The sequence below is a fragment of the Solanum lycopersicum genome, chromosome 3, assembly GCF_036512215.1.
Source record: "Solanum lycopersicum chromosome 3, SLM_r2.1".
NCBI lineage: Eukaryota > Viridiplantae > Streptophyta > Magnoliopsida > Solanales > Solanaceae > Solanum > Solanum lycopersicum.
The window spans coordinates 66566468-66800174 of record NC_090802.1 but is presented as its reverse complement, the minus strand read 5'-3'; the positions used below and the strand labels follow the sequence as shown (position 1 = coordinate 66800174).

The 233707-nt window shown below is 33.4% G+C and overlaps 30 protein-coding genes and 2 long non-coding RNA genes across 58 annotated transcripts in view; 15 read left to right on the top strand and 17 right to left on the bottom strand.

The window, feature by feature from the left end:
* Nucleotides 1-4742, top strand: part of LOC101259322 (phospholipid:diacylglycerol acyltransferase 1) — a 7305-nt gene extending 2563 nt beyond the window's left edge. The window contains exons 3-6 of the mRNA XM_004235524.5: nt 9-289; nt 849-1176; nt 2969-3225; nt 3872-4742. Of these exons, the coding sequence (XP_004235572.1) occupies nt 9-289; nt 849-1176; nt 2969-3225; nt 3872-4355 (1350 nt within the window). The 3' untranslated portion in view covers nt 4356-4742. The remainder of the gene's footprint in view (nt 1-8; nt 290-848; nt 1177-2968; nt 3226-3871) is intronic.
* A 686-nt stretch (nt 4743-5428) lies between these two features.
* Nucleotides 5429-16391, top strand: LOC101259622 (polyadenylate-binding protein-interacting protein 4). 2 transcript variants are annotated; one of them, XM_004235525.5, is made up of 15 exons: nt 5429-5664; nt 7094-7281; nt 7351-7497; nt 7626-7759; nt 7927-8117; nt 9142-9319; nt 10178-10414; nt 11464-11588; nt 11745-11814; nt 11928-11961; nt 13072-13388; nt 13505-13651; nt 14470-14562; nt 14708-14770; nt 15973-16391. In XM_004235525.5, exons 2-15 carry the CDS (start codon nt 7149-7151, stop codon nt 16003-16005), a joined length of 1902 nt encoding a protein of 633 aa, XP_004235573.2. In that variant the 5' UTR covers nt 5429-5664; nt 7094-7148; the 3' UTR covers nt 16006-16391. The 2 variants fall into 2 exon arrangements, with proteins under 2 accessions (XP_004235573.2, XP_025886013.2); XM_026030228.2 differs by lacking the exons at nt 14708-14770; nt 15973-16391 and having other exon boundaries at nt 5508-5664; nt 14423-14562.
* Nucleotides 16392-17171: 780 nt separating this feature from the next.
* On the top strand, nt 17172-21961 carry LOC101259926 (nuclear transcription factor Y subunit A-4). Of its 4 annotated transcripts, none has more exons than XM_004235526.5 (6): nt 17172-17424; nt 18475-18651; nt 19431-19522; nt 19661-19732; nt 21048-21215; nt 21439-21961. In XM_004235526.5, exons 2-6 carry the CDS (start codon nt 18483-18485, stop codon nt 21796-21798), a joined length of 861 nt encoding a protein of 286 aa, XP_004235574.1. In that variant the 5' UTR covers nt 17172-17424; nt 18475-18482; the 3' UTR covers nt 21799-21961. The 4 variants fall into 4 exon arrangements, with proteins under 4 accessions (XP_004235574.1, XP_010318489.1, XP_025886015.1 ...); XM_010320187.4 differs by having other exon boundaries at nt 17175-17424; nt 18483-18651; XM_026030230.2 differs by having other exon boundaries at nt 17186-17424; nt 18483-18624.
* Nucleotides 21962-22221: 260 nt separating this feature from the next.
* Nucleotides 22222-27611, top strand: LOC101260216 (PHD finger protein ALFIN-LIKE 4). 2 transcript variants are annotated; one of them, XM_010320189.4, is made up of 6 exons: nt 22516-22799; nt 22879-23009; nt 23092-23124; nt 25139-25367; nt 26625-26760; nt 27037-27611. In XM_010320189.4, exons 2-6 carry the CDS (start codon nt 22910-22912, stop codon nt 27367-27369), a joined length of 831 nt encoding a protein of 276 aa, XP_010318491.1. In that variant the 5' UTR covers nt 22516-22799; nt 22879-22909; the 3' UTR covers nt 27370-27611. The 2 variants fall into 2 exon arrangements, with proteins under 2 accessions (XP_069151756.1, XP_010318491.1); XM_069295655.1 differs by having other exon boundaries at nt 22222-23009.
* Nucleotides 27612-28128: 517 nt separating this feature from the next.
* Nucleotides 28129-30454, bottom strand: LOC104644353 (uncharacterized). The gene is made up of 2 exons (XR_740626.4): nt 30307-30454; nt 28129-28619 (listed from the first exon to the last, which is right to left on the bottom strand). It is a non-coding gene; the product is annotated as an uncharacterized lncRNA (long non-coding RNA).
* On the bottom strand, nt 28823-30308 carry LOC101261005 (uncharacterized). Its single transcript, XM_010320188.4, has one exon. It carries the CDS (start codon nt 30047-30049, stop codon nt 29018-29020), a length of 1032 nt encoding a protein of 343 aa, XP_010318490.1. The 5' UTR covers nt 30050-30308; the 3' UTR covers nt 28823-29017.
* Nucleotides 30455-32303: 1849 nt separating the features above from the next.
* Nucleotides 32304-35819, top strand: LOC101260521 (threonine synthase, chloroplastic). 2 transcript variants are annotated; one of them, XM_069295653.1, is made up of 2 exons: nt 32304-33885; nt 35439-35819. In XM_069295653.1, exon 1 carries the CDS (start codon nt 32304-32306, stop codon nt 33861-33863), a length of 1560 nt encoding a protein of 519 aa, XP_069151754.1. In that variant the 3' UTR covers nt 33864-33885; nt 35439-35819. The 2 variants fall into 2 exon arrangements, with proteins under 2 accessions (XP_069151754.1, XP_025886014.2); XM_026030229.2 differs by lacking the exon at nt 35439-35819 and adding an exon at nt 33985-34122.
* Nucleotides 35820-38579: 2760 nt separating this feature from the next.
* On the bottom strand, nt 38580-41600 carry LOC104646528 (uncharacterized). The gene has a single exon (XM_010320192.4). It carries the CDS (start codon nt 40635-40637, stop codon nt 38889-38891), a length of 1749 nt encoding a protein of 582 aa, XP_010318494.2. The 5' UTR covers nt 40638-41600; the 3' UTR covers nt 38580-38888.
* Nucleotides 41601-43245: 1645 nt separating this feature from the next.
* On the bottom strand, nt 43246-48980 carry PP2C-1 (protein phosphatase 2C ABI2 homolog). 9 transcript variants are annotated; one of them, XM_010320096.4, is made up of 5 exons: nt 48585-48980; nt 46694-47397; nt 46041-46397; nt 45789-45894; nt 43246-43851 (listed from the first exon to the last, which is right to left on the bottom strand). In XM_010320096.4, the coding sequence occupies exons 2-5, from the start codon at nt 47336-47338 to the stop codon at nt 43517-43519; spliced, it is 1443 nt and encodes a 480-aa protein (XP_010318398.2). In that variant the 5' UTR covers nt 47339-47397; nt 48585-48980; the 3' UTR covers nt 43246-43516.
* A 2541-nt stretch (nt 48981-51521) lies between these two features.
* On the bottom strand, nt 51522-55281 carry LOC101253472 (tRNA N(3)-methylcytidine methyltransferase trm141-like). The gene is made up of 9 exons (XM_004236335.5): nt 54992-55281; nt 54647-54736; nt 54467-54571; nt 53333-53440; nt 53111-53182; nt 52956-53006; nt 52577-52639; nt 52366-52490; nt 51522-51969 (listed from the first exon to the last, which is right to left on the bottom strand). Exons 1-9 carry the CDS (start codon nt 55181-55183, stop codon nt 51936-51938), a joined length of 840 nt encoding a protein of 279 aa, XP_004236383.2. The 5' UTR covers nt 55184-55281; the 3' UTR covers nt 51522-51935.
* Nucleotides 51842-53267, top strand: LOC138347377 (uncharacterized). Its single transcript, XR_011220254.1, has 3 exons — nt 51842-51979; nt 52872-53081; nt 53170-53267. It is a non-coding gene; the product is annotated as an uncharacterized lncRNA (long non-coding RNA).
* Nucleotides 55282-56798: 1517 nt separating the features above from the next.
* On the bottom strand, nt 56799-75235 carry LOC101261598 (uncharacterized). Of its 2 annotated transcripts, XR_003246173.2 has the most exons (11): nt 74891-75235; nt 73268-73787; nt 71342-71489; nt 69881-69991; nt 69150-69255; nt 66841-67059; nt 64835-64904; nt 63868-64022; nt 63290-63447; nt 61784-61850; nt 60510-60891 (listed from the first exon to the last, which is right to left on the bottom strand). XR_003246173.2 is itself a non-coding variant. In XM_004235532.5 (10 exons), exons 1-10 carry the CDS (start codon nt 75044-75046, stop codon nt 60761-60763), a joined length of 1683 nt encoding a protein of 560 aa, XP_004235580.1. In that variant the 5' UTR covers nt 75047-75235; the 3' UTR covers nt 56799-60760. The 2 variants fall into 2 exon arrangements, 1 of the variants encoding a protein (XP_004235580.1); XM_004235532.5 differs by lacking the exon at nt 63290-63447 and having other exon boundaries at nt 56799-60891.
* On the top strand, nt 56922-57690 carry LOC101261307 (mitochondrial import inner membrane translocase subunit TIM23-1). Its single transcript, XM_004235531.5, has one exon. The coding sequence runs from the start codon at nt 56922-56924 to the stop codon at nt 57492-57494; it is 573 nt and encodes a 190-aa protein (XP_004235579.1). The 3' UTR covers nt 57495-57690.
* Nucleotides 75236-78398: 3163 nt separating the features above from the next.
* LOC101261899 (single myb histone 4) lies at nt 78399-85081 on the top strand. Its single transcript, XM_004235533.5, has 6 exons — nt 78399-78824; nt 80495-80694; nt 81892-81976; nt 82938-83021; nt 84104-84560; nt 84721-85081. The coding sequence occupies exons 1-6, from the start codon at nt 78675-78677 to the stop codon at nt 84750-84752; spliced, it is 1008 nt and encodes a 335-aa protein (XP_004235581.2). The 5' UTR covers nt 78399-78674; the 3' UTR covers nt 84753-85081.
* Nucleotides 85082-85715: 634 nt separating this feature from the next.
* Nucleotides 85716-88596, bottom strand: LOC101262194 (glycylpeptide N-tetradecanoyltransferase 1). Its single transcript, XM_004235534.5, has 2 exons — nt 88352-88596; nt 85716-87312 (listed from the first exon to the last, which is right to left on the bottom strand). Exon 2 carries the CDS (start codon nt 87285-87287, stop codon nt 85992-85994), a length of 1296 nt encoding a protein of 431 aa, XP_004235582.2. The 5' UTR covers nt 87288-87312; nt 88352-88596; the 3' UTR covers nt 85716-85991.
* Nucleotides 88597-95067: 6471 nt separating this feature from the next.
* On the bottom strand, nt 95068-101624 carry LOC101262498 (casein kinase 1-like protein 2). Of its 2 annotated transcripts, none has more exons than XM_004235535.5 (14): nt 101130-101624; nt 100999-101039; nt 99063-99132; nt 98816-98964; nt 98645-98740; nt 98484-98554; nt 97648-97709; nt 97486-97549; nt 97291-97375; nt 97086-97212; nt 96879-96961; nt 96739-96802; nt 96215-96348; nt 95068-95725 (listed from the first exon to the last, which is right to left on the bottom strand). In XM_004235535.5, the coding sequence occupies exons 1-14, from the start codon at nt 101203-101205 to the stop codon at nt 95435-95437; spliced, it is 1413 nt and encodes a 470-aa protein (XP_004235583.1). In that variant the 5' UTR covers nt 101206-101624; the 3' UTR covers nt 95068-95434. The 2 variants fall into 2 exon arrangements, with proteins under 2 accessions (XP_004235583.1, XP_069151753.1); XM_069295652.1 differs by having other exon boundaries at nt 98816-98990; nt 101130-101572.
* Nucleotides 101625-104972: 3348 nt separating this feature from the next.
* On the bottom strand, nt 104973-110407 carry LOC101262795 (probable phospholipid-transporting ATPase 4). The gene is made up of 10 exons (XM_019213190.2): nt 110287-110407; nt 108089-110014; nt 107890-108000; nt 107365-107641; nt 107105-107281; nt 106817-107026; nt 106600-106725; nt 106310-106408; nt 106008-106199; nt 104973-105935 (listed from the first exon to the last, which is right to left on the bottom strand). Exons 2-10 carry the CDS (start codon nt 109879-109881, stop codon nt 105288-105290), a joined length of 3633 nt encoding a protein of 1210 aa, XP_019068735.1. The 5' UTR covers nt 109882-110014; nt 110287-110407; the 3' UTR covers nt 104973-105287.
* A 951-nt stretch (nt 110408-111358) lies between these two features.
* copz1 (nonclathrin coat protein zeta1-COP) lies at nt 111359-114892 on the bottom strand. Of its 2 annotated transcripts, NM_001246969.1 has the most exon segments (6): nt 111381-111624; nt 112414-112498; nt 112761-112838; nt 112926-113073; nt 113999-114158; nt 114757-114830. In NM_001246969.1, coding segments are annotated over 6 exon segments (555 nt in total). In that variant the 5' UTR covers nt 114781-114830; the 3' UTR covers nt 111381-111564.
* Nucleotides 114893-115738: 846 nt separating this feature from the next.
* LOC101254077 (IQ domain-containing protein IQM6-like) lies at nt 115739-133481 on the top strand. Of its 2 annotated transcripts, XM_026030227.2 has the most exons (11): nt 119602-119740; nt 119822-119889; nt 128649-128722; nt 129306-129430; nt 129520-129634; nt 130205-130270; nt 130360-130448; nt 131880-131967; nt 132421-132651; nt 132974-133075; nt 133201-133481. In XM_026030227.2, the coding sequence occupies exons 4-11, from the start codon at nt 129396-129398 to the stop codon at nt 133276-133278; spliced, it is 804 nt and encodes a 267-aa protein (XP_025886012.2). In that variant the 5' UTR covers nt 119602-119740; nt 119822-119889; nt 128649-128722; nt 129306-129395; the 3' UTR covers nt 133279-133481. The 2 variants fall into 2 exon arrangements, with proteins under 2 accessions (XP_069151536.1, XP_025886012.2); XM_069295435.1 differs by lacking the exons at nt 119602-119740; nt 133201-133481 and adding an exon at nt 115739-116715 and having other exon boundaries at nt 132974-133169.
* LOC101253769 (serine/threonine-protein kinase 52-like) lies at nt 116056-121240 on the bottom strand. The gene is made up of 8 exons (XM_069296034.1): nt 120790-121240; nt 120531-120646; nt 119847-120040; nt 119564-119750; nt 119152-119286; nt 118902-119034; nt 116875-116981; nt 116056-116298 (listed from the first exon to the last, which is right to left on the bottom strand). The coding sequence occupies exons 1-8, from the start codon at nt 120914-120916 to the stop codon at nt 116056-116058; spliced, it is 1242 nt and encodes a 413-aa protein (XP_069152135.1). The 5' UTR covers nt 120917-121240.
* A 1485-nt stretch (nt 133482-134966) lies between the features above and the next one.
* Nucleotides 134967-137630, top strand: LOC101254372 (SUN family protein SUN11). The gene is made up of 5 exons (XM_004236338.5): nt 134967-135210; nt 135318-135572; nt 136030-136251; nt 136429-136536; nt 136635-137630. The coding sequence occupies exons 1-5, from the start codon at nt 135145-135147 to the stop codon at nt 137271-137273; spliced, it is 1290 nt and encodes a 429-aa protein (XP_004236386.2). The 5' UTR covers nt 134967-135144; the 3' UTR covers nt 137274-137630.
* A 16647-nt stretch (nt 137631-154277) lies between these two features.
* LOC101255286 (transcription factor MYB26-like) lies at nt 154278-156441 on the top strand. The gene is made up of 4 exons (XM_010320193.4): nt 154278-154548; nt 154945-155074; nt 155214-155760; nt 155917-156441. Exons 1-4 carry the CDS (start codon nt 154416-154418, stop codon nt 156202-156204), a joined length of 1098 nt encoding a protein of 365 aa, XP_010318495.2. The 5' UTR covers nt 154278-154415; the 3' UTR covers nt 156205-156441.
* Nucleotides 156442-158047: 1606 nt separating this feature from the next.
* LOC101263094 (uncharacterized) lies at nt 158048-162929 on the bottom strand. 2 transcript variants are annotated; one of them, XR_011220196.1, is made up of 10 exons: nt 162375-162914; nt 161819-161913; nt 161604-161671; nt 161451-161494; nt 161205-161282; nt 160975-161128; nt 159935-160087; nt 159211-159321; nt 158754-159009; nt 158048-158485 (listed from the first exon to the last, which is right to left on the bottom strand). XR_011220196.1 is itself a non-coding variant. In XM_004235537.5 (10 exons), exons 1-10 carry the CDS (start codon nt 162683-162685, stop codon nt 158387-158389), a joined length of 1179 nt encoding a protein of 392 aa, XP_004235585.2. In that variant the 5' UTR covers nt 162686-162929; the 3' UTR covers nt 158048-158386. The 2 variants fall into 2 exon arrangements, 1 of the variants encoding a protein (XP_004235585.2); XM_004235537.5 differs by having other exon boundaries at nt 158754-158819; nt 162375-162929.
* A 3854-nt stretch (nt 162930-166783) lies between these two features.
* On the bottom strand, nt 166784-172332 carry SSR2 (succinic semialdehyde reductase isoform2). The gene is given in 12 exon segments (NM_001246907.2): nt 166784-167246; nt 167325-167429; nt 168195-168267; nt 168360-168430; nt 168502-168554; nt 169610-169670; nt 169823-169907; nt 170477-170532; nt 170632-170707; nt 170966-171031; nt 171354-171435; nt 172150-172332. Coding segments are annotated over 12 exon segments (1023 nt in total). The 5' UTR covers nt 172286-172332; the 3' UTR covers nt 166784-167087.
* Nucleotides 172333-172724: 392 nt separating this feature from the next.
* LOC101263390 (heterogeneous nuclear ribonucleoprotein 1-like) lies at nt 172725-176908 on the bottom strand. Of its 2 annotated transcripts, none has more exons than XM_010320195.4 (7): nt 176683-176908; nt 176435-176568; nt 176261-176301; nt 174198-174361; nt 173986-174088; nt 173747-173916; nt 172725-173649 (listed from the first exon to the last, which is right to left on the bottom strand). In XM_010320195.4, exons 2-7 carry the CDS (start codon nt 176533-176535, stop codon nt 173098-173100), a joined length of 1131 nt encoding a protein of 376 aa, XP_010318497.1. In that variant the 5' UTR covers nt 176536-176568; nt 176683-176908; the 3' UTR covers nt 172725-173097. The 2 variants fall into 2 exon arrangements, with proteins under 2 accessions (XP_010318497.1, XP_004235586.1); XM_004235538.5 differs by having other exon boundaries at nt 176695-176908.
* A 1747-nt stretch (nt 176909-178655) lies between these two features.
* On the top strand, nt 178656-182787 carry LOC101263686 (nucleosome assembly protein 1;4). Of its 2 annotated transcripts, XM_010320196.4 has the most exons (12): nt 178656-178930; nt 179006-179049; nt 179134-179229; nt 180762-180854; nt 180987-181074; nt 181154-181221; nt 181293-181480; nt 181549-181726; nt 181812-181855; nt 182032-182209; nt 182328-182345; nt 182452-182787. In XM_010320196.4, the coding sequence occupies exons 1-12, from the start codon at nt 178858-178860 to the stop codon at nt 182518-182520; spliced, it is 1137 nt and encodes a 378-aa protein (XP_010318498.2). In that variant the 5' UTR covers nt 178656-178857; the 3' UTR covers nt 182521-182787. The 2 variants fall into 2 exon arrangements, with proteins under 2 accessions (XP_010318498.2, XP_004235587.2); XM_004235539.5 differs by lacking the exon at nt 182328-182345.
* A 1281-nt stretch (nt 182788-184068) lies between these two features.
* On the top strand, nt 184069-184731 carry LOC101255578 (uncharacterized). Its single transcript, XM_004236341.3, has one exon. It carries the CDS (start codon nt 184069-184071, stop codon nt 184729-184731), a length of 663 nt encoding a protein of 220 aa, XP_004236389.2.
* Nucleotides 184732-185281: 550 nt separating this feature from the next.
* Nucleotides 185282-187856, bottom strand: LOC101264195 (beta-fructofuranosidase, insoluble isoenzyme CWINV1). Of its 2 annotated transcripts, none has more exons than XM_069295433.1 (5): nt 187526-187856; nt 186438-187456; nt 185925-186166; nt 185698-185824; nt 185282-185497 (listed from the first exon to the last, which is right to left on the bottom strand). In XM_069295433.1, the coding sequence occupies exons 1-4, from the start codon at nt 187572-187574 to the stop codon at nt 185719-185721; spliced, it is 1416 nt and encodes a 471-aa protein (XP_069151534.1). In that variant the 5' UTR covers nt 187575-187856; the 3' UTR covers nt 185282-185497; nt 185698-185718. The 2 variants fall into 2 exon arrangements, with proteins under 2 accessions (XP_069151534.1, XP_069151533.1); XM_069295432.1 differs by having other exon boundaries at nt 185725-185824.
* Nucleotides 187857-190137: 2281 nt separating this feature from the next.
* LOC101265013 (putative hydrolase C777.06c) lies at nt 190138-194498 on the top strand. Of its 2 annotated transcripts, XM_004235544.5 has the most exons (12): nt 190138-190404; nt 190518-190645; nt 190752-190864; nt 191145-191186; nt 191483-191538; nt 191677-191753; nt 192317-192436; nt 193141-193217; nt 193314-193377; nt 193483-193533; nt 193659-193707; nt 194041-194498. In XM_004235544.5, the coding sequence occupies exons 1-12, from the start codon at nt 190245-190247 to the stop codon at nt 194157-194159; spliced, it is 1056 nt and encodes a 351-aa protein (XP_004235592.1). In that variant the 5' UTR covers nt 190138-190244; the 3' UTR covers nt 194160-194498. The 2 variants fall into 2 exon arrangements, with proteins under 2 accessions (XP_004235592.1, XP_019068731.1); XM_019213186.3 differs by lacking the exon at nt 191145-191186.
* A 6786-nt stretch (nt 194499-201284) lies between these two features.
* On the top strand, nt 201285-204818 carry LOC101264502 (protein indeterminate-domain 7). 3 transcript variants are annotated; one of them, XM_004235543.5, is made up of 4 exons: nt 201285-202024; nt 202502-202794; nt 202905-203301; nt 203554-204818. In XM_004235543.5, the coding sequence occupies exons 2-4, from the start codon at nt 202545-202547 to the stop codon at nt 204545-204547; spliced, it is 1641 nt and encodes a 546-aa protein (XP_004235591.2). In that variant the 5' UTR covers nt 201285-202024; nt 202502-202544; the 3' UTR covers nt 204548-204818. The 3 variants fall into 3 exon arrangements, with proteins under 3 accessions (XP_004235591.2, XP_004235590.2, XP_010318499.2); XM_004235542.5 differs by having other exon boundaries at nt 201341-202232; XM_010320197.4 differs by having other exon boundaries at nt 201626-202245.
* Nucleotides 204819-211537: 6719 nt separating this feature from the next.
* On the bottom strand, nt 211538-220548 carry LOC101265319 (DUF724 domain-containing protein 2). Of its 2 annotated transcripts, XM_004235545.5 has the most exons (6): nt 219796-220548; nt 218118-218315; nt 213935-214087; nt 213584-213644; nt 213403-213516; nt 211538-212567 (listed from the first exon to the last, which is right to left on the bottom strand). In XM_004235545.5, the coding sequence occupies exons 1-6, from the start codon at nt 220357-220359 to the stop codon at nt 211915-211917; spliced, it is 1743 nt and encodes a 580-aa protein (XP_004235593.2). In that variant the 5' UTR covers nt 220360-220548; the 3' UTR covers nt 211538-211914. The 2 variants fall into 2 exon arrangements, with proteins under 2 accessions (XP_004235593.2, XP_010318500.2); XM_010320198.4 differs by lacking the exon at nt 218118-218315 and having other exon boundaries at nt 219796-220490.
* A 1800-nt stretch (nt 220549-222348) lies between these two features.
* Nucleotides 222349-229983, bottom strand: LOC101265626 (chaperonin CPN60-like 2, mitochondrial). Its single transcript, XM_004235546.5, has 18 exons — nt 229769-229983; nt 229647-229668; nt 229348-229479; nt 228539-228698; nt 228134-228309; nt 227321-227416; nt 227126-227230; nt 226685-226771; nt 226121-226210; nt 225000-225080; nt 224856-224924; nt 224697-224774; nt 224279-224374; nt 224096-224195; nt 223923-224026; nt 223724-223829; nt 222886-222964; nt 222349-222804 (listed from the first exon to the last, which is right to left on the bottom strand). Exons 1-18 carry the CDS (start codon nt 229804-229806, stop codon nt 222702-222704), a joined length of 1722 nt encoding a protein of 573 aa, XP_004235594.2. The 5' UTR covers nt 229807-229983; the 3' UTR covers nt 222349-222701.
* Nucleotides 229984-233707: the final 3724 nt, after the last annotated feature.

Below are 233707 nucleotides of genomic sequence, written 5' to 3'. Positions count from 1 at the left end.
CTCAATAGGTGCGAGACCAGACCCTAAGTCGGATAAAAAGCAATATAGAACTGATGGTTGCAACCAGTGGCAAGAAGGCAGTAATTGTTCCACATTCCATGGGGGTTGTATACTTTTTGCATTTTATGAAGTGGGTGGAGGCACCAGCTCCTGTGGGTGGTGGTGGTGGACCCGATTGGTGCGCCAAGCACATTAAAGCTGTGATGAATATTGGTGGGCCATTGCTAGGTGTTCCAAAATCTATAGCTGGCCTTTTCTCAGCTGAAGCACGGGATATTGCTGTTGCCAGGTAAACTTAACTCTCTGAAAATCTTTCTTCTTTGCAGCTTGTTAAAAGGAAGGGTGCAAATTATGTGGATCGAAATCCTTTTATTTGGTTGCTGAAACTAATTTGTGGCCCATGGAGTAACTTCCTTAACATGCCATGAAATTATCCCTTCTTTTATGGCTTTCAAGCTGTGTTCTGAAACCTTTGAGCATCTCCAAAATGTCAACCAGATTCCTGAAAGGTTTCTATGAATATCCTTTCAACCATTGAACTATTAAAAAGTATTGTACAACATTGTTGTTCGTGTCAGCACAATTCATTTTAGAGTACGCAATAAAAGGAAAAACAAACTGTTCTAGTGCCTTAAAAACCCAACAACCAGGCAACACCAAACAAACATATTACTCCATAATGTCTTCGCTCAGTAATCAGCACTCATCTTCTTCATCCTCCTTTGGTTATCATTCAGTCCAGCCCAACATCCTCATAGTCCTTTCTCAGAGCAGCATGGTCTTTAAGTTTGTCTAGTATGTAATGTATTTTTTCTTCTTCTTTCTTTAGTAATTCACCTCAATTTCAGGGCTCTGGCTCCAGGTGTTCTGGACACGGATATGTTCCATCTTCAAACATTAGAGCACATAATGAAGATGTCACGAACCTGGGATGCAACCATGTCAATGATACCAAGAGGAGGGGACACGATCTGGGGCGGTCTTGAATGGTCACCCGAGGAAGGCTATTCTCCTTGCAGAAGTAAGTCCAGAGACGATGCTGCTCAGAATTCAGGACATCACGAGAATCAAACTACAGATTCTAAAGCAAAATATTACAGTTATGGAAGGATGATGTCCTTTGGAAAGGATGCAGCAGAAGCTCATCCATCAGATCTTAAGAGGATTGACTTCAGGGTAATGTTAATCCGAAACCAAATTCTCTCATTGTTTCTCTTGTATACGCTACTTTTCTTTATGTGTTTCAACTTTGAGCATTGATTTTGTTAGTGGTGGGTGTAGGTGATTTCGGATTACCAGTTTAGGGACTTCTATGATCAGCAGACATGCTGTAGTCCAAGGGATTTAGTGAATAAACTGTGTTCATCTCAACCCAGTAGCTTTACCTTGGACCATGTATATGTGTTCAGAAATCATCCAGATAATAGATATCAGACCCAGTTAATATGGGATGTGACAGAATTCCAAATCTGAATCCATATAACTCAAATGCGCCTAAAGTAGCACAAATAAAACTATCTATAAAGTGGTTAGTACTCTAATGTGAAGTTCTTGTTCTGATTATGGTTCTTTTACTTATACTTTTATGCAATAGGCAAGCATGGGTATGACCTGTTGCCTCGCTAAAAACTGCTTCTTTTGGGGAATTGCCAAAGAATGATTTGGATACCTGGCTGGTCATAATAAAACCAGTGGGCTCACATGTCATGAGTTACACGATTCAGAGCCAATGTGTTGTGCTTGGTGTGATGTCAGTGTAAAATAATGGAAATAAATGAAGTCTAATCATATATTACAACTGGATGATGTCCTTGTATATCAATTGTTTTTGTACACATTCTTTGCAAGACATTCCCTTTTTTGTGATAATATTAGATGAGGACTTATCCACTAACAAAAGAAAGAAATAAGATAAAGTACTGCATGAGGCATTCCTTTAACACTTGCTATCTCAACGAAATATCTGTTCAGAATTTCCTTTAAAGGAAAATCTGCTGTCAATGTAAATGGGACGAGATGGTTACAATTAAGTTCATATTAGACTTCCTCTTGAAAAGTGTTCCTTTACTTGCATATAATATTCCAAACTTGTCACTTGTCTTCTTCTTTTTTCTTGAACGAGGAACTCCATTCATTTTGTCAGTTCATCTGAATTTATTATGCTCCAAAAAGACCACATGAGTCAAAAATATTTCCACTGAGTAGAAGCAGAACTAGACAAGCAAAGCATCATAACTGCCAGGAAAAGCAATGAAAAATGGAACCATGTTCTCTCAAATATTTCAAATTTGAAGACCATATTGGTTATGCTATAAGGTGCTTCTTATAGAGCAAAGAAATATCTATTTCCTTCTCTTCTTGTAATTATTACTCATATTTAAGATCCCTACATCAGCAGCAGCACATGTTTAGTGTGCATCAATCAAGTAATCTGAAGAAGATCTGAAGAACCATTCTCATATGCATCTTTTGGACTTATGGATGGAAAGAAATAAGGCTTGCTTTGAAGGAAGAAAGATGCATGTTTCTAGAATTAAGAATTCTTGTTTGCTTAGTTGATATTTCTGGTGTTATATGAGTAGAGTAGACAGCCTGGATCAGTGCATGGATGTCCTTAGCTTGCTAGAAGGGATTACTCGATGTGGTGATGTTTTCTCATGCAGTTGGTTTTTGTACTTCCCTGTACCATCTTGTACTTTTTTAAAATAAAATTGACCTCATCAAGAAAATAAAAAGTTACCAGGAGATTTAACTAAATAACATTAAAGATGGGTGATCTGTGATGTCTCAGTGGCCTTCCATGATATGGGTGCCTTTTCTTCCTATTTATGCAAATATTGTCTGAAGAAGTTATCTTAACTTCCTTATCAGATTTTTTTTTGTGCTCACAGGCTGTAATTTCCAAAATAAATTGTCTTATCCATTGCTTCCTGATGCCTCTAACTAACTAGCATTTATTTACATGCAGGATGCTGTTAAGGGCAGTAATGTTGCAAATAACACCTGTGATGTGTGGAACGAGTACCAAGACATGGGTGTTAGTGGCACTAAAGCAGTGGAAGAGTACAAGGTTTATACAGCTGGAGAGATTGTGGATTTGCTCAACTTTGTTGCCCCGAAAATGATGGCCCGTGGTAATGCTCACTTTTCATATGGGATAGCTGATGATTTGGATGATCCTAAGTATTCACACTACAAATATTGGTCAAATCCATTGGAGACAAAGTGAGTCCTCTCATATTTTTGCTTTTGTGTCTTATAATGTAGTTCTAACTTATAAGACTACAGGTTTTTTAGACTATGTACAGATCTGCTAGTTTGGTAATAAAATGTTAGTTTTAATTGCCAAAAAAAATGTAGTTCTAACTTGAATCCTTTCAGATAAGACGAAAAGAAGTCTTTTAACTGTATAGGTTGAAGTTCAAGAACCAAAACGAAATTTGGTTTTACAGCCAAGAGCCTCGACTATCCTACTTCAAAACACACAAAATTTCAGTAGCAATTTCCAATCTGAAGAAAGAACCCGGCACTTAAGGCAGTAAAGCTCTATCATTGCCTTCTTGTGTGGTAAAGAACATTAATAGCTTCCACTCGGGCAAGAAGTTCCCCCTTAGTACAGTTTTTTAAACAGGAAAAAGATAGGATCACAAGCCCTTTGAGATACTTTTGTTTTCTTGTGGCTCATGGAAATTACCTGATTGTTATTTAGATTCTCTTCTATTGGGTTCTCTTTCCTTTGTCCCCCCTTTGAATTTCTCAGAAGGTTTAGACAAACTTGAATGTCCATGACAAGGCTTTGCTATAATTTGCAGCAGCTTCTTTAGTTCAAACTAATCTTAGTTATTTTGTTTTGATCTGATTTTTTCTTCAGGTTACCAAATGCTCCTGACATGGAGATCTATTCACTGTATGGAGTTGGCATTGAAACTGAAAGAGCATATGTTTACAAGCGGATACCTACAGCAGGATGCAATATTCCATTCCAGATTGATACTTCAGCTGATGATAATGATGAAGGTAGCTGCTTGAAATCTGGTGTTTACACGGTAGATGGTGATGAGACTGTGCCTGCATTAAGCGCAGGATTCATGTGTGCAAAAGGATGGCGAGGAAAAACTAGATTTAATCCCTCTGGTATCAAAACTTATATAAGGGAGTATTTTCATGCTCCCCCTGCAAACCTTCTTGAGGGTCGTGGTACACAGAGTGGTGCACATGTTGATATAATGGGAAATTTCGCTTTGATAGAGGATGTAATGAGAGTTGCTGCTGGTGGAACAAGTAAAAACTTGGGAGGTGATCAAGTTTACTCAGATATCTTCAAGTGGTCTGAGAAGATCAATTTACGTTTGTGATTATCTGTCGAAACTCACCAGTTTCATTGTGTCAACATACCAGCTTGACATGTTATTTATGAACTTACATACCCTTTCCACTGGATGCCATTCAAATATTCAGAAATGAACAGGTATTTTTCCAGATATAGTGCAGGATTTATTACTTCCGGTGGTGTAAATTGTAACATTAACGCAGCTCATCTCGCTATGCAACAACAAAGAATAATAGGTGTGTAGTAGGGATTGAGTTTGATGTTGTACCATTAAAGCTTATAATTAGCAGTGTAAGTGAAAGCTGTCGTACTACAGGTGTTCATCCTCTACATTTTATTTGTCCATTTCGACTTTTTATTTGTCCCTTTTTGCTTATTTTTGACAAATAAAAAAAAGATTGATATTTTTTTTTACCTTTTATATCCTCAATTTATTTAGTGAGTTCATGTTTTTTTAAAAAGTAGAACCTCTTTAGATTTTTATCAATAACAAAATGATAAACTCAATAAAAATTAATAGGACTTTTGTTTCATGATTGATGTTTTGAAAAGAGAAAAAATGTGATGAAAATAGATTTTGAAAGGCTTTGATTCAAGCGGATAAAAAAAAGGACTTTAAACTTATATATGTGCAAATTGTAATACTCACACATTTATTCATACAAGGCAATAGATTAAAATATCTCTATCTTCTTTAATGATATGATTTAATTTTAATAAATTATAAAACAAAGATAGGTTTGTATAATTTAAACATAACAAATATTTATATGGCTAACTTAACAACTTCATTAGCACACAAAAATTCTAAATTGTTCAAGTTCAAAAAAAAAAAAGTATTAATAGTTTGAGTATTTAGATAAATTTTATCAAAAAGATATTAAACATATGAGGGATAAACAATAATTAATTTTGTAATTAATTTATCTATATTTGGTTAAAATAAAATTATAAAATAACTTATCCTAAAATTAGTTAACCCAACTTATAATATTATTTTATCACATATTAAAAATAAAATAATAATACCAAAATAACTTATTCCAAACAATCAACAAGCGTTTAAAACTTTAAACGGTAACAAAATATCTCTTTAGAAGAGATTATGGAGTACGTATTTCGGGTCTTGGGTTGAGTCCGAGCTCATATTATAAAACGGGCCATTTAGTCTCTCTTTGGTCTAAGTTGGGCTATCCGGTACCGGTAGACCCGCAAAAACTATTGTGTTCATCTTTCAATTTTTCTTCGACACAGAGCATCGTCGTCTCCGATCAATCCCCTTTCTTGATCGCCACCTTCAATATCTCTAGATATCTATATATATTTATCTATTCGTAAGTTTCTTCATCCGTATCTGATAGTATATTTGTTGGATCATCTGTTTTGGATCGGCAAAATTGATGAAGTTTCTTATCTTCTGTATGAGCTAGACTTTTTATTTGATTTATTAATGTTTTTCGTTTTCTTGTACAAATTTATTGATTGTGCGGTTTTGTGGAAGATTTCTTATGGGTTGTTTTGTGTTTTCTTGTACAACTTCGTTGTTTGTGTTTGGTACGCTACACTGATTATATGTTTAGTGTTTCTTGATTGTTCTTGTTGCTTATATGGGTTAATTCTACGTGATAACTGTAAGCTATATCTATTGTAAATTACAGGAAAAAGAAACCCCGAATGTGGGTTAGTATCGAGACTTTGGGGTTAGGGTTTTTATGTTGATTAGGAAAAGGTTGATTGTGTCAGTGGGGGGTGGGGGATGGGGGAGGACCAAGATTGCTCCAAGATTTTAGAACTACTGCCAGTCAACCAGACCCTAAAGGTTTTCTATCGTTTCTACATATCTTGCTCAGGTGTTTTCCTTACTTTCAGGTGGTTAGCCAAGATTCTTGATCATAGTTTTGCTGCAATTACTTGCTTTAGTAATTTTGGATTCTTCTAATGAGTTTACCTAGGCCAGGTACTAAGACTGATGGAAGGTTTTTACTTACCTGAGAAGCCATTTACTAAGGCCTAGTTTCATGTCTCTGTTTGAATTAGGCAGATAGATATGTGCTTAGGGAATGTTTCAAAGTCATAGCTTTCCATTTGTAAGAGACAATGTTAAGATCTAAGCTAGTGAAGTTTCCAATACTTTTTTAAGTGTTGATATTCCTCTGACTCTCCTCAGGGTTGATACATTATTGATGAACCTAAAAGTGCAGTTATTCATCAGGAAGAACATCCGCTATAGAACCAAGAGCATTGATTACATGTTGATCGGCTATATTACCAACCGGAAGTCTTTTTGTTGCCCACGTGTAATTTTTATTGTATAGTATGTTCCATTTTAAATTTTAGTGATGATTTTGTTTTGATCTCAAACTAAGAAGAATATTGTTGGGGTGGAGGTAGGGGTTGAACCGTTGAAGTCCTTTGTGTTGTAGGGTATTTGAACTTGTCTAGTACGTACAATTGCTAACTTGCCTAATTATTGTTTGTGAGACACGTTTTCTCCTGAAAACAACTCTTGCAGAAGCACAAGGTTAGGCTCTGTATGATAGTTCCTATTCGATATGACTCTTCTTTAGACCCACTGATAGAGCAGGGACTTAGTGCGCCTGGATGCCGTTTGTATCGTTCTTTTTCCGTGTACTCTTACATGTTCTCTGCTCAAACTTGGTGTGTGGATAGACAATATGTCATATCTGAGAAAGAATATGCTTCATTAGCATTTTCATCTATTGGGCAAGGACAACATATTTATTGGAGTATTGTCCTCTGCAGTGTGTAGGGTGAAGCTGAGCTGAACTGTATCTTGCTTATATCTTTCGGGGACAATATGCAGCAAGCTGTTCAGTCAAGGTCCTTTGCCAATGGATTTGGCAGTCGCAAAGGCGAAAAAGAAATGGGGACAAGGTTGGAGAGTAAAATGCAGTCTACAAAAACGACTTCCAGCAAGTCGACAGCTGTAGGTGAGAGCTGCTAATTGAGAATTGTCTAAATTGCTTCATATGCTTAATTCTAACTGCCATAACTTACAGGTAAAGGGGGATCATACGAAAGTCCTTCACATGATCGACTAGTTTATTTTAGTACATGTCTTCTTGGACATCAAGTGGAAGTACAAACAACGGATGGATCTGTGTTTTCAGGGATATTTCATGCAACAAATGCTGACAAAGATTTTGGTATGTCTGAAAAATTAAAATAGATTTCTAGATTATTTTATCTGGTATTTATGCCTTTGAAGATTGCTCTGGCATGTATTGAGCTATTTTGCATTTGGCACTTTATTCTTTCCTTGATTTTTGGACAGGTATTATTCTGAAACTGGCCCACTTGATAAAAGATGGTTCCCTGGAGAGTAAGAATACTCCTGAATCTCTGGTCAAACCTCCAAGTAAGACTTTGATTATACCGGGTAAAGAGCTTGTGCAAGTTTTAGCAAAGGTTTGTATGTTACTTCTATGATTTTAACTTCCAAATATTGTATGTGGTGGCATTTTATGCAAGACTAAGCTATAGATCACTGTTAACAGATGCTAGAATCAGATTTTATGTCTTGTCTATATGTTAGACAGTCAAAGTATAATAATGAGACTATTGCTTTGGAATAGGGTGTTCCTGCCTCTTTAGATGTCTTCAGAGCTGAATTGCTGCGGGAAAAACAGCTGGAACTGTTGACAGATTCCTGCATATCACAGTCCCGGCATGGTGAGGTAGAGCGGCAGTTGGAACGTTGGGTGCCTGATGATGATGCTCTTGAATGTCCTGAGTTGGATAACATATTTGATGGCCACTGGAACAGGTTATTAGATCAATCTTAGTTTGGTTCATCTGATATTTGTCAAAGTAGCTATGGTAATATAAATCCCCCACCCCCCACCCCCACACACCCCACCACCACCAAAAAATGTGATCTTGGATAAACTGATTATTACAATGAAAAATTCAAAAAACAAATCTGTTTATATTACTATCTTTGTTTTGCTGTTTACCCATTCCTAATCACCCTTCATTGTGCTGAAAATGTTAAACTTCAAGTGAGGTTGTGTTTGATTCTCTATAGGTAATCATACTCATTAGCATTTTATTAGTTTGACTCTCTCTCTCTACTTAGACAGCTGTTTACTCTCTTTGTTTTGGAAGTTGTTTGTGATCTTCTTGCATTCTGTAGAAGTTCTTTCTAACAGATATTTTGGAATGAAAGAAAGACAAAAGAAAGTCGAGAGGCTGAAAGATAGAATGAGTGAAGAGAGCAGAAAAGAAGTATCAGATTTTTTTTTTGGTTGACTAAGAGAGAAGGAATCTAAGCACTAGGTTTTCTTGGGTTTTACAGTGGTTCCATTAAAGAGGTCTCCTTCCCCCCTCTGTTCTTGTGTGTTGATCCTAGCCACGTCTCTCCAGTCTACCATTCTCCCCTGTCGTGGCCAAAATATCCAACAGGAAAGTAAAATATTAGATATTCCTGTACTCTCCTTTCTACCCTTCACATCAATAAACATGCATAAACCTAAGCATATATGAATACAATGTTTTCTTGGTGGGAATCGTTAGTTCATGCTTATGTTCTGCTTTTCCTTTGAGCTTCCTATTACAGAGGGGAGAAAGCAGTGCCTTTCCTGTGTTCAAAGGTCTCTTCTACTTCTTCATTGGAAGTTTACCAAAAGTCAGATTTGAGTTTTCTGCTCTATAGTGGTGCCAGATAAATGCATAGAAAGGTTTCTAATTTGTGCTAGTTGTGAATTATGTTTCTTTGGCATGTGTTTACAGGCTATCTACTAACATGGTAATGTGTTTCACCTCCTATATCACTGAATATGTTCTTGCAGGGGCTGGGATCAATTTCAGGCCAATGAAACACTATTTGGAGTAAAAAGCACATTCAATGAGGAACTTTATACTACAAAGCTTGACAAAGGTCCTCAAATGAGGGAGTTGGAAAAAGAAGCTTTAAGAATAGCTAGGGAAATCGAGGGTGAGGAAACACGTGATCTTCATCTAGCAGAGGTAAATTACATAGTTAGCTTTTACTTGTGCAGTGTTCTTAAAAGTTATAGCTCAGTTGCTTAAAGCAATGAGCAATGAAAGCAAGGGGTTCTTGCATCACATGTGCGAAACATAGCAACTTCAAAGAAGCGCGAGCTTCTGACAGTTAGGCATAAGTGATTCGATCAAGAAGTCACCTCTTCTATTTAACTTGAAAAGATAACAATAATAATAAAGTAGTGCTGCTTACCAACTCTTTTCCAGATACACTCTAGTGTTCTCTGTCTTTTTTATTCGCTGGGCTAACAACTACAGCTGTTGTTTTTCCAGATTTGCTTCTTTATTATTGTTTTCTTCTTTAAGATGACTCGTTTCTCTATTTCATTGACTATTTTCCGATTCTTTATTTGTAGGCCGAACAAGGGGACAATAATAAAGCGACCTTGAATAAATTGAAATAACCCCTTTGCTATTAGAACTAATTATTTAACACTGTTACTAAAATGAATTATAGTGTAATTAATTTTGCATATAAAATCATGGTCTTTCAGTTGGGATTTGAAATTTTAAAATCAAATTTGTAACTGAAGTTGTCTTCTTTTGAATTGTTGATAATTATTTCACTATGTCTATGAGAGAAATTAGAAATTTTAATTGCTATTTTGATGTTATAAGAACAAAATGCTATGATTCTGACTTTCAAAGAAGCGTGCACTTACTTCTTACTTATAAAACCCCAGGAGTCTTGTTACTTCTTTGCTTTCTACTTTTGAGAACACCAATCGTGTGAGTCCTTGTTTTCTTGCCATACGCGTAACGGTTCTTGTTCTTCTTTTTTATTCTAACATGGTCCGCTTGTCTTGGAATTTTATTTCATAGGAGAGAGGAATTCAACTTCATGGGAGCCTCGAAATTGATGAAGAAACCAGATTTTCAGCAGTTGTTAGAGGGGTTGATGATAGTGGATATGGTGATTGTGAGGACATACTGTTGGATTCACGTAATGATGAAACATTTCAATGTATCTCTAGTTCTTCTATGGGAAAGTCATTCACTGGTATGAGTGTTGGGGAAGTTGTTGATGGTGTGGAATTCTCATCAAGATCTTCCTCTTTGGTATGTGTATGTTCATTTAGGTTCATTGTGTCTTGCATAAATTATTCCTCTGTGGTATGAGAACTTTATTCCTTTGAATCCATGTACTACTAGTTTCGGTTTTACGGCTGTGCTTAATTTATTTTCACTAGCATAGGCATTTAGTTCCGATATTCCTGATATAGGAGAAGTATTTTCTAACTAATCAAATGTCTCATCTAGCTGGGAACTTTATTGCGGAGTAATGCTGTGAAAGTGCTGGCAAATACGAGAACTAGCCATGTCTTGTAGACACTAAGTCCTGCTAGCAAGAAATTTCCCTAGCTTTTCATAGTTCCAATAAAGTGGATTTAAGTGGCACTCAAAAAATTTTCCCTAGCTTTTCATATTTCCAGCAAAGTGGATTGAAGTGGCACTCAAGAATGTAACCTAGTGGTCAATGGAGTTGGAATCGACTGCCTGATTAACATAACAATCAACAAATATCAGGTGCTATGGAAGAATTAGGCACCGCAAAGAGGTTTAGTGCGGTCATATGAGCTTTTGAGAAGCTAATTAGTTACAAGATTTGCTAGCACCATATCCATACAGGAGATACTATACTGACTTGCTATGGGGTGGGTGGACAATGTCACATTAGTCGTTTCTAGTCTTCATCATCAATTCGATCTATACTACAGTTAGGTGGAGGAATGGTAAGAGAACAATTTCAATCTGTTCTCAACTTGACATATTCGTGTAAATCATATTCAATCATGTGTTTCTTCCAAATCTTCGACATCTTCAGCGGAGTTTTCATCTTCCTTCTGGAGTCTGCGAGTCAAATCCCAACCAAGGAAAAAAACTTCAGATGATTCTTTTCGTCATTCTATGATTATTGAGTTTCCGGTACCTCACAGTAGATTAGTTGAATTGTGCACAACCTGACCTCATAAGCCATCACTTATAAAAATAAAATTAAAAAAATCAGAATGGTGGTTTAAAGTGCCTGCATTCATGTGATAGCTCTATGCCTTTGGGTTTCTGTTCGTGTCTTAAGATTACATTGTTGGTGTTGATCTTTTCTGTAGGATGAATTGCAATCCTCTCAGTTGAGTACCAGCAGGGATGTCTATCAGACTTACTATGATGATCATAGCAAACAGTCATCAGCTAAACATGTTCCTCAAAGTGCCTCAAAGATGGATGAGAGCAGGTTGTTAACAGTGTCTCTCATTCTGACATTCCTTCTCTACTTAGTCTGAGAAGTCTACATTCTGGTATCATGTTTATTACTGTTAAAAGAGAAATACAACAATCCTTACCCCTTTAGTAGTCGAATTTTGTTGCTCCTAACCAAGTTGTCCTTTAGGGGGCACAAGATCACTTTCAATGAACATGATGGAGCTAGTTGCAATGAAGAGGAGACGAGAATGCAAATGGTAGCTTAACATTGACCCCTTTATATACTTATTGCTGTCATTGAAATCTACATCTTTGTTATTCCTTTTTTTCTTGCTTTGAAAGCTCTCATGGTCTGTACTTGTTCTTGTAGTTAGCTGAAGGGGCGCATACATCGATACCCGAAGGTGAGTTTGTCTTGAGGTACTCGAATAGTCAAATATCCATGCCCGCATTTTGTAAGAAACTAAGAATAGGGTTTTGATAAATAAATATTTTCCTTCTTGCTACACGCTGCTAGCTGACTTGTAGCCTATCATCTTCTCTCCCCTCAAAATAGCTCCTCCAGTGGATTGATATTTAATAGGATGTCATAATGTCACTTCGATCTTTTGCCATCAGTAAAACAAAAAAAAACTGTCTTTTTTCTGAACTCTGCCTGCCAGCTAAAAGGAAGAAGGGGTGGGTAGTGAAGGTCTAGGTATGCTTCATTAGTTCTTGATAGATTTTGTACATCTCTGAACTTCAACTTAAAGGAATTGTGTACTGAGCGGTCAAAGTAATAGATTAATTTTGGTGGCATTACTTTTATGGATATTCAATCAAAACAAACTTGTATGGATGTTCATGTGAATCAAGGATGCTATTGGTTCCTTAAAGATATTCCTTTTTAATGGAAATTAGCCTTAACGGTCTCCCTTTCTTACTATGTCTTCCTTTCTTACTATAGTTCATTTCCTTTACAGTCATGCTTGTGTAATCAGTATACTGATTCATCACAATTGTCGTGCTTTGCATTGTGTCTGTTCTTTCTATCTTTTGTGTTTAAAAACATGTTTCTTTGACCCGTTCTATTGAGGTTTAAGCAATGTTATCAAAGGTGCTCTTAAACCGCGCTTAATCCCTGAAGCGAGGCTCATAACTCGTTGAGCGCTTTGCCTTGCTTAATGTGCACTTTAGCTTCGTCATCAAGGAACAAAGGCATACTTATCCTTTCCAATGAGCCTCTTCTGAAGTGGCGCCACTAAAGTATTGACATTTCACTTTATCCTAATTTGTATTTAAATCAATTTCCCTGATCACATATTTTTCATGCATGCTTGTAATTATTAGTCTTGACCATATATATTTTGTATTTTATCCCTTTGTGCCTTTTCTTTTTCATGAGAGTCCATGCTTTATTTGTGCCTAAAGCTGCAACGTACCTTAGAGCTTTTTTGCGCTTTTTGCTTTTAATAACATTGGTTAAAAATTATCTTTCATGCATCTCTGTTGATTCCTAAGGCTTTTACATGTAGATTCAAAGTCATCACTAAGAGTGAAAATGGAAACCTTGGATAAGGGTGTGTCATCTATGAATGTCTCTGCATTGGCCCCCGTTCCTGAATTCCAGGAAAAGATCACAGGTTCTTTTAGTGAAAAGGGGGCTGTTGGGTCTTCCAAGAGTCGAGACAACACCCGATCTGTTAATTCTTGTGTTAGACCTAGCAGTTCTGCTTTATCTTCTATTGATAGAGCAGGTGCTGCATCTAGCAATGGATTATCACGTAGCTCTTCCGTGAGTTCATTATCTTCAGAAAAATCCACGAAGTCCACATTAAATCCACATGCTAAGGTAAGAGTTCTTCTTTGATACCTTTTCCTATCCAGCAAACCATGATGGTCAGCAAGCAGTTTAATGGGCTCTTAGCTTACACCATCCAGTTATGCTTATGTTGAATTTTCTGTCAGGAATTTAAATTTAATCCCAGTGCAAAGAGCTTTGTCCCATCTCAAGCGACTTTGAGGCCGACATCTCCAGTGTCTGATAATTCCTTCTACTATCCAGCTGGGATGGCTGCTATGCCACACATGCATGGCATGTCTATGGGCTTAGGGGTAATGATACTTGAGGTTATTACTGCTTGGTGTTGCGTTTATGATGCTGCTTTTTGTTTATATGGGTACTTTTAAGCCCGTATGATCTGGTTTGGACACATTTCATTTGATAGAGTTGGATCAATATAGAATCGAAGTACGATATAGGACTTGCAAATGATCATATCTCTTACTTTTTTTTCTTAAAAAAGATTCATAGTATGGTAATTTCTCTTGGTGGAATAATGGACACTGAATCTTTTGATAGTTAATTCAAAATATTACTTATATATTTACCATAGTGGTGTTAAAATGAATATTTTGTGGTCACTTCATCCTGTAATATTTGGTGTTACCTCATCCTTTATTTGCCGAGGACGTGGACGAAGTTCGTGGGTTGCAACATAAGGACTTCCGAGGGGGTCATCCTTCCTAGTACTTTGCCCAAGCACACTTGACTTGGGAGTTTTATGGTTAATCAACATAAAAGGGGTATAGAAAGAGATTAAAGTAACAGCCACCTGATTTTGCATGAGCCCTTAATTGATTTTTTTTCCAGTTTCCACTGGTAACTGTATCATGGCTGCAATTCTGTTGACTAGTGAGGACTGATCCTTTTTAGAGTAGATGTTTGGAGTACTCTTCAGGAACAAAGATACGAGATTGAATTGCAAGCTGTTCCCAAATTTGATAGATAGACGGTGAAGTTCATAAATTTTTGAATCTGTTTGTGTCTTGTGTGATTGGGCATGCTGTTGCTTCTCTCTCATTGTGTCTAACTATTTCCATTAGGGGTGGCGGTGTTTCTGGTGTTGAACGTCGTCACATACTATGTGCAGGTTGGTCCATCGTTTGCTGGACATCAGTCTGTTGTATATAATCCACAGGGTACCCCTGTGCCACAGCCATATTTTCATCCAAATGGACCTCAGGTTCGTCATTATCTCGACCATTTCCCTTTGTATGTGCCTGATTGTTCTGCCTGTACTATTTGAGATTTGGTTAATGCACTAATCATTGTGCCTATTTAATTTAAGTGGATTGCATAATGCTTTAAATTTCTTCCTTCGGTTTCAGTATGGACAGCAGATGATGATTGGTCACCCTCGGCAAGTTGTCTACATGCCAACTTATCCCCCTGTAAGAATCTTTTCTTTGCAATTGTACCTTCTACTTTTTCAGTATTGCGCAGTTACAGTCTTCTGGCCATTTTAGTAGCTCTCAATGTGATAGTCTATTTTGGGTACCTTGTTTGACAATGAGTTAATGATCACAATGGTCCTTGTCAAAAATGGTAACGCTAAAGAGGAATTTTACCAAAAATACAAGGCAATACAATAACAATAATAAGTAATAACTATGCCTTAATACCGAGCAAGTTATCGGTTATATGAATCCATAATATCCAAGTCACTGCATTTGAATTTGTCTCTATCCAATATGATAAAACAAAATTTGTTCTTATAGCACTAGAAATTCTCTACTTTCTGACATGGTAGCATGACTAAGTTAGACCCAACTAATTGGTATCTCCTGTTGAGATCTTTTTTTCCAAACCCTTTTTTTTCGCTAGGTCTGCTTAGATCTCAAGAGATTGTAGGTCTTGGGGGGATGTCTTCCTTTCTTTCATGTGAGTTTGGGTCTACCTCAGTTCCTTTTAACTCATACAGTTACCAATTTACCATGGTTTGAGGTTTTACAGGACCTACATCCAAAGGTTGATATAAGACATTCTTTTCAAGGAAAAGTTCTCATTAATAATAACTAGGCTAAACTTGGCCATAAACGAGAGGCATACCAAAAAGGGGGAAACATACAAAACATGGTTTTCTCCAAAAGACACCGTAGCCTCCATACAAACAGGAACTACAATGGGTGTGTTACGACCCGTTTTTAGCTAAGTCATAAATGCTTCATAATTTGGCTATTTATTTTGCAAAAATAGAAGAGCTGTCACATAATTTCTAATGGAATTAGTAAATTAGTCACCGCCTCCAAGCCGAGATTAATGCAACCACTTCATCTAGACTACTTATGATATAAGTTAATTTAATGCCAAAAAAAATAATTATTTATGACATTACCTGTTTCAATAAATAAAAATAGAAAATAATTACTTATGATCATTCAAGTTATTGTAGATACATTTGGGGAAATGAACACTGTCAAGTAAAGTTGTTGTAATGTAGTAGAATTATGTTTCTTAATCTGATGTTGCAGTGATTTATTTCGTATCTTTAAATGTCAACAATACTTGCAAAAAGATCTTGTGTGCATATGATAATAGGATTACATACTATTAGCTTTTAGCTTTCTTTCTTTATCTGTCTGGATGCCAACAGGAGTCACCGTACAAGGGAAGGGGAGAGTATTGACCAGTTCTTGGTGATCTGCATTGCTTGGTGGCTTAACCCTTTGCTGATATTGGAAACAAAATTCTGACAGTAGATTGCATGGATCATTTGTTGGTGCATTAATTCTTCTGATAAAATAGCTGCAATCTGCACCTGCTGGCTGAAATGGTTTTGTTAGCACTCCTGTATAATGACGAATTAATTATTCTGCTTTTCATAATCGTAGTGTTCTAGCTCTTAGGTGTTCTTTGTCATCATACTACAGATTATTTTTCATCTTTTGGGTTTCTTCAACTTTTTTTTTTTCCTTGGAAAATATTTAACCAGCCTCCTATATTGTCTTATTACATGATAGTTTGGTGTGTAAAATGATGGTTCTATGGACAAATCTTTGCAGTTCTTGTCAAGTCTGATTTTAGTATTGGTGTCACTTCCTGCATTTTAACTGTTATCCATGTCTTTGCATATTCGTGGCACTGTTAAAGAAGAGGAGGCATAGATAGATAGTCCTTTGGTGACATGTTATTAAAATGCAAAAAAAGAATCCATTTTTTTTCATTATTATATTAACCTACGGGTCCTAATTTCTCTGAAGTGATTAAAGCTTAGAAATAATATACCAATAAATAACATAAGTCTAATTTCAATCTTTAATGTATTCCGTATGGTAATTTATCATTCGTTTTCAAACCGTTACTCAAATAATCCATATTTTTTCATTATTGTATTAACCTACGGCTCCCAATTTTCTATTAAAATTGTGATTTTGTTTTACAAAAAATAATTTATAAAGATGCTTCCCATTAAAATTTTCCTCTACTATTAAAAGATACATCAGGTGATTTCCAATTATGTGAAGTTTAATGTTAGTTATTCCATTTTATCCATATATTATATTATTAGTTATATGAATTTCTAAATAAAACAAAGAAGGTGTATTTTAACAGTAATTTTTTTTTTTAACCTTTTTAGAGCTTTCATCCTTTTTGTTTTCTTGGTGATTTAAATTTGCAATCAAATTAAAAATGACAATGTTTATTATTTGAATAACTTTCGTCTATTTTAATCATTATAATTATATTACTCATAAAAAATTTAATACCGTCGTAACTAATCTCGAAACAAATCTCTTTATTATGTTAGAGGAAGAGAGTCCTTTATACACATCACATAAAATGACAAAAGAAGTTGTTGATGTGATATTATTAATCTAGTCAAAAAGAAATACACCTCTTCAAGTTTCTCTCCTTTTTTTAGCTTTGTCTTTTCTTGCAGTGCCATTTTTATTGCTAAAGTAGGGGAGGATCCATTTTTCGCAGCCAAATATTGTGGTGTTCTGTATACAGAGAGACTGGACTTGGACTTCTTTTACCACCAAAGATTCAGAGGTGCTTGAATTCTGAGTTTGGTTCAACCATAAAGTTTCACTAAATCAACAAGGTTTGTTTATTAAGCTATTTGTTGCATGCAAAAATGGAGTTTTTTTTAATCTTTAACTTGTCCCGAAAGAGGGTTTTTTTTTCTTAGTTAATAATTATTTACTACTTTGTTTTTGTTGATTCTTTGATTCTTTAGGGATATACTAGTATACTACTCTGTTTGTTGCATTTTTCATTTCTTTTGAGTTTTTTAAAAAAAAGTGCATTTGTTTTGTCGGTTCTATGCCTGATTCTTTAGCATCTCTATTCATTGTCGAGAGATTTTACCATTTTTTAACAAGTAAAATTAGGCTCCTTTTTGGGTATAGATTTTGAAGTAGAAACTTGAAAATTTGAGCTTTTGATTTGATTCTTGCAATTTGAAGTTGTGTTTGGACATGCATTTTACTTGGAAATTTTTTGAAGCTTTGTGAATGTAAGTGTCAGAAACCCAAAAATTGGTCTGACACAGTGAGTTTGGAACTTGATATATTTGAAGACCATACTTCCAAAATTTGAGGCTAAACAGATAATTTGAAGATAGCATAGATGTTTCATCTTAGAGTCTCATAAGCAATGGCGAAGCCCAAATTTTCACTAAAGGCGAGTCAGAATAGGAAGAAGTACACACAAAGAAGCCAAGTTGATTCAACATGTAGTATATATAGATTTTAAAAGTTACCTAGCTACACAGTGTAGAAGTGTATTATATCTAAGTCTGAGGATTATGAAGTAATGTCTCAAGTATGTCGTATTTCTGATTTTACAAGTTATAGCCGGGGTAGATGAGGTGAAAGTAAGAAGATCCAATGTGTCAGTGTCATTTGAAGTCTTAAAGGGCAAACTATAAGAAGTGTGCTGGACTGGAATAAAAGTTGGAATATCTCATTTTTGAGCTGTTAATTGCATGTCATATCATCATGTATAAGCTGTAGAAACTCCTGGATGTTTCACTTCTCGAACAAGGACATTCAATGGTCAGAAAATGCAGGATCTCTTCGGAAAGGATCTTGAGCTTAGTAGTATCTCAACCCCATTTATTAGTGTTAATGCTCATCACTGACCTTTGTAGATTTACAGATGCAACAAATGTCTACATTTCCTGGTCCTCAGAATACCAAGGAACTGAATCACCATTTTCAAGATCAGGATTCCTCGTCTACTCAATCAACGAGTCAATCATGTCCTGAAGCTCCTAATGAACGAGAAACAAAAATCCATGGTAAAAACAATATTTCTTTGCGAGCAGGTGAGGATATTCACTATTGTTCTGCATCTAGTTTTATATATACAACACTTTAAGTTATGTCAGAGAAGTTTTGAAACAAAGTAATCGTGTTCATGATTAGCTTGTTTATAACTTTTACCATACATCAATTAGGAGAAGCTAATTGATAGGAGTGTTGAAGAGAAATTTGCAAATTGATTGTCTAGTAGGTTTATCAATTTAAGTACTTCCATGTTGTTCCTCCAAATGTGATCGGTTACAACCTTTTAAATGTGGTGGATTGTAGGTTCTTGTTAGCCTGCTAAGGAGGCACCACAGAAATGAACTTGAAATGTCGGTACAAGGCCTGTACTGCAGATTGGTTCGCTTGTTTATTGAGTTAGAATAGAGAGCTCATTTCCAGAAAGTAGGTTTTAATTCTTTGCTAGACAGTGATGATTGAACAGACTGGAGAAAGTTATCTCTTTCTAGCTTTATTGCTTTGGGGCGTAATGCCTTTACACCCCCACTTAAGCATCGAAAGATATACACATACTAAATGTTGTGTCATGCTGCCCTTCATTTCTCATTCCTTTCGAAGGGCAGACATTCTTATTATCTAAATCATCTAGCTATTTCCTGACCCACATGATATATAAGGTTGATGAGGTTGTATTTCCTATTTGGCTTACTAGCTGTTAGTGAGTTAAGTTATTTTAAATAGCCACAACTCTCCTTTTCCCTCAACTTTCACTTATTTCTTTTCTGACTTCTGCATTTTCTTACTCTGATCGTGTGGATATCTGCTTGGACCACTCCAGGCAGTGTTAGAAGTAGTGGGAAGTCCGATGATTCCCAAAGTGTGTCAAGTCAGGAGCATGGTTGGACTTTCGATACGTATCAGACAAATTTTGTGAGTTCATTAAGTTAGTTTTTCCCTACTCTTTTTATACGCAATCTACAACAAAATAACAACATTCTGGGTGTAATCCCACAAGTGGGGATATGCAATCTCTAGTAAATTATTTATGTACTTATTGATCTTTATTAGGCTGTTGTTCCTTTTCCTCACCCGGATCCTTACTATCACGATCTAGTTGCTGCCTATGGAAATCCAACCTTGGTGAGTACAATTAAAGCTCAATTATTTTTGTACTGATGATGTGCACTGCTTATTTGGTTTTGTAAGACACTCAGAGAGAGAATTGAACATTTTTTCCATTTGATTGTTTTATCACATTCTCTTCTTTATGATGATCAGCGATTCTTTTGAATAATTCTAGCACAGCGGCTCTAAAAGAGCCATTATGTCATCAATATTTTCACTAGTATTTCAATTAATGACTTTGGTTATGTCATCTAAGAAAAACCTCCCTTTTATATCTGTCTGGCTGATTTTTACATTGACCCCCCCCCCCCCCCTCCCACACACACACACACCACAACACCCTTTTTTGTTGACCCTGAATCTTAATTAACATATGCAACAAACATATGAAACCTGTTGTGGACATTTTCTTGTCTCCAGTGATCTTGACTATCTTAGGGTGAGTAAATCATTCAATCCATTGGATATGGAGCAAGTTATACTATAGTTTTGAGAGGTACTTGTATTTGAAAAACCACCTAACTAGTGAATAACCAGTGTGCTCTAAATAATCACTCAAAAGTGAGAACTTGTTCTCAACTCTTCTTCTCCTCTTTTTTTTTTTGTTCCGTAGGAAACAGAACTTTTTTTGGGTAGGTGGGGGGGGGGGGGGGGGGGGAAGGATGGTGTTATATGGTTCTCTGTATGATATCTAGGTCATGATCCACCTGCAACACCCCCTCGTCCACTACCCCTCCAACCAATTTATAATATTTGATATGTACTTTTAGAATGAATGAAAACCATCTAAAACCACTGATCAGGGTTTGGACTGACTCAATCTGGTATCAGCACTTTTAAACTTATTCTTCAAAGGAATTAGAGATGCGCTCAACTTGTGTTGGCTTTGCATTTCTGTCAAGGATCATCAGTAAATTCTAGAAAAGGTCTATGCCATTTTAGAGTTCTTTGGATTATCCTAATCACTTTGCATCTGCTTTACTTTGATGATTCCTTGCTTTTTTTGGCCAACTTATTCTTTGAAGAAGGGAAGTCCACTCATATGTTCATGTGAATTTAAATATTATAATACCAAACATGAGATCCTTTGTACAGACTTGTTCGATTATATATTTGCATTAGCTACATTAAAATATCAAAGGCATCTCCAATTAGTGGTATAAGTATGTGGTCCCCATTCCTTAGTTTCTCTCTTATATAGATACCTATAGTTATCTTTCATGTCAAGCTGCCCATGATTAATCAAGTCTTTTGTTACGCTTGTATTTGTTTAAGCCAGTGTGATCTGCCGATGCACCCCGTGGGATCCTTACCTTTTAGTTTTCTTCAGGTTCAATCCCAAATGTTAGGCACGGTTGCTCCTCGGGTGCCACTTCCACTTGACCTTAAGCAAGATGAGCCTATATTTGTCAATGCTAAACAATATCAGGCTATCCTCAGGCGTAGACAATACCGTGCTAGGCTGGAAGCTCAAAACAAACTCTCTAAAGGACGGAAGGTAAGTGTTTGATGATGGTTCAGCTTCACCCTTCTTGTTGCTTAGTATTGAGTCACTCACTCGTACGAGTATACATGTGTTAATGTGCTTTCAGTGGATGATTACCCTTAACGTGGTGTAATATTATCTGCGTTGGGCCAAGCTTGCATGGTTTTCCCTAAAAGTTCTCACACTATTAAGTGTTACTTCAGTCATCTTATTTTTATTTGACCACAAATTTCAGCCATATCTCCATGAGTCCCGGCACCGGCATGCATTGAATAGGGCTAGGGGACCTGGTGGACGCTTTGTCAACATGAAGAAGCCTGGAGAGTCCAAATCCCCCGATTTGATCAATGGTCAAGACAATCAGATACCTGATGAGCTGCAACTCAACACAAAAATGTTGGAGCGCGATGTTGATCAATCTGGAAGCCACTCCACGCCGTTCTACTCCGCAATCACTAGTGGCTCGAAAGGTGATGCTATTTACCATCACCAGCTATTTAACTACTCCGCCTTCTCCGCACATAACGTAGGGGTCTCACAGCTGGACAAAGAGAAGAAAGATAACATGAGCTATCCATGTTTATCATCTTTTTGATGCAAGTGTTGCTATTAAAATGTGGGAAGTCATCCTTGGCTATATTAGTATGCTAGTACATTATTTTGGGAACTTTATAGTTAGTGAATTACCTGGCATGCTTGTTTTCTATTTAATGCTTAATGCTTTGACTACCTCAATCCAAAGAGTAACTTTTAGTCTATTCTGGGGTTTCTCATCATTTTCTATTTGGGGGTTGCTCGTTCTGGCGTTCGGTATCTACATTAGAGTTTGAGTGAATTTGAATTTGTATCGAAAAGTCCTTGGGTGAAGCAGTGGCGTAGGCCGCGTAGCCAGAAATTTCACTAAGGGTATCCAGAAATTATACGCGAATACATTTTTTCTTTGGCTGAATGAGTGTATTAGAAATTTTAAAAATTAAACTACGTAACATAAAAGAATTTTTTTTGATCTCACAAATTCATAAAAGCTTAGCTCTTTCGAGCCATCTTAAATCACTAGGTCACAATACCTTGTTCATAGAATCAGCGACTTTGAATGGCATGTTTATCCAAGTTAACCTAACACTATATGTTCATAGAATCAGAATTAACAATAATACATAACAAAAGATTCAACTAGTCCAAAATTTAATAACATCATAAATTGATCATATTTAATATAATCTATTGCTCTAAAGCGATTAGAATGTAAATAAAGTAATACAATAATAAAGTCATATATGCGCCGAACATTAGTTAGTGTTCTTGTTTTCTCAATTCTATTAGGATATAATTTTAGTTAATTAGATTGAGAATTTTCGAAAAAATTCACTATTAGAAAAATGATTAGATTGACAATTTTCGAAAAAATTCACTATTAGAAAAATGATTGAAAATTTTATTCTTTGTAGTCAAATGTTTTACTATAAATACCTTCTTTTTTGAAAAATAGATTATTAATTATGTTGACTTATATATGCATTAAAAAAAAAAAGTTCCCGTTGATATATATTGGGAGAAAATAGAAAAATTAGTACAAATATAGCAGTATCAGAATTGGTAAGCGTATTATCAAATTCTCTCAAACTTTCTTCTTCTTCTCTCATATGATTTTTGACGACGCTGCTTGTAACCGCAGAAGTGGTGTTTAATTATTTTTTTTAAAAAAGATGGAATTTGGAGCTAAAGGACAGAAGAAGGCAAAACCCATTGATGTCTTCAAGAATGTCAAGGGCAGATATACTGGTCTAATTAAAGCTCTCACAACAGGTTTCTTCTTCTTCTTTTTTTTTTTGTTATCATTTTTAATTTTGCTTTATTTAATCGATTTTGTTTTTTTTTTTGTATTCAGATGTGGATGAATTTTATAAGCAGTGTGATCCTGGTAAGGATATTTCTTTTTAAGTTATGGTCTCTGTTTTGGGTTATGAGTGGAATAGGGTTGAAAATTTTCTGTTTCTGTAATAATTTGTACTATGTTATATGCATATTGTTAAATTCGGTATTTAAACTCGATGAGTTCAACTTTTAAGGTTAAATTAAGTGCTTTTAAAATTAAGGGTTCCTTAAAAACTGGATACAGTTGTATATGCATAGTATATAAATTTTGGATTATCCATTTTATAAGAAAAATTTGACTCTCCTCCAATGATTGTGGTATGAAAACTCCATCCGCCTTTGGGTTTATGTATTTTCGGATATATGTCTTTTTTCTTTAGATAGACATTGAAAGATTTTGGACAAAATTGAATCAACGAATAAGAACATAAATTCCACCCTCCAATGATCATAGTATGTAAACTCCATCCGCCTTTGGACTCTTGGTGTATGTCTTTTTTTGTAGTTATTTGAAGTTGAAAGATTTTGGAGTAATATTGGGAGAGGCGGATCTAGGATTTCGAGAACCTATATACACTGCTAAACAAAGGGAAACAAAATATATATTAAGTTGGAACTGTTCCTCGTCATTATAGATAAATAGCTCAACGTTCAACCAAGTGTTCATTCAATGCTTTTGGAGCATGGATAGCAACAGATAATTCTAGAAAATTTGTTTGGCGAAGAGATATGGGTTCATGCAGGGGAGGAGCTACATGGTACTTATCGAACCTCCTTCGTCGGAAAACTACACTGTATATAGAACATCGATTTATTCACTTATGAGTATAATTTAATAGTGAACTACCTCAACATAAGCTAAAAGGCTTGTTTCAGTGGTAAACTGCGTTCAAGATTCGGTCAAATCTTCTCGGATACGAGAGTTCGAGTCCGGGTAGCATCGTTCTTTTTTTATCACATTTTAGCTTGCTGCTGCTACTTCCTGTGTTCTATCACATTTTATGCCGCTACTTCCTATGTTTTACTGTTCTTGTTGACCGAGTCCGGGTAGCATCGTTTTTTTTATCACATTTTAGCTTGCTGCTGCTACTTCCTATGTTTTACTGTTCTTGTTGACGTAGAATTGAATTTTATCTACTTAATTATATCCGACCTGATCCATTTATATCTGATCCGACCCGTTTATATGTGGGTAATATTAGCGTATTTACTTATTTTTTTGAACCCCTCAATGAAAATCCTGCCTCCACCACTGGGTTCATGTGCACACTATTTCTAGAGTAGAGCCACCCCTGAATATTGGATGATAGAGTAAGAACATCAATTCTACTCTCCAATAATCATTACATTGCTTTTAACATTATTCCATATCAGTGATCTTTTGTTCCTGTATCTAAATTTTTATATATGGAAAGATGAAATTCAAAACATTTTAGTCATTGTTAACCAGAACATAAAATTTCTTATAAAAAATCGTTATGATAAGGTAGATCTGGATATGATTGTTCTCATATCCACAGGCATCATAGGGAAATCTTTACCCCTCCTAGAAGCAGAATTAGAATCAAGTTCGTGCTTAGCTTAAAAGTAACAATTCTAATTCTAAGTCCTTGCTTTTGATTTGATAACTCCTTCCTTGTTTCAGCGGTGAAAAATAAGTATACATAGGATACTAAGCCTTACAGCTGTAATTAATGGTAGATATCGAATGAAAACTTTGTACGTCATGTTTTTGGAAGTGATATTTAGGGTATCAGAGTAATGTCATGATTGCTGGGCCTTCTTTTTATATTGAATACTCTATGTTGCTCGGACTCTTCAAAAATGTTGGTCAGTGCGTTTCAAAGGAGGATCTCACACGGGTGTGGCAGAATTTTGGAGAATCCGAGCAACATCTATTATAAGCTCCCTCCTCACCACACCTCCCTGTCTTCCTCCAAGTTTATTACAGTCAATATGTTTAATCTGTCTTATCTCAAATTGCTTATAACACAGTACTTCTATTTCTTCTTGTTCGTGGTCAAACATATCAACTGTTTTTTTTTACCTTTTTTATGTAGAAAAGGAGAACTTAAGCTTGTATGGACTCCCAAATGAGCGATGGGAGGTCAATCTGCCTGCTGAAGATTCACCACCAGGCCTTCCAGAGCCTGTTCTTGGTATCAACTTTGCTAGAGAGGGAATGGAACAAAAGGAGTGGCTTTCTTTTGTTGCTTATCACAGTGATTCTTGGTTGCTTGCTATTGCCTTCTACGCTGGTGCTAGATGTGGATTTGGTAAAGCCGACAGGTACTTCTTCTCACTTGAATTTCTTTTATGCAGCCAAAACATCTCCATGCTCGTAAAAGCATCTTTGTGAGCATGTCCTGATGATTGACAATATACGTTTAGCGATTCCGCCTGCTCCAGTACCTCATTTGATGTTTTTTTGTGTTGATTCTGCTTCTCAATGCATTAAAGTTTTTTCTCAATGCTCTCTGTTAAAAGCAGAAGTAATGCATCTGATTAATGTGTTTTAGGTTGGTAATATAATAGTACTTCTAGTATCGAGCTAACACTGCCCGTACAGCCGTGCCTATTACTAGCAAGAAAAGCTAAAAGCAGTAAGCTTGATTAATTTCAATTCATTGCATTTTGCACCTTTGGTGCACATTTTACTTTCTGGGAAAAATCATTTAAGTATTTTTTTGGTCCAAATCTGAATATTTTACTTTTTTAAAATTGAACTATTACCCTATGAAATGAATTTCTTTGCCGAAATTCCTAATAGCACCTCTAGTACTTAAGCAGAAACAATGGAGGATGTTCAGGATATAGAAGTCGTTAATTAGCTTTGTAAGTAATATATCCATTTTACTCCCTATAGAATGTTCATGTTTGAATGGAAACCTATTTTAGTCATTTTGTAAGAAGATAAGAAGTTCGGTAGCAAAAGTGAAAGGAAGGACAGGATGCAAACTGCAAAATATGCATAAAAAAAGAGGTGTGAAAAAAATGCAAATAGCTCGTTCAGTATTACCTTGAATATTAGCTTGCACTTGTTAAAATGAGCTGATAGAATCGCAAGGAGTGGCTGTTAACAGGTTAATAAGATTCAACTAGTTTGGTTTAGTAAAAAGAACATTAACGTGGTTTATTTAGTAGGGCTTGCTCTCAAATTAACGTTGATCATTGACCTCTGGGCTCTGGTTTCTTGACATTGTATGATGAACGTAACTCATGCTTGTCAAGCTGATATCTGAGTCGACCAACCAACAGCAACATTGAATGTATGGTTCAACTTAAATTCATCTCTGCACTTTCGTGTTTGTTATTTGTGAAATCGTTCATAATGGTGATTCTAATGAGAAGCCCTTGTTCTAGATTTTTTCGTATTGAACTTTGTGCATAGAGGATTAGTACATTCAGATTTCTATTAAGCTACCAGTGATAGTCTTTTGCTAGAAAATGTATAGACTGTGCCTCAATTGTGAGACAAGTCATTTTGCTTTAACACTTCATGACGTTTACTATGTTGTTGCTCATTAGTTGCCTTCTGTTTTCCAGGAAGAAGCTCTTTGACATGATAAATGATTTACCTTCAATACATGAAGTAGTGATTGGTGTTCCAAAGACGCAACAAAAAGAAAAACCTACAGTCGCTAATCAAAGTAAAAACAAATCCAAGCCAAACGCCACTAAGGTAAATAATTATGTTCCCAGAGTATGCTTTATTTGCATGTCAGCTCTGTGATACCTTTTTGCGAGTTGGTAAGACTTAAATGATGTGTTTGCAAGCATCCAGATATCAATCTTATGGTCATTTTTGGCAGATTTTGATTCAAATTATGCTTTAAAGTTCTGATTTTCTGGTATCTAGACTAGTTGTTGCATGAATAGCTTGTCTTAAACTAGCTTAAACCCTTCTACCACATTCTTTTTGAGCTATCGATGTTTTCTTTTCCACTTGATAAAACAGAGGGCAGCGGAGCCTCAGGATATGTTTACGAAGATGCAGCAAAAATATGAAGAAGATGATGATGATGATGATGACGACGACGAAGCAGGAGAAGAAGATGAGGATGAATGGGGTATTGAGATGGATGTTGAAGAGGAGGAAGGTGAGACACTGTGCGGCATATGTGAGGGGAAGTATGCGAAGGATGAATTTTGGATATGTTGCGATCATTGTGAAACATGGTTCCACGGCCAGTGTGTTAAGATCACCGCTGCCACAGCTGAGTATATGAAGCAATACAAGTGCCCGCCTTGCAGCAGCAAAAGAGCCCGGACTCACTTTACAGAATACTGATCAACAACAGTTCTCTTGCTGCTAACTGTCTATTCATGATGTTTTGCTAAAATGTCTGAAGTATGAAACTGAAGTTAGACTCTGTTAAGACTAACTTCAGTCGTTACGTCTAAAGTTGTCCCGAATTGAGTAGATGTACCAAAATTTTATAAATTTAGGACATTACTTATACAGTGACACCAAAATTGTGTCTGTGTGTACTCCCCAACCCCACCCAATTTTAAACGTATTTATTTTTTAAACCACTTGTCTCGCTTTCATTAACTGTGTTTTTTAAATTTCGATTGATTAGGACAAAGTTTTTGATAATATTAAGACTTCTTTTAGAATATCCTGAACAGTTCCGGTAGGTAGGGTTGATGTTATTAAGAAATTAGTTGAATATAACAAGTGAAGCAATCAGTTTTTTTCCACTATATGATTTTTTAGAAAAAAAATAGAAGAAACGTGGTTGCTGATATAATAGTTACATATAGACAAGAGTTATATTAATAGAAATTTATGTATAATGGTCGGCCACTTGGGCTATCTGAATATTAAACAATGAGATAATCTACTAAATGTTGGATAATTACGTAGGCCCCCACCACATTTTCCTGTCTCGTTAAACAAGAAACAACTATCCTACTTTCAAACAAGTTGGGTTAGTTAGTATGAATTTCCACTAAACTCATGTTACAATGACATTTATTAGGAAGATCTGTCATAATAACATGAACCTCACTAATAGGATCTGAAGAAGGATAGGATATACACAAATTTTATTCCTATCTCAACAGATAAAAGGTATTATTTTCGATAAATACTCAACATACAAAAAAAGAAAAAGAAAAAAGAGAAGTAATAGAGGGAAGGAGACAACAAAATAACAATACACATAATCACTTTCTCTTTTTACTTATCTCTACCTCTCCTAGCTCCTATTCCCAAATTGACAAATTTTACACAGGTTTTCAGCCTACAACAACCCTCATCCGACAATATGAGCAACCTCAATCTGACTGAGTTCTTGTCACATTAAATCAAGAATAGATATGCTAAAACCTTTGTGCACGCAACATGTTCAAATCAACATCATGATCAGGCAGAATCTCATCTTCCATTGGTTGAGATTAGCTAAAAGTCAATTAAGCCCACTACAGATTCTCATCTTACTATTTGATCAGTGCCTGAGAAGGATAGCTTCCAACTATTTTGGCTCCATTCTCGAAAAAGTATAGTTCTTGAAGGAAGAAAAAGAAGTCTCACATCTGTAAGTAGACAAATTGCTCAGTACAACAACAGCAACATACCCACTTTAGTTCATTGAGATGAAGTAGAGTGTACACTGCTTATCCCTACCTCATTGAGATGGAGAGGCTGTTTCCGAAAGAACCGCGAGAGTTAAAACAAGCACAAGAGAAATCATAGGGTAGCTTACCGGAAAGAGAAACAGTAACAACAGCCAAATAAGTTTAGTGAAGTGGACTATATATACAGATTCATACTTTGTACATTCATCATTCTTTTTGTTCTTGATTTAGGTTTTTTTTATGTCTAAACTCAGCATACTGATTCCTAAAAAAGGATCATTCAAAAAGAAAACTTATACATGGATCAAAGAGAAAAACATAAATCTAAGAAGAGTGACAGCTATCTATGGGGATGACTATGCCCAATTTTCTTGATTCTTTGTGGAGAGGCGTTTGAGGAATTCATAAGTAGTGATCATTGTGGTTGCAGACATGGACATTGAAGCCCATCGAGGGCCTAATCCTCTGTAACAAGCCATCCACCCACCTTCCTTTACTAAATTTCTTACCGTCTGAGCTACTGTTGGCCCTCTCCGTCCATTCTCATCGCCATCCAGGACCTGCAATCTTGTCTTGATTGTGTCTAATGGTGTTGTAATCAGCGCTGAAACACCTCCGGCCATGGCTGCACTCACTCCCTGAACCATCATAACAGTCTTCGAATCAGGCTTCAGAGTACTTTTGATGTTATCCTCAATTCTGTCATCACCATTCTTGCTGAAGTAACATCCATACCCACTCCAGACAAGCCGCTGAGTGATGGTGTAGGATGTCCACCACAGTGCATTGGATGGGGCATATGTCAAAATTGAAAACCCAAAACCTCTGTAGAGTCCCTTAGGTCCATCTGTCTTGAGGATTCGTCGAAAAGCATCAATCCCATTGAGATATTTACAGGATGCTGGTGCAGCACAAACACGCTGCACCATGAGCCGCTGGCTGACCACATCCACCGGAGTCCAAACCAATTGTGCGGCCACAGCTGCGCTCAATCCAGCAGCAGCACTGGCTAACGCAGTCGCAGTTGGCTCAGGAATGCCGAGCCTAACCGTGGCCGTACCAACACTACTCTTGGTAACCTCAAGAGCAGTCATATAAAGTGCCCTAGCAGGAATTGTACCCATCAACGAAGTCCCAAACCCCCGATACAATCCACGAATTCCTTCAAGCCTAACAACGGATAAGGCAGTTCTAAAACAGGAAAGATGAGCTTGGGCTACCTGTTGTCGAGTCTTCAACACCACAACAGGATAAAGCACAGCTGAAACACCTGAAAATAAGGCGGCGCCGAGGAAGAAAAACTTAGATTTGTCCAGCATTTGCCAGTCTACATCCGCCGGCAACTGGATTTCCTTACCCGATTCCTCCTCCGCTACACCTAAACTCATTTTCCCCAGTTTTCCTGTCTCGGTCTCAATTTTCACAAGATACTTTTATTCCTTCCGGGAAATGTACAGTACAAATCAACGTCTAATCTACTAAATTGAAGCTAGATGGAGAAGGTAAAGATTTTTTTCGCTGGCGAATCCATATTTTGGATCGGAAATGGGTAATAGCAAAAGGACCTAACATTTCTGTAATCGCATCATATGAGAAAGATTCATAATGGTCAACTATACAAATCGTAATAGATCGGAAAACTCACCGGAAAATCTAGGATCTCGGCGGAGATATTCAATCGGAGTGAACTTGCTTGTGCTGTGCTGCTATTTCTTCTTCTTTGTATGAACAATTTTGTTGTAGTATATATTTTTCTGGGAATTTAGAAAAAGTGGAGAGAAGGAGGAGGTGTCAACTTTCAATTGGCAGAGTGGGTAGGGTTATATTCGTCCGAACAAATTGATATTGTTCCAAAACGACGACATCCTGACGTGCCCAACCTTATCCTTTCATCAGTAAAACCGATACGCTGCGTGCACGTATATCACTCTTCCCTGTACCTGCATTTGCCCAATTGTTGGGTCGACTAGCCATCTAATTAGGCCCAATAACACTTTGCGGGTCCCTTTATTAAATGATTTTTTGGTTATACATAAATTTGTATTTGGGATCTTACTATTTTTGAAACAAAAAATAATTAAATGGATTTGATATGATCTACGTAGGTGTTATTAGTATCTTGTAAAGATATTTATATTATCTCTAAAAGATCATCAATTCAAGTGAAGTTGAATAAAATAATAATAAAAAGGAAGAAATGACAATTATTTTTTTTAAAAAAAAATTGAAGGCATACAAATAATTAGGAATAGTTATATTAACGAAATAGTGCAATGATAATCAAAACATATTTAACAATATATGCTATCAAATAACAAAAATATTACTTTGACAGATATGGTCTCTAGGCTAGCATTAAGCCTAATCCAGTTGAAAAGCAACGTAATATTCAATTACCTATTAATTTTTATCATAATTTGTGATTTAATATTTTCATATTTTTGATAAGTCGAAATTGCTTCATGTCTTGTCTAAGCATATTTCCTGAATAATATTTTGGTCGATTTCTACCTCTTCTTATATTCACTATATCTAACCTCTCACGCCTTTTAAATTGAATATATATTTGTATATCTATTCTTTACATATGTCCGAAACATCTCAATATTCATTTTCTCATCATATTTACTATAGATGTCATTTCAACTTATTCTGAATATCTTCATTCATAATCTTATCATTCCTAATAGTTGTATGTTCACATGCTATTTCAACATTTTCTTTTACGTGTGATATAATTCACAAAATAAATTAAAAAATAGACAAGAATATACACATAAATCCTACACTTATTTTATGAAAATAAATAAAAAATATTTTCAATAAATTCTGAACACAAAATTAGAAGAGTTTATAAAGCAGAATAGTAAGAAAAATAGAACACATTGCAAAAAGAATAAACAGAAATATGGTAAGAAAACAAAAAACAAAATAACTATTTTACAATACTGCAATCGTGCAACTAATAAACGTAATAACCTCAAAAGGAATATCACTTTTTTTCCCCGTAAAAACAGGTCATGCACAAGTATTGCCATGTGAGCGCCGGTGTTATTGCCAAACACGAATACTCGATTTTGATGCCCCTATTTGACTTTGTAATTGACACAATATACTTTCTTCATTTTTAAAAATATATAAAAAAAATTAAATTTAATAATTATAAATTAAAATTAATAAAAAGTTGAAATTAAAATATTATCAAATAAAAAAAAAGATTCATTCTTTTTAAAAGCAGACAAAAAAAAGAATTAATTTTTTTCTTTTTAACGAATGAAATATTACCGTTATAAAATCTACTGATTCAATCGAATTCAATTAGTATATTTCATCTCTCGCTACAAATGCCTACACATAAAAGTTTGATGTGAATTTGAATGTTGAAGGTGTAAAATATAAATAATTTCATATTACCATAAAAGTTGGGACAAATTGAATTATATTTCATGGGGATATCAATAGTAGTAATAATTTAATCACGTGAAAATGGTAAAGTCATTGTAAGCCACTGGATCTTATGACCTGTACACATGTCGTAATCTTAATGCGATACCTGTTAAGGGCAGAGCATTACCAGATGTATATGTGTATGGCCCCTTATAGACAAAAGGCGCGTCTTCTCAGCTTCACAATCACACAACAATGGCGGCTTCTTGCATGCTTAGATCCTCTTTCCTCTCTCCTGGTCTTCCTCAACTTAATCATCAATCAACTTCAAAACCCAATAATGGTATTCATTTCTTCGCTCCGATTAAAGCTACAGCCACAAACGATGCGATTTCTCAACAGAAGCACCGACGTCCTGCTGACGAGAACATCCGTGAAGAAGCGCGCCGTCACTGCTCATCTCATAATTTTTCAGCCAGGTATGTTCCTTTTAATGCTGGTCCTACTTCTGATGAATGGTATTCTCTAGATGAGATTGTTTATCGGAGTCGGTCTGGTGGATTACTTGATGTTCAGCATGATATGGATGCCTTAAAGAAGTTTGATGGTCAGTATTGGCGATCCTTGTTTGATTCTCGTGTCGGTAAGACCACTTGGCCTTATGGGTCCGGTGTTTGGTCTAAGAAGGAATGGGTTCTGCCTGAAATTGATAGTGATGATATTGTTAGTGCTTTTGAAGGGAACTCGAATCTGTTTTGGGCTGAGCGTTTTGGCAAACAGTTTCTAGGCATGACTGATTTGTGGGTCAAACACTGTGGGATTAGCCATACTGGTAGTTTTAAGGATCTTGGGATGACTGTTTTGGTGAGTCAAGTTAATCGGTTGCGCAAAATGCATAAACCGGTCGTCGGTGTGGGGTGTGCTTCTACTGGAGACACATCTGCGGCCCTGTCGGCTTACTGTGCATCTGCAGGCATTCCGTCAATTGTATTTCTACCTGCGAATAAGATTTCTATGGCGCAACTGGTTCAACCTATTGCAAATGGGGCTTTTGTGTTGAGTATTGACACTGATTTTGATGGTTGTATGCAGTTGATTCGTGAAGTTACTGCTGAGTTGCCTATTTACTTGGCAAATTCGTTGAATAGTTTGAGGTTGGAAGGGCAAAAGACGGCAGCAATCGAGATTTTGCAGCAGTTTGATTGGGAAGTTCCGGAGTGGGTTATAGTTCCTGGTGGGAACTTAGGCAACATATATGCATTTTATAAAGGTTTTCAGATGTGCAAAGAGTTGGGACTTGTGGATCGCATCCCTAGGCTTGTTTGTGCTCAAGCTGCCAACGCTAATCCGCTCTACTTGCATTACAAATCTGGTTGGAAAGACTTCAAACCTGTGAAGGCGAACACAACATTTGCATCTGCTATACAGATTGGTGACCCAGTGTCTATAGACAGAGCTGTTTTTGCCCTGCAGAACTGCAACGGGATAGTTGAGGAGGCCACCGAGGAGGAGTTGATGGATGCTATGGCTCAGGCAGACTCCACTGGGATGTTCATTTGCCCGCATACTGGTGTGGCATTGACCGCGCTGTTCAAGCTGAGAAACAGTGGAGTCATTGCACCAACTGATAGGACTGTGGTTGTGAGTACAGCTCATGGATTGAAGTTTACTCAATCCAAGATTGATTACCACTCAAAGGAAATAAAAGACATGGAATGTCGGTTTTCTAACCCACCTGTGGAAGTGAAAGCAGATTTTGGATCAGTTATGGATGTTCTGAAGAGCTATTTGTTGAGCCAAAATTCCAAGCTATGATGTGTTGTCAGTTTTAAACATAGTAAGTTTGTAATATGTACTCCTTTTGTCAGCATATGGTCATTTATCGCCATTAATTTGCCGTATAGAAATGACCAGATGGTGATTTTGTTGTTGGCAGAGTTGGGGAGAGAAAGGCTCTACATTACTTTTGAGAGTACTACGAACTCGAGTCCTTTTATGGAACTCTGTTTTTTGTAACAGTCTGCTTTTTGTAGCATTGCTTTGGTGCATCACAATGGAAACTGCCTTAATTTGACCTGTTTTGTTAAATTATATGACCTTAAAGAGAATTCACTTCGGATACTGCAGCTAGAAATTTGTTTCTTATCTGATTAGTATTTCTTGTCTTTTTAATCATGCATATCCTTGTCATGCCTAGAAGGCTCTGATTTGGCTCATTGGGTTATAATGTATTCAACAGTGCGAGTGTGGGACTGTAATATACATTTATCAGTTACCATTGTCTTTGGAACTAATAATCTGGATTAGCTTGCATTTATCTTCTCTTCATCTGTTTTGAGATAACTTATTTAAAGTTTTCACAAACATTTATCAATATGAATTTAGCCAAGACTCGAACAAATGGGAAATAAAGCATCCAATATAGGTGGTGTCAATAAATTGATTTTTTCCTTAGTGACGTGGGTACCTAATTACCTCCTACCAACACAAATGCTGGGCAATCTGCCCACCAAATCTTGTACAGGTAGAAAGAAACCATCTAGTGTGTTTCGCCTCCATTGGAATTTGAACCTGAGGCTTCATGGTTTCCATTCTCCTCCGCTTCATTAACCACTAGGCCACACTTGTGAACGCAATATGCCAAGACCAACTAGTGAAAATTACGTTTTGCTACATTTAGTTCGGTGTTTGTCAAGTGTCTTCTCATTCTGATTAGAGACTTGATTGACCTTGTAGGAAGGTGTATTTGGCTGTTACTATCCCAAAATATAAGTGACATTTAGAGGAACTCTACTTTAAGGGAGCTCCTAATTTGTCTTATGTTTTGGAATGAAATTTACCTTATATTAGCAATATTGATATAGTAGATTAATATAGCATATTTAGGTAGAGTAAATTGATTGGCTTTGTGATGGTTGGACACACTTAGAAGGTAAGTTTGTTTCTTGCTTGGTTATTATTACGCCAAACAATAACAACAGCGTGGTCCCGCAAATAGAGTCTGGCAAATTGGATATAACAAAATGCAATCTTGAAAAATCTACTATGGAATTCATTTTTAAAGACTAAAACTGAGTTTAGTATTGGTAGTTTGGGGAATGTTGAAGATGCACGTTTCTACCGGTGATGGTTTCTACAAGTCAAACTGTATATTAGTCAATCATATACCAGCTATTTAACACGTTGTTACAGTGTTATTTTGATCCTTATGAACAACTCAAGACCTATTTACCTTTCCATTCTATATTCAGTTCAGAACTTCAGATTATGGTGGACTAATGGTATGATTGGTCTAACCACAACATCTGAATACTTCATGTTCAATTTTCTGAAAATTGCAATTTACAACAGCTTGGATGAAGAATGTGTGTGTACTTGATGAAATTTTAGGGTTAAACGCACACTGGAGTATAGACTGAAAGTGCTGGCTGACAAAGAATGAGATCAGGTGAAGGGTAAACGTCCAAATCCCAGCTTGCATGACTTTTTGTGTGAGTAAAACAAAGCTGATGTTCTCACTTCAATACTACAGACCTTGCATTTTTGTCCTACAATCTTCAGTTTCTAATGGGGTGAAGCGCTGAATGATTTGCATCTCATTCTGGAAGCTTGAAATAACTTGAAGAACAGCAGTACTTTAAGGTATCAGATTTTTTCTCTTAATCTAATCGCATAGCTTCTAGAATGTTACATCTGTTCTTCGTTGGGTACCTGCTACCTCCTAGTGACACAGTTAATCGTGTCCTGAATAGATGGAAATCGGCCTTACTGAGATTTATGGTTCCCCACCTACCTGATTGATCAAGAAATTCCATTTTGAGTTTATTTATTTTCGTGCTTTCCGCTTTTTGTAAACACAGATGCAACGAGCTTGTTTTGTACAATGGAGAGACCAACCATTAGTCCCTCTCCTATCCAACTCTCATCCCATTATTTTCGTCAAGCATCATATGGGGTTTAAGACTAGTGCTATATGATGTTTATCTGCATTGGGTCCTATTAAATTCAGATTAGCGCATTGTAGAGCTTATTTTTTGGAATGATACTCTAAATAAGATTTTTTTTTACCATTCTCAAATGCTTGAATTCGAAACCTCTAATTAAGATTAGAGAGATGTCAATCATCAATCGTGACCTTTGTTTTTAGTTGTCTATTTTTAGACAAACACAAGTCACGACCAGTAGTAGTAGCATGAGTATATATATACCTATTGACGTCATAGTTCATCTCGTGACTTAGAATATCAGTTAAGGAGTCTAAATCAAATCTATTTCCGTGATTGTCAAAGTCCCAAAACTTGAAAATTATCTTCAAACTTTGTTTGCAAGGATTGAATATTGACTTCCTTTATTACAATTTATGCAATATTCTTTTGCATAATTAGCTTCAAATTAACTCTCAATAAACAACAGGAAGAAATAACAATACATAAATTGAGGCGAATGAAATATATACCATTTAGATTGTCAAGTAAGGCAATATAAATGTATAACTCATGTATTGAATGATGACTTAATAATGAGAATGGCCACTTGACTGCACAAAAAACCAGAGCCCGTGACACCCCACACTTTTGCCATAAAAGTAAATCCAATGAACTTTCACGGATTTCCATTTCTTACACTATCCACACCCATAACCAATCACACAACACACATTAAATTCCTATCTATCTAATTATAACTATATAAACCCTCTATTTCATTCACTTTCATACACACACATTATTGAGACAAAGAAATAGAGATGGAGCATTATAACTTTGCCCAAAAGATCATGACATTGGCTTTGTTTGCCATAGTGTTAAGTAGTGTTAATATAGAGGTGGTGCGGGCACAAGGAATATGCAACGTGTCTGGTGAAGGATTAATGTCATGCAGACCATCAATCACGCCACCTTATCCGACAGCACCTACAGCACAGTGCTGTAACGCGCTGTCTCATGCAGACATGGCCTGCCTTTGCTCTTACAAAAATTCCCAGTTATTGCCTTCTCTTGGAATCGATCCTAACCTCGCAATTCAGCTCCCTCAGAAATGCAGACTACCTAATCCTCCCCGTTGCTAAATTAAAGATGAGTAATTAAAAGTTGAAAGCGTTTGTTACTTGAATAAGCCTCGTTATGAAAATTGACGCTTTCTAAGCTCTCACTTTCCTATACTTGTATCACCGTGTGTTATGTGTACTTCGAGCTTTATTGTTTTTACTTAATAATTCAGTGGTTTGTTATTGTTTTTCCTTTCTTTTTCTTTGAGTGCGTTCCAATTTTATAGTGTCACTCTCTCTAATTCATATTAACTGAATTGTTTGAATACAACTAGTCTAAGCTTGAGAAACGAACAAGTACAAGTAGCACATGAGTCGTGTTATGCACTGTCTTCAAAAACTATTTTTGCGGTTTGGAAGTTTTTCTTGAATTAAACAAGTCTTCAAACAAAATTTCAAACTTATATAAAAGATGGTATAGTTATTATGATGCAGTGATATAATAGGGGGCTCAGTCATGAGTACTGGTATATTTATAGGTGTAATGAAATTGGTCATTCAATGAGGACACGCCACGTGTCTTACAGCAAGTTCAAGGTTACATGACAAGTGTCATCGTCTTATTTGTGCATTTGTCACTAACCTTCAAATCGACCAATATGATTATGGCAAGTGTCTAGGTCTGTGACACTTATCACTGACCCTCAATATAATGTTTTGAAATATTTGAATTTGGCAACAGCCCTAACAAATCCAATTATAGAAGGGATGAAATGTGTGAATGTTAGCTAATGTAATTGCAAATGTGTGTCAACGTCACATTTCAACCAAATACTCAACAACTCACCTTTTGCTGGTCCCATACCCTAAAATCCAAATGAATTGCTAATTTGCGTCCTAAATGTGTCCCTTCTATTGACGCAAGTCGACAATAACATATTCAGTATAGTATAGTGTGAAGGATATCATGTACATAGTCTTGCCCAAGCCAACTATCCTTTTCAGTTTTCAAGTTCATATTTGATATTTGTATCGAAAGTTAATTTAATATGAATTCACGTCGAAAAGTAATATTAGAGGATAAAAAGTTTTTTGGATAAAGAGGTTCAAAAGTTTTGATATGCCAAATATTGCTTTTGACAAAAAATCTCTACAACCAGTAGTATCCAAGGATATTTTCTTATTATCAATCATTATATCATGGATTATTCAAAATCACACATTTCTTGTTGTCTTTGTGCATGTAATTTGTGAAAACACCATCAATTCCCAATCATTATAAACAGAAAACATGTCAATGAAATAATATGAAAACTTTGACAAATCAATCAATATGTAAGAAATTATCCATATATCAGCCATGAACTAGATTCATAACTAATTCACAGACTCTACCTGCCTCATACACAAAAAAATCCAAATGAAATAGCAATTGACCCAATTAGTTATGGAAAAATAATTACTCACACGTGTTTACGTTTAATCAAGTAATGCATGTCTGATACAAACAAGTATCTAATTTGAAAATACAAGCGAGCTATCACTTAGCAACAAGTTCGAATTTAATTTCCTCTTATCAAATACATCATCATCATGGATCGATTATTCAAAATCACACTTCTTTCATAACTTAGGCTAGTCAAGTACTACATGACCAACTTATCAACTGCAACAAAGAAACACAAAATTAACAAATGTTCAATCCATAGCGGAAGCTTAAGTGACCTATGATAGTTTTTTTTTTTTTTAAACAATCTCTCTATTTTCTGTACACTAATAATAACTCAAATCTCAAATGATGAACAAAAAAAATGAAAACTTTAACAAATCAATCAATGTGGTAAGAAAAGAATCTAACTGTGGCCTACTCCTGGGCCGAGATTTGATAAGCTTCGTCCTAGATCATTTTTGTTGAAGGAATTGATTTTTTCTAGCTTTAATCCAGCTCTAAATTTTGATATGAAGTTTTCAGCTTTTGTGTTTACATCTGGGCTTGGACAAAACAATGGTGACGGAGCAAACGCCATCCCTTCACCAGCGCCGGCGTCTTCTGCCATCGGGGTGTTTTCGGCTGAATCTATATCTTCAAGTTCAGGAGACCCAGAACGTGAGCTGAGGGTGCTGTCTATTCTCAAGTAGTCGCCTTGTACTACGAATTTCCAGGCGTGTTTTCTGAAGAATGGGGGTGGTGGAGGTGGTGGTGGAATTGGTATCAACGGCGATTCTCCTCCGCTGTTTGGGTTTTCTTCGACACTGTCGAAGCTTCTTATTTTCACTGGCTTTGGTGCTGGAGTTCTGGTGAAAGGGGTATTTGGTCTTGATATCCTAACCGGTACTGCCTTGACTGGCGGAGGAGGTGGTGGCGGTGGTGGAGGTGCATTTCTCTTTCTGGCCTTTTTGGATGTGAATAAGTTTTGAAACAGAGAAGAAGGTGGTGGCGGTGGCGGAGGAGGTGGTGGTGGTGGAGTGGAGGATGCCGGCCGTTGGTAATGGAGAGGAGGTGGTTCTGATTTGTAGAGAAGAGCATCAAAATTATCAACACTTTTTGATCTGTTCTTTCTCTTCTTTTTGTGATATAAAGAGTTTATAAACTCCTTCGTCGCACTTGCACCACCTCTTTTCCGATCACTTTTACTGCTCCTCGGCTCCACATATTGTGGTAATGGAGGCGGCGGTGGCGGAGGTGGTGGTGGAGGAGGAAGCGTCGCCGGTGCCATAATAATTTTAGTTGCTTCTCGCTCATGATTTTCCCTCTTTTTACTTGCTCTCTCCTTCTTACGCGGAACACTATGAGATGCTCTTATCACTTTCTCCTCATAGACCGGTGCCGGAGCTGGCGGCGCTGAAGGCGGAGACGGCGGTGAGAGTGGCGGTGGAATTGTAGCTAGTGGAGTAAAGTTAGGAACATTATGAGATCTCAAAGGATCTTCATAAATAGTTTTAGTTTCAGGTTCCGGAGAACGATCAACTTCTCTCCAGCTACGACGGCGATTTAGCTGACCGGGATCGGAAAATCTATAACTATCCACGTGAGTATCATCATAAAATCGCCAATGATCTTCCGCCGTGATCCACCGCGGCGATACTTCACAAAGATCAGGATACGAACTAAAACTCCTCCTCAATCCACCGCCTCCACCACCATTATTGCTAAAATAACCCCGGTCTCCATTATCGAACCATGTTCGTGGCGTTATTGGATTCGGATTTCGAACTTCACTAAACCATCTACTATTTGGTGTTGATGGATTCGATTTCTGAACTTGATTTCTGTTAATCGGAGAAGCTGTTCGTTGATATTGATTGAGATTTTTATCTTCATTGTTGTTTCTGCTGAGAAAACCAAAAATCACAGCAACTAGAACCAACACTACATTAACAGAATCCCAGCTTTTCTTTACATTGGTTGGTTTAAACATAGATAGTGTTGAAGGAACTACAAAAACTGCAAAGAAGATCGCCGTCACCAACAACAGAATAATGAGCAACAGTCCTGCGTTAAAGAAGAGAGACGACACCCGGTGGCGTAGCCTCTCAGTACGGCGGAGATTGGTGGTGTTTTGTAGCCAAAATGGGGTCATATCTTCCCCATCATCTGCCATTGATTTAGGCTAAAAGGAGCTCTTTTGGACACTTTGTAATTTTGCTTGTTTAAAGACTTTGGTTTGGCACTTTTTGTTGGATGGATAAAATTAAAAAAAATTGGTACTATACTCTTTATATTTATAATATAAAGTTTTATGAAATTTTAGAGTTGTAAGATTACTTGTGGGGTTGGAAATGGAGCAGTTGTGGGGAATATTGAAAAGTTATATTTATTAAATAATGGAATTATAAGTGTATATATGATGAAGCAAGAGTTGAGATTTTTCACATGCTTAGCTAAGAATGACAGCCTATATAATCAAAATATCAATACCGCGTATATTGTAATTAAAGTATCTTTGAACCAATCATATGAATTTTGATAACGTTTTAAGGATATATTTTTGACGCTTGTTATGGACAACATACAAATTACTTAAAAGCAAACATACATGTGCCTAAGCAACAACTTGGAAAAAAGGAACAAAAGTGTGCGTAGTCGAGTCAGATCAGGGTTTAAACTTTATAAATTTAAAGTCGACAATTATTAGTAGGCTTAGTTCGAGTTTGAAATTCTATTTAAATTTTAATAAGAGAGTTTGATCTGAAATTACTGAATTAGATCGAATATTGCGTATCTAGTCTATTAGTCCCTTGTTCATAGCCTAATTGGAACCAGATATTGAAGTCATTTTCTAAGCACTTGAATCCTTCATATAAAACAATTAACTAGTAGTCTACCTCTAGCTAGCACCAGGAAAGATCCATGATCCATCCATTCATCTAAAGTCAAAATCACGGTGATATATAAGACATAAACTGAATTAATTATCGATAATTTTGTACGTTCTGTATGAAAGAAAATTTCATTTTCAAAACTCAAACTCGAAAGTACATATTAAAAATGAAAAAATCATTACCATTTTACGGTACTGTTTGTTGGGTAAAAGTTTGAGAGTTGTTGAGACTTGAAACTTTTCTTTCCTAAGACAAAGGGCAATGCATGCACCAGCTCATATACCGTATTTCAAGTGAAGAAAGAAGAAAAAACGAACAACGTAGATATCGTGTGATATTGACATCCCACGTCTTCGTCAACTAAGCTCCCATTTTTTGTGTCCAAGCATCTCTATGATCAAACGGTGAATCAGAAACGAATTCAGTATTTGAATAAAATTGATAAGTTTATTCACTAATATGAAGCAGGTATATGTTACAATAAATAAACTTAAAGTAAAATATTCATAAATACTTTTTTCTAAAAAAATTAAACGCATATAAATAGAAATATTCCTCTGATTGGAACACTTTGTAGAAGTTCATGCGTTAATCACTTTCACTCTTCTCGTTAAATCGTCTGTGACACTCATAACTATAATTTTAACTTGATAATTTTCTAATTACTATTGTACCTTACAAGTCACATTAATTGCTCGACCAATATTATATCACTATTGTACCATACTATTGAAGTTTGATGGTTTCAACAGCCTACTGTTTGCAATTTGTTATTCCCTCTTGTCGATGTTTCAAATTTATATGATATTTTCTTATTTTTTTCATATTAAAATTATGTTAATTTTGATAGATATTTTGATATATTTTTTTATGGCCCACGTACCATGTATTGAGTGCCACAGGTCCTACTTATGTAATACTTAATTCACTTGATTAATTATACTACTGAATTGTCCCCTTTTTTTATATTTTTGTACACCACGAGCCGAGAAAAACTTTATAGTATATTGGATGGATTTATAGAAAGTTTAATTGATTAAGTTTTACGAGTCAATTTTGAACAGCTAAGGATAATACTTTTTTTTGAAATGACAAATTTTAATCAAGTTAAAAAATGTGGTCCAATATTTTTATTTGCTATAATATATAGTTTATTTTGTTTTAGATTTCTCTCTTTTACAATGAAAAACAGCAGCTGCTACTCTTTGAGTGTGAACATGGTAAAACTCAATAGCTCGCAAATCACAAACCCGCACTAGACAAGCCTTATGCGACAAGCTCGATCCAGGAACAAATCCCTTGCTTTCGCAGATAAGAGATTTCGAACTTGAGACCTCCAACATGAAAATCTCAAGCTCAAACCACTGGACACTCCAAGAGGAAAAAACCATATGGAGAACCAGCACGCCATCAATATATTACTAAAAAAATGATTTTAAATTTCTCTCTCTTGATAATCATGAATGTTTGAATACTTTTATTCTTATGGAGGTATGTTATATTTTCTTCACTTTATTCTTAATTAAGTATTATTTTTCCGCCTTCGTTCTTTACTTAATAGTTGCTACATTTGTTAATTCGATTCATTTTAATTCACTTGTTTTAGCCATTCTAAAAATTAAACTAACTAAAGCTAAACATATAACTCGAGATGACCCTTTGAGTAAACTTATTAAAACATTTTTAATTTTTTTTGTTTGATTTAAGCTATTCTGAATTTAGGCACGACCCACTTGTATGCTACTAGGTCCGAGCCCTTAATGAATCAAATGGCCCTTCGACCTTCGTTCGATTCACAAGGCCCACATAGGTCTCATAGTGCACAAGCACAACTCATCAGGAGTTTAAAGTAACCAATTGTGGCTTTGCTTTTATAACATATACTCGAACGGAAGAAGTAAGAAATTGCATTTCTGATATTTGCTACAACATGCTCAATTTACATAGCCATTTTCTGGCGCAACAAACACCAAAAAATTTGGATAAACGTCGTTTGTTAACTGTTTTTTCTTCTATAATACATAGCTAAAATACTATTCTCATACACACACCTTAAGCCCATAGGAAAAATTAATGGACTGAGTTATGTAATAATGAGATTTATACCCGTCGCCGTGTACAGATTTATACTAAACCAAATGTAGTGAACATGTCATCTCTAACTTTTGCTTTTGAACTTCCTGTGAGCTTTAAGGTCCACCACAATCACGGATATATTGTCTTTGCTGCCTTTCTGAAGAGCCATCGATGAAAGATACTCCGCTGCTGCTTGTGCAGCAAGATCCACTCCCTGGCCCCTTTCAGGCAGAGGGTTAGTCCCGTTCTTTTTGTGCCACAGCAGAATTCGCCGTCTAGCCATTTCACAAGCTTCTTCATTCGTCATCACATCCCACAAACCGTCACTGGCTAAAACTAGGCATTCATCTTCTCTAGCACGTGGTACAAACATAACTTCTGGTTCAGGTATTATCCATGGTTTCAAATATCTGTCACCTGAGGATAATGGGACACAAAAATAAACAGAGAGAAACAGTAAAGTATTAACTTTCTCTCCATCTATCCAAACTCTATTGAGAAATTGACACCATAAGCACTAGCAGCTGCAGAATAATGAGACAAATAACCAAAGACGGGCACTTGAAACAAATGATAAAATAAGAACTAAGAGAAAGCAAAACCAAGGTGGTATCGGAAACTCAGGGAGAAAAACGAACAGACCGCGTTGCACCCTAGGTCATATATGTTAACTCTCTATTAAGAAAAGACTAACCTTACTTTCCTTTACAGTTCTTTCTTTGAAAAATTGACCTTAATATAAATGGAAATTATTTCCCCAGAGACCAATGAACCAAATTAATAAAATCATATACTTCTACCTGTTACACGTTACCCCATCTATCCCAATTTATGTGACTTATTTTCCTTTTTAGTTCGTTCCAAAAAGAGTGTCACGTTTCTATAATTAGAAACAACTTAACTTTAAAATTGCCCTATTACCCTAAATTAAATGGTCTATAGGTATACAAATTACAAATAATCAGAGAGTATCTAGATCACAAATTTCAAAAGTCTTCCTTTCTTTCTTAAAGATTGTGCTAAGTCAAAACGGTGCCATGTGAATTGGGCCGGAAAGAGAATTTAATACTTGATTTAACATGTCAGCCACTGGCCACTACCTGTTCTGGTCTACAATTCGAACAATTACTTGATCAACGTCTATATTAAACTCTATACAATGTAATATAAAGGAAACTTGAGGATTAAAATGTAGAGGTATATACCCTTCGGGGTGGACCAGTGGTTTGAGCTTGGGACTTCCATGTTGGAGGTCTCAAGTTCGAAACCCCTTGCCAGCGAAAGCAAGGGGTTTGCCTTCTGGGTCGAGCTCGTCACACCAGGCTTGCCTAGTGCGGGTTACCTCTCTTATGTGGTTTGCAAGCTATTGTATAGGAGCGGGGTTTTACCCTGTGCGCACCCAAAAGGGTAGCGGCTCCGGGTTTCCCTTGTCTTCAAAAATAAAAAATAAAAAATGTAGAGGTATATCGCTGAATTAAACATAATGAGGAACATGCAGAACCTTGAGGCTGCCCCTTGAGAATATATTAAATGTTGACCATGTAAGATTGAGCCCACACATACAGTAGTCGATTCAATATATTAACAATAATAACCAAAAAGTCATTCTAGCTATACTTGCAAAACTAAAAAGAGGATGTAGAGGGATATCCCTGATTGACATTCCTAGATTTTATTGACCATGGTCCATGGAGAGTACTGAAACTGTTGGTGATCAAAGAACATGCAATGCCTAGTTATATTGTTAAGACATTTCAGTGGGTCGTTCCCAGTAATTGCCCCATGGGATCCTGCTTATTAGAAGCCAGAATTTGGACGGGAAACAATAACTAGAACTACGCCTCAATCTCAAACTAAATTGGGCTTGATTATATGAATTCTTGATATACATGTCTCTAATCTAGATCACATCTCAATCCAATATCCGTTGATAAAGGTGTCCTAATCCAATATATAAAAAAAATTCAAGCTCTCTTGGCACTTGAATTTCTCTACATTTTCTATGGGCATAAAATTTTCGCAAGACAAGACTAACGTGAGAGTATTAGCCAATATTCCTGGGAATCATTGAACCTAAAGTAACGCGAGTGCGCAGAAGATCTTCAATACTAGCAGCTGTTCTAACTTGGGCAATAACAGCTTGATATCAATATTAGCCACACATCACCTGATGTGCATTCCCTAAAGATCTCAGAGGTTCCCTTATGAGGATAATATAGCCAAGTATTTTCTATACATGAATGTTAACATTTACCAAAAGAAAACAGGTATCAAGCAAATCCATTGCACAGCACACCAATAACAAATCATGAAAGCAAAGAGTCATGCAAGCTGAAAGGTTTTAGAACACCAACCAATAGATCTTGACATTGCAAGAACGCCAAATACACGATGTCCATTCCACTGAATGACCTTACCACCAGATGCTTCAATTCTGGCATACTCATCTTCTCTGCTTGGCTGGTAAAAGAATACAAGGTAAAAGAGTGAGATGGTAATGCATCAACGGCATTCTTTCCTGTCAAAATTAGACACATGCATGTGAAAAAAAAGTAAGAGAAGAACAAAAAAAAAAAAACAAGAGGTTGATGCTAAGTATGTTTTACTTTGTGATCGATTGACAATGCCACTGCTTCTTTGCCACGATAAAGGACTGCTCTTGAATCCCCACAGTTAGCAACTATAATATGAGATGAACAAATCACCGCTACAACTGCAGTGGACCCAACAGTTTCTGGAGCTATAGGCTCAGAGGTGCAGCTAGAGGCATTAATGTTGTCATCACAGAGATCTATGACCTTTCCTCCAACTTCATCATCAACCTTGAGAAAGCAATTAGTAAAAACCTTCTCCCACTGCACCTGCCGGGTATCCCTTACACTTCCATCCACCAAATCATGTTTGGGAAGTTTTAATTCCTCAACTAATGCTAGATGAACACGTTTACGGCAATAATCCGCAACCTGCATGACGAAACAGCAGTCAGTTATGATCAGCTTAGTTGTCATTGGGTTGACATTTATCAGGAAACAAACTGATGATAGAACAAACATCCAGGAAGTTAAACTGGAGAACTAGGTTAAATTTGTAGATTTTACTGGAAGTCTATCATACTACACAGTTGAAATTATGGGGTGAAGAAATGGCTGGCGAAGTGCATATAAGGTAATCGCAAGATCTGGACTAAATAATTTATGTGAAAAATTGATTTACTTAATAGGCTAATTAATCAAGAGAAAACAAACAATATTCATTATACCTGAGATCCTCCATGACCATCATATACTCCATAGAAATGAGATGTCAGGTGACTCAAACTTTGACTTAGTCCATCAATTACACGATCACCAATAAACATCTTGATAGGAATTTTCATGAAATTAGGAACAACCATAAGAGCATCCTCCATCTCCGGTCTCTTTCCACAGATAGATACAGAACCCCAGAGTGGCACACATTCCAATTCAAACACACTCTTGACACTTTCTTTGACAGGCTCCTTCTCACTGGTCAATGGAAGGGCCACTACAGATGCCTTAAGTGTAGGGCCACTAGTAATTTCATCATCTGGAAGAGCAACTATGGTATTACTAACCTTTCTATCAAAACTCCTTTCTTCCAAACTTATGACCTTGGCAACTATTTGTCCATTGTCAATACCCTCAATTTCAACAGCAATTGGCAAGCTCAACTGCAAGCTAGCGCCCAGTGGCAACAACTCCTCGCCATTAATTCCACATGGATCCTCTCCAACAGATAAAATCTCATCTTCATCACTTCCCTGAATGATGCTATCGCTAACAATCAGGCCATTTTCAGCTCCCAATACAGTCTGCGGCAGACTACATTTTCCAGAGCTTTCTCCTAGGGTCAACAAGGGACCTCTACCAACATCAACTTTCATACCGTTGCTTTTTCCATCCCAACTGGTATTTGACTCAGCATGCAACAAAGATGTAGGATCTGAAAGTAAGCTAGCTGTGTCAGTCACTAATTTGAGCCTTGTGATTTCTACATGGTTCGAAATTGCAGGGTTATCACAGATAGAGCTGCTTAAGCTGAGTGTAACAGCAACAGCTGGAGACATCTCTTCCATTAATTCTTTCTAGTGAAAACAATATGCAATTGAGTCAACCGCGTTAGTCCGTGCAGCACTACCAGCAACAAATTGTTCCAAGCTTTATGTTTCACAGAGTAGGACTGCTTTAGAAGGGAATTCACAAGTGCGATAAAATAGCTAAATTGAATCCACAATGAAATGAGCTAGGAATCCACAAAAATGTGCAAGACAGCTAAATTATAAGCACAGGGAGAACGAGGTAGGAATCCACAAAAATGGGGAGAGATAAAAATTGAATGAGGCAAGTAGATCTCAGTCAACAGCTCACTACTAGAAGTAAAGGGTACACTACCAACATCATAGAAAAGGTGGAACAAGCTCCAGATAAGTGAGACTAACAAGAGTGTGAAGGAGATCTGTTGCTATAAACAGATCTGTAGATGGCACGTCCTAGACTGAGAACAGTTGGGGGGACCTTTCTTGTCCCTGGAACTAAAAAATCATGCAATTATATCTCTCTCTTCAAGAGAAGAAACAGGACTAAGAAGAGCAAATCTTAGCTCCACCACCACCAACCCTTAAATACACAAGAAAATGGGGAAAACGACAAAATCAAACCCTTATCCATGAATTGAAGAAGTGAAAGTGAAAGAATCATGGAAAAGAACCTAGTAATGGGAAGAAAACAGACAACTAATCAAGAATCACATGAAAAAACCCTAAAAAGATACAACCTTTTTGCCACATGTAACTTGGGTTTCATGGATCTGAGGCAACTCATGTCCACCTCTCAAAATACAGGTCATTTACTAAATATACTCTTCTTCTTCCTCCAACCCAACAGATAAAAATTGAATCTTTAAGCAACAAACCATTCAACAACATAAAAAAAATAAAAAAGCAGTCCTACTTAATAAATTCAACTAAAACAGTAACAAAATTAAGCTTACCAACAAAAACCCTTTAACCAAAACACCTTGCAGCTACAGCCCCTTTACAAGATTTTATTTTCTTTTTTTCTTTGTGATACACATGAGAGAGAGAACAAAAATACAACTTGTTTGGGGATGTAGAAAAGAAAAGATTTTACCTTTGATGCACTGACTCCTTAGGAGGACACGTGTAGATTCAATTATCTAACTCCAATCAATGCTAGCAGACAGAGAAATGCTTTGAATTGTTTTGTGCTTACCCTTAATTACATTACATACAAAAACAAAAACAAAAACAAAAGGGAGTTCATGAACTTCCCATGAGGACCATTTTCAAGAACAACACGTGTCCTTTCTTGGCAGGTCAGCCATTACCTAAATAATGTCTCCATTATTTTTTTCTCTATGTTTACTACTCATCTACGTCTTGTTATTTTGCCTTAGCATTTCCACTTTTATTGCTCAAAAATATTAGGTATTTTGGGGTTGTATGTTCTTTTCAACTCTTTATTATTTGACACATTGCATTTACTTCTTTTCTTTTCTCAATTCTCAAAACAATTAATTAACTTTTTTTAGGTTAAATATTTTTTTTTATTTGTTTATTGTCTGAAGTTATGATTTGATTTGATTTAATTTATATTCGAGATAAAATATTTTTAATAAATATTTAATGTGGAATTTAAAATTTTTAATTAGAGATAAAGTGATATCATCATAATTTTTATTAGTATCTTTGTTTCAATATATTTGACATATTTTAATATTGTAGGATGTTTTAAAAAGTAGAAGAATATTTGTGAATCTTATAGTTTTAAATTAATTATATTTCAAATATACAATAATGATTCTTTCAAAATAGCCTAATCCTTTTCAGATTCTAGATGTGAAATTTTTGCTAGATATATTTTGTTATTGTTACTAAATGTACCAAATGATTTTTTTAACTTGTGATCATACACATGTCAAATAAAAAGTTAAAATTAAAAATATATTTTTTTGTAAAAAGTTATAAACTAAATTAAAGAAATTAAAATAAGGGAGTATATTTTTTTTTGGGTACATTTCTCACTAGATTAATGTTGTTATTAACTTATTAGTGCAAATTTTTGCCAATTTTGTGCACTTCGTCATGCATTACATAATGATGCAATAAAAAAAATGTTTGTCTATATGTGCATCGATGGATAATAGCTAAACTTGGAAAGTTTGGGATTTGGAATATTCGAAATAATATTTGAAAAATTATTCTGTCTAAGTTTTTACGTATTATATTTGAAATTGTTTTAAATTTTTCAAAAAAATTACCCTTCTTATTAATTTTGATTTTTTTTTATCAATTTCAAATTTTAAAAAATAAATATTATTACACATCTATCATTATGTGTCACGTGTTCATTTCATTTAAAAATATAATTTCTCTTACTTTTTAACTTATTTTAATTTATTTTAAATTTTACATCATCTTCCACCTATCATTACAAGCTAAAAAGTTCTACATTACTTTTTAGGAGTAACATTCTTTATTGAAAAAAATAACACACTTAATTTATAGCATTGAAATATCGTCAATCCTATTGTTTCATGAACCAAGACACTAATCTGGTTTTGAATCAGATTAAGATAATGCTTCTATGTGTCAAACACTTATTAATTCACTAATCATATTCGATTTTTTTTCAATATATTTGTAGTTTTTTTAATAATAGAATTTCTAATAATAATGCTTCAAGTTGGGTATATATAGAACTAAAAGTACAAAGAGATTCTTATAATTTACAAAGAATTACTAAAATAAAATGATTTTTATATTATTATTTTTTTCGTTTTGTTTCATACTGTCACTCCCTTTTTCAAGTTCATTTTACTCTTATCTTTTAATATTTTTTCTAAAATAATTTTTCTTTCAAATAAAAAATTATTCAAATAAATTAAAAATAGAGTAGAAATATAAGAGAGGAGGAGGAAGAGACAAGTCAGTGTGGTGAAGTCAAGATATATACGTAATCGACTTCATTTTTTTATTTATTTTTATGTATAAAAATGAGACTTCATAATGTTCTAGACTTTTCTTTTCTGAAAAGGTTAACGTGTAAGAATTGAACTAATGGCTCTATATCATTGGCCAAAGGAAATAAGATAAACTTTGAAAATAAAGAGAAACAACAAAAATATTATAAACATAACACGTCAAAGGTTACAATCAAAGAATTGATTACATAAAGAAGAAAAAAAGGGCTATTTTTTAAAGAATCCAATGGAAATGTTACAAGGAAGCAAAGAGTAGGTTTTACTTTGCTTGGCTTAATAAAGAAGGGCTTTTAGATTAAAGATGGTAGGTCAATAACCAAGTTTGGTAAAATAGTTCGATTATTTTAAAATTATATTGAGAAATTCTGTTATTTTTGTTAATTTTATTTTTAATATTCGAATTCAAAATATCTTTATTGTTACTTTGTATAACTTTGCTGGATGAGACATAAAGGTGTTAATTTTTTTTTCTTTTACCTGAGCTTTGGATTACGATTACCGCACAATTTGGGTGATAGTTAAATATATTTTTAAAAATATTTGATTACTTTTAGAGGGTGAAAAGTACAGGGTTAGTATTTTTCCTAAAAAGGGTAACATGATGGACGTGGAAAGAAAAGATAAGTCTTTTTCTTTTAATTATTTAGAGAGTGTGTTTTTATTTCAATAGATATATAGATAGTAGAATAAATAAATTGAAATTAAAAAAAAATCGTTACACCTTACCCTATAGATGTGAAACAAAAAAGCTATTTTCGAAAGACTTTACCTTCGTAAAACAAAACATTTGACAAAATTAATTTACATACCAACCTTTTTTTTCCGCCTCCCGTTTTATAGGAGCTATAGCCTATAGGAGAAAATGAAACAACATTTATATTATTATGTTCAAGTATATAGAAAATATAAAAACATTGAATAATCTTCTAAATATTAATACTTTAATTGAAGAATATCTCTCTAGCACAACAAAAGAGATACACTACATGAAAAAAAAAATCTAAATCCCTTTGGGTGGTAGGTGTGTTTGGTATATAATACAAGATATTTTTATATTTTCCACCAAGAGGAGAAAAATCACTTCTTGCTATTATGTATCGAAGTCATATTCAACCAACACTTGGACATTAATACCAAACTCAGTACTAAATATTTCAATACATTACTGGTTTGCAAATATGTTATCAATCTTTGATCAACTGTTTTTCTGGAAAAATGTTCACTCTACAACCAAAAATAAGAAAACATTTTCCAGGAAAAATAACTTCTCTTGTACCAAATATACTCTTCATCACTACTTCTCGACTTCAGGTCAAGTATATACTCACAGCTTTACAAGCCTCATCAATGGTGTCTGCTCTACAATACAAACTTCAGAGTTCAGGATTTAGGATCCAGGGGACAAACGGCGTGCATCATCTAAGTTTTTGGATTATCGACTTTGAATCAACGATGAAAGAGGAGAAGAAAACTCGTAATCATGAACGACCAAATATGCCACGTATCCAGCGCCTAACCATATGTAAGCACATTTTAAGGCACAGGAGAGTGAAAAATCTTGAATTCTTAGGTTCAGAATACAAAAGTTTTAGGAGGCAGTAGTCTAGTAGAGCATTTAACAGAGCAAATACATGTGAATATATCAATATACTACTACCAAAGTAATGCTTTTCTACGATCATTCATCTTACATTTCCTCCGAAACTAGGTACCCATGTCCAATATCTAACTTAATTTCGGTAGATATCAATAGAACAAAGATCTATTGAAGTAAATAAGCTTAATTATTCAGAAAAACTAATGACAACAAGGATGATCTCTACTTTGTTGATTAAAGAAATCATGTTCCCTTTTTAATAGAAGATGATAGTACAATCAGTCAAGGAAAAGGAATCAAAAGAGATATACCTCTGCATGGTAATATTCTGAGAATGGTTCGTAATTTCCTTGCAGTACGTGTTAATATCCACAATTGCAAAACCAGCACTTTGAAACAAGGTTGACGCGTAAGTCTCGGAAAAGTAAAACGAACACTGAGACCATAATTACAGGATTTGATTAAAGTTGATATAACAGTGGGACATCATGTATAACCCAACAAACCCGGAAAAATACTTACAGTTCCATCTCCTCGGAAGTAAAAGTTCTCACTAATCATCTGGTTTCTGTCATGCAGTTTCACCTGAAACATTCGTAGCGTAAATTCCATGACAAAAAATTGCTTGCAGTTCCAGACTCGAAGAACAGTGAAGAAATACCTAATCTTAGCCTTCAACAATTTATAAGATGAATGACTATACATATCCATTTTCTCTCTTTTAGACCCCTGGGAAAAGAAATTGCTTTTTTTTTCTTGTCTCATGTATTTCATACGTTCAACCTATTTCATGTTAAGCATGTAACTCTGCTTTCAGGAAAAGAAGAAGCTAGACATGGGGAATTCTCTCGCGTCATCATTTATATATGAAGGTTCAAAGGCTACACATACAGGGCTTTACCTGAGCAGAATCACCAACTGCATAATCTCGTAAAAGAATGTGACCATTTGGCTGCAAAATGAGATTGCAATAGCATAGCACACCCATTAAATTATCAAATAATAGAGAAAGAAAAAAGAAAATGAGGTAAGACATCTCCATAGCTCATGTATTACCTTTAGTACTTGCTTACAGTTCTCCAGAATTGAAGCCATCTTGCATGGTGAAACTGCAGACAATGTAAATATCTACTTAAAGGAGTTAGATGCTCATGTAGGCATACATTTTTCCCGAAGGAAGGATATATGGTTTATTAAATTGCTTTTAGGTGAACACTATGCTTTAATCACTTAATACATATTCAGATATGATTATCATTACTTACTCCCTTCACTTACCAAGGTTACAACATCAACGGTAAAAGGCATGACATTAGCACAGAGATCATCCATTGCAGCATCACAGACAAAGACATTAATCTTTTCTGAACTGTAATTTGCATGCGACTGCATCATATATGATAAAGAGACTTAGGAGTTTGCACGGGACTCCATCATATAGGATAAGTAGCTTTACGCCACAATCATGTCATAGAAAAGCAAGGATTATACTTTTGAGTTTGTTGTACGATAGAGAACAAGCATAGTTCCTCAGACATATTAATTAAATGCAAGAAATCCGATGCTGTTTTTCGTAGCAGTCCAAGAGGTTAACAGACTTATCAAATGGAAGCTCACAAATTTGAAGAACAAAAATTGAAATTACAGAGAGTCATCGAGAGAACAATGTAGATGCTCAATGAAATCCTAAGCAAATTACAGTAAATGCAATGCAGGTGAAATATTGTAAACTTAAATGCAAATGACAAAGTGATGAATAAGAAATGAGATATTTTAAGTTTGCTGATCTTAACAAGTAGACTAATTTAATGGAAGCTAAAAAAAATCAGAGAAAAGAAACTGATATAGCAGCTAATCTAAGATAAAACGACCAGTGTACTGACTGAGATCCCAACAAGATTACAGGCAATGCAATAGGCGTAAAGTAACCATAACACTTAAAATACTTTTACTACTGGTAATGATTTTAGAAAGTTGCAGATGAAAGATCTCAAAGATGTGAAAAAATTCCTCTACGCAAAAGAAGAACATTTAGATATGATCGACATAGAGTTCCATTGAGGACCTTACTCTTTCAGCAGTAAATTGTAGCATTTTTCGGATGATGAGTCGTGTCAAATCTACTTACTTTTCATACGACTCATACCATATTGGAAGGACTCCTTAGCCGTTAAACAGTGACAGAGCAAATACCAACAAATTCCAAAATACTATAACTTGTAGCCAAAAGCCAGGGGTAACACTGCGTTCACACCACCCTCCCCAGATCGAATTCGTGAGATTACACTGTTGTTGTAGTATAACTTGTAGCTAAAAGCTGATTCTTTACGAATATTTGTTCAACGTCTAGGGAATAGTATGATTAAATTAGGTTACTATTGATGAAAGCATAACATAAGAAAGTTGACAAACCTTAAAGAGGGTTACTGCTTTAGCTGAGAAATCACAGGCGTGAACATAGAGCTTCGGAAACGTAGCTATGAGAGGAAAAATCGTATTACCCGCTCCACAGCCCACCTGCCAATATCTAGTCAGTTGAACTCAGGGAAATACTACTACAGTAAGATGCATTTACAGCACCAGTGAAATTACCTCTAGAACAACCTTCCCATTGGAAGATTCAATTTCATCATCAAAATATCTTCCCCAATCCTTCTCTAAGTAGTGTCGGTCCTTGAAAAACTGCCCAAAGTGCAAATGTACGTCACTGAATTCAAAATTATAAAAGAGCAGCTCGGTGCACTAAAAACTCCCAGTATACACAGGGTCCAGGGAAGAACTGAACTATAAGATCTATGCAACCTTACCTTGCATTTCTGCAAGAGGCTGTTTACCTGGTCCCGGTCACATTACAAACAACTTTACCAGTTACTCGAGATAACATCGAAGATTTGAATTTCTTTTTAAACTTGTTTTGACAAGGCCGGAGCTTAATACCTTGTTTTTGTGGAGCTTGTAGAACTTATCCCAGTACTGTTGAGACCTTCTGCTGTAATGGTGGTTTACACTCTGGCTGTAAAATGAAGTCTGACATCGAATACTCAAATGTCTCCGGCGTACACGTGGCGCTGAAATACCTTGCCACTTCGCCGGCGACACCGTAACCGGAGGAGCACCGGCTGCATGCATTTTTACGCCACCCAAATCCCCCACGCTTACGGTTGGTTGTTAGGAGATTTTGGATGAAGTAAGCTAAAACGACGACGTACATGTGATACGACAGTGAAAACGACCACGTAGGACTGTGACAGCTGTTATTTTCACCTAAAACACCCTTAAGTATTTGGGTTGTCTAATTTCATCCTCTAATATACAATTACACATAAAATGGTAGTCCAAGTTTTGTTTGGTCACTTTTGGTTTTCAACCAACAAAACAAAAAGAGAACTTAAACAAGAAAACAATTTCATAAGGGAAAAACTTTTTTTTGTTTCCTATTTATTATTGTTTTAGTTACGGTTATATTTAAAATATTTAATTTTTAATTATATAATATGTGTAGTTTTTATTCTTTGATTAACAAAATTTAAAGTCAATCAAAGATTTGTTATATATCTTAAGAAGAGAAATTGAAATATTTTGATTTATGTTACATTAATTTCATCTTGAATTATACAATTTAACATGATACTTTAATCATTATATGTAGCAACATTTTCATTTAGATCAATAATCTCACTTATTCTGTCCATCATAAAATCTGATAATTACTTAAATAAAATAACCATTTATTTTATTTTTCTTGCTATAGATCATTCTACAAACACCACAAAAAAATATAAATCTTTTTGAACATGAAAAGAAAAGTGAAATCATTGTTTGATTTTTATCATAAAGTCCTCACACACATATTTTTAAATACTTCGATCAATCACCAATAAGATTATATCCCTAGGGGTCTGTTACGAGCAGAAGTTCTCTTGCTAGTGGAAGTAAGAGTAGCAGGGTTAGGACCGCATATAAATATAATAGGGGAAAGCCATTTTATTTCCTAGAAATTTGTCCGATTGGGAAAGCCAGAACTCTTATAAACCAACTTGATAAAGGATAGTGATAGGGACAGTCTCAATACCACTGAAAGTGCAATAGTCCTTCAAGCAAGGGATTTGGGCAAACAAAGTCCTTACTCGTATTCCACCAACAACTCGCGTATCGTATAGAGCTTTTTTCTATCCTTTTCGCATAGACTTGCTTCGCACCTGTGTCAAAAGCCAGTTGAGTTTTACTCTTCAGTAAGAATGATAAAGCATTTCGCAAGCTTGAATCCCTATCATGCTCTTTGTCAAGCACACCTACATGTAGTATACAGGATCTTGAGGTACCTCAAAAGTTAACTTGGCAAAGAAATTGATCAAGAAAGATCTTTTGTTCTTCTTATATATAAGATCGTGATTGGATCCGAATATATTTGATAAAAAAAATAATCTTATCCTTTGAGAATAATAAAAAATGAACTATTTTTTAATATACAATATAAATAATCTCTTGTCGAATAATGTAAGTACAAGCCTTAAACCAGATGGACCATTTATGTCAAAAACTCTAATATCAGAGGTGGGATGCGAATATTAAATAGAACGCTTTCTTAATTCCCCACTACACGAGATTCGAGAATAAACTAGTCACTGGAAATTGAACCGGTCAAAGTCCAAGTTTTAGAAACCGGTTCAGCAAACCCTCAAATTAACGCGCCGACCTAAACCGGATTTTTAATGAAAAACTCGCCGTAATTAAACGCAGCCACATTCTGGAAAAGTGTAATAATAAAGAAGAAAAAAGGAACGAATTTTCTCCTCTTGGGTTCTCTGCGATCGGAAAAATAGCAAAACCCTAGCTCAAAGCCCTAGAACAAATCAGGAGGGAGCCCATGGCGTATCAACACCAATCATCTAATCACACCGGAGACAACGACGACGGCAAGAATCGACGGCTCTATAACCCTTACCAAGACCTACAAGTTCCAAGCAAAACACTTTACAAGCTTCCTACCTCACCTGAGTTTCTGTTTCAGGAAGAATCTATTGCCCAGCGTAGATCATGGGGAGAGAATTTGACTTATTACACTGGTATCGGTTATCTCTCTGGGGCCGTTGCTGGCGCTGGTAAAGGATTTGTTGAAGGTGTGAAAGCTTCGGAGCCTGGTGATACTATGAAGCTCAGGATCAATAGAATCCTGAATGCGTCGGGTCATACGGGCCGGAAGTTTGGAAATCGAGCTGGTGTTATTGGGTTGCTTTATGCTGGGATGGAGAGTGGAATGGTTGCTATTAGGGATACGGATGATGTTATCAATAGCGTGGTTGCTGGCTTGGGGACTGGTGCGTTCTACAGGGCGGCTTCGGGGCTGAGGTCAGCTGCCGTGGCTGGAGTTATTGGTGGCGTCGTTGTTGGCTTGGGAGTGACTGGAAAACAGGCGCTAAAACGATACGTACCGATCTGAGATTTGTGCTGTGGTTTGCTTTTGGATTTATGACCTCAATCTTGATAGCTGTTATTTGTTTCAAAAATTTTGATAATACCTTGAGAAATTGTGTTCTCGCACTGCCCAGTAATGTAATTTGGCATGGAAGTGCATGCTTTCTAGATATATTTTAACAATTTTATTGAATATATATTCTGAAACTAGGCTTAGAGGAGATCTTCTCTTGAATAAGGTTGAAAGAAACTGAATCTTGATATGATTGTTTCATTACTTATTTTGTTGTTTGTGTTGACAGATTTATGCAGATGATAGAATGCGTTTTTTTGGGTGTTTAGATCTTTTTTCTTGTGTTACTGTATTAAAGTGTGTGCTCTTGATGGCAAGCACCAGCTAGTGGATGGAAATTAGTTGTGGTTCTCATGAATAAAACTGTTCCAGTTATTAATTGCATGTGTATGTATATGCTTTTTGAAGTATCTGTGGAAAGACTCGAGGCACCAAGTAGCTGAATGTCCCTGTTGTTTAAATGTTTCTGGCTGTCTCGTTTCCAGCTCTTTGTACTGCCATATGATGTTTGGGTAATTGCGCAAGGGCTTTGAGTTCCATGCTGCTGATAAGCAATGGATGGAACTTTGAAATGATCCTGAGTTCCACCCCTTCTGATGGCATTATTTATCAATGATTGTTGTCAAGACTGCTAAGATTGTGTTCGACTTAGATATATTTATATCTATATATGCTAAATGGTAAGCAATAATAAGAAGAGTAGTTTTGATTTTCTGCTTTATGGAGGAGTTAATTGTCATTTTGGAGGAAAAAATTACCATCTTTTCGTTCACTATACTGACCTACATATTTCCATATTGTCTATATGTTTTTGGTTGTCTCAGATCCAACTCTTTGTACTGCCACATGATGTTTGGGTAATTGCGCAAGGGCTTTGAGTTTCATGCCATTAATATCTAAAGGATGGAACTTTGAAATGATACTGAGTTTTCACCCGTTCTGATGGCAGTTTTTATCAATGATTGTTGTGAAGTGCTTGAATTTTATTTGCTACTGCTGCTAAGGTAGTGCTAGACATAGATATCTCTCTCTATATTTACTAAAATGTCAAGTGTTAAGAAGTGTAGTTTTGATCCTCTGTTTTATGGAGGAGCTGAATGATATCTTGGAGGAAAAAAATACCACCTTTCTTTCACTTTACCTCCATATTTACCTGTTGTCTATATGTTTTTGGTTCTCTTTGTTTTAAGCTCTTTGTTACTGCCATATGATGTTTGGGTAATTGCGCAAGGGCTTTGAGTTTCATGCCTTGGATAAGCTAAGGATGGGACTTTGAAAGGATTCTGAGTTTTCACCCCTTCTGATGGCAGTTTTTATCAATAATTTTTAAGTGACTGAATTTCATGTGCTAGTGCTCTGCTAAGATTGTGTTAGATTTCATTCTGAAAAAGATTGTGTTAAACTTTGGATATGAAAAAGAGTGTTAAGACTTGGAAATAGGATAAAGAGGAAGAATTTGTTTTGATGTCATTTTCTACTAAAACATTTGCTTGTCTTTTGGTTCTTTTGTTTCCAGCTTGTGTTTGGCTACCGTTTCCTTGGTTTTTGTCTTTTTTGTATTTGAGGTTCTTTATCACAATACCACCACCAATTAGTTGCAACTCTCAGTTGCTCCAACACTTCTCAGCCAATCTTTATTTCCTCCCTCTTGCCAGATTCCCCCTCTTCTCCCCCTTCCCCCAAGTCACTTCATATCACCACAACCTTGGTTGACACCTTCTCTGGCTGTGACAGTTCCCCGCAAACTATTCCTACACAATATCACTGTCCCATTCTTTGTACTGCTCATTCGATCTCTCTCATGTAAAGGTCCTTGCAGTGTTCAAAGGGATACAAGAGACTGAAGTGGTCCTTGGATTGGAGTATTACCCTCTCAGATTCTGTTATGAAAATGCTATGAGAGGCCATGTATGTTCACACACCATGTAGCATAGAAGATGTTTAGCAGACTTGACACAATGAGATATTCGGGAGAAGAAACAAGCCTTTAGTACTTACCACTTAGAGCAGATTATGCGTATGCAACATACGTTGTGTGTTATGTCATCTGTTCTTAGATTTTGAATTTGATTGATATTGGACTAAAGAAAGTATAGTTTTTCTTTCAGTGGTTTTACATAAGCATTCCTGTTTTTGTTTTCTTTAGAGTTGATTGTGAAATCGGAGCAGAAAGCCATCAACTTCACTTTAATTTGATTTAGTGGTCTATGTCTTCGCATGGTGGAAGTTCCTGCTCGAATTTAAGTTCAAATCAGAGATGTTAATAACTTCCTCTGTTGGGCTATGTGTCAAATATTTTTCATTTGATTTTTATCTTTACTAGATTTCTTGACAATTCAGGGATCTTTTTCCATTGTGTCAATTCATTTACATTGGGTTAATGATTTTGAAAAATATAGTGAGCGAAGATGAAATCACACATATAAATCCGGAGGGAGTAATGAGAAATATCTCATTCCAAAATGAATTGTCATTAAACTTAACTACTAGTATGGTGACACTTGCAATTTTGAAGTACACCCAAACTTCTTCCTAATGGCAGAGTTTATTTAGATAATTTTTTGTTGTATTGTCTTACATGATACAACATGATACAAAATATACTACATAAAGGTGGGTTCTTACAGTAGCTTTCAAAAATCATTAACAATTTTCCAGAGTCTGGTAACTGCAGTAAATCAGCTGCTCCCACTACTCAACTCCATTCAGACATCCTAAAAGAAAAAACTCAAATTTGCCTTTGACTAAGAAAAAAATGAACATAAAAAGGTGGTTAGTGTTACTATGATATTGCTATTTTTACTTTCTTAGTTGAGACACAGTTGAAATTTGAAAGAAATTGGCTTCGTTATCTTTCACGCCCCGTTTATCCAACCTGATCCTATATTAGGCATCGTTGACATACTACGTAGATAGACACACAACTACTTATAGGCGCCAATATCTATTTGGTGCTGAGCATTATCGAAGAGTCGACAACAGTTGGTATTTCTTCATAACTAGAATCTATAAGTTTACACATTCTTACACAGTTTAACTTATGAGTACATGTTTTGAGTTGAGTTTACAGGGAAAAATGGCAAGACAGATTCGATCTTTGGTACAACTTGCAAAGAGCAGTAATAGCCCCTTTGCAAAGCTATGGATTCTGAACTACCACGGAGCTACTCGTTGCATTCATGTTTGCAGCAGCAGACTCCCTTGCTTCACGCGGACTCTCACTTTTGAAAGCTTGAAATCACGTGCGCGGCAGCGGATTCCCTTGCTTCGCGCGGACTCTCACAGATCTTGCTTCTACTGACAACTTTGGAATCAGCAGCTCTTACAATGACCTTGGCAAGAAATCCACCTTAACAGGGGCAAACACTGACAAAGATTAGCCCAACATCGCGAGACATCTTAGAATTGGAGTGCTCGGTTAATTGAGACGACAATAAGAAAGAAAAAACATTAGAAGTTAAGAGGTTTAACCAAGTCTACGACAAGCCTTCTAGTGGAGGGGCTATACCATTTGGCAATTGATAACTACATTGCCTGTAATACAGCCCCTTAACCAACTGCAAGATGGTAAAGGAACAATAGCTTCTCCCTGACAGAGCATCCCTCCCCTTGTTTTCCTACTTGCATATCCCACCATGAAAGCAATATAGTGTTAAATATTGTATAATTAGATAGCTTGAGTTGAATCGCCAAATCCTCATAATTAGGCAATCAGGAGATAGTGTAATATTTTTATCAGTTTCTTACCTTAATACCTTTTTTGTAACCACTATTTAATCCCATTAGCTTGAGGGAATAATTAAGACACTAATTTCCAAATTCTCTTCTCTTTTCCTACTAATTTCTCACCAAGAAAAAAGAGTGTCTCCACAAGGATAGACTACTTTCTTGACGCCTTATATTCTCCATGCTCCAGTTGTCCAGTACTAGGTGTATAGGGGTGTGTTACGTCCAACATTGGTTGAGGGAATGAGTTGTGATCTCTCCTTACAAGGTCACGAGCAATCGTTCCCTCATGAGCGCTATTGAGGTTAAGTTAGGCCGAGGATCCATTGATTCATCAAAATCAAACAAATACGAAAAATTTGGATGGAAAATGGTCAAAAGTTTAGAATATAATTTTTTCCTAGGCTAGATCTCATCAAATGTCCAATCATTTCCATCAATAGACAATAGCATGTATCCTAATTGATATAAAATATATAGACTTTTGAGGAACATGCAAAGCTTTAACATCTTACCCTCAAGTGGAAAGACTTGATATGTTGGCAATACCCAATTATTCCTGCAGCAGAATTGATCCAGTTGCTGCTGACATAGAATTCAAACATAAATGCATGTGTTTTACAATCATCCAACAAGTATAAATTGGATCAAAGAAGAAAACACACTAATACTTTTAGATAGGAATGTGAAATTACATCATTTCTAAAGCATTTGTGGGAGAATTACATTCATCTTTTATGTATTTGCTAGACAACTAATATAACCAAATACTATATTTATTTATTTTTTGAGAATTATAAACCAAATACTATATTTGTAAATAAACATTATACAAATATATCTTTTGAATAGATTTTTGGCTTAGATGAATATGAATATACTTCACTTGACTTCTTCAGTTTCCTACATGTTAAGCAAAGTGACTCAGTTTCTTGCACTCTTATTAACCTTGACATACACTAGTATTGTATTGGTGCTGTCCCTCATCAATAAAATGTTCATTAATCAAATATAAATACATTCCACTTGACTTTCTCAGTCTGCTGATCGCCTCAAGCTCATAGATACACACTTTAATTAAGCTACGGTCAAAAACAAGCATCGAATAATGTCAGAGTGGTTTTCTTTTCCTATGGAGTGAATGCGTTTTTTCCCTTGATAAGAATAATGTCAGAGTGGTCGACTTGGAGGGGTTTACAGCCTTGGGATAGCCCTAACCACACATGAGCTGTTCATTTAGTTTGAAAACCATAACCCGAAATATAATTTGGACACCAAGCATAAGGTTGACCCTGGAATCTATGAGATGATTTGGCTTAAGAAAATGATGGAGGAACTAAAGAGGTCAAACTGGACCAAATAAGTAAGGAAGATTTCAGATTCTTAGGAATTAGATCAGAATTATGGCTCAACTCTTGGATCATCTAAAATTAACATACTGGAAAATACTGCCATCTTCTTTTCAAGTCATGAGTCAAGTATTATCAGCTGAACTAGTTTAGCAAACACAGCTAGCCCAAAATTTTACATGTAAAACAGTGAATTGATTTCGGGAAGAAATAACCAGTTGAAAGTTTTCACTATGCCATACGCTGACCCAATACAAAATTTTATACAAGGAACAAAAAAATGCATGCAAGTCAAAACAAGTACTTCCATCTTTCTTAGTTCAATAAAACAAGCATGTCTAATATGTGTCTCAATAATGACTTCCGATATATTGGAAAGGAAATCTTACAAATATCAAACATGAAGAAAATTTCCAACAACAGAGGACGAACTGAAGACATTTGAACGATAGCAAAATGGAAAGAATAGCAGCCTTCTACAACATAGTTTTCACCTTTCAATAGCTTATCTGGGGAAAGGGATACTATGGTATGGGAGAAAGATATCAAAGGGCTGTTCTTCTCTGTTAGTTCAGCATATAAGGACCTAAACTTATCAAATCTTCAGTAGGAAAGTTGCTCGTGGAAGACGATTTAGAAAACAAAAGTTCCTTATAAAGTGAACTATTTTACCTGACTTTTGGCAAAGGAAGCAGCATAGACCCCTGAGAATCTGAACAAAAGAAGTTTTACATATGCTCTAGATGCTTCTTATATGGGGAGCAAGCTAAGACATAACCATCTTCTTTTACATGCAAGTGACAGATCAGCTATGGAAGATGTTCATCAGCCTGAGAAAGATTAGGTAGGTGAAGCCAGAGAGCATAAAAGGAGAAGATATGGAATTGTCCCAGCATGTTTTTGGTGGACAGCATGGAGAGAAATAAATAAAAGATGTTTCGAGGACAAGCAGAGCAATTTGCAGAGGTTCAAGACGAATTGCTTAGCTCTTTATTACTTTTGGTTTAAACAGGAACTGTTAGCTCAAATAGAAGATTACTTTGATGTTCTAAAGTATTTGTAGGAAAAGCAACAAATAGGTGATCTAGTTGTAAGTTGTAATACTTTTAAAGGGGGACAACATATTCTGATGTAGTATACATGTGGATATAGAGATTAACAGTTACCATTCTCAAGAAGAAAAATAAGACAGACCGAAAATAAGGAAAGCGAAAAAAAATAATGTGTCAAATTTGGATGCCTCATCTTGCCTGACATTGGTTTTGCAAAGTAAGAATAGCCTCGGACAATCTTTTTCCCTTGCTATATTGAATAGTACATGAGTCTTCTACCAGTTGATTGGCACTGTCTTCATCTTCTTTACACATGTCATTACAGACATCTTTAAGAGCTTCATTTTCACCCCCTGCATACATATTAAGTAGGAAATCATGCTGACAGTTCCCAGTCCAATTGTATTAGACTGCTGCTATTCAACTGAAAAGTCTCCCGAAGGCTGACATAAAGTATCATAATGGGTATTGAAACATCAAATATTAGCAACAGATAATGTCACCTGTCATAAGAGAAAAGGTACCACAATAGTTTCTGCCCATTCTTTTTCTCAGTTCCAATTAAAGTGACACAAAACTGTCAGCAATTTCTAATAAAAGATTTTCCTTTCGTTATTTATCATTTTTTTAAGAAACAAATAGGTCTTGATTTATCTCATTAAATTTTGAAACTTATCAAAAATGCAACTTTTAGATACATGTTGGGCTGCGTCTCTAAAAGGAACAGACTTTGATTGAAGATAACTAGTTGAGGAATAATCAAATTTTCTTTCCTTCTTTGAAGAACAAAATACTACTGTCGTGGCAGGAAAACAAGAAAAACAAACCCTTACCAACTCGTAAGGAACAATATGATCCTTGAAAAAGAGCAAACAGGAAAACAAACACGAGAAGGCAAGTTTCATTTCTGATTTTTTCAAGTTGTAAATAAAAAGATAGATAGCAATACAAGAATATACGAGAACAAAAAAAGAAAAAGAAAAAAACTGATGATACATGGAACCTTCAACTGGCAGTTTGTTGCTTTTCAACTCATTCTTACAGCCGCACACGGCACATCAATCTATGTAATGCCTTAAAGGAAACAAAAGAACTTCCTGTCTTGTAAAAATCTAATATTCATTGATTCAGATGAAACACGCTAGCAATGGAGAAAAGATCGTACCGTTTAATTCTGCCTGAATAGTTTTATTACACAAAGCAATCTCGTCTTCCAAAATGCGTAGCTGATAATGCTGAAAGTAATATAGGAAGAAAGTGAATATCTCAAAATTTGACGGCACATTAAGGGCCTAAATCATAATCCACAGTTTTCTACCATTTCTATCACCATATCGAGAAAACTAAAAATGTGAACTTCCTTAAACCTTCACACAGATGGTCTTCCATGTCCAATGTTGAGCATGAACAGGAACACCACCACCCCTATCATACACAGCACGCAAAAATAGAAATACATAAGAAATAGAAAAGTGGGAGTGGAACAGCTACCATTATGGGTTGTGGCATTGGGCTCATTTCCAACAACTTACCCGGGTCTTCTTGTAAGTGCACAGTTCAAAGCAGTACATGTCTCGAATGAATTTCCGGAGAAAAAAATGAGAAAAGACGGACGATGCAACGTCTTCCCTTAACAGTATTCCCACCTACATCATGTCACTGTTCAAGGTGCAGAAACAACTAGACAAATCAGAATGTCCTTCCTCTGGACCTCTGGAGGGGGAACAATGAAGGCCAAAAGATCCATCTAGTGAGTGGTAAAATGTGCTTATGCCAAAGCAACAGGGAGTACTGGGAATTAGAGAGTTGTAGAAGCACAACAAGAGTCCGCTAATGAAATGGTGGTGGAAATATGCTCAAGAATTAGCAAGCTTATGGGAAGAGGTTGTGACTGCCAAATACGGGAGTCGGGACAAAAGGAAAACAAAACAGAATACATGGAGTTGGACCTTGGAAGTATGATTACAACCTGAAAGATGAATTCTTTCAAGAGGTGTCCTTCAGGACAGGAAATGGCAAAACATTCAAAATTCTGGTAGGACAGGTGGCTTAACAATCAACCCCTCAGAACCTCCCATTCTAACCTCTATCACTTAGCTTCTGACCCAGACTCTTCAGTGGCACAAAACAGAGTAGGTGAAATATAAGTTCCTCACTTCAGGAGGAACATATAGGACTGGGAACTAAATGAGCTTACTGATTTATTTAAAGTACTTGAAGGAGTTTCAATGTATCCTCTAGTCCCAGATAGCTTAAGATGGAGTAGCTCTGGAAAAGGAATCCAAACTATGAAGGATATAGTAGGCTGTGCACATCAAATGGAACGATAGATTAATGGGCTTGGAAACTAAATTAAGAGACCAAAATCCCAACCAAAGTCAAATGCTTCTCATGGGCAACCCTCAAACTCAGGACAACTAACAGGAGGAATTTCCAGTTGATTCCTCAAGTTGGTTAACAGACGCTTCATGCAGGAAACAAATAACTATTAAAATAAAATCTAAACCTGAGGGAAAAGAAAACAGTTTTCTTATCAATTAGAAGGAAGAAAGGATTTGCTCGTCCTGGGAAACGAAGTATACTTAAATGAGCAAGAAGTAACCAGGTATAGGAAAAGGGGCAGTAGGCTCAAAGGAAACGGGGCCTTTTTGTTTAAGGGCTGCTCGCCTTTTGAATAAGATTTTCATAAAAAGATGGTCTCTCGGCTTTTTATCAATATGAGGTGATCTTAACATGGTATATAAGACTCGTGATTCAGGCAATCCAATACTCCAAGTGTAAGGCGGAAGCCCCCAAAAATGTTTTTCAAAAAATGGGTGATTAAAAGATTGAATTACTATGCCTATCTTGGTGGTCGTGAGATGAAGGGAACATTCTTGAAAACGAGTCGAGAGTTCGTCAAGGAAAATTGGGGGAAAAAAATCATCGAAAGGGAATAGGATATCAGTCACTTGTCAGATCAACTAGGGCAAATTCTCTTTTTAGGAGGTCCAGAAAATGTAATACCCAAAGTTTCATTTGCAAATTCAGATCCAACATTAACAATTTTTTCAAAAGTGAAACGAGCAGCCATATTTATTAACCATAGAATCAAGGATTGTCAACATGCAAACTAGAAATGGCATGCACCTAGGAAGACGTAGGAAGAGTAGCATTATCAGAGGCAGTTACCAGTTTCTCTCTTTTCCAGCGAAGAACAGTCAAGGCAGATTGTGATATTGCATATTCCTTTGAAGCCAAAGTGGTTACTCCATCCACAGATTGTTGAGAACCCAACTGAGACAGGCCTACTGCAGACACTCCTTGCATAGTTCTTCTTTTCGCTTCAACAATCTTTTCATCATTGAAATCAGTAATGCACAACTTAATCATGGGTGGAGCCACATTTTCCTGTCAACGTGCTCATATTGAATACTCACAAACATTTTCGTCCATAAAATTGACTCTGAAAGCATGATGTGATAACAAAACTTGCAGGTAATTCAAAGTTATTACTCAGAAATTATTACTTCCTCCGTTTTAATTTGTTTGACTGTTTTGACTTGGCATGGAGTTTAAAAAAGTAATGAGGACTATTGAATCCTGTGATTTGAACTACAGATTCTACACTACCAAATGCACTTTAATCTTGTAGTCTTAAACACGTCACGCGGAAAAGGATAAAAACTGTCCTTAACCGTAATAAAGATTCCCTCCTTCCACCTTATGGTTCAAAAATGGCCTCAATTTTATTTTTAGGGCTAAAAATGCCCTTTTACTAAGAAAGCATAACATGGCATAGTCCAGTCATTTAATCAAACAAGAGGCCTTTTAACTTAAAATGAGTAGTTATTTCATTTTTTATCAATTAAGTTATCATGAATTCAATGTTTTTTTCAAGATAAGGTGGGGGACTAGACTTCGTGGTGGACGGTGGTGGACAAATAGAGGAAATTTGATGTTTGGGCATGTGAAGAGAAGATTTACGTATGCCCAAGTGAGCATTGACTTGCTTTTTTAGAAGTTTGGAGCATCTTATATGCTTCTTTTTCCTCCTAGTTTTATTTATTACTAGTCTCTAGACTAGATGTGGGTTGCCCGTATGTTTCATTTCAATTGAACTTTAAAACCATATGTAAGTAATGAATAATTGAAATTTTTGAAGGAAACTACAACATTTTGTAAGCTATACATAATCAATTGAATTGGTGTCATTTGTTTTCTATGTAGCTAATAGCAATATAATATTTAGGATGACACTTTTCTTGTTTTTTGATACTTCAGCGACACATAGTTTAAAAGTAAACTTAAGCAACCTATCACGGGTTATGTTTGTAAATGTCTCACTGTCTAAAAACTTGTGTCTTGTCTTTTGGAATTTTCTATGTAGCTAATAGCAATATAATATTTAGGATTACACTTTTCTTGTTTTTTGATACTTCAGCGACACATAAACTTAAGCAACCTAACACGGGTTATGTTTGTAAATGTCTCACTGTCTAAAAACTTGTGTCTTGTCTTTTGGAAACTGCAGTAGACTCCTTTTTACACTCGCATAAATATCAAGAAGCTATTGCTTATCTGATGCAGTTAGTTGTCCTAGTGCACATGCTATTTCTGGGCCACTACTCCTCCAAGCTCACATAGCTATCAACTTCTCCCAACTCCAAAGCTTTGGCATTGTCAAGCCTCCACATTTACAACCCTTTTCTTCCTCTTACTCTAAATATCTAAACAAATTCTTATGTTGGGTTGTTAGATTCTCGCTCGGGATAATCTTGTAGTCCTTACATAAACTTCTATCTCTCCTCCTAAGAAGTAGGTAGTCTATTTGGGTCTTAGCCACCGCACTACGGTAGGTCACCCAAGTGTTCCTCTTCTGAAAACTCAAGTTATAAATGACAAAGTCAACAACCTTTGCGCAATAACCCCCTCGTTCCTATCCCCGAAGTAGAAACCGCCATGCACATCATCGTAACCCCTCAAAGTGCTCCCTATATGACCACTAAAATCACCTCCCGTAAATGTCTTCTTGATGTGTGGGATACCTCTCACAACCTCATCCGAATCCTCCCAAAACCACTTCTTGAACTTGTCGTCCAAACCCTTATGCACTGTGTCAAAGTTCAGACCTCCCACAGCTAGTCTAATAGGCATCATCCTATCATTCACCCTCTACTCCATTCCACCATAAATAAACAAATAAATATGATAAAATATTACTATTAGATGGGAAAATAATTGAAGAAAGTTCCACATGTACTACATCAAACAGAAAAGAGCATATAAAGCACTAAAGGATTCATTTGGTGATAATAAGTGCTGAAAATTGTTATGATTTTATCTCAGCCTGAATGATAATCACATCAGTCATCCAAACGTACTTGATGAGGTCCACCAAGCCAATTGGATATACAAGTGATTTATCACCAGCTTTCTTTGAAAAAGGTGCATCTCTTGGAATTCCTTATAGTGTAGTTACTGTAGGAGTTAGTTTTCACCTGATTTACTTCTTTCTTACAGGAGCTACCTCCAACGTGTACATCATATGCATGGGCAGCTACCACTTCTACATTTAGATCTTGCAAGCCACTTGACAACTGCTCCCTGTGATGAGAATTCCATTTACAACAAAAAAGGAACTATGCTTAATATCCTCCTCACGATACTTTTAAAAGAGCAGAAACTAGATATATAGGAAATAAACAAGAAATTATCTGACCACCCACGTGCTTCTGCTGTACTTCAAAGGCAAAAGTAAGCAGGCCCAATGAAGCTAGTGTTTCAGGAGTAAAGGGTCCAACTAATTTGGGCCCAAATGAAGCAATACATAATTATTTCAACGCCCCAGGGAAAAGGGCCCAAACAAAGAACAAGGCCAAAAATACTACTTCTGACTGGAAGACTATTCACTTATTACATGCAAACCCTGTGCAGCTTCTATATACTGATACACATCATGCTAAACAGATTGCACCACCAGACAAAGCACAGGAAGACACTTGCAATGCCACCAGAATAGAAATATTATCGAGTTTGTGAAAATCTGTCAGAGAAAGATAATCATAGGATAGTTTCTACTGGAAGGAAAGCAGGTATGCTCCATCTTGGAGCACATTAATTGAGAATAAAAAGCATTTTCGCTGCAGAGACTAGAGGGCAATGTTCGACTAAACATTTTGCACCAAAAAAAGGAAAAGAAATAACAAAAGAAATCAGATGCAACTTCTACCTAGAATGCCAATTCGACAAAATCTCTCGGTAGGAAAGCAAGTGAAAATACTCAACAGCTGGAGCAACCGACCATCCACATGATTTTTTCTTGATTAAAGGACCCTGCAAGCTACTCCAGAAGAAGATTCAGGGGAAAATCAGTCATTTGTCGACATTGGAGCAATATTTATAATACTAAAAAATAAAATTTAAAACAATATTCATTTATGAAATGCAAAATTCAGCTTTTCTAACAGATTATGAAATAAACTAAGGAGGATGAAATGCAAAATTCAGCTTTTCTAACAGATTATGAAATAAACTAAGGAGAGATCAATTCCTTACAAAATTTGATCCTTAATCCATGAAATGCACTTATCAGGCTACTTAGCATATCAATAGATCAACATAATTGAATTATGCTCATACAAGTGCAAAATGATGTGATGAATACTATAGTTGAGTTCCAAGATAGAGGTGAATTCAAAAAAAGTATGGATGCCTCATTCGTTGTCACAATGCTGATAGAAGGGAGCTACGAACGCTGATGATACCATGTTTCTTTGTGATGCAGTTGAGACCCAACTGGATTAGGACAAGTTCTCATTTGGTTTCAGGTAGTGTTAGGTCATAAAATTAATTTGAGGAAGTGTGAGATTGTTCCTGTTCGAGAGGTGAATGACCTTGGATTGCTTGCTCGAGTATTGGATTGTAGGGTTGGGACTCTACCGACTACATACCTGGGAGTATCGTTAGGTACTTCGAGCAAGGATCATGCGGTGTGAAAACCGGGTTTTCAGAGTGTTGAAAAGAGACTAGCAGGGTGGCAGAAAAGATAAATGTCCAAAAGTATAACGAAGTGCTTATAAAGAGCACATTATCGAGCATACCAACTAACAACATGTCTTTGTTTCAGGCTCCAACTGTGGTCACTAAAAAGCTGGAAAAGATTCAGACAAGACTTCTTTGAGATGCTGCAAATGGGGCAAGAAAGTTTAACTTGGTGCGATGGAAGCCTGTCAAACTCCTACAAAATGAGAGGCGTTGGAATTAAAGATTTGATGCTACAATTCAATAAATTAGGGGGACACACGATGGAGAGACTTTTTGGGACTTGAGATTTAGAAGGGATTTTCAAGATTGGGCAGTGAATGAGCTTCAAATACTGTTAGCCTTATTGTATTAGACGATTGGATGGAATTTGTAGTGAATCATATTATGTAGAATCTTTACCTTTAAGTATATCACTTGAATACGCCTAGTTTGACCATGTTTATGAATGAAAATAATTTTACTTGATAAAAAATGCAAACTTGGATCTCCTACGAGCACATTAAAGATTTATATATTATGCATCAATATTGGTAACAAGACTCACATTTGACAAGAGATGTATTTGGTTTTAAAGGTCCAGTTTATTATTGTTTTTGCCGTTAATTTGTTGAAGCATGTACTTGAATATGTAGAGAAATGAACTAACCTTTCAATGATGTCGCGAATAGGAATCGTAAAGCCTTCATTCACCAACTTAGTGGATTGTACAAGATATAATCGCGTGGATGCTTTTTCTTTATCTAAGGAATATACAAGGTGGCTTTCTAGGACAACCAGATCACTTCTATTGATGCCTGTTTCAAATGCAAATTACATGAAATATTTAGTCCTTCTACATATATTACAGCACATAAACTGAAGTATTATGGCAATATTTCCAACATTACATCTGAAGCTGCCTTTGGCTAAGCAGAAAATATATGGTTGCTTAAAAGATAGGATATTATTCAGTATACTAGTAGCAGAGTTAATTACTTCAAAGAGATCAAAAGGCAGAAAAAGGTTACTAATCATGACTGATTCTAGTGGAATAAAAATAATTACAGATCAATCCAGCTAGCTACACAAAAAATCAAACCAAACTTGAGAGTATTTTTCAGACAAACAAAATAAATGTAAGGAAGATTCCTATAACTCAAAGATAGAGAACCCATGGGGGCAGTGACAGATCTAGAACACAACCAATGGATTCACGGGAACTCATTACCTTTTGCCCAGACCCCTATACACTAAAAATTTAAATATCAAGAAAAAAATGATTGTCAACTAAGTTATTATTGTAAATTAACTTGAGGTCTTTGTAGGTGGCAGAACCACAATTTTCACTAAGATTAAAAATGTAAAAGAGCAAACACACGAAGAAGTCAAGGAGATTCACCATCTCGTATATATTCATAAAAAATAATTTGACCTCTAGTCTTGGTGGAACATTTTTTTTTATAAAATTGAACTGAGACGGACTTAATTGGAACGACATGGACAGTGATGATTCATAAAACCACCTCAACTTCCTTGGTATTATGTAGTTGTGAACTTATCTGCGCTTCGCGCAGTTATGAAAGATGATAAGATATCATCTTTTAAAAATTAAATATTACTATACGTATCTCTCATTTCTATCTATCTGTATAAATATTTGGTTTGTTAGTAAACTTTCAACAAAATCGTGAGTTATATTTTGAAAGAAAAGAAATCATAGACTTACGATAATAAAAAGTTCATATAAAATATAAAATGAAGAGTAATTATAGAGAGAGCATAAAAAGAAAGTAAATAATACAACGTCATTTTTACAATCATAATCATTTAAAAAAAATGAGATCAATATACAAAATCTTCCGAGTTCTGGTCGACATATACTCCCATAAGTCAATCATCATTCAATAGTCTTCATCCTATTCTTCAAGTCAACCGAAGTATGAATATAATAAGCACCTTAACAAATTAAAATGCTAATATGATCATTATTGTCTCTATTTATAGGACTACGATTTGAAATAACAAATAATGTCATGAATAAGACATTAATTATTTTAGGTGTTATGATGATAACAGAATCGTACTAAAAGAAGATAAATGTAAGGTTGTAAGAATAATGAAAATTTCGTTCATCCTTTTATATCATGAATATATTTTATTTTTAATTTGGGAAAATGAGATAAAAGCTTAAAAATTTGACAAAATAGATAAATAATAATGATGGCCATTGAGAGGTGCCACATCACCGTTTTCATATTCTACTTTATAGAGAGAGAGAGAGAGAGAGATTGTAGTTAAAAGAAATAAAATGTAGTCATTGTAGCATTGAGTGACAGGTGCATGAAACATCTTTTCACAACATGAACCACAATGGACATCACTTCTCACAAACAAACCACAAGAACCACTTGCTTACTACTGATAGGCAGCACAAACAAACCAAAAGAACTACTTCCATAGTACTGATAGAATAAACAGGCACCACAGGAAAGATCAGTTCAAACCCAATTTGGTGGGAAGGAGAAAATCACTTCCAAAGGCAAATTTTGAGAACATAAAACTCTAGAATTGTGATTACTCATTAAGCATATACCTGTTGCTTCTGTGGCAGCGGAAAGCGCAAGATCTTGGAGCGATGATCCATCAGCATACTGAAGACTGGTTGAAAACATGTTAGCTTTTTTCTTTTTGCTTATGCACTTTGAATCAAAAAGATAACTTGAAGAGACATCAAGATGTTTCTCAATAATGGACCAAACTGCGCAGGTCATAGAACTATGCATGAGCAAGCAATTCTCCCTCCTTGAATCAATTAAGAATACAGCAACTTTGGAAGTAGGCCATTTCTGTGATAGCGGAACAACTTCTGCATCATCCAGCGTTGAAGATATATCACATGCCCTCATAATTTCCTTCTCAGTGAGTGAAAGTTGGCTTTCCAAATTGTCCACGTCTGTGTATACTGATCGATGCATTAATTTCATATATGTCATCAAAGTTGGTTTCAGAACTACAGCTAATTGGCAAAATGATGCAAAATTAAGAAACTCTATTTTCTGATCTTGATGTTGCTTCCTGTAGTAGTAGTTGTAGAGAAACACAACAGCACCCACCTGCCAACATCAGCAGCCAGTAGAAGAATGGATTAAGTAACATAACAAACATACCATAGCGCTTGCAAGAAGGTATCTCACTAACCAAAAAATATCATGACCTTTATTACTCAACTTCCATACCATGCTTGAGTATTCTAGCTCACTGATTAATCTAAATTCAATCATAATGCAGCTCACTTCCCCTAGAATCATTTACATAGAATCCACCCATCCCCATCACAGAAGATCTTTCCCCAAAGTCAATTGCATGAGATATAGAAGTTTAGAGTATACAGATGAAAAGAAAAATGTGTAATGGATAAGTTTGTGTTTAATGTTAGATTTAAAACCACATGTAATATTCTAAACTCGCACACTTCTGCAGTTATTAAATACTCAAAAGTAATAAGAAGATGAAGGCCTGGAAGCCTAAAATGACAACTTTATCAAACAAATTGATGTATGGACATACTAGAAGAGATACGATAAGCAATAAGATTATGCATGAGAAGGTGGGAGTGGCTTCTGTGCTAAACAAGATGAGGGAAGTGGGAGTGAGACGGTTTGGACATGTGAAAGAGGTGTGAGAGGTTGGCTATAGCAGGTCTAAGGAGGGGTAGAGGTCGACTGAAAAAGAATTAGCAGAAGTGATTAGACAGCAAAACATGACGCATCTTTAATTCACAGAGGACATGACTCTAGACAGAAAAGGTATGGAGGTTGACGATAAAGGGTACAAAGGTAGACAAGTGTTGTCGTACTTTCATGTGTGAGAGGCAGTGGGTCAGTTTCCTCTTCTCAATTTTTCCTTATTTAGTAGTATTAGATGATACTCAGGTAGTATCTTTTTCTTCAATTTTCACTACTACATGTTGCTTCATTTCCACTGTTTATCTTGTTATCATTTTCCTTTCAATCCCTTCTATTACACCAAATAGTCTAAAACTTCAGAGATTCCATACACATTCTATTAAAGCATAGAAACCTCACACAGAGTTCTTGTCGAGAAATCTTTCAATTTTACTCAGTGAATTCAATTGCAAAAAAAAAAGATCAAATTGAATTAATCAAATAAAAACATATCAAATGAATGAACAGAGAAAATAAAAAGCTACAAGTACCTGTTTAGCCATGGATTTTTGTTGATAAAGTGTCGGAACTTCCTTTGATTTGCAAGAACTACGCCCTAACAACGGCTCCACCATACATTCCAGCAACGCATCAACTACTTCCTCTGTCGCACACATCTTCTCCGTCACCTCCATTTTTTCCGTCATCTGATTCTAGTTCTAGTTCTAGATTTTAGTTGATAGATCAAAAATCAATGATCGAAAACGTGAATTCCAATCAAAAATGCAATGGGCATGCAAAGAAGCATGGGGTTTAACGCCCTGTGATATTTGGGGGGAAGTTGGATTTTTCCTTTTTTCTTTCAGGGTGTTAAAAAAATCTCACAAGAAAAAGTCACTTTTACCCTACTAATATATGTCTAATATATGTTATTTTTTATTTTAATTTATTATTTTTATGTTCGTTTAAAACTAAATTTTAAATTGTTTTTTAATGCAGTATATAATATAATTAAATTTTAGTATTATAAAATATATTTAATATGTTTTTAAATTAAAATTTTATTTCAAATCAAAAATAAATTAAAATAAAGGAATTAGAAATTTTATTTTGTTATATGTCTGTAGAAACAAAAAAACATAGAAGAAAATTGCTCAATGGTACGATATTTGAAAATTTTAATTGGATAATTATAATTTTTGGATACGTGTATAAGTAAACATATAATAATTAACTAGTCAATATATTTATAAGGGATAATTGTATATAATAGCAAATTAATAATTTAAAATAAATGGAGTAGCTACTGTTTGATTTAATTGTGCCCCATAGCAAACGTTTGTTAACGTTTGTCAGTCGCTTTTCTCCCTAAACTCTCGCTCGCTACTTTCCCTTTCTCGCTCGTCACTCTCCCACTGCTCGTCTCTCTCGCTTTATAAAACAGAAGTGTATAAATTGAGTTTTTATTTTGTATAAAGCGAGAGGAAATTGTATATGCACATGCAAAAACATATATTTTCGTGCTATACACTTAATTATATAATTTACAAACATTTTACTTCGATTTAATTGTATACAAATGCAAATTTTATACAAATATTGCAGCGAAAAAGGCCAGCGAATTATACAATTGCAGTGAAGTACAATTTTCTCTCGCTTTATACAACAGAAGTGTATAAAATGTGTTTCTATTTTTGTATAAAGCGAGAGAAAAACATATATCTTCAACCTATACATTTATAATTATACAATATACAAACATTTTACTTCGATTCAATTGTATAGAAAGTAAATTTTATACAGATATTGCAGCGAAATAGGCCAGCGAATTATACAATTGCAGTGAAATAGGCCAGCGAATTATACAATTGCAGCGAAATAGGCCAGTGAATTATACAATTTAGGCAAGCGAATCATACAATTGTACATGTATAGGCGAGGCCAACGAATTATACAATTTAGGCCAGCGAATCATACAATTGTATATGTATAGCAAATTATACAGTTATATGTTTAATATGGAGCGCAATTATGCAAATTTTACTATAACATACAAATATGAATATTTTTGTTTGCTATATGTAAAAGTTGCCCTTATAATTTGTCTTAATTACATTCACGGTCTATTTTTAGCTATAATTACGTGGCTCAATTTATTAATTTTGTATAATTCACACATTTTTAAATTCAAAATTTGCACAATTTTTATATAGTTCAAAATTACATAATATAATTTGTATTAACTTTTGTATAGTTCAAAATTTGTATAATATAATTTGTATAATTGTTTACACGTCTAATGTATGTAATTGTATAAATGTGTTATTTAGAGTTTATACAAAAATAACTGAATTATACCAACAAACCCGAGAATTATACAAACTAGATAGTTTAAACTGTAGCTATAATCCGTAAATATGCAAACTATAGCCATGGAGCATAATTAAATTTATTATAATGGTTATCTGCGAAATTTTTCCTTTTTTGTTTTTAATAATATTATATCACAATCATATTATAATAATACATTATGATTTGATATTTCATTTTTTAGTGAAGTGTGATATGATTAGTCAGTACTCATAATTTGTTTGATTTTTTCATGTGTTATAAGATTATGATTTTTCAAAAAATGTCTCAGTCACATCATCTTAACAATTACCCATAAACTAAGATATACACTACGCATATCCACAAAACAGGGTCTGAAAAAAAAATGCGTAGACAAATTTTATCTCTAACTCAATAGTAAACATATTGTTTTTAATAGACTCCACCAGTCAAGAAAAATAATTCAAAGCAATTCAGAAAAAAAAAAAAAGGCAATAAATTTCTTTATGTCAGTTTCAATTTGATTATTAAGATTTGACTTGATAAAGAATTAAATTGTAAAAGCATTTTTTAATATAACAGTTTTAAACTAAAAATATATATTTATTGACGTATCAAAATGTATTTTAACCTCGTGGTCTTAAACACGTTAAGTCTCAGCTCCATGTCATTTCAATGTATTTACACTCCAAAATATAGTCGTGGTGTCTTCAAATCTTTAGTTAGAGTTAACTCTATCGCATATCTCGTCAATCAAACAAAGTCATTCCCTAATAACATACATCACTACATCAAATTTAAGATTTGTCACATCAATTTATCTATCACCAATGTGGATAAAATTGGTTAAGGGCTAGTCATTTGTGTATTCCAAACAAAATTGAGAAGTATTTTGATTTTTATCCCATATTCATTAACTGAGTCTCTGCTCCATCATACGTACCCTAATGTTCATCAAACATACAACTCTACCCTCTAAATATCGTCATAAATCTTTTAAAGAGATTAATGATAAATCTTTTATAGGTCGATAAGTACCATGTGCAAGTATTTTTTCGCTCCTTGTATTACTTTACCAATTCCCCTACAATACAAATAACTTCTAGTACTAAACGCCCAAAAATATAAAAAAATTTCAGAAAAATAGAAATAATCACTCTTGTGTTGTAAATATATTTATGTGGATGTCCAAAAATTTGAAGGTGTAATAAAACCATAGTGTATAATAATTCCCTCACCTCTATCACCTTTCCCTTGATATTATACGGTTAATTTTTCAATAACTTTCATTGGCAAGGTCATGCTTATGACTAACTTTTTGTATACTTTTATGTAATACTATAAATAGAGGTATTAGAATTCATATCGAATACAGTTGAATATTTAAGAGAATAATAAAAACTCTCTTATCTCCCTATTTTTATTGTTTTCATCTTTTATATTTCTTATCTTATTTTGTTTTACAGTATAACCTCATTAAACTAATACTCAATTAATGAATGACATTTTCACAAGCTGAAGAAATTTTACGGCGTCGAAATGCTATTTATATTAATATATATTAATTTATCGATTAAATAATATATTTATAAAAAATTATATTTCGTGATTTCAATTATATTAATTGAGTGAATTTTTACTGTAGTTTTAAAACATTTTGTTAATTAATTATCTCGAAAAGAATGTTTCGATCTCAATATTATACGAATCATCACTAACATTTCTTTTATTTAAAAATAAAATAAAATTCATCTTAGCCAACATTATTTCACCTAATATAAATAAATAAACAAGGTGAAAAGGGACTCCTATAACTCTAAAATTGTCCTTGGGCGGGAGAAGTATGAGTAGGATGTAATCTGTTTCTTCAATAGAATCTGACAGTATTAACAAAATCTCGCTTCAACTCTATGGGCTTTTTCTGGAAATTTCTTTAATTCTTCTGATATACATATAGAGAGTAATAGAAAAAAATTGAGCATTAGCGAATAGCGATAGAGAGATATGGGAAATCCGAAGGTAAAGTGGACGTCGGAAGAGGAGGATGCCCTAAAAGCCGGTGTGACAAAGCACGGTAGCGGAAGGTGGAAGAATATCATCAGAGATCCTGAATTCGCCCCGATTTTGATTAATCGGTCTAACATCGACCTCAAGGTTTGTATAGCTTCTGTTTTCGTTTCCGGTTTATAATTTTATCATGATCTAGATACGGATATCGAGAATTAGGGTTGAAGTTTATTAGGTAGTCGGGCTTTGTCTAGTCCCGTTATCCGTTATCGGTATTGTTATTATTAATGTTTTTCTTCCATTTTAGTAGTACTTGTTGTTTGATTTGCTTGAGTTATCATGTTATTTGCTATCGCTACAATTGATATGTTTACTCGAGCGGATGTCTATTGGAAACAACCTCTTTACCTTCACAGGGCAGGGTAGGGTAGTTCACCCTTGGCAGACTCGGGATTGATTATATTGGATATGTTGTTGTTGTTATCTTCTTGTTTTTTTGTTTTTATTATGTCATCTCCTGTTCAGGTATTAGCTAGCCTTAATTTATACTCGAAAACTGAAAAGGACTTGAGTATGTGTTTGCCTTGATACAATCAGCAAATATCCAGGATTTGAACTCCATGGGTTCAGACTGTCTTAGCATTGAACCTATTAAAAATTTAAAATTACAGCTTCATACCTACTATTTATTGCAATGTTAGTGATTTTACACATGTACTTATACCACAGCATCGAAAATACTGTCCAGATGAACTTGATGTTATAATGCTGCATCCTACCCTGGTTACAATGTGTATAGTGGCTTCATAGCGGTTCTGTCCCAATTATTTTGGAATATGCAGTATAGTAGTATTCACCTGTCATGGGACTGCTTTTACCCGTGTCATTTTGGGCTATTGATTCATACTTTCTGGGTATTGCAACTCGGTTCTTAATCATTAGGAGGTGATACAGTCAGATTGAAGCTTCATTTCCTGTGTTGTTCATAAAGTGATGGCTTGATTGCAACTAAAGATTAGGTTTTTTAATTAATTGTTATCTCACCTTCCTTCCCCTTGACCTTCAAAGTATTTGAGTTTCATTGTTAGTGTCCTCGATTTGTCCTTTACATAGAGCCACATAGGGAAGAACATAAACTTCTGAATGGGATCTTTGTTATATTTTCGCTTTATTGCTAAAATAATTTTCACTTTCCTTTCTTTTGTTTGTCCCAAAATTAAGCTCAATTTTCTCATGATTCTTATTTTTATTCACTAGTCATTACTGAAATAAGTTTTGCTTAATACTTTTCAATCTCAAAAGTCATATGGAGCCAGTTTTAAACCTAATATACTCACACCTTAAGAAGTTACCTCTGAGTCTAGTTTGGGCCCAGTTTTCTCTAAACCAACATATAATCATGACATCCATGTGGGGTCAAAGTAAGACTACAAACTGGGGATAGAGGGAGCAGTTTTCAAAACATGGAACTCTTATTTATGTTGGTGCCTTATGTCCAAACATTGCCTCTTTCACATACATATTAAATATTTGTTTGGACGATAGAGCGAGCTTTGTTTCCTTTCGATCATTAAAATGCAATACATCAATCTAAATGAGTGTTCCAGATTGAAGGAACTCAATCAGAAAAAGGAGGGACTCTAGTTAGGGATATGCAGCGAATCTTCGCTTATGGAATTAAGATATTAATCTTGTTTGGAATTTCAACTTCTGCCAATTTACAAATGTGGCAGTCTCTCATCCAGAGTAGGATTATTTTATAATTTTTTCAGACTCAATGTGATAGTCATCAAGCTTTCTTTGTTCTCCTTGAACAGGACAAATGGAGAAATATGTGTATTTACACTGCTGGACAAGGTTCAAAAGATAAATCTATAGTTGTTCGTACAAGACCAATGGAAATAGATGCATTTGTGCCTTCCCCTATTCAAAGTCTTCCGCCTATTACTTCAGCATTTGAGAATGAAGCCATCGAGGATTCTCCCGACGTCCAACCAGAAGGCGTGAATGCTCCAAAGTATGTGGGTCATTTTGGTTTCTTGTATTACTTGTACGCTTAACTATTTCATTGTGTATTTTTTTTGAAACTGTTCTATAATTTTTTTTAATAACTGACTACTTTTCTGTTGAATTTATCAAGGCTAACCAACTGTATGCATGTTTACTATTTAATAAGTACCTCCAGGGAACAATTTTTTTTAAAACAAGCTTTTTAGTGTTTTATTGATCAGAAGCATCCGCAGCGCCTTGCCGGTTTAGAATTCGAACACAAAATGACCATACTTAAGCAATTCTTCTTATTCTTCTTCTTTCTTAGTTGAAGTTCCCCTTCTCCGGCAGCTAGATGGTAAATCATTTTTCTTCTTCTTTCTAGGTGTGTGTGGGGGGGGGGGGGGGTGGAGAGGAATTAATTATAATTTTTAAAGGAGATGTGAAGGAAATTTCTTCTCTACTCCTGATCACCCTCACCTCTTCCTCCCTACACCTCTCCAAGCAAAGGGTATGAAGGATTTAGTAGATTTCTTAGGATAAGTGTAAAGTTTTTGTCATCAGTTTTTGCTCATCCCAGTGTCCGATATGGACTGTGAATCCCCTCCCCATCATCCTTTGGATGATGTATTTTTGTGATATTTGAAATACCTTCATTATAAAAAGGATAAGGAGAGAAAGGAAGTCAACTGAAAGGAAAGAAGAAAGAGCTGAAAATGCATTTGTTCTTGTATGACAGTACTGGGTGATCTTTCATTATCTAGAAGTCAAATATATTTAATAGGACCTTTGGCAAAGCTGTTGTACAGTCTGCTATTTGCATTAGTCTTGTGTTCTTCTTTTCTTCCCCTAAATGCTTTACTATGTAAGGTCAAAATTGGAATGATGTAAATCAAAGTGGGGAGAAGCAAATAACTATTACGAAAATAAATATTTGATTATCTACATGTGCCATATTGAGGTTGATAAGGTATATTGCATGTTTTGGGCTTGGAAAGAATTGTTATAGTCAGTCTTTGTACTGCACACTTGAACTTCCTAATGAGAGCATGTGGATCTGAATTTAAAAATGCTTAGATAGAAATCTTTCTCATCCTGCTTGTATGATTATTTTTGTAAGTAGCCGATCTACTGATCCATCTTTATACCAGTTGTCGAAATTCAAACTTATTTATGCAAGTTTGCTGGCTTTCATTATATATTGATATCTCTGCCATACTTCCAGGTATAATGATATGATCTTTGAAGCTTTGTCATCCATGGGGGATTCAAATGGATCTGATCTTGGTGCCATTGTAGGATTTATTGAGGTGAGCTAGATCAGTTTATCGTTATTGCATTTAAACTTCCTTGTAAAGTCGTGCTTTATGTGACTTCATGATCATCGTGTTGACATGCTTGGTTGTGCTTCTTCTGCTTTTCAGTTGGCATCATAATGATTTCAGACTTCAAGAGGTCATTGAATTAGTCAATGCATGTTGAATTCTATATCAAATGCTTTAATTTCATAAATATCAACCTTTTTGCCATGTATACTTTCTTAGATTTCTTGAGCCATATATGGAGGCAATTCACTTTAGCAAAGAATACCTTATAATTTTTTTTTGCAAAGAATACTTCATTAGAATTAGCAAAGAATACTTGTACTTTATTTTCCGACAAATACTGGTTCTAGGTTTTGCTCTCTCTTTGCTTTCAAAAGTTCTATGACAGTTCATGTGAAATTTCCACAATGTTCAATTTCTATTGGGGGTTTGTGCTAGGCCCTTAAGGTTCTTAGTATCTTTCTAAAAAACATTGAAATTTGCCAAACCAGATAGGTTTTCCCCTTTTCAGCTTCTTTTCTTTTCGAAGTTAAATATGATTTTTTGAATAAATACAGATATGTCAACTTGTCTTTCTTCGTTAATCTGTGAACTTATGCTTCTGTGCGGTACAAGTCCCCAAGGGAATGACATAGTGGTTGGGGCATGGTAGTAATTACAATTATGACATTTTGTGTGAGCCCTCTTGCTTGATGTCCTATAAGCTTAAATATTAAACACTTAACAACTCAAATAGAGGAAGTAATGTCCTCTTGTTTGTATTTTTTTATTTGTTGATATGTCAAACTCTTGCATACGATCCATTGTATTTTTCTTAAAAAGGAAAAATGAAAAAGAGAAAGGCTGCATGGTCTTCTGGTAACTTTTTGTGAAAATCCCATTTTGATTACGATTACCATTGCACTTAAACTTTACAAAGGAAGTTGACTCTCTATTCTTACTGCAGCAACGACATGAAGTACAACCAAACTTTAGAAGAACCTTGAGTTCCAAGTTGAGAAGACTGGTTGCGCAAGGAAAACTTGAAAAGGTAAATAGTTTCTGAATTCCTTAAAGTAAGCTTCCGGGAGTAATGATGTCTTCATTTTTTACAGCCTATCTCACGTTGATGAATGACTTTACTTGTTTTACCATGCAACTTGAGGAATCTGGACAAATGTGGTTCTATTGATTTTTTTTTTTGATGAAGTAAATGTGGTTCTATTGATGCGTCTAATGCTCCGTTACGATTATTGCATCTTGAAATTGCTTTCAGTGTTATGTTATTTGTGGAAAATCTTCACCAATTATTCATCAGCGTATAGCTGATGATGAATCTTCTAAGTAGTAGTCACTGCACATGGCTTAAAGTCAGCAGCCATTGATTTATTAAGCCTGATACTAGACTTTTGAAAAAATGAAGGGTGAAACAGGTTATTTCCAAGTTCTGACTTGCAAAGTAGTTGCAGAGCCTTCGATTGGAATTCTGTTCTTTGTATTTCATGGGGTGATAACATCTTATATCCAGTTCTGTGTGACCGAAAACAAAGCTAGAGGGAAGTATAATCTTTTGGCACTTGAAGACAAGGATACCCTGTTACTCTTTTGTAAACAAAAGGGTGGAGTGGGGGTGGGGGGATTACAAATATAGTCTTCGCACTTCCGAAACCCGGAAAATCTTGCTTTGGAACACTTCTTGACATTAAGCTTAGCATTCCTCTCTATCTATTTTTTTTGAAACTGGTAACTTTAGCCTATATATCCACAGGTATACTACAACAAAAGTGTAGTTCCCCATCAAAAGTTATACAACTTACAGAATTAAAGTCTTACTCTAAACTGCTACCTATAAACAATCTAGCACATCATAGATATCTTCTGTCCTAGTTAATATATCTTGTTTACACCAAAAATAGAAAAAAGCTAAGCAGTCCATCTTGATCTTCTGTAAGCTATTCTGCCAATTTTCAAAACTCCTGCTATTTCTCTCTTTCCAGATTGTCCACCAAATACATGCCGGGACAAGTTTCCATCTCTTCTCCTTGTCAGAAGCATTGTCATCTCTATTCCAGCTGCTCAGGATTCCTTTAATGCTCCCTGGTTTCACCCATCTTTCTATTTAATGAATTGCAGGTCCAGAAGTGCTATAAGATGAAAGATGCAACATCAGAAACCAATATATCTACTCCACAACAAAATGATGTCCGGTCATGGCCAGTTCCGAATTCGGTTCCAAGACAAAGTGATGTCCTGTCTTGGCCAGTTCCGAGTTCAGCTCCAAAACAAAATGATGTCCTGTCATGGCCAGTTCTGAATTCTGCTCCAAAGCAAAATGATGTCCGGTCACGACCAGTTCCAAATATGGCTTCAAAACAAAATGATGTCCGGTCATGGCAAGTTCAAACTTCGGGTGTAAAAGTCTCCAGTGGAACAGCAGAAGAAGCTGCTAGGATTGCTGCTGACATAGTTGCTGATGCAGAAAATAAGCGTTGCTTGGAAGTTGCAGCAGTCAGAGATGCAGAAATGAAGCTAAGAATGGTTGACGATGCAGAGTCAATGTTACAAATTATCAAAGAGATCTATGAACATTGTAAGTATTCTGGTTGTTACCTAACGTGATAAATTATGTATGGTTGGTCTAGGTTTTTGATGGTTCAGTATTTAATGCAGTGATTTCCCAATCTTTGGGTTGGATTTGCTAATTGAACAAAATATTCCTTTTCTTGTTGCCTTTGTGGTGTTATTTCCAGGTTCACAAGGTGAAATTATTCTCTTGGCTTGATCACCATGTGCGATGGCTTGTATATACTGCTCGTTGAGATGCCGAGATGCTTTTCATTTTCTGATAGCAGTTGGTTCCAAACTTTAGGGTGCCAACCTATTTACTTTCCTTTAGAAGTATACTTGAGAAAAATAATGGAGCTTCAGAGACTATGATCGTTGATATCTTGTGTATCCTTCCCAGTTTAAGCTCTTTAGCAGAAACTACAGACTAGGTTATGTTTCAAATTTCAAAATCCAGTTCATAGATTTGCTATTTGACCTTTTCGCTCATGCTTTAGCGAGAGGAAGCTATATAAATAAGAAATTTTACGTTATTGGCATACAAAATCAACAGCTCTGCGGAGATATTGTTTTGCAATAATTTTGGGACTGAGGTTTCTTGTGTTGCTGTCAACGTGCTTTGGGTTTTACTTCTTAGGCTTTAAACAATTCACCGAATGGCTAACCAGGAAACACACTTTGTGCACTGGGTAAAGTGCTCTGGATACAGGTACAAGTGTTGGCAACAAAGTGAATCAACTTCACTTCTGTCATTTCAGAAACCACCTCTCCATCTACAAGGTAGTGGGGGTAAGGTCTGTGGTATGTTGTTGCATTTACTTTGAAACTGTGACAGTGATAAAATTAACTATGAGCTACAAAATAGAAATGTTGTTACAGTAACTTTGAAACTGTGACTGTGATAAGATTGTATCCCCTTTTGATCACAATGAGTTACAAAATAGAAATGAAAAACTCTTCAAATTTTTATGAAGTATACGTTTTGCTTAATATATAGTAATTATTAAGATGCTAAAAATCGTTAGGAGTCCTCTGCTTCTCCTGCGTAAATCAGCTCTATATATATCATGCTAAGAAAAGTTGCTTTCAGTTCTGTAACTATAAAAAGAACAATAGAAAGATTTGTCTGAATCTCAAAGGATGAAGTCGCACAAACTAAGCCCAATTACGATCCAAAATATTTCTGAAGGAGGTATAACACTGCTTTATTAATGTCAACTTTAATCAAGCAAGTAATGGATTTAGGAAGGACATAGAAAGATGTGATAGTTTACCCACAAAAAGAGTTGAACTGGAACTTATCCATAGTTACAATGAAACAGGCAAGATCAGGAACTACAAAGTCCAGTTGAGAGGGACAAGAGACAGATAGAGCAAAATAGAGAGTTCTACACCGAAACAAAATTACCAAAAATGCTGCTCTGTCCCCAGTAACAAACAGTTTTGTGAACTCCAACTACAAGAGTACAAGCCCAAGCTCTGATGATCTTAAAACATGCTTTGTTCGATAATTGTAGAGATAGTAGTGGAGTTTCCCATCACCGGGGCCAAACTTCAGTTCCTTTAAGAAACTATCGTTCTGCATAACATCTAGGGCATTGAAAACATCAAAGTCCTTCTGTTTTGCCACAATAAGGGCATCATTCATCAACTGAATCAATGGAGTCTTTGTAGAGACATTGTAATACGAATAAGCAGCTTTTAGAGTGGTATGATTCTGGTTACCAAGAATTGATGAAGGGAGTGTGTAAAAACTGCAGAAGTCGGTGATTTCATGAGTTTGAGGACTTTCAACCAGATAACTGTCAATAACACCTTCCTTTGGCAGAAGCCAGTGTTCCACATCATTTTCATCAAAGTCAGGTGCAACCACAAACTGCTTCAAGTAATTCCTGAGCAATCGAGTAACTGCAGGAACATCATGGGGCTCCATCTTCCTGAACCCAGGTGTGACAGTCTGATCAGGTAACTTATACAGCTTTATTGTTCGGCTCATTGTCATCCTTGCACCAAGCCTGGAAAACCCAACATCAATTAGCTTCTTTGGATTCAGAGATCTATGCCAATATTGACAGGTTGATACAGGTGTCGGTAGGACCACCCCAGCTGTATAAGCAGCTTGCCAGATATTCTCCATATGAACCCTCCTTGTGACCTCTTTTATCATAACAGGAGCAAGTCTTTTTGATCTAAGTTTCTTATGAACACAAAGGAAATTGATCTCTGCCATCATCACAACATTATCTCGAACGCGTATCCTTGCAGGTACCCCTGTAATAAAAGCAACCAACTTTTTTGAGGTCTTCACTCTGACTCCAATGTGCCAGCTCCTATAGAAACCTGGAGGGCGAAGTGCCCACCGAAGAAATTCTTTAGAGTAATTGAACCTAAACATGTTCTCATCATCCTCAACATAGTTGTTTGTTAGGAGAACATAGACTTCATTGCACATCTCCTCCGAATCCATATCACAGGTGGTCCACTCATACTGACTTGGAAGGTTGTAAGGCTCCTGCTTAACTTCTGACAGAGGAGTTGGAGGTTCAATGGGGCCTTCAGGCAAGCTTGAATCCCCAAGATCCTTGAACTGTCCCACTGGTTGGGTCTCCCAGAACTTATGTCTCTTTGCAAGCGACAGAGATTCTTGGACCTTTCGTGCCAAGGAATCAATGGCCTCATTACCATTCTCTGGAGCTAAATTATCATCAGAACTTTGGTTATGGTTCTCGGTTGACTTACTGTTGTCAGCCATTTCACCAGCTTCAGTGTATTATTCTCTGTCAATACATCATAGATTCAAAACCCAAAGCAAATGACTAAAAGAATAAGCAACAAAATACAATATAGTGGTGAGAGAGATCTGGATATTTAACTAAGCATCAGGGGGGATTAAAGGGGTTGTGGCAAGTACTTCAAATGGAATCAGTTAACAATCTTTATTAAGTGAAGTTTCTGAAGACAACAAAAGAACCATGCACTTAAATCATTTAGCTTTTTGGTGTAAAACAAATTCAATAAATAACATAGAAGTTCTTCTCAAATGTTATTAGCTTCCTCTGTTTTTTAATAGATGAATAGAATTGTAACCATAAAGACAGTTTTTGCAGTAAAATGAGAGTTTCAGCATCTACTTGATATCAAATGAACAAAAGTCACTTGTCTTTATATGTACGATTTAAACAAAAAAAGTAGCCCTAATCAGCTCAACTAGGCACCATCCCTCAAACATCTTATATATTATGTAAGGACGTTTTCTATTTGGTAATTGTGGTGTTCATGCCAGACTAATTCCACGGGATTCCCGTCTCCTGATACCTCCCCACCTCCCACGAGGAACAAGTAACTCTGTTCGACAAGACTAGCGGATTTCACTTAGTTACAACTAACAAGCAAGAATACTAATGAAGAATCCACCATACACAGAATCCATCAGAATATCAAACTGATGGATTATCATATAACAACAGGCACAGGTATTAGATCAAAGTTGATTGTCTCCAAGAAACTAAATAGTAGAATAAGCTGTATTCTAACTCTTAAACGAGCTTGAATATCTAGTTTACCAGCTAAATTACATGTTCTACAGAAACCAAATCAAACATCATTTTTCCACTATTGCATGACTTCCTATTCAAGCTAACACACACTTTATCCAAAATCATGCAGAGTGTGCTAATATATAAGAATACAGCATCAAAGCAAGATCCAAAATTCCACAATTTCAAAATCAAAAAATCAATCAACATCTTCTACATATAATAACGACAACAATAGAATTTAGTTTTCCGAGAATGGGACAGAATCAAGGAATCAAACCTAGCAGCGTCTTCGAATCCCGGCCGGCGACGGAGATCTAGGGTTTCAGAGCCGTACTGAGTTACCTGCAGGCGCACCGGAGAAAGCAAAGAATATGAAATTGTTGAAATTGGAAGAATCGAAGCTATGGATGGGAACAATATGAAACATTGAAATGGTTGAAATGGGAGATGGGCCTTATTTTTCTTATGGGCCCTTGTTCATCCTTCTCCTTTGGACCCCGGGTTTACACAAATGTCCAATTTACCATTTAAATTTGGGCCCTTATTTTAAAAGTTTTGCATATATAGCACTTGAAATTAATGATTTTCAAATAGGTGGAGGGAGATCTTGAACTTTTGACCTCGATTGTACATGAAGAATACGTCAAAGTTTAAACTTTTGACCTTAAAGCTTTGCCCCGGAGTAAGCGGGAGTAAAAAATTTAAGATCACCCATTGTTAAGGCTATTCAATGTAATTTCTTGTAAAACATTAGGTAATCGTTTTAAGTTGACAAATCTTTAGACCAGGATTATATGTTTTCTCATAGGATCTTCAATTTGTTTAATTTTTTGACGTAATTTAAAAGATCCTTTTGAGTGAAATGTTACAATGGCACATTTCTCTTCAAAGATAAAAGTACAGTTTGCATATATTCTATTCTCTTTAAATCTTACTTTATTGAACTGTACTCTGAATATATTATTATTATTTATTATTTTATCTAGAATGTTAAGATTATTTACTGAATAGTTTTTTCAAAAAGAGATGCCTAGCAAGAATTTCTTTTTATTTTTCCTATTTTAAGGAGGATATGATGGGAAGGTCCAATAAAGGATACTTTGTAATTGCTATTAATTACAAGCTCAATAAGGTTGGGTATGTGAATAGTACAAAAAAGTACATAAAAAGAGAGGAGACATTTGCTAAGATACCCAACATATCAAGTGGGACTATTACTTTGGAAATATAGTTTACCAAACTATGCACTATACATAATTATATCAATTATTTTCTTGAGCAAGTGATGCTATACACTTCAAGTTTACAGCCAACTAGTATAGTGGCAATCAATTGAGTACACCATTTATGATGCCTTTGGCATTAACCATATGTAATCATTCTCAACTATTTCATATTTTGTCACACATAGTACAAAAAAAGTAGCCAAGAGACAGATTTGCTTGCTTAATCTTGAAGCAACAACTATAGGACCTTTTAATTAACCAGAAAAAAAAACTAGTATAATTTTGGGTGTCTTTGGCGTGAATTAATAATACTCTCTCTATTCCTATTTATTTGTCCATATTTTTTCTTTTACTTATTTCTATTTATTTGTTCATTTTGACAAATCAAGAAATGATAAAAGAAAATTCCTATTATACATCATTTAAACTTTTTGAAAATTTCTAAATTTTAATTCATCTTTTTTGAAACAATAAATAACAAATAAAATTGTAACTTCACTATGATAATTATTGTTATCTTAATATGTGTGTCATTTCTAAAGTGGACAACTAAATAGGGACAAGAGGGAGTAAGTGGTTTTCTTATTTATTTTTAGGCGTTTGTTTAATGGTTAGTAAGAAAAGAAATATTGTTTCAAGAGCATTATTTATGTATAATTTAGATAATATTGTGAGACTGAACCCAATCTCGACTTGAGACTCGATTCCCGACTTCGAGTTGAAGCCCGACTTAAATCTCAACCTCCACTCAAGACCTAACTCTATTTTCAATCTCGACTCTGATGTGGATTCAAACTCCTGACCCTGATCCGATTTTTTATCTCGATGCTAACTCAGGATATGACTCTAACCCGAGTTGGGAGTTCAAACCCGTGTTGGGATCGAGAGTAGAGACCCAAAACTTGAACTGGATAACGAGGTTGAAATACAGTTTTAATTTTATTTATTATTTTATCAACAAAAATTATTTTCCTTTAATATGAAGAAAAAGAACCTATATAAAAATATCTTAAACCACTAAATATGAGAAAATTAAAAAATATTTCCATTCATATCCAACGCAACCTTTGTGTTTTGTCCATCTTTTCTCGTAATTCATGGGACAATGATGTAAAAAGGAAGAATTTATGTATAAATTTTAACAAGTCAAAAATATAATCGAGTCGCAAATAAATTGATCCAAACACATCATTTAATCGTGTTACAATTTTGATCCAATCGAACACAAATTTCGATGTCACGTCAGCTTCCCTTTCCAGACCTTCTTTCTCACCAAACCTAATCCATTTAAGTATAACCAAATTAGTTATATTGCTAATTTAACATTAAACAATTTTTACAATTATCAATTAATGTTAATTACATATGAAAACAAGCAAGCTTATTAAAAGTAGTTTTAGATCAGACTTCCTTTTTAATAACTAACTATCAAATTAAAAGTCCATATAAGCTCGCTCTTATTTGATTAGGATTTTCTACCTACTCATTTCAAAAATAGACGGCTCCGCAATGATATTATTTAAAGTTTATTTTGCGTGTGCAATAATAATTATTTATACTATACTTTAAATTATACGTTTTAAAATTTTCTATTTTAAATTTTGTGTTAGTTAATTAGACATATCATACATAAATCAAAATGGATAGAATAACGAATAATACTTCATAAAGTATCCAACTTGATAAGATAATCTAAAAAAAGCAACATAACAACTGATCTACATTGAAATTTATACTATATTTTAAATCATACGTTTTAAAATTTTCTATTTTAAATTTCGTATTAGTTGAACAAATATATCATATATAAATCGAAACGGATAGAATAACGAATAACACTTCATGAAGTATCTAACTTGATAAGATAATCCAGAAAGCAACATAACAACTGATCTACACATTTAAATTGCATTGATATAGTAAGGATTTGTTATATTATTAACGTGTGTATGTGTATATATATAGAAATATAAACTATTATTTAAATATCCTATAATATACTATACCTATGGGTAACGTACAAGTGTAATTTTTGAAGTTAAAGTCAAATGAATAGCAAAATTTCCACCTTTTAATTTATTTATAATTGACTTCTTAGATCTAATTAAAACACAATCAAGATCATAGACAAAATAATCATTTTAATTTGAAAAATGAAAGCTACCTATATTCCTCAAGAAACCAATCATTTCATTTAGATCACATTGTTTCTTAATTTGCATATCTTACTCAATTTTTTTCTTCACAAATTCTAACTCTCTTCGTAACATATTTAAAATCATAACAATAAATAATATTTTATAATATTTTACATATTTTTAATTTTAAATAATATATTTTAATTTTATATTAAATCAAATAAATTAAAACAAATAAAAAACTTTCTTTTATTTATATATATACATCTTTTATATATTGACCACAAGTAAAGAAAAGACAAAATTTGGATGTGATATTCAACAGTCAACATTGATGAAATGTGGCATGTGATTTTTTTCTTTTTATTTATTTTAAATATTCTTGGCGGCCATTGATTAGTAATAATAGAAGACAAAATAGAAAAAGAATTAAGAAACTTTCGGTCACATTCAACTAAACCTCTTCTTAAATGATACTATATTGTATTAATACGAAAGGATTTACGCGTATCAATAAGAGTTGTGATGAAATGATTAATATTTTTTTATTTTTAATTAGATATTTCATATTTTAATTATACTAGCTAAGTATAAAGCTAATTTTATTAAGAGATATCTAATTTTAAAAGTGAAATATTTTAACACAAAAACTAAATTTTAATATGAATATCAATATCGAATTAAAAAAAAAGAAAGAATGAATTTAAACAATATATAAAAAATTTTATATTAGTATACTCTATCATGTTGTAGTATAATAATATTAAATGCTTTATTTGCCAGCTTTCTAATTTCAACTTCCCATATGGGATTAATACAACTTGATAATGTCAATTTTCTTTTATTATATTGTTTACGTATATAGAAGATCACGTTTATTATTGTTGTTGTTTGCTATAACGTATAAAAGATAAATTCAACATGAAGTACTCCCTCAACAGCTCAACTATTTAATGCGATTTTATTTTGTTTATAGGCCAAGTTTATTCAAAGTTAAAAAGATACTTTTAATAAATTTATTTCAAAATTGGGGTATTTAACCATTTTTTCTTTAATTTATATACTGTGAATAAGTTAAAAAATACTAATAATAGTAGTTTCACAGTCATGTGCCCCCAGCTTATGACAATGGGTCGTTTGGTTGGTAATACTTCAATCTTTGTACTTTTTACTACTTGTTTATTTTCAAAACACAGTAAATTTTTATCAAGAAAATATGATAATTTTTTTCATATTATTTTCTCAATTTCTCAGCATTAAACATTTATTTTGTAAATTATTTTTCAAGATAATCATTTAGTAAGAATAGTTTAGTAAAATATATTTTATTTAATTATTTTTCTAAATAGAAGTATCAAAGTCAAACGATAACAAAATAAACCCAAAATACTCCCTCCATTTCTAATTATTTGTAACCATTTTTTTTATTTCAGGTGCATTAAGAAATTAGGTAAATTTATTATTTTATTTTTATTTCATTTTTTAAAACAACTTACTCACATTTGATGTTTAAATCAATTCAATACATGCATTCCATATGTTTAAATTTATCATTTACTTTATTTAATTGATATATATTTTATTTTATTAAATTACATAATAAAAAAATTAAATTAATTTGAAATAAATATCGCGAATATATTTTTTCACACATAAGAACAAAATAAAAAAATAATAGACCAAACTGTTTATAGGATGAAATATTAAAAGAGGGGAAAAGAAATTTCTCTAAAACTTTAGACCATTCCACTATTCCTATTCTAGGAAATGTCAAAGCATGCCTTTAATAAAATAAGTATTAATTTCTTCGTTCCATATTGTTTGTTATGATTATTATTTTAAAAATTAAATTATAAAATTTTTAATTAACATTTTAAGAAGTATCTTTTTATTCTATTAATACGTAAAAAGATTGTAATTTATAATACTTTTCATATAATTATAAAATATTTATTCTTTTATATTAAATTAATATAATTTAATTTAATTTTAAAAATTAATCAAATAATTCCGGAAGGAGGAAGTATGTCAAGATTTATTTACAAATATAAAAAGATGAAACCCAACTCCACCCAAAATCAAACCAATTTTTCCCTTTCTTCCTCCAAAAAAACCCCAAAAAATATCTGATAAAATGGAGAATTTTAGATCTATGTCAACAAGAGAAGGAACTATGCAAATAGAAAGTTACTATGGTAGAGGTCCAACAAATATGCAAGATTTGAGAAGTTATAGTACTAATTCTTATTATTCCTATGGAGATAAAGAAGTCAAGATTAAAAAGAGTAAAAGCAGAATCTCTTCTTCTTCTTCTGCAAGAAATTGGGCTTTTAATGATCCTGAATTACAGAGGAAAAAAAGAGTTTTTGGATATAAATCTTATGCTATTGAAGGTAAAATGAAAGGTTCTTTTAGAAAAAGTTTCAGGTGGATCAAAAATACTTGCAATCATGTTGTCCATGGAATCTGGTGATATATTTTCTTCAAAGGTTGCGTATACATTACTCTCCTCGGACTCTACTCGTAAAATTATAATGAATTTATTGTTGTTCATCTTGTATTATTGAAGAGATAAAAAGTGGGGTTCATGTTTTTCTTACGTGGTTGTAATCTTGCAAAAAAATATCAATGTTATTATATTATATACTAGTATTATATAGATTGATCTTTTATTGAGGATTGAGATTTTGGAGTTTTATGTTATATGTAATACACTTTGAAGGTGCAATTGTTAAAAGGATAATTGGAAACTTTATTTCTCTGGTTCAAAGATTTGAGTTATAGATAAATTCTTGATAAGTAGTGTGAATTTGAAAAATTATTAAATTTTAATAGGAATATCAAATACTTATTGAAAATAAATAAAAATAATATTTTAAATTGTGATCAATATCTTGTTGATGAAAAGATAATAAATTCTATATATATGTACAACAAAATAGGAGTGGTTAATGTTAGCTGTTGAAAAATAAATAAAATTGGGAGTGGTTCATACTGTCTTTAAAATCTCATGAATTGATCACTGAGTAGCACATAAAGAAAGGGTACCTTTTCTTTTTTGCTTCTTTCTACTTTTTACTTCATTTTTTCCATCTATTGGACAAAAAAAGTGAATACCAAAATAGGAATCTGCTAAAAAAATAAAAATCACATGCCTAATTTTGATCAATTAGGGGTGAAAATATCATAAATTACCGTTGGACATAAATAAATAAATATTTAGATTGAGTTGTAGAATTATTTCGCTCACTTAACAAGATTCAATTTTTAGTAGTATAACTTTTGAATTGTCCTCTTCAGAATTAACTCGAACAACTCTGAAGAATATAAAAAACAACCAAAAGAACACCACCTTCATTCAATTTTGATTTTTTTTGTTTTGTGGTACCTCTTTTTGACTACACTATCCTCAAAATATTAACACAATAAAATGTTTCGTTTTTCATCTATATAATACAGACTTCTCTCACCTACACAACACCAGAAAAAATAATCTTTTATATAGGTGTAGGAAATAATGAGAACAACATGCCATAGTGGATACATGAAACACAAAGAATAAAGACAACTTTCTCCACATTATGCCTACTAATATATGATGCAATTTAATTAAATATTAAAAAAGCACATAAACACTCAACAACTTGCAATTCAGATTCAAGCACAATGGCAAAAAGATGGGTGTAACTCCAATACAACAAGTCTCAAGTGAATATTTAGTCTCCAACCATACAAAAATACATTCATAATTCACAACATAACACCATTGAAAATGCACAGAACTCTCATAAAGGGGGATAGAGAGAGGGAGATGAGAAAAAAGAAAGTGCCAAATGTACAGAAGAAGCATATGCCAAAGATTACTAGAGGGATCTCACATTAATTTCTAGTTTTAGCCTTTCCTGATGGCAAATCGTAGCGATATACCCAAAGTTGATGCAATTTTTCTGCCAAGATTTTGCAGTAACCAGAGAGAACTGAGATAAAGCAGCAAAGCTAGTAATGCAGCCTCTCATCATTTTTGACACTTAGGCCCTCTATTCCTTTAAGGGCGGCCTCAAAGTTCTTGTCCATTCTAGTGGAGGAGCTGCGCTTCTGATCTGATGACATGACTGGTGAACTTCTCTGAGCAACACTGGAAGTTTTACGGAGCTGTCCTGGACTTGCATCTGTTTTCCGAATGTGAGAGGGATCAGGTTCAACACCGGTGATCACTGGATCACGACTGCTAGAGACAGCTGGACGCCTAGTTGATCCACTAGTGCGGAAAAAACTTGAACTAGATAACTGCAACATGAGCTCAGTCAAAATTCCTTTATTCCATTGGTTGCCAACAGAATCACAAAACATGAGTTCATTTTTTGCTTGCATTCTGCAAGCTGTAAGTTTCTCTGATCTCGTGCTACTTATATTCTCAGCTTAGCATTTATGTTGTACAAAGAAAATGTCAAAAGGATGGAAACTTTTGTGATGTTTGACAAGGAGAAAGTGCAATAAATTGATGAGACATAAATACACATAAAAAGAAACAAACAAACAAAAAAAAAGACAGGCAGGCAAAATCATAAAATCCCCTACCTCGTAAATTGAAATGACACAAAATTTATGCCATCTATAGTCTACTCGTAAAATCAAAATGCACTCATAATCTTGTGCTAACTTATGTTCTACTAAAACACAATTAGTTTGATTTAGTACTAACTACTATCATTTGAATTCAACATAAGCAGGGGGATACTTGTAAAATAACAAGACTGACAGAGTAAGAGGAGTCACCTCTTTACCCATGGATAAATCATTGGCAACTGTCCCTTTTTGCTTTGCTAAGCTCCCAGAGTTGAACTGCAGCCCCGTGTTCCTATTACGAGCAAGATTGCCTGACCAACCAGCAGGCCGACCTTCTTCACCACCTGCATAGTATGCGCAGCATGTTCTTTATAGGCCCCAATAAATAGCAAACTAGCAGATTAGGGATAGTAAACTTTCCTTAACAAACCCGGGACAGTCAAAATGACTAACATGATGAAGTAGTGAAAAATACATGTTAGTATTATCTTTTCCGTAAAAGGCTAAAGATGGCACTTATTAGGAAAGATACGAGGGATGAAATGAGTTGCACAGTAAGTAGTAAACATAAGAGGAACTTATACAAGCTCTCTGTTGCAAGTTATGTCCAAGTTTATTGTAATTTATCATCAGCAAACCGCCAATGACATTATATGCACACAGAAGTTCTAACATGTACTGATTGCATATGATCTTCTTTTATGCTTGAAGTGAAGAACACATAAGAAGCCCACCTGATGGCCTCTCAGCATTAGCAAGAGCATGAGGCATCCCGGAACTTGGTCCAGCGGTACCACCCTGCACCAAAATTTATCATTTCATTTAACATCCTGACGCCAATTAACACATAATCTGATCTACCTAAGTCACTTACAAGAGCACGAGATGGAGGATTGGCAAGCTGTGACTGCTGATATTTCAAAATGGTCCAGTCAAATACATAATCAAACTGAAAACCTGAAAGGACGAAAAAAGAGAGAAGAAAGAAAAACTGAAAAACAAACTCTTGAGCAAAACGTTAACTGAACACCTTACACTGTCTATACAGCAAGTATCATTGCATGGAAAGAAATGAGCATACCTTCACGAATGAAAAGGTCACGGAAAATTCTCTTGAGATAAGCATAATCTGGTTTATCCTCAAACCGCAGTGATCGACAGTAGTGAAAATATGATGCAAACTCTGTAGGATAGCCACGACACAATGTCTAGAAAAGGAAAATATGTGTCAGTATCATTATTAAAAATCATAGTGCTCACAAGAAAAATATTTGAACATAAAATGCCTCTATTGATGTTGAAACTTTCTTCTCACTGATCCTCTCATACTTCTGTTTCTTTGTCCCTGCTTTCAGCCCCTGCCAAGGAAGACTACACATTTTGAAATCAGTAAGTAGAAGTACCATGAAAGAAGAGCTAAAGACAAACAGAAAAAGAGAATTACACAAACAGAAAAAGAGAATTACAGGAATAGATTCTACCTTCCTCTTAAGAAGTACATTAGGACATAACCCAGTGATTCCAAATCATCCCTTCGGCTTTGTTCTATAATTGAAAGCAACAAAGAATCAAGGATGTCTTCAAGAATAAACACAATGCACAAATACGAAAGCGTACAAAAGTTTATAAAACCAAAATCTTACCGATGCCGAGGTGAGTATTCATGCTTGCATATCTGGCAGTTCCTGTCAAATTTTTGTTTTCTCTGTATTTGAATTTAGAAGAACAAAAAAATTAGCCACTCATTATCTAGAGATGCGTCGTTCCTTTAGCTAATAGAATAAATGAGAAAAGAATGCAAAAAACATTTACAGTAATGGAATTCAACTCACAAAACAAAAACTACAACTTTGACGAGCTCAAAATAGAAATAACCCACCTCAACACAAACCAACAACGAAACTCTGCTCTCACTACTCAGATTTCAATAAGTAGTGTGTCTTTTCAATAAATAATGAAAATGGTGGCACTAGATTGATGATGCCTTCACCAGTAACTTGGAGAGAGAGAGAGAGAGAATCGATGAAGGGAGCTCAAGAGAATAAGTTATAATCATACGAGAACTAACCAACTTGCCGCAATTTCAAACTAGTTGGGACTTGGGGTAGACAATATCATAATTTCACTATCTTTATGCTAGCCGTCATCTTATCGCAACTCTCCAACTTTATGTGGACATGGGAAAAAGCTATCAATTTTTGGTTTATCTCACTACCTTACTGTAGTTGGAAAGAAAAGAGGTAATCCAGAATATCATATAGAGGTACCCTGTCGTAATATAGAGGTACCTATATAGAAAATGCAGCAAAGAGACCACATAGAACTTAATACTTGCTATGAACCATCCTTCTTAGACAAACTATATCAATCCATGGAATATAAGCATTATCTTATCCTCTCTTGAAAAAGTTCAAAGGAGTTTACTATATGATTAATCAAAAATCAAAGATCATTTTTTTTGTTGGGTGGGGAAGCTTACCTATATGGAATATGCTGATGAGTGGTGGAGTCCCTAAACTTCTTAGCCAGCCCAAAATCAATGATATAGACCTATATGTAACCGATGGTAGTAGTGAATCAGTAATTAGCCCATCAGCAACAGGTGAATAACATAGCAATCAATAGTTTTGATCCCAATACCTGATTTGCACGTCTTCCTAATCCCATCAAGAAGTTGTCTGGTTTTATATCTCGATGAAGAAAAGATTTGGCATGAACAAATTCAACCCGATTTATCTAAAGATTAAATACAAATGAAAACATGTTTGAAATAGTTAAACGAAATAAACAAGTGCAGAACTTTACACCTACCATCTGGTCTGCAAGCATAAGAACAGTCTTTAGGGACAGCTTCCTACTGCAGAAGTTGAAGAGATCTTCAAGACTGGGTCCAAGTAAATCCATCACAAGGACATTATAATCTCCTTCAACTCCAAACCATTTTAAATTGGGGATTCCAGCTATCAATGTCAACAAAAAATTCCAACTGATGAAGACAGGATATAAACATTATATAGCAAAGAAGTAATACTAGCCAACAAGAAGAATGAGAAATTACTTCCTCCTTGTAGTATTTTATATAGCTTTGATTCATAGAGTAGTTGAGGATGCTTTGTCTTCACATTTTCCTGAGCAAAAGGAAACGGCAGAAGTATTCACAAACTAAAAGAATTCCACTAGTGATGGAAGATAGATAAATCAGAAGTCATAGACCACGTGTCAGCTTTAGTGCCAAAATGGAAAAGGAGCAATCAATGCCATGAGTATCATTAAAGAAATCAGAAGTCATAAGAGCACGTGTCAGCTTAAGTGCCAAAATGGAAAAAAGAGAAATCAATGCCATGAATATCAGCATGTAAAAGCAGAACTTCAGTTTACCAAATCACCACGAAATTAAAGCTGTGAAGCTGTTCTAATAATAACTACAAAATCGACAGGCAAATTCAAGACACAAATTAGGTAGCAGGAAATAATCTAACGTAAGCATATCAGCCACCAAAAGCGGCCGTGAGAAACATGTACAGTAAGTTTTTTACAAATTTATACACTTTCACGTATTTGTGGTCTTGTTATTAGTTGCTAACCCTAAATGTTTCCATGTAAAGCATCTTGAAACTCAGAACATAAGCCAGATTGTAATGGTAAGATCAGATGTCACCTCAAGTTACGAGCCTAAAATTTCCATCTCTTGCGCAGCTACATTTGGTTAATCTTGGTGATGTTTCTGATGAGCAGAGAAGCTGGTTTCATGAGCTTGCTATTTTTCACAAAAATGCTTTGTTTCAGTTTTCGGAGTTTATACTTATTTTGTTGCTGGAAATTAGTGTACAACCTTGCCTAAAATCAGTGTGCTATATAGCACTTCTATTGTTCTAGAATCTTTAGATTATTTACATCTTTTCATTTATTGCCAAACATCCTCTGATCAACGACAACAATACCAATCTATGTTGCTCGGACTCTTCAAATATGTCGACAAGTGCGTGTCTGATCCTCCAAAATTAGTGTATTTTGAAGGATCCGACACAGGTGCAGCAACATTTTTGGAGAGTCCGAGCAACTTAGATATAAATACCCAATGTAGTCCAGAAGTGGCGTATTGGGAGGATAGGATGTTTCCGGATAAACCTTCTGCTCAAAAGAAGAGTTATCGAAGAAGTATCGCACGAAAAATATGACATCAAAATAGCAAGATACGAAGTGCAGCAACAAATAGTTGTACACATTGAAGATTGAGAGACTACTTGACTACTAAATAATACTACTAATAAGGAGAGGAGGAGGCTAGCATCCTACCTGTCTCTCACACATAAAAGGCGACAACAGTCGGCTACCTACAAACAATCTACCTAATCAATGACCTCCAAATCTTCCTATCTAGGGGCATGTCCTCAGTAAGATGAGGTTGTATCGTATCCTGTCTAATTACCTCCCCTCAGTTTTTTTTGGCCTACATTTACCTCTCCTAACTCTTGCTACAACCAACCTCTCACACGTCTTTATGAGTGCATCCGTGCACCTCCTCTTTATATTCCTAGACCATCTCAATCTCGCTTGTTTGCCATAGAGGCCACTCCACCTTATCCATTTAACTTCGTTTCTAAGCATATCTCTCCTCATATGCCCATACATCCATCATAGCATCCTCATCTCCGCTACCTTCATCTTCTGAACATGAGCGTTCTTGACGGGCCAACACTCGACCCATAAAACAACGATCTTCTAATCAGTTACTAAAAATTGTGCGGCCCAACACTCGACCCATAAAACAACGATCCTCTAATCAGTTACAAAAAATTGCGCGGCGCAGATGCTTGATCTAAATGCAAGTAAGGAAAAACTTCAATAACTTCCAACTAAAAACAAATGAGAAAGACTCCAACTTTCAACTAACAGCAGCTCAAATTCCTTACTTACACAATCAGAAAGCAACAAAATACAGAATTATACCAACAGGCAAACGCAGAAAGTAAAAATCTAGGAAAAACAAATACCAGCTTAATTGCAACCTCTTCATTGGTCTGAACATTAGTCCCTAAACATCACAAAACCCAGAATTAATCAGAAAAATGAAAAAAAAAATCACAAACAGCAAAATTGAAGTAGATGGGGTTGCATAATTTACCAAGGTAGATCTCACCAAACGAACCACTTCCGATTTTCCGTCCGAGACGAAACTTATTACCAACACGAGGCTCCATTGATCGGAGGCTCAAAGATTAATTATGAAAAAAATGTAAAGGATACCCAATTATAAATGGGAAATCTTAAATCCAAAAAATGGATCTAAGAATACAAAAAATGGATTAATTAATTAGGTTTATGAAACTAGCAACGTATGGAGCAAGATGATCCATATGACTGGATAAAACAAAAAGATTGCAGATTTTAGGTATTTTTGTCTTGTTGTCCCTCTGCCTCATGGCGAAGAAACATGATGAATCTTCTTTACATATCACTGCTTCAGCTTTGCTTCTGATCCAAATTTCAATTCAATCCACCATTTTTTCTCTTTCTCTCTCAGCTTGACTATGGTGAATTGCTGATGACTTTTGTCAAAATGTGTTTGCTCTTAAAAAATATATCCCATCTTTTTCAATCAAATAATTAGTAATATTATGGCCTAACTCATCTACGGCCTTAAAGTTGTCCACATAATTCACTTAGATACCTCAACTAGGCCTAATACCGATTAAACACCTCTACTAACTCGAATTTGATTCATTTAGACACTTTTGCTGAAGTGGCACAGAAAGTGTAATTCACATCTTGGTGAACGCGTGAAGTTTATATTTTAATATTTTTCCTTTTCCTTTTTAATTTTTCCCTTTAATTTTCTCATTATTTTTTTAACAGTAACATTTTTTTTTATCTTCTTCTCTTTCACCATCTGAGACCACTTTGCTTTACAAATCCATGGTCATTTTTTATTTTATATTTACTTTTACAAATTTCATGTGTTCTTTTTTTTTTTTAATATTCTAATAATTGTCAACTTCCGAATGGAGATTGCCATTCACAATCTTTTATCAAAAAAATGAAGATGCCTTATTTATAAAAAAAATGGAAATCATCTACAGCTTCTTTGCCGGAAAAAATGAAGATCATTAATAAAATATCTTCTCTCTCTCTCTTCACCTCTCCCGCCACAAACCACCTTGATCTACGCCCCTTCTTCCTCCCAAATCTAAGTAGAAACATAAAAACAAAAAAAAAAAATACAAATTTGAAATCAAAATAAACAAAGGAAGAATGAGAATCTTTTAAGAAAACACCATCAATTTAAATGAAAATGAGCAAGAAGACATAAAAGATATTAAAATGATAAGTTTATACCTAATATATGTTAAATATCTATTTGTTCTAAATGGAGAATTAACAATGGTGGAAGGTGGAAGGTGGAGCTGTTATAGAAAGAAAAGAAAGGGAAAGATTTGTATGGGGTGGAGTGCGGGGTGGGTGAAGGGTTGTATAATTTCTTTCTTTTTTTTTATTTTTTTTGAAGAAAAATTTAAAGTCTTTTCTTACAGATTTTGACTTATTAATATTTAAAATTTATTTTGATAATTATTTTAAATTAAAATGCCACGTGTTTTTATTTGATTTGCTATTTTGTCACATCATGTGCATGTGTATTACACGCACTTTCTCTTTTGATTGAGTGTCAGAAAAATGTTCAATAGGTATTTATTTGTTAAGGTTAGAGTGTCTAATAGAAAACAATGTTTGTTAAAGAGTCTAAATGAATTATACGAACAACTTTAAGGGGCCACACATGACTTAAGCCTAATATTATCTTAGGGTGTGTTTGATAAGAAGGGAAAATATTTTTTTATTTTTTAAAAAAATATGAGTAATTATTTTAGTTGTTTGATAATTAGGCCAAAGAAAATGTATTATTAGAGTATTTACCTAAATAATTGGATAAAGGAAAACTTACATAAATATATTATATTAAGAAAATATTTATTATTTATAGTAATAATAGCTTTTTTCACTTAATTATTTTTAATATATTATAATATATTTTTAATACATATTATAAGAAACAATTTATTATTCATATATATAATACAAGTTTTATTGATGATTAATATATTTATCACAAATTTTAATATACTTATAATACAATGTGTCAATTTCTTATAAAAATAAATTTTAAAAGCAGTATAATACATATTTTTTATATATATAATTGAATTTTAATACATATTATAGATTTAACATAATATCACTGAAATCAATAACTATTTATTAAAAGGTATCCTTCCATGTAATTTTTTTTATTCCATGCCCACATTCAACTGTTCATGAAAAATGAGATTCTCACTCACATCTTTCAATCACAATACTCAATAGTTTAACTAAAGTCACTTTTTCCTATTTAATGAGTGACGAATGAACTTAAAATTCATTTATTTTGTGTTTTATTATTTCCAATTCACATCTTCAACAACAACAAAATCAATAATTCCCCGCAAATAGAAAATAACAGTATGAGAGTTTGGAGCCTTAAGGATAAAAAAAATTGACAAAAATTTTAAAATGATATATTAAAAAATTTTCTAATTAAAAGGGTAAAATTGCTAGTTGATAGCGATTTATTTAATGTCGGTAATAGATCAAAATCGCTGTTCTAGGAGCGATTTTGTCCAATTTTTTTTAGAAAATTTCTATTCCTATAGCATTTTTGAAATTTATCTTCTTTTTTTAAAAAAATTAAGATCGTTGCTATAATAGCGTTTTTTATAAAAACGATTTTTTTTATTGGAAATCGCCGCCAAGACAGCGATTTTCCCCAATTTACAGGTCCCACACTACTTCAACATTACACTTCTTCATATTTAAACAAAAATATTTAAAAATAAAAAATAAAAATCCACTAAAAGGCAGCAATTTCTTAAAAAAAAACGCAAAATACTAACGCTGCCAAGGCAGCGATTTCCAAATAAAAAGAAAAAATCAATAACAAATATCGTTGCCTTCAAAAAAAAATTCTTCTTTAAAAAAAATAAATTGCAATAACGCTACAGGGGCAACGATCCCCCCCAAAAAAAAAACATTTGTACAAGATCGAACCTAGAGCAGCGATTTTGATCTATTACCGGCGTTAAATAAATCGGTACGTCAGTAGTGATGTTACCCTTTTGGTTAGAAAATTTTTTGATATACTCTTTTAAAATTTTTGTCAATTTTTTTGCCCTTTAGGCTCCAGACTCAACTACATGAGCCATGAAAAAAAATTGTACAACTCACAAATAGAAATTATTGCTGTCTAGATGAGTAAATTTTTCTTTGATCTTTTGCGTGATACTATTAATCAATAGGTATTTATGATATATGTGAATCATTGAATTTGGTATATAACAAAACAACCACAAATCACACGATCAATTCTTTAATCATCTTTGATTCTCATTGTTTTGTTTGCTTCAACATGAACATCATTCAATTTTATTTATACCTAGAGAATTGACCTTACAAAAGCTTTATTAAGTGACTTTTAAACTTCACATTTATAAGCTAATACCAAATCTTGTAATTTCTATAAATACATTATTTATAATATCATATCAAGTTAGAAATCATTAAACAACAATACTATTTTATTATTCACACTGAACATGATCTTCATTACGAATAAGCTGACATTTGTGTTAAATAATATTGAACCATCAAACATAACTTTATTTTTCTCTTCAAACCATTATTCAATAACAATATAATACAATATACTATAACAAGTTAACAACCATCCAAACAACTTGTAACAAACACCAAACGTAATGTATATACTTTACAATATACAACAACTAAAATCTCAGTCCCAACTAATTGTTATTATGGATAATTTGATTTCAGTATGTTCTATCATTATCTAATTAGTCAACATCAGTTCCAGAATATCACTCCATATTTTAATGATAAGTTGATCCAAAGTAAATGGATTAGGTAGTTTGATGTTGAATTAGTCATGTAAACTTGTTAACAATTTCATAAATTGTTGACATTGAAACCAAGAGAAATGTGTGTAAGCTTTTTCTCATAACTTTACAAGGATTGTATTTAAGTATTTGTACACTGCAATGTTCACAGTAAGTACTTCCTAGCTAATGAATGATCTCATTTGTTGATCATCAGTATACTTGTGAGTTAAAAAAAAAAAAGAAGAAGAATTTTACAAATAAATCAGAAAGGGCCAAGGGGGGAAAATTTGGAAATGGCCAAACTCCATTTCATGGGGAAAAAAAGAAGAAAAAGCAATGCACAGTTATGCTTATGTTTACTCCATCTGTGAATGCTTTTTCTGTAGCCTTCCTTTCAAATTCCTAATTTTGGCATCTACTCTGGCTGTGAAACCGATGTTCGTCTTCTGTCTTGCTTTAGTTTGTTGTCTCTTCCACATACGTTCATCTTGAACGTCTTTCTTATAATACTTGATTTCTTGAATAATATGATGGTCCCTCGGATGGAACGCTCTTTGGAAAGCTACGTGGGCAAGGTAAGGTAAAATGCAGGCTAAAGTTACTAGGAGGGTGGTACACCAAAAGATTGGAGCAGGACCTAAATGTTCCTGAAGGATTCTATAGGCATATTTAGCGTAATCTGGGAATATCTCACCGTAGAGAACAACAGATAGGTACCAAACAGCAATGCTCCCCCAGATAAAAACATGTTGTATCCATGTGAAATGACTCATTGTTAGCGCGATCTGGCAGTTGACAGCCCAGATGACACAGGTAAACATTGAAGTACCAAGAATAGCCAAGTCAGCAGTCTGGCCTTCAGAGTGGAACGCTTGATCATAGAAGAAAAAAACGTTGAGGAAGAAAACCACGAGGGAAGTGTAGATGCCGTTGCTAAGCCACCCAAGTATTCTATACCAGTCAAAGAACAAGTTTTTTGGTCCTTGTTGGTACAGTGCAGGAAACTGCAGAGGGCATTAAAGGTTTTAATAGATTAACAGATAGGAACTCTTAACACTGCCAAAGGACTCACTCACCTGTAAGCAAACTTCAGAAGACACATCCTGCTCGAATACTCCGAGTGCAATAACAGGCAATGAGGTAAGAAGCACATTGAATAGAATCATATACATATCATTGTAGACTGACTGTCCGGAAAATCCAGCATAAACCTCAAAGTAAAAGAGTGTGAGGCCAAAAGCTATATTTTTATAGAAGAAGTAGCATATCTGCATATAGAAGATTATGGTACAGATTAGATGAAATCTGTATAAGGATCCAAGTAATATATGGCATTTCATGTTTTGTGCATGAAATGAAACAGATATGCATCAATTACCATCTGAGCTATTCGTTTGTAGCACCAATGCCCGTGTACAACGAGGAGTCTCTCCAAGAACCGAAACTGTGCAACAGCAAAATCACTAGCCATCACTGCCTGCAAGAAGCTGATAACCATTTAAGCGCAGTTACAGCAAGAGGATATACTCGCCAAGGGGAAAATATGACCTTGTTCATTTCTCAAGACTGATGCAAGAATACTTTGTATATGCATATTATAATCCCAAGTAGAATGTAAAGTTACTTTTAATAGATTGATAAGGCAAACCCGGTATACGCATTACCAACCTGCATTCCTTCTGCACCACTAATGCCTACACCAATGTCTGCTTCTTGAATCATCCCAACATCATTTGCACCGTCACCAATGCCTAGGGTGATTTTTCCAGTCCCCTCCTTCACTAACCTAGTTACCTGACAAGTATGAATCGGTTCACTTATGGAAGAACGAATATTCGAGATAGATTTGCAAAAGCAAACGAAATCAAGTTTGAGACTATCTTACCAGAGCTTTCTGCCTAGGAGAGACACGGCAGCAAATAACTGAAGCACAATCAACAGCTAAATTCAAAAATTGAAGCTTCGTATCATCCTCCAATGCATAAGATAGTGTTTTCCCATCAATTATCAAAGCAAATGCAGCATGAGGATCCTTTTCAAGTTTGACCATCTGGGAAGCATTTGTGATTTGCTTCAAAATGTTCTCCTTTGTAGCCTGATCAGTAACAAACAAACGGAAAACTGTCATGAATGATAGTTATAAATTTCCACTATTTAATTCCAGCAAATCTACCTGTTTAGAATCTTGGGCCACTGAGTCCGCATCCACTGTTGTTATGCATATCTGTTTCATTCCTTGTCGAAGCAAACTACACGCGTACCCTATGTTTATGGCTGTTTCCATCTTATCACCTGTCAGAACCCATATCTTGAGACCAGCTTGCGCCAGCTTATCTATGCACTGAGGAACCTGGTGAAAATATATGTTAAAAAAGGACAGTGAAGGAAAATGTATATACTTTCATTTCTAGTTCTAGTCATAAAGGAACATACTCCCTTCTGTAGTTTGTCCTCCACAGCCGTAGCACCAACAAGGATCAAATCCTTTTCCATCATATCAGATACACGTTCAAGAACTACATCTCTGTCCCCACCAATTGAAGTTTTTGCTTTAGTAAACTCTTCATTCCAAGTCGAGTACTCTGCCTCATCCAGTTTCTTGTAGGCAAGCACAAGAGTACGTAACCCTGCTTCCCCGTATTCATTCAAATGCTTAGTCATAGCTTCCTCAAACCTTCTTCCATTCTTTGCCAATCTATCATAGATGATGCTGAATAATCCAAATAGACAAAATTTAATTTAAAATCTAAACAAGACAGGCAGTTATAGGCTACACTGATAAACTTAAAAAATAGCACAAACAAGGGAAATTCATCCCTTATGATATTTCCTACTTCACGCAGACAACAACACATTCGTGTTGACGGTATGTTTTACAGCAGAATGAATCTTGAATCACCAAGTTTCAGAGATGCAGAAGCTATAATTGAGAATAAAAAAGAGTAACGAAAGAAAGACCTGTCTGCTCCTTTACACAAGAGAAGAATCTGGCCAGTGTCGTCTCGAATAATAACAGACATTCGCTTCCTCTTGCTGGTGAAGTCCAAGAGATTAAGAATTTTGTATTCCCTGGATTAAATGGAACTAAATGTAAGTGCACAACAAAGGTAATGCAATTAGTGGGAGGAACTTTTAGAGGTTTGAAGCTTGATCTTACTTTTCAATTGGATCTTGAAAAGAAGGGTATCTTTCTTTTACAAAAACACTTGCTTGAGTTCTTTTGAAAAACTCAAAACCGAATTCTCTGGCTGCAACAAGAAATGATACTTCATCTGGAGACTCTGATTCATAATTAAAGCCTCCAGTCTCCTCATTGTGCTCGGGAATAGCAGCATGACAAATTGCAAGTATCCTATAGAAAAGCAAGATGACATCTGTATTTGGCTCTTTCATCCAACATCCCTTCATTAGGCGGCTATCCTCAAAGCTGAACCCCTTTATTGCAGGTTTGAGGTTTCTTTCATCTTTAGAGGTGACGACAGTCTCTAATTGGACTCCTCCATTCCCACCATCAGTTGTCTGTGAAGGTTCAAGATCTTGCCCACCCATATCCTCCGCCAACTGCTTTGCAGCTGCAAGTTCTACATCACTAGCACGTGTTCCATACTGAACACCAGCAATAGAGCATTTCAGGAAGTCCATTTGGTTGCATGTCAAAGTGCCTGTTTTGTCTGAGAGGATTGTATCAACCTGCCCCAGCTCCTCATTTAAGTTTGAAGTACGAGCTTGAGCAGGAGTTCCTGTCTCATCATCATACATACTGATATCCTGGTTTATGAATGATGCCTGTAGGACTTTCACGACTTCAATGGAGACATAGAGGGATATTGGAATTAAATAACCGTACAAAATAAGTGCAGTGAGCAAATGCAGAAGGCCAGACAACTCAGGTTCGCTTAGATCAGTTGAATTATTAGAATTGTCATAAGGTTGCAGATACCACCATTTTGGCATGTCAAATTTTACATTTAGGGCAAAACCGATGGAACTAACACATGATATCAAGAGAAGGAGTCCGAAAAGGAGGTAAATGATCTTGTCCATCTGTAGTTCAACCCTGCTCCTCTTTGAAGGGGACTTTGTAGAATTCTGCATAACTTTGCTATCATGACCAGTGAATACTACAACTCCATAGACATAGCCGGTATTCCTAAGCTTTGAATCTCGGAGAAGAATCTGACTAGGATCAAGAGGATAAACCTGACGATCATATTCAAGGTTGCCAACAAAAGTGTAAAGGCTCGGATTGGGATCTTCACATTTTATGGTGGCACTGAATTCCTTGAAATCTTGGTCATCATCCAAGGGTAAGGTAACCTCCAAAGATCTTCTTACCTTCAAGTTTGTCTCTCCGTCCAAGTTCATAGTTTCCACGTAACAAATTCCATCTTCGTAACTAGATGATAAAAGAAGTAAATCACATGGAAAAAATTGATCCTTTCTCACTTTCAAGACATCTCCAACGCGGACTTTCATCCATGGTTTATCTTCAAACACACCATCTATCGAATGTACACTAGCTTTCCTACGATTTACATTCATATCTTGTAGGAATCTCTTTGAATCTTCCAACCCTTCCTTTGCCATACTCAAACCAACAACAAATACCAAAGGAGCCACCGTACTAAACGGATCAAATGGGGAAAGATCTGTTGTAACCGTTAGGATTGCACACAAGAGGAAATACAAGTTAGCAACACGCCTAAATTGCTCGAATAAGGCCTTGGGTAAGAACGTGATGACATTGTACTTTGTAGTGGATATAAAATTTGTGCAATACTTGAGAGGTTTCTTGTCATGTAGTTGAGGTTTGTTGCAATGTACTACTCTTGAAGAACCAGGTCCTAACTCATGAGGACTTTCTTCCTCAGAAGTAGGTGGCCTTTTACGACAACCAAATGTGTATATACTACTCCTACGGATCTTCGCCCTTATCCTACCTCCAGCCATTCTTTATCACTACACACAGCTATAGCTTGTCTTCAACAACAACACAATGAAACACCCCCAGCATCATGCTTAACTGAACTACAACATCATTTAAACCACAACTCAAGTTAAACAACGTTGAGATTTACTTAACCTGAAAACATAAAAAAACAAAAAATATATATCTGTGAATAAAATCTTGAGTCCACAGATCAATAAAATCAAACATTTTGAGAGCTGAAAATCTATAAACCACATAATACTGTTTTTTTTTTGCAATAACTCGCCAACCACATGAAAGGTAAACCACACTACGGACCAGCTCGACCCATAAGGCCAATAAGAGAATGATGGAAAATGACAAAATATTGTAACGGCATATATTATATTATAACATAACATAAACAAGTAAGAGATATTATTGACCTTACGAAGGTGAAAATACAGAATAACACATGCACAGAATCACAATATGGGATTTCAGGAAAATACAGTATGCATTTTTATTTATTTTTGGGTAACGTGCCCGTGAAACAGAGAAAAGTGAAGGAACAAAAAGTTACCTGAAGGTCAAAAAGTGCAAAAAAAAAAAAAAAAAAAGAAGAGAAATGGGGAGAGGAAGAAACGGAGGTTGCAACGTGAGAACGCAGAGACAAGTTTTTACGTAGAATTAGGAATCACAAGTAATTCAACTCCTAAGCTTTCCAATAAATGCCAGTATTTCACGGGGCCTCTCTTTTTATTTTTTCCTTACTTTTTTTTTAATATAATTAAGTTTGCGCACACCTCAATTAATTTCAAACGATACTAAGTTCATCAAGATTTGAGAAAATGAAAAGAAATCACCTTAGCATTTTGGTTGTCAAACACACTTCATTGCCCAACTAAATCACATTTTTGTTAGTATCTTTTTTTAATCCCATTAAAGGCAAAAATGTGCACCCATATCAAAAGTTAAGAATAGAAGATTTTGTTCTAACCTTTTTGTGGTCTTTTTATTGTCATTTGTTACTTCCTTTTCGTGTCTTCTTAATTTCCGTGTATGTAGTATTATATATGAGTAATATATTATTTTATTACTCTAACGAAGGTGAAAATTCTTTCGAATAATAGTAACCTTTTCGTCGTCAAACACCAAAAGTACACAAGTTTTTTTTTTCTTTTAAAGGGATCTCTCCTATAACAATTTATACAATATGCCTCATGTTTATCATCTCCAAAGTTTACATTCATTTCATTGCATCCACTATACAACACTTTGAATGCAACACATGTTTTGAGTTAAACATATTTAGTTTTGAAAGGAACATTTCTAAAGTGTTCGAAAATACTCAGTAATCCAATTCTTCTCAACCCTCACACATAACGGAAGATTAATGCAGTGAGCTTCCTTTTTTAGTATTACTATAACCAAACCTTTTTTTAAAAAAAAAAAAAATACATGGCTTGACGGTTTGTTTATGATTTGTTGGACTTTGAACAAGTCAAAAGGAAAAGGTTTAAATAAACAGAAATTCATGTTGATCCAAAATGCAATAAGGATATCCTCATCTTACAAGATAGTACAGGCAACAGAAGATTATAAATGGTATAAAATAACTGACTCTACGAATACGCAATCATCACCATCTGAAATAAAAATAACTACAGGTATATGAGCATAAAGAATTACGTCAAAAAATAATTGCTCTCTCCAAACTTTTTTCATCTTAGAAGAGATCTTGTCAAATGTTCGCGCGCTGTTGCCAATGCTTGAGTTATTGTCTGAAAATTGTAAACAAATTAGTGTAAGTTGGCAACATCTGATGTGGTTCCTTTTAGGTACTTTGGGAAAAAATCATAGAGATGGTGAACATTTCAAAATCAATTCATCCATCGGATACACTTACTGTTTGGTTTGGATTCTTCAACTGATTTAATATGCAATAGCTTATTATTACAAAAGGCACTGGTACAAGAAATTCATGCTAACAAGCTAACTAGGGGAACTGAGGGCTAGTTGTTAGTCTAAATCTAACTACTCCCTCTGTCCCAATTTAAGTGTCATAGTTTCCTTTTTGGTCTGTCCAAAAATAGGTTTTTCAATTCCAGCAATCTACACGGCAAACTTAAGATCACAAGATTTAAGAACTATACAAATTTTTCTTAAACTCCATGCCTAATCAAACTAAGGCACTAAAATTTGGGACGGAGGTAGTATAATCTAACAAGTAAAATGAGTTTCCTAGAACATTACCAAAACAGTTCCTTTTCATTATAAGCTAAACAGGGCGCAGGATGGCAGGAGCATCTTGGGACATCTTAAAACATTGCTTCACTAGGAAATTTTCCTCACCCCTTTTAAGTTTCAGCCTAAGCAACATTACAGATCTGGAAGGGCTTGATTTTCAGACTTTGCAAGGGATGGATGGATTACTCTACGGGGTCTTTTTTTTAAGCCTGTTATTTTACCTGTCCTATAACCCTCAAAATTCTAACAATTATATGAAGTCAAGGAAAGATGTGAGATTCAACACAAGTATGATTCAGCATTTGAAAGAATATGTTGCTTACTTGTTCAGACAAGGGTGCTCCATCATCCATGTTATGACTCGAAACTTTTCCAGCAATAATATTACCATCAGTTTCAAGTACCATCCTGCAAGCATACATTACAAGCACAAAAAGCTAAGTCAAAATGCTGATTGTAGAAGTTGGAACAGAAGGAAACAATGCAAAGTGGTTAATAGGATGAATATGGTACTTGAAACTTAACAGTAGTACTAGATATCTAGAACAAAAGAAGTATACTCTAACAAGAGAGCTCGATCACAATCAAATTACGGGAGGAATGAACGTCTGAATAATATTTCTTTCAGTGCACTTGCTAAACTACAACTACTATGTAATCATCAACTTACCCGCCATCCACAATCTCATCAAGGCATAGAAGAATGAGATCTAAATTCTCAAGTGCCTCTCTCTGGTCAACATTATTCCTGAAACAATTGCACATCAGATAAGGCAACAGATCAAAAGATCTCAATCCCGAAATCAAGTAGTTTTAGAGCCTTCACTAAACATACCTTAGGAGAAGGGTAACTGCATCATAGAAACCCTGAAGAACAGTGGCTAGAACTAGTTCATTTTCATCATCACCCCCAGTGACAAAGAAATGGAGGTCTTGCACAAACTTATAGACAATAATGTTGTTCTCGAACATTGTTATTTCAGCTGCAGATCAGAACTCAAAAAGTAAGCCCCCAAAACAACTTAAGCACATTAAAACTCAAACTTTTCGCAGTAGTTAGAAGACGAATAGTCCGATTTTTCCTCCACGGCGGTAAGGGGCTAAAAGATCTACTACTTCAGTTCCTGTTTCAATTCCTGGCTCCTCAAACTGGAACACTTATAGGAGCTCCTGTTGTCAATCACTGTTATTCCTCTCGTTAGACCGTCTGTAGCACTCATAGCTACAGCCCTAACTCGATTATTTCCTAATAGTCGTTGTACCTCACAAGCCACATTAATTGGTTGACCAACACTATCTCGACTTTGAACTACCAAAGCATTACAAATATTTGGCATCTTGCCCGGGGGAAAGGCTACATCTAGTACCGGACCGATGATTTGGACGACACGCCCCGAGTTTTTATTTCAAGCGTGGAAACCCCAGAACCATAAGTAGTAGGATTGATTCAGATAATAATAAAATAAATTGTCGACAAGTTTTTTCCAAAATTATCGAATTCAAAATAAATGTCTGCTAGCACGTTGATCGGTTAATTCAATAAAATCGGAATTAGCACTTGATTTGTTTGGCACCATGCAATTGCACCAATCCATTAGTTTACTTATTCTTATTCAATGAGACTGAGTTAATTTGGAAGCTCACCCAAGAATAGAAAAAACTCGAGAAAAAGTTGTTAAGTCGTCACCTTCAGAGTTTCTTAATTCCAAGAAAGTATGTAGTTGCAAAACAAAAAACAGTATTAGTTCTAAAATTTTGGCCCTATTAGTTGTTGCGGGTCACGAACTAGTAACTTGTTTTGAATTTCACTATATAAGACAGCAAATGCAACGGTACTCCACAAAAAAATGCTAAAAATAGTTCAGACATGAAAATCAAGGTCATTCAAGCAAGAACAGGCCCCAATACCTTCAGTCCGAGCATTTGTCTTTTGAGTCTTGGTGAAAATAGATTTTTCGAACGCAACCTTAGCGTTGTTTGTCGGCCAGTCATCAGAGTAGTATTTAACAGCTACACGCTTTCCTTCCGAATCCAAAAGAAGTATGTTCTTCACCACAGGACAAGAATCCTATATAATCAAACAATCACCATTTTGCCATGAGTAAACCATTCACTCACATCAGACAAGTACCAAACTAATCCGTTTGTTCAATTTATTTGTCTTACTTTCTTATTTGGTCTGTTTCAAGAATAACACATTTTCTTTTTGGCAACTCTTCAATTGTAGCTTTCCACAGGAGGTGTTCCAAAAGTCTACTTATTTTCTTAAACTAAGCCGCGTCAAGTCAAAACCGGACAAACAAATTAAAACAGAGGGAGTATCTAACTAAACAAGTACTCCAACACACGATCCCTCAATAACACACGTTTAATTTCTAAAAATCAAACGGCTATGACTAACAACATATAAGCATCTGCACCGAGTGAGATCTAACTTGTAAAACTAAAAAAAGGCGATAACTAACATATGATGGTTAACACCAGGGAAACCCAACAATGATTATATCGCAACCATTGATATACTAAAACTAGAAGATTATCGATATCACTACACAATTAAGCATTCAAAAATTGGATCTAACAATAAATGCGAACTTTTTTGAAGAACTCTAATTGAATCTTGCGCCTAATAAAACGTAGAATAGAAGAAGAGAAAGATTACATACATAATTTAGAAGGAAACCCGCCATTGATGAAATAGCGATTCACCGCCGGAATTTTTCTTTTTGTTGATTTGCAGTGAAAGAAGTAGCTGTTCGCGACAGATTTGGAAACTGTGAGGGGCATTAGTATAAATATTGATATTTCCAGTCAAGGCTTAAATTGGGCCGTTAATGAATTGGGCTTCTTCAGAGTTCAACCAAGCCCAGCCCATATAATTCCCATCCTTGTAGCATGGGGAAATGTGCACAAATAGCCGGGTTTATACATGTTTACAAGTTTAGCCATTTTTAAATCACTTCAGACTCGCGATACATATGTATTTGAACATTGTCCTGTTAAAGTCTAATTTTAGATAACATGTACGCAAAGAAACTTTGAAACTTTTCTCATTTTTGTTTGAGCTTGTGAGATTATTGATTAAATAGAATTGAATAACTATACTTTAGATATATACGCATAAAGTTCAATAGAACTCTATTCAATATTCTTTCCTTTTAGATTAAATATTAAATAATTCGATCATGTTAATTACTTAAAATTAAATTAATTAATCAGTAAGCATGATTATAGTGCAAAAGTAAAGAATGATGGTTTTCTTCTCGATGTCACAAAAAGAAAAGTATCTAAATTAAAGGTTTGTTTCATTTTGGCCGTTTGCTTGTTGAAATTGCGATTAAATTATGTTTGATCTGTTTTGCTTGAAGTTACTTGCCGAGAAGGAGCTAAACTTTGTCAGTACTGGCTACAAATTAAATAGTAGGAGCTAAACTTTGTCAGTACTGGCTACAAATTAAATAGTTTGAAAATTATAATAACTAAACTAAACTTACGTACCATTTTGCTACCTTGTAGCTAGACTAGATTTATTTGTTTTAAAAAACAAATAAATGTGCTGCTAATTCATAGTCTGGAAGTTGATAGTGATTTGAATTACAACAATTAATCCTAAGCGTGAAAATATGATTATAATAAATATTAAAAGAATGATAAAAGTTTCATACATGTGATTATTATTGAAATGAATGTCAGAGTTGAACAAAACAGAATATATTACTTCCTTTGAGCTTTATTATAAAATATATTTTATCCTAAACATGCATCTATTTTTAAAAAACAAAGCGTGGAATTAGAAGATTAAACCATCGACACAAATCTTTTGTTTCTTACCCAACTTTTACTATCGACAAAATTCTCTTAATGCCTCTATACATACTCATAAGAACTCATACACTCCAATTTGAATTCGAGAGCCTTGATTAAGGACAAGCCTTTTGATAATAGATTAGGCGGGCGGTGTCCGACTAAGGAGTGTAGAATGCAGGGCCACACTTGCATTTCCATCCTTCAGGCTCATAGTTAGTGTACTGAACTCCCACTCGACCTGTGTTGGTGGGTACTTGTATGGCTTCACAAGGCATACATCCATAGCATTTGTGGTCACAGCTTGGGGGACTAGATCCTATCGATTTCATCTCTTCGTTACTCACATTACTATTTTCTACTACTATTTTCATTTGTCTTTCTCCTTCTATGCTCATATTTCCCTGAAAAAAAATGAACTTGTTTAGTACTCCATTCGAATGCGAAGAAATCAAAAGGCAAAAGATTTCGATAATTACCTTATTTGTACTCAATTTGTGGTGTATAGATTGTTGATTTGATGTCAATGGCCTGCAATTAACACATGATAAGGAGAGTGCAACTATAATTAGGACGAAATAGCTGAAGTTACACTTCATTTTATAATGGCACACCAAGTGTTTGTATAAATGAGGCAGTGAGACTGTGAAAGAGAAAGAGACAAAAATAACAGGGGATTTAGAATAATTGGAGATTGATCATTTGGTTCACTTCAAAGGGTGTCCATATCATGATAGCAGCTTTATAAAGGTAGCAAAGGAAAGGTCCCAAAAAGCAATCCCTCCAAAGCTCCTTGGATTTCTCTAAGCCTCTCTCACTCTGTAAGTTGTATTGGTAAAAACGAAATCTTTACTTCTCAAACAAGTGATACTACTTTTATTCTGCACCTTTCTGGCTAAAAAGCCTACACCTTTACAACTTTTTTCTTTCAATTTTATTTTGCTTAGTTGTTCTAGTCTTGTTTTGACAACTCAATTCACCTTATGATTTACAGTATCTATTTTCTTTCTTTCTTGTTCTCTATGTACACGTTGCTTCAAATCTTGAAATGAAACTGGAAGTACCCTTTTTAGGTTCTGAGTGACACCTGAATACAGCAGCCTATAGCAATTGCAGGTTAATTAACAGGGAAAAATTGTGGATGCCTAGACTGCAGAGCCACCTATTCCCCCTTTTGGTCATATTCTGGAACTGGACAAGAAGGAAAATCTTTCTTTAAATTCTTTTTAGTTTTTAAATTCAAGAAATAAGTACACAGAATCAATGTCTGATAGATTCAGTACCAAAAAAAAATTGAAATTTATGTTAGTGAACAAAACTTAAATATATTATATATAGTACATGATAAAATGTATGAGTAGTTAACTACTTTCATGGATAGGGAAGCGTTAGGGGCACGGCCAAGTAGGACAAAAATTAAACCATTTTGATCTTTTTCGCGTGTTTACTTTTCATATATAATTTGAACTTCGTTATAGAAACTCTGGCTCCGCTCCTGCTTGGGAGCACTGTGACCAAAAAAGTTTTTCTTATTATCCAAAAAGAAGAGCTTGATTTTCTATTGGACCCTGCAAGGGTTTCTGAATTCATCCATCCAAAGAAATGAAGCCTTTCATTGACTTTTAGCATTAGGCTAAAGTTGAACTAAGTGAAGTAAGTGCAGCTGATTAGCTGATTACAGCATCACCATTGAATAATGAGTTGCAATAAATAGGGAAGAAAGAATGAGGAGCCAATAATTAAACAAACTTTTTTATTTTGGTTCTTTTAACATTTGAGGTAAGAACTGTGAAACCTAACCTGGGAAGCAAGCACATATAAAAGGAAAGCTGATAAGTACCATTCAATGCACTGTTTTCATTTTCTTTTGCTTTAGTACTAGCTGATGAGTGGCAGTGAAGTAGCATGTGCAGACTAAGTCACTTGTTAGCAATATGGTTATGGAATCAAGAAAATACTTTTCATTAAGTTTTTGATAAATTATTTGTTACTATCTGCTGCTTTTTGTTATTTTGCCGTTTATTTCCTTGCAACCTTGCTTCTTATTATTCCGCATGTATGTCACCTATTCCAGAATTTGCTTGTGAGATGATACTAAATATGTTAATTGTATTTATATGTATTAAATGAACCTATAACATAAATACATGATTTAAGCAAACCTACTCGATTCTACCGGCCCATAAGTAAAGTTGTAGCACCACCCTTGACTAGGGATTATAGTATCGACCCATAAGTAATGTTGTAGCACCACCACCCATGACTATATGGATTATAGTATGAGTTCTTTAAAAGAGTTGAAGATAATAGTAAAGCCAAGGTTAGTTAAACAATATCATGTACATTTTAGAGTTCTGGGTTCATTGTGGTACTATGTTTTTTAGTATTTATTTATTTTCATTGATGTTCAATCAGTGAATGATTTGATGATACACTGTGGTCTCTGTCATTCAATGACCATGCTTTCTGTGTTTTCAAGATTTTGAACAGTTTGATATATTGGGATTAGAGGGCACCAAAAAGTCCTTCCTTTTCTTCTAACAAGCCAAGAACTTTCCTATCAACTAAACATACATGATTTACCCAAATATTATATTTTTCTGTTAGAAACAAACACTTCTTTGCTTCTGCTTCTGCCCTACAGCAAAAAAAAAAAAAGGCTTCTACTCCTATTTAAAAGCATTTTTATTGATTACCTAAACACGTTTTTTCAGAATAAATGTTTTTCATTAATAATAAGTGTTTTGATGTTACAACAACAATGTCAAAAAGACTAACTATATAATGTAAAGGATATTTTGTTAATACGGTGCTTTTCACAATTAATAGTACTTAACACTGCCTTCATTGGTTGTCTCTTTGATATTATATGTAATCTCCTTCTTCTTTTGTCTGTTCAATGCTTTTGGTTCGTCGTTTAATCTTTGCCTCTTGTTCCACTTTGTTTCTTCTATGTGCATCTTCTAGGCAAAACAAAACATGTGCTTTTGTTTTCTTCTTTCTGTACTTGTTTGAATGCCTTCTAACATTTGCAACACTTCCTTCATCTCTGGCCTGTTCTGTGGCTTTACATCCCAACATCTTTTCATTATATCCGACAATGCTGTTGGACAACATTTTGGTATCTCAGGCCTTCGATCCTGTAATTTCCAAAACAACTTGTTAGTACACCCAATTACTTAAAGTTGAGTATGTACATATATATAACATGTTGAGTTTGTAACGAACTGATGAATCGATGAAAAGAAGGTAAGTACCTTATAAAGTTGATGTGAGATTTTACTACGAGAAATGTGTTCAGGATATGGATCTAAACAAGTATACATTTCCCACAAGCAAATTCCAAAGCTATAGACGTCACACTTATGATCATACGACACTTCGCTCAAAACCTGGTGAAATAAAAAAGAAAGAGAAAAGATAATTTAGTACTTTCAATTTACAAAGGAAGTGTTGAAGTTCTTGTAGGAGCATGCGACTTTTAATACTAGACTTGTTGAGAATTTAGGGGTTTATCATTCATGTTGTAAAATCGGGATGTATTTAAGTTTAGTTTGTCAAGTAAAGTAGTGTTTCTAACACTATTAATAGTTCGGAGATGAAACTAATCAACGTTGAATGTAGATGTGTTTATCTCATAAAGAATATTTCAAAGATGATGTAACGTACCTCCGGAGCCATGTAACCAATAGTCCCACTTGTTCCAACCATCATAGGAGAATAATTCAAGCCAAGAGAAAAAAAATGACTTGATATTCCAAAATCAATTATCTTCACTCTTCCAGTTTTGTCAAGAAGTAAATTTTCAGTCTTCACATCTCTATGAGCAATCTTTTCTGAATGAAGGTAACTTAATCTGCAATTTATACGTATTATTATTGTTAGAATGAAAATTTTAACATATGGTTTAATATGTTTATGAATTAGATAATAGATGAAGATGCATACATACCCTTTAACAACATCGATTGCAAGCTGAAGAATAGTATCCAAAGGTAACTTCTTCTTCAGTGTGTATTTTGAAAGATAGGATGTAAGAGTTCCTCCACTAACATATTCCACAACAATGCAGCATCCATTTACTGAACCTTTTTGACACTTCATTTTTATCTTTGACATATCATTCTTTTTTATAGCTCCAATAAACTGCACAAAATTAATATATTTAATTGTTATCAGCTAATATTCTATTATAGGCTCAATAAGAAAAGAAAGGACAATATTTCAAAAGGCATAAATCATAATGAATAAATATCTTTCAAACTGACATGTATGGTAGGTCTTTCAACTTTGATTATGCATAAGTAGATACATAAATTTGTTAAAAATTGAATAAATAGACACACAAGTTCTACGTCGCATATAATACATGTAAGATATCACATAAGATACAAAATTGTCATGTAGGATACCGTACAGGATGAATGTGTCAATTTGTTTGATTATATAAGTTTATATGTCTACGAGTGCACAACCAAAATTAAAGAGTGTTATGCTAGTTGGTGTCAAATTAAATGACATATACATGTGTTACGTCTATTTCAAATAATAATGCTTAAATAGATGGGAAGTTAACTTTGTAAATAAACGAATAATATTATAAGGAAAAAGAGAAAATAATGAAGTAGATATATACCTTTGCAATATTGGAGTGTTCAAGTGTGCTCCAAATAGAAACTTCTTGCATGAATACCTCTTCCATCAATCCTTCTGATGAATTCTTCTTCTTATCTTCCAAATCAAATATTTTAACTGAAATTCATACAAAGAATGTATTTTAATTAAAAGTTCACCAATTCTTTTTTATATATATAAAATTATGCATACTACTCTTTGAATCCATAATATTAACAATACTAAAAATTGAACCTATCGAAAAAAAAGTTAGTACGTACCAGCGACTTTTTTTCCATCATAAACACCTGCATAAACTGATCCAAAACCTCCATAGCCAATGAGTTTTTTGACTCTGAGTTTTTTAGGATTTAATTCCCATTCTTCATTTTCCGTGGTGATCTTCATGTTAATTAACCTAGCAACTATTACTTAACGACTTAACCTAATATTTTGTTGACAAATTTTTTTATGTGTTGAAATTTTGATGTATCCCACCTTTAGTTATATATAGCAATCAGTAAATCCGTTTTCTATATGGAATAGGCTTAATGATTTTAGGAAAATTTTCTCTATTTGAAATAGGTTTATTTAAAAGATTAGGAAACTATGATTATATGTTTTCTATATGGAATGGGCTTAATGATATTAGGAAACTTTTAAATTAAAAGATAGATACTATTAGGAAACTATAATTATATGGAAACTATAATTATATGTTTTCTTTCTATATGGAATGTGCCTAATTATTATAATTAAATAGTCGGTTAAAGTGAAATTAAATAATTTTAGTAATACTAGGCTTCTAGATTCTTCCTATTTCTTCTTCTATTTCCCTTTCCCGCCAAAATATTGATAGAAAACTAAATTACTGAGTTTGACGAGAACTAATTATATCATGATATATTCATAGTTCAAGAGTTTTAAATATTTACATATTAGTTAAAGAGTTGTTTAAAAAGAAAAATGTTTTATTGTTCCATACATTACAATATTTCAAAATTAAATGAGTTAACTAATTTTATGTTAGTTGTTGGTTTTACTTTTTATTCGAATTTGATATACACACAAAGATTGACAATTTAAAAAATAATTTGTTGTTTTTATTATCATAATCATCTCGTTGTCACTACGACACTAGCTCGTGGAGGTAGAACTATTTTAATTTTTAATTAAAAATGAACACATACAGTGCGATAAGAATTCAAATCAATTATCTCTTTCACCACACTAAACTCAAGAAATCTAATGTGATACACACTAATCTGAATGCAACAATTTATTTTTAAAACTAAACTGGTACATCATAGGGAAAATTATATGAATAACAAACTAATCAATCAAATTAAATGTTATAATCACACTTTGATTTAATTATGTCCGGTAGTAAACTGTTTGTCAGTCACCCATCTCCTTCTTTCGCTTGCTCCCTTTCACTTTTATACAAACACAAATGTACAAAATGTGTTTGTATAAAGCGAGAAAAATTTATATATACACATACATTTTCGTTCCCTCTCCCAGATCTCGCTCGCCACCCTCGCCTCCATCGCTTAGACAAACAGAAACGAAATGTATAAATTGTGTTTCTGTTTTAATAAAGCGAGAGAAAATTGTATGTATACCTGAGAATACATATATTTTCGTCTTATACACTTATGATTATACAATACAAATATTTTCCTGCCTAATTTTCTTTTATTTTTTTCTCTTTCTCGTTTTATACATACACAAATTATATAACTGATTTGTGTACAACTGTTTTCTATTGTATATGTATAGCGAATTATACATTTGGTTTCTTTATATATGTTTAATGAATTGTACATATTTATGTTTGCTATGGAGCGCAATTATGCAAACTTTGTTATAACATACAAATATAAATTTTGTGTTTGCTATATGTGAAAGTTGCTAATCACTAAGAAATTTTTTCAACTACAATAACCAGGGACTACACCCTTTTATCTCATCACAGGATCAGTTTCACGTAGTTAGATCAAGTTTGAATAATACTATGTGAAAAAATTATTAGTTGAGTGATTATAAAAAATATTAACTCAAAAGAACTAATAAGATACAGTATTCTTTTTTCTTCCATTAATTACTTCATGGTGTAAATTTTTCATTTATTATATTAATTACATTTATCAAGAAACCTAGCATCAAGAAGACAAGAACTCACTATTTGGTCATTAAAATCGGTGTGTTCTTAAACAAATTCAATTGTTATCCTAAACACAAATTTAGGGATTAACAAGAACAATTAAATGGGCTTAGGGTGCAATAATTGATTTCATATATAGATATTACACATTGCAATGAAATTTCGAGCTAATGCCTAATAGATAGGGCTAATTATAAGATGTAACTTTTTTTTTTGAATTTTTACATATCCCAAATCTAATTTTCTTTAAAAAAAAAAAATCGAATTTGTGGCTTAAACTATATTAACCTGCATTGAGCAATTGTTGTTGGGAAAGACAAGGCACTAACAAAGAATGCCTGACAGGATAACAACGGAAGAATACCCAAGTCTATACTTTCCCTTTTCGATTTGAACCAAGAGAAAACAAACAACCACAAGCAATATGATAGTAAGGCAGAAAGTAATTCAACCAAACAAATATAACAAGGCAATGATAAACCAATCACACAAGACACCAATATTTACGTGGAAAACCCTTCGATGTGAAGAGTAAAAAACCACGGGACCAAAAGCTCCACTATAATCACCAAGAGTTACAATATTGTTCTCCAAAATTGGCCACAAAACAAGTGCCAAACAACGAGCAACAACAAAATAAGATTGCACCAAATCTAGAGAATTAAAGGAGCAAAATCACCAATTTCGCAGCTACTGTTCACAACAGCAAAACTGAAGCTGCAGACCACCAAATCCAACTCTGTCAGTTCCTAATCAAAGATTGAGATGAAGATAATATGCTGTCCAAAAATCAGCTCAATCGGACAAGAAACGAAGCGGGAATCGCAATTAGAAGTTGGTTGTTATGGCTGGATTTTTGACTGCGAATTTCTCTCTTTTTCTCTCTTTTGGCTGCTGAAAAACTCTCTCTGTGTATTTGAAAATAAGACCCTAAATAGGTTTATATTTGCCTCATAAGAATGGGCCTATGGGCAAAAATGGGTTGGTCCAAATTGGGCTTTTATTTATCCACATAGGAAGGGAAAAAAGACCCATAACCCAACAATTCTTCCCCTCACGACTATGTGGAGGAGACCGCCATCCCGACGACCATGCAACAATATTCAAACTTCCCTCTTGGCAAAGCTTTAGTCATCATATCGGAACCATTGTCATTTGTATGAATCTTTTCAAGCTCAAGCAACTTAGAATCCAACACATCTCGAATCCAATGGTATCTCACATCAATGTGTTTAGACCGACCATGGAACGTAGAATTCTTGCCAAGATGTATAGCACTTTGACTGTCACAATAAAGCACATACCTCTCTTGAGCACAACCAAGTTCCCCCAAGAATCTCTTCATCCAAAGCAATTCTTTACAAGCTTCAACGACAGCAATAAGCTCAGCTTCTGTAGTAGATAGAGCAACACATTTTTGCAACCTAGATTGCCAAGACACAGCTCCCCCTGCAAAAGTAACCAAGTACCCTGAAGTAGACTTGCGAGTATCAACATCACCAGCCATGTCTGAATCAGTATAACCACAAAGAATAGGCTTCCCTGTACCAAAACACAAACTCAGACTAGAAGTGCCACAAAGATATCTCATAACCCACTTCACAGCATTCCAATGTTCTCTTCCCGGATTAGAAAGAAAACGGCTAACAACTCCAATAGCGTGAGCAATATCCGGTCTTGTACAAACCATCGCATACATCAAACTACCAACAGCTGAAGCATAAGGAACTTTCTTCATATCTTCCTTCTCATCATCACTAGAAGGACACTGTTTCGTGCTCAATTTGAAGTGCATAGCTAAAGGTGTACTGACAACCTTAGCTTTATCCATGTTGAATCTGCGAAGTACTTTCTGAATGTACTTCTCTTGTGATAATACCAATTTCTTGGCCTTTCTATCACGGACAATCTGCATACCAAGAATCTGCCTTGCTGAACCTAAGTCTTTCATAGCAAAAGACTTACTCAACTCTTGCTTCAACTTCTGAATCCTGCAAGTATTATGACCAACAACAAGCATGTCATCAACATAAAGCAACACAATAATAAAGTCACCATCAGAGAACTTTTGCACAAAAACACAATGGTCTGAAGAAGTCTTCTTGAAGCCCTGCTGACTCATAAAAGAACCAAACTTCCTGTACCATTGCCTGGGAGCTTGTTTCAAACCATACAAGCTCTTCTTCAATTTGCAAACATAATTCTCTTTACCCTTGACTTCAAAACCTTCCGGTTGCTCCATATAAATTTCTTCATCTAAGTCACCATGGAGGAAAGCAGTTTTAACATCCATTTGCTCAACCTCTAAATCTAGACTTGCAGCCAAGCCTAGAACCACACGAATGGATGACATCTTCACAACTGGAGAGAATATCTCATCAAAATCAACTCCCTTTTTCTGATTAAATCCCTTGACAACTAATCTAGCTTTTTACCGTGGAACAGGATTACCATCTTCGTGTTTCACCCGAAAAACCCACCTGTTTTTCAAAGCTTTTCTGTCTTTAGGTAACTTAACCAAATCAAATGTGTGATTATCATGCAAGGATTTAATCTCATCTTCCATAGCATCAAACCACCTTTCTTTTTCTTCACTTTCCATGGCCTCATCAAGACTCTCAGGTTCTCCCCCGTCAGTCAAGAGTACATACTCATTGGGTGAATAACGAGATGAAGGAGTTCTCTCTCTACTAGATCGTCTGAGAGAACTCTTTGGAGCATCTATAATTGGTTGTTGGACAACCACATCATCTTGCACTGGAGCATCAACAACATCATGCCGGTCATTCTGAACATGATCACCATCTTCATTATCAACTTGATTTTCATCATTATGAAGATTTTCTTCCGGTGCAATAGTCAAAGGAACTGGATCAACATCAACTAAGCTCTCACTAGTCTGAAAATCAGCCTTGTCAGCTTTGTCAAAATCTTCAATTGTTTGGTCTTCAAAGAACACAACATCACGGCTTCTAACAAGTTTCTTCTCAACAGGATCATAGAAACGATAGCCAAATTCATCTTGACCATAACCAATGAAGATACACTGCCTAGTTTTAACATCCAACTTTGACCTTTCATCCTTAGGAACAAGTACAAAGGCTTTACACCCAAAGACTCTAAGATGATCATAAGAAACATTCTTACCAGTCCAAACTCTGTCAGGGACATCACCATCTAAAGCAACAGCAGGAGATAAATTGATAACATAAGCAGCAGTATTAAGTGCTTCTGCCCAAAAGGAATCTGACAGCTTAGCATCTGAAAGCATACATCTAACCCTCTCAACTAGAGTTCTGTTCATCCTCTCTGCTAAACCATTTAACTGAGGAGTCTTTGGGGGAGTTTTCTGATGCCTAATACCCTGCTCTCTGCAATATCTATCAAAAGGACCAATATACTCACCACCATTATCTGAGCAGATGCATTTCAATGTCTTCCCTGTTTGTCTTTCAACCAAGGCCTGAAAATCCTTGAACACATCAAGTACTTGATCCTTGGACTTCAAAGGAAATACCCAGAGTTTGCGAGAATGATCATCAATAAAAGTCACAAAGTAAAGTGCACCACCATGAGATCTTACCTTAAAAGGACCACACAAATCAGAATGTACCAACTCCAGCAAATCGAGCTTTCTTGAAGGCGGATGACTCTGAAAAGAAACTCTTTTCTGTTTACCGGCTAAGCAATGAACACATTTCTTCAACTTTGCTTGTTTCACTCCAGAAAGCAAATTTTTCTTAGCCAAACTATCAATCCCCTTCTCGCTCATATGACTCAGCCTTCTATGCCATAACTCTGATGAAGTATCATTCTCCACCAAATTTACTGAGTCTCTGGACATGGAGCCCTGAAATACATACAAGTTAGACAACTTGTGACCACGGGCCACAACCATCAAACCTCTAGTAAGCTTCCACTGGCCAGCACCAAGTGTATTAACATAACCCTCATCATCAAGATATCCCACAGAAATCAAATTCAAGCGAACATCTGGAGCATGCTTGACATTATTAAGAACTAGTTTGGAACCATTGTTACTTTCCAAACAAACTGTCCCAATGCCAATAACTTCAACTTCATGATTATTGCCCATTTTCAACGTTCCAAAATTACCTGGAGTATAAGAAGAAAATAATTCCTTCTTTGGCGTGACATGAGAAGTAGCACCAGAATCCACAAACCAGCTAGACTCATCACGAACAAGATTAATGACATTTTCATCACAAGAAACAAGAAGATCATTATTAGCAACAACAGCAACACGATTTTCATTATCGCCTTCTCTCTTTTGTTGTCTCATATCTCTCTTGTGCTTGTAACAATATTTCATGATATGCCCATTCTTGTGGCAATAGTCACATGTAGTATTCTTGTATTTAGACTTTGACTTGCTTCTACTTTTACCTTTATCATTTTGACCTCTGGACTTATTTCTCCCCCTATCTTCAGTAACCAAAACATCGGAGTGTGAAGCTGAAGAAGATGAGGCTTGAGATCTTCTTCTCATTTCTTCATTTAAGACACCACTCTTAGTATATTCCATGGTTACAACACCACTGGGAGCAAAATTAGTTAAAGAAACTCGAAGAGTTTCCCAAGAGTCTGGCAGAGTATTAAGAAGCCAAAGTCCCTGTATCTCATCATCAAACTTTACACCCATTCCGGACAGCTGGTCAAGAACACCCTGAAAATCATTAATATGATCAGAAATAGGAGTCCCCTCTATATACCTGATATTCATTAATTGTTTCAATAGGAACAACTTGTTGTTGCCAGTCTTTGAAATAAAGTGTCTCGAGCTTGTCCCACAAACTTTTGGCATGTGTCTCATTCACAATATGATTTCTAACATTATCTTCAACCCATTGTCTAATATAGCCACAAACCTGCAGATGCTCAAATTCCCATTCTTCATCATTCAAAGTCTGAGGCTTATTAGAAGCAAACACAGGTAAATGCATCTTCTTGACAAATAGAAGATCTTTCATCTTGCCTCTCCAAATATGATAGTTACTACCAGTTAAACACACCATTTTGCTCATATTTGCCTCCATCATTCAAAACGACAATCAACAATAACCAATGCTCTGATACCACTTTGTTGGAAAAGACAAGGCACTAACAAAGAATGCCTGACAAGATAACAGCGGAAGAATACCCAAGTCTATACTTTCCCTTTTCGATTTGAACCAAGAGAAAACAAACAACCACAAGCAATATGATAGTAAGGCAGAAAGTAATTCAACCAAACAAATATAACAAGGCAATGATAAACCAATCACACAAGACACCAAGATTTACGTGGAAAACCCTTCGATGTGAAGAGTAAAAAACCACGGGACCAAAAGCTCCACTATAATCACCAAGAGTTACAATATTGTTCTCCAAAATTGGCCACAAAACAAGTGTCAAACAACGAGCAACAACAAAATAAGATTGCACCAAATCTAGAGAATTAAAGGAGCAAAATCACCAATTTCGCAGCTACTGTTCACGACAGCAAAACTGAAGCTGCAGACCACCAAATCCAACTCTGTCAGTTCCTAATCAAAGATTGAGATGAAGATAATATGCTGTCCAAAAATCAGCTCAATCAGACAAGAAACGAAGCGGGAATCGCAATTTGAAGTTGGTTGTTATGGCTAGATTTTTGACTGCGAATTTATCTCTTTTTCTCTCTTTTGGCTGCTGAAAAACTCTCTCTGTGTATTTGAAAATAAGACCCTAAATAGATTTATATTTGCCTCATAAGAATGGGCCTATGGGCAAAAATGAGTTGGTCCAAATTGGGCTTTTATTTATCCACATAGGAAGGGAAAAAAGACCCATAACCCAACAATTGTAATATGCTGAATATTAGGGAACTACTTTGCATTGTTATAACTGACATTTTAGCTCATTTTGATCAATCCATTTCAATCCAAGTAAGTCTTTTTGACACCTCAAGTCTCAACTATCTCTTTGTTTCAGTTTTTACTCTTCGAAATAGAGTCAAATTTGCAGATAACAAATGGTAAAAGTCAAGTTCAAATAGCAGAGAAAAGGTAAAAGTCAATAAACTAGCATTTCACGATAATTCTCATTTTTGTATATTTCCTAATTATCGTTCTTTCATTTGGTCCTCATTACACACTACTAAAAATTCATTTTTGGATTATAATGTATTCATATTGGAAAAATTGAGAAGTTTCCAATTTATTGTCACTACGCTTTTTCTATTGAAAAAAAATCTTCTATAGCATAGTCTCCACTAATCTGTGATGAAAAAAACTTTTGCTTCTAATAATTAATTGAAAAAATCATGTTATACTAATTATGTTATGCAGAAATTAATAATTGCAAATTTCAATAACCAGAATCAAACAAAAATTGAAATCTATTAAAAGATGCATAATCTTTATAAAAGATTTTAATTGAGAAAAAAAAAAAACAGAAAAAGACAAAAGTGTAAATTACACCCCTTCTTAGACGGAAGGAGGAAAAAAAATAGAAGCTTAGAGATTGGAGAAAAAATCAAATGTCAAAATATTATTCAAAGGTCACGTAGAATTTAACTAATTTTGAAATGTTATATATTTCTAGATTATATATATTTTTTACAAGCACATACTAATTAAATATTATCAGGTTCAGGTTCAATTAAGAATATTAAAGTGAAGAGCAAGGAAAATCGAAGCAAATCAAAGATCAACTACATTAATATTCACATAATTTCTAATGACAAATTCTACAGTTATCCTTGAAGAACACTTGTTAGTTTCTAATTAATCTCTATCATTTTTATTTTGTGTATAATTTTTTATCAAATACAATTTGAATTTCATATTTATAATTTATACAGATGGAAGGCACTAGATTTTGCAACTCTTACGCAAAGTTCTGTTTCTTTCTTTGACGTTGAAAAGACAGAGACAACAGTTTCGCGCTGGGTACGAGCTCAAATCCGGGCTTCAAAGGTACCAAATATAACAGTCGTGCTCAATAATAGCATTTCAGTATTATTATAATTGAGTGTTTATAAGAATCATTTTTTTCATATTTATCATTATAAAAAGATTGGACTGTATGTACTCCCACATATAATATAATGGAAAGATAATCTTAAAAGCTATTACTAAGAACTAAGTTGAGGCGTATTCAGGATTTTAAAATGATGGATGCACTATTACGAAGAGGTGGATCTAAGATATAGATTTGATCGGTTTAACATTTAAAATTTTAAAATTATAGGTGCAAAATTGTTTTTACATATCCAAACCACTCAGAGAAGCGTTATCCAATTTTAGAAAGAACAATAAAAACGAGATAAGTAAAAGATTCAAATTTCTAACCTCATTTAGAAAGGTACACCCAATCACAATCACATCGTATGATACTTCAACTATGGATGTACAAATCTATATATAATTTCAAATGGAGAGCATGGGTTCACGTGAACTCGATGACCCCCTCTTGGATACGCCTCTGAGACTAAGGTCAAAATCATTTACTAATTTATATGTTTTTATTATAATTTGTTGGTGTAGATTGGAAAGGGCTTGTCAAAGAATGAGAAAGCTCAAAAACTAGCTATCAAGACCTGGTTAGAAGCTGTAAGTGAAATGTGTCCTCTTATTACAAAGAACAATATGCATATTACTAGTTTTTTTGACAATTATTTACAAATAAAATGCAAATTCAGATAGATCCAAGACATCGATATGGTGTAAACCTAAATCGTTATCATGATGTGTGGTGCAACAGTGGAAGTTTACAACCATTTTTCTACTGGTATGTACTATATGGAACTTCAATAACTAAAATTAGTTACTAATTTTGTCGATAATCTGTTGCTAAATTGAACATAGCTAACAATTTATTTTCTTCTAAAAAAAAAAGAAGTGTTGCTAATCTATTCTGAATAATATTAGCGATAAATTTTTTTATTAGCTACAAAATTTGTTCATAGCTAACAATTATTTTCCTCTAAAAAAGAAGAAGTGTTGCTAATCTATTCTGAATTATATTAGCGATATAAATTTTTTATTAGCTACAAAATTTGTTCATAGCTAACAATTATTTTCTTCTAAAAAAAGAAGTGTTGTTAATATATTCTGAATAATATTAGCGATGAAATTTTTTAATAGCTACAAAATTTGTTCATAGCTAACAATTATTTTCTTCTAAAAAAAGGAAGTGTTGCTAATCTATTCTGAATAATATTAGCGATTGAAACTTTTTATTAGCAACAAAATTTGTTCATGGCTTTTTAGTAGGTACAACCAAAAATAAAAAATTGGTAATATTTTTAGAAGCTCAATTATATGAGTCCGGAGCCTAAAGGGTAAAAAATGTTAACAAAAATTCCAAAACGGTATATGAAATTTCTTTTTAACCAAAAGGGCAAAATCGCTCGCGAAGTAGCGATTTTGTCCACTGAAAAAAGCAAAATCGCTGCTATAGCAGCGATTTGTTAAATTTGCTTCTTTTTTTAAAAAAAATTATAACAAAATCGCTCCCTCGGGAGCGATTTTCAAAATAAAAAACTTTTTTTTAATATTTTTTTGATATGTCGCTACTTAGGCAGCGACTTGTGTATAATTTTTTTTAATTAATATTTTTTGTTTTTTTTTTTATAAAAAAAGTTTAAATCAATTTTTTAAATCAAATAGCTGCCAAAGCAATGATTTTTAATTAAATTTTTTTAAAAAAAATAAATAAATAAATCGCTGCCATTTTTTTTAGTGATTTAATTTTTAAAAATTAAAAAAGAAATAATTAAAAATTGCAGCAATGTAATTTTAAAAAAATATTTTTTTTATTTAAACTTTTTTAAATAAAAAAAGCAAAAAAAAATAATTAAGGTAATGTCGCTGCATAAGCAGCGACTTACTTAAAAAGGTATAAAAAAAAATTTTGAAAATTGAAAATCGCTCCCTCGGGAGCGATTTTGTTTCAATTTTATTTTTTTTAAAAAAATCAAATTTAACAAAATCGCTGCTATAGCAGCGATTTTGTTTTTTCCAATGGACAAAATCGCTACTTCGCGAGCGATTTTGCCCTTTTGGTTTAAAAGAAATTTCATATACCGTTTTAGAATTTTTGTTAACATTTTTTACCCTTTAGGCTTCGGACTCTTAATTATATGATAGTAATCATTAGCTAGCTTCTTTTATTTTTAGAAGGTGAATAAAAATTGTTTGTGCACTACAAAATTTACAGGTTAGATATTGGTGATGGAACAGAAGTTGTTGTGGAGCAATGTTCAAGGAGTGATCTACAGTCCCAATGTATCAAGTATCTTGGACCAGTAAGCATTTTATTGCCAATTTTAGTCTGATTCTTAGTAAAAAAAATAAGGATATAATAATTATCACTATAGTTTATATTTCTAAAGTTTGTCCAATGGTTGTCCTCAATAACAATATTTCTAAGGATTTTTAGTATTGCACACGCAAAACTCTCTAAAAACGTTAGTATTATAATGAACATATAATAATTATCACTGTAGTTTATATTTCTAATGTTTGTCCAACGGTTGTCCTCAATAACAATATTTCTAAGGATTTTTAGTATTGCACAAGCAAAACTCTGTAAAAACGTCTATTATTCAGATATATATTTTTTTTACTCTTATAACTAAATGTTAGTAATATAATGAATATATATAACGACATAAAATTGATTTGGCAATTAATGTTATTATTGAGGATGACTGTTATGGTATATTTACTATGAGATATTTTTGTTGTAATTTGTGAAGAAAGAGAGGGAAGCTTATGAAGTAATTGTGAAGAATGGAAAGCTTATTTACAAGAAAAATGGTGTTTGTGTGGACACAATTGAGGGTACCAAATGGATTTTTGTGCTCAGTACCTCAAGGACCTTATATGTTGGGCAGAAGCAAACACACCATTTTCACCACTCTAGTTTTCTAGCTGGAGCTGCTTCTCTATCATCTGGAAGATTGGTCGTCTCTAACGGAAATCTCAAGGTACGTAACTGCATTTTAAAATAATCACTTTCAAGTTTTAATAATTGAATTCTAAACTTAATATTTATACATATTTCATGAGCAAAAACGTATACAGGCTTCTAATAAATGTCATAGTATACTAACAATCTCTTATCCACACCCTCCAACACATTCACCATGACACCTCTTAATTACTCCGATCACACCCCATAATATTTACCTGAATTATATATAAGTTGATAATATTTTATATTTACTTACCAATCTACACTAAAAAATGTATACATAAAGAAAATTATTTCTTGGCAATTTTTTTTTCTCATGTAATTAATTTTGACAGGCAATATGGGCATACAGTGGTCATTATAGACCAACGGAAGAACATTTTGAGGAGATAATAAGTTTTCTTCAGGACCACCATGTTGACCTCACCAATGTTAAGGTCAATATATTTATAAATTGATGCTATTTTAAATAAGTTGATCTCCTAAATATGGATTATTAATATAATTAAGGTGAGGATTAATTAACTAACTATATTGTTATTGTTTTTTGTTCTTAATCCAGAAATTCGCGATAGATGATGACGTAGCACCCGACAAGTTAAAAATATCAAATGAATCAAAAGATGATGGCACTAAATAAAATAGAAAATTTGAATAGATCATTTTTATCGAATGCGAGCACCTTCATGTAAACAACTAATAGGGAAATTATAATAGAAGTGTTCTTTATCAATCATCGTCTACATCATAAAAAATTTCTAACAAAAAAAATAGGATTTTAGTGGACTATGTTATTATTCAGTATCTTTAGTTTATATTCTAAGAGAAAAATATATATTTTATTTGTAAACATATTTATTTGATTTCGTATAGGAACATGTTTTGACTTTTGTCATTAAATTTACGCTTGTATGAATATGTCCATGAAATTTAATATGGATTCAAGATTCAAATCGAGTAACAAAAAATGATTCAAATTTTTTAAAATTTGAAATTCTCTAATAAATGTTACCAGGAAAAAGACCAGCTATAAATAGGGAGGAACACCAGTTAGATTTCAGAAAACGACTTGAGAAAGAACCAAAAAAACATGTCAATTGGACAAAATTTAAGTGAAATAACTAATATAATGGTAAATTTTGACTCATTTTCCTGTGTAAAATGAAACATAAAAGAATATAACTTTGCTCATGAACTAAGAAATACAAGAGAAAACTTTCTACAAGCATGGTGATTGGGAGTCAATAATCGAAATATACAATTACTCAATTTCAGAAGTTTACTCTTTTTGAAATTATTGTGTCTAAAATTTCATATGGTTGAATTCTACGCATATATGATTGAAACTCAATTATTTTATCTGGCATTTAATCAATTTTACCTGAACTTACGTCTTGCTAACTAAAATTAGGTTCATCAAACCTTGGGGTGCTCCTATTTTATTTGTGAGAAAATGTTAGGACCGTAAATAAGCAGGTGTAAACACGGAAACTAGCAATGCATACCTCGAAAGACCACGAGTAAGAAGACAATGAGAAATATACCAAAAAACACAAAGATTTACATGGTTTAGTAAATCGACCTACGTCCACAAAGGAGATAAGCAATCCATTATAAATATGAGAGTACAAAATACAGAGTGAAACAACCTCAACCAATTAACTCGGAATACATGGGAGATTCACACAAGTGATAACGTATCAAACTTGTGACCCATAATTCTCCCCCTAACCAAAACTCTCAAATCTCTTGAGACTACATTGTGAATACTGATTAAGTTAGAAGAAATATTCTCTATTTATAGAGTCCTAAAACCTATTTATAATAAGAAATCAGGACAAATAAACCTAATAGAAAAAACATAGTATGATGCACATGTGTGTTGAATTCAACTTTCAAAAGATAAAAATATAGACCAACTCATTTATAGTATAATCTATACAATTTCATCATACTTTGTCATTACTATGTTTTTTATACAACTTAAATTTTGTATTTAACCGCGCGACGGAGTGAGCAATAGTTCATGTAATAAGGTGCACGAAACCCACGTCGTGAGGCGCGGGGACTTTCTTTAATTATTATTATTATTATTACACGCAAATTTAATTAAACTTTAAAAGCATGTTTTAACTAATTTTATTTTTCAAAAATTCCTTTCGCTTTCCCACTAATATATTATATTGCGTCAGTTTAAACTAAGGTTGGAAAGTGCAAAAGTCAGTCAAAACGACATCGTTTTCCCTTTCCAAAAACTATCCGTTGCAGCTTTTCCCTTTTTTTGTTATCTTTTTAGAATTTCAAAATTCAAAAACCAAGAAACTCCTCGCTGTAGTAATTAAAGCTCCTCAAACCCTTCAAATTCACAAATCCCAACAGTTATCTTTAACTTCCTTTAAGTTTTCAGACACCATTTTCTATAATTGTTCTGTCTGTTCTGTTTTTTCTCAAAACAAAAACCATTTATCAAGCTGCAGAAACTGTATCAAGATCATATTTTTCAAGAATGGGTGGTTCAGGGAAGTGGATTAAATCTTTGATTGGTTTAAAAAAGAATCAATCAAATGATTCTGTAAGTTGAATTGGCTAATTCTAGTACACTCTGTTTCTGTTTTTTTTTTTTTTGGTTGATGTTTTTTGATAATTGAATTGTTTTACTTTATTTGGGGGGTTTTGTAGGAGAAGAGTAGTGGAAAGAATAGGAAATGGAAGCTGTGGAGGAGTGCATCGGGTGGAATTGCTATGGCGTTTTCGAAAGGTGTAAAAGGGGGTGGAAATTTGGGAGATTCGGATGGATCTGAATCTTCATTCCTGTCTGATAGTGCTTTGGCTGCTGCTATTGCTACTGTCATCAGAGCTCCACACAAGGATTTTGTGGTTGTGAAACAAGAATGGGCTGCTCTTCGAATTCAGGCTGCCTTTCGTGGTTTTCTGGTAATTTGAATGACTTGGGACACAAAGTTGTTAACTTTTTTGTTATACTTGGTTCAGCTTATTAATCCGTGTAGAAGATTGGTAGATAGTTAAGTGTTGTCTTGCTTTTAGTTTTTTCTTTTTATAAGTACTTGAAGCCTCTCTACCTCGACGAGGTATGGGTGAATTCTGAGTACACTCTACCTTCCCCAGGCTCGGGGGATTTCATTGGTTAGGTTCTTGTTGTTGCTCCATTTGTCTTACTCAGATGCGAACATGAAAGAAATTGAATCATGTATGTTTGCAATTCAAGGGGAACAGATCTAGATGAGTTATAATTTGTAGGTAACTGCTTGATTGTATGTTGAGTGGCAAAAACTAGACCTATAACACCTTATATCCTTCTGTTTTTCTTTCACTTGATGTTTTGCAAATGATTTATATAGCTAATGAGAAATTTTAATTGTCATGTCAAAAGGCAAGGCGCGCGTTAAGGGCACTTAAAGCCGTGGTTAGGCTACAAGCTATATTTCGTGGGCGACAGGTGAGAAAGCAAGCTGATGTAACCCTCAAGTGTATGCAGACTCTTGTCAAGCTGCAGTCTCGAGTTAGAGCCCGATGCAATCAAACATCCGTTGATGGAGATGCTACAAAAGGGCCTCTTGTTGATAGCCAAGCTGATCCAGTTAAGCAAGCTGAGGTATGTATTTCTCTATAACAGTAGTGTTTGACCTGATACGTGTTTTTTAGCTGCTATAGCGAAATGCTGTTATATAGAGTATATTTATTGGTTCCACCAAAGTCATAGTTGTTATGGTGAAATGGTATTACACATCTGACTGCAGCATTCAAACTATCTAACTTTTCGCTTTCTCAGGGTGGATGGTGTGATAGCCCCGGCACAGTGGATGAAGTAAGGTGTAAGTTAAAAATGAGACAAGTTGGAGCAATCAAGAGGGAGAGGGCCATTGCATATGCCCAACAGGTACTATATTTAATTCTTTAAAACATGTAATATGACAGAAAATTTCTATATACATGTAACTAATTGGCCTGAAAATATATTCAACTGATCTATTTCAGAAACTGAGAACAAACCCCAGCCTGAATTCAAGAATTAGGAAAGTTGAAACCCTGAATAAGTTTAAGGCTAATGGGGATTCAGTTTGGTTAGAACGTTGGATGGCGAATAAGCCTTGGGAAAGCAGACTGGTGGAAGATTTTCATACTGATGCATCAGGGATGACTCCGAGTTCTAGGAAGTATGAAGATTATGATGCTGGATCTTTAACTGACCGTAGTTCAGTGAGCATAAGACGGAATAACATGTCCACCAGGATATCAACAAGAGGACCAATGAGTTGTCAAATTGCTAATTCATCTTCTGAGCCTTATACTGATTATTATCAATATGATGATAGTACGACTTCTCATTCTTCCATATCGACTTCTGAAACTCTTGGATCAAATCAGACTCCTCCAGAAGACGGTCATAGCAAGAAACCAAACTACATGAACCTTACTAAGTCTATTAAGGCAAAGGTTAAGCAGAGGAATTCAAATTACTTGTCTCACAGTATGCAGAGGAATTCAACTGATAACTTACAAGTCCATAGGAAGTCAAGTCCACTTTCGAGGACGATAGCAAGGAGAAGTGCTGATTGTGATCTTTATTCAGTTGATCTGTGTAAGGATCTCTACCCTCCCTCAAATGCATTTTGATCATCTTAACTGGAAGACAAAAGGCGATAGATGCGCTATGTGAGGGAGTGGTAGTGAGTTTTATTTGTCCATTTAGCTCAACAACTTGTTGTCTTGATAGTAAAAAGGGTTTTCTTTTGTTTACATAAATTTTAGAATTAACCAATACATAATGCATTAGATGAGATTTTCTCTAGAAAGATGATTTACGAGTTGATTGCTGAGATAGTCACTCAACTAGTAGTGTAATTATCTCAGAAAGTCCTTGTATCATACTGTGTGCTTGCTATATTTGTTGATTGTGTAAGAGTTTCTGTTTGTTTTCGGACAACTTATTCGTTGCCTTAACATATATATTGGATGGATAATGTTTTCTTACATGGTATCATAGTGTTTATACTCTTGATTCGGATTATTTATGCTGGTAAATTTTTAGAAATATAATATCTCTAGTATATCAAATCAGATTTATGAGAACTTCTATAGAAATGTATGGAAGTTCTTGAACAACTTCACTTGTTAAGTTTATATATCGTGTTTATAATCCATATTCAATTGGTAAAACAAGAAGTCAACAAGACTTGTAAAAACTTGAATATCACTGTAGAAAACATACTCCCTTCGTTTCAATTTATGTGATCTTGTCCTTTTTAGTATCTGTTCCAAGTCAAAACAACACATATCTATTTAAAAGCATTAACACTTTCTGTGTTATCTTTTCGGAGTTCATAGTTGCACCATGACATGTTCAGAGGCTGAACCAGAATTAGAAGTTTCTGAATTCTAGCTAGTTGCTATATTTAAAAACTTTTTGGGTGTCATACTATGGTTAAGCATCCATCTATAAATTTGGTGTAAATGACCGATGTATAGGTAAATTTGCTGCCTTTTCTTGTTATATTTAAATTAATATATATATATATATATATATATATATATATATATATATAATTTCTTTAAGATAATTTTGGGCTTGCTTAAAGATTGGATCACATGCATGCATCAATTTGGACCATGATGAATTTCTGATAAGAGAAATAATAATGAATATCATCTTGAAGTTTTCAAACTTCAATCCCAGTTTTGTGCTTCAAATAGACTACTCATGAAGAATGATATATAGTTGGTGAGTCCCATCTCAAGAAGGACATTTGAGCAGTTTAAAAAAAATAATCTTTAATTCGTTATAATAACTTTTAAGAAAACAAAAGAAGTTTGACTTTATAGCCTCCGCATAATAATTGTTACAGTAACGAGTTTGAGTTGTATACAATAGAATTTCATGCAGGTTTGACCTTTAATTTCTCCGGACCCTATCACTCCAACAAATAAAGGATTTAGTGACATTATTGTATAAAATTTTCGTTATTATTATATTTAGCGGCAATAGTAAATATGGATATATATAACTTATATAAATGTCGTTAAATATTTTATTTACTTTGAATGAAATGTCATTAACTCAAATATTATTGGTAAATGCTTTTGTTGCAATTCAAAAAAGGAAAATCTATTAATGTTTCTTTGGTTGCAGTGCAAGTGCAGGTATAGCGGAAGCTTAGTATACTAATATATATATATATATACACATTAACTATCTTGAAGTTTGGAGTAACTGATTTCGAGTTGTGAAAACAGTCTCTTGCAAAAATATAGAAATAAGGTTGTGTATATAGATCCTTTTAAACCGATCCTTTTTTCAAATCTTATCTATAGCGAAAACTCAGTGTGCCGGCTGTCCTTTACTGTATACTAAGATCTTGAGCTTTGAATATAAAAGTTATGCATGTGAGGATTTGGAGCTTATTATAATATTTCTGTTATAAGATTCTGTTTGGAATGAAAATAATTGATAGTAAGAGCCAAAGTAGTACTACTTGCTCGAGTTTGGATTTTGACTGATCTTAGGACCATTTAAAATCATGATCTGAAATTAAACATAATTAAAATTTAATTTGAACATAAAATTTGAATTTTGCAAGTTATGGTTTCTCTAATTAACATGAAAACGCTAAGATTTGATTTAATATGTTAGAGATATAATGTTTGTAAGTTTTGTCTTCATAGCTAAATTGTTATCTCAAAGATTTTATCAAGGCATAAGTATATACAATGTTCTGTCTGCTGTAAGAATTGTAACCCAAAAATCGGATTTTGATGAGAATAAAGTGTACATCAATTTTATCCTTATTTTAGGGGATGGAGAGAGTATCCGATAGACCTTAGGGTCAAGGAAACTATACTATAAACACATTATTTATCAAAACATAGAGTAAAGGAAAACTAAAGATGAGAAATAAAGAAACAGTAAAAATACCGAAAATGATGCTAACACAACTTATAAGGAAAAGCAATTTACAAAACGACTTGTTACTAGTCTTTTACCCTAATCCTTGCATTACGCACCTTCTCATCAAAATAGTCTAAAACAAGTTATAAAATATAATGTATAGTTTTTTGTTTTTGGTCCTCTCTATTTAAGTTTTTTTTATTGCATTTACTAATGTCTACTTAAACTCAAACAGAATAAAATTGAAAAGAAAAAAAAACTAGGGAGTGTGTGAAAGTGACAAGTACCAAAAAGCTATGATTTTTTGTAGAGAAAAGACAAGAATGTTGACAGGAATTTCCTTATTAATAAGTTGGGATATGAAACAACATTGAAGCAAAGGATGTGTCATCTAATAAAGCAAATAAATACCTTGTGCCATTAATTGTTGCATGTGCAAATTATATACAAATTCTAGATTTTTGTTTGGTCCCCTTTAATTCTTTAGTACTTCCCTCTCAAGCATCAACATATATTAGCAATTAGTTAGTCAGTCAAACTTAGTAACTTTAGTTTAAATTCAATTATTAATTTAGAATTTATCAACTTAAAAAAAATTACGTAAAATTTAAGAGTTAAGTATTCAGTCGAACTCAAAAATTTTAAATTTTTTAAATCATTAATTTAAAACTTATCAACTCCGAAAAAATCCTCATAAGATTCAAAATTTATACGCTTCAAAATCTAACTCTATTTGATTATACACGTAGAATCAATGCTTTTTTTTTAATAAAAAGGAAAAAAAAAGTGAAGCAAGACTTGACAAGAAATAAAAGACTATTTCAAAACATTTGGTCCCATTTCTTTGTTTGCTTCTTTGAATTCCTTTTTCTTTTAATTAATATTTTACCATTAACTGCATTTTTGTATGATCATTTTCAACGACGGTTACTGAAAATCTATGCATTTAATGTGGTTCTCATGGTCTTCCATATATTCCAAAATTGCCATTTAACAAAACTACTTACTCTTCTTAGAAATCTACTCCTTTTTATAGGCTTATCCCACTCTTCTTAGGGTTAGGGGTAGCCTCCCTTTGAAAATAAATATGTTTGTTATATTTTGTTGTTTAGTGAGTACTACATTTCTTTTTCTTAGACACTATTATGTGTAATTATATCGAGTATATTTTTATAACCGTAATTAAAGACGAATCTAGAATTTGAGGGTAATGGAGAGCATCACTAATTTTAGTACACAAAATTTGTTCTGTGGAATTAGCATTTTTTATTAAGAAAACACATAAATTTGTTAAAGGGGGTTTAATATTTATTATCTATTATATACAATATTTTCATAAACGTTTTTGGGGCAAGTTTCAGGGCGGCGCGCATAAAAAAGTTATAGGGCGTAAATTAAAGGTGTAGATTCATAAGGCGTAAGTTCTAAAATTTGAGGCGTAAGCTTTGGGCATAAAAACGTAAGTTCTGAGCGTAATAACGTAGGTCTGGCGTTCTTAATTTCTTTTTTTTCTTGCTTGAAATCATATTTTATTATTACTGGTGTAATGACATTTCTCAAATAGTAATTATAATACTTTTTTCTTCATTTGTTGATTATTAATAGTTATGTCAATTAAAAATCATAATATAATTTCTATATATTATAGGTTATTTATAAATATTTATTTTTAAAATCATTAAAAGATCTAATTTTGTTTATTTTATTAGTAATAAAACTATAAAATTGAATATACATTAGATGTCTCAATATCATGGAATTTATGCCTCGTAAATCCATGGAACTTACGTTTCATGTCTCAAAACCTATGCCTCATCCCATTGTATAAAACGCCTTGCCTTATGCTCCCGCTTTTTAAAATACTGTCTATATTTGAATTTTAAAAAAAATTGATCATATATAAATAAAATAATTATTTCATCAAAGAATATTTTTAAATGAACCCAATAACCTACGCCTACAAAAAGAAGATAATGGTTCTGCACAACAACTAGCTGCTCCAATCTAATACTTATAAATCCCCTCACTTAGTTAATATGAAATTGTGCTATAGAAAACTTACTAGACGATATTTTAAACCTCTTATCGAATATTAAATTTGATATTTGATTGAGATTTTTGATTAAAATGGAATAGTAATAAGTGAGAACTACATTAACACCTACCTATTGTATCGATCGATGAATTTCATTTGAAACATATAATATTAAATTTTTAAAAAAAGTTAAAGAAAAGTTGAGCTATAATTCATTGGACTTCTCCATTAGTTGTCACATAAATCTAGAAGGAACGATTAGAAAAAACATAGGGTTACGCAACAGACATGAAATTACCTCAAGTCATTTTAGCAACTCAAACTTATTACAGAAACCAAACCTCCTAACTTTTTTCTACAGAGCTTAGACTATACTTGTTACCTCCTCTTTAAGTTGTCAGGATAATTATGCGATTAAAAAAATATATGTTATTTAATTACTTATCATAATTATAGTTTGTTATAAATATTATTTACGATTAATATTAATCATTAAATATGTGGCTGATTTTGAGTTTGTATAATTAGTCACGTTTGTATAATTTTTTTTATTCGTATAATTAGCAACTAATAATTCATAACTTTTTTTATATTTGTATACGATGATTTGAATTGTATATGACAATAATTTCGATTGATTTTTCAATTTTGTCGTCATATACATTCAATCTTTTTGTGTGTAGCTTTTTAAAGTTTGTATAAACATGTAGTCTTCAAATTTTGTAATATAACTAATATAATGTAATTTGTATAATACATTTTGTATAATTGTTTAAAGTTCATATGTTTATGTTTGTATTGATTCGTTATTTCGAGTATTATCATACTTGTATAATTCAGACTTTATATTTCTCAATTATACAAACGTACCTGCAAATTATGCAAACAAGATGGGAATTATACAAATTATTGTCCTCTCTGCTCCTCTCTCTCTTCCCTCTCCCCATCTAGCTCACCTCTCTCCTCCTCTCTTAATTTCGCTCGTCGGATATACAAATACATATGTACAATATATGATTATCTAACTGATATACATATACAATTCACACCTCTCCCAATCTCTGCCCCCTTTCGCTCGCCTCTCTCCTCCCTCTCCCGATCTCGCTCGCCACTCTCCTCCTTACAACATGTAGCTACGACTCCTAATTAGTAGAGTATAGCTATGAAGCATAATTCAGCTATTTTTGAGTGAGACTATATGTGAAAGTTCCCTTATTTAAAAGTTAATTTGATTAAATTAAATAATATTGATTCAATTTTTGAAACAAAAATTTAATATTCAGATGAAAAAAGTACATTATAAAATGTTAATCAAACTTTTTATCATTTGACTCTAAAAAAATCATAACCACTAAAAGAAGACAGATGGTGTATATATTAATTAACGATGATGCAAGATCTGAATATTTCCCTCCGCCCCATTTCTATTTTACATGATGATTAAAAAATCAAATAGATTAATCAAAATTATATATAAATATATCTAAAATAATTTACTTTAGTTAAATATCAAACTAAAAAATAAATATGAAATTTACCTATTTTACAGAGAGAAAAAAAGTTCTCTCTGGGAAATAATTTGTACCAAACACAACTAGAATGTTGAAATAATATTTGTGACGTGTCATATATGCATATATGAAATTCAGAAGAGGTACGTAATTAGTTGAAGGAGTTTTTAACTTTTTAACTAATTTATATGATAACTTTTTTTTTCCTTTTGTTTTAATTTATGGGTTGTTTTACTTTTTAATCTAGTCTAGAACGAATGTTTTTTTTACAACTTCTCAATCATTTTCTTACATGTCATGTTTTAAAATTAATAATATTAACGAATATTTAATAATATTTACATATTTTTAATTTAAAATTATAGAATTTAAAAAAAAAGAAATTATACTCTTAAATTATGTGATCAAGATAGAATTAATAATAAGGATTTTAGTGATAATCTATATCTATGTCTCATATAATATAAAAATAAATTATACTCTTACTTATGTGATCAAGATTGAATTGTCTTGTTTTCAATATATATTTTTAAGCTAAGAAATTTAAGCATATTTTTTTATAGTATTTGGATTTAAAAAGTTTTAAGTCAAAATAATCAAAATAAATCAAAAACCATGAGTTAAGATTCTTAATTTATGCCTTGTAACTTATAATTCATTTTACAAAATCAATTCAGTGAACTCTAAATTTGTTTGTTAGATTGAATAAAAGTTAAATATATCTCATCAGATAATGTAACATAAATTTAAATATAGAAATAATAAAATATATTTTTTGTCCAATCATTTGATGTAAAAGTTCAACATGAAAGAATTTCTCAAGTAGAAGCAATCATACTTGTGTTAGAAGAATTCTAAGGACACGTCACTATTGAAAAGAAAGAAAGCAATTGAGGAAAATTTTCTGTTCCTTTTCATTGAATCTGTACATGTGCATTTATACAAAGCAAAAGGAATAAAAATTTGTTACTATACTACCAGCTGTCCTTCTCTTATTTGTTTTTCTCTAACTGACTAATTGTAAATAAATAAAAACAATATTTACATATACAATGGAATATATCTGGAATATTCCTTGGACAACTGTGATGATTCTCATGATGAAATATAATACTAGTTGTGATCAAAGGCTGAGATGATTTGAAATAGGAAAGAGGATAAAAATGTCCTAAGGATGAGAGATAATCAGACTTTGTCCCTCATCTTTCGTCCATTCTCTTTGCTCTGAATCGAGTTCACTTCCATGGTGAAACTCAATGTTGCAATCACCAACATCCCCCCTCAAGTTGGGAGGAGTGGAGACCACACCCAACTTGCCGATGATATTCAGATGAGCAGGACCAGACAAAGGTTTCGTGAAAATATCAGCGACTTGAGATCTGGAGGGGATATAGGAGAGGGATATGATTCCAGCCAAAAATTGTTGGCGAACGAAGTGACAATCTAACTCCACATGCTTTGTGCGTTCATGGAAAACTGGATTACGAGTTATGTGGATAGCCGCTTGGCTGTCAGAGTGAATGGCCACAGGTAAAGATGGAGGAACAGACAAGTCATCAAGCAACCGAACCAGCCAGGTAACCTCTGCAACCACTCTTCTCATAGAGCGATATTCTGCTTCATCAGAAGAAAGAGATACTAAAGGTTGTTTCTTGGACTTCCAGGAGATCGGAGAACCCCCTAGACTGATGTAAAACCCGCTGATGGAGCGACGAGTAACAGGGCAATTCCCCCAATCAGAATCACAATAAGCAAGAAGGCGAAAAGAAGCATGGGAAGACATAAATAAACCCAATCCAGGATCCCGGAGGAGATACCGAAGACAGTGATAAGCAGCAGTTAAATGAGGTTGACGAGGACACTGCATGTATTGACTGAGAGTCTGAACAGCAAAAGACAAATCCGATCGTGTATGGGTTAAAAAATTAAGCTTTCCCAATAGTCGGCGATAGAAAGTAGGGTCGGGTAAAGGCTCTCCTTCATCTGGAAGTAGCTTGTGAGCAGGATTTAGAGGAGAAGAGACAGGCTTGAGATGAAGACAATCAAATTCAGACAACATGTCCAAGGTAAATTTCCTCTGAGTTATAACTAAACCATGTGGTTCTCTCAATAATTCCATGCCTAAGAAAAAATTAGCCTGACCAAGGTCTTTAATCTGAAATTCCGAGTGAAGAAAATCTTTCAAAGACGATTGTTCAGTAATATCATCCCCAGTAATTAAAATATCATCAACATAAACAGCCACAATGGTTACTTTGCCGGAGAGTTGTCTAAAAAACAATGAATAATCATTTAGAGAACAAGTGTAACCTTTAAAATTAAGAGCTGCTGTGAGCCTGGCATACCATTGCCTAGAGGCTTGTCGTAAACCATAAAGGGATTTCTTCAATAGACATACATGATTGGGAGTGGGTGGTGATAAACCAGCAGGGAATTTCATAAAAACCTTTTCTTGTAAATCACCATGTAGAAAAGCGTTATTAACATCTAACTGAGAAATGTTCCAATTCTTTTTTACTGCAATGGCAAGTAAGCATCTAATGGTAGTCATCTTAACCACTGGAGAGAAAGTCTCAGTAAAATCAATGCCCTCACGTTGAGTGTCTCCCCGTATAACTAAACGAGCTTTGAACCTTTCTAAAGAACCATCTGATTTATACTTCACCCGATAAACCCATTTGCAAGGGAGAGCCTTCTTCCCAGGAGGCAAGAGAACAACTTCCCAAGTTTTGTTGGCCTCAAGTGCATCAAACTCCTTGGCCATAGCAGCTTGCCAACCAGGATGAAGAACAGCTTGAGAATAGGAGGTAGGCTCAGAAATGTATGAAGTAGAATTAAGGAGAGATTGATTTGTAGAAGATAGAGCAGAGAAAGGTAAAATAGTAGGGTCAAGAGAAACTGAAAAACATGATTCAGTAAGTTGAGATGTGACAAGAACAGAATTACATAAGTAATCAGCAAGATAAGAAGGAGGTTGTTTGACTCTATTAGACTTCCTAGTAATAGGGAGAGGGGGTGAAGGAGTTGTAGAAGAAGAAGAAATGTCGGCATGTAGAGGAGAAGATGAATGTGATGATTCGAGAGGAATTAAATCTGAAGTAGAAATATCAAAAGGATCATGATCAGGATAAGAAAGAGAATGAGGATCCGGAACAGGAAATAGATGCTTATGACTTGAAGTTGAGGAAAAAGGAAAAATAGATTCATGGAATCGAACATGTCGAGAAATAAAAACCTTCATAGTCTGAAGATTCAAAAGCCTGTAACCCTTCTTTCCAAAAGGATAACCTAAGAAAACACTTGGTATAGACCTAGGATCAAACTTGTCTCTCATTGAGTGATAGTACAAGCATAGGTTAAACAACCAAATGTCCTAAGAGAATGATAAGAAGGAGGCTTACCAAATAAGATTTCATAAGGAGTTTTGAATTGAAGAATGCGAGATGGGAATCTGTTGATTAAAAAAGTAGCAGTGAGGATACAATCACCCCAAAAATGAATGGGCAATTTTGATTGATATAAAAGAGCTCTAGAAGTCTCAAGTAGATGTTTGTGTTTCCTTTCAACAATTCCATTTTGTTGTGGGGTGTATACACAAGTTGTCTGATGAATGATACCCTTTGAAGAAAAGAATTTTGAGATTTCAAAACTTCCCCCAAGTTCCATGGCATTGTCGGATCTGATGGTTTTAACTTGTTTACCAAATTGTCGTTCAGTCATAGCTAGAAACTGTTTTAGGACTGTAAAAGCATTTGATTTAGTGGAAAGGAGATAAGTCCAAGTAGCCCTACTAAAATCATCAACAATGGTAAGGAAATATCGAAAACCTTCAAGAGTGGGTGTTTTATATGGCCCCCAAGTATCTATTGTGAATTAGATCAAAGACATTAATAGTAGATCTAAGACTTGAGAAAAATGGCATTTTAACTTGTCTGGCCTGGGCACATATATCACAAGCATCAATAGAATTACTAGAAGAATAAGAAAGAGATGAAATATTCTTCATATTACTTAAAGGCAAATGCCCCAAACGATTGTGCCATAGACTTACATCGGTAGGAACAGTAGCAGAAAAAGAAACTGAACTAGATAGATTTCTGCTTTCATTACAAAGAGTAAAAACTGAATTAGAAATACTAGGTACATCTAGAGGATTGCAACTAGTAGTAGGCTTGATAGTGTGAAGAAGATAGATCCCCTGCTTAGCCTCCCCAAGTAATATTGGCCTCTTCATTGAAGGGGCCTGCAAAACAGTTCCAAAGGAAGTAAAAAGAAGAGATGAATTAGCTCTAGAGCATATTTTGTGAACTGAAAGAAGATTGCACCTAAAACTAGGAACAAAGAGAACATCTACAACAGTAAAATTGGGTAAAATGTTGACACTTCCAGCTTGAGTGACTTTAATTCTTTCTGAATTAGGAAGATTAACAAAAATAGGAGTGAGTAGAGGGTGAATATTGAATAAAAGCTTGGAATCATGGGTCATATGCTCGGATGCTCCTGAATCTAAAATCCAGATGATAGATTTAGAAGAATGCATAGAAGTAGAAAGAGTTTGAGCTATACTAGCACAGTTAGCAGATATATGAACCTCAGAGTTTGATTCACCTTGAGTGCCTAACTTGAGGTGTTGAAAATCTTGATGCATACGACACATATGCTGATATTGTTCCCGTGTGAATTCTTTCTCAGGAAGAGCAATTGAAGAATTTCCTGCATCAGTACCTGTGTATACTGCATTACTCTGTGTTTGAGATTTCTTTCCTTTGGTAAATTTGAAATCTGCTGGGAATCCGATCAACCTATAGCAGTTCTGTGCCGTGTGCCTTGTCTTTTTACAATAAGTGCAGAATAAGTTGTTCTTTGATTCTTCAAAATTTCCTTTCTTCTCTAATGTGTTGAATTTTTGAACCCCATATTGTTGTCTTGCAGCCATGAAAGCTGACTCAATTGGATGTTGAAAAGTGTGAATTTCTCTCTGCTTCTCATCTTGGATCAACAATGAATAAGCTTGATTGACACTTGGCAAGGGTGATATCATCAAGATATTGCTTCTAACACTAGAATATGCATCATTCAGTCCCATAAGGAACTGAATGAGCCTGCCGTCTTGATGAGATTTAAGAGTCCTATTCTTACCTCCACAAGAACGGGCACAAGTGCAATGAGCACAAGTGTCAAGACTATCCAACTCATCCCAAATCCTTTTCACCTTGGTATAATAACCAGCCACATCTGAGTTTCCTTGTACCAAATCACTTAACTCTTTTTGGAGCTGAAATAATTTTGCACCATTGCACTGCCCAAACCTATCTTCAAGTTCTTTCCAAATGTCCTTAGCAGTTTTTGAATATAAGACACTTTCTGCTATATCCTTAGAAAGGGAGTTGAGTAACCATGAAATCACCATATCATTGCATCGATTCCATGCCTTATAGGTTGGTGAAGAAACAGCAGGTTCACTAAGACTTCCATCAATGAAGCTGAGTTTGTTCTTGGCAGAAAGAGCTATGAAGACTGCTCTGCGCCAGCCACCGTAGCTCTTCCCATCGAAGATTGAGTTGACAAGCACCATTCCAGGTGAATCGGATGGGTGAAGATAAAAAGGATTAGAGGCATCATTTCCTTGGTTGATCTGAATAGTTGAACTTACTGGAGTTGAACCTCCAGCCTCTCCAACTTGAGATGTGGCAGTATCACCAGCCATGAGAGGATGAGGTCAAGAAAAAAAAAGAAAAAGAAAGAGGGTCGTGATGAAGATCTTATTGCTCTGATACCATATTGAAAAGAAAGAAAGCAATTGAGGAAAATTTTCTGTTCCTTTTCATTGAATCTGTACATGTGCATTTATACAGAGCAAAAGGAATAAAAATTTGTTACTATACTACCAGCTGTCCTTCTCTTATTTGTTTTTCTCTAACTAACTAATTGTAAATAAATAAAAACAATATTTACATATATAATGGAATATATCTGGAATATTCCTTGGACAACTGTGATGATTCTCATGATGAAATATAATACTAGTTGTGATCAAAGGCTGAGATGATTTGAAATAGGAAAGAGGATAAAAATGTCCTAAAGATGAGAGATAATCAGACTTTGTCCCTCATCTTTCGTCCATTCTCTTTGCTCTGAATCGAGTTCACTGTTGCAATCACCAACAGTCACTTCAGCAAGTTTCAGTTCTACGTGAATGATACTGCAACACAAAAATAAAATAACTAAATTACTATAATGTTATTAATTAATTAGAGTATCATTCAACCTATAAAATCGAATTCGTGTTCCATAGATCTCATTAAAGTGATTTTAAAGTTCTTGATAATATAAGAGTTTTTCTATGCCTAACGATTCAAACACATGACTTATAATAATTTTAAAATAAAAAAAATGTATTCATCCAATGTTATTTTAATCTACGTAAGTATGATCATATAGTTGAAACAATCTATGTACGCATTAATTATGTATATATATATATATATATATATATATATATATATATATATGCAATGAATAGTAGGAGTGATGAAATTAAATTCAATACGTTCGATCAGCTCAACTGATTTTTTTATTTACGAGTTCAACTAATTTCAATCTGTTGAGAATTGAATTCGAATTGATTCTTGAGAAATCTAGTCAAAATATTTTTTTTGATAAAAACATATAACCATTTAAGGGATTAGAATATTATAAAATAATAAATAAAATAATAAAAATTAAATATGTTAAATTATGACTTGTAATTTAGTTTATTAATTTCAGATTAAATAACTTTTGAGTATTATTAATAATTTGATCATTTATTGAGTAAATTTTATTTTAATTTTTCAAATTTAATTTAACTCATTCATTTAATATCTTTACATGCCGACATACCTAATATAATGTTATCGAAGTCAATAAAGGACTGAATCGAATGAAGAGAGACAAATAAGTTGGAATACGTAGTGTCACGACTAACTTGTTACTGTAGTAACTAGTAAGCAATCGATGAACATTTTTGGTACTCTTGAAAACTTACTTACCACTAAATTTAACCAAACTATATAATGTCTAATCATAACTATTTGCTTCCTTTTAATTTTTTTTAATAATCCACTTGTTCAAAGAAAAAGTTAAAATTTCAACTACTTGTAACATGTTTAGTTGCCTAACTTATTTTTAAGCTACCTAGGTTACAAATTAGTATCCCTTATTATTACGTATTTTTTAAAATGATTTTTTATAGTCAAAATTCTAATAGAAAGTTAGTCCGAATTTACTAAAATTTATAGCAGCGCGGCAAACTGATAATTGTTATGTTGTTTGTGTGTAGCTACATATTATAAATACATACCATGTATTGAGGACACGATCCTAGATAGGAGGGTATGAAGGTCAAAAATTAGATTAGAAGGTTAGTAGGTAATTGTGTGCTGTCTAGTTTCTCTTATAATTATTGAAAATGCTACAAAACTATCCTTTATTCATGTATGGCTTTCAAATACCTTTGTCATCCACCTATTGCCTCTGAAATACCCTGTCATCTACCTTCGGGTCCAATATTGACCACTTTTGTAGCGGATTATTGTTTGAATAAAACATTCATATATAGCCACTCAAAAATATTCTAATTACTCTTCATAACTATAGTTTGATTATTATAATTCGTAACTACATGTTATAAGGAGGAGAGAGGCGAAAGAGAGGCAAAAAGTGGAAGAGATGTGAATTGTATATGTGTATCAGTTAGATAATTATATATTATACATATGTATTTGTATATATGGCAAGCGAGATTAGGAGCGGGAGGAGAAAGACGAGCGGGATTGAGAGAAGGAAGAGAGAGGCGAGCGAGAGAAGGCAAAAAGTGGGAGAGAGGTGAATTTATATGTATATTGGTTAGATTATTGTATATTATACATATGTATTTGTATATGTGACAAGCAAGACAATTGGGAGAGAGAGGTGAGAGGCGAGCGAGAGAGGACAAAAAATGGGAGAGAAGTGAATTGTATGTGTATATCAATTAGATTCGTAATTTGGGTCGGGTAATGAGTAGATTCGTAAATTAACTTAAGTAATTAAATTGTAAGCAATAGATGGCCGTCACGTATTTAAGAAAAACTATTTAAATTATTTAGATAATTCGTTATAAAGTGGTCAATTATTGGACAAAAAGATGCATAACAAGAATTTTGGAAGTCAATATATAGGTGGACGAAGAATAATTTTTTTTTTTTTATCATTTTCAATAGTTTAAGTACATATTATACCCTTTTTCGTTATTTAAATTATCCTATTACTTATTATTTGCCTTGTTGTTTCCTTTGCTTCGAATAATATCATGTGACTATTATTATTCTTTTCCATTATCCTTCTAGTATGTTTTATTTAAATTGAGAGTTTATCGAGAATAGTGTTTTTACCTTTATAAGTTAGGAATAACGTTGCACATACTATCCATCGATACTACACTTGTAAAATTTACTAGATATGTTATTATTGCGTATTGGTATCATAAAATCAATGAGGCCTACTATCGTTTAGGTACTTTTACCGACACTGCATCCTCTTCACCTGGCTAAATATGTAAGAACACACTCACTCATGGACCATCTGTTTATTTTTATTTAGATATGTTAATTATATGTACTATTACTATTATTCATGAACTTTTGCTTTGTTGCATATCAATCATATTCATATGTATCATGATTCTTCCATTGTTCTCAATTAATTACCATTCACTTCATGAGACCCAGATTAATAATTAATTAGAAAAACATAGTTGACATAATGTGCGACATAATAATGGTTATGACTACATTTTCATGTCCTAACATAAATAAGTAGTTAAATAGTTGCGATCATTTCACACGGTTTGAACTTTTGATGAGAGATTAATTTGATTAAACTTTAATATAAATATGGAATAAATAAGAAAAAAAAAGCATATTCCCTTCATAAGAAAGTTGTATGTCTAGTGATCCTCCATTCATACGATGTACATACATATTTCGTGGAATACAAGATTTTATATAAAAATCATATAAAGGACGTAATCACAAGTGGAATTAATTTTTAAAATGTTATTATTATAGAAAGAATAATTTTAACAATTAAAGTATGACGAGAGCAAGTGCTATAAATCAAGTATCTATGACAAATTAATCACAAAGTTAAATTAACTCTTATAATGTTATTGTTAAAGAGAGAATCATTTGATTCAACAACTATAGTATGAAGAGAGAAAATTTATATATCAAGATTCAAGTTTATGATGTATTTGTATTTTAGCATTTAAATACAAATCTCTGATTTTTATCCAAAGGGCTCAAAAATGCATATGATATTGTCTTTTTTATCATTATCTCTAAAACTTTTGCCTTATCGTATATCAAAATTAAAAATGTGTATAGCATCTGAATTTATATAATTTTTCTTTAGTGAACATATATATATATATTATTTATCATGAGCCTCAAAATAAGTATGGAACTACATAACTCACAAATATTAGAAACATATATACGTGTTTTTTTCATAATTTTTTAATTTAAATTTGGGAAAAATATATTCGTCAAACAATATTTCAAATATTAATTAAAATAATTGCTCATGCGATTGATTAGTTTTATATCAATACAAATTGTAATGAAATATAATGAATAAATTTTTTAACTTCATCTTAAATCAAAGATCTCGAAATCTATTCTCTAAATATAAAAAGAATACTTTTACTTTAAATAAACCTTATACAATGCTATTTAAATTACATAAAGCTTAAATATAATATCAGGCATTTAAAATAAAGAAAAAAAAAAGATAGGTTAGTTAGTTTTGTGAAGACAAATGTGAAATTGAGGGGCTCCCGGTGTTACAACGAAGCAAATCCAAGCATAGTTAATTTTTGAACATAAAATAAAAATAGCAAGCCATCAAATTTTTAGACGTAAATTTAAATTTAATAAAGAATTTAAATAAATTTTGAATATTAGTATAAAAATTAAAAAATAAAATAAACAGCTGTCAAAATATTGTAAAACCACGTGGGACCTACTATTTCTGCATGGATGATTGGTGCTTCTTGCCAAGCCCCCATACAATATCGCGTTGTATATATTATGCTAAGAAAATATTTAAAAGTAAGAAAATGTGATTTGAAATTATAATTTTAAATAAAAATTGAAGTTTGATATTATAATTTTATTTTTTATTAAAATATATAATTTAAATTATAAATTTTGTATTTTGATTAAAGAAGATTTATCATTCTAAATTTTATAAAAAAATTAATTATGATCGGTACGGAAAATTTTTTTATACCATATTTATGAATTATAATTTTCTCATATGATAAGATTTTACATAAAAGTTAGGGAACATGATAGTTTTCTCTTTTATTTTGGGAGAAAAAATATAACTTAAAAAATTTAAATTACACATTTTAGCATAATTTTAATTTCAACTCATAATTTCAAATTATGTCCCAAAAAGGGATCCTAAGTTACTTAAAAGTAATTATTAATTATTTTATATAATAATATTTATTTTTAATCTGAACTAGATGATCGATAACTTGTTATAACAAAGTTAAACAGGGTATAAGTAAGTTTTTTAGTTTATGAATTGTGAATTATATACTTTCTTTTTTCGTTTTAGTTACGGGTTTTGAATTGTATGATATTTTAATATAATTACAAAATTTGAGTTAAAGAAATCAAATTTATCATATTCCACAATTATCATTATAACTCCACCCCTAATGAATAATGATGATCTAAAAAGTTCATTATATCGTAAGTATATATTACTTTGTCCATTTCAATATGTTTCAAAAAGAGTGTTTTTTTTCTTCTTTTTTTTTTTAATAACTCTTAATTTTAAGTTTACCCGCAAAATGCTTAGCGCCAAAAAATTAAAAGAAAGTTTTAAAATATTTTACATATTCTTAATTTAAAATTATAACATTAAAAAATTTCTTTTTATTTTTTTAAACTTCGTATCAAGTCAAATCAGATAAACAAATTAAAATAAAGAAAATACTATAAGTGAATTTTTAATATAAGTACAACTCAAAATAACTTAATTATATATTTGTCGAATCTGTAATTACCATTATAACATCGATAATATAAAAAATTCTTTACGCTATCGATGTTACTAGTATCCAAAAAATTATTGTACTGTAGTACTCATCAATTCTCATGAGCATCTATTATATAAGACATTGAGTCCCTCCACTTCTCTTTCCACACAAACTCAATATTTGAGGTCTATTTGTAGAATCTGTTAGTGTTACAGTAGTAATTAATTTGTATATTTTTATAAAAAAAAAAATGGGGCATCATACATGTTGTAACAAACAAAAAGTGAAGAGAGGTTTATGGTCTCCTGAAGAAGATGAAAAACTTATTAATTACATTACTACTTATGGTCATGCTTGTTGGAGCTCTGTTCCTAAGCTTGCAGGTTTTATTCTCTTCTTTTTTTCTTTTTTTTTTTTTGGGTTTCTTTGTATCATAACGTTGAATAAATCAACGTCATGATGCAAAGATTGACCGGGATAGTCTAATTATATCGTAAGATAATTAGTATAGCTATTATCGAGTCGTTTTTTTAGAGAACCACTACGAAATTTCTATACATCTCGATCTAGAATTAGTTTCATTATTTAATTTTAATGATTGAATTCATCAAGTTTATATCTTGAGTTCACCTCATTTTTTCCACCATTAGTATAGTTAGTGAATATATGCCCATGCGGAACAAACAATCAAAGATTTTTATTCTTTCTTCTCTTTTCTTTTCTTTTTAATCGAATTTTTTATATTAAATTTATATCTTGAATTCGTTTCTATGACATAGGGCTTCAAAGATGTGGGAAAAGTTGTAGATTGAGGTGGATAAATTATCTAAGACCAGATTTGAAACGTGGGAGTTTCTCCCCTCAAGAAGCAGCACTTATCATTGAGCTCCATGGAATTCTTGGTAACAGGTAAATAATATATACAGTGTAATTTTTCGATAAAAAAATTTTTGGTTAAAGAATATCTTTTAAAAGAATATTTTTTGATGAAGAGAACCATTCCGGTATTATTTTCATGCAAAAGAGACATTTTGTTTTGTTTTTACAGATGGGCGCAAATAGCGAAGCATTTACCTGGAAGAACAGACAATGAAGTAAAGAATTTTTGGAATTCGAGTATCAAGAAGAAGCTCCATCTTTCTCATGGAATCCTCCCTGATAACTCCATCATCATTCCTACTTATAACAATCTCATCACTAATCCAATCCCTAATCCCTCTTTTGATAATTTCTACTCATTCAATCCCAATGTTCCTAGTACTAATAGTTTCATGTCAAGTATAAGTTCTCCCCTAATTCTTGACCAAATGAACAACATTAATCATAATGGGGATTTGAATTTAACTAATCATGTGATCATGCCTAATTCCCTTCCTAATTTGTCATTTGACTCAATTTCAAATGATCCTACATGGTTTAATTTCAATTATCCTAATCATCTTCAACATGATCTTGAATATAACCCTAGTGTTATTAAACAAGACAACTCCATTAATTCCATGGTCACCTCCAACATTTCATTGAATTGCACTAATGGGGAGAATTTCATGGATTCAACAAACGCGGCTATCAAAAATCATCAAGATCTGATGATGGTACGTATACTATCCATCTAAAAGTTTAAGCTATTAGAGAGCATACTTTTACTAGATTATGTTTTTAACATGTCCAGTCTTGCCCTGATACTATGTCAATTGTGATTATCTTATAATATTCAAACGCTTCTAATTATTTAATTATATCTTCAACAGACACTGCCTAAGCTTTCTGAAATGATAAAGGAGAATGAAGATGGCATTCTAGAATCAACTCCAATTGTGTCACAACATAGTGACACCATGGTGGTCAAGAGTACTCTCCCATGTACTAGTTATATTATGAATCCACATAATAATTTGCATAGAGTCGTCAATAAAGTTGAGCTAATGAAATCCTTACACATGTCGTCATCATCATCATCGTCATCATCAACATCATCGTCATGGTCAGCACTTTCATGCAACCAATTTATGATGAACCCTAGAACTTGGGATTCATAAGAGACATGTTGATGACTTTTGTGATGAAAATGGCCAAAGAAGAAGATGGTAAGCTTTTTATATTCTAAAGGGAGTTTTTATGATTATTATAATTGTGTAGCTATAATTTAAATTTGCATAGTTAAATTGAGAACTTTAGTTACATTTATGTTAATTTATTATTATGCAGTTTTCTTGTTCCCTCCTGTGGAGTACTAGTCTTTGTATTGTATTATATTGTATCAATAAATATTTACGATATCAATATTATAAGTAGTTAATTAATTTCATGTCTTTCGGCAATTTGTTTTTACTTACATATTGATCTATGATAAATTTAAAGAAAAAATGTATCACATATATGCTTTTAAAAATAATTAATTTAAAGATAACATAAATAAAAAATAATTCTTTCTTAATTTTATAAATTGACAAATAATCTAGGACAGATATTTTTAGTAATATTGTCAAATAATATGAAAATGGAAGAAGTAAATAATTTTCCTAATCTCTGATGGTCAAAATACTGAATTGAAAAGTTAATTTAGACCCAACCTATTTGCAGATACTAAGGGGACCATTGTTTATATTGGGAATTTTTTTAATTTCTAGTCTTTTTTTTTTCTTTTTTTCTCAACGTAAATCTCTGATTTCTACATTTGTTAATTATTCCTTTTCATATCTTAATTAAGAATATATGTCAGTCAATGAATCAAAGTTTTTATTATTAATTGGATCGTAGTGTTTGGTCGAGAAGAACTTTTTTTTTTTAATTTTCATTTTCCTTCTCCATAAGAAGTTTAAAAGAAGAAAGAAATTATGTTTGGTAGCTTTACAAAGAATAAAAATTCATGGAAAATTATCATCAAATTTGGAAAAAAATTCCTATGTTTTCCACAGTGGATGTAATGTTTGTTCTACGAGGTGTCAACATCCTATAAAATTTCCTAATCAAATTTGATCACACTACTTCATTTTTATTATTATTATTATGCTAATTAATTAGAAGATAAGCAAATACGTTTGTTTATTTTAAATAATACTTCAATTATAATTTGCTTTGAAAAGAAAGACATAATTGTAAAATATTTGAAAATTTTGTTAACTTTAGTCTTCTCATTTTTATAACCTAATGTTATTAGCCATGAAAATGTTATGAAATACTTAATACTACATGTTCTAAGAAACTTTTGATATTTGTCAAAAGTATTTATCAATTTTTTTTTTAGAGTCAGTGCCCAGTCAACTGTCGTCGTATAAAAATAGAAGAGTACGTGAATAACTCCATCGAGTTTTTGGCGTTGAAAATTGTAAAAAGATAAATCTGCTGATAAGTGCATATAATTGTGTGAAAGGACGTTATCTTTTGAAATCGTATACATTACTATATTATATTGGGTTGACTCCTCAAACATTAAAGTACTATACATACAATTCAGAAAATATAATGATGGAATATGCACCTTTGATATTTTAGTCCTTCCACAATCCTAGTACAGATTTGAATTGTTTTTGCCTTTTGACTACTCGAAAATAACTTCTTTACCTTGTTAAGATAGGAGTAAAGTCTTCGTATACACTATCTTTTCATTTGTTGAAATGTATTGACTTGCTTAATGAAAAAAATATATAATACACCTATGAATTGTAACCTAAAAATATTGCTCTTATAAAGTGAACGCATGGTATGAAGTTGATACTAATAGTTCGATAAAAATAAATCCCGAGTCAATGGCCTCTTAATCTTAAATCTAACCAATGTTTTGAGCCCATGAAAATTCAAGTCCTTTTCTGGTTTCACAAACTCCCAACTGATGAAATATGAAATAATAAAAAGCTTAAGAAAGAAGAGAATCGAACTCCATTAAAAACAGACAACAGCATTCCACTATATTTGATCAAGCTATTTCCAGTTTACAAGGATTCCACCATCCTGCCTAACAGCACAAATTTGCCCAATAAAAACAAACCTAAAACACAAATTTTGTGGTACCAAGCAAAAAAGTATGGCACTTTTACAACATGCTGGCCTTTCAAGTAAACAGTGGAAGCATTGGCTTCGCGGGACACAAATTAAAAGGTTGAAAAACCAAATAAATAATTGAGGCATCACAACTATGGCCCATGTAAGTTTTGCAATATGACCTGAACAAAGTCATCTAAAGATGTACAACAAACAATACTGAATATTAGCTTCATCTTTTCATTGTTCCACTTCTAATGCAGAAGAAATCCACTTTGATGCAGCTGCATTAACATCTGTTTCCACATGCATTACAAGAGATACTGGAGTGACTGCCACCTGAAAAAGCACAAAAAGACCTACTTGTCAAGACCCACAATGATGGACTTTTCATAGTTCTAAGGTCCAAAATATGAAAGATAATTTCCGATATTGCATGTGCCTCTACAATGGCAGAGAATAATATGACACTCCGAGCACAGAACTCTCTGACTATGAGTACTCATCCTTTAAGCAGACTAGAAAGTTTTCCAGTTTGGAACAGAATACCCACAGTGCCATGTAGAAGATAGAAAACCATATCAGGAATTAGCAGAAATGAACTTACAAATCCATTTTCGAGAGCTCTAAAATCTAAATCCTCGTCTTCTTCTTCCTGTTTCTTATCAAGCAACTGCAGTGCAAATAACCAATAAGGCATGTAAGAAACAAATTAAACCTAGTTGGTACCACGTTTAAAAGAAGATAGTGTAGGGGAAGGAGAGCAAATGGCAGATATGTGAAGGGTCGCAGAAGGAATGCTGATGTCTGTATTTGGCCTTATAAAGCACAATTTTGCAGCATTTCAAGGATCAACAGCAGAACTGTAGAAGCATGTTATACCATCAAAATGATCAACACTTGCCATATAGAAAAAAGAATTAGCAGAGAAATTAAAATTACTTCCATTGAGGGATTATAATGTTACAATTTGCAGTTTCAATTAAAAATCCAACTGACCCTTTGTACTCATTGAGCACAGCAACTAAATACAACGTAGCAAAAAAAGGAAAAAGCATTCATACCTCCAATCTAAAGTACTTCACTTTCCTGTCCGGATCAGATTTCCCAGCAATACCAACAGATTCAACAACCTCTATGTTCTTTCTCTGAGTAACTAATTTGCGAGCAGCACCCTGTGCAAAAATAAGAAGGCAGAGGTTTGATGATGTCCAAGGGAGGAGGAAAGACATGAGGACTGGGACAACCAACAAGAAATACGGATATGCCACTACTCAGTTTCCAAACACATGCCACACTTCTCAAACAATTTATGCTCGTTATTGTCTCAATTAATATGACAAGGAATAAAGAAGTATCTGAAAATACTACCCAGCAAACTTGAAGTTGGTTACCGAATAGTGGAATCCTATACTATTTTCCTTTCTGTTCTAAGTTTTGATTTTCTATTTCTTTTTTGGGTCGACAGATTGTACTGCTAAATGGGGTTTTAAATACAGCAGATAGAGACATAATTGATTGGTTGATACTTCTACACTCATCCATGATAATTTCAACGCTTTACAAGTTCCTTTTAGATGAAGAACATGGGATAATTTAATTCATGATTTTCTACAACTGTAACACAACAATGTGCAATTTGAACATTACTTGTTAGGTCCATAGACACTCTACTCTAAAGATTCATAGGATCACTCTATTAAGAACTTGTTTAGACCACTATACAGTTAATAGGCAACACACATTATATAAAGAGCAGTTATGCCGGATACAGTGTCCTTTACTCACTGCTGCAGAAGCATCTCGACCTAATTGTGCGAGCTGCATCCCAAGGCTTTGTTGATTTGGAAGAAAACGTCCAGCAGCAAGATTTCTGGTGGATGATTTAGCTTGCCAGCAAAGCTTAGAGCTCCAGAGACTTTGCTTGGTCAATTTGAATCCCTGTCAAGTAGAGGTTTCAAAAATGATATATCTGTTGTTTCAAATCTCAACAATAGGTGGCTGGTGAAAAAATGAGATGTGCTTCAGCAACCATTGCAGAAGGTATGATTAATAGTAGGTCATTAACTCTCTGAAATGCAATGGTCAGTAGACCATATCATATATCAAATGTTTCTCTTCTTTATTCTTCCCAATTTGAAAGATTATGAAATCATTTCCCTTTCTGGAAACTGGAGTCGGTGCATGAATGCCTGTTTTAGCGCTAACCCACAATAGGAAGACACGGGTGTGATACATTTAGCCGTATTTTTTAGGCTTGTCCCATGGCATATTAGGTGTTGTATAACACTTAAACTATTTCTTTTATGTCATATATTCACACTTCATTAACAGACAACAAAATTCCAAGGTAGACATTTCTTTCTCCCTCCGTTCAAAAAAAATATCTCTATTTCCTTTTTAGTTTGTTTAAAAAAGAATGACCCATTTCCTTTTTTGATAACACTTTAACTTTAACTTTCCACGTGGCATGTTTAAGACCACCAGATTAAAGGGCATTTTGGTACATTTGACTTAACTTTAATTTAGAACCACAAGATTTAAAAGTCTTCTTTCTTTTCTTAAACTCCGTTCTAAGTCTAACTAGGCCATCCTCTTTGAAACAGGGGGAGTATACAGTAGTTTACCCCTAAATAATCACCACAGGTCCCCTCTAAAACAAATTTCACTGCTTTGTATTAATAATAGAAATAAGAGGAAGTCCTGATTAAAACTAACACAAGTTACACAAATTTAAGATTCCTGTGTGGAGATCTGAAAAGGCTGGATTTCATTCATTTTTTGTTTTCAAAAGAGGTGCAGGTGAGATGGAGGATCATTTTACAGACCTTGTTTGTCAGAGGAGATTTCGGAACTCCAATATGCAACAAGCAACTTTTAGGAAATGCTCCCTTTTCTATGTCTCTGATGGCTGCATTTATCAATGGTAAGCAAACACTCACGGCGTCCTTGAAATCACTTTCTTGACTTTCATCATTCCTCCTGAAGTAGATTATGGAACAAACTATCAGTTAAGAAAGTACAGGACCTCTTTTGATCAAAAAAGAAAGGTAAGTACCAGTCAAGTGATATCGATATAGATGGAACACTGTTAAACAATGCCTCCCTAGCACCAGCTACGACACCTGAGTAAAACCTGTACAATGGAGTAATAAACATAATCATAGATCCCCAAGGAGACAAAAACAAGAAATATACGAATGCAAGAAGCCTTAAATAACCGTTTGAATAACTTAGTGACTAAAGAGCTTCAGGAATACATCCGTACTAAATTAGAGTTACTAACAAAGACTATAATACTTACATTTGATGGCCACAACTTGAACCCCTGTTGATTCCACTTATTACCTAAACATACATGGGGGAAGAAATAACAGACAGACACAGCAGGTAAGCGATACTAAATCCAATTTATTAAAAAAGAAATGATATACTATAGAAAGGGTGCCTAAAATACCAGGACTGGCTTTGACCAGGAAAAGAGTGCCCCAGACAAGGCTAATGACACACAATCTACAGGAGTCCCTGAAAGAAGATTAAATACACAAAGAATTAACACTGTTAAGATAAAATATGGTATAGAATTCTTAACATACAAAGTGTTCTAAAAGATAGAATTAATCTTCAACACAAAAGAATCAAAATAACCCTACAGTAATTGTATGTTCGTACCAGATACTTCATAAGCAGTAGCACCGTGAATGTCAGTCGGAGTAACTGCAATGGTTTCTTTAAGTGTCAAAGAATGGCCCGCCACCGATTTATCTCTACAATAACAGATAAAATTTAATCACAAAAATGGAACCTTCAAGATCATTCAAAATCACGATATGTTGCTTTTTAGCTCTAACCAGAAGGCACTCGCAAAGTAGACTCAATGATCCACATTCAAACATCAACACAAGACTCAGTTGAACACATACTAAAGAACTTCAAAATTAACTACACTAAACTTCAATAGAATAAAACAGAGTGACCCACCACGATTTGCCTCAACAGTAGCTGATATGCTTTAACCTCAAAACAAAAAACCTCCAAAATCATTCAATATCTTGGGTATGCATAGTAGCTCAAACTAAAAGACACTGGTAACGCGGGTTCAAAATTCAAACTTCAACAGAATATCAGTTGAAAACACATAAAATTATATCAAAATTTTCCACACTAAAATCATAAACAAAACTTAAACAATGTGGGAAAAAAAACATACACAAGTAGAGAAACTCACGATTGGGGAGCGCAGACATTAACATTACAGAGACCTTGACGAACAAGAGCATCAACAAGACAAGTAAGACCAGGAGATTCAATTCCATCAGCATTAGTAACCAATACCACTGGCTTAGTACTGTCAGCGTCATCAGCGGCAACATCGGGAATCAAGTCAGAAGACGACGACTGAGTTGATGGGTCATCATCTTTCGGCTTCGATTGCTGATCTTTATCATTTTGAGCACCCTTTCTGTTAAGAAGAACTTCCTGAAGATTTGACACCAATCCCGGTGGCAAGAAGTTGTTCTTCACAGCAGAAGTCGTCATTTTTCGAAGAAGAAAAAAGTGGGTAATTCTTTGATGATGAAAATAGGACCCCCTTTTTCGTTGTGCTGCTACAGGGACGAATTTCAAAAACCCTAGAAACAACTTTTAACGATGGATATACTTGTCGCAATGGAGTTTCTCTAGAGAGAGAAAATAGAGAGAGAATGAGAGAGAATGGCCTGTTTCTCCAATGGGGTACCGTGAGGAAGGAAAAGACTGAAGGAACAGTGATGAATTTGTAAGCCTATGAAAACCAAAACAAATCCCAGTCGCATTCACGACGCGTTAGCTACACGTACTAATCAAAAGCACATCTTTTTGGTGGAATTTTCAACTCCACAATAAAACCAGTATGTTCTATTTCCGTTCAAAATAAACATCACCTTAATAAAAATCAAATTTATCAAAAAATTAATAAATATTAATACATACATCTTTATATTATTTATATTCAATAGATATTTTTGAAAAGTTTTAACATTATTAAGAAGATGAAGTATAAAAATATAGTTAAAAAATATAGAAATCTGGCAGATTATTTTTGCTAATGTTATATTTATTTTGGAGTAAAGTAAATAGTAATTACGAAAATATATCTTATTGTGACATTCATATTGATTAGCACATGTCTGAAATCTTATTCCTGCAATTGGGAAATTATTTTGAGTAATTAATATATATTCTTTTAATATGTTAAAGTGAATGGAGCGAGAAATATGTATTAAAGAGTTTTTATAGTAATAATTTTGAAATTACTTACCTATTTAATGAGAATTTTTAAATATTTATTTATTTTTGAATCAATATATTTATTAAAAAATAATTATTAACATAATGAATTTATCATTCTATTTCTATTAATTATGAAGTGGATAAATTAAAAACTTAAGATTTTCAAGAAGGTCTATCTTTTTCAAAGTAATTAATTAAGAGTATATAATAGATAAAAAATCTTTTTTTTATTTTATCAAAATGGATAATTAATTAAAAGTAGAGAGTAAGAGTATATAATAGATAAAAAAAAATCTTTTTTTATTTTATTAAAATGGACAATTAATTAAAAGTAGAGTATTTTGTTGAAAATTTGAAATTTACTTTGCAAATTAAGACGAATTATTGATGTGAAAAGTATAAGTACAAATTTGAAGAAAATCTAAGTCACTCTTCATTAATTAATATATTAATTGTAGAAAATTTTCTTTATTCATGTGATTGTGAGCATAACTAAATCTTAGAGGTTCCCTATTCTAGCTTATTTAGATTACAATAGAAAGAAAGCACATAAAAATTTAAGAATATTTTAGAGGTGTAATATCATACGCTAGTGACTTTTTTTTTTCATATTAAATAATTAAAATCTTATATCGTAATCTTCATTATATACATGAACACCCATTAAATATAATAAAAATATCATAGATTTACAATTACTCATCATCTTAATATGATTGTCGAGTGAAGAATTAATAGTAATATGTTTTTTTTTATAGATTCAATTAATCCTATCTCAATTCTCAAATTTTGAATAATCAGTAACTGAATTCAACAAATTTCTTCTTAATATTTATCTTTTTTTCTTGTTAACTCATTTAATATGATTGTCGAGTGAAGAATTAATAGTAATATTTTTCGTATAATTTTTAAATATCAAACGCACGAGAACCGAAAGCGTTATCCTGGGGGCAATGATTTTGAAATTGGCAAAGTGCCTGACACGCAGTGAAAGAGCGTGAAAGAAGTACTAGACGATGTATAAGTAATTATCAACGTGGCCTCCTGCAATTGCGAAATTGTTTAGTTGGGTCCCATTTTTGAATTAATGATGCATTTAGCCTTTCAATTATGTACTGTAAATTGACATTGTCTACATAATCTCAACTTTCTTAATTAATAATTAATCAACAACAAAAACAGTACCGTATTACTAATATACTCACATTGATGATTCAACTCGGTCAAATAAAGTTAATTTGACCTTCATAATTATTAAAAGTTGAATGTTTTAAGTAATTACTACTATTACATTTTAGTAGTAATGAAAGATTAAAGGAATAATTTGGATATGAAAAGGCAAAAAGGTTTATTAGATAGAGGTTTAATAAAGGAAATACGTCAAATTACAATAATAATAGGTACGTAATTGAGTATTTGTCTATATAGCTAGAAAGTAGTTTGAAATCTGTTAATTTCTATTTTCCATTTTGTTATACTTTTCGTTTTAGTTCGTTTAAGAAATAATGTTAATTTCATATTTTGATAACATTTTAAATTTTGATTTTCTATATGACACATTTAAAATCACAATATTAAATGGCATTTTGATATATGCTAGTACTGTAAATTAAAAAAAAAATTATTTTCTTAAATTTTGTATTAAATTAAAATTAAATAAACAAACCGAAACAAAGAAGTAAGATATACGAGGATAGAGTATTGTTTTGGACTAGAATCAGAAAGAGAGATCAGCTGGAAAAGGAATCTAAGCATCAACATGGAGTAAGATGAAGAAAAAAACTAGAATAAAGTTATCGAATACATTTATAATACCCTTTACGTGTTCTTATACACAAAAATATGTGAATAAAGATGTCTTATACATTTCAATTTTCAAACTCTTTTGAACTTAACTTCAAATATTACTCTTTTTATACTAAAGAATAGATAAATTATGCAATGTTTTCACTTGATAAAATTTAATAGTATACTCTAAACATTTCAATGTGCTTCACATTGTGAAATTCCAAAGTCATACCTACCAAAGAAAACTAGTGCTATGTATTTTAAAGGACATGGTCTATATTTTTGAAAAAAAGGACCATTCATTCATTTGTATGAAAATAGATCTTACAACAATGCTCTTTTTACTAGTTAAAAAGATAGCTTTCTTTGTCCTTCAGATCTCACTATTCTTCTGGTTTTATTACTCCTTATCTTTGCAGTAGTACATTTGAAATTAAATACTCAGACCCACCATTTCATTTCAAATGAAAATTCATATATCAAAGTTGATTTGATCTTTTAGCTGTAAAATAATTACTTTCTATCTGGCAATAAGATCTTTAAAAGGGGAAAGGGGGGTTCATATTCCTGATTTCTCCAATCAAGTATTATTTTTTTTTTCCAATTTTTTTATACGTTCGTTAGTCAATATACCTCCTTACCCTCGTAGCTTCCATCACCTCAACCATCTCAAGTGTTTTTCAATTTTTGTATGTTTGTTAGTCAATATAACCTCATTTTTTTATATGTTCGTTAGTCAACATACCTCATTTTTACCCTTACCCTCGTAGCTTCCATCACCTCAATCATCTCAAGTGTTTTCCAATTTTTGTATGTTTGTTAGTCAATATATCTCATTTTCACCCTTCCCTCGTAAGCTTCCATCCCCACCACCCAACACCCCGACCCTTACCAAGCACCTCTCTTATAGTATCTCTCTAAATTATTTATAAATACTTTTAGGATTTTTTTTCTTATCTATCATATAAAATATAAATTAAAAGAACTCATTAATTTTTTTGAAAAATATTTTCTTTCCTACCGAATACTCTCTTTGTTTCATGGATTTTCTAAATATCTGTCATCTTAAGAAAGTGTGATTTTAATTAGATTAGGTTTAAGTTACAAATTTATTAATCCACTTCAGAGATATTGAAAGATAACATCTGACCAAGTTCCCAAAAATCGAAAAGAAAAGAGTGGTTAACGTGGACAAATGTCGGAGAGCAAATTTAGGCTTTGACGGATCTACTGAAACCGTCCAAGTTTTAATTTTTTAAGCTAAGTAGATCCCTCCTGTTTCTTTATTATTATTATTATAATTTTTTATAATCATGATGCTTGGATCAGCTTTGACATATCTTCATTAATTGAACGAGGTACCTGATATCTCCGACCAGACAAACATACTTCACCAACTCCTTTCTTTATTCTTTACCCTTTTGGGGATGCGATGCCGGTAATGGGACAAGGCGTTGGAGACTATACCAGTTATGATATCATACAAGTGCTTAAACAATCAGCCTCTCAACGATCTTTTTAAGCAATTTTGCCAATAATAATAAAAATAAAATAAGCACATATACGATGACAATATAATAAACAACAACAACAACAATAATAATTATAGTAATTATGTTAAAAGTCCAAGTTAGTCGATAGGAAATGACTACGTTGTCTCCTCGTAAGGCTTTGCTTACCAAACCAAATTAAAGATCATTAACGTTGTTTCAACAAATACCAGAGAGATTTTGAAAAAAATGTGAAAGGAGGTATACATGTGAAACCCTTAAAAATGGGTTAACAATGAAAACATTAGTTTTGAACCTAACAGATTTAACATATCACGGTGGATATATAGCATAATGCACACAAGCTTACCAGGCAAAGACTGCTTTTGTGTTTACTGTTGCAATTTCACTTTCAATGCTTCAATTACTGCAGAGAAGTCCTGGTCACTAAGTCCATGAGATTTCGCAACCTTGTAGAGTTCATTAGTTGCTGCAGCAATTGGAATAGGTTGTGAAACAGATTCCGCTAAACCCAGAGCTAGACGAAGGTCCTGAGACAAGCATATTTTTTCGGTTAGAAGACAATTTAGTTTGCATACACTAGGCAGTCCTCGAAGGGTTAAGAAAACCTTTTGCTGATGCTTCAGAGGAAACGCTGTTGGATACGAAGATTTAACCATTGAAGGACCTTTAACGGCATACATTGGAGCACTAATAGCACCCTGTGAGATCACCTGTGTTAGACCATGGAGCAAAAATTAGCGACAGATATAAGACATATTTCCAGTTTCAATGCCCCCTGTGAGAAATATTATAGTAGGAAATCCTTTGAAAAGAGGATGAAGATCTCCTAGCATATAGAGGCAAAAAGAAAAGCAGCAAATCTTCACCCTGCATACTCAAATGAAGATGAAAATCAATTAAGGATTCATCTTATGCGTTTTTCTCATTTATTTTTCCTCGGGCACAGTTATCTATTTTACATCTTTTTCACACCATGCATTGTCCCGAAACTCCAGGAGATATTTTTAAGTCAGTGCAGACTTTTCACTAAGTAGCCATCTCTATAACTTCTCCATACGCAAATAGAATTTGTCATGGAATAGGCTTTCCCATTTGTTTTCCTTTTTGTATTTACTGCTGGCCAAATCGTATCCGAGTAACGGTAAATCATCAACAACTTCAAATGACGTGGAATTAGATTCTTCCTTAGAAATCCTAGAAGAAGTTTTTGGGATGCTATCAACATTAATTAATCTACAGAAATCCAGTTCAGAAACCCTAAAGAGCACAGACATGCTTCTGGTTTATATTAGTTGCTTACCTCCTCAAGAAAATAGTTATATTGTTCTCTTCATTAGACGAGTTATTTGTGACTAGGCAAAGAACATAAAATTGTGCATGATAATTTATAAATATTTAAGAAGATAAAGTGATACAAGAAGCATATTCACAAGGGACCAACCTAAAAAATAAGCTACTTGTTTATCAGGAAATACCTCCACTAATACACTTGGATCAAGCCCGACTTTCTCACTGAGAACTAATCCTTCAGCAAATGAGGCCATCATACTGCAAATTATTTTAGTGAAAGGAAGGATGACGTTAGTTTTTAGTTGATAGAACAAAACTCTGAAGAGACGAAAATGGAATAAAATCAGCACCTTCCCATAACCATATTGACGACAAGTTTCATTGCAGCTCCATTACCAACTTCACCAAGGTAAAATCTTGACTGAGATAAAGGGCAAAATATTAGAAGGTGGAAAGGGTTGCATCACACTCAGTGAAGAGGCAGAATGAGACCTTCCCCATGATATCCAATAGAGGAGCAGCTTTATCATACAGCACGCTGTCACCTGAATAGTTTGCATCCGTTGTTTTAATTAAATTCTTTTTTCTTTGATGGTCACAAGAAATTGACTGAACAGCTTTTGTCAAAATTAGAGATATACATGCATTATCTGTGGATACATTTCATAGGTAAAAGTATCATGTGGACAAATTAAAAGTCAATTGCTTGTCAAAAATAGGTTTTCTTATGAACAAAGTTCGAGCAATACAAACTAATTATAAATGAAAGAGTGACTGCCAATTTCCTAAATTTGTAAGACACCAGCCCTCATGCTTCTAAGTTAACAGTAACAAGCCCGTCTTTTTTTTTCTTTCTAAAACTAGTACATTTCATAAAATGTCAACTAATTTAAAAATCCAGTCCCCAATACAGGGCACACCTTCTCTGGGTGATGATTGAAGGGAGAGATAGAGTTAGGTGTTGCATCTATGTTTAGCCTTATGAATCACAATTTAAGTATGACACCTATAGGTTTATACACAACTCACAGTTTACCCCCATCCCTTGGAAATATATTACCCTATCGATTTACATAATGTTATGGTGTGTTGTCTTCCAGTTGAAATCACAAATCAAAATACAGTTAACACCACAGATAGGTTTATATGCTACCCAAAGTTCATCCCTCTGATGACCAATTGCTCTACGTATGCGACATGCAGATGTTTGATATTTCACCCTTATATATCTTTTCTGCGTTAATTCTGTTTTCCAACTTAATGAGAGTTTCCCTAATTGAGATCTTTTTCTTTTGTCTTAGTATCATATTTGTTATATGATCAGAGGGTGGTTTTGGATATGAGAGATTAGCTTGTAGAGAGAACTGCCTCATTTTTCTAGTAATCACTGAGCTGTCTCATTTACACTTCCTTCTTCAAGACAAACAGAAAGTGAAGTCTTTTCGGCAATTAGATATGGACCATATATCGTCATCGGATAACAATGAACTTAAAAGCGTAAGGACAAGCAAAGTTTATTATATTAAAAACTTGTAACAGTATCTAACCAATGCACGTTTCATTGTCAATGACTCAAATATATTGAAGGGAAAAGCTTCACCTGCAGTGAGAAATATTAGCTGTCCATCTTCTGCTGGCTTCTTGGACCCTGATACTGGAGCCTGTTCGAGAAAATGGAACATCATTCAACATGGTAACGCACACAAGACAATATTTTACTATTGTCTGGTTTTCTTTGGTCTGGGGAAAAGGTGGGAAAAACTGAAGTAAAGCTTTCATATGAAGAATTCATGACAGAGAGGGAACTTTTCACCTCCAAAAAATGAGCTCCAGTAGCTCTAATATGTTCACAGATCAGTTTAGATGTTTCCCCATCAACTGTTGAGACATCTACATAACTGCATTTACCCAAACAGAGTAAAAAGGCAAAAATAAATTTCAGAGAGCAGTATGAAAGAGCCATAAAAAAGCAACCAAAGAAACTTGCATTCAGAAAACGCTGCTCTAACAAATAACAAGAATGATGTACTCACCAGTTTTACATATGACAGTTTGTTGAAACTGAAATAATATTTGCAGTACCAAAAAATTCAGACTATACAAAAATTTGACTTAAAATCTGCCATGAAGGTGTAACTTATAATTAGTTCCTCCTAAAGGTCGGCAACTTTGGATTTCTTTCCATTCCAATTTCTTGCATCATGAACAATCATAAACCTCATGTTTCCAGATATAACTAAGACAGACATCTAACACAATAAGCAGCAGGAAGAAAAAAAATCATTTTCAAATTAAAAAAAAACTAACAAAGCATTTTGCTGCACTTCTTGACTAGAATCTCTTTCAAAATCAATCACATAACTAACAGTAAACTAACTAGAATTCTTTACCTGTCACTCAGTACCAAAAAGAACAATTGTGAAGTTCAAACCTTCAAAATTTTTGGAGGAGAGAATGTCAACCATACCCTTTTCCTGGACCCATTCCTTTAGCAGCTCCATATTTTCCACAAGCAACATCCGCCTGAAAAAATAAGGTAATACTTTCTATATGATTACAGCTTACTAGACATGTCAATATACAGAAAGATGAGAAATGCACTTAAATAAACTTTAAACTCACTGCACTCTCAGGGTCCGCAAGCATGGCAAATGTGACATCACAAGATGCTGCAACCTCCTCAGGGGAGGACTTGTATCTGCAGAAAAGAACCTCAACTTACTTTGAAATGCAAATTATCCTCAAGTACAAGCAGTAATAACAGTCAAGAAAACTTTTAAGTGATTTCATACAAGCATTTGCATGGATCTTTTGTTTTTTTGATGTTAATGATTAGCATAGATTATCATTGGGTACTTCACTGTTGGGTTATCTTATAAGTTTAAACCAACATTTCCTGGATGCCAACATAAACAAACTTAAGTCTGCAGCATAAACCAAATTGGCATATACTTACTTTGCACCCAAGGAGATAAGGGGTTCACATTTGCTCTTGGTCCTATTCCAAACTGTCACATCACATCTGCAGCATGAGAACAAACACAATAAAATTGTAAGAGATTGAAATTCGATTATTCAGAAAAAGAGGTGTTGAAGTATAAAAATAATGTCTCATTGCTTCAACAAGAGCACTTTGTCAGACTGCACATCATTGGAATTAACAATGTGTACTTTCATAAGATGAACAGTTTAGAGTACTCATAATTCAGTTGGTTAACAAAGAACAATAACAATGACGAGTATGAAGTTAACTACACACTGTGCCAGTGAGTTATGAAGTTCACAAAGTGAAAGCTCACTGAAATCCATCAAATTAGTCTATCAAAGTAAAAATTGGAACATGCCCTGCTTTTATGAGATTTTGAGCCATTGGGTTGCCCATAATTCCAAGACCTAAAAAGCCAATACTTGCTGGAAGATCATCAGCTGCAGAGAACACAAATTTCATCAGACAAAATAAACACCAAATATTTCTGTCCGTTGTAAAATAGCATCCGAAGGAGGTATCTATAACTCAATGCAAAATGACACCTTAAAAGAGGATATCAGGCTTTTGATTATCAATAATTTCATCCTATTTTGATTTTTACGTGATGTCATACTGCCAGAATATTTTCTTCTTGCTTTCGGATGGGTGGATCAAAGAGAAATGCCTAGTCAATTTTCTATTGTTGCTAGCTGATGGTGCTAAAACATACATTACAGTAGTGTAAAAATTGCTAAAATTTAACGGTTAGCAAAATAGATTCAATATCATGCAGCTTGGATAAATCAACTTAAAGAGCTCATCATCATGTTATCCTGACATATTTGCCGTTCAACTTTTCAATATCACTGCTTTAGATATCAGCAAGTCCTAAAGACTTTACCAATTTTCCAGCTACAGAAAGAGGCCTTTGTTTAAGATAAGAATTCAGTATGCTTAACAAAATAGATCATTACTATCTAAATTGATAAGTCCAAACTACAGAACCACCAAAAACATTAAAAAAAGCGAAGTAACAAAAAGTCATCCTCTTCCCTTTTCTACGTCTACTAGAATCACATTAGAGCCAGCAGTAGCAGGTAGTATAGCGGATAGCCCAAATAATGGTGTGCAAATGGAGAAGAGTGAAAATTGGAGGAAAAGGAGAAATGTACCTTTGGGAGCAGAAGTTTGAGAAGAGAAGGCCTTGATTGTAACAAAGAAGCGATGCTTAACTGGGAAAAGTGATAAGGATTTTTTGCAATTCAGGTGAAAGGATAACCGGGGACAAAATGTTGAGCACATTGCCATGCCTGAACAGTGCAAGTGGATAGGAGGATGTTCAAACTGCAATTGGGTTTAACCCATTAATGCCTTTTCCTATTCTGCTACTGCCTTCTATTATTAGCGACACACTTTTGTCATTTTGCTAACCCTCACTAAATTGGGAATTTCATTATTAAATAATTTTTATTTCAACCATCATCATAAAATTAATCAACTACCAAACAAACTTGTAAAGCTCTACACAACTTAAAAACAGACTATACCCAAATTATTTTTCACGTTGTTTAAAATTCATGAACAAGGAAAATTTTTAATTCTAACTTGAAGTAGAATTTCAAATTTTTAAAAACTACTCCATATTTGTTTCCCAACTTCATCTTTAATTTCAAGTTGATAAAAATGCACCAGACATGAGAAAAGGGCTTTATTATCTTTTGTGCAAAAAATATTAACCAAGCACTACTTAAATCTTCAACATCAACCTCATAAATTTCAAATAATATTCGGAATCTATGGTACATATCTAATTTACCAACTATCAATTGTCCCTGTAGGTAAAAGCAACCGTATCATCCAAATTTCAGAGCAATAACTCCTTCCCTTACCTTAACAGAAAGGGTAAAATAACTTAAGCCAAAAGACTCGGTGGTTGCAGTTCTCGCAGATCAGTATGCTAAATACAATCTACAGATGGTTTACTCGAAAAATAAGCAGGTTACATCTAACTGAATCATCAACCACAGAGAAAACAAACTCAGCAGCAAAGATTTTACGTCTAGCTTGAGCCAACCAAGAGTGGTCAAAACAATTGCAACATTAGACTCGTCAGGAAGGTCTCAATTCCTGTAAGGATGAAACCTTCCACCTGCAGCACCACCATTACCGTATGCTCTAGCACCTCCAGTGCTACCCCCGCTTTCATACCCTTTAGCATTAAAAGATGCAGAACTTCTAGCCCCACCATACCAGCTACCATCATCACTGCTTGTGTATCCTCTACCGCTACCATACCCAGCAGCACCACCATAGCTTCCAGGAGCACCATAGCTAGTGGCTCCGTATCCAGCTGCCCCATACATAGCTCCACTAAACCCAAATCCATAACCATATCCACCATATCCAGAGAAATATCCTGCACCGCCTCCGCCATAACTTCCTCCAATGTTTCCATAACCCCCATAGCCAGCACCAGCGCCGCCACCGCCATAACCAGCGCCGCCGCCATAGCCTCCATATCCACCATAACCTCTACTGTATCCACCACCATACGCTCCTTCAGACCCACCAAAGTTATTATACGATCTTGAACCACTGCCACCACGATGCTGCCTGCTCTCAATTGCATTTTCAGCACCAGCTCTTTTTGGCTCAGCCCTCTTAATTTCAACCTGAAAATATCAAAATGTCAGAGCTGTATACATTTCATTTAACATACGCACCAGAGAGAGAAACACAATCATGATTAGCAGAGTCCGCATAACTTACTTGTTTGCCATGGATTTCATGCATACGGCCATTGTTTAGAACTTCTTCAACGGCATTTTCACTATCAAAAGTAATAAAACCAAAGCCTCGGGATCGACCACTCTCACGGTCCAGCATGATTTGTTGCTCCAGAACATGGCCATAAGAAGAAAAATATTCCTTCAACTCATCTACAATGAATCGCTGGATTAAAAATCTCTTTTAGATCGTAGACAATAAGAACTCTTCTTTAATAATACCTTCAGTTAAAGTTAATGGAAGACCGCCAACAAAAATTTTCTTTGTTTTCGGAGATCCTTTAACTTGCATGTCCTCCTTAGGTACTGTCCTCTTCACTTCCACCTGATACACAAATTGCATTACACTTACTGAACACATTAACTTCCATAAAGGAGGATAATAAACCAGATAAAACATGATAGTACAAGATACTCCCACACATAAATCCTACCGTTCTACCGTCTATGATGTGCTCTTCCTCTAAAACCTTATTTGCAGCTTCTGGGTCCGCAAATGTTACAAAGCCGAATCCCCGTGGCCTTCCAGAGACCTTATCCATCATTATTACACAATCTGTTATCTCTCCAAACCTGCTGAAATACTTCCTAAAAGATTCTGCAAAAATAACATGTACAAATTAAGCATAGGGCTGAGAATAGGATATAAGAGTACAAAGTATAGACGAACAGGGGCACATGCATTAACTAACATACACCAGTTGGAAGTGCATTTATACAACAATAAAACTGTTTGTCTGTTTAAAATTACAAAGATTCACCCAAAACAGAAAAAAAAAGGCCAATAAGGAAGGAGATAATGAACTCGCAAATAGTTACAAGAAAGCTAAAACAAAGCAGAATTTTCATGTCAAAGAAGCATGACTCAAAGGATGCAGTGTTTTCACTTCTCTATTGAGTTCTATCTGTATTTCCTTGTGAAACCTACTTGGAATTGCTTTACTTGAACCGAGGGTCTTTTGGAAACAACATCTCTACTTTCACAAGGAGGGTAAGGTCTGGGTTCACGCCACCCAGACCCAACTTCTAAATTACAATGGGTATGTTGTTTCAGATGTCTATCCTGCAGAGGTACTCAAGAACACACCACAAGATCAAACTTCATTCACACTTTTCCTGCATCACTTTTACAGCCCCCACCCATGTGTAGTGATCCTATAACTTCCATTACGGTTGATATATGCTGAAAAAAGAAGACCATCAACGTAAGGGGGACTCTTCCTCCATAGAATTCCAGTTTGTGTCATGCATTCAGAAAGAAATTTCTCTTGGAGAAGAGCCACAACACATTTTTTTACTCCTTTTTTGAAAAAAGGAACCAACGCAAACCAAATTCAACAAACCATGGAACTAACCCTAGTGATGGAGCTAATGTGTGAGCATGACGTCATTGTGAACAAATCAGTAAGCAGAGATGGTTATGAGTTATAAGATTCCAAAAAGTCCAACATTTCATATTCGTTGGGCAAGAAAATGCTCAAGAAATAAAATTATGAAACGAAGACCCAAAATTTTATATATTAAATATCTTAGATCTTTAATCCAAGGAAGGAGGGAAATCGACGTTGAGTCAAACATCGTATTGGTGCAGCGTGGATGAATGAAGTTTGCCTCTGAAGTCTTCTGTGATAAAAATATACCACATAAACTTAAAGTAAATTTTACAGAGTGGTGGCTAGTCAACTTTGTTGTATGAGGGAGTGTTGACCATTCAAAAACTCTAGTGTTCAAAAAAAGCAAGTTGGGGAAATGAGGATGTTGTGGGAGTGGCATCGTGGTGGACAAGATAAGGGAAGTGACGCTGAGATAGTTTGGACATGTGTAGATAGGAGGGTGTGGAGGTGGATAATTAGGATACAAGGTTAGTACTTAGTTGGTAGTAGAGTGTTGTCTTGCTTTTCAACAGATTTAGGCTTGTTGGTATTCGTCATGTTGGCCTTATTACTGTAGTTCCTTGATTTTCATATCTATCACTGTTTGTGTATCAATTATCGTGCCATTTTGTTGTTGTTAATGTTCCTTTCTTGAATGATCTGCACTGTTTTTCTTAATGATTGTTATGTTATCTTCAATATCATTTTTTTCTTTTCATAACTACTTTCATTTGTTGCGCCTAAGATGAAGGTCCATTGGAAACAACTTATATAAGGTTTGTGTACAGTCTGCCTTCGCATGGATTTCACAGGGCATGTTGTTGTTTGTAATTAAAATACTAATTTCCATGCAAAATGGAAATTTTCCTATCACAAGCTCATATTAAGTAAGGTTTCAAAATTTCCACTACATCAGAACCAAATTCTAAAATGAACAAGCAGGACTGCTATACCGCTATACTAGGAAATCAACTAATATTTGTCTTCAAAATTATCATTGATTCATATATAAACGAAAAGCTAAAATACTTGTACACACCAAGTATAAACAGACTAGGCTAAAACAGGTGAAAGGGACATTAAAACGGCAAATAAGTAGTATGGAAAATTAACAGCATGAGTACCTTCTCTGGTCTCCCAAGCAATGCCTCCGACGAAAAGCTTTCTATGAACAAGCAAAACCAGCAGTTACAATAATTTCGGCATGGCCTCATGCAGGAATGGGGATTTGCCATTATCTAAAACCTAAAGACCCAAACTATAAGCTATAAACTACTAACTACAAACTACAAACTAACCCTGCAGAAGAATCATCGAGTGAATGCTTTAATTCATGTCCTGCACTACCATCGTTTCGTTCCTGCTCTTCTGAGAAATTTTGCTCAGCTACATAATCCATTGGTTCCTATTCTTTCTCTAACTACGAAGATACCTGCAAATGAATACGAGATTATTTCCAACTACACCCTATATTTTTTTTACCTGTGGTTCCGCAAGTTTTCGTCTAAACCCTAGAGGGAGGAAAAAGAAGAAACCCTAACAAAACCTTGACAAATACCAGAGGCGTAGGTAGCTTGTGAATTTAGTCGAAACTGAATACTGAGGAGAGTAACGGAAGGCCGAGAGTGCCTGTAATTGCAAAAACCCTAGCTGCTTTGCTCTTCTTACTGTTTAGTAAGACGGGGAAGTTGCCGCCGAGTCGGACTTCTTATAGGTTCGGTTCGATTACTTCTTTTTTTTTTTAAAGAATAAAATTCAATTTAATTTTCATTATTTGTGTATGAAAATTAGCGTATATATATTATTTTGATTTCTACCTTACTCAGTTTGTTTTTAATTACTGATTCACCTTTTTTTTATTTTGTGATTCTAATTATTTGTCTAATTTTGATAATTTAAAATAATAATAAAATATTTTTAAATATTATTATATCTTTAATTAATTATTTGGTAGCATTTCTTAAAATTTTAAATTTATTCACTTCATAATTAATATGAAAAAAATGATAAATTCATTATTTTAATAATAATTTTTTTAATATGTGTATAAATTTAAAAATGTACAACTAATTAAAGGCAGAACAAAAGATGGAGGTCGCAAAACTTAAAGAAATTATTTCCAAATATGTTCATTCATTATAGGAAAACGCTTGATAAATTGTAAATTACCATATGAATTTGATTTTAATTTGGAGAATGTTGATGGATAGTGTTTTACTATTAAATTCACACACGATTAAAAAAATGTACATTTAAAGTTGTGTCAATATTATTTTAACCCCATTAACAACTAATATATGTTAATATAAAAAAATGAATTTTTGTTATTAATACAAATACATGAGTTATTCAAATTTTATTTTTATGTTTTAAATTTAATTCTATCACAACTTAATGACTTCAATGGAATGGGATGGGATAGGCCTAGCACTTTATTCTCCGAGTCACATTTCCTAGTTTCTTGATTCGCTTATTCAATAATTTATTGATAAAAATTTAATTATTGATAAAGTTTATCTAAAATAAATAAAAATAAATTTCATATAACATCATAATAAAAGTTAAATCTCAAACAAGTTAATAGTATATTTGAACTGATGTTAGTACGATGAATCATAATTCACCTATATTTTATTAATAAGTTATGAGTAATTTATTAAATAGGTAAAATTTTAATTTACGATCATGCATAAAATACGAGTAAAAACAATGAGTTCACATAAAAAATGAGAAATACTCCATTTTTCATTTTTAGTTAACTTGCTTTCCACCCAAAAAATAAAATAAAATAAAATAAAATCTTAAGTAAAACTCGAAATTTAAATTTTAACCCAACATAGCTTGACCCTACTTTAATCCAAGACTCAGCTTTCGATCCCCACTAAGATTCAATTTAAAGACCTAAAATACACTACTATATTTGATTCGAGACATTAAATCCTCTATGGATAGTCGAGATTAGATTGCGGATCTCAGCTTGGATCCTAACCTTGAAATTCGATTCAGAAACAACGTCAAAAATAATATTGATTCAAGACACTACTCTCAATTTAAACCCAAATTGAGGCTCATAATTCAGACTTAGATTCAATTTTAACTTGATATTCCACTTCCATTAAGAAACGCGACTCTCGACCTCAATTTATGACCTAACTCCTGATTTCAAGGTTACGATGAGTGTTTTCTTACGCGTCACTAATTGCAAAAGTAATGTGTTATTTTCAACTTCATCATCAACATTATTTTTTTATGACATCCACAAATGAACCTCTAAACATGTATCATTTTCACCGGATAATTCAAAAGATTATTAACATCAATCTTTTTTAATAACCGACATTATTAATCACAATTTCAAGTTTATGAATAACATTTTCACAAAAAACTTTTAAGTTAATATATATAAATTTATTGATTAAATAACACCTCTACAAAATCATTGTAACACTTTTGACTTGTTCATATTGACTTAAAACATATTTTTCGTGTTTATATGATAGTTTTATTGACTTGAAACATATTTTTCGTGTTTATATGATAGTTTTATTTTATTTTCAATTCCATTTGATTTATTGCCTTTTTCTCGAACACGCACGAGCGGCACCGCCGAAGGTCGCTTTATAAATTTGCTCGCACCCAAAACCCTTTTTGCAGTTCCCTCCTTTTCCCCTTATTCATTTCTGTCGTTTCAAAACCAACACAGATTTCTAATCCGTGCACCATGAGTAATAATTCCAATAAAGATCAGTTCGACATGTCCGATCTCGGCGGTTCCCTCCCCGCCGCTGCCGCCGGTAAAATCCCTAATCGCTCGTTTTTTATTGATGAATAAAATAAGTTCCGTTGATTTTATGGTTGTTTCTGTGTAGCTTTGAGTGCCGAGGATCGTGCTGGCTTAGTCAACGCGCTCAAGGTTTGGTTAATAATATTTTGGTTCCAATTGTTTTCTATCTAAACGCTACCAATTTTCATCTTTGTTTTTTTGTGGAATTTGTAGGATAAGCTTCAGAATCTGGCTGGGAAGCATATGGATATACTCGAGACTTTGACGCCACCAGTTAGGAAGCGTGTAGATGTTCTAAGAGAGCTTCAGGTGCTTTTATTCATCGCTAAGACGTTCATTTTTTTTTTCTTATATATGTTTTTAATTTGGTATTTGATGGTATCGTAGGACTGATTAGTCTGTTTTGTTTAATATGTAAGTGATTGAGTTAAAGCTGCGTTGTAATTCAATCTATAGTTTGAATATGATGTCTAGGTTGATAAATGTAGAGAGGAATGTGAGTGATATCTGAAGGTTTTGAGGTACTATTTTAGGGAGAACAAATTGTTTTTTTGGAAGTTAAAAGTTTTTCATGTTCCATGGTGCATAGTGGCACCGGGTAAGAAGTTAGGAGTGTTAGATAGGCTTTGCTATTATCTGTAGAGTTTGTTTTCCACCAAATTGGTTGAACTCCTTTGTCTCTTTACTTGACAGGATATGGCCTGTGCTAGCACGCGTATAGACCGTAAACCAACTATAAGCTAAATAATTCTCACGATAGATACTGATCATGTGCTTCCTTTCTTCTATCTTTCTGAGCCTTAGTGGAACCAGAACCAAATGATTATGATTTTTGCAAGAAATAGTTAAATTAACTATTTAGGAGAAATAGTCTCTTGTTTTTACCGTCCCTACCTTGGACTTCTTTTTTGTGACAAGAGAATTCACAATCGCTACCCTTCGGATGCTCATTATCTAGATTATACTCCTAATATATTTAAGTTTTAGAACATTCCACCATACATGAAGTTATTAGACTCTAACTTCCATAGACATTTAATAGATGGTCAGGGTCCTTGTTCCAAAGTGATGTCCAACAAATACCACCTTTTCAGCTTTTAAATGTCCAGTCTCACGTAAAATAGACCAACATACAGTAGAAAAAGATTCATTGGACAGAAAATGCTGGACAACTATGTTTTATATGATGTAGAGTGAGGAAAAAAGTACTTTGATGATATTAAATAGCAAGTGAAAAAGGATTGGAAAAAATATCTTTTTCCTAAAATTCTCCTTTCCTTCACTTAATATCACACTTTGTCTTAATGAATATTCACTCTAGATTTCTTAGACCATCTAGTTATTAATTCATTGTTTTAACAAAATAGCAGGCTGTTAGGAATATCCTTATGACAGATAGCAGTGAAGATCATGGTGTGTTACTAGTCATGCCTGATTTTTATGTACATTTATATGGGAGGAAGATAGACTGGCAGATGAATATGACCATGGTTTTGGTGACTGTGCCCTGTTGCAGCTGGTTGTCCTTAATATAACTTGGTATAAGTTTTGCCCATCTAGAAAGACACATATATTGCATATTAATATGCTATGTTTTGTGATGGCATGACCTCTTATTCAGACATTTCTATTTTCTTTCTCCAGTAAGGCTTAAAACTTCGGAAATATGGTCACGGAGGACTAAATTCTTAACATAATGATTAATTTGCGGTGTCCATTCTCATTTTCTCCGACCATTTTTTATATGTGAATTAGATTAGCTTTTTACACGGGGCTGGCATATTTCCATTTCTCCCTGTAAATGTAAGAAAAAGGGTTAACATAATTTTGTCTAAATATAGAGCCAACATGATGAACTGGAAGCAAAGTTTTTCGAGGAGAGGGCTGCACTAGAAGCTAAATACCAAAAGCTGTATGAACCATTGTATTCAAAGGTGAGAAGAATAACTCTGTCCATGGTAGCGTTGAGATTAGTTCTCCCACCCCTCCCTAACCCACCCCCACCCCCCCAAAAAGAGAGAGAGAAAGGAAATGATATGGTTTGGCTGTTTTGTGGATGTGTGCAGAGATATGAAATAGTAAATGGGGTTGTTGAAGTGGAGGGTGTTGATGAAGCTCCCATGATCCAGGGCGACGATAACGAGACTGAAAATGGTAAATTATTTATTGCTTTTCATTCATCCATGCAGATTGTTCTTGACACGGACTTTAATTTTTTATGGTGTTAATTTAGTGCCAGAGAAAGGTGTTCCCAACTTTTGGCTGACTGCAATGAAGACTAACGAGATATTGGCAGAGGAGGTAAATAATAATAACATTATTTCTTGGTCTGAGTTATTGGTTGTTTAATTAATTGCAAATGACTGCTGTAGATCTCTGAGCGTGATGAAGAAGCCTTGAAGTACCTCAAGGATATCAAGTGGTGCAAACTTGATGATCGAAAGGGCTTTAAGCTTGAATTCTTCTTCGATACAAATCCTTTCTTCAAGAATTCTGTCTTGACTAAAACCTATCACATGATTGATGATGATGATGATCCCATATTGGAGAAGGCCATAGGGTAATGTTCTGTTTTTACATACTGTTATCCTATATTTGTATGTTTATTTGATGTGTGATGTCTTGCAGGACCAACATTGAATGGTATCCCGGTAAATGCTTGACACAGAAGATCCTAAAAAGGAAGCCAAAGAAAGGGTCAAAGAATGCTAAACCCGTAATTAAGACTGAGAGCTGTGAGAGCTTTTTCAATTTCTTTAATCCACCACAAGTACCTGAAGATGATGATGATATAGATGAAGATGCGGTAGGTTCAATAACTTTGATTTTGTTTTTTTTACTATGCAATGCAGAATGTTCTTGATCTTATTTGGTGATTACTGTCTTGACAGGCTGAAGATCTGCAGAATCTAATGGAACAAGATTACGATATTGGGTCTGTTGCTACTCCCACCTTTTCCCTTTACCTTTAGGATTCGTCATGAATTGATGTCCAGATTTGCTTTGAACCTGGTCCCAATAACTTCTACATGTTCTGGAATTCTGTGGTGTTAATATGTTAAACTGAAAGAGTGAATCTGATGTTTCCATTTGGGACTTCCATGTTTGCAGCTCGACAATCCGGGACAAAATCATCCCCCATGCTGTGTCATGGTTCACAGGCGAGGCTGCTGAAGGGGATGAATTTGAAGATATCGAAGGTGATGATGATGATGAGGATGAAGAGGACGAAGAAGAGGACGATGATGAGGATGATGAAGATGAAGAAGAGGAGAAGAGCAAAAAGAAGGTACTATTTGTTTAGCTTGCTTCTAAAAAGTTATTTATATTTTCCCCTTGTTTTTCTGGTGATTTCTTCTTTCTTTTTCTTTTGTGTCTATCCCGAATGGTTTATTCGATTGTCCTAGTCGTCTTCAACAGTAAAGGTTAGATGAACGAACTGCTTTGATGTATCATTTCTTTTAGGTGATAATGTAAATTTCCTTTCATTTTCTTGAGCATGTGATTAGCATTTATTTGACAAAATTGCAGAAGAGTGGCAAAGCACAAGCTGGAGAAGGTCAACAGGGAGAACGTCCTCCCGAGTGCAAGCAGCAGTAGTTTGTGGTGTGTGCCCATAACAGCTCATGAACCCCAACCATGTCATTGCTTGTTGATTTCGCGTTGGCCGTGTTTTTAAATCTGCTCATTCTTTGCTTTTTTTTTTCCAATCTTCCTTTTTGTTTGGTTATCAATCTTGTAAAATCTAATGGGGCTTTGTGTGTTTGCTTGGGGTAAGCTTTTGCTTATAACAAGAATTTCATATTTATGTCCTGTTCTTTGCCTATATCAACATCTGGTTTTGTTTAAGTTTGTGTTTTAGCTCAACGTATGCGGCTGTTCAGCGGTGATAGATAGTTTCTTAGCCTGTATTTTGACATGCAATTTCATATTATGATTCACAGCGACCGTTTGGACATGTGATGTGAAATTATGATTCATATTTCAAATTCTCTGAAAAAAAGGGATTCCATTTTTTCTAAAAAAAATGTAAAACTTTACTGAAAATTTATATTGTGAAAAGAAAATTCTTTATCTCAGATTTTGGAAAAAATAATAATTGTGTAGTGTTGAGAGATCCCTATAAAATTATGTGCATTTTAAAGTCTGTAATCAAGGCCTTGGGAAGTTCGTATTGTATGGTTAAACAAAACTTAATCTTAATTTAGAATTGATCTTATTTCAAATTATGATTCCAAATTACATATTCAAACAAGCCCTTAATGACCTCCTATAACTACTAACAAATCTCTCAATTTTAGCTTTATTTCATCAAAGTTACTTAGCATATGGAGGAAATAACCTATGACTACTAACAATTTGAGTAGAAGGAAATGATTATTTTTTTCATATGTTTGTTGTGTTTATATTTTTTAATGTGTAAAATAATATCTTTGATATGAAGGACCAAATTTTTTTTAAAAAATCCTCAACGTTACCTCATTATGATGTAAGTTACTAAACGATTTTTTTTTAACAACAATCATTCAGATCCCAATGTAGTCAAAATATTACTTAAAATGTTTCCTAATCATTATTCACTCTATTTCATATTAATTGAATTTTGATTCTTTTTTATTGTTCAAAATAAGTGAATTATCCAAAGTTTAAGATAAATATTTAAATTTTTTCCATTTTTGTCATTTATTTATATTGTCTAGAGGATAATTTCAAGAGAGTTAATTGCTTGTATTTATGATTTTGCTTTGAATTATTTTTATTTTCAAGAATAGTATGAGAATAACTAAAAGAACAAACAATGGAAAATAATATTCAATTTATGTCCTAAATTATTTTTAGTATGTAATATCTTACAAATTCACTTAATATTGAATACAAGCCGTATATTAATGTCTTTCCGTATTAAAGCCATAAAAAGAAAATTCATTATTATCATTCCAAATTATAACCAACGTTAATATTTTCGTAACCCACTCTAACAGCTTTCCTTATACTTTTAAGATATCACCTTAATCCTTTTCCCACTTGAAAACAAATTTTAAATGTTTCATTCTCCATTAGTTTTAATTTTTTTTATATATAGATATTACTCTAAACCTCATAATACAATATATCAACTTAAAACAAATTCCATTTAAAAAATTCCTAATGGATTTTGCAGGAGATGATTATTGTGATGCTCATCAAGATGAAAGTCTTGACGTAAGCAGTGTTGAACCAGCATCGTATGATCAATTTTTCATCAAATTCGAGGTCGAATTTCTTAGAGAACAAGAAGATGATGATGATGAAGAAGAAGAACTCTATGTGTCTCGTTTAGAAAGCATTATTAAAACAGGAATATTTCAAGAGCGATGTGATCGATTGCCCCATAATAACTTATCGTGGCATAACGTTACAAGAATGTTACATATAATGGAAGTGCCGGTAGATAGACAACCAATGATATTACATCAAATATGTAATTTTGCTGATAGAATTGCTAATGAACCTTATAATAGGAACAAGAAAATATTGCCAATTAAAGTTTATATTAGCCTTCCTGTTAATTACTTTATTGAAGAAAATGAAAGTAGTGATGTGACAATTCGTCCTGCTAATGAATTGGTTGAACAAGATTTGGAGAAGGTGAAAATTGAAGAATCAGAACTGGGAAGTGATTTTGTATGTGTGATATGTATGGAAAAGATGGAAGTTGGAAGTGAAGCAACAAAAATGCCTTGTTCTCATGTGTATCATGGGAATTGTTTGATGAATTGGTTAGGGGTAAACAGGGTTTGTCCAACTTGTCGGTTTGTGTTGCCATCTTGATTCGTAAATAGAGGCAGATCTAAAATTTTGGAGTTTAATTGACTCTCGTTGTAAGGTTAAACTTTTTTTATTTTGTTTGTTTGTATTAGGTCTTGCTAATTTGTTGTTTTGTTTTACTCTCTTGATCTGCATTAAAGGCGAATTCAGAATGTAGACTTCAATTGTTTAAAAAAGTTATACGTATGTTTTAGTTTGGACTTTTTGTGCGTCTTATTTTCAACCAACATTTTGAAGATTTTTACTATGTAATAGTTCAACAATAAAAGTAATTACTTATAAATTAGTATTTCTTATCTTATATGTATATATGAACAATATAGTTTTTTTTTGTGTGTGTATATACCAATTACCATTTAATGTTCTTTGAAGAAAAAATATTCAACTGACCATCGTATAATTTATCGATGAGAAGTGATAAAATGATCAACCTTCAGTTTATATCGCTCCACCAACACTTAATTCTTGTGCTTGAGTATAAAATAAAGAGAAAAATATAATACAGTTTATATGTTGATTATAGAGTAGATTAATAAAATATAACGTTATCAAATTAAGAAAATAAATCTATATATGTTGGATTTAATCAATTGATTTGAGCTGTTTTCATGCTCCAAGCAGTCAATTTAGAGATGTCAACACTCTGTGAACCATTATTGAAGACATATAAATGGGTTGAACCATCCACTGCTAAATTAGTTGGGTAAACCCTAGTTGTAATGCAAGCCTTTCCTTCTCCTCCAAAGCTCTCTACTATTGAGTGATCAATCTACAAAAATAAAATAAAACAAAACATATTCATTGTATTCGCGTTGAAACTGAGAACGTGTTTGATATAACGGAAGTCATTTAGAAAATGTATGGAGAGATTAAAGATTGATAGTCGTACAAATGTTTTTTTCTTTAAATAAAAAATTGACTTATTATTTTTTATATTTTGAAAAATATTTTCCCTTTCATATCAAATACCTTGAATTGTATACAATTTTATCATACCAAAGTCCTGAGAGACAATTTTTCTTGAAGAGGATCCACATTCAACAAGACCCCATAAGTTGTTTTGTCATAATCACTAGAAGGCAAGCGTAAGGAAGACCTACAAAAATGAGTCCTTAATTAAGAAAAAGAAGGTATTATAATTATCAAAAAATTTCTTACACTGACGATAAATAGTGAAATAGAGATCAAATATATACCTGGTCTGATCACTACACATTAGGACTATAAAATTGTTGTTATCTCCTTTAAATATTCTGAAGAAAATTGCAGTATACTCTTGCATGTCTTTAGATGCCAAAACTAGTAAACCAAAAGGGCCAAGCCCACCTTTTACTGTTGCACCTTTTATGCTACACACTAGTTGTGGATTATTCCAATTTGCTTCCCATTTCTCTGCATTTTCCAACGTTTTAGCTGAAAATGACATTTCTACATCTGCCTGTAACCCAAATTATAGTTACGATTAGTTAAAAACCGAAGGAATCTAAAGCTTTGGTGATCATTGGACAATATCACCTCGGAATTTGGCTCGTCAACAAGCAATTTCCTATAGAAATGTGTTAGTGTGACACTTCAAAATGTTATTGATGGGCGTGATATTTGTGCTTTGGACTTGAACCTACTTAAAGAAAGTAAAATATTTGGCAAGTTCTGGCTCGGCCACGGCCCAGGATTTCGAAAATATATTGACAGCGAAAAATTTTCTTTACCTGTGTAGCATTGACTCCAGAAATTTCACGTATTGATCCTGGCATAAGCACTGTAGTATCTTCAATAACTGGGTTCATTCGAAGCTTTTCAATTTCAACTATCGGCCATTGAAGCAGCTGATTTCCAGATTTATGAAGCCAAATCCTTCTAGGAATTCCTTGAAGACCAGCCCATCCTCTCATACTATTAATCTCAAGATTATTAACCGATTCATTAACCCATCCAAATAAAATCCTCCTACTAGTAGAACTATCGAAAAAAGTTTTCGATGCATAAAATTTACCATAATCATATCGAAATCCTAATCCAATATCAAGTGATCTGTTATCCGGGATAAAAATATCATTAGTCGGATTGTATGTACCAATTGTGTAGTAATCAGTGTTTGCTGTACTTGCCTTGAATACATGTTTCACATTTTGACCTATTGTGGAAGTTTCTAGACCATTTTTACTGATCTTTGAAACAGGGAAAAAATCAGGGCATTCCCACATTCCAGAATTGTTCAAAAAATGCAGTGGATTTTCAGCTTGAATCCAATCAATGAAGTTTTTGCTTCTATACAATAACCCAATTCCGCTCCCGTTTTGTTGATTTCCAACTACCATTCTCCAATTTCCGTCAGGATTTAGCCAAGCAGTACTTGGATCTCTGAAATTTTGTCCATCAATTTTGTTCACCGAATTCGGTGCGATCAATGGATTATAAGGTGATTTTACCCATTCTGTAAGGTACGGGTCAGCTACATTTTTGGGGACTGCTAGATTTTGTACCTGGATACCGGAGAAATCTAAGCCGGTGTAGAGAACTGCCGGTTTTCCGCCAGAGAGAAGAGTTGTAGAACCGGTAAAACAGCCTTTGAAATCGTAAGGCTCTGATCGGAGAAGCGCCGGCGGCTGAGGAGTCCAGTTGACGAGATCAGTGGATGTGGAATGGCCCCATACAATGTTACCTGTTTGTGCATCGTAAAGATTGTACTGATAGAACAAATGGTAAATCCCCATGTATATCACTGGTCCTGCATGCATAACGATTTTCATGAATGACTTTTGTCGTACCAAACACAAACTAACTTTGAGAAACTTACCATTAGGATCTGCGGAACGAAAACCAACAATTGTAAATTTGATCACCATTGACAACACAAAACAACAAAAAGAATTAGGATTATATGGCACAAGGTAGAAATGATCATCTATTTATTTTCTTCACTTTTTGATTAATCAATGACTGATATTACCATTCATCCAATACTTAGCAGGTTGAAAATGATAAGCAGTGCGATATATGTGATCGGGTGTTTGTATGACACGAGAAGAAGCTTCAAATAGTCTAATATTGCCATAGCCATGAATTGAAATGAATACAAAAACTCCAAGCCAAACACTTCTAACATATCCCATCTTTTAGTTGAAGATGGCAACTACATTTCATTTTTCTATTATATAGAAGAGCCAAGTGGAAGGACCAAAGATTAAAATTTAATTTCATTCTAATAAAAATTAACGATCAAGGTAAAAATATAATTTCGTACTAACAATAATTGAATTATAACAAAAATTATTCTATTTCACCATTACTTAAATTTAATCTTAATGTTTTTTCCGTTCGTTATGCTTATCTAAAGTGTTTACTTTTAATATAAAAATTTATTATGAATTAATTATTTTTCACCTGCATTTTGACTCAAATTAATGTACTTCAAAATAAAAGAAATTAATACTAATATATACTAAATTGAAATTAAAAAAAAAAGTTAAAAAATAACTTTACAAATAGGTAAATAAATATATTTGCATATAAGATGATCAAGAATCAAAAATTTAACTACCTCATGTTAAATTACTGTAATATATATTACTAACTTTTGTTAATATTTTAAAATTCTCATTATTTGAAGTAAAACATTCATTCATCATGTATATAAATTAATTTAGAAAAAAAAAATCTCACTGCACTAAGTTGTTCTCTTAATTTTAATGAATATAAATACAAGATATAAAATATTTTTTTTTTATCCTTTTGTCACTTTGTAAAGAATGAGATGATTTATTCTAATTTTCATCAAGCATGTCATTATTATTGTTTGTTAAACACCTATAAGACAAATTTTAAGTGTATTAAAAATTAATCTATAGATGGATCAATAGACTTTATTGCTTCATATAGTTTATAAAAATTGCTAATACGTGAGACTCATAATTTCAATCTATTCTTTTGAATAAATTTTTAAATAAAATAGAAAAAAAATATTATTAAATTAATTATTTAATTTGAATATATATGTTTGACATGGTGTTAAAATAATCACTGGAGCATGAGTGAAGTTATTAGAGACATAATGACTAATACACTCCCTTTATTTAAAAAAAAAAAAGATTTAATTTAATTTAAATTGAAGTTTAAAGAATGGAATGAGACTTTCTAATCTTATAATTTTAAATTAAAATTATATCAAAATATCTTTTAATTTAATGACCTTAAATATATTAGGTGAAAAATTAAAATTAAAATAATATCATTTTAAAAAAAACATTTTTTTAAACAGACTAAATAAAAGAAAATTGGACCAAACAAAAGGAATGTTTAACTTTTCCCATGTGCAAAGTTGGTTCCTGAATGTGTTATACATAAGTTAGAAAAGTAAAATGGACCATTCTTCTTCGCACGCGTTAAATTAATGATGGGAAGAAGTTACCAGGTTATATTCAACAAGTAATTTTTCCGTGAGATATAGATATATTTTTTCGTATCATAATATTTCACAAGGAACAATAATTTAAGATCAAAGCAACACGTGAAATTTTATCGAAAGTTACTAGCAATGATGCAGAGACCATATCTCAAGTTGGGCCTGAACGGGTAAACCGAAAAACTGGACCATTGACTTTGCATCAGTGTAGGCCCAATCTAGAAGCGGATGGACAAATGTGTCCATGACTCTACTTCTTCCAAATTGTAGACCGGAAGAAGTAGAGCCATGGACATTTATATCCGAGAATCACGTTAACTAATATTTAAAAATAAATGATATTCTTCTTGTCATCAGATGAAAAAGTATAGTTTTAAAAAGTCTACACAATTTGAATTTCTAAAAAAAAGAAAAAAGTGTTATATAAACTAGAGGTACAAGGCCGAATAAGCAAATTTATATACATAAAACATTGGAAAACTATCTTTTATTCTGTTGTATATTTGACTTAACATTAGAAATCTAATATTGTACGTATGGAATGGATAGGAAATCAGTAATACGTCATTGATTAATTTATTAATGAATATTTCTCCCATGCCCCAACTGCATGTCCAGTATAAGAAAAAGTGTGAATTACTACTTTTCAATGTATTCTTATGTCTCTTTGACTTTAGAAAAAAATAATAAGAATATATATAATGACTTCAATCTAGTTTATAGAATGTCCAACTAGATTTAAAAATAAAGCAATATTGATTCAATTTAACTTTAAAAGTTTAAAGAAAAATAAGATCGAGCTGGTTTGAACATATAAAGCGGAGAAGGAGAAGATGAGCCACTTATCAGATGGTTCAAACATGCAAGTAAAATCAACTCTTGGTTATGTTTTAAATACTTTTAAAACAACTGATTATATTTTAAATAAGGGAAATTGAATTTTTCCCGACTTTTTTCCTAATGGGCCGGCCCAAAACGATAATTAAGGCTGGGCGAGAGCCTCTATTTTTCGTTTACAACCGTTTTGTTCTTACAAATCTAACAGTTGAAACGAAACCGGAGCGAGGAGTTTAGCTGCCGGAGTTACATCGGAACTGCAAAATCACAAGCCAAAATGGCGGTATTTCTCGGAATTGTTCGTCCTCCTTCCCATTCACTCTTTTCTATCACTCGTTTCACTCGTCAATTTTCTTTCACCAATAACAATTCAATCTCCATATCTAGAAAAAGTTTTTCTCGATTCAAACCCATCGTCACAGCTTCTCTTCATTCTAGTAAGTATCTTCCCAATTTTTCAATATTTTTCGCTACGTTTTGGTCATTCTAACGGTATTACAGTTCATTAGATTCTTCACATACGTCGGTAGTAATTTTAATCATGTTACAGGTTCTGCAAATTCTCCAAATGGAGCTGAGATATCTACAAATCAATCTGAGCTAATATTTTTGGGAACAGGAACAAGTGAAGGAATTCCACGAGTGAGCTGTCTCACTAACCCCGTGAAAACGTGCCCCGTAAGCCTGAGAAACCTAATACAGCATCCTTTTTTGTGTTTTAGTGTAGTTTTTCGAATTACAATTAGTGGTTAGACTATATGGCTTTGTTAATGTTCTATTACAGGTGTGCTCAAAAGCTGCTGAACCGGGTAGCAAAAATAGGAGACTGAACACCAGCATCCTTATTCGCCACTCCAGGCCCTCCGGCAATCGTAACTTTCTTATAGATGTTGGCAAGTATGTTAGAGACTTTTAGATCATAATTTTTTGTGAATGCGTTTGTGTTTCTGTTAGTTCTGAGATAACTCATAATCTTACTGATGTTGTGTAAGTCGGAATGGGGTAATATTTTGTTTGTTCCGTAAACTTAGTTAATCCTGATTCAATTATATGCTTATGTAGCTTCATGTCGGGTTACCACAAAAGTTTTCCAGATAAATATATATGTGGGGAAAACAAAACTCATTAGATTCTAGTTCCTTATTGTCTAAGAGCATTTTCTCTATGTGTGATCCAGGTTCTTCTACCATAGTGCTATGAAATGGTTTCCCGCTTATGGGTAAGCCACTTCCACTTGACTTCATATATTAATTTGTTTTACTCTGAAATGATTATCTCATTATGAAGCTACAGATACTAGTGCTTTGAAATGATTTTGAACTTGCTAAGTTAAATGGTCGAGACAACAGAACTTCAGTGGTTATTTTTCTAGGATTAACTGTTTCCTTCTATTTTTTCCTTTCATGAATTAGATACTTTGAAGTATTGGCTTTCTGCCCCTTTAAAGTAAAAAAACTTCATAACTTGTTGCTTATGTTCCGTAGGACTTACTCGTGTCTAGTTTTTCTGTGTCAGGATAAGAACACTTGACGCGGTCATTATTACTCATTCTCATGCTGATGCAATTGGAGGTCTCTGATAAAATCACTTGTGACGTTTAGTGCAATGTGGATATGTCTTTTCCTGTCCATTCGGTGCACCCTACCCCCATACCCCCCAAAAGTTCTCCTTTCTCTCTATATCTAAGCAAAGTGCACACACTACTGCAGGTATGGATGATCTTCGCGATTGGACTAACAATGTCCAGCCCTCCGTTCCAATTTATGTGGCCAGTCGTGACTTTGAGGTCTGAGTTCATCTGAAATTTATTAGATGCAGTGCTTGTTATCTCATCATGAAGCTACAGATACAAACATTCGTGCCTCTAAATGAGAATGCATCATCTAATTTTTAGCATCTCTTGGTTAGCTGAGTGATTGCAGAATTGAATCCATTCAGCCTTTATCATTTTCTTGATAGCTAATACTTTAGTCATGTGTTAGTTTGTATTACTGAGCAAATTGCAGTGTAAGTTCAAGAAAATTATAAATAAATAAAGAACTTGTCCTAGCTGAAAAGATTCAACTTGTAGATTCTATATATATAACAACCAGGTTGCAAGAATGCACGATGATACATCGTTATTGAAGTGCTAAGCTAGGTTGATGGGACTGTCCAACAATCATTACATATTGAATCATGTCCTTCTGCTGAAGGATTTTTATTTTTAGCTACTGGCTGGAATTCTCAGAAATTACGATATTTGTTTTATAGTTCACTGGTATTCTTTTGCCACTCTGAGATAGCAACTTGCTCCAGAAAATGTTATTTTTATCAGCTCAGGATTTGCAAATTGTTCTTTCATTTCAGGTGATGAAGAAAACTCACTATTATTTGATAGACAAAAGTAATATCATCCCGGGAGCTGCAGTCTCAGAGTTGCAATTTAACATCATAAAGGAAGATCCATTCGTTGTACATGATCTTAAGGTTGAGGCTTCTTACTCTACTAGTTGATTTTGTTTGATTCATTAGTACCTTTTTAAATATTTTACTGCTAAAGGATGTGCTACTATGTCTATAGCAACTGTTTTCCAACGTAAGTGATATTTTGACCCTCTTGTTTTCGTGCGGATCATATTTTTGCACTTATTATTTGGCTGGAATCCTAGCTTCTTACTATAATATTTGTGTAGGTAATCCTTTTTGTCAAAACATGAGTACTTGGCCATGACACTATAAAGTGTAGACTTTGATTTAAGATTTAAATTGTTGTGACCGCCTGACCTGTAGCAACTTGAATGCATTTAATTTCCAATTGCTCAAAGTCCTAGTGAGGGTAGCATCTCAGGGAGGATGCAGTGAGAGGCAAAAAATTTGCCGTTGTCATGAATCTGTGGTAAATAACTTAGACAAGGCTATGAAAAACTGTAGCTTATTGTTTAAGAAAACTCATGCTTACCAGTTACCTATATACATGCTATATGGATAGAGAAATTGTACAACACTAATATGATGTACAAGGTGTGCATGTACTTCTTTTGACTTGGGCTTTCTGTAGTTATCGTTGTCTCTCTCACAATTTGGTTAATCCTTCCATCGGTCTTCTGATTATTTGTGCGTTATAAGTTGAAATGGTTAGTTATCATGGCTTTGTTATTATCATGCCTAATGGTTCCCATGGTCCCTAGTAGGTAATTCCTTTACCAGTCTGGCATGGTTCTGGTTATCGTTCTTTGGGCTTTCGATTTGGGAATACATGTTATATCAGGTAAACCTATTCTCTGATTTTGAAGTTTTCATCAGCAGGCATGAACCTCAGCCACTAACGTTTTCCTTCTCTCCTACCCCGACTTGCCTTTACTAGCGATGTAAGTGATATACCAGAAGAAACTTACCCACTTCTACAGGACTGTGAACTCCTTATCATGGTTGGTCTTTCTCTCTCTAATCCTTTGAATTCTGCGATCCTTTATCCAGCAATTGATTAATGTTAAATGCTAAACCAACTAACCAATTTCTTGTCACATTTTTAGGATGCTTTGCGACCAGATAGGTCTTCTGCAACACATTTTGGACTTCCAAGGGTGAGCTCCAATTTATTTATTTTTAATCTATTTTGGGCTGGCTTGGGGGCAGTGGTATATCAAGAGCTTTTAACAGTTGAATAATATACATTCTGTCATTGACATTTCCATAATAACAATTGAAGGCTCTGGAGGAAGTGCGGAAAATCAAACCAAAAAGAACACTTTTCACTGGTATGTTGGTTTGTTCTTTTCGTATTTTAGTTATCTCTTCTCAATTTTTTGTGCCCATGCCTATGTTGGTTCTTTCTTTTTTCTATTTTACTTCTGTACATGATAGGCTAGACTTTTAGTATCCTCCTTCAGCTTGTGCCTTTCATACCATAGTAAATCTTCAAATACCAGAGCTTTTATTTATCTTTGAGGAAGATTTTTACACTACAATTATATGAATGACTTGGTTAATACCAATATTATAATGCCGATACATCAAATAGTGATTGAAATTTGATGCACATCACGAACTGCTTCACAGTTAACAAGCACATGTTTTTATGTTATTTGAAGGCATGATGCATCTCATGGACCATGAAGTTGTAACTGAAAGGCTACTGAAACTGAGGGAAACAGAAGGCGTCGATGTGCAACTCAGCTATGATGGGCTTCGAGTACCCGTGAGCTTGTAAGCTTTCAGGTTTGACTCAACAAACCTGGCTATTCTTTCTGAATAAATGAAGATCATTCAGAATTTTGCATCAATAATTCTTTAGGGCCAATGTGAAGTCCCACTAATTCTTGCATATGCATATATTAGTTTCAATTATGTTGAAGGAAAATAGTTGCACTTTGTTTACCAAAACAATTTACAAGCACAAATTTGAGATGTTTTTTGTATCGAAAGACTGATATAGGATTTTAAGTCAGCTGCTGGCAAACGTCAAAATACAATTGCATCCACGATCATTATTTCTTTATGACGATGGATGAGATCTGCAAATTCAATACGAATATTATTTTCAACAGTATATATTTTGAATTATTTCATCTTCATTTTGTTTCTTTTTCTGTGCACGCACTGATCAACATGGTCTTGACGCTTGTCTCCTATGTGTGTCTTCACGGAAATTCAAAATATGAAAGAATTAAATATATAAGAAGTTAATGGGGTTTGCCGTTAAGTGTACATAAAGAAATAATAATTGACCTAAGAATATACAATATAATTTTCTGGCAAAGGTGTTCAGATGAACATCATAATTCCCCTAGCTCCACCCGTGTTTTTATGACATACTAACAAAGAATAATATACCTAGTGTAATCTAATGAGTGGATTCTGGTGAGAGTAGAAAGCACTCAACCTTGTCCTAAATTAGGAGGTAGAGAGTTTTTTTTTATTTCAATAGACTCTCAATTCATGAAGTATAAGAAATAACATGAATACTTCTTTTCAATGACATTCTGGCACCTTGCAATTCTCTTTCTAGTACCTTTTAAAAATGATATACAAGTAGCAATTTGTTGGAGTGTAGTATGAAAGGAATCGTATCGTGGTCTTTTCAAGTTTTAACATCAGTGCCTTGATAATGGGAAAGAGTGGAAGAAATTAGAAATGTTGTGGGGTGAAGAAAAAGGAGGCAAACATAAGAAAAGATAAATAACAAATGGAGGGTGTGGAAAAGTTGAAAATGAGCAGGCAAGGCAAATGACAATTTTCTTCTATGTAAACACGACACATGTTGGAGTCAACATCTTGTATACGGAAATAATTGAGTATGGTACTGCTCTTTTTAATAAGCATGAGCTGCAAAGCTGGTCAACTTGAGGGCTGAGGTTATGTGCATAGTAACAACTAAAATCTTTTTTCTTCAAATTGTGACATATTCTTCATTATTTGAATTCTTATCTATCACCATATTGTTGTCATGAGGTGTAATTTAAATAGAAAAATTGTATATAATGACAAATTAATAAATAATATAATTATTCTTTGATTTAATTGTGTTTTGTAGCAAATTGGTTGCCAGTCACCTCTTTCTCTCAAACTTTCGCTCGCCACTCTTCTCTCTCGCTTGCTTTCTTCCACTTTTATACAAACATTAGTGTATAAAATTTGTTTCTATTTGTATAAAAACAGAGGAAATTGTATAAATACATATATTTTTGTTCCCATCTCTCCCCTCTCCTAGATCTCGCTCGCCACTCTCCCTAATCTCGCTTGCCACCGTCGCCTCTCTCACTTATACAAACAGAAGCAAAATGTATAAATTGCAATTCTGTTTGTATAAAATGAGAGAAGATTGTATATACACATGTAAATACATATATTTTCATCCTATACATTTATAATCATACAATAAAAATACTCCCTTGCCCAGTTTCTTTTGCCTTTCTCTCTTTTTCGTTTTATAAAATTCGAATTGTATAATTTTTCTCTTTTTCGTTTTATACAATTCGATTCAATTGTATGTTCCCTGTCCAAGTCTCTTTTGCCTTTTTCTCTTTCACATTTTATACAAATTCAAATTATATATAATAGTTCTATATACTTGTAATTATACAATTCGTTTTATATACTCCTCTTTCTAAGTTTCTTTCTCTTTCTCATTTTACACACTTCGTTTTATACAATTCACTTCAATTGTATATATGTAGTGAATTATACATTTATATGTTTGTTATGTAGTGCAATTATGCAAACTTTATTATAGCATACAAATATGAATTTTATGTTTGCTATATGTAAAAGTTGTCCAATTTATATAGCCCCATATATAGGGATTGTTATTTTTTCTCTAATAAGTTATCTACTCTTGAATTGACACATATTAAGAATACAATTGTTGACATAGTAAGTTTATCATTTTACTCTTATTAATTATAAAGTAGATGAAATAAATTTTAAGATTTTCAAAAAATTTTACCTTTTTCAAAATAATTAATTGAGAATATAATAAATAAAAAAATTATCAAAATAAATAAGTAATTAGGAACAAAGGAAATATCTATTCAGACATTCATGCAAACCTATCGAAACTAAGGATATAATAAAAGAGGTCGCTCTAATATTTTAGTTATAATATTAACACGTTTGCTTTAAATTTAAAGTTTGTTAGGGTTCTTTAGTTTTCCCAATCAATTATTGGCTAGTAAAGAATTAAATGCTAAAATACAATTCCTTTATGTTTTAGGTAGTTTGTCTGCTTTAATCTGACATAGGAAAAGTATAGAACATTTTTAAATTTAGCATACATATTTATACAATATACTATAATATTCTTACGGTCTGTTTGAATTGATTTAAAAGTCGATCAAATTTATTTTTAAGTTAGTTTAAGTTTTTGAGAGTTTTTGGCAAAATTAAAATAATTTTTAAAAAAAATTGAAATCATAAGACAGACTCTCTTTATTGTTTATTTCTTAACTTAAAAGTTGGGTTTTTAAGCTTAATCCAAATAGGTGCTGAATTTTATGATTTAAACGAGAAAAGTTGAATTAAAAATAATAGAAAACAGAATTTTATTAATTTCTACTTAATAATTCAAATTTTATTTTGTTTAACCAACATAAAAAAACGAAGAAAGCTAAGCGTGGACAAGGACAGTATACGGACGCAATTTGCATGGGGTTTTGAAATGTGGAATACGGCAGGGGCCACGTCTACTGTTGGTCCCCACAACAGTTTTCCTCATTAGACTTCTACTGCAATTTCCTTCACCACACGCTTTGAATTTTATTTTATTTTATATTATTTTCTATATTTATATAATATAATTATTATGAATTTAAGAAAAATAAAACAATTTCAATATTTCATCATCTTCGAGAAATTATTCTATAATAATTAAATTTGTTAAATAGAAAAGTACACTTTGATGGACTTCTTCTAAATAACTAAAATTCAACACGAGGACCACTTTATAAATTTTAACTCGATAAAAATAAATTGTATCATATAAATTTAAAAATAGCAATACCACTTTTTAAATTCTCTTTTAATCAATTATATACATTGTGTTACCTTCTAACTAATTCTAGATGTCTTTTGTCAATCTATGTAATACACTTCAACTTGCTCGTAACTAAGTGAAATAGAAAGTAAGCAAAGGACTGATGAACTATAGGTTATAATTAATATTATAAGTTTCTGTTAAAGAAATGATAAAAGTCCCACGTCGGTGGTTAACGAGATAATGGATTCCTTATAAGGTTTGGACAATCCTCTTTCCTTTGAGCTAGCTTTTGGAGTGTGAGTTAGGCCTAAGACCTAATTTCATATGGCATCAAAGTAAGGCCCGTCTCACCCGATGTTGGACTCTCCGAAATCAAAATTGTCCATGTACCAGATGCTAAGCACTAAGCGTGAGGTGGGGTGTTAAAGAATGACCAAAGTCCCATATCGGTGGCTAATGAGATAGGTGGAATCCTTATAAGGCTTGAACAATCATCCTCCATTTGAGCTAGTTTTTAGGGTGTGAGTTAGGCTAAAACCTAATTTCACAGTTTCTGCGGTTTTATCTATGGTAACTTGAAGCAAGTAATTTTACTTATTTTCTAATCAAATATTCTTTTAAAGAACCTGATTATAGATAAATCTATTTTCTTTATAGATGTATATAATTTAATGTTACTTTTTTCAAAAAGCTAGAATTGTAAGTGTCATGTACACATCGTTATCGATGGGTTATTGGAATTGTCTGTATGTAGTTGTTTCCTAACTCCTTCTGCGAAACTCGAATTGTCTCTCAACGCAACAATTCTTTTCTACGTCTTCCATTTATTTTTATTTGTTATTTTAACTTTTACACCATTTTTGACAAATAATAGCTTGGGTCATAGCGGGATTAACCACATATATATATATGCTTCGGATTTATTTATTTACTTTTAAAAGATATTTAAACTCTATTCCATTATATATATGGACCGTGTTGAAAAACCAAATTCATTTTCTCTTGAAATTCTAAATATGTCAATAACAAATGAATTATACTAATTCACAATAATATGCTACTTTTATCACAGTATACAATTAATGTATATTATTAAATCTTAAAAAATAATTTTTAAAAAATTAATATTAAAAATTTAAAAAAAAATATTTTTTTGATAGTTCAAAATAAAATTTAAATTTTAAAATAATAAAATAAATAAAAATAAACGGATCGAAATAAGGTCTTCTCTTCTCTTGCTGTCATGCATAATATGACTATATACTGCTCCTCCTTTTTAAGTAGGTCCTCTATTTGCTCAATCATTTTAGCTTTGCATCGGACCCACTTATATGCCTCCTCGTGATTTTCTCTCTGAATATACTGTATTACTAATTGCTTTTATAAAATTTATTGACTCCATTAATTTAAATTTAAATATAATTTAATGTGGGATAAATTTATGTTGAGGTAAAATGTCTTATATTTAAATGTGAGGTTCTGATCAAATTAAGCTATTTTATAAAGTAATTTATTAAAATAATGTGTTTTTTTAAAATTTTGTAAAATTAGTATAAACGATATTTTATAATGACGTTTTAGGGTATATTTTAATTTTAAAAGCTGACGGCGTTAGATTGACATACGTTACTCACAGTAACGTTTTGCTCCTAAAACATTACTGTAGTAAAACGTTACTCAAAATAATGTTTTAGGAGTAAAATGTTACTTACAGTAACGTATATCAACCTAACGCTGTTAGTTTTAAAAAACGAAATATACCCTAAAACGTTACTATAAAATACGTTTATACTAGTTTTATAAAATTTTAGAAAAATATATTATTTTGATAAATTACTTTATATAATAGCTTAAACGTTATCAATACCCAGGCTTATTTGGTTGGCATTCCCTACTTCTCTACTTATAAATCTTATCTTCGATTTAATGTTTCAGTTTACATAATTATTCTTTACATGTAAAGCAGATAATATACACTCTTATTTTTTAGATAACAATTTTTATATTTTAAAAAAACTTGGCTATAAATATTTTTTATCATGAAAGTCATGACTCAATTAACTGATAACATTCATTAAGTTGATTATTTTATTAAAATATTCTTTAGCATATGCACTGAAATGGTAAAAAGTTTTGAAAGATATCTAAGGAATGTAAACAAGAAAAAGAAAATAATAACTTTTTAATTTCTTAAAAAGATTACATACTTTGACACAATTTTAAAAGGCTACAAAATCACTTAAAAGGAAAGTTATTTTAAACAAGTCTACTATATGTATATATATAACGTTAAAAAAATTATGTCAAAAAATTATATTGCCTCTAAACTAAAGTTGAAGATTTGTTAACAAAAAATTTGTACTGATCGTTGATACTGTAAAAGTAGTTTTCTTGCTTTTTTGTGCTAGCTCATGATCTAAACGAGTCGCACATACACCCTGACATTATAACTAAAAATATATATGTATTCAATAAAAATTTTAATTTCATCGCTACCGCTTAACATAGCACCTATTTTATTTCCTGTTCCAATCTACTTTTACTCAGATGCATGCATGAATAGCTAAGAGATGTCTATACTTATGGTAAATTAATAATGGAATCTAAAAAACTTGTGGAGAACAACACGAGTAGCACTCTAGGAGCTCACATTAGAGTTTTTTTTCTTAATATATATATATATTTTCTGATCACCTTTTTAAACTATATTGATTTTTATAAAATAAAGCAGATCATACAGTATAGTAGTAATATTTTATTTTTTTTTAAAAGTGAGAAATGAGCTGGGAGAGCATGTCTGATACTTTGGGTAGAGCAAGATCCCATTTCCAAAACTAAATCATTGAGGAATAAACAAGAAAATGACAAAAACAATACTATTATTTTATTATACTTTACCATACATTTTTTTTCCTCGTAAACTGTGGATGTATATTTTTTATCTGAACACTACCTAATAAGACAATACTTTCTTTCATTTTTTAATAAATGTATTGTTTGTTTTTAATTACTTTCTTTATTAACGCTGAAAAACTCGAATATGATATCATTAAAAATATTTAGTATACAGTAGTTACCTATAGTACATTGCAGGGATGTCGACCGAAAGAAACAAATTCAGTTTTAATTTAATTTACTATAGTTTTTTTCATATTTAATTTTGATATATTTTATTTGTGCAAAAAGTTAATTTGAAAGCTCTACTTCCACAAGGCGGAGGGCGGCCAGATGGGATTAAGATCGCATACATATTTAATATATCATTATTACTATAACTAATAATCGAAACTCATATATAATTTTACAAAATAAAATCTTAAGAAAATAAAATATACGCGAACTTTAGTAATAAAAACCGACTATAAGCACTGGATAGTGCAGGTTAATTCATATAAACATTGTTAGCCCGTGAAACCACACTATTTTTCAGTGTAAAGTCTTTTTACCCCTAGAAAGTTACCCAGTTTTTCAGGTTGATAGCTGTATTACTTTCCCCCTAATTGGGATCCGTGAAGATGCACAGCTTTCGAAAATGTTCTTGATCAATATACTTTCCTTTTTAATTTTTTTACAGTTTTGTCAATTTCACACTTTTAAATAGTAAACAAAATATTGGATTAAAAAATATAAAACAAAATCAAGTCATCCACAAAAGATATACTAGTCCATCGCTTTAATTTGCTTTTTAAAAAAGTCTCACTTTTATGCTCTCATATTCAAAATTCAGCAAAAACAAAATAGGTGATAAATATCATGTGGACTTGATTTTGTTATAGTTATAAAAAAAAAATGTGACTTGATTTATAGACACAACAATTTCAGTGGTTTATTTTAAGTAGTGAGAAATTTTTTTCTCTAGTCACCTTCGCCTGCTAAAATTAATAATAAGATGAGAGAAGAGGATGGAGGGAAAAGTTAAGGCAGAGGTCACTATTTCCATTTCTTTATACTTGTTATAAATTTTTTAAAAATTAGAATAGACTGCGTAATGTCAGAAATTTCTGCAGAGTTTTGTCTTTCAAAAATAAAATAAAATTAAGGTTGAATGATTAATGAAATGAAAGGTGGAAAAAAAGGGAAAGGGAAAAAATAGTAACCTTTTAGACAACACTGGTATCTGTGTTATTACTTATTAGAAATAGAATTAAGAGTTAAATCAATTACTCAATCATATATATAACTGTAAAAATAATACTATTGTAGAAAGTTGCATTTGAGTAAAGGGGTCTACTGGTGTGTACCAATGATGTTTAAATCAAACATTTCCAAATCTCAAATCTTTATAAATACAAAATCACATACTCTTTTTACATGGTTTGCTTTTTGATGAGAGAAGGAAGGAAAGTAATTTTTTATTTTTTTTTTCATTTGAGACTTTGTTAAAAGGCAGAATTATTAGTAATAATACAATAAAGAAAGATGATATTTTTTAAAAAAAATTTCTTTGTTTCTGGGGTTTGAGAAGAGAACAAAAGAAAAGACAGAAAGTGCACGTCAGAGTTAGCCGTAGGGTGGTCTCTTTCTTTCTTTCTTTCTTGTGGAGAGGATTACAGAGAGGATTCCCTCTTCTCGTCCAAATCTCTTTCTCTTTCTTAACAGTTGTAAGAAATTTGGTCCAGTTTTATTTGTTCTTATATGCATGTTTATTATTGGATTTTCTTGATTTTAGCAAGTTAATTGTATATCTATTGGAAACTTGAATGAAAAAAAAAGTCTTCTTTCTTTCTCATTTTCTTTTGGGGTTTGGAAAAAACAAGATTTGTTTGTTGGGTTGATGCCAAAGGAAGAAGAAACCACAAGACTGGAGAGGTAGTAGCTGAAGGTGTTTCCTTTTATTCTTTTCTTTTTTTCAGGTTCAACCAAATTAGTGTTCTTTTTTCCTCTATGTAGTTTTGTCCATTATATATATCATCTACTTTATCTTTTTCTAGGTTTGTTTTTTGTCTTTAGATTTCTTAACATATATTTATATCTTTCTAGCTCATACTTGTTTTAAGGAAAGATCTTTGCTACCCCATCATGACTAGCTATATATACATATATGAGTGTCTTAAAAAAGTCTCTTTTATCAAAATCAGTTGGTAGATTAGCTTGAAGAGGGAGACGAAAGAGATCAAGATTATGATGATGAAAGATTTAATGAATCAACAAGCTCAAGTACCTGGTGTTGTTATGGAGGAGAACATGTCCAATTTAACTTCTGCATCTGGTGAAGCAAGTGTATCTTCTTCGAACCGAAATGATAATAATAATAATAATAATAATAATAATAATATTTATCCTCATCATCAGTATAACTTTGCTCCTCCAAATCAACAAACTCAACCTGCACAACAAATCAAGAAGAAGAGAAATCAACCAGGCAATCCAGGTTTGAATTCAAAGCTTTTTGAAGTACTTTTGTTATATGCTTTTTTTTGGGTTATGAAATCCTTTCAACTTTTTCTTTTCCCCTTTTTGGGACCAATCATGTGGTAACAGACCCAGAAGCTGAAGTGATAGCTTTGTCACCAAAGACACTAATGGCAACCAATAGATTTGTTTGTGAAATCTGTAACAAAGGATTTCAAAGAGATCAGAACCTGCAGCTTCACAGAAGAGGACACAACTTGCCATGGAAGCTCAAGCAAAGAACAAGCAAAGAAATAAGAAAAAAAGTGTATGTTTGCCCAGAAACTAGCTGTGTTCATCATGACCCAGCAAGAGCTCTGGGAGATCTCACTGGAATCAAAAAACACTTCTGTAGAAAACATGGAGAGAAGAAGTGGAAATGTGAGAAATGTTCAAAGCGTTATGCAGTTCAATCTGACTGGAAAGCTCACTCCAAAACTTGTGGTACCAAAGAGTATAGATGCGACTGTGGAACGCTTTTTTCAAGGTAACTAACAATGGGAATCATTCATATATACAGTATTTTCCAAAAGCATATGAAGACGAATCATGAAAAAGAACACCAAAAAGTCTAGTACTGTTCTCTCTCCTCTTCATGCTCTTTAATTTATCTCAAATTTAAATTTGTATTCTACCTTATGTATTCTTGAGGTCGTCAATGGCAGAAGAAGAATTTCAGCACTGAATATATTTAGAAGAAGAATTTCAGCACTGAATATATTTATTTGTATTTTTTCAGGAGGGATAGTTTCATAACTCACAGAGCATTTTGCGATGCTTTAGCGGAAGAGAGTGCAAGAGCGATAACAGCAAATCCAATTCTGCCGTCTCAAGCTGGTTCTTCCACATCTCAAATGAATTTTCAGTTTCAACCATTTAACCACGAAATTCCAGTTACATTTTCCTTGAAGAAAGAGCAACAAACTGGTTTCAACTTGAGGCCTGAGATTCCGCCATGGCTATTGGTTGGAGGTGGTGGTGGTCCTGGTCCTGGACCTGGTCCTCCACAACCACAACCTATTGACCTAAGTTCATCGATCTTCCAATCATCTAGGTTCAGTGATCAGGACTACACGCAGAGCCACCAACACCACCAACAAGGCTTTATGAACCCTAACCCTAGTCTATCCGGACCTACATCTGGAGCAATGGCCTCTCCACATATTTCTGCAACTGCGTTGTTGCAGAAGGCAGCGCAGATGGGTGCGACCATGAGTAACAAAGCGAGTACTGTTTCTGCAGTTTCATCAGGCCCAGGCCCAGCCATGCTGATGAGACCCCACCAAATTCACGTGTCTGCTACTGCTACTGCTGCTGAGTCTGTTAGCAACGCAACAGATTTTGGACTCAATTTGTCTTCACGTGAAGACCTCCCCACTGGTTTCTTCAATAGCTTGGCTTCATATGGGAATAAAGCTGCTAATCCCTCTGCAGTTATTACTCCTGTTACAATCCCATTATCAACCGCACCTCATCCCACTCCTTCTACTCTTCAGGATATGATGAATTCTTTCTCATCCGTTAATCCTACCGGATTCGAAGGATCAAATTTCGAAGATCCATTTAGCATTTTGAATCCCAAAAACAACAATGGCAGCGGTAACGATGATATGACCAAAGATTTCTTAGGCTTAAGACCTCTTTCTCATAGCGACATTTTCAACATAGCTGGTCTAGTTAATAGCACTCCGAACGAAACTCAATCACAAAATCACAAAACATGGCAAAGTTAAGTACAATTAAACCGCAAAATGCAGGTTCTTTTTCTCCCCTTTCTAGTCAATTATGTCTGTAATTGTTAGATCTGTATTACTAGTATGCTCTTCTTTTTTTTCTCAGAATAAAGAGATAGCTAGCTAGAACTGGGAAGAAAAACCCTAGCCTAGATAGTCTCTTTTGTTGTTACCCAGCTGTTATGGATAGTGACATTTTTATACAAAAATAGTGCATTCTCAAGCACTCGGATGAGTAAAAATTAAATTCATGGAAGAATTTTTGTCTTTAGAGCATCTTTTTTTGCACTTCCATTCATCGAATTTATTATATCTGATAGTTTATCATCCATAAATATGTAGTGTTTGTTGTGTTTAAGTACTTGGACCACGTTACTGCACTCTTTTCTATATTGATTGTGTTCATGATCTTATAAATGGTATGTTTGTATGAACTCTTTTGGATAGTGACATCCAAATTAATTTCAAAAACTCATGTTTTTTATCTTAATTTTAATAATAAGCAATTAATACGTACGTAGTATCATTTATTGCAATTCGTAAAAGATATATAATAAGTAGTGGTCGATGACCGGCCAGCCGATTTGTTATATTTATTAAACATATATGACGGTGATTGATTTTTAATATAATGAACAAATAAAAATGATCGAAAGATCGGGAAATAATTTTATAAGGTGGAAGTGGGTTCTGCATAAGCATGTATAATATAGGACAAAATTTTCTATTATACTTGTTGTCGAGTTGGTGAGGCACATGTAAACGACCAGCACAAAGCATTTATGACATAGTATGTATATATATATATATATATATATATATATATATATATATATATATGGATATTCTGAATTTCAACCCAAATTGACCATCTTTTACCATTTAAAGGACCTTAGCTTAAATATACCAGCATGAAAATTTGTCTTTGCTATAGTAAATTATATTTGCATGTACGGGTGGTGGTACCAAATGAAAATTAGCATTGGATTCATTTGATTAGAATATTTAGTAAGATGAATATTTGGGCAGGTGGCTTGTCGATCTAAAAAGTTATGGATATATGCATATTTTATAGTGAAACTTATTAATTAGAGTAGAAGTAGATTAGCCACAGTAAGTAATTGTTTTAAACAATGACCACGATCGTTAGAAGGTTGACTGATATGATTTGAATATGTGTAAATGCACTCTTTTATAGGTTCAATTCCACTTTATTTGATATTGATACATAGTTTTCACTATTATTAACACATAATATTTAAATGTATATTGGATATTAGAGGGAGACAGGTGCATGCAATTGTAAGTGTGGTTGATTTATATTTATAGAAAGAAAAAAAAAGATAAAAAGAGAAAGGAGATGCTGTTTGACCACTGAGGTGGGGTGCAATGTGGGCAGCTTCAATCCCAAGGTGGGATCAATTTTGAAGCCCATACAAAAGGCTGTTAATTACTTTCTTTTTGAGCTTACTATCTACCCCTTAACCTTATTTTCACCAGCCAGTCTAATATCACTACACACAGCACATATACACACACACGCATGTTTTAATCATGCTGCGCGCGTTTATTTGAAGATAACGGGGACATCACAAAGAAAAATAAATTATTATCAATAGAAGTGATGTCAAACAATACCGTCTTGTATGAATTTTTTTTTAGAAATACTGACTTTTGCTAATTATGTTTTGTATAAAATGGAAGTGAAAGAGATGCTTCTAGAAAAGGCTCTTTCAAGTGTTCTATTACTTTCGTTTAAAAAAGAATAACATTTTTTTTTGGTAATATTTTGATTTCAGCTTTTTACATGATATATTTAAGGCCACAAAATCAAAGGATAATTTTGTATATTTAATCTTACTTTGATTTACGACTATAAAAAATAAAAATCTTTTTTATACTGTTAAAATCCGTGTCAAATTAAATCAGATAATTATTTGTGAAAGGGAGAGAGTAATTAAGCAAAATAAGTAAGGCTCCTTGGGCACCATTTTGCATACATTAGGTTGACTGGTCAAAATTCACCACCTACATGTTTTTTATGCATTTTTTTTAATAGCAACTAAAAACGAAAATTATGTGAAATAGTAATTAGAATGTATCATTTTATATATGAGAATTATCCAAGATATATTAAAAAGATCGTCAATCGATTATATAAAACTCTTTATAAACTTTTAATTCTAAATAATTAAGATGGATAAGACTAGAAATACTATAGCCTATTACGAGCGATAGCGAAGCCAAATTATATATAGTGAGCAACCCTTTATCTCCAAAATAAAGCTCACGACCCCGCACGAAGAAATCCCTTGGATACGGGCATATGAAAATTTGGATTTATTAACGAAGCAATTATATTCTAATTGGGTCTATATACTTATTTTCTAAAAAAGAATTAAAAATAATAATTAAAGAATAGGCCCGAAGTCCCTATTACTTTGTTTAAAATAATAATTGTTGGAACAATAAAGTAATATAATTTCATCAATTAATTTGCATTGATTTTTTTGATTTATGCATGGTGTAAAGTAAATGAACAGTGAAACTGCAAACACTAGATTAATAATTACAATTTCATTCCCGTGCACGTGTATGTGTGCGTAAGACTGGTCAACGGACCGGAACCGGGTCACCGGATTGGAATGAACCGGTACCGGACCGGACCGGAATCCGTTGACCGGAATTTTGACCGGTACCGGGATGAACCGGACCGGAATTACCGGGATGGTTCATCGGTTCCGTCCCGTTCCACTATATACCGGGACGGAACCGGAATGAACCGGAACGGACCGGGATGGAACGGGACGGAATTAACGGGACGATATTTTTTAAATTACGAAAATATAATTTTTTTTATTTTTTAAGTATAAATTAATAGTTTTTAAATTTATACTATAATTTTTAACTTAAGTTTATTTTAAAGATATTTTATTAATTTTTTTTTTATTATTGTTAAGTTTGCAAGTAATCTAATAAAGTTTTCAAAATCAAAATCTTTTGAAGTTTATACTTTATAAGTTATTACTTATATTTATTTTATAAGTTATATTTATAACTTGTATCTTGTAAATATTAAATAAATAAAATTTGTAATTTTAAAAAAGTAAATTAAATTACAAAAATTAAAAAATATCAATTTAATTTATTTAAATTTGTAACAAATTACAATTTCAATGGGCGGGATTTTTGAAAAAAATTTAAATTTTAAAATATAATTTATAAAAAATATAAATATAAATTATATAAAATATAATATATAAAAAAATTAATATATATTAAATAAACCGGACCGGACCGAAACCGGAATGAACCGGGATGAACCGACGGTTCCGTCCCGTTCCGTGTACCAGTTTAGAATATCCCGGCCCGTCCTGTAGGCAACCGAAACGGGACGAACCGGAACGAACCGGAACGGTACCGGTACGTCCCGTTCCGTTGCCCAGTCTTATGTGTGCGTATATAAGCAACATCAAAAATTAATGGAGCATGATTAAAGTATACATGAACATACAAAAATATTAGGAACAAGACTTTTTTTATCTGTAGTCGCTATTATTTGAATGCGTACAGCCAAAATTGCTGTTTTTATATAATAATTCGGATGTGTATAAGGTAAAATTTCTTTTTTCTATGCAATAATTCGCAAAACACGTACGAGAGGTAATCCACACTTGACAAGCCTGATGAGACGAGCTCGACCAAGAAGACAAACCCCTTACTTTTACTAGAAAGGGAATTCAAACTTGAAATCTCCAGCATGGAAGTCCTAAACTCAAACCTACTGAACCACCCCACGACCTTTTACACTACAAATCAATAAGAAACTTATAATATAGAACATTATTTTTCCATCTCATCTTCATCAAACCATCTCACTCGAAAAGAAAATAAATTTTCATTAAAATACAAAAAAATAATTGGAAAAAATTGTTTTTTTTTAATATAGTGAAACATAATAAAGCCACATATATGAACTGCATGCATGTGTAAAATATAAAAGTGGTTGGCTATAACATGCAATACATGAATTATGATAATATTAATTTGTGGAATCAAGCTAGAGCTTGACTGAAAGTGACTTTACCAATTGACTACCGGCATTATGTCAACATAACATTCTTTAGATGCCCACTTCCTATCATATTAATTATTAATTATAAATTTAAATATCAATTATTATTTATTTAATTATTACCATATAAATTGAAACAGACGAATGAAAATAAAATTATTTAGCGGATATTGAAATTGCATAGGCAGTTAAGCACCTGTCCTTTTATTGTTAATGAAGAAAGGCAAGTTATATAAGACTTTGTTATAATGAAGGCAGTATGTATTCCATCTTGTGTCATTTTCTGTCAGTCACCATGTTTCTACATTTTTTATATGTTAAATTTTTTATTTGCACAGTTTTCAATTATCTATTAGAGTAGTCAAATGTGTCACATGTTTTATTTCTCATTTTTCAAAATAAGTATATTATTAAAAGTTAAAGAAGAAAATTTTTGAGATTTTTTTTTGTTGCATCTTTGATTTTAATTTAATAAAGTTATTAATTATTTTTACATTTTTTAGAAGTTTAGCTTGGAAATAATTGAAAGGGTAATAATAGAAAGTAATCTGTAATTTGTGTTTTTAAATATTTTTAAAAAATATATATAATTTGCGTTAACAATTTACTTAATATAGACTAAATAATCTTTATTATTTTATTTTATATAATTCATTTTCCTTTTTAATCAATCACAAAAAAGAACGATACATATTCTATATTAAGAAATAATTTACTTAAATCCACAATTTACTCTTATAAAATAATTTGTAGCCATAATAAATTTTAAAATTTTTTTTGAAAAAAAATTCATATCAAGTCAAATAACGAATTGAATTGTAATGAAGTCCCAACTCCCTAGTTAGCCAACGTCCCGATTCCCAACCAACCACCAGTCAAAATTGGTCATGTTACTATCCTTTCATCCCTGTCAACTTTCAAATTCTCTCTCTAATTTTATGTAAAAAAATATTTAAATAAAATTTAGGTATATATACATTATTAATTATTTTACAAATAAAAATGATAATAATATTTGAAAACCACGTGAACAGCTAATAACTCACAATTTTTTAAAAATAAAAAATTATTTAGTGGGCAATAAACTTAAATTGTTTAGAGTCGTCAAATGTCAAATTTAAATTTCAACACAGGTAAAAATGATTGAAATTATTTTCATCTGTTTTAAATTTTATGAACAAAGATATATGATTCAAGAATAACGGTAAAAAAATAGTATAGAGGAAGTAGATAAGAATTGTTTGTGATTGTAATAGTTTAGTAAATTTTCATTTATTAAGTGAAATTAACTAACGTGTACTTCTTTATGCTATGATTAATCAAGTTGACCTTTATCAATATTGTTGTGTTCAAGTTTTTGTAAAAAGTAAAGATGATACATCATGGTCCCTTCTTATGTGAATAATAGTAATAATTGTTAACAACAAAAAAAAAGAATAATAATAATTACAAATCTTGGATTTCCAATCATCTTTTCACTTTTTAAACAGATATTGAAATGTGCATGCCCCCTTAGTGCTAAATAATTCATAAAACATCTATCTTTTTTGTTATTTGTTGCAACCTCTAATCATAGAGCTTTTGAAAACTAAGGAAATAAAGTACTTAAAAAGGAAAAAAGCAAAAGACCTTTTCATATATTTATCATTACCCTCAAATTAAACTCTACTCATAATTATAACCAACATCAACGAATTAAAACTTCTTTTGAATTACAAATAATTATTGATTAATACAAAAAATTACTTTTACACTAAGGAGTTTCCAGAACTTGACAATACAATATTGAATTACTTTTATACTAAATTTTTAACCATAGAAATATTTTAGAAATTTAAATTAAATTATTGAAATCTTTATATTAGTAAATTAAGTTTTTTGTATCAAGATCCAACATAATCTATGGTGAAAAATCATTAACATGTTAACTAGTTTGATTTAGTAATCTTTGTCAATTTGAAAGCATTAATATGTGTAGCTTAAAGTTTTATACTATCTTATAAGAAGGGGAAAGAAACAATATATACTGAAAAGAGGTTTAAGATCTCTTATTAAATTTGATATTAGATCATTAATTTTAGTTTATCCTTATCAAAATGGTTGAATAAATAAATAGTGTTTTACTTGTTATAGGTATCAGTTAATGCAACACAAATGAATAACTTTTAGTTTGAGCGGAATTTGATATAATTGAAAAATTAGAAGTTAAAAATAGAAATTGAATGTGTGATTAAAAGAAATAATTTAGGACAAATTTTAGTTACTTTTGAATAAATATTAGCAATTGGATGTTACAAGTTCTCTTTTTGTTTTATCCAAAATCATTGTCTTAATACATGTGATTTATATGATACAAGATATAATTAAATTGTATAAAAATTTCAAAAAACATGGTATTTACCTATTGAAAAAAAAAATAATATACTATGACATATTAAGAAAATGATATTTTATTGTATCTATACATATCTAATACCGGTCATAACAATTAATGATCTCATTAACAAGATCCAAAATTCATTAAAAGATTGAAACACATATGACTTTACATATGTTCTTAAAACATTGATTCTATAAAATAATTTTAGAATAAGATGAATATATAACTCAAAATAAATCAAACGAACAATATAAAACATTAAATGATATAAAAGAGAATCAAAGATTTCTATTATTGAGACCCGATATAGATTTATTTTGAGGTCCAACTGTTTATTCAATTTACGCATGTACTAAATTATCATACACGAATTGGAGGATCCTAACAAATTATATCATTCGTTCTATTAATTTTAAATATATGAATTTCAATTTCAAGATTAAATAGTAGCAGCACAATTAAAACAGATGTACTAACAACAACAATCTCTTTCGCCTCCCAAATTTTACCATTGCTCAAAGTGACTAGTTCCCCATTTTGAACTTCACCATTTATATAGAGACAGTATTACAGTGTTATTAATAGTCATCACTTGATTTACAAACACTTTGACACACATGCACACTGAGTTAATAACACTAAAAACTACGCCTTGACCCCAAACAAGTTGACGTAGACTACACAAATCTTCTCTACAAAGTAACTCAAAAAGTACTTTTATCAACGTTAGAAGCAAACATGCGAAAAGATTTACAAAATATGCTTCATAACTAAGTTCTGTACCAAATTTGTTTTTAAATGAGAAACATACTACTATGTAAAACTGAAATCGGCAAGGATTTCTTAACTTACCAACATTTTGACGAAATCAATCGTCTTTCATATGAAGATTTACAAAAGGTGAAGTTCTCTTCAGCTGAATATTTGCTTCACTGAAGCCATTGTTGCTTCAAAATCACGCTCAGCGTGACGAATGTCATCACAAATGGTACCCTTTAAAGATCCTGATACCTTGATATGATGCTCCACTGTCTCAATCATGGTTTTGGCTGACATAAGTTGTTTCTCTAGATCCTTTATCTTCAAAGCAATCTTGTTAATCTCGTTGTTAGCAACTGCTTTCTCAAGATAGCATTTTTTGAGTTTACCCTCCTCTTCTTGCAACTTGCTTCGGAGCTGAGTTTGCTTATCGTTGTTTAACATCAAATCATTCAAATGACATTTAATCGGTATTAGATCAAATCCATACTCCTCCAAGTCCTTGATAGTGTCCAGCATCTCACTAATGAGAGCTGAACTACTAAGTTCAGCAACGGTTAACTTTGGTATCCTCTCAACAAAAAATACATACTTCGTCATCTTCAGTAAAGCTACTTCCTCTCGTTTTTTCTCCTCATATTGTGCTAAAGGTGAAAAATGTGGATTTTGCGGAATTTTTGTAAATACTTCCATGGATTCAAATTCTCTCCAAAGAGCAGAGTTCTTCTTAAATGGTAGTACCAACCTCGGCTCACTCCCAGGCATAGTGGTCTCACTACATGGTTGGACTGTTGCAGCAGACGCTCCTGCAAATGATGACTAGATTAACCAAACCTGATCGTGACATTAAAAATACAAGGGAACTGTGGGATATCAAAAATGACAAGCAACTGCTTAAGAGATTTTTAGATGGAAACAGAACAGTTCAGGTCTAACATTTTTATTTTTTAAAATGGTTCAAATGATCACCTCATTTGAGTATGAAAATGATAGTTGTCTATTCGACGGCTTAGGAACCTCACTCGAGTACTACTTTGATTGGTAGTGGTCATCTTCCATCCAATATTTAACACTAACTATTCAACTATATTTTTTTAAGGAAGATACCAAAATGAATAATTGAAATGTTGCTAGGTTATCCTGAAAAGGAAGTGTAGAAGTACATTAATTCCTTCTCAAGTCCATGAAAATATCAAGGTTGAGCTTGTAGCCCTGTATCGGATTATAAGATTTAATGAGCTCAAACTCAAAAACCTATCCATAACTAACTTCAGTCTTGCACAAACACCTCGATATTATTTTTTTCTGTTCAACCGCAGATTGTTGCAAGTGAACACATGCACTTAGAAATAGATGACGCTTAGTTTTAGAAATCTCTTTCATATTTTAATAGTACTGCTTGGAGTTCTTAATAGCTCTTGGTACAACAAAAGTAGTTATTTAGCTATCTAGATAAAAGTTGAAACAAGTAGGAATAATTTAATTAGCATTCGAATTAAATTTATCTGGGAACAACAAACTTTAAACAAGAAGCTAAGCAGATAGGAATTACTAAACACCATTAAGATAAGCAATTGCAACAGGATACACGACTACACTAGAAATATTCTGTTAAAAATGCACTGGAAATGCATGCTTTACCTGCTGAAGTATTTATCCCATCAGTTTTTCTTGAAGATAACTCAGCTTGATTTGTTGCATTCTTTTCATTAACCGAGTCATGGAGAGTGCTTTCAAGTACTTGTTTCTCCACGCCTGTCATCAAGCAAAACATTATGCAATGATGCAACAGGCGAACAAAACCTATTCCAAAATCAGTTACCTTGTGTCACAGCAAGTGATCTATGGGCAGACAGGTCCATGGTACTTCTTTCGTTGCTTCCCTGGATGACAAAATAAAATAGAAAATAAATACCAGAATAAATCAGAAACGAACAGAAAAGTGAACTAATGGAGGAGAAAGGCAAGGAAACCCAAGCCTATGGATAATTCAGACTTTAATCAATGACATCTTTTATATCATCGAAATCTTTATTTAGGCCCATGCTGCAGGTAGAATCAAAGCATCTAGGTGATGATATTCTGGTATCCAAGTATCATATGCAAATGCCAATACCCAGATTCTAAATAATAGATTAGATGCAGATGAATGAGCCGTATAACAATAAGTTACCTCAATAATTGGAAATTCAAAATCACTTAGGTTCGCATCCTCATCTCGGGTGTGCTGGAGAGACTGGACACAGGGTGAAAGGATTCCCACATCAACCACACTTCCAAAGTAATCTTGGTTTTCTACAAAATCAAGTAATCTTGATTTTCTCGTCTGCAAAAGTTAAGAATAAACCACCAGAAGAGTCAGGTTCTATCGAACTGTTCCCCTTTCTAATTACAACCACAATACAGAGATACATTCAATACAGATGAACAGACATTTATTAACAATGCTGATTAGGTTATAATCTGAAAATTCTAGTGAAGTTGATAAACAAACTGAAGGTATTAGTAGCCAGTAAAGTTCAATTTAACATAGAACAACCCACAGAGCAACTTGACATTGAAGTATGACAAGAGGGGGTTGTTGCTGTCTGTTGTTGACAAGAGGGGGTTGCTTAGGTGGTAAGCACCCTTCCACCTCCAAAGCTAAGGTTGTGGCTTCGTGTCACCAAGGAATAAAAGGCCGGGAGTTCCTAGGAACGGGTAAAAAAAAAGGAAGATTATTGTAGCATATTTAAGAAGCAAAATTTTTCTTCAAGTCACAATATTTGGGGATCTAATCTCTTTGTTTCTTTCAATTTTTCAGTGAGCTAGGAAAGAGAAAATCAGACATTCAGTTTGTACCAAGAGAATGGAGAGAGCAGGAAGGAAAGAATGGATATTCACGAATCTCATTCCCTTCAGCATAGAGACTTATAGTTTTCACAAAAAGGAAAAGCATGATATAAAAGAGAAGGTCCGTAGAGAGAAAATTGTTGGGTACAAGCAACAATGTAGAAAAAACAAACGGTAGTTCAACTTTTCATGTTCTCTTAATGCTTGAAGGTTCTGAAGTAAAAATGTCAAATTTCTCAACACACTCGTTCTTTAGCTCAAGGACTAGAATCACTGAAACCCTAACCAGAACAAGAGAAAATGAAAGGAGAATCAATTCAATGGAACATAAAAACAACCACCTTTAAAGTCCTTTTGGGTTGCTCAAGCAATAGCAAAAATGTCTCTTTTTCACAGTTGACAAACTAAAAGAAAGATTGAAAAACCAATTTTGTTCTGACAGAAAATAGCTTTTGAATGCTTCCGACATGTTACTTTTTCCTGGGTGTTCCAAAGATCACAAATAAGTATGTTGTATCAGCTATTCTTGAACGGAGAAAACAATGAAACATGTAGACAACATAGAAATCAATAAGGTTTAGAAGTCCTTTATATCCTTGTTACTTAAGAGTTAAGACAGGAACCCCAATTATATAAATAAATAGTTGTAGGACATAATTCTGGTGACGTGGCACGCTCGTTAAGCAAGAAATCCAATTATCTTTTTTTGTCAATTTTTGGCTTTAATCCTATTTCCCCTATTTATCTACTATACTATTTTCACAAATATAAAACACACTTCCTCAAAAACCAAAAGAAACATCCTTTTCTCTCCTTTCTCAATAAGGATAATTATGATAAGCATAAAAATCCAAATGTAAGATCAAACGTTTTTATTAAATGAAAGTAATTTGCTGGCCCGTTTTATTTATCTCTTCACGGCCTCCTCTTAAATATGTTTAAGAGTCGGAACATCTTTATTCAGTGAAAGTTGAAATTGCCCATATCACAGCCTTCTGTTTCTTTTGCAGGGTTGTCATTAATTTAATCTGCTGATTTTGGATATATTAAGTTTTCCATGGATGTTGTATATTAGACCAACTTTTCCTTCTTAGCAGATATGGCACAAAATGCATTGCAACAAAGTTCCGTACAAAACTATACCAGCAATCTATTGTAGCTATATTTGGATTAGTTAGTTATCTTTCAAATGTTGTAATTTAAAAGGGTGGTTATCTCAAAGTGTTGCTGTAGGTTCTTTAGGATGGTCATTGTATACAATAAAGTCTAGACTCTAGAGAAGAGTACAAAGTAGTTAATTCATCTTCACAAGTCAGAGGATTGAAGGAAGTATGTAGTTATGTGTTGTTAGAGTGGGTTTTTTGTTTTCTCTTGGTTGATTCGAGAAAGTGCATTAGGTACCATACAACCTTTTTCATGAAAAACTTGGTTATGGCGCATAAATTCTTTTTGTCTATGTATTTATCATTTATAACTTGATTAGTTTATTACCATATGGCAAGAAGGATAATTAAGTGTGTTAGTGAATGCTACAGGTAGAAACAAAAAATATAGTATAATCATTTTCCTAGAAAAATAGCTTTCCTTGTACACAAAGATTTAATAGAATGGGACAATGGGTGTAAGATTGTTTTTTGGCTTTTATGGAACGTCAATTTTCAGGTAAGTTTCCTCTGGACTTTATGGAGCATCAGGTTTTTAATTTGTAAAATCTTTATATTATTAAGGATACAAGATGGAATATATGATGCCACATATAGCACAGCGGGAAGTAAGAATATGCATATGGAAATGGGGCTAAAGGAAAATGCAAGGTACATTTATGCAATATTAAATTGCTCATGTATAAAGTACTTTGACACAGTCTTATCTTAGGTACGAGGTTGGAAGGCAGATTTTTGGGATAATATTTTAGTCCTCATATGAATTTTGATGATCAATTTGAGCATATGAGTTTGGCTTGATGCTTTTGAAGAGTATGGTTTTCATGATCAGTTTGAGCATATGAGTTTGGCTAGATGCAAAAGCGTAAACACAAAGATGTATTTTTCTGAGATGAACTTTTTATAATATATTACTATGTGAACAAATAAGTTGGTAGCGGAAATGAGGTCTATACATAACAAAATGTGCAGTAATTGGATGTGCACTTGAGAATGAAATTGACTTTGAACTTCTAGAAATGTTCATAATCGTATATTAGTTACTTAATTTTTGGCTTAATCCTTTAAAATTTTAAAGCTTTACAATGGAACTGATTGCACAACATTGAAAATGTATCGGATTTATCTTAGTTAGCCTTAATTTGGCTCTTTCTCTTCTTCTTTTTTTGGGTAGCCTCGAAGTTTATTTTGGACTCCCCCCAACACACCCACACCATTTGGATACTCCAAATATAACTCATAAACCTAATTACAATACAAATTAGTGTTTATGGACAAAATTTAAATAAGCAAGATGGACTAAAATTTAAAAACCTCAATCATGATAATCATTTATTTCTGCAAACAAACAACCACTGATAAATATTATTAGTAGTATTTACAATAACGAATTCTATTTGAAAACAACATTTAAATAAAGGGGAACTTTCACATATAGCCGTAGTTACATGTTATAGGGAGGACAGAGGCAAGAGAGAGCAAAAAGTGGGAGAGAGGTGAATTGTATATGTATATTGGTTAGATAATTGTATATTATACATATGTATTTGTATATATGGAAAGCGAGATGGGAGAGAGAGGAGAGAGGAGAGCGAGATTGGGAGATGGAGGAGAGAGGCGAGAGAGAGAGAGGGCTGAGAGTGGGAGAGAGGTGAATTCTATATGTATATTGGTTAGATAATTATATATTATACATATGCATCTATATAAAAAGCAAGCGAGATTGGGAGAGAGAGGAGAAAGGCGAGCAACATTGGGAAAGGGAGGACAGAGCCGAGCGAGAGGCCAGAGAGTGGGAGAGAGGTGGATTGTATACGTCTATTGATTAAATAATTGTATATTATACATATGTATTTGTATATTCTAACGAATTATACATATACAAATGTGGATAATTATACAAACTCAAAGTCAACCCACATAATTAATATATAATGTTAGTCATGAGTGATAATTATAGCAAATTATAGCCATAATGAGTAATTAAGTAGTATAAGTTTGCTTAACCGCATAATTTTCTTTTAAATAAATGAAGTGGATTAAGAACCACGGGGACCGCACTCAATGAAGTAGGCTACCATGAGAATTGCACTGAAGTGGATTAAGAATCATGAGGTCTCGGGTTCAAATCTCAGTAGAGGCAACAACATTGGTAATTTCCTCCCATCTATCCAAGCCTCGGTGGACAGAATTACCAATTCTTGTGATAGTGGGAGGTAACCCATGAAAAAAGTCGAGGTACGACAAGCTACCCGGGATAAAACAGTTATCAAAGGAAATAAATGATAGAAGACTTACAAATGTTCAAAAAGGATTATCATGCAAAACAACAGAAGTAAAAAGCATGAGTGAGCCACTTACAAATGCCTTCCCAGATACAAAAGGCCTAGGTAATTCTTGATTCTCCAGAGCTTCTACAACATGTTTTCTACTTCTTAACTTCTTCGGAGGTCGTACCTCATCAATCCTAGTATCTGTTTCCAGTTTCATCTTAGAAGAGGTTATTCCCTTGTTAATATGATTTAATGTAGGACTTGGAGTTCCCAATTGAAGAGACATCTGATACAATTGATACAATTGACACGGGAGTAAATGATTATATTGCTTGATGATGAAAAGTTTTGAATAAATAAAACCGGGAAAAATTAGATGTACAATGGCATCTCCAAGACATCGTGATAGGAAAACACATCAAAAACTCCGGAAATTATACCGTACATGTCAATTTTTTATCCAAACTCTGGTTATCTCACAATAGACAACTACTCCCAAGATTTGGACATAACCTCATTATTAAAACAGATGGATATCCATTGAACTTGGAGCAGGTAAATAATTAGGCTAGAACATGATGAAGTTAGATATTATTATCAACGTCATGCAAACCAACAATGACATGCTCCACCATCATACTAGCAAGTGATATTTTTCAAGACAAAATGACCTATTCTACCTGAAACATATACTGGACAAGCAAATTTATCATTGCACTAATTGAACTATGAAGATAAGGGAACATAAAGATATTTGTGACACAATATGGGCATAAGGATCGTTATCAATGGTATGGGAGGTCCAATCAAAACATGTTAGAAATGGACACTGAGTCTAACTCAACCTCAAAAGCTAGCTCAAGAGGTGAGAATTGCCCAAAATCATAACCAATTTCTCCTCAGCCCACCAATGTAGGACTCAACATCCTTTCACGCCCAAGGCTGGACATCTGGAGTGTGGGCAATTTAATATGGGGGCCAACATCAATAAACAATGAACTGATATGGTTCTAGCCATGATACCATCATAATGAAAATGACTTTGGGTCTAACTCAACCCTAAAAGCTAGTTCAATAGGTAAGAATAGCTCAAAACCCATATAAAGAGGCCTATTTCTACTCGTCGCACCAACATGGGACACAACAATAACAACTATACGCTAGGTACCAGTGACCGAGAGTTTGAGCTCCAAGTTGATTCACACAACTTTATAAATAGAGTGCTGAACAATCTATTAATGCAAATGCAAAATCATATCTATTGTTGAGAAAATGTACAATAGAGTCAATAACAGAGAAGTGGCCACACAGCACATACAAGGAAACACACCAACCACCCTAGTAAGAACACCATACAGTACATCACATCAAAACTGTCTTCGAACTAGTTGTCATTTTTCAAATTAGTGAATTTTCTTATTAAGATTCCATGTTCATATATAAGAAAATTTGTTGCATGGAATAAGTAAATATCCAACACCCTTGCATAAAAACAGTATGAACAAAACTTCGCTATTTAGTTCAAAGTTCTGGCCAAGTTGATCTTAACTAAATACAAGCAAATTGAAGGTAAACTTATTACCCCCCTGTCCCAAGTTAATGCATTTGAATGAACCAAGCAGAAATGGACGTGGCATTCGACAAGGTCTCAGTTTCAAATCAACAAAAACACTACGTGATTTCTTATCTGTTATCCCGTGGAACTAGTCGAGGTGTGTGCAAGCCCATGCACCATTCTTATAAAAAAAATGGTATAAAGGGAGTACCTTTTCATGTGGCGGATCAGGACGTACCCAACTTCCACCAATCCAATCCAGATGAAACCTCAAGTCATATTCGGAAAATTCAATCTCCTCATCCGGGTCCCTGAAAGCCACCCGGAACCTACAATCGTTATTACCACCGTCATCCCAAACAATTGAAACAACAACCCCAGTCCACCACCCTGCAAGATGAAATGCATCAACAACATCGCCCACTCGAAAATTCCGCCGCTGATCCCACTTCGCAGCCGGTGGTGCAGGTCGTATAAGGGACTGTTTTCTGACGAACTCGCGTTTAGATACCGATTCACCTTGGTCAGATAATAAATGCTTGTACTGAACCCAAAACCCCCTTTTCTTATTTTCGCTTTTAGGGTACGGAGACGGAGCCGTTGGCTTCAATGGTTCAACAATGACAGCTTCATAGAGAGCTCCACTATAACCCACTTCCTCTCTGCTAACCTCGACTTCATCGCCGATGGTGAAGGGCGATTTGTAAGCCGGTGACGCTGATGCATTCACCGTTCCTAATCCCACTTTCTCGATTACCATCTTCGTCGTCGTCATCGCCGCCGTAGGTGAATTTTTCCAGCGGAGTTATACTGATACTTTTACTTTGTGCGGAGGCAGGGTTTGGGTTTTTGTTAACAACATTGAAAATCCAGGAAATTGGCGGGTTCTAGAGCTCCATGTGTAGCATTCTGTGTTATATAAGGTAAAGAAAATGACAAGAATGGTCCCTTATGTTTGAGTATATGTTCAACATAAGTCCCTCAATAATAGGGTGGGTACAATTATCGAAAAATCGAATCGAATCGAAAAATTTCAATTTTTGATGTTGGTTTTCTTTTTTTGAAACTTCGATTTGGAGTTCGGTGCAAGGGTCCTTTAATTACGGTGCACCGAAGAATCGAAGTTTTATTAACTAAATTTAAAAATATTTAAATTATATCTCTTAGTTAATACTAATAGTTATAGACTTTTAATTTGAATTTTGACTCAAGATATTTACATGCCCCACTCAAATTTTCAATGATTAAATGACAACAAATAATGTCAATAAAATGTAGAACTATTTTTGTTTATGTACAATTGTACATTGTGAATCCTTATATTTTGTTGTTCGAAAGTTCATCGTGGCATCGTGTTTGCTAGGCTGCTTGCTCTCTTCTTTATTCATACAACATTCAGGTGTGGGAGAAATTCTTTAGGCTTTAGCAACATGGCAGTCATCTATTCTAAGAAATAGAAACAAATCATTTGGCATCTTTGTTAAAAGATTATCTATGCGCCCTCTTTATTTTTATTAAACACATGATGAAACTCTTAACACTTTATCATATTCCCTCTTTATTTTTATTCACATCGAAAAACTGACTTAAAAACATCAAACTAAACTGAATCGAAGTAAAAAAAATCGAACCAAATCGATCTAGTTTGCTATAAACTATGGTGCACAATTTTCTAAAATCGAAATTGAAGAATGAAATCAAAATTTGATTAAATCGAATCGAACGTCCACCCTTACTTAATATCCACTTTTTAATGGTCCATTAAGTTTGAATTTAGCAACTTTGATCCTTTTAAGTTTGTCAAAAACTTAACGTTCTTAGTCTCCAACTCTATCCGTTAAATGTGACGGGGACTACCTCAAATAGAAGAGAAAATGATGAAAAAATGACCTATTATGTTTAAGAGAAGGTTCGAAATATGCTTTGCTCTCCAACAAATATTTCACGAACTATATTTGATATATTTTAATGAATTAAACACAATAACTAATCTATATAATGTGTGCTTAAGAAGATATAACATAAACCAAACTATTTTCATTTGAAATTTTATTCAAAAATGTCCATGAAAATAATTTGTCATCTTTCATGTCCTTAATTAGAACATAGTGTAGTTCAAATGGTCAAATAAAATATAGTGATATATTTAAGGAAATGTCAATATACTTTGATACTTTTATTAATTTGGACACATAGATTTAAGTAAAACTTAAATTTGTTACTCTTTATATTTCAATAAACATTTCTTCATTTAGGTAAATATGAAATTTAAAAATAAAATGGAACTTTTTTTAATCTTTAATTTTAAAGAGTACTAAAGCTTCCTTTTAAATTTTGCCGTTTTAAAAAACGGACATGTAATATTTAGAAAGTCAATGAATATAAATAAAGGAATCAATTATAAACAAATATACTTAAATTGAAAGGGGCAAGGCGTATTAATCAACTACTATTCTATTTGTAAAAAGTAATGCCACTATAAATTAATTACTACAATTCTATTAATTAGCAAAATGAAATTAAAATATGGAAAATCTTGGCTTTCATTACTTGTCGATACAATGATCTCTTTATTTATCTCTTTAGTGTTGGTTTAATCGATATGTTATGTTAAAATTGAAATGAAATCGTCTTTCATAATATTTCTACGTAGAGCAAATTATTTTGAATTCACTTCTGATGCGATCACTCAAATAATAGTTAATTTCAATCGAGCTAAAATGTTGTACAATTTACAATCCCTTTCATGGTTGATAACATAATATAGAGAATTCAACCGAGCTAGAACCAAATGGTTTTCGCATAATCTCATTCCAACAAATAATACACACTGCAAATAAATAGCAGCAGCGAATTATTTTCTTTCTGGGCATGGCAAGTAAGAGGTCAATGAGACCTTGAGCTATCCAGTAATCCCATACAAAAACTTTTAATACACTGGGATAATTAATTTGTTCAATATTTGTGGTGAATTCACATAACTTCCTAATCAATTACTAAGAAACCATTTAAGATTCAAAAAAAAACTTGTATGAAGGGACCATGCGTGGAACGCCTAAGGACTGCTTCATCACAGCCACAGCAAGATCATCAACCGTTTCATCTGTGTTCTCTAAATTAGTACATACCGCCCATGTTTGGCATACGGTTTGCGAGTGGGTTTTCCTCTCCTTGACGGTCCACAATGGCAGCCTCAGCTGTCGTCAATAATAAAGAGACGCTGCAGTATATATTTTCAGTCTCTGTTAATAGAAGTGAAAGATTTACCCAATGTTTTACTGGAACATGTTATGATCCTTACCTGGCAGCATCCACTAATGCTGTTCTAACTACCTTCACGGGATCAATAATTCCAGCCTTCACCATGTGTAGGTACGTACCTGTTTATGCAAAAGAGAACGAACATGTGTTTGTACAGAAATATGAGTCAATAGCAGCTAACTGAACCATGCAAATAAAACTTGATATAGCCGTTTTAAGAAGAAGCATACATATAGATTTCTCAATCATATATTATAACAGCGTGAAATTTAGTAACAAAAAAGTAAATACAGCTGTCAGATTGCAACTCTTTCATGGAGGGTGGTTTCTGGAAAAAGACACTATATGCACGGACAACAGACAACTAAAATTCCATAAATGTACTGTTCCCAAGAACTAAGAAATGTACTTCTTCCCAGGTAGTATAAAGTTTGGGGGGGGGGGGGGGGGGTAGTTCTCTACAAATTAGGATAATAGAAGTTTTGATGTCTCATTTCAGATGAGACAAGTATAATTTTGAAACAACTTTTTGTTTACAACTTCCTTTAAAGAGCTCTAAAATAATTTAATGACCAATTTCTATAGTATAAGAATGTACAATTACAATCTCCAAAAAATTTTGATCTGATGCTGGAAATCAAATCAAAGATTAAATGGTTGCACTCCCAACTGAGTCATTCACTCAGAGAGAGAGAAAGGTGGATTTTATTTAATGTGTCTTGAAGATACAATAAAAATGAAGCTACCATTTAGGTAGAACAAATAGATACTGCTTTCATATATAAATAGTTAACCAAACAAATTCTTTCACGAATATTAGGCAACATTTACACAATGCGATCAGACAAACTGAGTTAAATAGATGTGAGGGCACAAACCTTTGGCTGCATTATATCCTAGATTCAGATCATCTTGTTCTAAGAGCTTGCCTACAACCAAGGCACCGTCTGCACCAGCATTTGAAGCTATTGTAAAAGTAGGTGCCTGTGAGGTGGCAAATAATTCCCATGTCAAAACAGAAACTAACCAATTGGAGAGAAACAAGTACAAAAAGAACATAGTCTAGGTGATGTGAACCTTTAGAGCATTCTCAATGATCTCAACTCCCCTTTTTTGGCCATCATTTGCAGTCTGAAGGCCTTTTAGACATTTGGTTGCATATAAGAGAGCAACACCACCACCTAAGGAAAAAACATTGTTTTTTTCAGGTCAACAGAAAAAGAGTCAATTCATTAAACAAAATAACCTACCTGGAACAATGCCCTCTTCCACAGCAGCCCTTGTTGCATTTAAGGCATCTGTAACCCTATCTTTCCTTTCCCCAACCTCCGCCTCACTGGCCCCACCGACCTGAAATAGTGTACAGATCCAATTAGGACGCAGAGAATGTAACTAAATGCATACAGAAGATGCTCGAACCCTGAGGAATATACCTTGAAAACAGCAACACCACCAGATAGCTTTGACAAACGCTCTTGAGCTTTCTCCTTATCAAACATGGCACTACTTTTTTCTTTAGCTATCCTTAGCTGTTCAGAGATGCATAACTTGTCAGTGTTTACTCACCGGGGAAACATGCACTTCCAATGACACTAACCAAAAAAATCTACAAAATTAATGACTCTCTATTCCAGATATGCCCACAAGGAATTCAGACCTTCCGCATAAGAAATTGAAATAAAAACAGAGTAAATTCATTCAACAGGAAAATATAAAATATACGCCAGAATGACATCTCGGCTTTTCGAAGGTATGACAAAGTAGGAGGCTATAGACAAAGGAAATAGGTTCAACACCTACAAAATTTTTTGAAATACAATATAATGAAAGAAGGGGATAAAGCATCTCTACCTGCTCACACCTTTCTTCAATTAGCTTTTTGTCCCCACCTCCATGCAGAACTAGGGTGTCATCAAGGGAAACAGTAACCTGCTCAAAGTTGTGTATATTATGCATGTATATAACACTTCAAATTGATACAAAATAATACTGTATAGTGAATATACAAACCTTTTTGGCAGTACCAAGCATATCAAATTGAACTTTGCTCAGATCCAAACCACGTTCTTCACTAATGACCTGTACAAAACATTAAGAATTTGAAACTATAGTGATAAACCAACAATGAATTAAGGCATGAAATGGGTATCTTACCTCTCCTCCAGTAAGAACTGCTAGGTCCTCCAAGTTGGCTCTTCTATTATCCCCAAAACCAGGAGCTTTAATGGCACATACCTAAAATACATGAAATTCTGGGTATCAACAGGAAGTTACTCTTCAAGCAAGTCAGGCCCAACCTTGAGGACAATGGTTTGGTTACTGTCAAATCTCTCTATCGGAGCTTGCTCGCTAGAGAGGAGATGTCTTTTCCATATCTTTTGATCTGGATCCCTGGAGGCCCAGAGAGGGGAGCGATTCTGACAACTGAGAACTTAAGGAAGAGAAATATCACTCATGTTAGCTCATGCTTTATGTGCAAGTGTTCGGGTGAAGAAGTTGATCATCTTATTAGTGCATTACAGAGTGGCATCGAGTTTGTGGAGGGTGCCTTGGTGTACAATGGGTAATAACGGTTACCGTTAGAGATGTTCTCCACAGTTGGGCTCGAAGACGTTGTTGTAGAGGCAAAACGCATGGAAGGTTGCTCCATTAGCTCTTATGTGTGTTATATGGAACAAGAGAAATATGAGAGCTTTTGAGGTGATCGAAAATGAGTCTGCACCCTTGAGAAATAGCCTTTTTTTTCCTTTGACTACTTTTTGGTGCACCCTTGTAGTTCCCTCTTGAATAGATGTTTGTGTGTCTTTTATAGAGAACCATGTTTTGACGTAGATTCTTTCTACTTTCTGGTATACTCATCAACATTCGGACACCATCTCCCCATAGGGAGAAAGCCTCAATGTCTTTTTCGGGAACCGACTTCTTTAAATCAACCATAACCAGATCTAGTGTATACAGGTGTTTCCATTCCCATGGTTAATATTATCAGTTATCTTATCTAATCAACAGGGAGCAATTGCAAAAATGTGTGAATTAATGATCTCAAACTTATATGCTGAAACAATATAATAAAAAACGAAAACTAGGACAAAGTTGGCTCTTCTATTAACCCCAACACGACAGCATTAAATAGAAAACCTACAAGTAACTTGAAAATAAAAGACATTCCGGGTATGAGCATGGGGATTAATTACAAAACACGCAGGAAAATGATCCTCAAATTTATATGCTGAAACATGATAATAAAAAACGAAAACAATTAGGGAATTCAATACCTTAATCCCAGCACGATGCTTGTTTAGGATAAGCATAGCTAATGCATCACTTTCCACATCTTCAGCAACGATTAACAGAGGACTCCTTCTCTACAATAGAGATAGAAAACAATATTGCGATGATTATTGTACATTTATTGCAAAAGAACAATTCCTTTCCATTTTCACAGGTATTCACTTCTGCAGCTATTATTCAACATTTATAACTTAAACAGACATATTTTGTCCTAACAAAGTAACAGCCTCTCCGGGATGTGGCACTTACAGCCATGCAACATCGCAGGAAAGTCCCTTTATAAACTGGTTCATTAAGCTGTTTTTAAGCATTTGCCATTTTCTTACCAGGACTTTTTCTCCTCACCATAGTGAATTATAACTGTTTATTTAAAGCGTCATATTTCTTTGCTTTTCTTTTATCAATAAAGCTCTCCTTTATCCCAGAAAAGAAACAGAAAAAGGAAAAGATATGTGTCATGAGTGTTGGTGATGAACACACTTAGAAGCTATAAGATCAGTTATCCAAAAAAAACATGCAAACACAAGCTCTTAAAAGATAATAATTACCTTAAGAGCAAGCTCCAATATCCGCACAAGCGAGTTCAAATCTGAGATTTTCTTGTCATGAATAAGGATCAACGGATTTTCCAATTCCTGTTTACATGCAAGTCATATTATCATGTTATGAACTTTATAGGTTGATACAGGATATAGAGATAGTTGTGTCGCGTATGCTTTAGCTGACAGAACTACTTTTTGACTTGCAAGTCAGGAACAAATGAGGAAATGTTGCCAATTGCCACTATTAAATGGAAAGATTTGGAGAACATAATGTGAATGTTCTTCTGCAGTAATAATGAAAGTTTCTAGCATCTACATCATTAAGGGATTGTCTAAACTTCAAGCCACTGAACAGAGATTTTTTTTGAAATTTCAGTCTACACTTAAACATCTAAACCTCCCAAGTTCCCAATCAAGAAAATTCTCAGTAGTAGAAACATTACATACACATTTTTGAGTCTTTTCGTCCGTGACAAAATAAGGAGATATATAACCTCGGCCAAGCTTCATTCCTTCCACCACTTCCAAATCATTATCCAAGGTATTCCCATCCTGTAAATTCAAAATATATGAGATTTCTATTTCAAGCTTAAAAGTTGTCAGTGCATTTGTATCAGAAACACTAATATCAGCAATACTTACCGCAACAGTAATAACTCCTTCCTTCCCAACTTTTTCCATGGCTCGAGCAATTATTTCCCCAATTTCACGTTCACCATTTGCAGATATAGTACCCACCTATTCAAAGTAAGATATCATCCTCAAAAGGGGGACCATTTTTCTTTTTTTTTGGGGGGGGGGGGGGGGGGTGAACATGTAAGAACTCCAAATTTGTTTTTCTCAGTTAACAGCACTAGCAGTCAATGAATCTTCTTAGATAAGTTACAAGGAATGCACAAATTTACAGATGTATTTGTAAACTATTTCGCTTCACATGTCATGCAGTTAAATTTAAATTGCAGCATCGTTGTTGATCATAACTTGTAAAGACCAGATTTTAGCTCCAACATAAGGAAAAAAAATGAAAACATTGTGCTCTCAAGTAAAAGCAAAATGTAAAAAGGGAAAATGAAAGCAGCAACAAAAAAATTATGGAAAGAGAAAATAGTCTTTCATAGTATTTTCAGAAAGATGATTTTTTCCCAGTTGAGAAGTCATTTTGGCAAAGTGAAGAACCAAAACCACAACTTGAATCGGGAAATTGAAAATGGGAAAGAAATATTGACTGGTGGGAGCAGTCCGGTGAAGTGGTTTTGTGTGAAACTGAATTATGACTTGCAGAAAGCAGTAGGCTTAAATAAGGTTCAGATTTATGACTTGTGATTTCTCCACAGTTCCATTTAGTTTAGTATCCCGTATCCCAAGTATTTAGCATTTGGGGTTAGTCTATTGATTGATTGATGTGTTTGTCCACAGCTTGATATAAGTTGATCCGAATCTCCATTAACCCTTCACCTGTGTAATCTCCTCCGGGGTGCTAATCATGACTGCTCTGCTCTTCAAGTCAGCAACAACAGCATCAATGGCCATGTTAATACCATTACGCAAATCCATCACGCTCACACCTGCAGCAACAGCTTTGCAACCTTCTGTGAAAATTGCCTGAGTAAGCACAGTTGCACAGGTGGTACCTAACATTAAATTTAGACAAATTTGTGAAAAGCTTGACCCCACAAGCTAAAACCGTCGTACTCAAAAAGTGAACCTCAAAAATTCAAAACTGTGATATCACTAAAGATCTCTTTTCAGGAAACAGATACCAATGAATATAAAAAGTTCCTTTACCATGTAAAAGTATCTACGGCAAGTTAAAAAATTATTGTGATTCACAAATAAGCTAATCCAAAGTTGAGATCTTACCATCTCCAGCAACTGAATTAGTAGCATTAGCAACCTGCTTCACAAGATCAGCGCCCACATTCTTTGCCTTTTCCTTAAAGTTGATGCTTTTGGCTACAGTGACACCATCCTTTGTGACCTTGGGATTCCCAGGGCTTTTCTCTATAATCACGTTACGTCCCTGGATTGTGTCAAAAAGACAAGAATTGTCTTCAGTATTATGATGACTCAAGTTATTCTTTTCGATCAAGAGACCTTGTGAAATGCAATAATTGGGCTATTATTCATTTAAATCTAGAGGAGTAGTCATTTACAGCATGTTAAACCTTTCCTAAGAAAAGGGTGATGGAGATAACTGAAATCCTAGCATCCTCTAGTGCTATAACATCTTTTACCCAATAAATTAAAATGGTAACCGAAGTAAGCACCTTTTTGCATCCCTTTTTGGGTGTGTGAATAAAAAGGAACGTTTGGAAAGTTTCCTCCACAAATCACTGCTGAAAACTGAAACTCAAAAGTCTATCCTGTTCTGTTCAATATGGCTTTGTTCTTCACCAAGTACTCCAAAACAAGAAACATTTTCAAGTGTACGAATGTGTTCCTCATCAAGTGTTCAGATTGAGTATAAATGTAAGAGAATGTAAAAACCAAAAGGGAAATGCTAAGCTCCATAATAAGTATCATATGTTTCATATCAGTAACATCTTTGATTAGTTTCCTTTTTCCAATTAACATTTTGATCTAACTCAAATTGTCTTCCTAGTATACAATATCAGTGGCCAATTATATAAGCAACAGATCAAGAGATGCATAACATAAATCCTAATTACCTTTGGTCCCATAGTGACTTTTACAGCTTCTGCAAGCTCATTAACCCCCTGCAGCATAGCTAACCGTGCGTGGCTACCAAAACTGATATCCTTGGCAGCATAATTTCTGCTAGAAATAATCCTACTAGAAACCTTAACCACAAAACCAAACAAAAATCAATCAAATCAGTCATTGATGCATTGACTCAGTCAATTGTTGTTAAACAAATTCTAGTCCCCCAAGTCAAAATTACACCGAGCATTATCGAGAATATCAATAACATCTTCCAATTACAATCATACTAGAATAGAATTTTTACCAATTTCCTGGAAGTTGAGGACCTGACAATAAGCAATATTTTAAGTGTTAGTGAACTTTGTGTTCCGTATATTGAATCAGGGAAGTGTTTGAGAAGCAAAATTGCGACAAAATAGTATATACCTGATTGATGAAGCAACAGCTGCAGCAGCTCTGAACATTGTACCAAGCGAACAGTGTGAAAAAAGTGAGGGGAAACGGGAGAATGGAGCTGCCGTAAGTAGCAGACTTGACTGGGAATTCTCCACGTTCTCTCTGCTTCGTGCTAAAATGCTTTCGGTAGGGTTTATGGTTTAAGAATTTTAATTCTAAATGTATTTTTAATTATTTTAGCACTCATTTGCACCCTTTTAAAAAATAATATTTTATTTGCTTTGATGTTGGTTGTTTATATTTATTAATTGAGAAATGACATAAATTGCCCAATCAAAAATTTTGAATAAAATAATATTATATTATTATTTGATGAACTCAGATTTTAAAGAAGCAAATAGAAATGTACGAGTCAAATCATTAAGTCAAATTAAATTGTCGAATCAAATCAAAACGGAAAAAAAATACCCTACTTCTAATTTGATTTGGTATTAGAAGAAAAAAGTATATATATAAGCAAATAGAAATGTACGAGTCAAATCATTAAGTCAAATTAAATTATCGAATCAAATCAAAACGAAAAAAAAATACCCTACTTCTAATTTGATTTGGTATTAGAAGAAAGAAGTGTGTGTGTATATATATATATATATATATATATATATATATATATATATATATATATATATATATATAAAATTTATTTTATTTATAGATAAAAAAGATTATTTACATATAATGTACTTTGTTGATATATTTTTATTTAGTTTATAGTTTTCAATTTTATATATCTTATTTAAATTTGGGCTAGTAAATTTTTAAAAATATTATGTATATATATATATATATATATATATATATATATATTATTTATAGATAAAAAAATATTATTGACATATAATATACTTTGTTGATATATTTTTAGTTAGTTTATAGTATTCATTCCAAATATATATAATTTTATTTATAGCTAGAAAATATTATTCATAAACTAGACATAATCTAGTTTGTTTAATATATTATAATTTTCAATGTGTGTGTATATATATATATATATATAATTTTATTTGTAGATAATAAAAATATTATTTATAATCTAGTTTGTTTAGTATATTTTTAGTTAGTTTATAGTTTTCAATGTGTATATATTTTATTTCAAATTTGGACTTGTAAAAGTTGTAAATATTTTATTTTATATTAAGATTTGAAATTACAATTATATTAATATAGTTTTTCAAATTAGAAGTTAACAGTTTATTTTGTAAATATATTTTGTATTCAGTTTGCTTCTAGCGTTTAATCTTATTAATTTAACATAATAATGAACATTGATATTTCAAAAAATATATTTTTTACTCATGTGAATTTTACAGTCTTTTCAAAAATCTCTATTTACTTAACTTTTTTTAAGTTTTATCACATAGGTAAGTAAAAAAATATTTGATTATTTTTTCAAATACCGTATAGTTGTAAAAAAAAATGAAAAAACCAATTAAAGTTGAAATCGAAAAAGTGACTTTATATGATTTGATTTGATTTTTAGATTGATAAACCAACATAATTGGTTTAAATTTTTTTAGTGAAAAATCAAACTGAACCAACCTATGTACACCTCTAGAAGCAAGTATGTTAACACCCAATCATTACATAACATGTGTTAATTTAATTAAAAATATATTTTTTTATTTAAATTTTTTTCTTTACTTCTTTCCTTACTTTTTGATTTATTTTAATTTTGATTTTTATCTTAAATTTCATTTATCTTCTACGTGTGATCTATCTCTTCATTTTCTTTCTTATTCTTCGCTTTCACCCATCATATCAAGTTAGAACCCCTCTCCCATATTTTTTTTTGTCTTCTCTTTTTTTTCTTCTTCTCCGATTAAATTTTTTAATTTCAATAAAAAAAAATTATCAAATGAAATTCATACTATTTTCTAGACTTTATTTAATTATTGGTAGCAATATTAATTAGTTTTTTAAAAATAATTTAAAATTTGAATATCATCAATTACTCCTTTTTATATAACTTCAAACTTAGAATGATGATTTTAAAAGAATCAATGAATTTTTTGAAAATTGAAATAACATAATTGAAATAGGATTAATTTTTTTTCGATGATACTTCCTTATCATTTTGAAATCTAATAGGTTTATCAAATTATTCAAAATGTAAGAAAATATTCGGATAAAGTTTTAAAATTAAAGAAAATAAAACTGATAGCAATAAAAAGAGAAAGTGAAGTTGTTGCAAAAATAGTGACATTGAAAGTGAAAAGTTTCAATGATGACGATAAATTTTTTAAGAAAAAAGAAAGAGAACAAATAAAATGGAAAAAAAATATGAAATATATTTTTATAATAAAATACTTGTAAAAAGTAAAACTATATTAGTTATTTTAGGTTGTTTTCTCTCTGAAGAATGCACGAGTCTCTGTGTCACGTAAACAAAAAAAACTTAATAATATCCTTTCAAAATTATTTAGCGGGTTAATAAGTCGTACATAATTAATGTGTCTTTTTGAAAAATCTAAATAAGCTCATGTGTCACTTTATATGTCTTTTCTGTTTATGTGTTTGTTTTATATATATATATATATATATATATATATATATATATATATATATATATATATATATATAAAGTTCTAATTTATGAGGAATTTGTGAGCTAGCACCTACTTTCGCTTCAAGATCATAAATTACTTATTAGTTGAACAAATGCATTTTTTGCTCTACCGTTTGATTGTTAGTTTAATTGATAGCTTGAAAAATAATATCAAATATATAAAATAAAATAAAAAAGAATCAAATGAGCACTTTTTACTGTGCTAAATTGGTATGGTCGTCCCTCTCGTTGCTTGATCGTTTCAAGATCATAAATTACTAATTAGTCGAATAAACTCATCTCTTTGCTATACTGTTTTGTTGTTAATTTAATTGACAACTATTGAAAATAAAGTCAAATGTATAAAATAAAATAAAAATAATCAAATGAGCACTTTTTTACTTTGCTAAATTTATATAGTCGTCCCTCCTCCGTCCCTCTCGCTCAAAATTTTAGGACTTTCATTTAACTTGAATATTCGAATTTTTAATGTATTTGAATACGATATTATTTTTATCGGAATCAATTTCGATACCTGTGTGATCTTTAAACTCTAGAAATCCATTCATTAACAAGAAAATGGAGATACGTTTCCTAAAAATATAATTAATTTCATAATATTTAATCTCAAATAACATTTTTCCAATTAATATAAATATAAGAATAGAACATTTACATATCTACATTATATATATATATATATACACGATGTTTTCATAATATTAATTACATAGGGTGAGTGAGGTATGTAAAATGCTCAATATGCTCAATATGGTTAAAGTTGGTAAAATTTCAAGCAAGTGTTTTTGAACAATTAAATATCTAGAATTAGAAAACGTTTTGTTTTGACAATTTTAAAAAAAAGTATATTTTAAAATGTCAAAATACGAAAATGGTATGCAAGGATTACTTTGTGCAAAACAATAGTGTAAAATTTGTAGATACTTTTAGCATATTTGTTTGATAAAACTTTTTAAATATGTTTTTTTTTTTTAAATATACTTTTCAAATCAGTTTTACCTTTCTAAATGCTTGAAATTTCTAATTTTAAGTTTGTGAAAATGAAACCTCAAAACAATGAAAAAAATCACACAATTTTTATTTTATCATTTGAAAAGTTTTTTTTTTTTTTGGATTTTATAATAAGAGTGATATATTGAGGAGAAAGTGTAAGATCCAACACATTATGATGCAAATCGAAAAAGAAAAATACATGATCATGGATGCAAGATGTATCATATTCAATTTTTTTTTGGTTTGTAATATCTGTCAAACACTTAGCTCTTTAACTTCGTAATGTGCGCCCAAATTTTAATTTTTTTTTTCATTCAAAGACGTTACCACTTGAAAACAAAAAGATC

What these genes read in the sequence shown, in the direction of transcription:
- LOC101259622 (XM_004235525.5), top strand. Translation starts at nt 7,149, where the DNA reads ATGCAGCAAGCTGTTCAGTCAAGGTCCTTTGCCAATGGATTTGGCAGT. An exon ending in TTGTGCAAGTTTTAGCAAAG is followed by an intron (nt 7,760 to 7,926) that starts GTTTGTATGTTA and finishes GCTTTGGAATAG; the next exon opens with GGTGTTCCTGCCTCTTTAGA. An exon ending in ACATGCCAACTTATCCCCCT is followed by an intron (nt 14,771 to 15,972) that starts GTAAGAATCTTT and finishes GGATGCCAACAG; the next exon opens with GAGTCACCGTACAAGGGAAG.
- LOC101259926 (XM_004235526.5), top strand. Translation starts at nt 18,483, where the DNA reads ATGCAACAAATGTCTACATTTCCTGGTCCTCAGAATACCAAGGAACTG. An exon ending in ATACGTATCAGACAAATTTT is followed by an intron (nt 19,523 to 19,660) that starts GTGAGTTCATTA and finishes GATCTTTATTAG; the next exon opens with GCTGTTGTTCCTTTTCCTCA. An exon ending in AACTCTCTAAAGGACGGAAG is followed by an intron (nt 21,216 to 21,438) that starts GTAAGTGTTTGA and finishes CACAAATTTCAG; the next exon opens with CCATATCTCCATGAGTCCCG.
- LOC101260216 (XM_069295655.1), top strand. Translation starts at nt 22,910, where the DNA reads ATGGAATTTGGAGCTAAAGGACAGAAGAAGGCAAAACCCATTGATGTC. An exon ending in AATTAAAGCTCTCACAACAG is followed by an intron (nt 23,010 to 23,091) that starts GTTTCTTCTTCT and finishes TTTTGTATTCAG; the next exon opens with ATGTGGATGAATTTTATAAG. An exon ending in GGATTTGGTAAAGCCGACAG is followed by an intron (nt 25,368 to 26,624) that starts GTACTTCTTCTC and finishes TCTGTTTTCCAG; the next exon opens with GAAGAAGCTCTTTGACATGA.
- LOC101261005 (XM_010320188.4), bottom strand. Translation starts at nt 30,049, where the DNA reads ATGAGTTTAGGTGTAGCGGAGGAGGAATCGGGTAAGGAAATCCAGTTG.
- LOC101260521 (XM_069295653.1), top strand. Translation starts at nt 32,304, where the DNA reads ATGGCGGCTTCTTGCATGCTTAGATCCTCTTTCCTCTCTCCTGGTCTT.
- LOC104646528 (XM_010320192.4), bottom strand. Translation starts at nt 40,637, where the DNA reads ATGGCAGATGATGGGGAAGATATGACCCCATTTTGGCTACAAAACACC.
- PP2C-1 (XM_026029778.2), bottom strand. Translation starts at nt 47,530, where the DNA reads ATGGAAGAGATGTCTCCAGCTGTTGCTGTTACACTCAGCTTAAGCAGC. An exon ending in CATTGTCAATCGATCACAAA is followed by an intron (nt 45,895 to 46,040) that starts GTAAAACATACT and finishes TTCTTTTACCAG; the next exon opens with CCAAGCAGAGAAGATGAGTA. An exon ending in TGCAATGTCAAGATCTATTG is followed by an intron (nt 43,852 to 45,788) that starts GTTGGTGTTCTA and finishes CATTATCCTCAG; the next exon opens with GTGACAGATATTTGAAACCA.
- LOC101253472 (XM_004236335.5), bottom strand. Translation starts at nt 55,183, where the DNA reads ATGCATGCAGCCGGTGCTCCTCCGGTTACGGTGTCGCCGGCGAAGTGG. An exon ending in ACTGTAAGCAAGTACTAAAG is followed by an intron (nt 53,007 to 53,110) that starts GTAATACATGAG and finishes CTCATTTTGCAG; the next exon opens with CCAAATGGTCACATTCTTTT. An exon ending in ACTTCCGAGGAGATGGAACT is followed by an intron (nt 52,491 to 52,576) that starts GTAAGTATTTTT and finishes TTATGGTCTCAG; the next exon opens with TGTTCGTTTTACTTTTCCGA.
- LOC101261307 (XM_004235531.5), top strand. Translation starts at nt 56,922, where the DNA reads ATGGCGTATCAACACCAATCATCTAATCACACCGGAGACAACGACGAC.
- LOC101261598 (XM_004235532.5), bottom strand. Translation starts at nt 75,046, where the DNA reads ATGACGGAAAAAATGGAGGTGACGGAGAAGATGTGTGCGACAGAGGAA. An exon ending in CGCTGCCACAGAAGCAACAG is followed by an intron (nt 71,490 to 73,267) that starts GTATATGCTTAA and finishes CATTTGAAACAG; the next exon opens with GCATCAATAGAAGTGATCTG. An exon ending in GCTGGAAAAGAGAGAAACTG is followed by an intron (nt 64,905 to 66,840) that starts GTAACTGCCTCT and finishes TATTACTTTCAG; the next exon opens with CATTATCAGCTACGCATTTT.
- LOC101261899 (XM_004235533.5), top strand. Translation starts at nt 78,675, where the DNA reads ATGGGAAATCCGAAGGTAAAGTGGACGTCGGAAGAGGAGGATGCCCTA. An exon ending in GGTCTAACATCGACCTCAAG is followed by an intron (nt 78,825 to 80,494) that starts GTTTGTATAGCT and finishes CTCCTTGAACAG; the next exon opens with GACAAATGGAGAAATATGTG. An exon ending in GAAGGCGTGAATGCTCCAAA is followed by an intron (nt 80,695 to 81,891) that starts GTATGTGGGTCA and finishes CCATACTTCCAG; the next exon opens with GTATAATGATATGATCTTTG.
- LOC101262194 (XM_004235534.5), bottom strand. Translation starts at nt 87,287, where the DNA reads ATGGCTGACAACAGTAAGTCAACCGAGAACCATAACCAAAGTTCTGAT.
- LOC101262498 (XM_004235535.5), bottom strand. Translation starts at nt 101,205, where the DNA reads ATGGAGCCTCGTGTTGGTAATAAGTTTCGTCTCGGACGGAAAATCGGA. An exon ending in ATGTACTTCTTAAGAGGAAG is followed by an intron (nt 97,376 to 97,485) that starts GTAGAATCTATT and finishes CAAAATGTGTAG; the next exon opens with TCTTCCTTGGCAGGGGCTGA. An exon ending in ATTTATCCATGGGTAAAGAG is followed by an intron (nt 95,726 to 96,214) that starts GTGACTCCTCTT and finishes CTCATGTTGCAG; the next exon opens with TTATCTAGTTCAAGTTTTTT.
- LOC101262795 (XM_019213190.2), bottom strand. Translation starts at nt 109,881, where the DNA reads ATGGCTGGAGGTAGGATAAGGGCGAAGATCCGTAGGAGTAGTATATAC. An exon ending in TTTCAAGATCCAATTGAAAA is followed by an intron (nt 108,001 to 108,088) that starts GTAAGATCAAGC and finishes CATTTAATCCAG; the next exon opens with GGAATACAAAATTCTTAATC. An exon ending in CTTCTGAAGTTTGCTTACAG is followed by an intron (nt 105,936 to 106,007) that starts GTGAGTGAGTCC and finishes TGCCCTCTGCAG; the next exon opens with TTTCCTGCACTGTACCAACA.
- copz1 (XM_026029792.2), bottom strand. Translation starts at nt 114,877, where the DNA reads ATGCCCCTCACAGTTTCCAAATCTGTCGCGAACAGCTACTTCTTTCAC. An exon ending in CGGGTTTCCTTCTAAATTAT is followed by an intron (nt 113,074 to 114,756) that starts GTATGTAATCTT and finishes TCTGATCTGCAG; the next exon opens with CTGAAATAACAATGTTCGAG. An exon ending in GATGAGATTGTGGATGGCGG is followed by an intron (nt 112,499 to 112,760) that starts GTAAGTTGATGA and finishes GTATGCTTGCAG; the next exon opens with GATGGTACTTGAAACTGATG.
- LOC101253769 (XM_069296034.1), bottom strand. Translation starts at nt 120,916, where the DNA reads ATGAAGATCACCACGGAAAATGAAGAATGGGAATTAAATCCTAAAAAA. An exon ending in TGATGGAAAAAAAGTCGCTG is followed by an intron (nt 120,647 to 120,789) that starts GTACGTACTAAC and finishes TATGAATTTCAG; the next exon opens with TTAAAATATTTGATTTGGAA. An exon ending in TAGATACTGTAAATCATAAG is followed by an intron (nt 116,299 to 116,874) that starts GTGAATTGAGTT and finishes ATTTTTTTTCAG; the next exon opens with GGAAATATGAGCATAGAAGG.
- LOC101254077 (XM_026030227.2), top strand. Translation starts at nt 129,396, where the DNA reads ATGACAAATTCTACAGTTATCCTTGAAGAACACTT. An exon ending in GTTATCCTTGAAGAACACTT is followed by an intron (nt 129,431 to 129,519) that starts GTTAGTTTCTAA and finishes TAATTTATACAG; the next exon opens with ATGGAAGGCACTAGATTTTG. An exon ending in TTACAACCATTTTTCTACTG is followed by an intron (nt 130,449 to 131,879) that starts GTATGTACTATA and finishes CAAAATTTACAG; the next exon opens with GTTAGATATTGGTGATGGAA.
- LOC101254372 (XM_004236338.5), top strand. Translation starts at nt 135,145, where the DNA reads ATGGGTGGTTCAGGGAAGTGGATTAAATCTTTGATTGGTTTAAAAAAG. An exon ending in AGAATCAATCAAATGATTCT is followed by an intron (nt 135,211 to 135,317) that starts GTAAGTTGAATT and finishes GGGGTTTTGTAG; the next exon opens with GAGAAGAGTAGTGGAAAGAA. An exon ending in CTGCCTTTCGTGGTTTTCTG is followed by an intron (nt 135,573 to 136,029) that starts GTAATTTGAATG and finishes TCATGTCAAAAG; the next exon opens with GCAAGGCGCGCGTTAAGGGC.
- LOC101255286 (XM_010320193.4), top strand. Translation starts at nt 154,416, where the DNA reads ATGGGGCATCATACATGTTGTAACAAACAAAAAGTGAAGAGAGGTTTA. An exon ending in CTCTGTTCCTAAGCTTGCAG is followed by an intron (nt 154,549 to 154,944) that starts GTTTTATTCTCT and finishes TCTATGACATAG; the next exon opens with GGCTTCAAAGATGTGGGAAA. An exon ending in CATGGAATTCTTGGTAACAG is followed by an intron (nt 155,075 to 155,213) that starts GTAAATAATATA and finishes TTGTTTTTACAG; the next exon opens with ATGGGCGCAAATAGCGAAGC.
- LOC101263094 (XM_004235537.5), bottom strand. Translation starts at nt 162,685, where the DNA reads ATGACGACTTCTGCTGTGAAGAACAACTTCTTGCCACCGGGATTGGTG. An exon ending in AATGTCTGCGCTCCCCAATC is followed by an intron (nt 161,914 to 162,374) that starts GTGAGTTTCTCT and finishes CTGTTATTGTAG; the next exon opens with AGATAAATCGGTGGCGGGCC. An exon ending in CCTGGTCAAAGCCAGTCCTG is followed by an intron (nt 161,495 to 161,603) that starts GTATTTTAGGCA and finishes ATGTATGTTTAG; the next exon opens with GTAATAAGTGGAATCAACAG.
- LOC101263390 (XM_010320195.4), bottom strand. Translation starts at nt 176,535, where the DNA reads ATGGATTATGTAGCTGAGCAAAATTTCTCAGAAGAGCAGGAACGAAAC. An exon ending in TGCTTGGGAGACCAGAGAAG is followed by an intron (nt 174,362 to 176,260) that starts GTACTCATGCTG and finishes TTATTTTTGCAG; the next exon opens with AATCTTTTAGGAAGTATTTC. An exon ending in ACATCATAGACGGTAGAACG is followed by an intron (nt 174,089 to 174,197) that starts GTAGGATTTATG and finishes TTTGTGTATCAG; the next exon opens with GTGGAAGTGAAGAGGACAGT.
- LOC101263686 (XM_010320196.4), top strand. Translation starts at nt 178,858, where the DNA reads ATGAGTAATAATTCCAATAAAGATCAGTTCGACATGTCCGATCTCGGC. An exon ending in ACGAGATATTGGCAGAGGAG is followed by an intron (nt 181,222 to 181,292) that starts GTAAATAATAAT and finishes TGACTGCTGTAG; the next exon opens with ATCTCTGAGCGTGATGAAGA. An exon ending in ATGATATAGATGAAGATGCG is followed by an intron (nt 181,727 to 181,811) that starts GTAGGTTCAATA and finishes CTGTCTTGACAG; the next exon opens with GCTGAAGATCTGCAGAATCT.
- LOC101255578 (XM_004236341.3), top strand. Translation starts at nt 184,069, where the DNA reads ATGGATTTTGCAGGAGATGATTATTGTGATGCTCATCAAGATGAAAGT.
- LOC101264195 (XM_069295432.1), bottom strand. Translation starts at nt 187,574, where the DNA reads ATGGTGATCAAATTTACAATTGTTGGTTTTCGTTCCGCAGATCCTAAT. An exon ending in ATGTGTAGTGATCAGACCAG is followed by an intron (nt 185,825 to 185,924) that starts GTATATATTTGA and finishes TCATTTTTGTAG; the next exon opens with GTCTTCCTTACGCTTGCCTT. An exon ending in AATTGTCTCTCAGGACTTTG is followed by an intron (nt 185,498 to 185,724) that starts GTATGATAAAAT and finishes TTATTTTTGTAG; the next exon opens with ATTGATCACTCAATAGTAGA.
- LOC101265013 (XM_004235544.5), top strand. Translation starts at nt 190,245, where the DNA reads ATGGCGGTATTTCTCGGAATTGTTCGTCCTCCTTCCCATTCACTCTTT. An exon ending in ACCCCGTGAAAACGTGCCCC is followed by an intron (nt 190,646 to 190,751) that starts GTAAGCCTGAGA and finishes GTTCTATTACAG; the next exon opens with GTGTGCTCAAAAGCTGCTGA. An exon ending in AAAAAGAACACTTTTCACTG is followed by an intron (nt 193,708 to 194,040) that starts GTATGTTGGTTT and finishes TGTTATTTGAAG; the next exon opens with GCATGATGCATCTCATGGAC.
- LOC101264502 (XM_004235543.5), top strand. Translation starts at nt 202,545, where the DNA reads ATGATGATGAAAGATTTAATGAATCAACAAGCTCAAGTACCTGGTGTT. An exon ending in AAATCAACCAGGCAATCCAG is followed by an intron (nt 202,795 to 202,904) that starts GTTTGAATTCAA and finishes ATGTGGTAACAG; the next exon opens with ACCCAGAAGCTGAAGTGATA. An exon ending in TGTGGAACGCTTTTTTCAAG is followed by an intron (nt 203,302 to 203,553) that starts GTAACTAACAAT and finishes GTATTTTTTCAG; the next exon opens with GAGGGATAGTTTCATAACTC.
- LOC101265319 (XM_004235545.5), bottom strand. Translation starts at nt 220,359, where the DNA reads ATGACGACGACGAAGATGGTAATCGAGAAAGTGGGATTAGGAACGGTG. An exon ending in CTGATCCGCCACATGAAAAG is followed by an intron (nt 218,316 to 219,795) that starts GTACTCCCTTTA and finishes CAATTGTATCAG; the next exon opens with ATGTCTCTTCAATTGGGAAC. An exon ending in TTGTATCTGGGAAGGCATTT is followed by an intron (nt 214,088 to 218,117) that starts GTAAGTGGCTCA and finishes TAACTTTTGCAG; the next exon opens with ACGAGAAAATCAAGATTACT.
- LOC101265626 (XM_004235546.5), bottom strand. Translation starts at nt 229,806, where the DNA reads ATGTTCAGAGCTGCTGCAGCTGTTGCTTCATCAATCAG. An exon ending in GCTGTTGCTTCATCAATCAG is followed by an intron (nt 229,669 to 229,768) that starts GTATATACTATT and finishes GCTTATTGTCAG; the next exon opens with GTCCTCAACTTCCAGGAAAT. An exon ending in TAATTCAGTTGCTGGAGATG is followed by an intron (nt 228,310 to 228,538) that starts GTAAGATCTCAA and finishes ATTTAATGTTAG; the next exon opens with GTACCACCTGTGCAACTGTG.